This window comes from Pogona vitticeps, chromosome 4 (genome assembly GCF_051106095.1).
Source record: "Pogona vitticeps strain Pit_001003342236 chromosome 4, PviZW2.1, whole genome shotgun sequence".
NCBI classification, from domain to species: domain Eukaryota; kingdom Metazoa; phylum Chordata; class Lepidosauria; order Squamata; family Agamidae; genus Pogona; species Pogona vitticeps.
In genome coordinates this window covers 21,222,875-21,511,232 of record NC_135786.1, presented here as the reverse complement: position 1 = coordinate 21,511,232, position 288,358 = coordinate 21,222,875, and the positions used below count along the sequence as shown (strand labels likewise).

Sequence of the window (288,358 nt, the reverse complement as noted above, 5' to 3'; positions counted from 1 at the left end):
TTGCTGAAGTCTAACCATAGGGCATGAGAAAAGGATTGATGGATTTGTATTCCCGAAGACTTTCACGAGAATTGATTGATGGATTGTTCCTGAGTACTGTTAACCTTCCCTTTGTATGAGGTAAGTTGGTGAGTGGACACTAGCAATTGCACCCTATCTTCTGCACTGTACCTCGTTTTAGCTGTTTAAGCCTATCCCTGTGTTTTCCCATCTTGGACTTCGCTTATTTTTCTTTTTTGTTTGGATATTGTCTGTTTTAATTCTTGTTTTATATTGCTCAGACTGTAAGCCGCCCAGAATAGATTTGTTTGAATCTAGATGGGTGGGGTAAAAGCCAAATAAATAATAAAAAAATAAATCTAGTATGTAGCCCTGAAAGGATTTCCTGGCTTTCAGCTACAGGACCTGCTTCGATTTAAAGAAATAAAATAACTTCCAGAGTGGACCTTAATCCAGGTGTATAGGAACATTAGGCTCACCAGTCCTCTTCTGTAGCAATTGGCTGTTTTGGATTTCATCAGTAGCAGAACTCTAGGTGGCTAGGAGTTCAAAATACTCCAGATGGTGACTCATCAAGCCAGCTGACCAGCATGAAGGAAAGAGGCAAAGTTCAGCCTGGTGGTCAATATTTCTCCTAAAACCATTCCAGATAGCCACATACTTTCCTTTAGACTCCTGCAGGCCTATATTAAGAGCCATGGCATAGTACAGCACATAACCTTGTTCATAAACTGCCAATTTGTGTGGAGGCAAATTTCAAGAGTCAGGTTCCAGCAGACAATAAATAGCCTACGAGAAGTTGTGCTAAATTAATGTAATTTATCTTTAAAACACGGCTCTATTTAAAGTTTTTATTACCCTAAGGCTATCCCTGCCAACCTGCTGAAGTTCAGACTTGTTTGCTTAACAGTCAGAAGTCTGTATAGACATTTCTACTAATAAATAATTTCGCCTGAACTGCCCTCAGGGCACATGGTGCATGAGCCTTTTATGTCACCTCTCTTGAATAGTACATTAAGGCTAATTACAAGATCTTTAATTGTATCTAATGCCTCGGAGGAGCTTGTTTTACCCCCATTCCCTGAAGCTGTTATGTCAGCAAAGACAAGCTTAATCATTTTATCAGAGGCACACATGGTTGAGTTACAGCTTACAGAGATCTCATTCAGACACCCACCCACACAAATGAGCAAGGAAACACTGGGCTGTTCGAAACTGTGCATCGTGCAACGGAGGTGAAATGGCTTGCTTGTGATTGTTTGCCCCTTACTTTCGGGCTGTACAAAGGATTGTAACACAGTACAGTACTGTAACACAGTACACTACAGTATTCACAACACAGTTGTGAAGTCAGCTGAGCTCATCATCTCCAATATTTCAAAGATTTATCTGGCATTGAAGTTAAAAGTATCCAAAGATATGCCTAGAGATGGGAAAAGTTATTCTTCTTGTCTACAAACCTGACTTTTCTTGCCAGTATGTCCAGTCCTATATTGGCTGTAGGATTCTAGAAGTTTTACTCCCCCCCCCCAAAAAAAAGCAAATTTCCCCATCTCTGTGTATACTGCTATAGCTGGAAGGAGGGGAAGGTTTACATGGCCCCTCTTCTGTAGCACAAGAGGATACTGGCATTTGAATAAGAAGAATGATAGCTGACCACTATATATTGTTTGTAGAACAATTTATTCCCATCCCAATCCATTTATTGGGACTGTTACAGCTAAGCTTAGGAATTGGGAAGCCTAAAGATGTGAAAAGTGACAGCAACATCCCTGATAAACAACTGATGTTCCACCCATGCAGTCCTTGGTTCCACTACAACTGAGCATAAGAAGGTAGAGCATATACAACCAACCTAAAAGTAATCCCCTCCATCTCCTAGCAGGGCTGGGATAGACTTGAACCACTGCCTGTCAACATTTAGAAGACTGCCTGTTCTAAATGGACCATTGGCATTTTACTTGTACAAGACAGCACACTACATTCCCAAAAGCCAAGGTAAAAAGTTAAAAGAGCCCTATTTGAGCCAAGAATCTGTGGTTGCTTGCCTTTTTTGTTGCATTGTCTGCAGTAACCAAGAGACCCACTGAACAGTTTTTAGAAAACCATTGGGAAGGGTATGATTCGGCTGTCATCCTTCCTCTTGCAGGCAAATATGATCTCTGAAAATAATAGTGTGTCTTGTGTTGTGAAACTTGAGCTCTCCCAAAGATTATGACTGTTTCAGTTTCTGAGAATTACCTTGCCTGTTACATTTACATTTATAGTCAGCACAGGGTTGGGGTTGGGGTTGGGATATGTGTTAGAAAATCCCAGCCAATGGTGCAGTAATTAGTTGATTGGTTGCAGGTAGTCGGGGCCCATGTAATCAATGGAACTTACATTGGTGCTGACTCACCAAATCCACACCAATTCAATGGGCCTTCTGAAGTGCAACTTAGTACAGTGGTGCCTCGCAGGACAAAAAGCTCACAAGACAAATGGTTTTGGCAATGGGGTTGATGACTCACAAGACAAATGTTCCTATGGCCGTGCTTCACAAGAAGAATGTTTTCCGTTTTTTGTTCCTGCCTCATGTTTGCTGATTTTTAAATGTTTTTCTATGATGTTTAAATGATTAAAGTTTTTTGATTGAAATTTTTAAAATCATCTGCACAATATGTAAGGCTTTAAAGAGCACTTAATAAACCCTTTGTAAACCAAATTTGACTTTGTTCTGACTTTTTTTTGCCCATAGGAATGCATTAATTAAATTTCAATGCATTCCTATGGGAAAACGCATTTCGCAAGACAAATTTTTCGCAAGACAACATTAACCATGGAACGAATTAAATTCGTCTTGCGAGGCACCAATGTACTAGATTTCAGCTACTGTGTGACTCTGGCATGTTTAAAAATATACAGTGGTGCCAGTGAGGATTTCTTTCCAATGCAAATAGAAGAATCAGAGGAGCAATTTTGATCAGCACTACTGCATAGAAGGAAAGGGTCAAAGTCTGTTTTGATCCTACTAATTGGGTCCTACTTTCTAGTTGATCCTTGATCTTTTTTTTAAAGATGTCCGTTATATGCAATGATACATTTAACATATACATTTGGATGGTGCAATACTTTTCTTGAACCCCATAAACATCGTTTTGAAGAAGCTGAGCTGTCATGTCTTCCAGATCTCTTCATCAAGCTAAGCACTACTTTGTAATGCGCATCCTGATCAAGAGTCTCTGAGGACTTGAAAGCTCACTATTTCAGTGGTATTTTTGTAGACCAATGAATGTATCACCAAACTCGTTGTACTTTATTCAAAGACCACAAAATTTGGGCATCCAAAGGGAGGGTATGCCCCAAATGGAGCACTATGGATATGGACATGTTTTTATGGCACTGATTCAGAAGGACATCTAATCTACGCCCACATATATTTCATCAGTCTAGAGAATACTTACATTTCTACCAATTTCAATGACAAAATTAAGCCGATGGAACAGATTAACTTTGCATTGTCATTCATGCACCTCAGGATTTCCAGGTGTATCGAACTGAAACTGCAGGATAAAGAAAATATTTGGCTGACAAGTAGTACAGATTATTTTTCAGTTTCCCAGAGTCATAGGTTAAGGGAATCTTGGAATGGAGGGCAATCAACTTTATTCCCCTGCCTCATTAAAATGTGTACTACATTTCCTCCAGGATTGACAGAATAAGGTTATTATTTGTATATTAAAATCTGTGGGAAATTCAAGTTTGTGTTGATCCCTCTTTCCACTCTCAAGGCAACTAGAATAGTGGATCTGAGCAACAAAACATGCAATGGGACACAATATAAAATGAGAGAAACTTGATTTTGAACATCTATTAAAATGAGTCATTTTATTAAATCTTTAACAGTGCAATCTCATACATGTCTACTTAGGTTTATTACACAAACTTGAAGTGTGTTACTCCCAGGTGTATATAAGACTGCCATCTGGCAATAGGCTATCCATTTATCATTTTCCCCATGTATGTGACATAACATTCCTGTAGGAGCGAATGAAAAGTGTGTCCTTTTTAAATGAAACTTACATAGCAGTCTGAAAAAGCTAAATGTGGAATTATGAAAATATAGACTACTGCTTAATGATAAATGGCAATATCCAACCTATTGGATATTTATCCATAAGCAAGAAGAACTGCAGAAGTTGTCATAGCAGATAGATGAGGTACTATGCACAAATCTGTGCATCCAATTGTACACTTACCACACTTCTGACGTCATGTCAGTTAGCTACAATTAACCATGACAACTTCTACAGTTCCTCGTGTGCATGTATAAATATTATTTATTTAACTTATATGTCGCCCACCCTACCCAAAGGTCTCTGGGCAGCTTATATTCAGTAGGATTTGGGTGTATTAATATTAAAGTCAAAGCAAATCATTACATTAAGCAAAGAGGAAAGACTTCTGGATCTCTGTGGGGAAATGTACTGTACTAGAAATCAACTTTGAAAAGAGAGCTGTTACAGCACTTAGAAAATTAGAGGATTTTATAAACGGTGCACATCTAATCTGCAGTTAAACTGAGTCCTCAAATGGAAACTAGACTGTGTCTATGGGTTTGTCTTTTGTTTGTTCCTTTGGATCTACACAGTGGCTTTCTTTTGTTTTCAGTAGTCCAAAAAAAAAAAAAAATCAGAATCTAGGCTTGTTGTTCTTGAGAAGAATGATTTCACTGGCCTTGCCGACCAGAACATAGTTACTCATTTGAAACATCACTTGCTTCCAGGCATTCATTTTGCCATCCAGGTTCACCCTGTCTGAAAAGGACACCATTGCAGCAGAGCACAGGAACCCTGCTCACCCAGAGGTGGGAGGCACATGGCGTCATCTGGATGACGTTTCCTGTTTATATCCTGTCCTGAGTCTTTGTACCAGTTGGAATTCAGTTCCTGCCAACAGGAAAGCAGAGATAATTCATGCAGGAAGCACTAACGGTGAGGATGAAGCAAGAAGGGCATTGCCTGGGCCTCTTGGTGGGCCAGGATGTGAATAACTTTTCAGTTTCCTTTGTAAAATAAAGTCCAATGTTGATCTAAATGGAGCTACTTTCCTCCTACTCAGCCGCCTTTCCCCTTTGATATGAATGAGTCAAAGAAGACTTTTTAAAAACGGTTGACTTTCATGTCAAAGTCAATCAGGGCAACTCAAACATTATGGATTTTTCAAAAATATGAGCAGACATACATATCCTTTAACTGTTAGTTCACAATAAGTAAAATACAAAGGTGACAAATAAGTGGTTAGTCCCTATGATGGTTGTAGGGAACTTCTACATTCAGAAATGTAAGGTCTTGAATACCACTTACTTCTGAGAGTCCTTTTTTTAAAAGACTCCATCTCCCAGAATCCACTAGTCAGTATGGCTGCTGATCTTGCTGGCTAGTGGATTATAGGGGATATAGTCCAAAAAAGGAACACTTCCACACTCTAAGTTGGTGGCAATTGTGGAGAGAAGGCTGTTGTCTCAAGCCCTGCCCATGCTTGCTGGAGGCCCATGCTTGCTGGCTATTGTGGGAAGCAGAATACAGAACTAGATTGATGTTTGAATGGATTCATCATGATTCTTCTTAAAGTCATCTTGTTCTATCAGGAAGCCAAGATGTGGTCTGCCTTCCTAATGCCTGCCTACAGGATAGCTAACCAGGATAGCTGGAGTAGTGGCCTAGCCAATAGATTGGCAGGATAATTTTTTAAAAAAATAAAATAAATAACCCAGAGCCTGGACAAGGAAAAAAAATTCCTTCCTTCCATTCCAGAATTGCCTTGGGGTTCCTTCCCAATAGCTGAGGAAATGCGATCAAAACGGTAAATTTTTCAAACTCTGAGACCACTCAGATATGTCCTGCACACTGAACAAAACAGCTCTCTAACTTTGATCTTTACTTGGTAGTTCCCAGCTTTACGTTCACAGATGCCAATGAACTAAAACTCCTGCCATCCCAGGGCATACATCATGCTGCTTAGAACAGTGGGAACGACAGTCCAACACAGTGTAAGAACCTGGAAGATGGAATCACTGTAGCCTAACCTGAAATTATTCCCTTTTTCATTCAGTCATTTCTTGCATATCCCACCATTTTCTATATCAGGCTTCCTTAGCCTGGAACAATTTAGATGTTATGGACTAGAAGTCCCATTATTGATTACCATTAATCAAGAAGATTAAGCGCAATAAAGAGTCCTAGTCAAAATGTATGGAAGCCACCAGAATAAGACAGGCTGTCATATACATTGATTCTATCTTAAGCCACAGTCCATGTGATCCCTACAATATTCTATGGGCTGAGAAACTGCGGAAATCAGATGGTGCTGTCAGTCTGCAGTGCTTCCTTCTGACGAAATATACTAGTGGTGTTCAAGAGCAGTAGTTAATTAAGATAAACAGGGAAAGGAGAAAAGAAAAAGTTCCATGATTGTAAGCCTCTAAATTTTCATGGATCTGAAACTTGGCATCCATGATACTTGAGTTAGGTACACAAATGTGCCAAAATTCTAATTGATCCCGTATAGTCAGAGATATAGCAAATTAAGCCGCCTTGAGTGGTCCTGACCCGATCAGACAGGTGGGATATTAAATAGATAGATAGATAGATAGATAGATAGATAGATAGATAGATCGATCGATCGATCGGTCGGTAGGTAGGTGGGTGGGTGGGTGGGTGGGTGGGTAGGTAGGTAGGTAGGTAGGTAGGTAGGTAGGTAGGTAGGTAGGTAGGTAGGTAGGTAGGTAGGTAGGTAGGTAGGTAGGTAGGTAGGTGCTGGGAATAAACGCACCAATATCTGTAGTTTTAGAAGCTGTGTTAGTCTGTGCTAGTATATTGGGGAAAAAACCAAAATAAAAATAAAAAATAAACACAAACATTGTGGCACCTTGAATACTAACTGCAATATTTTAATATGAGATTTCATGGACAAGCCAACTTCCTCAGGCTTAAATATAGCAGTTCACCTTTAAGGTGCCACGGCATTTTTGTTTTCTTTATTCTTCTTTTGGTTTACACTGATACCTGTTTCTCCACTTTCCAGTAAGTTATTGCATAACAAGTATTGGTGAAAGTATCCATTTGATGTAGTGCTGAGCAGCAGTTCAAAAGTTCCTGAAACTTTTATGCTCTCTTAAATTTTATAGGAGTTACTTGGCTCAGCTGCCTTAAAGGACAAGACTGGTCCAGAAGATGTGGTATCTTTACTGGTCCCAGACACTATGCAGCTTGAAGACCAACACAAAGTATGGGTGCAACGAATTTAGGTGCAAACAAGCACAATTTGTGATACTGTACATGGTCCCAAGCCATTTTTTTGTTAATGCTTAGAATCCGGTTTCCTGGCTTTGAGGTATATAAGTCAACAGTGGATAGTCTTACCTTTCATCTTAAACATATATGTATATACATGAATTCCCACTCAGTTGTGAAAACTCGCTAGTCATGTGGAACTGATAAAAACACTCCTTAAATATCTCACTTACCTTGAAAGTCCTGTTAGGGCTGCTATAGAGCAGTTCTGCCTTCATGGCACATGATTAATTAACTATCATTGATGACAATTTCTGGTTTGAAGCTGAAGGAACAGCTACAGCAATAAATTTGGTAGAATGGAGGTTCATGTCTCTGTAAAACTCAATCCTCTGAATCAAAATATTTCTACTCAACTCACAACATTTATGGTTCATGCAGTGCTCCTCATAAAATCCAGTTCTTATTATTTTATAAGGCCCATTATCATGCCCTCAAAAGTTAGAACAGTACAGCCAGGGGCAGGGACTCCATGACACTCTAGAGGTTGATGAACTTCTCCTCCCATTATCCCCCACCATTCATCTTGGCTGGCTGGAACTGATAATAAGCAGACACCAGTGACATCTGGAGGTTCCCCGGTCCGGCTGTAGAGGAAAAAAGTTTCTCTTTGCTGCCGAATGAAACTTCTGGGCGAAAGTGCCTATAAGGACATGTTATGAAGCAGCACATTCCCCCCCCCCCCCCCACACACACACAAAATATGGCTTAGTAGACATAATAACAGACTTCAGGGACAAATAACATCAAGTGGCAATTCACATTCTAGGAAGCTCTGGAAGCAAGTTTTTCCTTCACCATGAGAAGGAGCGCGCCTTCTGAGATACAAGCCGAACTCCTTCAACAGGAAGCCCTGAAAGTCATTAATCTGCAGACGCGGCAGGGATTTGTTTGCTTTAGTGCAGCTGGGGACAGAATGACTCAAATGGAGTCTGAGGTAAGCAGCAGAATTGTGGCTTTTATACAGCGGCCATGCTGGCCGGGGGATACCATGAGTTCTGGTCCAAAGAAGGAATTTTCTAGGCTGTGGCAATCAGTGGCTGGAACATCTCATAAAGTTACAGATATTCTGCCCCAGTCTTAACTCAGAAAATATTCTGCTGGAAGCATGCTTGAGATTTTTCCATTGTGCATGGCAGAAGTACACAGACTTTGAGCTTGTGGGATCTACCTGCCTTTTTCTGGAAGGTCCACCCATGAGACTCAGGTTCAAAGCAGAGCCTGGGGAGGAAAGTCTTGTTGTAGAATGCCAGTGAAGGGAACAGAGTCAGTCATTCCTGAACGGGGATAATCTGGTCACAATAGATCATCAACTGACAACTCTGAATTAGACTATTGAAATACACTGTACCTGGGATTGCCCTTGGAGACAGTGCAGATGCTGCAGCAAGGCAGCCTGCTGGCAGAAACTCTTTACAGAAGCCATATGACACTGTCTATAAAAGACTTGTGCTGCCTGCCTATATATTTCCAGTCTGAGATCAAGGAACTGATAATGACTTTCAAAGCCCTGGATTATTTCAGGTCCAGATATTATAGAAAGCGCTTTTTTCTCATACATTCCGGCCTGCTCATGAAGATCTGCTGAAGGGAGGCTCCTCTGTGTCCCACTACTGAGCACAGTATACTAAGTTGAGTTCCTGGGAAGGTTTTCTTGGCTATAGCATTTTGGTGATGGGATGCTCTCCCTTCAGAGGTTTGTTTATCCTACAGAGCATTTGGCACCTAGGTAAATGGCATAATTTTGCATCCTTCAATATGCTGCGGTTTCACTTCCATGAATGGCTAAACTGCTTGAAAATGTTTATAATGGCCTTAAAGTATTTGAATAGCTTCAGGATTTTTAATGTGATTTATCAATTGTAGCCCTCATTGAGATCAGCTAGCTTGGGGGATACTCTTGGGCCTATGGCTACAGACATGTAGTGTATGACACATTCATTCCAGCTGAGGACTTGACAAACCATGTTCTGGGTTTTCAGCAATGCAACTGAGAGCAGTTTGTGTGGGCTATTTTCTTTAATTTGATCATGCACAAGTACACAAGTTAAGTGATGCATCAAATGTTTTTTTTAAAAAAATACATAGTACAATTTCCATTTCAAAGGATTAGAATTGCTAAAGCAGAATACTGTAAGTTCACTGAGCACATATGATCTCTAGTTAACACAACAGACACTAATGTGGGCCCATATTTCATAGAATACCTTGCTTTTTAAAGAAGTGTGTGATCAAGTAACACTTATACACAGTAGAACTATTTCACTTTTCCCCCGGACTAAGCCTGTATTTCCCTGGAGTGGACCAAATCTGGCAAGAACTTCCAACATTTGAAGTGCAATTTTATAGCCACTTGCTTAGGAGTAAGCCCCACTGAACCCCCAGAGGGCTTAATTCCAAATAGGCCTGCAATAAGGTTATTCCTTGAAGTTCAGCAGAGAAAGGAAGAACGAGAGAAACTGGAAAAGAATAGGCCCTGGAGAGGATGCCACCAACAGCCCTTGTTACTGTGCTTCGGGGATGGAGAAATATAAGTAGCTGAGAAACACATGGGGAAACAAACAGGCTTATTCATGAAATGTTGGGAACCAGAAAGAACAGTATTAAATACACTGAGTCTGATAATCAGTGGTGGTGCCAAGATTATTAATATTTTAAAAACCAGTAGCAACAAACAAACGGATTTCTTGGTGACAGAAATTGGCTAACAACTCTTTTAATGAGACACTTGCAGTCCAACCAAATCATATTTTTCTCTTACCAATCTGATAGCCATGCTGGCTGGAAATGATGGGAGTTGTAGTCTTTCACATGTGGGAGGCACTAAGTTGGGTCAGGTTGCATGGGAGCAGGGGCAAAAGAAAGCTAAAACTTCTTTGCTAAGAAAGGACCTTTTCTTCCTCAGGCTTTAACCTACCTCCACACTCTGCCCATGACACACTGTAGTACTTTGTGTTCTGTGCTTGAGATCCATGTCTAGACACTGCCCAACAATGAACTGAGGTATTTGTTTTAAATATGTGCCTCCTCGTCAGATGGGCTTTTCCTTCTCTGAGTAGACTGTTTATTTTTCTTTCTCCTCTTCTTCCCTCAAACAGGTCACCTCTGCTTGCATATCACTCTTCCCCTGGGTTAAGAAGGGTGGTTTTATTGGCAAGGTATGATCCTTACACTGTCCACATCACATCAGATTAAGCAAACAGCTTGCCTTTGAATACAAATACTTCCTTCAAACGATGTTCCAGCTTTGTAGCCTTTCGGTATGGTTCATCTTGGATGGGTTGCGACAGAGAAGATAAATCTTCAACCCAGTCCACCAACTACTTAAGCCAAAGTGTGTGGATGGTCACATTATTTATGTCAATAAAATGTCCTAATGATTTCTTTGGAATTTGCACACTTTGGTCAAAATTCAATTGCTAGTCTCACCTAGAGTAGACCTACTGAATCAATAGGATTTGCATATACTGTACATTTATTTACCATACCACAGTTGATTTAGTAGGTCTACTCTAGCTGTGACTAGAAAATAGATTACTATGTTGAATGTTAGAATTTTGAAATCATCTGAAATTTAGACTTCCTTGGCTTGAATCCATAGAGGGACTGAAAGCTCACAGCAAAAGCCTACATTATTTTCATTACTAAAATCAAGCATCATAGAAAGTGGAGACTTCCTGGCCTTTTTGAACCCGGGTGGCCAGTCTGAGGTTGTTGCTGGGGCAAAACACACTGGTCACTTTAATTGGCAGCAACATTCAAACATTCCTCTTGCCTTAGATGGAAAAGGACTGTTGCAGTTGGTGCTCTTCCTCTGCCCCATACATTTTGGTAGTGGTGCCACTATAAATAACTATTCCCCCCCCCTCCGCCACCACTACTAGTTTTCTCCAAGAGGAGAATTTACACTCCTCACTTAAAAACAACTGTCCCAAACCTTAAAAGAAATCCAGTTTCCAAAAGCATCAAACAAAAAAAGCTTCTATTAATATCAAAACATCCTAACATCAGAGAATAGGAAGATAAGTCTGAGGTCATCAAGTCCAGCTTTCTCTCACATGTTCTCCAGAAATCTTGGGGTGTAACTCCCAGCCTGCCCAGGTAGCACACAACGAGATCCATTTCTTATTCCAATACATTACATTGGCCAGGACCACAAGGTACTCCAGGAGCAAATAACAATAGATCTCTTCAGATAATTATTCTCTTGTCTGTTTTTCACCATTCTAAGCAACAACAAGGCATGGCCAGCAGCTGAATCTTGAGGGCCGTATTTACAACTCTTAAAGTGAACAAAGTTGTAGATTGCTTGCTTGGTAGGTCCAACTTTGTGCCCTAATCTGAAATCAAAGCTGATTTTGGAGAACTGGAAGTCCTGCCCACAAGGAGGAGGAACAGAATTCCTTCTCATGGCTGTGGCATAGAAGACAGGACTCAAATACTAAATGAGAAGCCATGGTTAGTTGAAACTGCAAGTGAACGCTTCTGTTTTAATTCATCCATGCATGCATCCATGTATTTCTTCTAACCTAGCCTATATCATCCGATCTTAGGACAGGGTAAAAATCAGTGAAACAACTTGAAAACTATTTAAATTAATGCTAAATTATGGTATAGCATTACATGTGAACAAGCCACTGATTATCTCCATATTTAGTCATCTGCACTGGGATAAAATTTCATACATTCCTCAGCACAGTGGATTCACTGGAACATAGAAAGGAGTATTTCCTTTACAGCAGTCAACCACAGCCTGGGATTCCAGATGTTAGGCCATGATCCTATTATCCCTAGCCAACAGGGGCATTGGCTGGGGATGATGGGGACTGAACATTATCTGAAGACCTAAGAGAGCAATTTCATTGACTGAGAGAATGTTCTAGGGAGTGAATTTAAGGCAGCATGAGGCAGTAAACGAAGATAAACAGATTCAAAGCAGGCTGTGCTGCACCGCAAGGCCAGATCTCTTTGTGGGATTAGGCCTGCTCGTGGTCCTTTGAGTCATATGTTTACCTGCTTATCATCACTGTGCTACACAGGATAAACAAATCTAGGCAGGCTTTGTTTACAGGAATAGCCCAGCAAGGCAGGTCATCCTCAGCTGGGCGTGTGGGGTGGGTGAGTTGGATTACTTTGCTGCAGAATGCAGGGTGGGGTTGAAGACACCATGAGGAGGGAACTCTCACATCACACAGAAAGCTGCAATTCAGTCCAACTCACCATGGTGACCAGAACTTTCAAGTTTACACCTTGGGATGCAAACGTGATAAACTACATGCTTCACTGTGGCAACAGGACTGGGCATCTGGTAGATGCGCACCTGCTCAAAACATAGCATAGAACTGTAGCACCACTTTCTGCTCAAAACGTTGAATGTCACACACAAGCCATGTCTGATTGTCTATCAGAGTCTTGATAAACCACTTTTTGTCACCTGCCAAGCTCTGTTGTTTTGTATATTGTTGTTACATACCGTTGAGTTGGAACCGACTTATAGCGACCCTAATAGGGCTTTCAAGGTAAGTGAGATATTTAAGGAGCGGTTTTACCAGTACCACTCCCCCATTCAGTTCCCATGACTGAGTGGGGATTTGAACCCTGTTCTCCAGAATCCTAGTCTATCACTACACTGGTGGTTCCCAACCTCGGGTAACCCAGGTTTCATTGGACTGTAACTCCAAAACCCCTTCATCATTAGTTATGCTGGCCAGGGTTTCTGATAGTTGCAGTCCAAGTACACTTGGGTTACCCAAAGTTGGGAATCACAGCACTACACCACACTGGACATCCTACATGTTACCAGCCTACATTTCTATCCCCCCTTTTTTCCAGCAAGCTCAGGATAATGCACATCTCCTTTGTTTCACTTTATTCCCCCCAACAGCTGTATCAAGGAGGGCATACTGATAAAGAAGAGCTGGCCCAAAGTAACCCAGTGAATCTCATGGCTCAGTGGATGCTGGTTCTTTTCAGGCCAGTACTCTACCCACTACACCAACTGATCGTTTAGTTCTAACTACAGAAAACGCTGCGGGAATCACCTACCAGACACAACTCACCTTGACAAAGGGCTCACTTCTTCTCCAGATGTTCTACACTGGAAGACAAAGTCCCAACAAATGTTTTATGTGCACCAGGCCATGTTACAATGAATGCTTGTCCAAAGACCACTGGTTGCAAAACAAAACCACATTTGACATCATCATGGCTGCAAAGAAGAGTGTGTTTCCCTCTCTTTTAAATGCAGGGGGGAAATGAAACTCTGCTTAGACAGACACAAAGCCTGTAGCTCTTCTCTGGAAATGCAATGTTGAACAGGAACTCTCCCAAATCTCCTATCAGGCCTATGTATGCAATCTTGAAGGGATAGGAGAAGACTCTCATGTTTTGCCTCCTAGAAGGGGGCCCAGTTTCGTGAGTTGCTGAATGGCTTCTGCCAGCTTGTTGCTTTTATGTGAGTCTGTGGCATTGGCACAGAATTGGAGTTAGTGCTTATGAAAGTTACTTTTTTGGACTGAAGCTTCCCATATCCCCAGCCAGCATGGCTTCAGAGTAGTTGGTTCTGGAAGCTACACCCTACGTTTTAAGAGACTAGGTCCACTTTTAAGATATCCAGGATGCTGTAGTACGTGAAGCGTTATCACAGGTGAGCGGGGTTCAAATCTCTGCTTGGTCATGGAAACTCACAGGAAGTGTATGGAAAGGTTAAAACCACTACTTAAATATCTCATCTAAAAAGTCCTATAAAGAATAATTGTGTGGCATCAAGTCAATTCTGACCCAGAACCTTATCAGGTTTTTCTAGGTTGAGAATACTGAGAAAGTAGTTTACCATTCCGTTTTTCTGGAATTGTCCTTTTTCTGTATAGCTTGCCCAAATCCATACAAACTGGCTCTGCTTGCAGGAGGCACAGGGGGAAATTGAACTCCCAGCCTCTAGCTCTGCAGCCAGATATTTTTAAGCACTGAACTATCCAGCTAAGCATTAATTAATTGTATTCACGAAGGTTTTCACGGCCGGGATCTAATGGTTGTTGTGGGTTTTTCGGGCTCTTTGGCCATGTTCTGAAGGTTGTTCTTCCTAATGTTTCACCAGTCTCTGTGGCCGGCATCTTCAGAGGACAGCACATCTCTGAAGATGCCGGCCACAGAGACTGGTGAAACGTTAGGAAGAACAACCTTCAGAACACGGCCAAAGAGCCCGAAAAACCCACAACAACTAAAAACATAGCTGCTATTTACATACTCCAACGGCAGATGTGTTTCATTTCTTTTCCCTTGGCCCCAAAGAGGTCCACAGGTGTCTTCCAACATAGGTGGTAACTGATTTCCTATTTTCTATCAGATACTGTGCTTTTTTTTTTAAAAAAATGGATGCACATTCTCAGCTTTTTTTTTTTTTTACAAGTCCTAGTGTTTCTGTTTTTGGCCTCTAAGTATGTGCATGCCTTTAGCAATGCTTGAGAGCCCATACAGGTGTTTCATCTGTGCAAATGAATCCTTGTTGGGACGTGGAACTCATGTAGCAGATGAACCCAAGCCAAATGCTGTCTGGAAATCACTCATGCCTTCCCCATGAGCCATCATCCTACCTGCCAATTCCTGACCGAAGCGAGGGAGATTTTCCTTTACAGTGGTGAGCAGATGCAGACAAGAGGGGATAACCGTGCAATGAGCAGCTCCAAATGCCTCGATCCTATTCACTGCCAAGTCTTTCTTGGCTCCGGTGGCTACAATCTGTGCTTTGCAAGCAAAGTGCACGGCTTCCCAAATAAGGGCGGATCTAAACATAATGGCAGCAAGAACCTGCTGGTTGTTTGTACCACTGGTGGATGGCACCATTTTCAAAGGCTGTCTGTCCGATGTAAGACATCCCTGGCAAAGAGAACATGTTCCACCAGGGTGAAGGATTCCAGTAATAGTTCCCTCTCTCTCTCTCTCTCTCTCTCTCTCTGCAGCTTGGTAAGTTTTTTATTTTTAATATGGGATCCTTTTCCAAAATGTTATTATTTCCCCACAATCTATAAGTGAGCAATCCTTTCTACCTCCTCAGCAATGGATCATGGCCTCCTGTACATGAGACTTAATATTTATTGGTTTACATCTGCAGTTGCTTCCACAGATGCTAAAACTCTGTATCAGGGAAGGCTAGGTTTGCCCTCTCTATGTTGCCTTTCTATTGTTGCTGTTACTCAGTCATTCTCTATGAGCCTTTCTCTATGAGCCATGATAAAATCATCATCATCGTCGTTGTCATCGTCGTCATCATCATCATCATCATCATCATCATCATTATGATGTGCTGTCAAGTCAGTTCGTCTTGCGATGACCCTTTTTTCAGGGGTTCCAAGGTAGAGAATACTCGACAGTAGTTTACCTCATAGGCATCCTTCAGTCTCAAGAGACTATGGTAACGTGCTCTGTATGGAGGACTTGGAACAGCATCTAGTGTTTTGAGAAATACAGTCAAAGCCATAAACACATGGGTAGTTCCAGTAATTAGATACCCAGCTGGAATAATAGATTGGACTCAAAATGAATTGGAAGAATTAGATAGAAAAACATGGAAACTAATGAACATGCACCACATACTGCATCCAAAAGTGATGTGGACAGATTATATTTACCACAAAAAATCAGAAGCCGTGGATTACTGCAAATGCAGCAGGTACCTCATACCTCATAGGCATCCTTCAGTCTTGAGAGACAATTGTAACATGCTCTGTATCGAGAAGTGTCCTCTCCAGATAATGAAACCTGGGTAAAATAATATGGAGGATAGGCTGTTACCCAAGCAGCAACCCCCCCCTCTCCACGTTGCTGAAATAGTCCAATGGAAAGGCAAGAGCCAATACAACTGGTTTCAGCGACATCGCATGAGTTGACAGAATTACATGAACTGCCTCCGGGACTCCGGATCTGGATTTTGCCTTGAGGGTAACTCCCGAGGCCTTTTCCATTGGTGGATATAGCCACAAGGCAGTGGAGGTTTGAAGGCAGAGTTTTCCTTCTCCTAAATGGGCTGCCTTCCAGGGCTGAATGAGGCCCACCTACCCGGCCTGTTCCCTCATGGCATGGATGGCGGTGGCGGCGCCTCAGTGGGGGTTTGAAGTCGGGGTTTTCCTTTCCTAAGCACAAGCCGCTGACAAAGTGCTGAATGAAGCTGCCTTTCATCTTCCATTTCTGATTATGGTGTCATGCCTCCAATTTCATATCTTCTTCGGAGTCGTAACTTGTGGTCACTGGTGATCCTTCCCCGCCACCTATTTCAGTCTCCAAACTGTTAGAATACTTCACCTGATGTTTTGCTGGAGGAAAGCTCTTTTGCTTTTTGCACTTTTTGGTTTTCAGAAGTTACCACTTCATTGCAAAAGTTTTTGGTACTTCTGCAATGAAATCAGGCTGTTAAAGCAGCCCTTTAGGATCCAAAAAACAAAGGTATATTTTAGGATGCCCAATAGGATGTTTCAGGAAACCTACAAGCAGATTTTTAAAAGGAGTACCTGGAAGAAAACTTTCCTCACCCACCTCTATGTTGGAAACATCCTGCTCAGTCCAGTGAAATAGATTTGACTTCCTCACCCTAGTTGTTTTGTTGGAGGAAAGGTCTTCTGTCTTTTCCACTTTTTGGTTTTCAAGAGTTGTTGCCAAGCTGCTTTTCTCTGTTGAGGACATGATGACTCTACCTAAAGTCTCTGCTGGAGACTTTATAAAGTTGACAAAAAATGACGTCACAAAGTGTGGTCAAGGTATTGTTACCTGGTGTGTGGGGTGCCATTCCCAAGGTTGTTAAGCCACATGGGTGTTGTAGAGTACCTGCGCAAACATCAGTCCCGTTCATGGGAGGCAATAGGGCTGCAGTTTTAATGAGAAACTGGGGAACAAACCTTTTCAAGGGACCCATCGGCATAACTGGGCACCTGATCTTCCATATGTTGCCTAGTGCCGGTAATACTGCATAAGGTTCTATGGCACAGATAAGAAACCTGATGCCTCTTTCATGTTTGAGGCTACAGTTAGAACAGGACTGAGGCAGTTTGGGGGAACTATGGGAGTCTTAATGCAAACCTCTGTAGAGCACTATGTTGGGTTCTAGGCCAGCTGGAATTCTGGAAGCTTTAGTCAAAAAATCTAAACGGAGTTTAGTACCTCTGCTCCTCAATAAGCTGACAAGATCTGCAGCAATAGACATTAATAGTTAGGTAACCCCCACGATTGGAACTTTTTAAGCTCCATCTGAACATGTAAAGCATCATGAGATAGTAGCTTGCCTAAAGCTAAATAGCCTAATTCTTCCACAAAGCATAGTAGGACTCCTGGCTCCTCAGGGAATTGTCACTAATTTCTTTGGTTCACGCTATTAAAGGGCAGTGTTCTCTTTATAGAGAATTTGTAGCTGAATAGAAAAGAGTGATCTATTCTGATACCTTTCCTGTTATCTTACTGGTTGGCAGTTGCCATGTGCTTTTTACCTCCATTTCAAACATGAAACTAGTACTTGTCAGGTTTCAGGGATCTCCTATCTGCCAAGAACAATTCAGAGGGGAATTAAATACCCAACCCCTGGCTACGCAGCCAGAGGTCTAAAGCACTGAGCTATCCAGACAGCTATGAGCTAGGATACTACCTGCCAATTGTTGCTGTAGTCAGGCCAAAAAATCAATTCCAACTTATAGTGGCTCTAATACAGTTTTGTAGATATATGAGATGTTCAAGGAGTGGTTTACCTCTATCATATTCCAGAGAGTTTCCATAGATGCATGGTGATTTGAACCCAGGTCTCCAGAGTCTATAATTCAACACTCCGTCCAATGCACTACACTGGCCAGCATTCTCACAGTCCGGTTAAAGGCAAATACACTTTTATTCAGGCAGGTCTTTGGTACCTAAGGAAACAATTAGACAGCTGGAAAGGTGTGCATCTGATCACACTGGAAAGGGTCACTTTAACAGGAGCAGTCTCCCTTAAAGTGACCTTCTGTCTTCTGGGGAATCACTAGAGCCTGGCCCCAAAAAGTAGAAGCCCAGATCAGGGTCAGGCTGGAGTGCATTTCTCTGCATTGTGTTTAGCAGGGAACAGATTGCCCTGGATTGGTCCACAAGCAATCCAAATTGTGAGCTATATCCCCATGTGACCACACCCTATGCTGGTCTGCAATCTTAGTAGGTACTAGCTATGCATCTTACCACTGTTTTAAGTATGTGCTTAGCAGTTGTTATTATGTAATGTATTCAGTGTATTATGTCATTCAGATTTTGTTTGTCAGTTTCCTGGAGCGACTTTGTTTGGCATAATAGCAGGATAGAAAATCCATCCATCCATCCATCTTGCCCTTCAAACCACCCACAGTTGTTCTCACAATACAATCACAGACAAGTTTAGAGCCAGGAAGAGAATGGCCATGGGATGCATATCACACCTGGGCTATTCTGGGAACATATCTGCGGCTTGTTCTTCAGCTTCTGTGGTGTCACCAATAAAGGCTGTCAGGCTTGCAAAAGTGAATATAGAGATAGATACACATGTGCATGCATAATGCATAATTTTGCAGGCACATTAGGCATACAGAGCGAGAAGCAGGCCTTCATTCTTACATTACTTCTCCCCTATCCCACTCATTCACACCTTTCCCGAATTAGAAATGTGACTGGTTTCCTCTACTGCTCTTTCCTGCTGTGCCTGGTTTTATTCACACCCAGGTGATCAGGCATCCAGACCACCTGATCACAGCCATTTCTGTGTTTCAGAGATGTGATAGTAATGGTCTCTACATTTTCTCTTCTTTCTCTTTCTGCCCCCGGGTAGGTGGGGCTCGTCAGCCATGGAAGGCAGCCCATCTAGGAGAAGGAAAACTCCAATTTCAAACCGCCACTGCCTTGTGGCTATATCCACTCATGGAAAAGGCTTCAGGAGTTAACCTCGAGGCAAAATCCAGAGCTGGAGTCCCGAAGGCAGCATGTGTCGTTCTGCCAACTCCGCGACATTGCTGAAACCAGTTGTATTGGCTCTTGCCTTTCCATTGGACCATTTCAGCAATGTGGAGAGGGGGGAATCTGCTGCTTGGGTAACAGCCTGTCCTCCATATTATCTTACCCGGGCTTCATGCTCTGGAGAGGACACTCCTCGATTCAGAGCATGTTACCATAGTCTCTCGAGACTGAAGGATGCCTATGCTCTGTCTTTCTGCCCCCATCCCAGTTCAGCAGGCGAGGGAACACAGGAGAGTCCTTGAATGTACCAGTTTCTAGTAAGGAGGCAGGGAAGACTGAGTTCATGAGGAGGGGAGCGTGACCCCGAAGAGGGCCAGTGCCCCACTGGCCTAGTGGGCCAGTCTTCACCGACAAGAACCTTGGTTGCAAATCCAGAAGTTAAAAGAGAAGGGCTGTCTCTACGCTGCCCTTAATGTCACCCTAAGTCTACTGTTCTTATTTCTGCCCTGAAAAGAACTCCCTTCAGGACGTCTGAAACTATTCTCTGTGGCTCTTAAAGGGATCTGTTTTCTGGCAGATCTTCAGTCTGACAGCTTGTAAACTCAAAGCAGGTTGATTTCATGTTTTCTTCAGGCAGCTTTGAGTCATGGATAATTCATTAGCTACACATCCTTGATTAAAATGCTGCCCAGCAGGCTCAATAGGCCTGGAAACTGGCCAAATGGCCAAACATTCACCCCTGGCTGGGTGAGGGTCAGGATAAACCAATATGGCTTGCATTTGCCTTTGACTGAGAAGCGTTCTTGTGAGGGGGGGGGATGGAGGTAGGCAGAACTGGGGTCCAGGGAGATCTTACAGGATGTGACAGAATTTTGAATATATATTTTTTATAAAGGAGATGGAAACACTGAAAGATGTGCTGACATATAATAATATAATGCTCAGACTTGAAAAAGGATATCAGGGTCAACTCTTTTTCCAGGCATGAAATTCATTAGGTAGCCTTTTTCCAGTTATGATCTCAAGCTCAGAGTCAGGAAATTTTTTTTGGACTACAACTCCCAGAATCCCCCAGTGTGCATGGCCCCTGAACAGGGGTGACAAAATGGTATCCTCTACTACACATCAGGACAGTAGGGCAAGTTATGGGTGGCGCTTACAGCTCTCTCAGCCAGCCTTAATTGTTCCTTCCCTTGCTGCTTGGGGCTAATGGTACAGCCACCTCTGGCAGCGTAATCTATCACAGAGCTGTGGCAAGAAAGCACACAGTGGAAGAAATGGTGACTTCCTCCCAGAAAAGGCACACACTCATAAAGTGGCCATAAGTCCTGTTTTACAGAGGCCTTGACTCCTAAAGAATGTTAAAAAGGCTAAGCAGGCCCCTTGAAATTGCACATTGGCCTTGGCAAAAGACCATGCTGACACACAGATCACCTGAACACAGTTCCCATTACTGGGAGTGATGACGTCTATATTTTCATCTACACACATAAATTAGCATTTTCAAATGTGATAAAACCCTCCATCTCTCTCCCTCCCCCGCTTCCCCCTTTTCCCTTTCTTGAACCAAAAGGCTCCTTTGAATTCCATTATTCTATGATTCTATAAAAGCTCAGAGAGGACACAGAAGCTGGGAGAGGGTGCGGGGAATGATGCCGTTATCTTTCATCACACTGAAAACACTGGGACTTCAATTTTGCAAGCCCCGTCTCCACTACACTCCTTGTGGCTCCTTTATAGGACTAGCTCACAGGGTTAAAATGGAAGAGAAAGAGTTTCATTTCTAATTAGATCATACTGTCTTATCATTTGAAAAGAAGTTGGATGTTTGGGGGTCCACTTGAAAAAGATGTGGGTTGGATTCCTTCCCCATTCCACCAAACTTTTAATACTTTATTGTCCTGCTTTAGAGATTAACAGGTTTATTGAGCCTCATGGTGCATTGGTTAAGCTGCAGTACTGCAGTGGAGACTCTGCTTATGGCCTGAATCCAGTCCCAGGTTCAGATAGCTGAATTAAGATTGACTCAGTCTTTCATCCTTCCAAAGTGGGTAAATTGAGTACCCAGCTCACTGGGGTGTGCGTGTGTGCAATGCGTAGCCTGCATAATTAAATTGTTTTTTTTTTAAATTTGTTATTTTTATTGCATAATTAAATTGTAAACTGCACAGAGAGACCTTTAAGCACTATGGAGTGGCATATATGCAGTACACTTATTGTTTTTGCTTTCTCTCACAGTTTTCTTAATTCTCTGGTTCTTTTTGTCAGAATTTTTTTTGGGGGGGGGGGTGACTGTCTTTTATTAAGTTCTCAAAATGGACTCAACAAAATGCTCAGTCTGCCATCTCCGCATTTCATAGACACAGGTATTTTCAGTACGGAGAGGAAATGTACCTGTTTGCCAGGGAGCTGGTAAAGCATGGGGGTCTTTCAGGAAAAAAAGATATGGCACCCATGAACATATTTGAATAAAGGGGGATTTAAAGCAATATCTTTCAAAGCTAAGCAGTAAAACCTCTGTCTGCCAGTTCGTCTTGTCCCACACTAGTATTTTATAAAGTGCTTCCCATGAAACATATGAAAAAATGTGAAATTTGGGGGTAAGTCTTGTTAGCCAGTCTGTATGCTTTGGAGCACAAAGTGGGGTGCAAAAATTTCAAAGAGATAAATAACGACAACTTTTCTGACAAATGTCTCTGCTTGCAGCTACTAAATTCCTGTTCAGGCTACACTGTGACTTAGTTAAGTCCGATGTCTCAACTACAGGTTCCATCCATGGGAAAATTCTTTAACATAAGGCACAATGAAGTGCTCAGAATCTCTGTATCAATAGATCCTATTGACTTCAATGAAGCTCATGCAATAGAAAGTCCTGGTAGAACATTTCTGCTTTTGTAATCATTTTGTCCCCACCCCACCCCATCTTGTGATAAAGGGTACCTAATGCCACTTGGGATTCTACCTTGTCCCCATATATATATTTCTGGCACTCCTGTCAATTAAAATTATTATTTAAAATTTTTGAGAGTGCGATATGAAACCATGATGAGTCTCCTTTTTCTCTTTCTCCCCTCCTTTTTTTTGGAAGAATAGTTACCCCTATGGATGATTACATTTCACCTCTTCATTGCCATAATTCTGAATGCTGAGAATTCACACATTAAGACTCCACTAGGAACCTCATGGCGCAGTGGTTAAACTGCAGTACTGAAGTCATGCCTCTGCTCACACCCTGAGTTTGATCCCAATAGGTTCTGATAACTGGCTCAAGCTTGCTCAGCCTTCCATCCTTCTGAGGTTCATCCTTCTTAGTTCCCAGTTTACTGGGGGGGCACGTTGTTTGCAAAATTAGGTTATAAACCACCCAGAGATGTTCCTGCAGTATAGGATGGTATATACCTGTAAGTCAAAGCAACGAAAACATTGCTAAAAAGTGGCATCTTAGAGCTCTCTTAGTCAAAGTACAGAGTACTTTGGAGCTATAGTACTCTTAAATAAGAAGAACCCTTGAATCAAGTAGAAGGATCCTTGCCACAAATTTCAGAGGAGAGCCCCCTTTCTTGAGCCATAGAAGGATTGGAGACTAAAAAGTTATAGAGATTTACCTGAAAATAAGAGTTTGGAAGTGTCAAATAAACAATCTTGTCTCTAATATTAAACTCAGAGGAAAGCAGTTCTGCCAATTTGTAGTGGAAAATGGCAGCACTGGCTGGTCAGTACCTGTGACATCATCAAGAAACCTTGTTTACCTAGTCCAGATCTACAAGATCCACAGGAGTGATAACAAATCCCACCCCCTCTTAAAGCACCAAATGATTTTTTCCCCAGTGCATAAACATTGCAATTTACAAGTTAGGAAACAATACCAAAATTCCAATATCTTTTTCCTGATTAATCCAGGAAAATATAGCAAATAATAATAATAAAAATTCAGAAATGAGATGTAACTGTATTAGAAATCATACCCCACTCATCTGTTACACAAGAGTGAAACTGCCTCTTCTAACACAGCATTTGCTGTGACATCTATGAAAAGAATGAAGTGAATGCTTTGTAATCATCATAACAACTGGGATGTTTTTATATGCAGAGATATGCTGATTAAGCATATTGATTTGTCCAAGGCTGCAACCCTACTTTTGGGTAAGTCCAACGGAAGTTGGAGGAGAAGTGTACATCTGATGATACATCAGTTCAGAAACCTTTATTAGGCATATACAAAATAACAAATTAACAGGTAAATCAAAATTAAGATTAGACAGACTATAAATGGGATCTTTGTTCCATTATATAGTTGTTCCTGAGTACTCCGCTTTTACGTGCATATTCTATTTGGTCGATTAACTCCCTGGTTGGTCAGTCGTGGGTTTAAACCTTGTAGTATGTAGTTTTATCGGATGTTGCTCTTTTCCTCATTAGGACACTGTTTGTACCCAAATATTGGACACAATCTCACATAGTGCCAATCTACAAAAAAGGTGACAAATTGAATCCAAACACCTTTAGACCAATTAGCCTTCTCTCTATCCCGGGGAAACTCTACGCATCACACCTTCTAACTAAGCTGACCTTGTGGATTGACGATAACAATATCCTAGGCCCAGAACAAGCTGGATTTAGAGCTGGGAGATCCACCTTGGAACAATGCCTGATATTATTTCATCTTGCTGAGAAACAGCTGGCCAGCCCCCACTCAAGAGTATTTACTGCATTTCTGGACCTTAGAGCAGCTTTTGATCTCATAAACAGAAACCTTCTTTGGGCAAAACTCATTAAGCCGGGAATCGACAACAAACTTCTTTTCTTGATCCAACATCTATATGCAACCACATCCTGCCAAGTTAGGTATGATGATCTAGGCAATCTTACTGAAAATATTACCACCACGAGGGGAGTAAAACAGGGTTGCATGCTCGCTCCCACCCTGTTTAATCTTTTCTTGAATGACCTATCACCTCATCTAGCTGACATTGAACTCCCATTGCCCTAAACTCAACAACACCCCAGTCTACTTGCTCCTCTACGCAGATGATATGGTCCTGATTTCAAGAACAAAAATCGGATTGAGACGTCTGGTTCTTGCTACCATAGAGTACTTGGAGTCCAATATACTACAATTAAACTACGACAAATCAAAAATCTTAGTCTTCGAGAAAATGTGGACACCTTGATTCTGGTTATTTAATGGCAAGCCTATCCAACAAGTCAAATTCTTTAACTACCTAGGCTTGACCTTCTCCTACAGACTCACCTGGACACAGCAACATTCGAAAGTCATAAAATCAGCCAAACTTCTGGCTCATTCCATTCTTCGCTTTACCTTAATACAAGGCAATTCCTATATACCCGCGGCGATAAAAGTTTTCAACACCAAGGTCACCCCCCATCTTCTTTATGCCATTCAACTTTGGATGCCAGCCTTCAATTATGAGGTGGAACGCATTATATCGGTGTTCCTATACAAACTTTTTGGCGTAGCTCACTGTGTAGCTTGTGCCACTCTGCGGTTAAAGGCAGGTCAGTTGAGCCTAGAGTATGTGGCTTGGGTCAGATTCTGCAAGTTTTGGCTTCTTACTCTTTTCAAGGCTGGTCACTCCCCTTTTATCGAAGCCCTGCTAAGTGATTCGTTCATTTGCTCAGCACTCCGCCTCTTTTACAAAAAAACCCAGTCCATAGGTCTCTCCCCCGAATGCTTGGGCAACGTTAACCTTGATAATGCCTATAAACTATTGGTATTACGGCTGACGGACATTGAAAGACAAAACCATATTGCAGCCGCCACCAGAACACGCTCTCCTCTTTTCTTCGAACTACCGTTTACAATTGGACAGATGCCCAGGTACTTGGCTTTCCTGGAAAATCCCCAGCTGCGACGTGCTTTTACATTAGCAAGATGCAACATCATGCCAACACAAGAGCTGGCTGTCTCATTTTCTCACAATGTAAGCTCAACCTGGTGCCTAGACTGTACCTGGAACACCCCCAAAACCTTGGAGCACCTAATATGCAGCTGCCCTAGTTACAAAGACCTGAGGGCTAATTATATTACTCCATTACTCATGGGGCCCCCAGGAGTTAGCCCGAATAGCATTTTGTTCTATCTGTTGTCGTCAACGGACAAGGAGACTACCACTAGGGTGGCGCTCTTTCTTACCGGTGTCCTGATGATACATCTATAACCTTACACTGTAACTGTATGGCAGTTGAAGACAGAATTTTTATTATTAGTGGTCCAGCACCATAGATACTTAAGGAAACCCCTAAACTGTGCACAGAAAAGAGGTTCAAAAGCCAAATCTGGTGAGTCCTGAGTTAGTTTAAACAATGTAACTTTGATCAACTGAATACTGACAGTGTTATGCAAAGAATGTAAAAATCTGCATTAATTCATAAATCATAATGGATGACCTTGGGCCTGTCACTCTGTCTCAGTCCTTAGGGCTGTTGTGAGGATAAAGCTGGATGGAGCATGGGAATCCTATAGGCCAGAGATGGGGAACAATTTTTGTCCAAATAATTCAGTAACTCACATTGCAGAAAACTACAATAGATGGTGCTTTATGTCACAGGATTTTAAGAATTGGAAGCATTAGATGGGTTGCTCACATCTATTTGATGAATCAGCCAGTCCTGCGCTTTCTGTGTTGTTTGTGGAGATGTTTTCTACAAGTTTCAGAGATGCTGACAGGGAGAAAAGGGATATATACCCGTAATACACACACACAAAGCTTGTAGATTTATAGGCGTTCTGCAAGTGTTTCTCACTCTGCACACAGCCTGACTTCCTAAAACAATAATTTAGCGCCAGCAGCAATTTTATGGGATTTGAAAGCCGCTCCCATGTGCAAGGCAATCCCCCGTGTAGTTTTCATTTATCTCACTTGTTGCTGCCACTATTACTGCTGCTGCTCTCATACCAGTAACTTGCTATGGGAGAAATGCCATATTCAATTTCCAGCAGGGTGGTTTTACGCCGGGATTTGTCCTCTTGTGCAGCACTTTGTTCCAGGGCTTGGCGTGCTGCTCTCTGGGACTCGGGAGAGCAGAGAATGGCAGGCAGGGTGGCGGCGGGGCTGGGAGGGCTGCATTACAAGGGGAACTGGTTACATTTCCAGCTTTTTGCTAATGAGAACTCCAAATGTCCATGGTGGGCTGTTCGCTCAGCATGAAGCTCTCGGCAGTGAAGACAGCCAGGGCCATTTTAATCATTTCCAGATTTGTGTGGGAGGTCAGGGCCCTGGGGTGCCGCTCCATGTCAGTTTTATAAACAGTGCAGTTTTTCCAGATGCTCGCTGGCTCCAGCCTGGCTAGCAGGTTGATTGGGCCAGACCAAAATAACAACAGGTGGAGAACAGACCACGGCAGCCTGACGCTATCTCCTTTTTCCATCCATTTTCCTCCCCCTGCAAGGTTTTTTATTATTATTATTATTATTATTTTAACGAAAAGAAAGCAATTACAGTGGCTGAGGCAAATCCATAAGGAATGTGAAATGCAGACGTGCAAACACCTTTTTATTTTCTTTCTTTTTTTTCTTTTCTTTTTTAAAGCAAGGGCTTTGCTAACACAGTGATGTGGACTATCCCGGGATATTATCCTTTAATGGAAAGTTGGGCTGAAAATTCACCACCCAGGCAGGATCAGAACTTGGAAAGTTACTTTTTGAAAATTATTAGTTACTCTCCTAGCCACAAGACTTGTGAAATCAGTGACTGTTACAGGTGCAATTAAAAAAAATAAATTGCCACTTTAAAAATTCACTAGTCGCTTTCAGTTACTTAAAAAATACATGAGCACTACTGTTTGTAGTACAAAACACCATCTCCCCCCCATCACAAACTGCTTGTATACTGAAGAAGTAGCGCCTTCTTGCAATTTTGTGTGTCCCGCTGATCAGCCAATGAGCCTCCATCACTTCTCATCCACCTCCTTCTTGCCTCAACACTCATGGCAGGCCAGAGGGCAACAGCAAGAAGCCCAGCATAAGCCAACACTTGAAACATGTGCAGAGATGTGAAATGTTTCATTCAGTGACCATGCTGGCTATGGGATTTAGAGATTGGCAGACCAAAAATAAAATGGTTCTTGTGGGTTTTTCGGGCTCTTTGGCCGTGTTCTAAAGGTTGATCTTCCTAATGTTTCGCCAGTCTCTGTGGCCGGCATCTTCAGAGGACAGCACGTCCTCTGAAGATGCCGGCCACAGAGACTGGCAAAATGTTAGGAAGAACAACCTTTAGAACACGGCCAAAGAGCCTGAAAAACCCACAACAAGCATTAGATCCCGGCCGTGAAAGCCTTCGCGAATACAAAAATAAAATGCTTCTCATCTCTGAGCATATGTCCCTCTTCTACCATTCAGTGAGACACACCTGTGTAACTCAAAAAGTAACTTTAAAGCTAGCAGTTAACATGAAAAAGGAGTAACAATATCCTCCAGTGGCCAGAATACTATTGCCCTTCAGATACTATTTGCATAACTCACCACAGTTAATTGCAGCTAATTGACAAGGTGCAGGGCTATGTCTCAGTCATATGCAACCAAGTGCACAAATCAGATGCCCCCCAGCACATAATCAATTAGTTATGGCAAGGTACATAAACCTTACATGAACATCAATACTGTTCTGGCCACTGAGTTACTATTGTAACATGGTGTACCTGTCCGTTGTTGTTGTTCTGTGCCGTCAGGTCACCTCCAGCTTATGGCAACCCTATGAATGAACCATCTGTCTTATTCTCAGCTGTCCTGTTCAACATTTGCAAACCGAAGCCTGTGGTTTCCTTTGGGGAGTCAGTCCGTCTTGTATTTGGTCTTTATCTTTTCCTGCTGCCATCAGCCTTCCAAGCATTATTGTGCTTTCCAGACTTATCCTTTAGTCATGAGGGTTAGGGTCTGTCTACAGAATTGTTTATAGGAAACAGTATTGTTTGCAACAAGTTATCCCGTAGTTCTGATCAGGACTAACTAGTAGATCACAGAGTGATTTGTGTAGATCAGCAGAGGTTTATGGCTCCCAATACCAAGAACAGCCTGTGTGATTTAGTGATTTAGCGTGTTAGACCTGACTCCCAGAGACACGGGGTGGTGGTGGTGGTGGTGGTGGTCTTGATTCTAGGTCCAAGTTCTACTCACTGCATGATCTTGAGACTCTCTGGGTCTGCCCTACCTCCCTGTGTTTTTCAGAGGGTGAAGTATGTGAGAGGACAGCCATGAATTCTGCATTGAGTTAGCTGAAAGAAAGGTAAATTATAATTGAAATAAAAACCTGCTTTCTAGTAGGGGTGGAGATGGAGCGTTTACAGGGGAATTGGCACTGGATTGTCACCTAAAAGGATTTTGGTTCTTCTGCTGATCCCACACGGATAGAGTGAACATGTGTTCAGAGGCATCATCTTCCTTCATTCTTAGCATCTTAGTACACCCCTGCCAACTTGAGCTACTGTTCCTTATGTAGCCCTCTCTAGTGAAATCATAATAAAGACCAAGGAGAGTCCACAAAAAAAATTCTACCTGCCTCCATTTTAATACAGAAAGTCCACTTCCAGCACAAGTATGGGATCACTTATCCTTGCCAAATATCCATGGGCTCAAATGGAAATTACAAATGGTAGCTTAGGGACAGAGGAATTTTCATTGAGACCATGTCAGAGGGAGAAAGGGTCAAACGCTACGGCGCCATGCAGACCCTTCACAGTAATTGCTATTTATTTTTTTCGAAACTAGGCAATCTCATTGCAGTCAAGCTGAGACTATTGTATCCAGTTGGATGATGAGGAAAAAGAAGCATGCTCAAACTCCCATTGGAAACGAGCTGTGAAAACATGCTTAATTAATGACGGACTTCAATAACTATTATTTGCAAAGAAAGCATATGGAGGGGAACAATTGTGTGGGGAAATCTTGTGCAATGGCCTGGCATCATTCACCATCTACGTAGTTGTCACCATTTTGGAGGTATGCACGTATGTTCACAGCAGGGCTGTGATCACTCCATGGTGAGGACTGCTAATCATTACTGCTCCCGAAGAGCCACATCATTACCATGTCTCAGCAAAGTCATTTTCAAATGACTCACTGGCTAAGTGAAGCTAAGGCTTATCTTGGGCAGGAAGCAATATAAGGAAGCTTCCTAGGTCAGTGGAACGTTGGCTGAGCAACAAGTTTTGTTTCTAAGGTTTTCTTTGGGGCCTAATCCTGGCTTCTTCTCTGGCCCTGCCTCCTGGGTTGCCCTCTGGGCCCGATTCCTGTTTGAGCCTATCTAGGGCTGCCAGGTCAGCAGCTGAACCATTTACCTGAGATTTCAGGGCAGAGGTTGGGGCAGAACCAGCAAAGGTGGGGAGAATGACCAGAATGGTTTCTGAGCCATATGGCTGTGGAAAGAGGCATGAGGATAATCTAGGCAAATGAACCTAGCATCTAGGGAAAACCAGGATAACTGGGTAATATATGGCAACTTGAAGTAAGGTTAAAAGCTTTCATTTTAGATGCTCAACAAATGGCAAAACATGCCCCAAAACTTCTACTAGTTCTGTCAATTTAGGGTCCTTCCTGTGAGGATTGATTGATTGATTGACTGACTGACTGACTGACTGACTGACTGACTGATTGATTGATTGATTGATTGATTGATATGCCACCTTTCCCCTGAAAGATCCAAGGCGGCTTGAAGTATTTAAAAGAAACAAAGCTGAATGCCAAACAATACATTGTTACATTATTTTTTAAAAAATTAAACAACTATCATATTAAAGCTCGTAATAAGAACAATATTAAAACCACAAGGAATCTCACTGGGTATGCTTTTTCGGAAGCAAGTCCTACTGTGTTCATTGCTGCTTGCCAGGGGCAACTCATGGGCTGGGTTAGGCTGGATTGTCCACCCACCCCGTTCCACCCAGTAATAAACTGTCCACGAGGCTTACTCTTTAGCAGAGCTTGAAAGTAATGCATTGGAACTAATCCCTTTTTCCAGTGATATAGGTATATGACACTGAAGTTGCAAATTAATGAGGAATATACTCTTTATGGAATATGACTGTAATTTTTTAGTTATTTTCATATGGTCACAGGGTGTGGTTTCAATAAATGGCGGAGGACAAATACCTTATGATTCAAGTCTTGGCATGTGCTGCTGCCTTGCACTCTGTTGTTAGTACCTGCAACCATCATAACACTTTTACAAGTAAGTATTTCAGTTATTTTTCAGAAATAGGAAAAGCAACAATTTGCTTTTTATTTAAAAAGAAGTAGCTATAACAATAATTAATTACACGTTCAAACTGTAATGATTCAGATTTTTAATCTGAATAATCTGATTCAGATTTTTAATCAGAATACTTTTTCCAGGCTCTCCTCTCTATTATGTTTGTTTAGGATTACAGCCTTAGGGTCAAAATATACATTACACCAAAGGGGTAGAAGGTGGCTAGTTAGTTGTTGTCATTTTTGTTTCATTTGAAAGAAGCCCGGGGGCCCCCAATCCAGAACTGAACTGGATGGAGATTTATTTCCTGCCCATCTTGGAAAATTCCAATCCAAACATGAAGAATTAGGTGCTAATGGGGTGGGGGGAGAGAAGGATTCTGTTAGTGTTAATAAATTCTGATTACTGGTATATGTGTGTGTGGGGGGGACATAGCAGGGGAGGATTAAGGAAGAAAACCTGTTGGCAAACAAAGAGGAAGAGGCAGCATAAGAAAAATTCATGGGCCATGGAATGGAGTGAATCAAAAATGGAAATCAGCTTCTGAAGACTATCATGGCAGCACATACACAGCAAATTTAAACTAGTTCCATACCTCTTTTAATTTGCCACAAATTCTTTTAAAAAAAGAAGAAGATGAAGCCCAGGGAACTGCAGTTCTCCCAGTGAATAAGCAAACAATTATCACACAGCAGGAATTGAATTCCCCATTTTTTTTTCTGGTAGGAACCAAGATGGGAAAACCAGAGTCTGCTTCAAATCCTATCATGGAGACCGCCAGGGTAGAAGGAAAGACAGCGAGCTCTTAAAGCATCTCTATACGTTACTAATGGAAAAGATGGACACTATGAATTACACAGAAATATTTACTCGCTAGGGTATAGTAATATAATCACCCCACAACTGTGTCTTAGAAGTCTCTAACAGATGCACTTTAGGGCAAAACAAGGACTGAAAAGTAACCTTGGGGAACAAATTTTGTCTAAACATGCCTTTAGTGGAATGCTGTCTTCTCCCTCCGGCCCTCAAAGCCTTTCTAATTACACAATCTACAGGGAAATGTATCTCTCATTCCTGCATAATTTGTAGAAATTGCTCACAGTGTTGCAATTTAGCCTTTAAATCCCATTTATTTTGCCTTGATGAATGGAAAAGAGGCTTCCTCTTGTGGCCAATAAAAAGCCTTTGCAGGCAATAGAGACCCAAATAAGGAGGGGGCTCTGCTCAAAGTCCAAAGTGCACACAAGACCACAAGCAGAGCTGCCTGGAAGGGCTTGCCAGCTAGTCCCTGGAGGCAAACAATTTAGCCAGTGGTCTGCGTGGAGGAAGCATTTCCTGCCCTGTTATCCCATCAAGAGTTCTACAAGTGCAAGAGCAATAAAATAGGGGAAAAGGCTGTCCACTGGATTTATGTTTCTGTGCATAAACTTTTAGTACAAGTGGCCAGCTAATTGCACATCTAATTGGCTGGCTTGATTATTGTGGTGGTTGCATATGCATATAAACAACATAGCTACAGAGGAAACTGTTAATTCGTTCTGTTTGTTTATGTAACACTCTCAGAGAAGTAATTATGTGTTCTGGTAGACATTTACATTGGTGGCGGAATGAGGGAGAGCCATCTTACAAAACCAGTCAATCAACACTGCCAAGGTCAAATCCCTGCTCAGAGATGTGCCAGCAATATTTTATTAGGAATGGACTGCCAACATTAGGGGAAATCTGCTTTTCTATTTCCTCTGCTGTCTCCCTCATACTGTCTTCCCCCTTCCTTTCTTTCCACAACAAAGGGATTCAAAATGAGGGAGATGTTGTAAGAGCCTGGCATGCTAGATGGGGCCAACAATAAGTATGTTTGTTTGTTTGTCTGTCTGTCTGTCTGTCTGTTTGTTTTAACCCCACCTTTCTCTTTAAAAAGGACCCAAGGTGGTTTACATCACTGAAAGACAATAGAGGCCAAAAAGCAGTAAGTGTACAAATACTAAAAAAGATCAAACAAATACCGCACTAAAAATAGTAAACAAAACCAACAACAAAATGCATTCAAAGCAAAAAAGTACAACCATCCATTTAAAAACTCCACTCAGGCAACCAATCACTCAGGGAAAACTTGCCTGAAGAGGAAGGCCTTTGCCTGCTTTGCTAAAGGTCAGTAAAAATGGAGCCGGTCTAGCCTGCTCTGCGGTGAGGGCGTTTCCTTGGTCTGGGAGCAGTAACAGAGAAGGTCCCCTCCCGTGTACCTACCAAATGCACTTGTTAAGGTGGTGGAACTGAGAGAGGAAGCACCGCCAGGCGCTGAGGCAGCTGCTGGCCGGGCTGCTGCTGGGGGTCCAAGAAAGAAAGAGAGCCAGACAGCCGCTTCCCTGGAAGCGGCAGTGGCAGCGGCAGCTGCTGTTGGAGGCGCTGTTGGAGGTGCTCTTTGAGGACAGGCCGGGAGTGAGCTCTGCTCTCAGGCATCGCTCGGCGGCAGCTCGGGGAAAAGGGGCAGCAGCGCACCTCGCTCACCAGCTTTCCCCCAAGACAGCGCCTCTTGCATCTTCCATCCAGAATTGCAGCCTGCCAGCCTGCAGACAGGCGGACTGGCTGGCAGGTTGCAGTTTCGGACAGAGGTTGCAAGAGGCGCTGTCTTGGGATAGAGCCAGCAAGCAAGGGTAGGCTTTTTTTGACTCTTGGCAGCTGAGAACGTATGGGCGCTTCGGGGGGGCAGGCAAGGCAGGGGCCACAAACTATCATCTGGTGGGCCGCAAATGGTCCCTGGGCCGCATGTTTGAGAGCCCTGATCTACACAGAATGTTTTTTCACCTTCCTGTGCACCACTAACAGCTACTTTGTAACATTCACATGATGCAAGGATAAAACCAGTATCAACAGTGTCAAAATGGGACAAATAGCTTTGCTTTCCCAGGATTTTATACCGCTACCAGGTGGCAATACAATATCATGTAAGTCCAGTTTGTGTCAGTGTGTGATCTGGATTATTTGTACCTTCAGACAAGTACAATAAAATGGGAAAGGTTAGATCCCATCTAATCAGTGAAATCTATGGAACTTAAATTAGAGATGTCTTCAGTCCAGTTTAATTCAGTGGGCTCCCTCTAGTTGTAGCGGTTTAGATCAAACCCTGAACATTCTACAGCCAATCTGATCAGTTTTATTATACAGAAAAGTGTGTGTGTGTGTGTGTGTGTGTCCTTTGTCTCAGTTAACAGACTTGTCATGAAACAACTCTGCAATTACTCATAAATATGTATCTGTCCTAGAAAATCCTGCTGTAATAATCTAATTGTTACTTCTGTCAAATAAAGAAATTTAACATATACGCCACATAAGGGTGGGCAGGGTTTAACACAAAGGCTACCCACTTTTAAATAATTGCATTATTCTGCACTCTTAAGACAATCTTGCTGTTAAAGCAAAGTTCATACATTTCATGTCAATGCAAACTAATAGATACAGCTTTTTAAAAAGAAAAATAGTGGTTTAATTTTTAACATAATTATATTGTGTATTTTAAAAAAAAATATTATTGCAAGTGTTGCCAGAGAAGAACACACAGCAACATGGGTGAGACAAGAACATTATCACAGTTGTAGAAATAATTTGAGCTAACTAATGTTTCTGTGATTTGCAGAAAACATCCTTTAAGCAAAGTTTAGGAAGCTTGTAGCATTCCATGTTGCTGGACTCCAGTTTAGAGGGAAGGTTAGAATTCTCGGTCAGAAATGTAGGTGCCCACTCAGAAGCAGCAGGTACGTCAAATGCCTTACCCCATTTGGAGAGAGGGCAAACCTCTTGGGCCACTTTTGAAAATGATGCCCCGCCCCCACATCACTATTTCTCCTAATATGTATTTATCACATAAGGAGGATGTCTGTGTATGCATAAAGTGCCTGAAATTACCTAACTTCACCACTGTTCCAGATCTGATCAGTCCTAGTCTCCATCACCAGCCCTCTGAGATGAGGCAGTCCAACATCTGGCTTCCTACAAATGGAGAAGGACAACTATCAAAGTTGGGTAGGAATGTTCTCTCTGTGTGGCTTCTCTTGAGGCTGACCTGGAGGTAGAGAGAGACTAGAATGCAGTGGTCAGGCTGATCTCTCCCCAATGTCATCTGCCCAACCCAGCAGATCCTCCCAACCTATAGCCCTCTGAGTAGCCACCCCAAAGGAGACCTGGGGGTCATCCACGAGAGGTCAGGCCTCCTTTGTGATGGCACTGACTTTACGGAATGAGCTTCCAATGGAGCTACGCCTGGCCCCCTTCCCAGTTGATGTTTAGAAGGCAACTTAAAATGCTGCTTTTCAGGGAGGCCTTCCACACTAACTCTACTTGATTCTATGTCACTTGTCTTGCTTTCACACAGAGAATTTGCCTTCAGCCACATTTGTTTTTACCTTGTTAAATGTTTTGATTTGTTATTGCTTATTCATTGTTTATTACTACATGTTTTATTTATTGTTGTGAACCACCCAGAACAGTGCATCACACTAGTGGGATAGATAGATAGATAGATAGATAGATAGATAGATAGATAGATAGATAGATAGATAGATAGATAGATAGATAGATAGATAGATAGATAGATAGATAGATAGATAGATAGATAGATAGATAGATAGATAGATAGATAGATAGATAGATAGAAAGAAAGAAAGAAAGAAAGAAAGAAAGAAAGAAAGAAAGAAAGAAAGAAAGAAAGAAAGAAAAAGCCTGCAGTCTTCTCTGCCTTAGTAATCTAGAATGAATTTTACAACTTTTACAAGTCTGGCAGAGAGACAACCATACTGTATCAGTGGTGCAGTTGAGTTATTGAGTTATTTGCTGATTCAGGGGCAGCCAACGGAGATGTGTTACACAGCCTCAGAGAATTTTTTTTTAACAAGGGGCCAAGTCATGGCCACTTCATGCATTACTTTTTTTAAGGCTCTACACCTTAAATAGATAGCAACATAGTGGCATAATTTGTGTACATGCACACCTCTGGTGCAACAGGCCAGTGCAGTTTTCTTGAACCCGTATGTATGCATTCTTTGATCATTAGTATCACATCATTTGTCATTTAGAAATTGACAGAAAATAGGAAGAAAATCCTCAGCACCTGGATTTTGACAATTACCAAATGGCATTATGAACCCCCACAAATGTTTATGTGGGGTGAGAGATTTTAAAAAAAAAATTATGAAAAAATTTAAAAACAAATTAAGAGGTAAAAAAAAGTATAATAGACTATCACCACTTTGTAAGAAGCGAGCTGTCTGCAGCATCTACAGTAATTCAGTGCAGAAATCATTTCTACCAAGAACCTAGTAAGCAGTTGCTCAGTTTCATGGTGTATTGATATTTGGAGGGAAATGTAGAGGTGGGGCTCTGAAGTATTATTTGTTAACTGGCAGAAATCTATCAGATAGTGCAAAGGGAACCAGGGAATTAATTAAACATGTCAGCTAGAGAGAGAAGGACATATTCCAGAAAAGATGTCTATACATAAGAAACAAGAAGCAGGTAAGCCTAGGGCTCTTCTAGATGGGATCTATCATTCATATCTCTTTAAAAATCCATCAAGCATGTACCTTACGAGAAGTCCTCCTGCTAACCAGGTGATGCTCCACTTACCCCAGTGTATGCAGGTACCAACAAGGATTTTTTAATAAATTCATTTTTGTTCCTACCCAAAACATCCCTCCCTGGGTCAAAGCTTGCTCCACCCACCCCCTTTATTTTTCTTTTTAAAAAATCCCAGGAAGGAAGGAAAAGTAGCACAATATCCTTGTGCCTTGTGCAGCTACGTTGTGGGGAGGGGAATGCCTGTGTTGTTTGGGGGAGATAAGTTTCTTTTTCTTTTTTTCTTTTCTTCTGACTATTTTTTCTCCTTTTAGTGGAGTCCTCTCATTGCTACCTTTCCTTTGATCCATCTCCTTTCTCCATCCACACTTCTGGAAACACTGCCCGGCTCACCAGGTTGAGCCTCCACACATTGTCCAGCCTCATCTACGATCTGTGTGGCGTCTTTTCAAGCTGCTTCGGCCACCTCTCTTTTCTCATGGCTCATTGCTACCAGTACCTGCACAGGAGGAGGAAACAGGAGAGGACTGCCTCGGGAGCTATTTCTTAATTGTTTCAGAAGCTGCACGAGTTCCTATTCCTCCTTATCAGTTTGGATATGAATCCTGATACATCCCGGTAAATCCAGGTAAATTGTGATAAAAAATGGGAGGGGGGGGAGAGAGAGAGCAAAACAGTACATATATCTTATCTGGAAGGTCCCTCAATATAGATCAGAGGCCAGGCCTACTTATCTTAACAGATCTGATCCCAAGCTCCCAGAAATGTTAGATTGACTAACTGAAACCAGCAGGGCCTTTTAAGTACACAAAATGTGCAATTTCAAAACAACACTTGTATAGCTGAAGAATTCTTTTCAGTTGCTTGTGGCGGATCATAATGTGAAAATTAAAAAAAGTAATCTAAAGAATGTCCGCAAATGTTTCAAACAGGGTGGAAATCATTCTAGAATGTGAAAACATCATTGGTGTTAAGAGAAAGACACTGATGACGGAAGTATTCAATATATTCTAAGTGTTTAAGAATATGTTGACATTTTTCTGTCAGTGTTGCCTTTATCATAACTTTCCCCGTTGCCTTCTTCTTAATATGCACTGCATCAGTTAATTTTTTTTAAAAAAATCTTTGCCTTCTCTTAAAGGGACGACACAAAACTTCCCATAATTGAATCCACATCGCTACCATTCGCTACAAACAGTTTCTTGACCTTTAAGAGAAAGCAAAGATAATTTTTAAATAAATTTAATAAATAAATAAAGCAATAGTTCATATAAGATATTTTTTTTAAAAAAAATCACTTCCCTGTACTCTGCCAAGGAGCAGAGGAAGTGATTAATTGCCAATATTGTGAAGTATCTTGCTTATTAAGCTACTTCAATATATTGGTAGGAGAAATTTCTGTGTGAACCATTGGGATTAGAACATTCTAACCAAGCCCAGCCATTCCAAAGCTTGTTCCTTACCATTACTGTGGTAAATCTAGCCCACCAGTGGCTAATCTATTTTCTTTCCAAAGGATCTATAGATCTGTTGATCTACAAAGATGTTGGAATCCAAAAATTTGGCTAAATATTTTAAAACACTTTAAAAATATTTTTACCCCCACCTTTGTGAGCTCAAGGAGGTTTACAACACTGAAAGACAATATTTAAAGTTGAAAACAATAAGTACACAATGGTGGTTAGCATCATTAAAAGACAATACGTATTTAAAGCTAAGAACAATGAGTATAAAGAGGTGGCTTATATAAGAAGTTAAACAACTTAATGATCAAACTGTAATATTGTTATTATGGAATTCAAGAAGGCATCAATGACATTCTAATTGTACATTCAGATATGAATGCTTTTTGCTCTAAACTGACAGAGTTATAACCAACAGCAATCTTAAAAGTAGAAATGTTTTTTAGAGGAAAAAAATTAGAGCTAACAGAAGAAAATTGAAAATTGAAAAACAAAGATGATATCCAATACTGTACAGGGAATTACATGGAAATGTCTGAAACACAATTAAGGAAGCCAGAGAAAAATGGTAGTTCAAATAAAATACTGAAATAGAAAACTCAGAGAGGATCCACAGTTCCTTTTATGAGCAGAAAGAGATCAAGGAAAAGCAGACATATTCAAAATGTAATAATGCCCATTACTGATGGATAGTAATGTCTGATACTTGACACTGGAGGTGAGGCTAGGATATCATCACAGCTATCTTGACTTTGGTTGCTGCAACTCAAAACATTGAACTTCTTTTGCATCCAAATTTGTCTCCAAGTTTCTTCTGCAAAACAGTCCATCTCCTTCCAGTTCATCCTTTCGCTTTATAATTTCTAGTTCTATTCATTTGTTTTACTAATACTTCATTGGCTGCCTCCACAATGCAGGAAATTCTTATCATCCTGTGATAAATCCACATTTCAATCCACATTTCAAACACATCTTATGTTTTAATTGTTTGCCTGTATTACTGTGGGGCTCAGAATACATAATGACTATTTCCAAAAAAAGCATTTAAAATTTTTATTTCATATTACCTTGTCAATCTTAAGGAAGCTGCTGTGAGCCATCTCTGTTCTGATTTTTATTGCATAGCTATAATCCCACTGTTCATTCAGTATGTCTTTTCTGGGTTTTGAAATAATTTATTTAATTTGTGATGAACTACAACAATTAAAAGATTAAGATGTGAATTTACATCAGCTTTGGGATAATTTTCACAAGCTTAGCACCCTTTCAGAACACAGCTGGAAAATTATCATACTAAACAGCAGAACAAGAATATGAGCACAACCTCCCACTCCCCTATAATATTTGACCAAGCTGTGTTCTCAGGCTGCCATGAATAGTTCTGGTGAAGTAGCTTTTATTGGTTGCATCTGGCTGTTATTAACTCTTCAGTCAAAAGGGGAATCGCTAAACCAGATATAACTACTAATTCAGAGGATTTTTTTTTATTATTGGTTGTTGTAGGGTTTTTTTTGGGTTGTTTGGCCGTGTTCTGGAGTTTTTCTTCCTAGCGTTTTCCAGTCTCTGTGGCCGGCATCTTCAGAGGACAAAACTCTCTGTGTGTTCTGACTCATGTCCTCTGAAGATGCTGGCCACAGAGACTGACAAAACATTACGAAGAAAAACCTCCAGAACACGGCCAAATAGCCTGAAAAAAAACTACAACAACCATTGGATCCCAGTCATGAAAGCCTTTAAGAACACTTTATTATTATTATTATTATTATTATTATTATTATTATTATTATTATTATTATTATTATTATTATTATTATTATTATTATTATTATTATTATTATTATTATTATTATTATTATTATTATTATTATTATTATTATTTAAAGGGACACAGTAATTTTTCTCCCACTCATTGAAGCCTACTTTGGTCAACATCAGAATGAGCAGGAATTCTTTCTTTATTCTGATATGGAAAAGAAAGCCAATGAGAGATAGCTAGTAATGTTAGGGATCTCCATCATCATAAATGGCAATGAGAACCAACTGGTGGAATGAAGAAGAAAAAACAAGCAGGAGTTGGTTGATTAGAATGGAGAAGCTACTCTCATCAAACTAGAGGTTTGATCAGAGTAACTGATCAGTAACTGATTTTGGTGTTGTGGTCCAAGAAAGGAGCTTCTCTAATCACTATGGCAGAGCCTGTGTTTTGCACACGGAAGTCCTATGTTCAGTCCCTGGCATCTTTCGGTGGGACTGGAAAAACTCTTGCCTAAAACTCAGGAGAGCTGCTCCCAGTCAGTGTAGACAAAGCTGGGCTACGTGTTCAGCTTGATTCAGCTCGTATAACACGCAGTATTCCATGCTATCCGGGGCCATATTGACTGAAGGGTTTGAGGGAGTTGTAGCCCAAATGGAAGCCTTTCAAAGTTTAACTGTTTGGGTCAGCTGCTAGCTCAGGCGCTTTCTCTGCTCCTACAGCTGATATTTTCAGTTGGGTCAAAATACTGCAGCCATACTCCTGACCAGGGATGGTTACAGGGAGCATATAACTTCTCTGTGACAGCACCATTACTGGTTCCTGATCCAGTTCTGGACAGAAAGCCTTTTTATAGCTTATCTCCATGCTGTCTGAAAGAACGTATTCTCACATATAGAGATGGGCACAAACTACCACTTAACTTTTCAGCTCAGCAGGTGTTCCCCGCTTCCCCGCTTTGCCTCCTTTGGCAGGAACCCTTTCAGAGGCAGAACTGGGAAGCACAGAACACCTCTCAGGCTGATAAACAAACTGACACGAATTGCCAAACTGGCAGTTTGTGCTCCCCTCTCCCAAGTTTTAAGACCTGCATGAGAGGACATTCTCTCAGTCCTGCTACTTTCAGAGGCATGTTTGGTGTGGACAGAAAAGGTGGCTACTCTCAGATTATGGAGTTCCTGGCCAACGGAGACCTGTTTGGACATGTCTCTGATGTCCTTTCGCCAACAAACCAAAAACACTTCCTTTCAGGCAGGTCACCAGGAACTGACTGACCGCTAAGGACACGGCTTTATCTGATGTGTTGCAGGTATAGCAACTTTCTAGTCTTAATTGTAATTATTAACTTAGATATTTTAAAATGTTTTAAACTGGGTGTTGTTTAAATAGGATAACTGCTTTAACTATTCCTAATATTTATAGTTTATTTTTTTAAACTGTACTTAAAAAATTATATTGTAGGATACTTGAGTTCCAGGTTTTTTTGCAAAGTAGGAGAGAGAGAAAAATATCAAATAACTAACTGACCATTCTCCAGAATTTCAAGCTGGGCCCCAATTAACACTCTGCATGTCAGTGAGGGTGATAAGAATTGCTGGTTCTCCCTCATATCTTGATGTTACATTTTCCTTTATTTTGTCACTTGACAATTTAGGTGACTATCCCTTTAAATAACCACAGAAACAGATGTGTTTTGTTTAATAGCCCTAAGTTATTTCTCCTCTTCATCTTTCACTGCCTCCAACTCTATTTGCCCCATTGACATGAGTGTATGTTTGCCCCATTACTTGGGCTTTTATAACTTTCTCCATATACTGTAGACAGTCTTCAGATATTGAGCTCCACATCACTCAGTTTGAATTAATTTTAGAAAACTTTATTAAAGGAACAGTGTCTAAAAGATGCTACTTATTCCTAGGCTTTAAATGCAACCTGCACAATTCTTCATTTTCTCTATCCTCTCTCTTTCTTCCTCAAACCCTCAGGTCTCTTATCAAAAACCACCCTCTCCTCAATCTCTGTACCCCTAGAATTTTTTCTGGGGCAACCAATCATAACTATTCCTACCAACATTCCATCCTCCTCACTCACCCCCTCTCATCACAACCTTACCAAAGGAATGCACTTCAAAATTACAATTACCATTTAAAATAGAGATGGGCAGAGACCGGTTCATCCCAGTTTGTGCCAGTTCATAAAAGCTCTCCTCCACCACCAGCTGTAACCTACTCACCAGGCCCAGCTTGCTTGTTTTTTCCACCTCCTCCACTAATCTCCCAGTCAGGAGCAAGAGCACAGACTTCTCTGCTCCTCCTTTTTGTCTGAGCGGGAGATCAGCCAAGAAGGAGGGGCAGAGGAGCCTGCGCTGTTGCTGGGACTGGGAGATCAGTTGAAGAGGGGCAGGAAGCTAACAAGCTGGGCCTGAGGAGTGGCAGGTTGAGCCAGAGGAGAAGGGTGCTGCCTTTATGAACTGGGATGAACCAGTTCATGCCCATCACTAATTTAAACATAACCAGGCCTCATAATCACATAGCCAGGTAGCTCCCAAGCATTTGGTATCCTTTATGAGCCGATGAACAAGTGAAGAAAAGTTTTCGTGATGAACTGGTAACTTTGCCAGTAAAATTTTATGTCCACAGGAAGACACCTGAAATCAAAAAGCACCTTGAATGTCATGTGTCACAACACCTGATATGTGTTGCAGTGTGCAAAGAATGGGTTAGATTACTTCTCCCCACCCCCTTCAGTACCTTTGATGTAGCATAAACAACCATGGGAAGGATTTGTGGAAAGAACTCATGGGGATAATTTCACAATGTGAGGCAGCAGGAATGAAAAGCAGTGAGGGGGTGTGCATGTGTGTGTGTTTAAGCATTAGCTGCATGCAAAAGCTTTAGGAAGAAAGTAAAACATTTTCAGAGATTAGATTCTTCCCATGCCACTGATCCAGAGGAATTCTTTTAAATGCTCGTTTATAAGGACCATACGCAACCACATTCCTCCATACATACATGCTTGCAGATGCCTGCTGAAGTACATTTGCCTCTAAGAAGGTTCTAAAGGAGTACTGTGGTTAGAAATTTGCAACTCTGGGTATATGAAGCAAAAGTCAAGAGGATAAAATAACATACTAAACTGTAATGGATGCATTTAAAGAATGTACACTTTGCTGTTGGATTTAAGGATTTGTGATCGTTTGCACCAACTCCAAAAGAACACTCAGTGTTGGGAAACTTAACGTTTCTTTCCAAGAAGGGAAACCATACTTTATATCACGGATTCCCTTATTCTTTGTTGTCAGTTCACCATTCTTCAGAACAAGTCAGATAGATCAGCAACAAAATGTTACAGCATGGAGTGGTTTTGTTCAAGGTTTCAGGGCAGTCCGTTTATTCCCCTGAAATATGTTTCAGCTGCTATAAATCTATTAAACATTACCACACACACACATTCAAACATGCAAACCTTCCCCTCTTCCTGACCTTATATCCCAATCAAAATACTTTAAATTCTATTAAACCCCAAATATTGCAATAATAAAAGATGAGCAAATACACTCAGTTTGTACAATTCTGCTTTGTTTGATTGCTTCCTTCTAAATACACAACGCCATGTTAGCACTGAATTTTGTCAGCATTTTGTGCAGATTATAGCAAATTTACATACACAGAAAACTGCAGGGCTACCACAAAAATTTACAATCCACTCTATATGTCCAACTTTGGACGCATACCAGTGTAACTGTGTATTATTTTGATATGAAATATTTATCTGTCAGTATTGAATAAAACAGACACAGAAGTGGAATAACCTTACTAGCCAGTGCATATGTGGCACTTCCTGTCCCTTCTGCATTTAGTAAGATCTCTGAGGACATCTCTGAACACATCTACACCCTCTCTCCATGCCGTGATCACAGTGCCTTTGAATGGTCCCTTGAGTTTTGCAATAAACCAAGTAGGTCAGAAAGATTTCCCATCCAGCAGCTTTAGTCCATGCTAGATAAGATAAAACAGCATAGAAGAAAGGGTTTTGGAGCCCCTGACTCATTGGGAAAACTTTACTGAAGTCTTGGGTATGCAATGACTCTTAAGAACATACTTAACCATTTATTTCAGTGGTTTGTCCACAAAACATAATTTTCCACCTTCTCATCTGGGAGACTTGTTTATCAGGAAAGCAAGGCCACCGTGATGAACCATGAAGGATGGAGATGACTCAAATGCACCCTTCCCAGGTGCAATGTCTATCTTTGGCTACCTAGATTAAATTCAGGGTTGCTGTTTTTTTCTGGAGGTAGTGTTGATATTGATGAAACAGAGGCAAATGCTACAATTTAGGGCCTATATAGGTGGCTTAGTTGTTGCACTGATTATCAGTGATGGCTTACCGGGGGGGGGGGGCAGTATTTTCCCTGCTGTCCAGCCAACCCAAGGTTTTGGTTGGTACCAGCTGGTTCAGCGGTATGTGCCAGTTCATTTCCCAGCCTTGCCTCCTCTGGCAGGCACCCCAGCAACCTTGCCCTGCCCCTTCTGGGTGTCCACTGGTGGAGATGCGTCAGGGAACCACTGAACACTTATTTAGATGGTAAATAAACCAGCACAAACTGCCAGACTGGCAGTTCATGCCCATTTCTAGTACCGACTGTAACAAAGTGCAAACAACAACAACAAACAAACCCACAGGATTTTTGTGGCTGTCCAGGTGGGCTAGTTCGCTCCTTTCACTGGCAATCATGCCATGTAAGTGCCAATGCAAAGCAACCTGTCCACAGCGTGTTCCTACCTGCACTGCCAAGGTTAGAGAATTTTATATGTCTGTTGAAACCCTGAAAATGTACATGGGGCTTTAAAGATGAGGTTTGAACAACTGTACATTAAGAGTAACTGTAAAACCATCAGCCAGCTCTCCAGCTAGTCTGAAAGCAAGGTCAATGTCAAATAACATTGCTTCACCAAAAAATCTTTTTCATAATGACCCAACTCTTGAGTATTGATGTAAATACATGATAAGAAGCACATAACATTGGGAAAGAAAACCTTAACTCCTAGAATCTTTAAATGTGGCTAGAGTAAATTGGTGCCTGGCCAAATTATTTCACCGGCACTTTACACTCGTGGCATTTTTGCTTGCTCAGTAGAACAGTGCCCAAGTAGCACTATTCCTGCAGTCAGAACCGAGGCTATTGTCTGCTGTAGCAGCAATTTGCAAGCCTTGTATTTTAGAAGGCTGGTGCTTTGCCACCCTAGCAAAAGCAATAGAGATTTCTATTTAAAATATTCTGACCATTTACAGAAATCAGTAACTTACTACACTGGCAAAATTCAATTGTTTACATTTGAAGGGAAATGTAAACAAGTGAGAGAAATATAAATATGAGAAGGCAAGAGGTACATATATGCAACACACTACACATGCCACACACACCAGACATCAGGCACAAGACATCAGGATGCCCCAGGGTGCAGCATTTAAACTGCAGTATTGCAGTCAGGCCTTTGCTCATGACCTGAATTTGATCCAGATGGATTCAGGTAGCTGGTGCAAGGTCTACTCATCTTTCTATCCTTCCAAGTGGGTGTCTGGAAATTAGAATCCAGTTTGGGGTGGTGGTGCAAGTTGTTGTTTGCATAATCATGTTGTAAGCCACCCAGAGATGCTCCAGCACTATAGGGTAGTGAATAAATTTTTTAAAAAATGAACATTCCACCATACTGTTGCTATTAAATATGTTTGCCAACATGTTCCTAGGTGGATATCTTTTGACATTGTGTAGTTTTTGAAATCTAGTGGTTCCAATGGTAATCTTACTCAATATGCTTTTTTTTGAATGCCCAGACTGTAAACAAATAACTGTTTTGAAATATCACACATTTCCTTATTCAATAAAATATGCTAAAATGTCACAAGTTTCTTTGTGGATTACACTGTTGTGTAGATTAATATATGTACTATGTCAGAAATTTGAGGTGGGATTAGGGCAAGCTCACTGGACGTTTGGATGTTAACGGCCGTTGCTCTGAATCTTCAGAATCTGATATTTAAATTTCAAGTGCCTTTAGGGCTGCTGTTTCTTACTTTCAAATATTAGCTTTATATCTGATTTCCAAACTTTCAACTTCCAAGATTATTACTATTTTTTACATTGATTCCTTCTTCTTCTGAAATGTGCTTCATTTTATAGTCCTATTTCCAGGCCCATCTTGGCATATACACACAGAGGAAAAATGCTTGTTAGAATAATTTATGTACAGGATTACAAACATTCAGAAATGCATCCAAGGTTCATTTCCACAGTTCATAGGTTTATGGGAAGAGGGAGGAAGATAATAGTAAATGCATGCTGCCAATATGTTTTCTTAGGCACATGAACATGGGGTTTCTCTTATGTGTTCAAAGAGGTCCTAAATTAGTGATTCTGAACCTTTAGTTCTTCATCTATGTTGGCCTTCAATACCCAAAAGCCCCACCCAACCTGGCCAAGGATTCTGGAAGTTGGAAGTCTAAAACATCTGGAGAACCAAACGTTGAAACCCAATGTTCGAAGGGCACATAGTATTGTATTTCAGTCAGGGAGATTTGGTTCATATCTTCTGGGTATGCTTTGAAATAGGACATTGTTCTAAATCCAAGGAAATCTGGACCTGCTCAGTTTAGTCCAGTGTAGATCATGGTCTAGATCAGTGGTGTCCAACCTTGGCCCACCAGATGTTCTTAGACTACAGCTCCCAGAAGCCTTCACCACCACCTCTTCTGGCCAGGATTGCTGGGAGTTGAAGTCCCAGAACATCTGGAGGGCCAAGGTTGGACAGCACTGGTCTAGATTGTGGACCATGTTTCTATGCCACCTTTAGTTCCACGAAAGAATGGCAGGTTGCCAATGTACTTTATGTCATCAAAAAAAGAAGGAAATCCTAAGGCTGACTGATGCAATAATACTTTATGACTATCAGCAAAGATCTAAAGAAGCTAAGCATCTCTCAGCTGATCATTATGTGCATGACTGCTATCTTCTCAATGGACCTGGATGATTTGGTAGTCCTTAGATTGCCAGTGGGCCAGAGCAAATGCCTTAGGCAAATCATATTATCCCAAACTTTGATCCCCTCACCTGTTCACTGGAGATAATACCTTATTTTGCCAAGATTTAGGAGGGTGCCTGAGATACAGATTTTTATGTTCTTTAACTATTAACGGTGTTATAGATTAAAGTTTCTGATTTACAAGCAGTAATGCTGCTAGTGACTTTTTACATGCTTATTCTCAGTACTCATAGCAAAGGACCTTCCATGTGTGCATTTCCTAGGCAATGGAATTCCCTTTGACAGGACATGCCAGAGGGAGTTCTCTCACTACCTGCTGTCATGCCAAGAACCACTTTTATTGAATAGTTTTCGTATGCAATGACTGAAATCCTGTTGTCATGAGTTGCATTGTGTAAGGCTGATGACAGCTGCAGCAATTTTCCAGAAATTAAACCTTTCCAATATCTCCTCCAAAGGTGCCGAAGCTCCCAAGAATTCCCTTTCACCAGCAGGAAACAGTTGGGGGCTGTGGGACAAGAGGAGGAAGTTCAGCAAAGGATGGCTTTGTTAAAAAAATCAGCCGTATGTGGCATAGTTTATGCAGTAGGAGTTCAGCTATGTTTAATTGATTTTTTTAATATTGTAATTTATTGGCCAAAATCCAGTAGTAAGTCACAACTAGAATAGGCCCATAAAATTAAGGGATCTTACATGGGTGTTGACTGAGCAAATCCCCACTGAATCAATGGGACTACTCTAGCTTTGACTTAATTTCAGCTACTGCATTTTTTACTGTCTTAACATTTGTCTTTAAAAATTTTTGTGCACCTTCCTTGGTCTCTTTACTGGGAGAAATGTCACGTATAAACATAATGAATGCATGGATGGATGAAAGGATCAGCCTGACCCAGTGTGTGAACCATATGATATGCTATTGTTGCTATTTACCGAGGCCACACTGTCATCACTATAAAATTACTCAAAAGGCATAGTTAGTTATACCTCAAAATTGTAATATAAAGTGACATTTCCCATTAAATAATGAATGTAAATGAATGTAGTTATGCTTTACTTATGGGGAAAGGAACTAATTACAAGTAGCAGATGGTCCTGTGATATCACAAGGACCTACCATAGAGTGTGGGTAGAGTAAACGACTAGGATCTAGGAAGCCTGAGTTCGAATCCCCACTCAGTCATGGAAACTCATTGCAGAGGTGTAGAACTGGGAAAAAAACACTCCTTAAATGTCTCACTTACCTCAAAAGCCTTGTTAGGGTTGCCATAGGTCCGTTCAAATTTGAAGGCACACAACAAGAACAAGAACAACAACAACAACAACAAAAACAACAACAACAGAAACTGCAGGTAAGTACAGAGGGAACAGGGAAGCCTCCTGGGGGGGGTGGCGGGAATGAACTCATAGTCCCTGCTGTTCCCAGGGGTTCCACTCTATCATCATTGACTGTGCTACACTACTGGATAAGCCCCCATGTGTATTGATAAGGCTCTTCCCCTCCACCTATGCTTTGTGGACCTGTAATGAATCCCTATCTCCCAAGGCCATCATTTCCCTTGTCTCCTGTTGGCCCTCCTTGTCATACAGCACACAAGATTGCAAAGGGGGAGGGTTGCTAGCCAGGCGGGAGGAAACCACAGACTGCCATGAGATTGTAACAGACAGTCATTGGGTTCAGCCAGTCTCTGCACCAACTGAGATGGATACAATCTGGTGCACATCTTTTGCACAATGAAATAGTCGTCTGAAAAGGCCTTCATTCTGCAGCTGGGGAAATATCCGATGTGTTCCAACGATGCAATCAGCAAAGGCTTTTGTTTCATTAATGTGTCATCCCTCCTTCTCACATGTGTTTCCTGTTAAAACCTCTTTCTTCCAGGATCACTCATGTTGGAACATCCTGTTCAACTATGGTTCCGAGTGGGGTGTTAAATACTGCCACATGCAGGTGGCAGTGATTGTAGGACTACGAAGCCCTTCCCTAGTTTCCCAGCTGTTCATGTGTGAGGTGCAGCAAGAATTTTTCCAGGGGTGGCCACAGCTTCAGAGCAGTGTGCTGTGCAAGACAGTGTTTCTATCTCTGTGTATTAAAATAACTTTAAGATTTGTAGTAGGGGCAAGCTCCCCATATATACAGCAGTATCTGCCAAACATGGGGAAGATTTGAACTCAATTCCCAGATGCCCTGTTTCTAAGTGCTGTGTTTTAATGTCCAGAGTAACTCATCCTTGTGCAAGCTATGGCCGGTTCATAGGTCTTTTTAACTCTCTGGTTGCGAACAGCAATCAAAGTCTAAGCAAGGATTGATTCTTTAGAAAACAAAGGGATAGGTCAGCTGATTTACACCAATTCCAGTCCCAACCTTTTTTTGAAATCACTGTAAAGTCACTTGATATATAACTTGGTAGGCACATTCATAATTACTTAAATTGCTTTGATTAATTTCTTTTCTGTTTGCAGAGCATAGTTTTGGTTTACAGTAGTGCCTCGCTTAGCGAGGTTAATCAGTTCCGGATTAACCTTCGCTATGCTGAAGCATCGTTGAACGGGACAGAAAAGCCCATTGGAACGCATTAAACATGGTTTAATGCGTTCCAAATGGGCCAAATACTCACCGTTCAACGAAGCTTCGTAATGGCCGGCAGCCATTTTCGCGCCCTCGCCTCGCTTAACGAGGGCGCGAAAACACTGCGCGTGGCCATTTTGGGCCATTTCCGGGCTTCCGGCGGCCATTTTGGCCGCTGAACAGCTGATTGTTGGGCTTCGTTTTGCGAAGATCGGTAAGCGAAACGCTTACCGGTCTTCGCAAAGCGAATTGAGCCCTATTCAAAAGACGTTAAGCGATCGCATTAGCGATCCGAAAAAACGGATCGCTATGCGATTTCGTCGTTATGCGGTGCGCTCGTTAAGCGAGGCACCACTGTATTGGTTTTTTTAGTAAATGCTACATCACCAAAGTGAGTGTCTCCTAGTGATGCTCCTGGCACACTGATTGTTCGCGAAGGCTTTCACGGCCGGGATCTAATGGTTGTTCTGGGTTTTTTGGGCTCTTTCGCCATGTTCTGAAGGTTGTTCTTCCTGACGTTTCGCCAGTCTCTGTGGCCGGCATCTTCAGAGGACAGCAACCCAGAGCACAAGGTTGCTGCTACAGCCAAAGAGCCTGAAAAACCGAGAACAACACTGATTGTTCTCCATGTCCTGGCACACTGACTCTGTGGGCACAGAACAGCAGCAGAGTATTCTCTGTATCCCGGCAACCTTAATCTGCAGGTACAGAGTGGCTGTGCCCGGACATGGGGGACCATCTAGTAATTCTTGAATGTCAGATCACTTTCTTGCCCCCTCCTCAGTTTACCCTGCCTTGCTTGTCCCCTCAAAACCACATGGGCACAAATAAAAATGACAGCAGTACTCACACCCACAAACCACATTGAATTGAATCAATTTAGAAGCAAGGTATTTTAAAAAAGCCCTTACTGGCCAGCTGGAAAAAAGCAACAACCTCACTTTGCAGCCAACATTAATCGATTTTCCCTTTGTGTCATGTGCCTGGGAGTTTATAAATCAATTTAAATAACATTAAAATTGATATATTTGAATTGTGGTGCTGGAGGAAACTCTTGAGAGTCCCATGGACTGCAAAGACAGCAAACTTATCCATTTTGAAGGAAACCAACCCAGAGTGCTCACTGGAAGGACAGATCCTGAAGCTGAGGCTCCAATACTTTGGCCATCTCATGAGAAGAGAAGACTCCCTGGAAAAGACCCTGATGTTGGGAAAGTGTGAAGGCAAGAGAAGAAGGGGACGAGAGAGGACGAGATGGTTGGAAAGTGTCATCAAAGCTACCAACATGAATTTGACCCAACTCCAGGAGGCTGTAGAAGACAGGAGGGCCTGGCGTGCTCTGGTCCACGGGGTCACAAAGAGTCGGACATGAATTAATGACTAAACAACAGCAACACAAAATTGATATGATGGTGGTTCTTATGGCCAGTCTGACCATGACTTTAGTTGCCTATGTGTCATGGCATGCATGTTGGAGAATAGCAGCCATGGTGTCTGTGGAAAGAAGTCTAAACTGTTGTGGGAAGTTGGCAGGGTCGTTTGGCCAGATAGGCAGGGTATGTATGTATGTATGTATGTATGTATGTATGTATGTATGTATGTATGTACGTACGTACGAACGAACGAACGAACGAACAAACAAACAAACAAACAAACAAACAAACAAACAAACAAACAAACAAAATGTCCTTTGGTTATTTCTCAGCTTTTGAGAAAGTGTTTATGTGTGCTTGGACTTGTGTGTAACTTTTTCACAGACTGTAAACATTTTTTAAAAATAGACCCTAACTCCCAGAATTCCACTGCAGCTGTCTGGAGGGGCGGGATTCTAAGAGATGTACTGCAAAAAAGCAACTTTTCCAATCTCTGTTTAGTGTTTGTGGAGCTATGCAGGGAACTAGAGACCAAGTAGTTAAAGGCCACATTTGACTTCCAGTTGCTTATCTCTACTGAAGCATATTTTCAGTGCTTTTCTGCATTGAAAATTTGTTCTCTGTAATGTACCTAATTTATCACTGATATTATCAGTGTTTTTCCTGCCGTCCATTTGACCTGAGGCTTGTCCCATTACATCCAGGGACAAAATTATGCCTTTTTTTGTCCCCTCCTGAAGCCCTGGTGAATTCATGTTTCCGTTTAGTCTTGGGGGTAAGCAGAATTTAGTAGTGTGGCCGTTCCTGTGAAGTTCATTTCTGTCGTCAGAACTTCCCTGTCAGAAGCTTTCAATCTGCAGTTGATTAGCACAGAAATGCACACACAAGAAGTCTCCAGAAGAGACACACCAGGAGGGAAACACATTTCTCACATATTTATTGCAGGATTTTGAGGATTTTCTACAGAGAACTGGCCTTCTGGGAAGTTGTTCCCATTGATGGTGCAAATCCCTCCTCCTTTATGATGAATGGAGATGAACCTGAAGAAAGGAGTTAGAATTCCCCCTCTTTTTCAAAGAATACTTTGGTGCTTTAAAGTTTCATTTAGTAAATCCCATTGTTGTTGTTTAGTTGTTGTGTACAACTCTTCGTGACCCCATGGACCAGAGCATGCCAGGCCCTCCTGTCTTCCACTGCCTCCCAGAGTTGGGTCAAATTCATGTTGGTAGTTTTGATGACACTGTCCAACTATCTTGTCTTCTGTCATCCCCTTCTCCTCTTGCCTTCACACTTTCCCAACATCAGGGCCTTTTCCAAAGAGTCTTCTCTTCTCATGAGATGGCCAAAGTATTGGAGCCTCAGCTTCAGGATCTGTCACAGGCAAGAATTTAACAAAGCCATCAGGATCGCCTGTCTTTACATAACAGAATTAGATGAGCAACTTTGTTGTGCACAAGTTAGCTATGTTCCTGTTTGCCTTTTTGAAACTAGCCACAAGTGGGGAGATCACGAGTGCGTCGGTGCTATGCTGAAGAGGAGTGGCAGTCTCATTTGCCATTTGGAGACCCACTGAGGCAGTCACACGACGGCTTCTATATCATCTGAGGTCTTCTTGCCACTGTCAGCAACAAACAGAAAATGCCTCGATGAATCATCCCACAAAATCCTCCAGCCTAAGCCTTTTCACCCAGTTTCCTTCTATTTTCCACATGTCAACCTAAAACCAAGCTGTGGTTGCAGTGCCAACCTTCTGAGAACATTTGTGGGAATATCTACACACGCGCAGGCCCTCCTGACCTTTAAGAGATGTCAAAGAAGCCTTGCTCGAAGGCTCATTCTTGTGTTTTGTAAAATCCCAAGCCACTGGCAATGGTGCGGCTGAAAAATATTGTAAATAAATAAATAAATAAATAAATAAATTCCAGGTGGCACTGCAGTTCTGGAACCAGCTGCCCAGTAGCCCATCAAACTATTTTGCTGCTAGAATTTTGGGGCTTACATGAGACAAGAATTCAAGGAACAGAATCCCAGTGTTTGTTTTCTTTTAAAGCAGTTTTAGGAGGATTAAAAAAAAAAGAAGCAAAGAGGGGTGCTCAACCCTTCCTGTAACTACTCCTTCAGCATCCTACAAATGTAGCATTTGTGAGGTAAACATGTTTGGGCTGAATGCAGAAAGCTGAATACTGTAGCTGGAGAGCATGGTTTGGAACGGAGAAGCGGCTGGTAGGGAAAAGATAAATCCTTTGGAGCCTGTAAAATTTATGTTTTGGGCAACAACTTCTACAATGTCCAAAGCAGTATTTTTAAGAAATTCCAGGAGTTTTTGTCCAAAAAGTCACTTCTGCTATTTGATAAGTTATTGTGTACTGCATGTAGTCTCTCAGCCACAGGACAAAGTGTGGTTCCTGATTAAGCCCTTCATTAGAAGTGATTATCTCCTAGTGTTCCAGAGACATGATTCAGGCAGTCCTTTGTGAATGAGCAATCATACTTGCAAATGAAGCCCAAGCTTACCTCCTAATAACCAATCACAACACAAAGAGAGCTGGTTGGCAGATGAAAAGAAATGTGAAAAGCTCCCAGCTATGACAATCTGACATTTTCAACACTCATGGAATTGCCCGTTGTAACAAGAAGCTCTCTGTCAAGGACATTGGCAAGTCTTTGGGTCCGAGTTCCAGGCCTGAGTCCGAGTCTTTGGTACCAAGCCTGGAGTCCCAATAAAAAGAACCCCTTTTCCCCAGAAAAAAGGGAGGGTGGATGGATTCTGAGTTGCGAGTAAAGTTTGAGTTATTAAAAAAAAAAACACCAATCAACTCCGAGTTGGTGAGACTTGACAGCATGTCCCGCAACTCAAGCCCCCATCCCTGCTATCCGTAATGTACGGTTTTCTTCACTGTGAATTCAACCTGTCTTCCACTATACCTACACACATGCATATTGTTTCAAGTCTTCTTGTCTGGTGAGGTTGAGTCTGAAGAAATTAAACGTAACATATTGTTAGGTCCTAAGAGTGCTAAAATAACAAGAGAGAATTGGAGGTCACCACCCGGACACCGTGGCAGTGTTTTGCACAAGGAGATAAAATGCAGTGCCACCATACCTAGGAAGCAGCTTTATACTTTCCAATCATTGGTGTATCTAGGCCAGTACTATCAGCACTGAAAGGTAGCAGCTCTCTAGGGATTCAGGAAGATGTTTTTCCTTATGTACAGGGAGATGCTGGGATTATAATTTGTGGCCATCTGTATACAGAGCAAGTGCTCTGCTTCTGAACCACAATCACTCCTGCAATGCTCGATCTAGGTAGCTTCTGCATACCAATAATTAAACTCTTGTTTTCATCTCCCACTCTGGGGTTACCTATTGGCTGTTTCTTTTCTGAGGACCTCCATGCTGTTGATTAGTTCATCATAACCTTTTTGGAAATTATGGGAAGAGACTGTCATCTCCCCTTGGATTATTTCCTCATCCTTTGATTTTGGCCATGAATGCCTATGGCTCTTAGGCAGGATCCTGGTCTAGCCCCGCCTGGAGATGGCAGGGATTGAACCTGGGACCTTCTGCATGCAAAGCATGTACTCTACCTCTAAGCTATGGCTCTCCCTTGCACTTATTCCAGCTTTGTGCTTGAGTTAGGAGTTGTGGCATGATGGCTGGTGCTCCTGAAGGTTGGTGGCGCAGAAGGTACTGCAGCTGATGCTGGATGGTATGAAAGTGGACAGCGGCTAATACCTGCTGATGTTTCCCTCTTCTCCCTCTCTTGCTCACACTCACACAGGCTGTGAGTTCAGGAGAAAGGGAACACTAGCAGAGTCTGGACCCTCCCCCCAATGCTGCAGCCAGAAGGGGGCTGGCTAGGCAGGGTCTGAGACAGTTGAGGTGGGCAGCATATCAATTACCTTAATCAGCTCTTCTGATTCCGTGTACCGATTTCGAAATAAACCAGTCTGGACAGATTAAATCTGCACAACATGACAGCAACTGAGCAAGAGTCTGCTGGTTCCTTCCTTCCTTCCTTCCTTCCTTCCTTCCTTCCTTCCTTCCTTCCTTCCCCCCCCCCCCGTCTGTCTATCCCACCCCCTTTTCTTTTTCCTCTTTTCCACAAAGGGCACTCTCTCCTAGGCAAGCCAGCTTCCCTTCTCTTGCTTGGGAGGCAAATTCCTCTCAAACAATAATAGTGACATTGTTCCTCACTTTGTGGGCGGTTTTATGGGGCTCGCTTTGGAGAAAGGTGACTGTGGATGCCTCTTGGCCCACATGTGTTTACATAAGGAAATGCATGTGGGTTTTGGGGTGGCGCCTGGTGTCAGCAGCCGCTCTCTGTACTCCTGACCCTGACAGAGCTGCTTTCTTGCTTCTGGGTACATTTACTGCACTCCAGATGTGCGCTGGCTCCAGCGTGGCTGCGGAGCGTCAGGGATCTGGCATCCCCCAGCTCATCGGTCTGTGGGGTAGAATGCCATGGTGGTTGTTTTAAAAGCTGTAATGTTTCTCGGTAACACATCGTGATTTATTCAGCCCTTGTTTGACAGAGCTGCTTTATCAAAAGCTCATGTGAAAGGATTTCAAAAGGGGTGGGGGATGGAGGGATTGGGGGGGTAGGGAAAAGTGGGTGGAGAGAGAGAGAGAGAGAGAGGGCTCAATGCTCCTTATGTGCTAGGGAAAGAAATCCTCTCATCTGTGCACATTTCAGAGGTGTGTGTAGAGGGGAGAAGGAGGTTCGTCCACATGGCAAAGATCTGCACTTTGCTTCTGCCTTTGAAATGTGTTGGTTGTAATTTTTGGATTGATAGCAAACAGCATGGCTGGGGGAAAAATAAACATGGAAGTCAGCAAGTTCAGGGAAAATATGTCCGCCTACAACTCCGAGGCCTTACTATTTTGGATTGCAACATCTTGAATGATGGGGGATTCTGGGAACTGAAGTCCAAACAGGAATGTTTCCAAGCTTTCATGTCTAGCATGGTCTCACTCACCATATGGAAGCCTCCGGGGAGAAGGCTGGGCCATCCCTACTATTTGACAAAGTAAGGCAGTTGCTTAAGGAAGCATATTCAGGATGTTGTGAAATGACAGCAGATTGTTAGTAACAAATTGGCTACCTTTTTCTTTTTTTATTCCAGAGATATGGAGAGAGGTGTTGGCAGGACTGTCTGCTTCTGATGGCAAGCTAATCACCAGTGCTGTTATTGTAGATTTGGCTTGGCAGGATATAGTGCCATCCTTTGTTTAGCCTCAGACAGCAAAATATCTTCGGCTAGCATAGGCCATAATAATATACCACTGGATAAACGAATTTGGGAAAGTTAAAAAACTGCATGTTCATCTATGGCCAATGCCTATAAAAGCTGATGGGATATAACATCTGTTAATGTTTGCAGGATCAATATGCTGTTTAATAGATTCATCTGTTTAACTGACTAAACACTGCAAACTTACTGCAAGAGCCAAAATAAGTACCTGAGAACAAAATCAGATATATTGTAAACGGCTACATCACCACTAAGAAGCCTGTGCTTCTGAAGCCGTAACTGGGTTTTCACACCCAGTGATATGTTTCAGTACAAACAGAAGTTTCATACATGATAAACTCTTTTTTTTTTTTTTTTGTCAAACTGGCTTTCACCTATAAGGAAGAACAGGGATAATTTAGTCCCACATACTTGAAAATTCCCTCCACAGTGTGTAGCTCACGGGTCTGTATGCACCACTTCACAAGGCCAATGGAAAATGTTTGGATTTTACATCCCAAGGTACTTCCAGATGGACAGCTTCTAGTCAAAAAACAATGGCCAGAACGCTTTTGTGAAAAACTATGCATGAAAGGTCAGTCACACAAGTGATTTTTCACCATTTCCCAGCTGGTGGTTGTGTGATTGATTCCACAATCAGGGGATGACCGGGAAAGAGACAGCAAGCTGAGAAAACAGCCCACTCTGCTTCTGCAATCCACACTCTCGTATTCCTGGTCTCCATGTATGGAAAGGTGGACAGTGAAGAAAGGAGACAGGAAGAAAATTGATTCAACTGAAATATGGTGCTGGAGGAGAGCTTTGCGGACCCCTTGGATTGCCAGAAAGAGGAACAAGTGGGTCCTCGAACAAATCAAGCCTGAACTATCTCCGGAGGCAAAAATGTTGAAACTGTGGCTTTCCTACTTTGTCAGGATCCTCTGGAAAAGACAATATTGCTGGGAAAGGTTGAAGGCAGCAGGAAAAGAAGAAGACCAAATATGAGATGGACTGACTCCCTAAAGGAACCCACAGGCTGGCGTTTACAAGAGCTGAGCAGGGCTGTTGAGGACAGGACATTTTGGAGATCTATCATTCGTAGGGTTGCCATGAGTTAAATGCGACTTGATAGCATATAACAGCAACAACAATAACAAGCCTGGCCCTACCATTAGGCAAGTGTTGGGGAATGTGTGGCTCCCCAGATGCTGGGATGAAACTCCCATAGTCCCACAATATTAGCTCATCTGGTTGAAGCTCAAATCCAATAAAACCTGGAGGGCTATATTTCCTTTAGCCCTGTCTTTGAGACAGTTGCTGAACGCTAAAAGATAGCAGAGGGTACAAAGGGAGGCAGTGGCAGCCCCCAACCTGCCCTCCCTGGCCATTCTCCCTTGGAGAACACAGATGTTTATGCCAGGCTGGCGCTGTGGGCTAAACCGCAGAAGCCTCTGTGCTGCAGGGTCAGAAGACCAGCAGCCGTAAGATCAAATCCACACGACGGAGTGAGCTCCTGTTGCTTTGTCCCAGCTCCTCGCCAACCTAGCCGTTCGAAAGCATGCAAATGTGAGTAGATAAATAGGTACCACCTCGGTGGGAAGGAAAAACGGCGTTCCCTAGTCACGCTGACCACATGACAACGGAAACTGTCTTCGGACAAGCGCTGGCTCTACGGCTTGAAAACGGGATGAGCACCGCCTCCTAGAGTTGGACACGACTGGACTGAAAATGTCAAGGGGAACCTTTGCCTTTACCTTTACCTTACTTGTCCTGTGCCCTCTGATCCAGCCTGCAACCTATCAGCAGGAATGGAAGATGCTGTTTCATCTCCAGTGTTGAAGCACAGTTTAATTGCCAGTCACATTAGCTTTTGTAAGTGGAATGGTGAGTGCTCTCTTGAGTCTTCTTGACCTTTGTCCCAGGCAGCAAAATGCCTTACACGGTCCCCATGGGATTATTCTGTTATGCCCCACTTTAACAGATTTTTATGTTAAGGGAATACAGTAGATGGGAGCAGCAGCAAGGAAACACAGGAAGATTCCAATTTAAAGGTGATAGCCCCATGAGTGTAGCCATGCAGTTACCCAATAAAACACAGTATTTGAAGACCTAAACCAGGCTTGTCCAACCTGCAGCCCGAGGGCCGCATGCGGCCCAGGTCAGCTTATAATGTGGCCCAGTGCAATTTTTTATTTTTAAAGAAATTCCAAAGTTTCAAGTTATACTGCCGGTGCTTGCGGCCAGAATATGGCCGGGGCATGTCACAACAGTAGAGGGGGAGAGAGGGAAGGAAGGAAGGAGTGGTGAGGGGAGAAAGGGGGGCTGCGTGACTGCATTGCGCCGTTCCCGTCAATAGGTGGACCCCCTCCTGGCCCCATGAAGCCACCGGAGTCGAAGCTGGCAGCCTCTGCTGTCTGAGATCGCAGCTGCCGGTAAGCGTGCTTGGAGTGGGGCTGCGGAGGACAGCTAGGGCTGCCCCCCCCCATGTGGCCCAAACCAAATTTTCATCTTCTAATGTGGCCCAGGGAAGGTGAAAGGTTGGACACCCCTGAACTATAGACATCGAAATTTCCTGCTGAACCATTAGAATAGTAGTGAGCAACTATGGGCCACTAGATGTTTTTCACCTCTAGCCACTAGAGCAAATAGTGAGATATTGCGGGAGTTGCAGTCCAAAAACAGTTGGAAGACTGTCTTCAGTCTTTCTTCCTGAGGCACTAGCTTTCCATATGCAATGAACTGTTAGCATAGGAGGGCATTCCAACACACCATTCCTGTACCATGTGCTGATGTAGTATGAAACACTCCCTGAGGGGGTCTGCCCCACCTGCTTTGTGCTGGCTTGGAATTAGAATAAGGACAGGGATACTGGGAAAGGGAGTCTGTTAGAGCACAGTTTAATAGTAGAATAGTAGAACTGCAAAGCTATACAGTTCAGTGACTTAGGTATCTTGCTGTGGAGCCAGAGATTGGGAGTTCATTTCACCAAACTACATTTCAGGGTAAGATCCAACTTGTGCAGCCTTGGGGAACTGACACAATCCCAGAGCTCCCTGGGAAGAAGAGAATGGTAAACCACTTCTGAACACTCTGTATCTAAAAAACCCTGGAAAGGGTTTCCATAAATCAGAACTTACCTAACAGCATCATTATCATTAAAAAATACCAGGTACAGACAATCAAAATTATAAATACTTATTATTATTATTATTATTATTATTATTATTATTATTATTATTATTATTATTATTATTATTATTATTATTATTATTATTATTAGTAGTAGTAGTAGTAGTAGTAGTAGTAGTAGTAGTAGTAGTAGTAGTAGCAGTAGCAGTAGCAGTAGCAGTAGCAGTAGTAGTAGTAGTAGTAGTATTTTATACTTTTATCTGTAATTTATTGTGTTGTACTTGTTTTACAGCACTTTATGATATTTGATTTATACTCCAATTGTATTACTATTAATATTTTGTATATGGATTATTTTGTTATTCTGTTGTGAGTGTGTCCCAGGACCCTGGACCCTTTTTCCTAGGAAGCTGGGCTGAGGGTGAAGGTCAGGTATGTTTGCTGAGGTTTTTTTTTCTGGGCTTTCTTTTTGTCTCCTCACCACATGGCCTGGGGGTGGGGCCTAAGGGGTGGGACTTTCTGCTTTAAAAGAGTGTGTCCCAGGACCCTGGACCCTTTTTCCTAGGAAGCTGGGCTGAGGGTGAAGGCCAGGTATGTTTGCTGAGGTTTTTTTTTCTGGGCTTTCTTTTTGTCTCCTGACCACATGGCCTGGGGGTGGGGCCTAGGGGTGGGACTTCCTGCTTTAAAAGAGTGTGTCCCAGGACCCTGGATCCTTTTCCCTAGGAATCTGGGCTGAGGTGAAGGCCAGGTATGTTTGCATGGATGTTTTGCTGAGTTTTTTCTGGGGTTTCTTTTTGTCTCCTCACCACATGGCCTGGGGTGCGCGAAATTCTCAAATTCTATCTCTGGCCTTAATATGGTAAATAGGAAAGCCAATTAGATTTGCCTAAGCCTGGGAAGCGGGAAAGTTTTAAGGGTCAGATGATACTTCCACACTATTAAAGAGTAGGCGGGGTAGGTGGGGCTCGTCAGCCATGGAAGGCAGCCCATCTAGGAGAAGGAAAACTCTGATTTCAAACCTCCACTGCCTTGTGGCTATATCCACTCATGGAAAAAGGAGCTCATTTGAAGATGAGAAATTAACCTAGAGGCAAAATCCAGAGCCGGAGTCCTGGAGGCAGTTCGTGGCGTTCTGGCAACTCCTGCAACGTTGCTGGAACCAGTTGTATTGGCTCTTGCCTTTCCATTGGACCATTTCAGCAATGTGGAGAGGGGGGATCTGCTGCTTGGGTAACAGCTTATCCTCCATATTACTTTACCCGGGCTTCAAGCTCTGGAGAGGACACTCCTCGATTCAGAGCATGTTACCATAGTCTCTTGAGACTGAAGGATGCCTATATATGTTTTATTTGCTGTAAACCACCCAGAGTGGCCCTGGCTGCCAGATGGGCAATATTTATTATTATTATTATTATTATTATTATTATTATTATTATTATTATTATTATTATTATTATTATTATTATTATTATTATTATTATTATTATTATTATTATTATTATTATTATTATTATTATTATTATTATTAAGAAGTATTCAAAAACACCAAAATCATAAACACATTGACTGGTATTATATAACAGATACAAATTTTAATCTAAAACTTAATTATCTGTTAAATATTGATGCAGTATCATGCTGTTCCTAATATTGCTGGGTTTTGTTTGTTTATCATTGTTGTTGATTATGATGGTGGTGGTGGTGGTGGCGACGGAAAGTACCCCTGGGTTCATCTGTGACAGATAGCCATTCAACCTGTTTAGAATCTCCAACAGAGGGGAGCATTTCACTATTCCAGCAGTGAAAAGCTCTTACTGACCCAAAATCTTCCTAATGTTTAATCAGAATTGCCGTTCCCGTCATTTAAAATTTGTTGTCTTGAGTCCTGTCTTTTGGAACCTCAGAAAACAACCCTGCCCCTTTGGATTTCTGAAGATTCCTCTTGTATTGCACCTCAAATTTCTTAAGGCTAAACATACCCAGCTTTCTCAGTTGTTCCCCATAGGGTTTGGTTTCCAGATCCTTGACCATCATTCTCTGCACATCTTCTGGGTTGCAGATATCGTTCTTAAATTGCGGTGTTCAATGCCCTTCCAGGCATGCGAAGGATGTTCCAGGCCTTGAGTGTTCTACTGGTCAAGCAGCTGATGGTAACCATTTTGCATCTTCAAACAGTGGGCTTCCACTGATGAGCACAGGGGTGTCCTGGGGGACGCACTTGCCATGCTCTTTGTTATGCACTCTTCTACTGAGCTGTAAGTCTATGGAGTTGCCATCTGGGCCTGTTCTTGCGGCCTGCTCTAATGAAGGGATGATTTTTTTCCCCTGGACTGATTTTTGTAGCCACATCCACATCAAAAGCATTTGGATGAGTAATTCATCCCCATGACTTGCTCACATGAATGCTGGGACAGTGGCCTCCAGAATTCATCCATAACCCGCATGAAACATCTCTACAGTTACGTGGCTATGGGAATGGTTCCAGCCATCATCCTCCAGCTGCAAAGGCTTGAAAGGAGCTCATTTGAAGATGAGAAATTAAATTATAGCAATAATCTCATAATCCACATGAATTGGTTATAGAGCTGTTGCTGCTAGTGCTGCTTGTTCTTTGTCTTTCTTCTCCTGGGCAGAACTGCCGTGATAGCTATGAAGAAAGTCCAGCAGTTGATAAATGGGGCAGCTTCCAACCCGGAGATCCCCTCTTTTACCTGTGTCTACTGCAGAAACAGGACACCAAGCAGTTGCAGTTACTGTACTTTCCCCCCATATTATCCTCAATCCCATGGTCATTCCTCCTCTCCATGCTGAAAGGGGCACCTGCTTTCTACAGCAGGCAAAGAAGGTAAATGGGCAGCCCAGCAAAAAAACAGATACGAGAAATTATGGTTGTGTTATCTTATTACCTCCATAGTTCAGTAGTGGATGCACAAGATAGTGGTAGAGCACCAACATCCTGCTGATTAATCTAAAGTAATACATGTTTAGCTTTTAGGACGGTAATTCTAGAGCATGGAAAAGATTTTTTTTTAAACTAAAGCTCCCAGAATTATCTTGGCCTGCATGGTCTTACTGGCTTGGGGATTCCAACTGTGTTGTCATTCAAAAATAACATATCCAATTTCTGGTTAATTCGTAGGCTAAGGATGAATAAACATGTCCATAAATCAAAGCTGAAATTGCAAAATCTTTGTGAAAAGGCCAGTTCTTCTTAAGCATGAAATGACTTTTCAAAACATGATACAAGAAAGAAGAGGAAACTGTACCATATTTTTCCGTGTATAAGACTCCCCATGTATAAGACACCGCCCAATTTTCTAACCCCAATCTCACAAATCAATATTTTATACATTAGAAAGGATCATATTTTTATGTAGTAATTAGGCAACATTTACATGCCAGTACAGTACTATGATATTATGCATCACCCTTACCGGTCACATTTGCACTGCCTACACTAGTGATGGCTGAGCCCGAGGGTCCAAACTGCAAACAAACAAACAAACAAACAAAAACCCCAACCTGATAGGCAGCGGTGGCAGAAATGGAAGCAGAAGCGGAGGGGAGAATCCTGGGCATGAAGGTGCCTCCAAACACCACTCTGGATCCACCTCCAATTGAGCCCAACTGTGCCACTTTTTATAGCTTGGCTGTTAGGAACTTGGCCAGCCCACCATAGCCAGCAGTAGCTGCTCCAGGTCCTGGCCTACCACCCGTCGGGGTGCTAGTGCCACAGCTGCAGCCACCTCCTGCCTGGAGTAGCGATTTGGTGACTTATGCCCACAGAGAGGGCTCTGGGTGTCAGCTGTGGCACATGTGCCATAGGTTCACCATTTGCATAAGGCTTGGGATTGGAGGAGGCCTGTTTGCGGAGACAAGCTATTGGCAGTTTCGCTCATGACTGGAGGCAGACAGTTTGCAGAGACATAGGCAGTTTTGCAACTGTGCAGTTTTCTCCTCGGCTTACTTCTGTGTAAAAGATGACCCTCAATTTTTACTCTATTTTAGGAAAAAGTACTGTATAGTCTTTTACACTGAAAAATATGGTAGTTTTTTTGTTTCTTTTTCACCAGAGAAGGAATAGAGAAGACATTGGTGGAAGGTCTCATCTGAAAACTGCTGTTCCTTTCCAATCTGCCCCATTTTGAGAGGTGGGTTTTTTTTTGTTTAGGTTTTAGGGTTTATTTTTCTGGTGCCAAACTCACAGACAGGGGAGCGGGTCAGTAATTTAGTCAGTGGCTGAAACTTGGCTTGATTCATTGCCCTGCTTGATCTAGACCAGGGGTCTCCAAACTATGGCCCATGGGCCACATCCAGCCTGCCTTGCCTTTTTATCCAGCCCAGGCATAGGAAGAGGAGGGAAGGGGGACCCAAGCGATCCCCCACCCCTGCTGTCTTTGCAGAGATAGTGGGGTGGAGGAATCACTTGGGTCCCCCTTCACTCGTTCGGCCCTCGAAAATGTGTATATGATGTGCCCCTCATATGGAAAAGTTTGGAGGCCCCTGATCTAGACCTTACAGCTCGAAAAGAAAGAGATGCAGGTTTCCCAGCTGACTAATGAAAATGCCCTAAGTTGTTTTTGTGCCTTGAACTCAGAAGAGAGATTTTGTTTTTGTTTCTCAGTCATGGAAATAAACTTCATCATCTGCTGATATCTGCAGACCAATGAAGCTATAGCGGTGGTAACCCTATCTATTGGAGTTGTCTAAAGTCAATATATATATTGTATTGTATTGTGTGTGTGTGTGTGTGTGTGTGTGTATGCTGTATTTATACTATCTTGCCCTGTATTGACCTCTCTGTAACTTATCATTATCAGAGGTGCTTATATATACTCCAAAAATAAAATAACAAAAGACAAAAAGACAAAAATATTCTGGTACCTTTCCTGATTGGCAAGAACAGTTCAAGAGAACTTGCTACCTGAGGCAAAGGACACAAAGGAGAGGCCAACTGGAACGTCATCTGGCTAGTTCAGGGAGCACACCACAGGTGAGTGGGCATGCTCGCTGGGGGATTCTGGGAACTGTAATTAAGATAATCAGATCTCAGGACCATGTCTGGGGATTCAGGGGGATAATAGGCTTCATCAGGTCTCCCAGACATGGAGACATATTTAGTATTTATTTATTGAAAATATTTTGACCCCACCTTTCTCCTAAGAAAGCACCCAAGGTGGCTTACATCATTAAAGCAGAAGAGAGTGAATTATTCAAATATTAAACAAACCAATAACGTTATGTTAAGAATGTTAGGTAAAGTATTACTAAAGCAGATTTAGAAGCAGCAAAATGCAAACTATCTTGTTTTAAATCCTTTCTGTTTTAAAATCCCTGAGATTTTAAAAGTTCAGAGTGTGACCGTGGAAGAGGAGGAAAGCTGATTTTTGTGTATTTAGCAGCTTTAAAACCTGAGCACCCATTCCTACCTTTCCCCAGCTAGTGGCCCAGCATGAAGGAGTTAGTATGTGTCTTTGGGTATATGCACCACGTGAATGCTCCAGAAATGCCATGGGGCCATCATGCAGTCTGGAGCAAGGCATGGAGTGGGAAGCCTTGTGCCTAGTTCCACAGATAGTTGGCCCAGAAATATTTGTGGCTACGGCATCCCAATATTAGCTGCCTGAGGGGGTTGCCTCAATCTGCTTAATGGCAGAGTTAATGCTACTTATTCATTCATTCATTCTGATTGATTGATTTTATTCCTTTAATTATTCTCTGCCTTTCTCTCTATAGAGCATCCTATTTGTTGCCATGATTTAGATGGGCAGTAGACACTGGTTTGTTCCTCCAGGCTTTCTGCCTGATATGGCGTCCCCTGCGCCCCCTCCCCAACATTAACATACCCTTTAATACAGCTCTTAGTTCTTATTCATGCATACTTCATTACAATCAGCACTTTATTATGTGAGTTTTTAATGACACGTTTACTGTATATCATCCTAGGTGATAATATATGAACGCAGTAAATAAATTTTAATAAAAACACTACTGGCTTTAGAAAGCACTCTTTGCATTCTCAGAAGTGCTGCAGATGCTACGGTTGTCAGATGCTCCATTGGCCCTTGTTGTTTTACCTTTAAGAAGAGCTTTATTTACAGATGCTAGCAGATGCTGGTAATACTTCCTTCCATGCTACGGAAAGAAAGTCTTCCCTGCTTAAGACCATACCACTGTTGACTTTAAGAGCAGAACAGGCTAGAATTTTCTGGTCAGTTGGCAAACCTATTGAGATCGGAATCTAGCCCAATGCTTCCACAGATCCAGTGAGCTTTCGCTCTGCAGCTGCATTCAGTGCATATATTTATGATGTTATTTCAATTACTGACTACAAGGGTTATTTTCATGAGCAAGGGGAGGTTCAGAAATCTTTAACCCAGGATTTAAAATGAGCTTTCCTTAACTTTTATCACGGTGGGGGGGGGGGTGGAGGATGTTGAAACAGGAGATACAAAGGAAACGGAGGGAGAGAGAATCCTATCTGGGTCAAAATCTCACACTAGCTGCTAGTTCACTTTACAGTTTAAGTAAATAATTCTCATCAAGTCCTCTTTTCGGGTGGGTGGGGGGTCACATCAAATATGCTTTTTTTCCCTGGGATGGAATATTTGGATAATAAGTGGGGTGTCCATGGAATCTGTGACTTTCCCAAACGGTGGGTGTCGAGAACGCTTCCTTTAGTTTTCACAGGAAGATATAAAAGCTGCTCAATTAATCTAACTTTTATTACACCTCTGGGGCATGAAGAAGATGTTGTTTAAACAAATGGTCTCTATTACGTTCAATAATTTTATAAAATGTTTTCGCACTGATTTATAGGCTTCTATTAAATGGACAATATACCTCTGTGCTCCTCAAGGGGATGAGCGGTCATCCAAAATTTCAGTTTCATTTTATATTTTGATTGTTTGTTGGTCACTCATTTCCTTTGGTTCACATGAAGTTATTATTTAATTATAGGGTCCTGTGGTGGGAAGTCAGAAGATGATAGCTGGACGCTTTGGTGAAAATGTTACTCATTTTATCCTGGGGGGCAGTTTGATTAGATTAGGAGAATTCTCCTGCATGCACTTAGAATTGTTCCAATAAGAGATCCAGAATACCGATATGAGCCGTATCAAGTGTGAAGGCCGTAGGGGTACTACAAGTGGGCCTCCATATTTAAAGCAGAATGGACAATGGGCCAGTTGTGTTGACAGTGGAACTCTCGCCTATGTTTGCCTTATGCCAGCTTTAGGTAGCAAGATAATAAAACAGAAGGAAGAGGAAAGGAAGAATAGCAACACTCTGATGGTTGATGACTGGAGGCATGCTGCTTTTTAATTACTGTAGGTTGTTCTCACTCTTTGACATTAAAAACAACCCTGCAACAAACAAAAACTTTGCAGGTTACGGTACATAAGCATTTGTCAAGCAGTAACCTCTCTCTGTGTGTGTCCTGTGCTGTCAAGTCAGACCTAACTTATAACAACCTTTAAAGGGTTTTCAGGGTACGTGAAATATGTAAGGAGTACATTTACTAGTTCCACCCGCTCTCCAGTGAGTTTCTATGTCCTAGTGGGGATTCAAATCCGTATCTCCCGAGTCCTAGTTCATCACACTACCTATTACACTACTACACAATGGGTATCTGAACTTAGCAACAGCAGTAATTCTGTTTTCTGGTCAGATGGAGGGCACATGGGCAAACGGGGGGGGGGGGACAAGAAATAAACACCTGTCCATTTATTTTCATTACATTTCTCAGAATCCAACCAGCATCTCATCTCATCTAACAAATTCTGTATTTAGTCATGACTTTTTCCCCTCCTCACATAAAGTCATGTGTATTTAGAGGCATGTTTTTCCTTATGCAAACATCTTAAAGCTTTTTAAAATGTACACATTAATGTTTCTTTACTGTTGGCTGAAGTGTTTTTGGAGTATTTAAAAAAATATTTGGTCTTTCTCTCCTGTGCATATTTATTGGAGTACACACACACACACACACACACACACACACATACACACACCACCACCACCACCACCACCACCACCACCACCACCAACAACAACAACAACAACAACAACAACAACAACAACAACAACAACAACAGAAGAGCGTTCAAGTGCTATAGTCCAGGGGAGCAACACGGGAAGTTCTGTAGCAGGGAATTCTAAACTACAGAAACTACCCAGAATTCCAGAGGCTACAGCCGTAATAGCAAAAGTGGTATCAACATGTAGTACAAATACACCATAATTCAATGTGGCATGACATAGCTTTTTGTGACTGGAACACAACATTCTCAGTGCTGGCCTGCAACAATTCTGTGTCCTCACTTCTGTTTGGGCACAGCTGATGCGAGACAGGGCAATTTACAGCAAAGGAACAGAAAGGCTTCATCTCCCATCTTCTGACTTGAAGCTGTCTTCAAATTCTTTTGAGGGTTAGACTGACTTCAGAGATCTAGATTGTAGTCTCCACTGCACCAGTAACTCACTGGCCAGCATCCTACTGGTTAATTTTACTAGAATAAACGCAGTGGCATACATTGCAGTAGCAAATTGACACTTGTTTGTGAGTTGTTGCGTCTACCCCTCATCCTGCACCAACTCACGTGACTTGCGTGCAACACGGGATACAAGTAGTCATTTGTTAGCAAGCGGCAATTTGTTACTGAGATCTACATCATTGAATTTCCATGGGTGAAACTAACCTATAGGATCTTTGCACCAGTTATCCTTTCTCAGTCTAATTAAGAATGACTGAGTTGGAAGGAGCCTACAAGACCACTGAGTCAAGTGCAGGAAGTCAAATCAAACAGATCAGATGGCTGGCTTTCCAATTTTCCTTTGGATGCTTCCAGTCTTGGAGCACTCACCACATCCTGAGGTCATTGGTTCCATTGTCGTACAGCTCTGACAGTTAATATGTTTTTTTCCAATATTCAACCTAATTCTGGCTTCCTGTAGGTTGAGCCCATTATTACATGTCCTGCACTCTGAGATGATCAAGAACAGATCCTGCCCCTTCTCTGTATGACCACCTTTTAAGTATTTGAAAAGTGCTATTATACGTATTTCCCCCTCAATCTACTTTTCTCAAGGCTAAACATGTCCAGTTCTTTTAGTCTTTCCTCATAGGGCTTGGTTTCCAGCCCCCTGATCATCCTTGTTGCCCTCCTCTGAACATGCTCCCATTTGTTGGTGTCCTTCTTAAAGTGCAGTGTCCAGAACTGGAAGCGGTACTCTAGATCAGTGGTCCCTAACCTTGGGCCTCCAGATGTTCTTGGACTTCAACTCTCAGAAATCCTGACCAGCAGAAGTGGTGGTGAAGGTTTCTGGGAATTGTAGTCCAAGAACATCTGGAGGCCCAAGGTTGGGGATCACTGCTCTAGATGAGACCTAACAAGTGGTTATCAGGAAGATTAGGCGAGGAGGAGCACCTTGAGACCATGAAGGATAGAAATATAATTCATCAATTAAAATTCCACCACAGTGAAGGCAGTTTGGGGATAGGCAGCAGAAATGGGGCGAGAGAGGCTGTATGATAAGCAGCCTTCCCATGTTCTGCTCCAGCCTGTTCCCTCATGAAGCCACCTGGCCCTGAGCATTTATAATGGGGTGATCCACTGTCAGTGTGCCCAAGTCTGATCACCTCAGTTGAAGTCTGGTAAACCAAAAGCTGTACTTCTTTCCCTGTACATTGATTTGTATTTTTCTATCCTGATTTACTTAAATTAGGAAATTAAATAAAAACCCAATATGTCTAACGTGAAAGCAAGGAGACTCAAGCTTATTTATTATTGTTTTTATAACTTCAGTTTGCCTTCTCTTAAATCTTGATGAATACACTGAGCTGCCCTGAAATGCAGTTTCTCTTTTGTGATATTAATTTGTCTGGGATTCCCTGGGCTTTAAGATAATTTTCATCCCTTATACACAAAGAGAAGAAAGGATATATTATTATTATTATTTTTACTTGAACAGCTTTTTGCATTACCCACAAAGGCAATATAAATATCTTTCTGGGGGACAAGATTTGTTTATTGAATTTGACAAGGGTGATCCATCCAGTGCCTGGAAGGAGGTAGACCTTTTCTATCCAAATATTACATTGTGGGAAAGAGACCTATTGTCTTTTCTCACTTCTCATACCCCAGCAAGCTCCACATGTATCTTAGGGTTGGGCTAGGTGAAACATATGCCCTAGTTAACAGAGGACAGCTCTCAGTTTGAAGGGCTGTCCAGTCCAAAATTGGTTTAAAGATAAAGAATCATGAGGCACAGAACCCAGGAACAGGTTATTGAAGTCGCCCATCAACACTTAACCTCTGGAGAGCACATTGAACAAGTACACAGGAAGCCACCTGCCCAACATCTTCCCACCAATTTCTGTTCAAATTATGGCAATTCTTTCTAAATATAGATCACTACAATTCTTTCTACATGCAGATTTGCATTTATACCTATAGCTTACTTGGTGATCTTGAGCCAGTCCATTTCTCTTAGTCCATCCCACCTGGTGGAGCTGTTGTGAGAATATAGTAGGAAGAAAGCCACATATGCCGTTATGGGTCAAATGTGCAATATGAATGTAGCAAATAAATACATATTTCATATGTCTATACAGTATTATGCAAACCCATTCTTTTTGTAGTCCACATTCTAGGAAAGATGGATGTACAGTACTTCCTGCAAGAGTGGGAAATTTGTTCTCCTGAAGATGTCCAATAGTGAGTTTTTCACCTGTGTGGAAAAAAGAATGGGAGTCTATAAGTATTGTAATCTATTGTCTCCCCAAGGAGGTCTCAGTCTAGCTAATGGTTGGGCCAGTCCTTGTTGGATATTATCCACATCAAGTACATTAATTGCTGCATTGTTTTTCTCCCAGTAGGTTTCAACCTTGGCATTATGTACCCAATTTCAGAATCCTCACTTAGACCCAAAGTTTGCTGGTGTTATCCTTGGTTCAATCAGTACCACTTAGCCAAACTAAGCTTATAGGATTGTTTTCAGGATAAAATGGAGGAAAGGGGCACTATGTAAAGCAGCAAGTAAGCAGCTGGTGCATACAAACAAGTAATGACATAGCACATGTACAGGGTCTTCTGATGTTACCCTCTATGTTGTTGTTGTTGTTAAAACATCAAGCACAGTCAATCAAAATTATAAAAAAACATTGAGTGGTATTATATAACAGAAACAAGTTTAAACTAAAAACATGTATCTTTTAAATATTTGTGCAGTATGTATGCTGTTCCTAATATTGCTGTTTTTTGTAGCTCTGATTGTTAATTCTGAGATTTGCAACTGCTTATAGTACTGTGTGAAATTTCTTGATATTGTTCCCAAAGCTCCAATGACTACGAGGACCACTGAAGTTTTTTTAGGTGGTGGTGGTCCATCCTCTCTTCTCATGCACCAAAGCTAATTCTATTCTGTAATGTCCCCCAACCCTCTATATATTGTTTCCATGGGGCTGGAGATAATGTTACAGGGAGGACAAGGCAAGAGGTCAGCTGCTTTTAGCAGCCTAAACAACCCAGAGCCTAAGAGTGCACCAGTTCTATATGATTGTAGCAGTCTGACATTGCTTTAACTGCTCTAGAATTTTAAGATTTACAATTTGGTGTGATGCTAAGAATTCTATAGTGCTCTTGTGAACTGCAGCAGAAAATTCTAAAGAACTGTCACCAAACTACAGATCCCAAGATTTTATACGATGTGTCACTAATTGGTTGCTAATTGCTACTGTAATATAGAGAGGTCCTACCTGGCTACTCTACTGTGCTGTCTAAGGAAGCGCACAGTCAATGGCTTATTGCTTTGGGAGTATGCAAAGGTTTCTTTTAAGGTCGAGCTTGTCCATGGACCAAGGACTACGCACTTCTGAGGCCTAAAGGACCTGCCTCAGGTAATAAAAGTGGTGGTTTTGTGTCCAAAGTGACTCCTCGCCCAGGATCATTATCTTTTTAGGGAGAAGTGATTCTGACAGGATGATACCACCAGTAGTTGAAGTGGTGTCAGATGGATATAGTAATCTATAACAGAAATACCCTAGCTCTTAATGCAGTATGGTGTGAGACCTATAGCAGTAACAATGGTCAAAACCCTGTTGCTTAGTGTAGTAAATTGTACTAGAGTAACTCCATTGAATCAATGGGGATTTAGTGAGTCAATTCACTATAACTTCCACTGATTCAAATTGGCCTACTCTAATTGCACCATACTATGCTGAAGGAAGCCACACTTAAAGTATGGTAGGCCCATTTGAATCAGTGGAACTAAAGGAGGTGTTGACACACCGAATCCTGATTGACTCAACAGCCCTACTCTACTGTGATTTACTAGGCTAAGCAACAGGATTTGGGCCATTGTGGGCTAAGATTCTAAGCTGTGTCAAACATTCATATTTTTTTAATTTAGAGGCACTTCAGAATCTGAAGGCCTTTGCTACAACTTACTTAGCTTGTGCATAAATCCAGCTATCTGCTTGCCTGCCTCTTTATTTTATTATTTGCAAATGTTAAAAAAAGTATTCTCATGAAGAGCTGAAACGTTTCCATGTTATTTTGGGAGAGGCCAGGCATGTGAGGGTGGAGTGAGACCGTATAAGAGGAAGGAAGGTAATCGCTAGAAAGAGACAGTGAGGAGAACTGACCACAAACACTTATCTCACTAAGGGTCACATAGGGACTCGGCTGCTGGAGCAGTGACCTCAGACTGCTATTCCATTCCAGGGCCTCATTCATCTCCTGTGCTGGCATGTTAGCCTGTTAACCCTCAGTACTAGCCATGCTGACAGACAGAACAGCGATTAAGTGCTTGTTGCTATCGTTCACTTCAGGCTGTCTACATTTCAAATGGCTTTCAAGAGGGGTGCCTGTTCTGTAAGCCTTCTGGCATTTACGCTTTTTGGGGTTTTTTTTTTTTCTGAGAGGGCTTTGCTTTTGTTGCAATAAGTGAAGAGAGCTAAATGTGACTCTCATTTTAGACCCATATTTTTACACCGAGCAGCCAACATTTTGAGAACAACTGTTTGCACTATTAAATGAGTGCAAGTTTCTAGTCTGTATGCTTGCTTGGGGGAGAGAGAAAATCTGGGACAAAACCTGAGTGGCACTTGTTAATTGCCAGAAAAATAAGCACAACATTTAAAACAGGCAATATAAGACGATGTGGATTTTTATATTTCTACATACAGATCCATGTTTAAAAAGAACTTCTAGAATAGAAGTGTAATGCTTTTCACCATACTGGTGAAGCCTAGCATCTTAAAAAGCAGAGACATCACCTTGCCAGCAAAAGTACGCATAGTCAAAGCTATGGCTTTTCCTGTAGTGATATATGGAAGTTAGAGCTGGACCATAAAGAAAGCTGACCGCCGAAGAATTGATGCTTTTGAATTGTGGTGCTGGAGGAGGCTCTTGAGAGTCCCCTGGACTGCAAGGAGAACAAACCTATCCATTTAGAAGGAAATCAACCCTGAGTGCTCACTGAAGGGACAGATCCTGAAGCTAAGGCTCCAATACTTTGGCCATCTCATGAGAAGAGGAGACTCTTTGGAAAAGACCTTGATGTTGGGAAAGTGTGGAGGCAGGAGGAGAAGGGGACGACAGAGGATGAGATGGTTGGACAATGTCATCGAAGCAACCAACATGAATTTGACACAACTCCATGAGGCAGTGGAAGACAGGAGGGCCTGGCATGCTCTGGTCCATGGGGTCACGAAGAGTTGGACCCGACTAAACAACTAAACAACAACAAGGACCAGTTGACCTGTCTATCTGATCAGTCTGCTGTCGAAATAGTATCTGCTGATGGACAACTTCAAGGCCCCTGCTCTTCCTTCTTATTCATCTTCATACTTAACCCAGACTTGTACTGTACTTTAAGCAAAGAGCTGTCCTCTGTAAAATATGATACATGGCCACCTTACAAAACACCAAATACAGTGGACCCTCGACTTACAGATGGCTCAACTTACAGACTTTTCGAGTTACAGACTTCTCTGGCCAAGGTTCGACTTGCAGCCTGAGAATCGACCTACAGACCAGAAAAAAAAATTCAAAATGGAACAAAAATGGAACAAAAATGGCCGTTTATGGGATTAATCGGTTTTCAATGCATTGTAGGTCAATGGAGACTCGACTTACAGACTTTTCGACCTGCAGCCATCATTCCAATATGGATTAATTCCATAAGTAGTGGGTCCACTGTAGTCATCTTATCCCTTCTCTTCCACTATGCTATGCTATAGCACCATCCTGAGAACATATCCTGTGGTTCTTGCCCAGAAAAATACTCTGTATTATCAGGTCTTGTGAGTTCTGGTTTGCAGTCTGGGAAGCTACTGCTCTCAGATTCTGAACAGATAGACAAAGGCCAACATCCTGTTCCTTAGCACAATAAATTGCACTAGAATAGACCCACTAAATCAATGAGGATCTGGTGAGTCAACTCCTCTGTAAGCTCCGTTGATTCAAATGAGCCTATTCTGACTGCAACTTACTATGCTAATTTGCCATTAGAAGAGGCCCATTTGAATCCATGGAACTCACCAGAGGAGTTGATAACTCTGCTGTGATTTACAACAGGATTTTGGCCGTAGAATTTTGTGTGGCTAGTACAAAAATGTTCCAGGTGGTCAGAATCACACCCGCCTCCATCCATTTTTTAAATCTTGGTCCCACCTACTGCTGGTGAGTGGGGACTTTTCCAACTGGTGTTCTGAAAAAACAGTTTCTTCTCCTGTATTAAATAGAAACAGGGCAAAGATGGACATCTGTCTATTTTTAAAGACATGGAGTGCTCATGCCTTGAGATCATGTTAATGTGGCTGTGACATAGCAGGAAGTGGAAAACAGCTCTGGCCCACCTAGTTCTTCAGTTTTCACATGAAAGTAAATTACGGACATATTTATATAAAAGGGTGGCCATGTATCCAACATTTCAGGGGACGGTTCTTTATCTGAAGGCTGGGGAACAGCTGTCCTCATTGATCAGGGGTAGGCAAAGTGTGCCCCGTCCCAGATAACACAACTCTCAGGGTTCCTCGTCATGAGCTAGGCCAGCTCGGGCCAATGGGAGTTGAGGTTGAACAATATCTGGAAAGGGGCTATATTTTGCCTAACCCTGCTCTAGATGTTTTTAGACTACAGCACCCATCAACCCTATCTAACACAGTCAATGGTGAAGAATGGGTGTGTGTGTAATCCAATACCGTCAGAACGGCACACCTCTCATATCCACATTCTGTTTGAAAGGATGTTCTGTTCCTGTCAGGTTTAAGATACAGAACCATGGAAAGTAACAGAAGAGACCCTGAAGTTGCCCATTAACAGTTAGTACTCCCCCTGCAAACAGACAAGACATCTTAGCCAACGGATCACAGTCTTCTCAACTATTATGAATTGCATTGTATTCCTATTTATATTACATAATTCCCCAACACACACCAATTTACCTATATAGCATGTGTGGATTTTATGAAAATCTGTCTCTTTTGTGTGTTTTAGACATTCCTTCTTTTGGGGCGATGCGTATGTGGCCTGCTACATGATAGATAAATGGTTATAGTTCTGATGTTAACACTATGGTGTGTATCACCCTCTCTAATTAAAAAGCGAAAGAAAAGGTATGGGAGGCATGTTAAAAGGAACTCATGCCAACACAAATCCTTGGATATGATGTCTCAACTTCAGACCTCATACCCAACCAAAAGAAAGTATGTAATCACAATTTGCTCACATTTATCCTGGGTTATCCTTATTTCCTTCATTATCCTTCCTGTTATCTATCCTGCTGTTAGGCAGTTAGTTTGTAAGCTCTTTGGGGCAGAGGCTCTTCCTGCTTCCCTTTGCTTGTATGGTAAGAGTCCATGTGTATTGATAGTGCTGTATAGATTAAATGATACTAGTAACATTTGCCCCAAGAGAACCATAAGAGAAAGGGAGGCTGGCTGTCCCAGCACAATTACACTGATATGATCTTTGTCCAGTGATTGAATTGATCTTCATTGCACAGTCCAAGTATGCTTATTCTGTAATATGCTTATTAGTCTAATTTAGGATACTGCAAACAAGATTTTTGTTATTTTGGACTGAAGTAGGCCAGCCAATCACCACCACTACAACCCATGGGAACATCAGGTAGAGAAGGGGTCAGAATATGACAAAGTCAAGATCTTGTGGGATTTCCAGATCCAGAGTGATAGACGCCTTGAACATAACACACCAGATATAGTAGAAATAGAATGAAGAAATGTTTGGATCATTGACATTGCAATTCCAGGGGATGCCAGAGCTGAATTAAAAATTATGGAAAAAATAACAAAATACAGAGATCTGGCAATCGAAACATCTCACTTGGGGATGAAATACACTTCAATGGTCCCCGTCGTCATCGAGGCTGTGGGAACAATATCAAGAAATTTCACACATTATGATTGATGATGATGATGATGATGATGATGATGATGATGATGATGATGATGCAAATCTCAGAAATAACACAATCAGAGCTACAAAAAACAGCAATGTTATGGACAGCCTAATACTGTGATGATATTTAACAAATACTTAGGTTTTTGTTTAAAACTTGTATCTGTTGTAAAATACCAGTCAATGTTTTTATAACTGTGACTGACTGTGTTTGATATCCTTTAACAACAACCACCACCACCACCTTAGAACTGCAGAGCTAGAAGGGACTCTATGGATCATCAAGTCCAACCCCTGTCAAGGAGGCACAGTGGGGAATCGAACTCCCAACCTCTGGTTTTGCAGCCAGAGACCTAAACCACTGACCTATCCAGCAGTTATTTGACTGCACTGCATCTGAGAAGGAAGCCAACTTCTTTTGCTTCAAGACACCAGTGGAATCCCAAAACTAGGACAAAAATACTTTGACATCAGTGTACAAGCTGGTTGGGAGCCATAGGTTGAAACAGAAAATTTTTCTTTGGGGCTCTTTGATTTCCAGACTGGGAAGAAAAAAAAAACCTCACCCCATTTTCTCTCTTTCCTTGTTGCTAACCTTGGAATCTGGATAAAAGACACTATTGTCCTTTAATTTGCTGGAAGGTCTGTGACCCTTACACTGTCCCAGTGTGAAGCCAGGAGTCTGGCTCCTGAAAACCAGACCTTTCAAACCATTTTGCAAAATTGTCACACAGCAAGGAGCTAATTCACTCACTACTCAAAAGGAGGACATCCCAGGCCTTGGGATGCTTCCTGAAGATTCAGTTTTGCTGATGATGGCCCCACCTTTACTAGGCCCATTGCATTAAAAAAAGAAGAAGGGGAAGAAGGTATTAAACCATCTTTCCAGCTGCAATTAATAAGTCAAGGGAAATTTTTAAAATTCTGCATAATGGGTATATAATCATACCCCCCGCAAGTCTATAAAAGATAAGGGGATCAAAGCATCACAGGCTATGAATCAAATAACTCCTAAGCATAGGCATGGATAAATTTCAGAATTGCTGAATTTATTTGTTTTTTTTCACCAAGAGCTCCAGATCCAGCAGCTGGATCCAGGAACAAAATAGTGACACTTGCAGATGACATATGCTAAAAATTCAGGCAGTGGTAGGGGTTGTCTCGGAGCCTGATGTGGGGAAAGTTACTTCCCCAATTTCACTAGCCGTGGTGGGTGGGATAATTGGGGATTTTTTAGTCCAAAAATGCTAATAATAACCTGGATCTCTAAGGTTAAAGTCTAGAGTTCTGTAACTGTCTTTGCAAGTTTCTTGCCCTCAGCTCTGCTTCATATGAAATATTAAGTGATTTTACTTTAGATTTCCCAATGTTAGCTCTCATTCTCCACTCCTGCTGCTCTGATGTTGGAGCACCCAGCTGAGAGTGCGGAAAGCATCCTTGAAAAGATCGATGTTCCTTTCAGGACACCAGCATGCTCAGGAGGAGAACCCAATCATGCATGCGTGAACGTAGGACTCTGGCTTTGGATACAGTGGGGTCTTGACTTACGAACGGCCCGAGTTACGAACATTTTGACTTACGAACCACTCTCATAGGAAAATACTGACTTGACTTACGTACTTAGATTTGAGTTACGAACTGAAAAAAAAACCACGTGGGAGGCAGGGAAAGTGCAAAATTTGAACTTTCAGTTAACGGTTGGCCAGTGAAAAGGGTCTGCTTCCTCACTCCTCCCCGCGTTTAGAGAGTGGATTGGGAGACAGTCTTCAGACTGCCTGGTACTGCCTGGACTGTATTTTCCCTGCCTTCCCTGAACCTTTCTTGACCTAAGAAAAAAAAAGAAACAAAATATCCCCCTCTAGTGGTCAAAGGCAGAATAGCAGCTTCCCATTAGTTTCTATGGACGGAAAAGAGCAGATACGGATCAAGTGGTTTTCAATGCATTCCTATGGGAAATGCAGATCTGACCTGAGAACTTTTTGACTTGAGAACCACCTTCCAATACGGATTAAGTTCTCAAGTCAAGACCCCACTGTATTGTGGCCACTAGGTTGGAATGCTCTCTGATCTCTCACAGTTCTCAGAGATAACGGTGGTAAAGAGAAGCATGTGACTCGAGCAAAAATTAATTAATGGTACATGACAAGCTTTTGCATAATTTACTAAAAATTAAAAGTCACAAGCAATTTTTTAAAAAACAATAAATGCAGAAGCAGGCAATACCCTTATTGGACCATTGAAAAAATTAAGTAGATAACTAGCTTTCAGTGGTGATCCATCTTTCTCAGGCTCTGTTCCAAAGTTTCATGGCATGATTATTGTTAATGCCAGACAAAAATTGTCTTAAGGTGAGTTGAACAGTATGCAAACAGCTGGTGGGGGTGGTTGGGGGATGGGAAGTGGAAACTTCTCCCCAAGCAGCATCTTGGAATGTATCTCGCATCACAGAAGAGATGCCACAAAATGTTGGAACAAAAGCTGACGAAGATGGGTTTTACCATTAAAAGCTACCTAATTTTTTTCAGTGGTCCAATAAAGGTATCACCTGCTTCTGCATTTGTTTTCCCCCATCTTTTAAGGGACAACATGTCCTTTTGCTGATTTTTTTCCTCAACAAAGATTTTAAAAGCCATAGAATCAGAACAAAGTAGACCCCAAAGATCATCTACCTTATCTCCCGACCAAAGCAGGAGATTGAACAAGTAAGCATCCTTGACATGTGGTCATTTAACCTCTGGTCAAAAATCTCCAAAGGAAAGTCCATCATATTTCACAGTAGCACATTCCAGTATCAAAAAGCTTTTACTGACAGGCAGATCTTCTTAAAGTATAGATAATAATCTCCTTTCTTGTAATTTGAATTCATTGACTCAGATCCTACCCTCTGGAACCACAGAAGACATATTCACTTCAGTATCTGTGTAAGAGTTCTTCAAATATTGGAACATGGCTATCATATCACCTTCCAATCTTCCTTTCTCAACTTGAAAAATACCCACTTACTTAAATGTTTCTCCAAGTGGATCAGCAGTAGAATGGATACTCCGCCATTGTAGTCACCCTCCCCCGGGCATGTTCTAATTATTAATATCTTTCTTAAACTGCGCTATCCAGAACTAAGCACAATCATGCCAAAGGAGAATAGAGTGATACTGTTATTTTCCTTGACTCTGACATTGTGCTTCTTTTGATACATTGCCTTTTCTCCTCCCTCCCTCCCTGCCTTTTTGGTGCTGTCTCATCCTTTAGTCATACAAGTCTTATAATTAAGCTAAACTTCCCATTAATAAATATTACCTGGAAAGGAACAACCCACTGTTACTCCATGCTAAGACTGAACAAAGATATTAGGAAAAATATTCTATTTGTATTAAAGTGGGATCAGATGATTTGCAAAGGATCAGTCTATTCATGACTATGACTACAAATCATAATGGTGTTTTGCTAAAATTTTTGGGAAAAGTTGGGTTATTTTGGGAATTTTCTTTCAAAATGTAATTTCCCCCCATTTTCTAAAGCAATATGTGTCTAATTCTGCAGGATGATACCTATTTACCTGGGACTAAGCTCTATGGGACTAACGCTGAATAGACACACATGTCTAGGATTACACTATAAATCACCAGATGCTTGAGAACAAATCTATGAAAAAGGCTACTGCCCTCTGTGGCCTTCCCAGATGCATCTGTTTGGCCACTGTGGGAAACAGGATAGTGGATTAGATGAGACTACGGTCTGACCCAGCAGGGCTCTTCTTATATTCCTAATTTCCACTGGGAATGTGACCTTTGGCTCCTAGTATCCACCACCAGTCTTCCCTACAGTTTTCTTGAACCTACTGGTGTAGGTGCCTGGCAATGGTCCTGCTCAACAGCTTTTTCTACAGTAGCCACTTAGGCATCACCAAGGTAGGAGAACAGAAGATGACACCAGGCTGCATAAATATTTCATACACTAATAGAGATAGATAGATAGATAGATAGATAGATAGATAGATAGATAGATAGATAGATAGATAGATAGATAGATAGATAGATAGATAGATAGATAGATAGATAGATAGATAGCCAGATAGATAGCTAGATAGCCAGATAGATAGATAGATAGATAGATAGATAGATAGATAGATAGATAGATAGATAGATAGATAGATAGCTAGATAGATAGCTAGATAGATAGCTAGATAGATAGCCAGATAGATAGCTAGATAGCTAGATAGCTAGATAGCTAGATAGCTAGATAGATAGCCAGATAGATAGCTAGATAGCTAGATAGCCAGATAGATAGATAGATAGATAGATAGATAGATAGATAGATAGATAGATAGATAGATAGATAGATAGATAGATAGATAGACAGATAGACAGATAGATAGATAGATAGATAGATAGATAGATAGATAGATAGATAGATAGATAGATAGATAGATAGATAGATAGATAGATAGATAGATAGATAGATAGATAGATAGATAGATAGCCAGATAGATAGCTAGATAGCCAGATAGATAGATAGATAGATAGATAGATAGATAGATAGATAGATAGATAGATAGATAGATAGATAGATAGATAGATAGCCAGATAGATAGATAGCCAGATAGATAGCTAGATAGCCAGATAGATAGATAGATAGATAGATAGATAGATAGATAGATAGATAGATAGATAGATAGATAGATAGATAGATAGATAGATAGATAGATAGATAGATAGATAGATAGATAGATAGATAGATAGATAGATAGATAGATAGCCAGCTAGATAGCTAGATAGCTAGATAGCTAGATAGCTAGATAGCTAGCTAGCTAGCTAGCTAGCTAGCTAGATAGATAGATAGATAGATAGATAGCCAGCTAGATAGCTAGATAGCTAGATAGCTAGATAGCTAGATAGCTAGCTAGCTATCTAGCTAGCTAGCTAGCTAGATAGATAGATAGATAGATAGATAGATAGATAGATAGATAGATAGATAGATAGATAGATAGATAGATAGATAGATAGATAGATAGATAGATAGATAGATAGATAGATAGATAGATAGATAGATAGATAGATAGATAGATAGATAGATAGATAGATTACTGTATGAAATATTTCATAGATGCAAATGCAGAATTAAGTATATTTGGTCACTCCAGTGTCCAGGTACAAACTTTGAGTGAGCAGCCTTAAGACCTCCACTTCCCCTCTTCTTCTTCTTCTTCTTCTTCTTCTTCTTCTTCTTCTTCTTCTTCTTCTTCTTCTTCTTCTTCTTCTTCTTCTTCTTCTTCTTCTTCTTCTTCTTCTTCTTCTTCTTCTTCTTCCTCCTCCTCCTCCTCCTCCTTCTCCTCCTCCTCCTCCTCCTCCCAGGTGTGTTCCTCTCCTTTATAGTAGCCATATTTTGCAGCCCATATGAGATTAGTCCTTTAACACTTCCTATTCGTTTCCCCATATAGGCTCTCTCTTAAGTGCTTCACTTAGTTAAACCAATAATATTATGTCTTCAACCTACCACCTTGCTCTCTGTTTGCCTTCCAGTCAGGTTGGGGCTGGGAGACAAAAAGTCCCGCCACATGGAAATCAGAATTGGGCACCATACAAAGGGAAGTCTTGTTCGGAGAAGTTGGCAAAGAGTCAAAGCAATGAAATGCTAACTATCTTGAACCATGTTTTCACAGCAGCAATAGCAAAATCATATTTCTCTGGCGCAGGAGATAGTCTTCATCAAGTTTCGCCAGATTTAGAAGGATTTGTTCTATTTTTTTCTCTCCATGAAGTTATTTTTTTAAAAAAATAAACTTGAAACGGTTTCATTGTGTCCCAGGGCTTGCTATTTATTATTATAAACGAGGGTGTCAGGACCATTAAAATAAATTGGAAAGCAAACAAGGAGGGTACAAGGAGAGGCTGGCTGATTGAAACCATGCAGCCCAGCGTCCGGGGCAGACATCTCTACCTTTGGAATAATGCTTGGTCTGTGGTGAGGTAAAGAAGAAGGATCAGGCCGCTTTGGTGGTGGTGCATATGAAATCATCATGGCTCTGCTGAAGTTGATGACAACCCCCCCCCATTGATTTTGATGGGGTCAGGATGTCACCTGGGATCATTGCCATCCAGAGTAGTCACTTAGATATCAGCGAAAACGAGATCAAAAAAAGGATACGGATGCAACTAAAATTGCCTCTGCCGATTTCTACATACAGATGTACTATTAGAAATTATGTTTATAATTTAAATATAATCACAATGCATCTTACCTGAGTGGAGAAGATGGGGACCAGGTGCACCGGCTGAGTCTGTAGTTCAGAGGCTGTAAAATGCGGATGGACTACCTCAGGGTTTGTGACCTCCTTCCTTTGGTGATTTTTCTTTAAATCGGACATAGACTGGGCAGCCTTCCAGATGCGGGACACCTTCAAAAGGAAGATGGCTGTCTGGCAAGCCTTCAATTGGAGGACTGTCCTCCCCAAAGGAAGATCTCTGGCCACTTTAAGACTTTGCCCGACTCACATTAAACAGCTGCCAAAGATGCATTTTTCAGGAGGAATTCTGGGTGTGGCAGACATAGATACACTGGCAGTTAGTTAACTAGATAACTGAGAGGTCTTCCAGATAGCTCCCTTTTTGTTGTTTATTAATGGAAGATCACAACATTTATTGAGACTTGTCTCGTAACATTAGCTGCGTAGCGCTACACGCCTTCAGTGCTTTCTCTTTAGCCCAGAGATTAAAATCTCCCTGCCACAATTATTCTTTGATTTATCAAGACCCAGGAAGATAAAAATCCAGAGTTTTCGAGAGCAGGGTTATGTGCTGTCTGGTTGCCACTGACGTATGGCGACCCTATGAATGAGCGATATCCAAAATGTCCTCAATAGCCCTGTTCAGCTCTTGAAAACTCAAGCCAGTGGCTTGTGTCAAGGAGTCAATCCATCTTGTATTTGAGAGCAGGGAGGAGGACAAAAATCCTTCAAACTCCTTCAGCCTTTGAGCCATCCCCTCCCCATATGCTGTGCCCTATGGACACTGAGCAGGAAAGAGTGGGGAAGATATTTCCTGTACAGAACCACTTACTCCCCAACCATAACTGGGATGCTAACTACTCTATAGGACTCCATCCTTAGGCTGCCCCCTGTTGGACAATTCACATCCTTTGTTACAAAGACCTGCACAAGACTCTACCCAGATTACTGATTTCTGCCTCCCCGCCTGTTCATGACAGTTTGGAAAAGATCCCCAGCTTTGCCCTGCACCCCTGTTTCCAGCCTGCAGGGCCACTTATTTTTTCCATGCTTGTGCCAGAACGTCCCCATTTGGAAAGCTGACAGATAACACCATGGTGCCTTTGTTTGTATATGCTTCACAGCAGGTGAACTGATACATTGGTTCAAATGCCACAGTGCTCAATTCCTCCATGGCAGGAAAGTGGTGCCATCAATCAATCAATCAACCTATCTTGATTTTGGGAGAGACAAAAAAGGTGAGAGAAGAACTTTTTTAGAAAACAACAACAACACAAGATGAAGCAAGATAACAAGGATGTGGTCTGGGTGACAGGGAAATCTCAGTAAGACCAGTGACAATGCATTCCTTAAGCTGGAACAAATTCTAAATCTGAAAAACATCTAATTTACCAGCCATCTTTGTTCCTCTAAAGGACCCAAGGATGGGGAAAACTTTCCCCCTTTCTTCTGTTGAGGGCCACATTTTTCTGGAGCAGCCCATTACAGAGGAACAGGGCTATGTACAGATGTCTTCATTGACAGTCGTTCCTTTAAAAACCTTTGTCTTGAAAACAGACCAACATCTGACTTTAAAGAGATGTAATATTTAACAGGATTGTTTTAGCCTCTGAGGAGTTGATAGAGGAGACCTCAACAGCACCTACTAGCTTCTTTCTCGAAGTGGGGTGAAGATCTCATTGGCAATACAAACAGATGGCTTTTCGTGGTGGACAAGGCTAGGGTGGTTTGGTTGGAAACCATGTCTTTCCCTGCTGTGGGGGAAGAGAGAGTAAGTTTTCAGTTGGGAAAGGCAGGGGAAAAGTTGGGTGGGTGTTGCTGTGCCAGCATTTAATCCACATCACTATTGGGCAGGGTTGGGGTGGAGAATCTGAGGAACACCAGATCTGTTTAAAAGTTAGAAGTGAGCAGCAGCAATGACATAAAGATTTCTCACCCAACGAGGCAGGAAAAGATGCACAGTCCATGCCTCATTGCAAACAACCTTTCCTACTACCACATAGCAAGACTCATGATGATGAAGGAAGCAGGGAAGGAGGAGAAGAGTGATTCTGGAAGTGACCCTTGTTCCTTTTATGCTTTCATCTGTCTGCTTCCAGGGTGTGGTGAGCTCTCAGCTGGCTATGCGAATAATGCCTGCCTCTGAGGATCCGAAAGGCCAAGGTATCATTTATTTATTTAAAATATTTTTACCCCACCTTTCTCTTTCGAGAGGACTCAAAGTGGCCTTCGCCCTGGGCACTCCACTCAAAACCAGCCATTATTCACATTGATGGCCAAAAAGTGATCACACTATGGAGGTGGGTAGGCAGTTATTAAAAGAAAGAGGGGTTCCACCATCTTAGGCCACCATGTCATGCTGTCTAGTGCCCTTGTTCGCCTTGGGGACCACAGGGGCACCATAATTTATTTAAAGGAAGAGTGAAAGGTGCACTGTGGTGCTCCACAGAATGGCTCAGCAAGCAGTAGGTATGGGTGGTTTCATTTTCTATGTTTTTTTTTTAAAAGCAACGATATTATATAATTTATTATATTCTTAAGGCTATGCATGCCTCTGCCGAATCCTTGTACTGTTGCAGGGTGTACAAGTGGAGAAACACTGAGATAAAGAAGCCCAATGTGTGTGACAGCCTTTGAAAACTCCACAGCAATGCTTTCATTTGTCTCTGGAATGAATTCTGGAGCTGATCCTGTTCCACAGCCAAAGTACATGGATGGTTCAAGATTTGAAGAATGTGAATGGGAAGGTTGCACTTCCATTGTGTTGCAGCATCTTGTGAAGATGCCTGCATTATCATTTCCACTCCACATTAGGCAGAAAACATATGCTGTGCAGGTTTAATTACATCCAGGCATTAGGCGACTGCCACAGCTGCTCTAGGTTTTGACGTCTTTTTATTTCTCTGACATTCAAGAGGATTACAAGGAAGACCAGGAACAACTTCCCAAGGGTTTGGACTTTCTTTCTTTCTTTCTTTCTTTCTTTCTTTCTTTCTTTCTTTCTTTCTTTCTTTCTTTCTTTCTTTCTTTCTTTCTTTCTTAGTTAGTTAGTTAGTTAGTTAGTTAGTTAGTTAGTTAGTTAGTTAGTTAGTTAGTTAGTTTTCCACCCCAAAGGAAGGAAAATCCAAGACAATGCTGAACAAAAAATCAATACAAGACAAGATATGGAGTTAAGATTAAAAAAATGGTTGGGAAACAATGTTAAGTGAATGCAGCTGAAACATTCTCCTATGGGACTGCAGTCAATTAACACAAATATTAACCACAGAAGCTACAGGAACAGAACCTTGGCAAACGCATTGAGCCACATGCTGGTCCTGGCATGAGAAATGGCTAGAAGGCGTTCCATGCAATTAAAAAGAGCTTTCTCTCAGAATAAGAACAGGAAGGGAGAGAAGGATGGGTTGAAATCCTTATCTTTCTATATATCACTGCATCCTGAAATTATTTATTCTAAAGCAGAAACCTTGAATTTTGACAACTTTTGAATGCTACTTTGATATTGTCATTCTCTTAAAAGGGAGAATGTCTTGGGACATTGGCTGGAACCTCAGGAGATTGCTGTGCTTCTATTCTCCAGGCAGGGACATAAGAGAAGAAATTTTAGTTTTGAGGTATGAGGTAACTTACATCTATCTCTAGCCATTCCCACCAGCCCCTGGGCTCAGTTTGTATGTCTGTAGTGCTTGTGCAACACCTACACATTAAAAGGAGAAGAGGAAATTAGGGAGACAACCGCAGTTAATATGAACTTGGTCCTGGGATTGCCAGTCCTGTATTCCTTGCTACAAACTATTGAGTCTATCTTTTAAAAAGTCTTGGTGAAAGCATTGGTGCGCTAGGGAGCGTAGGAGACACACAAAAAATATGGAAATTGGGAGGAAATCAGCATCCCAAGGCCAACTAATGGAAGCCTATTTAGCCAACTAGGCACAATGCAGGCTAGTTAAGATTACACTCTAACACCTCTTCCAGATGGTGAAGATATATATATATATATATATATATATATATATATATATATATATATATATATATATATATATATATATATATATATATATATATATATATATATATATATATATATATATATATATATATATATATATATATATAAAAATTGTGGAACTAACTGAAACCTTCCAGCCAAAGGCTCTGATTATGGAAATAAACATCCATTGGAAAGTGCCAGTGTTAAACTTTGCCCCATGAACAAACTGAGATAAAAATAATAATAAACCACACCTATGGCACCCAATCCCTCAAATGTTATGGATGTTGTCAGTGTTTGAACCAAGACAAATTGGTTCCCATTGTTATATGGACAATAGGAAGAATACCAATAGCATTACCAACAAGCCAGGAATAATATGGAGAACAAATGCCGTGACTGGCAGAACTCTAAGTTGAGAGAATCATCGATAAAATCATAGAATAATGAAGTTGAAAGGGGCCTTTAAAGCTATCGAGTCCAACCCCTGTTCAATGCAGAAGATATAGAGGATTCTTCCTTTATTCTACTCTTAACATACAGTATGTAACAGAATTCATTTCTCATTTTATAGTCTTCCTGGTAAATGTGTGCAAATCGCAAATTCCGTGACCACATTTGCTTTTATTACCACAGTACAAAAAAAAGAACCATAGCATTAAAAAAAAGAAAGAAGGAATATATTAATCAGGGAAAGGATGAACATGACAGAGGGCAAAATGAGCTAATGAAAGCCTAGTGTACAAACACAATCCTTTATATATATACACAAAAGATCTAAGTAAAGCTTTCATTTGCTAGCACTTCAGTTCATAAAGTATGGCTCCATGTTATAATCCCACAACAGACAGGAAGGGATTCTATATTATTTACTTCATTTCAGAAAGATCAGTACAGCCCACATTTTTTGAATAGTGGGGTTTTATTTATGCCTTCATTTTATGTTATTTTTTTTTTGCTGGTAAACAGAGATTGCTGTTTCAGTGTTGGTATTTCAACTGACCAAACTATGAGTCTATTGGAAAATGTGTCTCAAGAATTCTTTTTTTGTCAGACACTCTTGCGTTCCCCTCCCCCATATTTATGATTTAACAGGAAATGTTCACCCATGTAAAAATGTCACAGGGCTATCAAACTGATGGATTCAATCTGCAGATCAAGCACAGACTCTGTAAACAAGGTAGGGGGAAAAATCCCATAGCAACATGCAAAATTATATCCTATCCCCAAGAAGGGAATAATAAAAACGGAGACCACTTAATAGCAAAACTAATTGAAGGGACGCCTACTTGAAGGAAGCAGATTTCATTAATTAAAATCACCTTTCAGCACTCCACACCCCCCCCACACACACACATACACATGGAGTAATAGTAGTAAGGTTCAAATGAAGACTTTACAAGGGAGGAAAAAAATCAAGGGCCCAAACATTTCTCTTTGTAGATCAGTTTACATGGGCCTTAGCATTCAACTGGAGAAGAATGAGTCAGGAGTTCACATATAAGGATAGCATATTCAAATAATTTATCATTCCCAGAATGTATTTTATTAAAAGTGTCAGGTAGTGTCCAGGCTTATTCCACTTAGGTATGCAGCATAGCACAATGGCAATGACCAGATATGCATCAGGATTTAAAATGCAAGTCCAGTTTAGGTGCATATTTACAACAGAGGTAGGGAACGTGTGGGTCTCCAGCTTTCATCAGCTCCGCAAAGCGTGGTCAGTGGTAAAGAGCTGTTGCCCTTACCCTGGTTTCTAAGTGAAAGATTTTGGGCAAGTAGGAGTAGGTGAAACCTCATAGCCACTGTGTAGCATCCCAGATACAGTCCCTGGAAGAGCCTCGTGTTGCATGAAACAAGGAGACACCTACCTGGAGATCTCAGAGGCTGGGAAGACCAGGGTGGGCAATATGTGACACTCCAGATATTATTTGCTACTCACTTTAGGCTAGCCAGCATAGTCAATGGTGAAAAATGCAGGATGTTGTTGTAGTCCAGCAAGGTCTTTACTTATCCCTCATGTGTCCCTGTGGTTTGAAAGAGGGTAAGATGACTTTACATGCCCCTCTTGTCCTAACCCAGCTTAGTCCAGCTGGTCACCTTCTAGCATGACCAATTGTTTGGAATGATGGGCTATGGCAGTCCAGCAAATCTGGAGAGTGAGAGCTGGTACTCTGGGACTGTGTAGCTTGTGCAATAATGCACAGGTAGCAGGACCTGCAACTCCCATCAGCCACATATGCTCTGGGGGGATTTCAGCTGGCCCCTCTACCAAGAGGCATCGTGGGGATTCATACTCCCAGCCCTTTGCTGTGCATCCAGCCACTTTTACCAACTAGACTACACTAGCTCCATGGTAAAATGACCACATATCAAGTAAATTAGCACTACTGAATACAATGTGACTTAATCGTAGCAAAGTGTGTTTAGCAGGGCAGTCTTGGCGTGCAATCCTGACTTGCGAAGATGGCCAGGGGCCAGTTCAGTTGATACTAGGCCAGCTGAAGCTGTGCTGAATTTAAACCCATCCCAACATAGGAATGTTGCTTAGGATTACCCTTGCCTTTGCATGAAGTTGCTGACATCGTAGCTGTGTACCTGGGCTGTAGGAGGTTTGGATCTGGTGGAACTCAGCTTTTCCCTTGCTCTCTCATTCTCCACTGCCTTTTAAAAAGCTCTTCTGCTAGCAAATCTCAGCTAGAACAGCATCTGTGCCAGCAGATCTCCACCTTGGCAGAGGTATGAGATCGGCCAACACAAAATGCTTCTGCCCCTTCCACACTCATTTTAGCCAATGCATCGACTCAGGTTGCCATTCCTATCTGCTGATGTTTTAAAAGAAGCCAAAACTGAGGCCTGTATCTAACTGATACAGAAGTGCATAGAGTGATGAGCTAGGACTCAGGAGGCATAGGTTTGAATCTTTGCTCAACCACGGAAACTCATGAGGGTGTAGAACTGGTAAAGCCATTCTTTAAATATCTCACCTTGAAAGCCCTGTAGGGTTGCTATAAGGTGGTTCTGACTTGATGGCACGGGACAACAACATGTTCAATTGCAAGTCCCTAATGGAGCACATCCATTGAAACTGCTGATGAATGGAGGTGAATCAATACTCAATAAATTCTGTTGAATCAATGGATCTACCCCAGTTTGGACTACCAATTAGATTCAGACCGGAATATTTTAACATTGATGTTGCCAGCTCACCCATTTCTTCTTCTTCTTCTTTTGGTAAAGATGTCAATGCACTGCAGCAACAACGATATACGTGTGCTAATTGTACCTATACAGGATAGCTCAGCAGTTCAGGTCTCTGGCTGCAGAGTCAGAGGTTGGGAGTATAGTTTCCCACTGTGCTTCCTTGACAGGGGCTGGAGTTGATGAGCCATAGGGTCCCTTCCGGTTCTGCAGTTCCAAGATCCTAAGATTGGAATCCTTGGCCAACTTCCACTGAATCTAAATTCCATTCAGCTCAGTGGCCCTGGTGTGAAAGTAAAAACTGCATTCACTTCCTCTGAGGCTGAAGCAGGTTCTTCTTTATGTTGATGTCCCCCATGGTGGAAACAGCAAAGGGGAGGTATGAAGGGAGAAGCTGTAGACCCTTAGGATCCAAAACCCTTCCATTCCCCCACCACATTCTTAGAACAGGGGAGAAACTACATCAGGCATGGTGCAGTTTCATCCTTGCACCGGGACCTAAGGGAAAGACAGTGGCCAAAATCCTGTGGCACAGTAAGTCGCAGTTAGAGTAGGCTTACAGAGTGGATTGACTAAATCCCCAGATTCAATGGGCCTACTCTGGTGTGATTTACTATGCTAAGCATCACAGTTTTGATCACTGCGGTGGGTTTTTTTTCAAAAACAAATCCCCCAAAAGGATGAGTAAAGGAATCCTTCACCAACCGCCCTGCCCTTCTAGTGTGATTCAAGCCAAACACAAGAAAAGGATGTCCGGTAGTCTCAGATTCTTCTTCTTACTTATAGGACTGTCCTGTTAGAAACTCAAAATGCACAGCTATATCCCACGCGTGTCCACTTAGAATTATGTCTCACTGTTAACAATGCCTAGATAAGCGTAGGTAGGAATTGCAGCCTTGGGCTGAAATTAGTAAGCATATTTATTAGGAAGGAAATCCCATGAAACTCAAGATAGGCTTGAGTACACACATTTCAGATTATGTATTTTTAAAAGAACATAGCAAGCTGACTCACACAGACCACTGGTCATCTAAGATTCTTGACACTTGAGGGGTAGCAGCCTTTGTAGATCAGGCAGAATCCTTCATGTCTCCGAGCCCTACATGCAGATGGAAGACACAACGCCTGGGATCTTCTACATACACAGCCCTGAGCTACAGTCCTTCTGGAAGTTGTGCTCCCAAAGCAGAAATCGTGAGTCTATTGACTGGGGAAAACACTGTTGCCCACATGCAGGTATGCACATTCAGAATTGAAAAATGTAGGCTGTTGAATGGAAAATAAGCTACCCCATGTTAAAAGGAGAACCCAAGTCTGCTTAGTGGTGACAGTGACTGCAATGCGTGTATATTCTTTGAATTATGCTTTGATGCAATTGTGTTATCCGGAGGGAGAATATCTTATTATCAGATCAAGAAATGACTGCTATTGCTGCTTTTGCAGAACATGCAGGACCAACCTAGATCTCCTTGATTTAACAACTCAAGAGCACAACATGGTGAAGCCAATGAAATGTTTTAAGCAGGACAAAGATATTGAGAGAGAGACAGGGGAGACAGAGAAAGAGAAGAGAGCAGGAGAAATCACACATTACATGAGCTTGATATCTCTTTTTCAAAAAAGTTTTGTAAAATTGGCTTTGATCATTTTAGACAAGCGCAGCAGTTTCTCTTTTTAAGGCCTTTTCCAGTCTTTTGTGGTGGGTTGTGGGAAAGCAGGAGATGGCCCTAGAACTCTCGTTTGCTGGGAAGCATGACAGCATCTTACCAACCAAGAGAGAACTCTAAGCCTTCTGGCCTAAATTATCTGCTAACACAAATAATCAAATTCCAGGGACCACACGGCTCTGGCGCCACTAAACCAAGGGGGAGGCTTGGCCTCGGCATTGCATTAGCAGGTGGCAGCTCCAGCTTGAACCGCACACGATATTCAAGTGCAGTACATACAATCCTGGTTCAGTCTCTCAGGAAGCCGGCAACCATCGCAGTATCGTGGGAAGTTTTTAATGGCTTGCTTAAGGCTAGGCCTCTACAATGTTTACATTAATACTTGCTTGCTGGATAGCCACTCATTTGGGTCTCAGCTGGAAATCTGTCCAGCAGCTGAGAAACATCTGGTCATTAACCTTAGACAACATCTAATCTGGTAGCCCAGGACTGGAGCTCTCTCCAGAGGGAAATGGCATTTGGCAAGTTTTCCAATGAAGATCTGTAGCCCACCACTGTTGGTTCTAAAGCACAGATTGCCACTGTAAACATTTGTGTTTATTGCTCCGGAGCATGGGTGATTCATCCTGTTTCTGTAAGCAGGAACTAACATTTAAAGCACACACACACAGAAAAGAAGTGAAAGCTCAAAGCAAATGGGAAAAGAGAAGGCAATACAATGTTATGGTGAGATCATGAAGATCGGGGCTCATATTTCTTCTCAGACCTGAAACTTCAAAGGTGACTCAACAGTTGTGAAGATAAAATGGCAGGAGGGAAAGAATCAGGAGCTACCTCGGGGTAGAAATGCATAAATCTGATTGTTGTTTTTTTAAAAGAAGGACATACTTGTACCAAAGGCTACCGACCCTTTTCCCACACCACTCAGTTATATCCAATTAATGGCTCTACTCTCTTTCGTTCTTTGCACCCACTTTGCTATTGCTTGCCCTGCAGCCTTTTAAGCAAATTAGATATTTTATTCTAGTGATGCTTAGAAATGCTATGAGAACATGACAGTACTTCAACTACTCAAAAAGAGCCTTATAACAAGTGGAACAACCTGCTATGCATCAAATGAGAGTGGGTTTCTTATGACTTGAGAACATGAGATTGCATTTAATAAGCATCAATGTGCTTTAAAACCCAAATGCACCAAAATTTAACTTCTGAAGGCCTTGTAGAGGCAATCAACTCAAGAATGGCACTCTGCGGCACATTCTTTTCCAACTCCAGATCCCCAGATGCTGTTGGGCTACAACTCACATCATTGCCACCCAGGCTGTCTGGGGATAATGAGGTATGTAGTTCAACTGCATCTGGAGGGCAAGGCTGAGACAAGGTATGAAGCAACAGGGAAGAGATATCTATGCCTCCCCACTCCCCGCGGATGTTATTCAACTTCATTTACTTTCAGTGGATGATGAAGTTACAAATCCAATAATATTTGGGGGCTGCAAAAAATTATTCATCTTGTGTGAATTCAATTTAATCTTGTGATCTATTAAAAGTTAATAAAAACAATATTAAGAATTCCATTAAAATGACTCAGTAAATGATGAAGCTGTACTGAAACCTCTTCAGACAAGCTCTCTCTATATGCAAGAACTGAATCTTCTGTGGAATATTCCTGACCAGTTCTGGACTTCAATCCCTGCCAAACTTTATATCTTAAACTGTTCTATTTCTGCATAATCCAGCATGTATAGTCCTCAAATGGCTATTCCAATGCATATTCTGATCTTTACAAAAGACAAAGAAGGGTGTTCCTTTTGGAGACATGGAAAAAGTGGGCAGATAACTAAAATTCCCATTAATATATTAGTCTGAGAGGTGTAGATTAGGTCATTGCAGACAGGATTTGTAAAGACTAAATTTCCCAGGCATCCCAAACAAGGCTGTTATGGGCAGACAAAAAGAGAAGTAATGTGTGGGTTTGGCAGCAGCCACGATTCTGGACAATCACTCATTTTGTCTGAACAAAAACTAGACTTTTGGTTTTCAAACAATAAGCTCCCTTTCCTCCCTCTCTGTGCCCCAGTCACCTCTGGAGTTTCAAAAACAAAAATCACTTATGCCATAAGAGGTATAAAAAGGCTAACCCAAAGTGTGCAAACCCTCATGTGGGTGGGAGTTGTTGCAACTCAGAATAGTTTTGAGGCAAGAAGCCTCAAAATCTTTAGCCAGTCCAGCTGCAAGTTATGGGTGGAGGCAACCTCTGCTTACATTTCAAAACCCTGATTTGAGATCAGTTTGGACTTGCATCAGAAACTATGTGCCCATCTCCTAGCAGACAGCTGAAGAAGAAACAGGTGCAAGACAGAGGAAAGAGAGAAGGGCACAGCTTGGTTAACTTATTTTTTTAAGGCAGCAATTTCCAGAATACTCCACAAAAGCACAGTCAGTGGTTTAGGCAATTTCTGTCCTGAATCTGAGAAATTTATTGCAGAGAAACGTATCTCGGGAAGTTGGGATTCTATGACAGTCAATGGCAGCAGTAATTCTACTTTAAGCATTGTTAGGCATAGTGGTAAGTGGCAGAGTGAAGATGGGCCTAGAGATCCCTCTAACTTGGGGACTGGGTTGAAAAAAGGCCCTTATTGTTGTTATGCGCTGTATTACCCAATGGATTTTGTACTGCATTTGGTCAAATTCACCGCAATGATTTTCTTGTCTGCTGCTGCATATTCTATAGCTCTTAAAAATAAGAATAAAAAATTTTAAAACCCTCCATAAAAACACCTACCTTTAGTGTGGTAGAAAAGGTGCACAGAAAACAATGTGTCATTACTCTATCCACATCGTACTGGGTACTTGTACATCTAGGGCAACATCCCCTTCCAGAGATTGACCAGGGCATGGACAGAACAGTTTGTTATAAAAAATAAAGGCTAGCCTAAACTACCTTGTGTATTGAAGAGCCGACAGCTGTAGCTATCTGTTCTCCCCCCCACACACACACACCCTACTATTAGGGAGGTTGAGCTCAATCCAACCAATCTACAGCAGGAAATCCTCTTTCCCTAACAAGGGAAGTATTAATAGGCTCCCCCCCCCTCGACCTCCCACTTACAACACCAAATGCAATGTTTAGCCTAGGATGTGCACCAGTCCAATTGCATACTAAGCCAAGCCAAATAATACCTAAGCTGCATCTGAAAAAGCAGTCTTGGAGTGGAGGTCAAGTTCAGAACAACTCCAATGGCCAAACACATTAGCAGGGAATGAATGCGAAGCCATCAAACTCAACCCAACCCATCCAAGATATGGAGAAAAGCATATCTAAAACTCTTGGTTGATCTTTGAGTGGGCGCAGTAGAACATCATATATTTCTGAATCCCAATTATGCAGGAAAAGCAACAAAATGACCCTCCTACCCTAATTAATATCGACACAAATGAAGATAGCTTTCAATAACCAGGATTATTATGCAGAAACACTGCCATTCAGTACTTGCACTCAAAGAAAATACTCAGGCTCAGAAAATTTAACTTCTAAATTTATGTCCTATGCATCAGATGCCAGTAGGTGGAAGTCAGGATTGGTCTTTAGTTCAAAGGTGGGAGACTGGGTTGAGGAAAGCACACCAACATCATCATTAGCCTCTCAACTTGCAGCTTACACTAGGTACAAAGGGCTTTCCCCAACATCTGGTGAGGATGAGAAACAAAACCAAAGAATACTGAAAGACAAACTCCTCATTTAAAACAATGAGCAGCAACATGTGGGAGTGTTTAATTTGACAAAGTAGTTTTTCCCCCATCGGGAACTACATTGGCATTTATTGTGCAGTTTGCTAGCACCCTCTACTGGTGAATAATATTGCTCCCTGTTTCTTGACACAGGAACTGGTGTAGGTCAGCGGACTGGAATTGTTGACTAGTTTGAATCTCAACTATGGCTCCTGAGATCACCTGGAGTGTGCTGATGGGGTTACATGCCCTGCCTCCTTTGTGACCGTGGACAAGCTGCATGATCCCAGCGCACACCAAGAGACTGGCAAACCAATCCGAGTACATTATACCCAGAAAACCCTAGGTGGGGTGTCACCATAACTCAACATCAATGTCATGGTAGATAACTACTTCTCAATGCAGTTTTTACAGGCCCAACAGGTTTTCACAACTTTGTTGCCTATAGGTAGGGTTCGCTAATGTTTAACTCATGTCAAGAAAGAAACTACCAGTTAACGATTTATAATTGCTGCAGTGCATGGCAAAGACCTGCGGTAACTATACCTGCTCTCATTTCTTTTTATTAGCAAGATAATCAGGCAGCAGCAATTTTCTTTAATGAAAAACTTCCTCCTCCAACAGAACAGCTTCTGTATGATGAAAGAATTATTCACAAGTCTGAAAAGCCACAGGAAAGGAGGAAGTTTTTCAGTAATGAAAAAAATCACTGCCTGTTGGTGATGTCATCACTCTTTTGTCTCGGCATATATTTCTAGAATACAGGCGTACCTTGGTTTACGAATTTAATGCGTTGTCCGGGACGTTACATCATGCAAAAAACTCGTAAACCAAAACGCGGTTCACCATAGGAACGGGGGTGGCATTATAAACCTCCAGGCACAATGCATCCTGGGAAACTTGCTTTATACTGTAAAAAAAAAATCATAAACCGAGGCATTATTTTCAATGGATTTTCCTTTGTAAACAGAAAATTACATTAACTGAGCCATTCGTAAACCGAGGTACGTCTGCAGATAAACAAAGATGGGGGCATCTATCACCTGTAGAGCAGAAAACATACTGGCCTGGAAATTGCTTCATGTGTTGCTCATTCAAGCTTTGACGTATATCTTGAATATCACTGCTTTCATACTTGTGACATTTTGGAATTCTGTCAGAAGGAATTCTCATATGCACAATGGCAACCTTTTAAAAAAATTCTACACGTAAATAACAGATCTTGGTGTTATTTTCAGAAACATACAGTGAGATAAACATTTAACAGCAACTGGCACAAGGCAGGGTGGAAATTCCTTCGTGAAGTTCCAGCTTCACTGAAATCTATGAAAGGTGCCTAAGTACCATTAAGTTCCTCCTCAAGATTCAGTCCTTATGTCAATACAGCCTGTACTGAGCCACACACAAGTACAGATTGTATGTGTCCTCAGTGTGGAAGAGATTGTCACTCTCGCATTGGCTTTCTCAGCCACACTAGACGCTGTTCCAAGTCCTCCATACAGAGCATGTTACCATACTCCCTCAAGACTGAAAGATGCCTACACATGAGCCACATACAGGGGAATGTTTTGTGTACTCATACTTAGCAAGGATTTCCAGTCCAAATATAAATACAATTACAGCACAGTAATATTAATGCACACTTTTTTATTATATTAAAATCAGGCAATGGGTCTGATACAATAAAAAGGCTGTTTATGGAATACTGTTATGTTAAATTTTTAATTACAGAGGATGTTAAATCCTTACAACTATTTTCCTCAAGAGTTAATGGAAACATCAATTATTCATTGACTCAATAGCTTGTTTTTTAAATGTGACTTTAGTATTCTCTTTTTTTTTTTTTTACACAAACACTGAATTTTTAAATTCATGAAACTTAGAAGTGGACACAAGATTGTTTGCATTTAAGCTTGCATCCGCATTTCAGCAGTTCAGTGGTCCAAAACAAGATGTCCGAAAAGGAAGTGATTTGCCAGGAAGCCTTGCCAAACCCAGTCCCTAAGCCAATATTCATGGCACTGCCATCCTATTCTTTAGGGAAGAGTCCTCCTCTCAGCAAAGTGTCAGGAAAAAAACTCCTTCCCACACAGCAGATTCATCTCTACGTTGGCAGGCTGTTAAAGGGCCCAAAGTTACACGCACTGATGAGTACTAACATGGCGCTCAAGCAGAGGTAGTGACCTTCAGCTCAATGAGCTGGAGTGTTGGTTTCCAATGTCTGTGTAAAAATCTCACCACAATATTTGGCCATTTTTAAGAGGGTTCAAGCGATCCTGGTAAATTACTGTTCTTTTCACCACTACAAAAAAGCCTATCTAACAACATCAGCCATGGCCAGCTTGGTGGTATGGAAACTGTGCCACAGGACAGGAAGAGAAGGATCCTTGCAAGCAATGACAGACACTCTTTGTTTTCTGAGCTGGTGAAGACTAAATGCATAGTCCCCCCACTTCCTGTCACCCCTTTTAAAAAAAAAGGTTGTCAAGCATGAAGCAAAATAATAATAGTAACCAATAGCAACAGGCAATTTGCCAGCCACTTACCTCTTTTGGCCAGGTGTCAAGGAAAGGATCATAGATAGGGCAAAAAGAAAGCAGCACCCCACTGTGACAAAAGGGAGAGAGGAAAGACTGAAAGACACCCCTTCCCCATCTATTACCGGGGAATGGTTGGTGCATGGATTCAATCTATGCCTTACCCAAAGGTTACTGGGAGAAAGAAAAGCCTGCCCCAAACAACTATTATGTTCTTTAAAAAAAAAGAGGAAGAAAGGAAAAAACTAAAAACCAACCCTGGACACATTCAGCATTTTACTAGAGTTTCACAAAGGGAGGGATGACTGACGATACCAACATATCCCATTAGTAGTCCGTACAGTCCCAGCATAGGACTGAGAATTGAAGCCTTTGAGCACAATCCTTTTGGGACGTTATCCTGAGCAAGCCCCACTGGAATATATGAGAGCTATGCAAGAGTAGAGTGATGTTCTTGCACAGTCTGTGTCCTTTTCAAGGGGGCTTTGTGCAAGAGAACTCCCCTGTAGATTGTGTCTTCTGTGTCTACTCTAATAAATAGCCCTGAGCGACAACTCTATTGCAAACACAAAGAGAGAAAGAGGAGGAAAAGAAAGATAAACCCAGGCCAAACACACAGCAATGTGATTGTGTGATGTATGCTTTTTATGCATTTTCACAGTCGAGTTCAATGTGCCACACTGGTCTTGACAGTAATAAATTTAAATAGACTTTTCTTGATACCAGAAGTTCAACTATGTGAACAGTGGTTACACATGACAGCATTATTTGTTATAGCACAACTTATCTTCAAATGGAAAAAAATTAGTATCATTTACAGTATCTCAAGGTAGAATTTTCTTTGAATGGGAACTTCCTTTCCAGTATTTGGAGGCCTACAAGATGCATCTAGAAAATTTACTACTGTGGAAAATGAAGAGCTTAAACTGAATGAAACGGGCATTATTTTTCTGTTTGTTTTTCATTAATTGCTGTAACATTGTCCTTCAGGTGGTTGAGGGAGTTTCATATTTTCTTTAGACATCATTAGACGCCGGAGCTCTTGCAGAACAACTTTGATACTATATGAATTCTGCCATTTTGCTAGGACTGATATGGCTCTTGGATCCACCTAAAAACAAATGAAAAACCACAACCATCAGCCTTAAATAGCTTCAAATTTCCCTTCCAAATCCCTTTATAGCAATGAAGACCAGGGTCAACATTTATGAAGAACTATATGATGTACAATAAGGGTTATTCTTTTCACTTGTTAATTCTTGAACAGAAAAATATCCCTCATCCTACATATAGTTGGTGTCCAACCTTGGGCCTCCAGATGTTCTTGGACTACAACTCCCAGAAGCCGTTACCACCACCTCTGCGGGCCAGGATTTCTTGGAGGGGAAATCCAAGAACATCTAGAGGCCCAAGGTTGGGGATCACTGCTGTAGAGCATCACTTCTAGAACTGAGAGCTTTTCAAACCAATTTGGGTGGAGAATTCAAAGCATTAAAGTAAAAGCCATGCCTGAATTAACTCTTTGGATCTTGCCCTGAAGTTGGGTCAGTACACAAAGCAAATAGTTATTTATTTGAAATATTTTTATCTCGCCTTCCTCCTTAAAAAGAACCCGAGGCAGCTTACATCATTAAAAAGACATTATGTAAAAACTAAAACAGTATGTATACACGTTTAAAAAGAATTACACAAGTATTACATTAAAAACAGTAATAAAATCAATACTAAAATACATTTAAAACAATAGAGCACAACAATCCATTTAAAAATATAGGTTTAGTAGGCTTTAGTAGATCAATCAACCAAGGCCATTTCAATTTGTATGGGTTAAAAGTTATAATCATATCTCATTTTCTTAGGATGTTTTGGTCCTAGTGTGTTATTGTCAGAAGGAATCATAAGCAAATATTAAAGATACCCTTTTCTTCCATTAATAGTTTTTTTTAAAAAATGTGACTTTGCTACTTATTTATAAATATTTACAAACCATTCAGAATTTAAGATTTCAGTGTAACATACAACAACAAAATATACAAGAGGCATAATACATAAAATTAAAAGGTAATTATTTACAGTGTTATACGATGATACAGATGATGCGTTAGACCAGTTCCCACATGGTCTATTGGACTGCAACTTCCAGAATCCACAGCACAAGTTTGGGTACCACTCTGTTAATCTACAAAGTGAAGGCTTGCCCCCCCCAAAGAAAAACAAGGCATCTAAAAAATTGCTGAAACATATCACATTCAGATGGAAGAGTTATTCTACATAGACCATGCCACAAAAATAAATGCCCTGCTCTGAATAATTCCACAGTAGACCTCAGCAGGATGTGATACCATTAGGAGGGCTTCTCACATGACCCCAAGGCCAAACATTTTCTACACAAGAAAATGAAGATTCTTCGGCAAACAGATTCCAAGCCAAGTTAAGCTTTATACACTAACAAAACACTAAATCTCATACCATCTAATATATCTTCCTTGTGTGTGTGTTCTCCTCAGTCAAGTCGCAACTAACTTATAGAGATTTTTAAGGTAAGTTAGTGGCTTTATCAGTTTCACTCCACCAGTGAATTTTCATGGTCAAACCCTGTTTTCCAGAGTGCCAATCCGTCACTCTATCCACTACACAACACTGGAAATCTTTAGGTTTTATGAATTAAAAATAAAGAATTTGTGTAAAAGACAAGCAAACAACCAAAACAAAATTCTCATGTGCCCTTCAACATCTCAAGAAGCCAGCTATACTAAAGTCCTAGTATTTTGCAAAGTTACCTGGTGGATGCTAAAAGAAGAATTAAATTTACCAGCAGACAGTTATAAAGTCAAAATTTACTTTTGTGCTTATGTTAACAGAAATGTTGCAAGGGAGAAATAGAAAATAAACAGCTGTGATTAAGTAGATGTGTTAAATCATTCAGTCCTGAAAACTGACAATGAAACACTTTTCATTTAAGTAATGCTGTGATACAAACGGTGAAAAACTTACCACTCCATTAGAACTATTTACTCCATTCATATTAATTTTTGTTACAAATCTTACAAATGGAGGTGCTTCTGGATATTTAGGCCCACATTCTATTTTAAGGCTGTATATTCTGTTTTCATAAATTGTCTGGACAGAATGAAAAAGGAAGAAATATCATTGTTGTGTGTCCCATCAATGAGGGAAGGCAACATTGAGAGAAAAGAGAATTTAATTAGTTTCAGATTACCATTGTCATATTTTGTCTCCTCACCCCTTAAACAAGCTTGTGTCAGCTTGTATTCATTGCATAATACAACAACAAATACTGGAAATGCAGATGGAAATGCATATCTGACTGTCGAATGTGTCTTTTCATCTCTTAAGAACTTGACCACACCCTCTCTTCTTTTTGACTTTTCTTTACATCCAGTACACAAACTCACAGTGACCTCTGAACAAATTAGGTCCATTTTGTGACAACTAAGTACCCAAGCATGAGTTGGAGGCAAAAAGAGTTTGCAGCTGAGTGGGAAGAATAACAAGGTGACACTCTGGTGAATCACTGTTCGAATGCAAATATGCTGCCACTGGAGCTAAATGTACTTTATAGATCACTAGTTTTCTCTCCTTTCATTCTGAACACTCAGTGCTACCATGGACAGTTCTCTCACTATTCAGAACTAGGTTCAGGAAAGAAGATGTTGTGGTGGGGAGAAATCAGGTATTCCTGCTAAGTAAGCAAAAGTGCCACCTGCTTGTTCAATGTGATGCTTGCATTCAATTCCATAATAATAATGATCAATTAGGAGCCACATTCAGGCTGAGCTTCTATAGGAGTGAAAGAAGTCAAGATATGTTCAGAACAGTTTGCATCAGGTGCACTCTGAGAGCTGCAGTAAAAATTACCAACTCACAGATTCTATTACTTATGTCTGCAGTCCTCATCTCCAAAGAACTCAGGTGGATTTTATTATAGTTTGCTTGCAACTATAGCTTGCAATTTGTTTGGTAAATACATCAGGTTTATTTTTATTTTATCAGAACTTCATCTTTGCTTCCATTCTCTCCTCATTACATTTCTCTAATGCAGGGGGTAGCCAACTTCTAAGGGTCTGGGGGAAATTTTTGTGCCCAACCCACCCTGGTAGATTGCAACCCTTTCTGACACCTCTCAAAATTGCAACCAAAACCTGAAAGGTGGTGCCATTTGGAATTTAAGTGTAATTTGACCCCACCCGATTTTAGACCAGAAGGGACTTTTGTAAGAACAGCTAATGACGAGCCAGTCACTTCCACTTCAATTTTTAAAAAGGCCTTTTCATGTCTTACTAGGGAGTTTACATTGCAAATTGCACCCCCACAAAATTTCCAAGGGATGCAGTTTGCCATTTGGGGATGAGTCACTTGTCTCAGGGATTGTGGTGTTGAAGTAGCCCGGTGCTGTACTAGGAGGCTGTATGAAGCCTGCATGTCATCTACCCTTGCTTAATGAATACTTATAGCTTGCTGTTCCTTTGCATACATCTGGCAGTTATAATAACCAGGATTAAGCCACAAATACTTCAAGAGAACCATTCCCAAAGGCCATTAAAATTATGTACTTGATATAGAAACGTGGTAGAATGTATTTGTTAATGTTGCTGTTCACCTGCATCATAGTTTTATATTAAACAGAAATACTTTTGGCATATCAAATTCTAATATCTTAGACGGGGGAAGAATACAAATTATTTAGGAGCACAGAAAATGCCAGCAGTGTCTCACAGGTTTTTCAACTGTCCTGTTTTCTTCGGTTTCGTTAATCATTTACTACTGTAAACTAGAGATGAGGGTATTTGTATACAAATATCCCCGCACAGGTGGAAATAACAACGCGAGCTTGTCGGACCTTCCTATCGTGCCACTGTCTGCAACTAATTACCCAGTTCTGGCAGGAGGTGGGATGACAAGAATCTTTGCTAGGTTGGAGAGTGGCTAATCCATTGCGGAGAACAGTGCAATAGTAAGCCTCCGTGGAGCCAGCAGCAGTGGTGAAATTGTGAATGGACAGTCCAGCCCTCGTTATTTCCACCTGTGCGGGGATATTCGTATACAAATACCCCCATCTCTACTGTAAACACATAAGCTGCTCATACATTGGCTGAAATCCTGCTGCTCAGCATAGTAAGTCACTGCCTTGGGTCCTTTTAAGGAGAAAGAAGGGTAAAAATATTTTAAATAAATAACTAAATAAACAAGAATAGGCTCATTGGATCCATGGGGATTTGGTGAATCAGTTCCTCCATAAGTTCCAATGTTTCAGAGACCGTACTCTTGCAACTTAACTGTGCAGGTAACAGGATTTCAGCCACTGTAGCACTACCTAGCACAGCAGGGTGAAAGAGAAATTAAATCATATATATATAGAACAAAATCACAGGAAGAAAAATAGCAACTCCTACCCCTAACAGACTAACTGACATATGCAAAAAAGAGGCATTTTGCAAATAAAACAGGCTTAAGGGTAGTGGTTTCCATATTTTTAAATGGATGCTTACTCTTGGAGGCCCAATGATCATGCCTGTCCATCTTGTAAGCGTCATATCTTCATCATCTTCAAGACCCCAGCTAACTGTCCCATCTCCTACTCCTTTCTGACCTTCTTCAAGTTCTTCCAGCAGTCGAAAATTGCGAGGAACTTTTACTCCTGAATACAAATCAGAAGACAATATTAAGATTGGATACTTTCAATCAATATGTCAAACATTTCATTAATTAACAGTGCAGTTGTAAGCACAATTACTAGAATAAAGGCCCACTTAATTTAATGATGCTTACTCTCTGTTAATTAAATATAGGCTGCAGGCTAAAAACATAAGACTGATAGGCTATTGCAAATGCCTGAGAATATTGCAAGCATCCATTATCTGTGTCCTCTCCTTATTTCACAGGAAATAAAATGAAGCAAAATAACTCTTTCATTATGACAGATGCTTTCCTCTACCTTTCCCTGGATGCAAAAGCTCACAATCAACCTGCTATCAGCTCCAGTCTGTGGCAACCAGCCAGTTACACTGCATGTCTCCACCTATACACTTACTGCATTAATTACAGTGAAAGTGAAAGCCTAATTGTGCTGCAGCTGTTGGGTGTGGCAATTATGTGGCAAGCTAGAACAAAAATAGATTCCCTTCTCAAAAGAGACAGCAGGAAAAAAGGTGGGGAGAACAATGGGAATAGATGTCTAAAAATGTTTTAAACAAGCAAAATGAAATAAAGAAAAGACTATATTAAGCTATAACCAAGTACTGTATGGCTGTTCTGAAGTTAATGTGGCAGTGCGGCCCTCTTCCATTTACAATTCTAAAGCAGCCCTCCAACTGACCCAGACTGTGTTGCAAAACAACTGTCCTACCGAAACCAAATTCAGAATGCAATAACCTAATGGGTATTATCAGTAGAAACCAAACTGCAGGGGAAAAGAAAGCAAGTCTACTTAATAGTCCTCAGAAAGTGTTTTTATTCATATGGTACATGTACCAAAAGTGGGATTTGGTGGCGCTGTGTGCTAAACCGCAGAAGCCTGTGCTGCAGGGTCAGAAGACCAGCAGTCGTAAGATCGAATCCACGCGACAGAGTGAGCTCCCGTCGCTTTGTCCCACCTCCTCGCCAACCTAGCAGTTCGAAAGCATGCAAATGCAAGTAGATAAATAGGTACCGCCTTGGTGGGAAGGTAAAATGAAGCTCCCTAGTCACACTGGCCACGTGACAACGGAAACTGCCTTCGGACAAGTGCTGGCTCTACGGCTTGAAAAACGGGATGAGCACCGCCCCCTTAAGTCGGACACGACTGGACTAAAAATGTCAAGGGGAACCTTTACCTTTTTTACATGTACCAAATGAACCAATGACGAAGAATCCGCACTCCCTTTTATTCAGTATCTTGCTTCACACAACATGAAGTAACAGATGCTGTACTAACAACTTCATTGCATTAATAAGTATTTAACAGTGTACTACTGAGCACTTTTTAAAAAGCATACCACCACCGACAGATTGCTAACAATTAAATGTATGAGCTACATTTACACTGAATGTGTTCAAATTAAAGTCTAGTAAAATTTCCCAATGACCTACTCCCCAAATTGTAAACACAAAGAAATAAATTACATTAGTTTATTCCAAATTAGCTGGCTCCATAGTCCAGTTAGTTGAGTATCTGGCTTTGAAGCTAGATGCAGTTCCCCACTGTGCTTCCTGTACCAGAGCTAACCTGTGTAGCCATGGCCAAACTGCACCCTCAGAAGAAAGGAAATGGTAAACCATTTCTGAGTACTCTCTACTTATAAAACCATGGAAAGGGTTGCCATTAGTCAGAAATAAAAAAATAGTATTTTTTATTCCAAATTAGTTGCTAAAAATTCTAAGAACAGAATGACAACTATCCAACAACAGCTAAAAGTAGAAATTATGACAACTGAAAAACATTCCAGTTTGGGCTGAAGAGAAATGAGAATTGCAAGAAATAAAAATTTAGCTTATTTTGTTGAGCAAGTCAGTGGACAAAAACAAAGACACTCCCCCAAAAAATAACTTCACAGAATTGTTAATAAGATCAGAACAAAGCATACCAGTATGAATACAATACTCTGGAATCAAGTACCTTGTTATGTCATTGTGCTTGTATCCTGTGGAACAATTGTTGCATGCTCTCACTCCCCATTGAAGGATGGTGTCCTAAACACACTTCCTCAAGCAGTTACTGCACTTGTGGAAGGTTGTGCAAGGGCTGAACCTTCCCTGAGAGTGCGTAGTGCAACCCTAACATTCCACCACAGGGTGGTGCAACAGAGATAATGAGTCTGAAGTGGGATCACTTATACAAGAAAAGTACAATCTAGCACATGTCTGAAAATAGGGAAATGCATACATGATGGTTTAATATTATATTGCCTTAAATCTATTCCTATGCAAATATAAATCTACTCTGATACCTTATGGGTAGGCAACGTGTGGCTCTCCACATGCTGTTGAACTCCACATGCTGTTGACTATGCTGGCTAGGGCTGATGGAAACTGAAGTCCAACTGCACTTTACCCACTCCTGCTGTCTATTCAGGGGTCCCCAACCTTTTTCACCCCGCGGACTGGCTGGGGAAGACGGGGCACACCCTGCGCTCATGCGCATGCAGGAACAAGCGCTCTCTCTCTCGCACATGCGTGAATGGTGGTGCAGTGCTTGTGCGGGGCACATTTGTGCGCATGCACACATTGCGGCGCAGCGCTTACACGGGTGTGCTGGAGCACACACACATGCACAAATCAACTGTGTGTGGGTGAGTGTGTGCAAGAGGGGAGGTCTGTGTCTGCAGCCCAGTCCGGCTCAGGCCATGGACCAGAACCGGGCCATGGACTGGGGGTTGGGGACCTCTGGTCTATGTCATTAGTAACTTCAGTATCAACTACTGTAACTATGATGCTAGCCTTGAAGACTATTTGGAAACAGGAGTTGAGCTCTTGAGCAGGTTTTCTTATCTGAAGTATTAATTTTTGTTTGTTTGAAGGTAATATTTAAGCAATGTATGTCTGCTTTTGTCTCGATAAATATTTTTGTTTCAATATTTACAGGCTGAACAAAAAATTATTTTTCAGAAGACATCAATCAAATTATATGAAATCAGTTCGTCCTCAATTTAGGTTAAAAGCAGGCAATTTTCATGGGTCCAAAGTTGAATTTTGTCCTTCCCTGGACCCTGAAGAACAGCACACCCTCTCCAACTCATCCAAAAGCATCCTGAACACACACACACACAAATCTGTGTCTGTACCACAGCCTCAAGGGTGTGTGACTTGCACAATAGATCCAATCCCCCCCACGCACACATTATAGGGCTGAAAAGGCTATTTTAGAAAGGGAAGTATTTGGCAAATAACTAAGATAAGGAAAAAAACCCTGACTAGACTACTGCCTACAATTACTGGTTTATTGCCAAGCAACAGGACTAGCCATTTATTCAGTCTACATCATAACAGTTACATCTAAAGTATTTTTTAAATGGGGACATTAGTGGTATCTACAAGGTACATTCGCAGATTAAGCAATATTTACTTCTTTGAAATCTGTATGTTAGATTGAATGTTCAAACACCTCCTACTAGTATGACTTAATCTTGGTCCAACTCAGCATCTGCAATATGAACAAACTCAATTATTGACAACTGATTGAAATATACCATTTCAGTAACTATCAGTATGAGTTTACTGCTATACAATATTTCCACAAATAGATGTTTGTTAAGTTCTTAAAGATACCAATGAGAATCTCAGATTTTCCTAATCAGAAGGAAATAAATTATAGTAGTATAGTCTAAATTAAAATTAGACCTCAAAATTAATGCATTATTACTTAAAGCCAAACCAGGATACATTGTTTCAATCTATGACTTCAATTGCCTAAATTTCAGGGCATTTTCTTGCACTTTGAAAATAAGAACATAAATACAGTGGTGCCTCGACTTACGAACTTAATTGGTTCAGGAAGATGGGCATAAGTCGAAATGGTCATAAGTCAAAGCACCATTTCCCATTGGAATGCACTGAAATGCAATTAATCCATTCTGGCCGAAGAAAAAAATCATCCCCCCCCCCCAAATCACTGGAAGACCAGTCGGAAACGCGATTAATCCCTTCCAGCCGAAGGGGGGGGGGAACAATCAACCTTGCAAGACCCATAGCAAATGCAAATAAGAGAAAGCAAAAAGCAATCAAGCAGATCGTGCATGATCAGAAATGGTGGGGGTACTTAAAAGCAAACAACCCCCCCAAACCCATCAGAAATGGGTGGGGGAGTCCAAAAGCAAGGAAACCCCCAAGACCCAACAGAAATGGGAAAAAATCCAAATAGCAACCAAACCCCCCAAGACCAATCAGAAATGGGGGAAAAAACCAAGACCTATCACAGCACAGAAACATAACCCCCCAGCTCAAAAACCATGCTGTAAAAACACCCAGAACAGTTTTTAAAAAGCAGAAAATAGCATCTTACCTTACAAGGCAGCCCGAAGCCTCCCTGCAAACACACACACATGCTCTCAGAAGCAGAAGGAGGCAGTCTCAAGCCTCTGAAGATCTCTAACTGCTGGGGCAAAAGAGCTACAAGGAAGCAGCCTCGTCGCCACCTACAGTTAGCAATTTGAATTTCCCACCTTTTTCCCCTGCCTTTTTCTGTTCATAAGTAGAAGCTCCAGTCACAAGTAGAAACAAAATTTTGCAGCTGGAGCTGGTCGTTAATTCGAAATGGTCATAAGTAGGAGTGTTCGTAAATCAAGGCACCACTGTAATAAGAAGTTTCTTGCTATCACTCTTTTCAGTCTGGGACAGAGCTTGGAGGATCTACAAAAATTTTAAATAAATGTTAATATTAATGTTTGGTATTTATGTTTCATTGTATAGTTAACATTTTATTTTAATGTGAGTTCCTTTGGGACACTTCTAGTTAGCAGCAGTGGTGTATAAATTATTTTAAATATAAAGAAAAAAAAATCCCAATCCCATGTGCTTTCACTTATGTATACAAACAGGTATAGTGGGCCCTCGATTTACGAACTTAATCCGTTCTGGAAGGAGGCTTCTAAATCGAAATGTACATAAACAGAATCCAAATTTTCCATAGGAATGTACTGAAAACCCATTAATCTGTTCCAGCTGAAGAAAACAAATACCCCCCCCAAAAAATTAAAAGAACACAGCATACCAGATTGGAAGGCACTGGGGTTTAAAAAAACAACCAAATACAGTAAACAGAGCAAGACTGGAAGACGCTGGGGTGCAAAACAAAAGAAAACAAAACCCCAAAATAAACATCAGAGCAAGTCCCACGCTGGGACTGCAAAAAAACAAACAAACAAAAAACACCAGAAAAGAAGAGCAGAAACATAACCTCCCACCCCAAAGCTACCTTGTAAAAGCCACCCAGAAGAGTTTTTAAAAAGCAGCGCCCTACCTTGCCAGCCCAAAGCCTCCTCCGATGGCACTCACTTCCCCTGGCTGCAGCCAAGGCGGTGTCAGCGGGGCCGCAGCCATGGCAGAGGGAGAGGCCGGTGAGCGACCAGAGCGCCCTGGCCAGGTTCAGCCTCCCAATGCAGCAGCAACGCCGCAACTCCAGAGGACAAAGGAAGCGTTTTTATTTGAGAGCGAGGGCAAGCCTGCAGAGCCAGCGAGGTGTCCCCTTGGTGCCTTCCTGGGGCCGACCTTCTGCTCGTGCATCTCTGCCGGTGTCATCCCTTCCTTGGAGGCAGAGCGCTTCTCTTTTTGCTCCCCCTCACCGCTTCCACATTTGTAATGGAAGAAGAGCGAGAGTGCCTCAGCAGCCACCACCAAGCAGGCCGGCAGGCAGGCGATGGGTTGCGGGAACTCCACAGCCAGCAATGCCAGCAGCAGAGGTGAGGGAGGGGTGACGCGGGGGGGAATCCCGAGGAAGGAAAGGGCAAGGAGTGGAGTGGAGGCGCCGTGGCAGAGCCGGAGGGAAGAGCTGAGGAAGAGGGGCACCGGAGGTGCGGGCAGCAGATTCCTCCACGCAGGGAGGTGTGGAAGGCGGGCGAAGCTTGGGATGGAGCCATCTGGCAAAGCAGTGAGAGGGAAGCCCACCCGAGCGCTCCCTGGGGTGGCACCAAAGGAAAGCTCTCCTCCATCTCCCCCCCCCATTCTACTGGCTCTGGCCCAGGAAGATGGACTCCGGGGTCGCAACAACACTGTGGGCAGCCCAGTCCGGTCCCATAGGGGAGAGCGGACTCCCAGTCTGAGGCATTCCAAAAGTTGGCCTCTGGTTTGCCCGTGTGCCCTCACTCCCGGCCCCTTAGCTTGAACCCAGCGCAGCAGCACTGGAAGCCCAGGAGGCTGAGCCTCCCTTTTCCAAATCGCTGGGGTGAAAGAGCTACAAAGAAGCAGCCTCTTCGCCACCGGTTTGAATTTCTCGCCCTTTCCCCTGCCATTTTTCCGTTCTTAACTTGAACTCAGTTCGGAAATAGAGGGAAAATTTTTCCATCGGAGCAGTTCGTAAGTAGAAATTTTCATAAATATGGCCATTCATAAGTCGAGGGCCCGCTGTATATAACTAACCTTCAAGGTCCACTAAGAGTGTGCATTTTATACTCTATCTCCCTTCAATAGCCTAGGAATGCTACTAATTTATTAATCTCAAGGAACCAGATTCCATAGTAATAGTAAGAAAGCAGTCAAAAAGGTTTGGATTAGATATACAGATGCAAATGATACTCTCTCTTTTTTGGCCTTATTTAATTTAGAAGAAATGACCTACAGTCTCTGGTCTGATTTCAAAAAGCCCTTACAAACACTATATTTAGACTTTTAGCCAAAATGATTTGCCCTGCTTCCGGCAACCTGGGCATGCAAGAATAGAGAAATGAGAGAATGATGAAAAGGGAAGTCTCCTTTTTTTATTTGTATCAGGGTATTGCACAATTTAACAATACGGAAATATATTTCAATAGAGCTAAAGTTAAAGCAAATTACAGTGGTGCCTCGACTTACGACCATAATCTGCTCCAGAAGATGGTCGTAAATTGAAGCACCATTTCCTATAGGAATGCATGGGAACGTGATTAATCTGTTCCAGACAAAAATAAATAATCACCAAAAAACCCAAAAAAACAAAACAGTGCAAGACCCATCGGAATGTGATGGGGGTGAAAAAAAATAAACCCGCTCCATACACACAGCCAGCCCCATCGGAACGTGATAGGGCTGGGGGGGGAAAACACACACACACCCCACTCACAGCCAGACCCATCAGAACATGATGGAGCTGGGGGGGGGATAAAAAAATACCCCAGACACACAGCCAGCCCCATCAAAACACACACACACACACACACACACACACACACACACACACACACACACACACACACACACACACACACACACAGCCAGCCGCATCGGAATGCGATGGGGCTGAAAAAACACACACACCAAAAAACAAAACAAAAAACTATACAGCACAGAAACATAACCCTCCAACCCCACCCTGCAAAATCCAGAAGCAGAAAGCAGCACCAGGCAGTCCGAAGCCTCTCTGCAAACGTGCGCACATTAACCATTGGGGTGAAACAGCTACAAAGAAGCTCTTCGCCGACCAACAGTTAGTCCTGTAATTTGAATTCCTCGCCTTTTCCCACTGCCTCTTTTGTTTGCAGCTTGAAGCTCCAGCCGCAGGATGAAGCAAAATTCTGCGACCGGAACAGGTTGCAACTCGAAATTGTGGTAAGTCGGGATGTTCATAAGTCAAAGCATCACTGGCTTAATTATTGTAACATTTTTTATGAGAAGTGGGCTGTTTCAGTAGCATCATCTCAGCCATTTGCTAGATATTCTTTTGTAAATGTGATGGGGCATAAATTGCATGCACATAACTGTTGCAGTGACTGAATTTCTTCACAATCACAGAAAATTTGTCTTCTATCCAAGTAGCCCCATTTCACTTGATTATTCTTTGATCATCCTACTTCGTTTGAATTCTATTATCTGGCTTCCAGAGGCTAGTCTTGTCCCAGTGGGAGACGTTTTTCAGCATTCAGCCATTTAGCAGATGTGTGTTGTTTTTGTTCTCTCTATGTTTATCCTAGTATCTTCTGGATTAATATTAAGAGCTTGAGATGTGTGCAGAAAACCTTCCATCAATTTTAGCCATTGTCTAGGGCAGTGGTTCCCTACCTTGGCTTAACTCAGGTGTTCTTGGACTACAAGTCCTAGAAGCTCTAGCTAGCACAGCTAGTAGTGAAGGCTTCTGTGCGTTATAGTTCAAGAACGCCTGTGTTACTCAAGATTGAGAATCACTTATCTAGGGACTGGTGTTCATGAAGTGGATGGGTTTGGTGCCGTATTACCTTATTTTGTTCATTATTTCCTAGCATTTCTCAACATATGTCTGGAGGAGCAATGCCAGACAAGAAATAGACTTGGGGGTAGGTTTCAAGTAGCATGGTTCATTAAGAGCTACATCCATTTGTTTGCCATGTCCAGATTTATATCACATGGTGCTACCATATTCTGCTGTGGAGCAGCAGAAGATGAAACTGTTGTTCTTATTGTTTGTGGGTGTGTACCCCAGTCTGACTCAGCTGGTTTCCTAAGTATGTTGTTTCTGGCAACAACTTTCTGTTGGTTTTTAGACAATGTTTTTAATAGGTCAGAGTTTGATCCCGAGTGACACTCAAATACTTTGGGGCAGGGCAATGTTCCAAAATCTAGTCTTCCCAGCTAAATCAGAGTTTCCTCTCTGTTCTTCAGTTCTTTAATTGGAAGGCAGAGACCTGTGTTTTTAAAAGGTTTGGTTTCAGCTGGTTGTTTTCATAATAAAAGGACATATCTTCTAATGCAGAGGTTAACTGGTGCTCGATGGCCTCAAGGGTTTTCCCTTAACTGTTGAGGCAAGATCATCAGCACAGATGAACCTCCTGAAGTATGGGAATGTTGGCTTATCACTTGTATAAATGTTAAAAAGTAATGGAGCCAAGATGCTACCCTGTGGAGACTGTTCCTTTGGTTTCTCCAAACTGGAAGTGACAGAAAGCAAAGCAAAGCGTTCTGCTTATATACCGCTCCATAGTGCTTGCCTTAAAGCACTCTCTGAGTGGTTTACATCATGGAACAGGTGTGCCCAATTTGGGCTTTAAGCCCACCCACTACTAGTAAACTGCTTCAACAAATGAGTCCTGAGGAAGGATACCATCAATAGGTTGAAGCTTCCACCCACTTCCTCTAAGCCTTGAAAAAGAAACAAAAAATACGTAACTATTCAAGATTTGTTCATACAAGCCACCCACCCATCTCTTGGAAAAAAAGTCTCAACTAACTTTGAAATGACTTGAAGTGGCTTAAATGGTTAGTGAGACAATGGAGACAAGACCCCATATTCTAACAGGTTGCAAGAAACTAGTTATAAGTAATGTAGCTAACTTTAGCTAGCTACTTTTTGGGTAACAATAGTACAACTAAATTAAATTACAAAACAATGGAACAACTTATTGTACATTTTCTTTTCTTGGTTCAATAAGTAATGCTTTGGCATTAGTGTACTTTCAAAAGTTGCTTTTAGAGGATACTTAGATGCATTTTGATTGGAATTTTTCAAGTCATATGCCATTCTCTTCTCAACAAAGTATTGTTTTTTGTTCCTCTATATTTTAAGGTGTCATAAAAGAACTAGATACTGAGGGACCGACCGATGCTTCGCAAGACATTGATCATCTGCCTCGAGCTTTCAGCTGTTTTTGTTCCAAGTCTTGGAAAACAGCAAGCTATCTTGGTGTTTTCAAAAAGTCTCTGGGATTTATGTGATAATCTGGGAGATCCCTCCTAGCCACACCGCCTGACACCTGCCTCCTGAACACAGGCACACTATGTCCTCAAAGAGACCAGCAAGTAACCATATGGTTATGCTTGCCAAAAACACAACCACTCTAGAAAAGGGAACAGCCCAAAATGTACACCACAGTGTCACATTTCTGGAAAAAAACAACAAAGGGAATGATTCGACTTTGTATTACCATTTCCCCGAAAATGAGACCTAATCTGAAAATAAGCCTAGTAAGATTTCAGGATGCTCCTAATATAAGGCTTACCCCCAAAATAAGCCCCAGTTAAGTGAAACCATGTCCTCCACCACTGTGCAGCAACCAGAAGATGACATGACTGTACAGTGGTACCTTGCAAGACGATTACCCCGCAAAATGTTTTTTTTTGCTAGACGTTGACTTTTTGCGATCGCTATAGCGATTCGCAAAATGGTTTTTCCTATGGGGGATTTCGCTGGACAATTACAGTGGTGCCTCGCTTAACGATGTTAATTGGTTCCAAAAAAACATCGCTATGGGAAAACATTGTTAAGCCAAACACCATTTCCCATAGGAATGCATTGAAAACCGGTTAATCCGTTCCAATGGGAACGGATTACTGGCTTCAGTGCTTTTGAATGGCTTTCCGATGTCTGTTTTCGCTCATTTTTAAGTGTCTTAAAATGTTTGAAACCTGTTTTAAATGCTTGGATTCGGTAGTGCACCTTGTAAAACATGTACAAACTTAGTTTGGCTTTGTTCTGAGTCTTCGTTAATTTTTGGTGATTTTTTGTTTTTTCCCTCATTGAAAAGCATTGGAAAAAATCGTTAAGTGAAATCCCCCCATAGAGAACATCGTTAAACGATGCGGAAAATTCCTCAAAGAAACCCATCGCAAAGCGAATACATCGTTAAACGAAGCAATTGCTAAGCGAGGCACCACTGCATTTGGTCCATGCTTTGCAGACCGTTTTTTTCACAAGACGATGATTTTTACAGCTGATCGGCGGCTTTGCAAAAAGGCTTCCCTATGGGTAATCTTCACAAAACACGTGTTTTTGGGACAGATGCTTTGCAAGACAGCAATTTAAACAGCTGATCAGTGCTTCGCAAAATGGCTTCCCTATGCACGATTTTCGCTGGACAACTACTATTTCCCCCCCATTGGAACACATTAAACAGGTTTCAATGCATTCCAATGGTGAAACACTTTTCGCTAGACGATGTTTTCACAAGACAGCGATTTCAATGGAATGGATTAACATCGTCTAGCGAGGCACCACTGTATTTGAATTTATGTAGATTGCTGTACATGAAAAAAATAAAACATTCTCTCAAAATAAGCCCTAATGCATTTTTGGAGCAAAAATTAATATAAGACTCTGATTTATTTTCGGGGGAACACAGTAGAAGGTAGCCACCAACTTGGGATGAGGCTGACAGGCTTATTGATCCAATGCTGATTGATGGCAAATTCGTCTGTCAGACCAGTGTGTAGTTTACCAGGAAAAGAAAACAAATGTTCAAGCTTCCAGTCTTAACAAAAAGAAGAAAACTGCTGCCTACTTTGTGTCTCTGTGGCATCATGCCAGCCTGGCATATAATATTAAAAGCTGCTTCTCTTTTTTAAGTTTTATCACTTATTATATTCGCGAAGGCTTTCACGGCCAGGATCTAATGGTTGTTCTGGGTTTTTCGGGCTCTTAGGCCGTGTTCTGAAGGTTGTTCTGCCGGCCACAGAGACTGGCGAAACGTCAGGAAGAACAACCTTCAGAACATGGCCTAAGAGCCCGAAAAACCAGAACAACCATTTTATCACTTATTGTTTGAAAACTAATCAATACATTATTCTGTCACACTAACCATCATGAATTTGAATGATAGTACCCAAATTGCTCTACCCATTTAGCTACAGTGGGGTCTTGTCTTGTGAACTTAATCCGTATTGGAAGGTGGTTCGCAAGTCAAAAAGTTTGCAGGTCAATTCTGCATTTCCCATAGAAATGCACTGAAAACCATTTGATCCATATCTGCTCTTTTCCGTCCATAGAAACTAATGGGAAGCGGCGCGGGACCCTGAGGAAGGGAAGGGGTGCCGTCAGTCGGGGCATTCATTACATACCTGCGAGCACCTCCGCTCGGCCCAGAATGGGCCCACAGGTCCCGGCGGTGGTGGCGGCCTTGGCGGGAGGAGAAGGGGAGGCACCAGAGAGCAACCTCGCATGGGGAAGCCAAGCCGAGCCGCTCCCGCGGCCCTCAGCAGCCCCGAAGGAAGGCGGTCAGGGGGCGGATTGGTGGGCAGCCCGGACGTTGGCGCTAGAGCTAGGGTAGGCCTCCTGGAGCTGGCTGCGGAGCCTGCTGGTGCTCTCCTGCTCCCGTGGCCCTCGGCAGCCTCGAAGGAAGGCGGGCAGGGGGCGGGTTGGCAGGCAGCCCGGACGCCGGCGCTAGGGCTAGGGTAGGCCTCCTGGAGCTGGCTGCGGAGCCTGCCGGTGCTCTCCCGCGGCCCTCGGCAGCCCCGAAGGAAGGCGGGCAGGGGGCGGGGACGGCGCCCGCGCTGCCTCCTGGCCTTCCCGGAGCCTCTTAGTGTGCCCCGGACACTCCTCGGCAGCCCCAGCCGGGCAGCAGGTTCTCGTCTTCGCTTCCGCCTCCTTGCTCCAGGGCAGCAGATCCCGATCCCGCACCTCTCGGGGAAAAGGAGGAAGAGGAACAGAGCTCGGCCAGCGGAGGCGCCCAAAGCCCCCGGGGGCTGGGTGGATGCTGCGGGGACCCTTCCTCGCCGTTCCTGGGAGGGCAAGGGCCGGCTCCTCCGGGCACCCTTTCGCCAGGCAGGATTGCCGCCCTTCCTTGCGTGGGCCGAGCGGCGACCTCCCGCCTCGCTCCCGGCTCCTCCCCAGCGGCCGTCCAGCAGCGCCCACGGTGCTACCCCCGTAGCCGCCCTGTTGCCTTGGAAGTGGAGGCTCCGCTGGGTTTTTCTTCGAAGGGCGCCTCCCGCTCCGTCTCCGGCTTCCGAGGAGGAGGCGGCCCCGCGCTGCGAGCGCCTGCCCCGCAGCTTGGAGAGAGTCCTCCACAGTGGGTCAGCTATGCCTCATCTCCCAACACGCCTCCTTCCTTCAACGAGTGGCCCGGGACCCCGGCGAGCCCAAGGGTCTGGCAGCAGGGTGGCCCTTGGAAGAAGGCGGGGGGCAGGAGCGGCGGCGGCAAGCGCAGCACCCGGCAGTACTGTAGCCCGCCCAGTAGGAGCACCCCATGGTCTCTCTATAGCCAGCGCTCAGTGCGAGCGCCTGTCTCTCTCGGCTTTCGCTGTCGACGAACAACAGCAGTTTGAATTTCCCGCTTTCCCTGCCTCTCCGGCCCCTTTTCTCCCCCACTTTTTGGTTCGTACGTCAATTCTCTGTTCGCAAGTCAAAATGGATTTTTGCGGACGGAGAAGTACGCAACTCAAAAAGTACGCAACTCAGGCTGTTCGCAAGTCAAGACCCCACTGTACTTGATGTCTGTAACTGTTTACATTTTATATAACAGCATTTAAAATACAACAATTTTTATTTTGACTTTGAACCAAACATGTCTTCTTTTATCCATAGTCCACAACAGCTTTATTCATGTTAATTCATATGGTGGGGGCTTATAGTGTGGGAAGGGGGGCAGCTCTCTTCTCATATTCCACAAAAAAAGATACATATCTGCAAAGAGACTCTTACACATGGTCGTTCATATGTAGAGACTCCATGTGATCAGGGCACCAATACAACTATGTATGAATAGGGTGCAACTAACTCACAGACAAATAAGGAGTGAAAATAGCTCTGCTTCTCCTTCAAACTATGAATGCCTTGAACATATAATATATGAAGTGTAGTAGTATATACAGTATTTGATGATCTACACCAGATTATTCTATTACAACATCCCTATGAATCACCAGCTGATATTGTCAATGAGCAGCAACAGCCGGCATTACAGTATTAACTATCTTACATACTGCGATTCCATTAATCAACTCTGGACAAAACTTGATGAAAAGAGCAGCAAATTTGTCTGAAACTGACATAAGCGGCAACTTGTTATTTGTAATCAAGTCATAGTGACCCTAATAGGGTTTTCAAAGTAAGTGAGGCAGTTAAGGAATATAGAATCATAGAAAAGTGAAGTTGGAATGGGCCTAGAAGGCCATCAAGTCCAAACCCCTGCTCAGTGCAGGAATGCAATCAAAGCATATCTGCCAGGTGATAATCTAAGTTTTTCTTGAATGCCTCCAGTGTTGGAGCACTTACCAACTTCTGAGGTAATTGGTTCCACTGTTGTACTGCTTTAACAGTTAGGAAGTTTTTCCTAATATTCAATTGAAATCTGGGTTCCTTTAACTTGAGCCCACTGTTGTGTGTCCTGCACTCTGGGATGATCAAGAACAGATCTTGCCCCTCCTCTGTATGACAGCCTTTCAGATACAGTGGTGCCTCGCAAGACGAAAACAATTCGTTCCGTGAGACCTGTCATCTTGCGAAATTTTCATCTTGCGAGGCGAGTTTTCCCATAGGAATGCATGGAAATTTAATTAAGGCGTTCCTATGGGCCAAAAAAAAAAAAAAAAACCTCTGAAAAAGTCACTTACCAGGTAGGGAGCTGGGGAAGCACCATCGGAGGACTGGCAGGGGTCCCCTGCAACTGCAATCGCCACTTTCAGAGGTCCCCTGGCACTCCTATGATGGTGCTGGGCAAGCCTTCCCCAGCACCATTTTTAAATTTCCCGCTCTTTTCCCCTCACTTTTTCTGTTCGGAGGTTTGCCGAGCACCATTGGAGGCAAGCCTTCGAATGGAAAAAGGCAGGGAAAAGGGCGGGGAAAGTTAAAAATGCTGATGGAGAAGTCTTCAGAGGCTTGCCCAGCTCCATCGGAGGATTGCCGGGGGACCTCTGAAACTGGCGATCGCCAGTCCTCCGATGGTGCTTCCCCAGCTCCCTACCTAGTAAGTGACTTTGTTTGGCTCATAGGAATGCATTAATTAAAATTCAGTTCATTCCTATGGGAAAACGTACCTCACAAGACAAAAATATCTTCGTCTTGCAGGGCACCAAAAAACTTGCAAGATGCTTTCGTCTTCTGAGTTTTTTTCTTGCCTGAGGCATTTGTCTTGCGAGGTACCTCTGTATTTGAAAAGTGTTATCATATTACCCCTCAGTCTTCTTCTCTCAAGACTAAACATGCCCAATTCTTTCAGCCTCTCCTCATAAGGCTTGGTTTCCAGGTAGTTTTACCAGTTCCACATCCCCCATGAGTTTCCATGGTTGAGTGGGGATTTGAACCCAGCTCTCCTCTATCCACTGCATCACACTGGGTACCTAAGAAGCAACTACACAATAGCCTTCTAGGTCCCTTCCAATTCAATTATTCTATGATTCTACGAAATGTTTACTATGCTGAATTCAGCACGTGGCAACCAGTAATAACATACAGTGGTGCCTTGCTTAACGACGATAATCCGTTCAAGGAAAATCACCATTAAGCGAAAACATCGTAAAGCGAAAATAAAAAGCCCACTGAAACGCACCGAAAACCATTCAATGCATTCCAATGGGCTTAAAACTCACCGTCCAGTGAAGATCCTCCATACGGTGGCCATTTTCGCTGCCTGTATAGCGAGGAATTTGTGCCTAAACACAACGGGGAGCCATTTTATTTAGCCGGTGGCCATTTTGAAACCACCAATCAGCTGTTGAAAAAAATCATTTTGCGAAGAATCAGTTCCCGACGCAGGGACCCAATCATCGCAAAGCGAAATTCCCCCATTTAGACCATCGTTTTGCAATTGCAATTGCGATCGCAAAAAGATTGTCATAAAGCGGATTCGTCGTAATGTGGTGCAATCGTAATGCGAGGCACCACTGTAATAATAATCTATGTCTCATAGTATCCATTTTCCAATGTGTTCTGAATAAAATAAGAATATAATTATATTTGCTAATTTAATCAATTTATTTTAGACTCTTTTTGATCACATTGATTACTTATACATTTGTCTGTAAGCTTTTTAAAAAATGCAGTGAGTGATCATCTGAAACTGTCTGACTTTTCAAAGGAAACAGGCACCTCTAAAGATGCAGTTTTATGTTTTTCCATACAATTCTGGGAATTGTAATCAAAAATATATTTCCAGACTTTTTATCCCATAAGCACAATAAAACTATTTCCAGTGGTTCTTTTTTTCATCTGGTTCATACCAAATCTCTCTGTTTGAAAGGGCATAGAATGACTGGGGGGGGGGGGGAAGGAGAAAGAAAAAGAAAAAGCGAGTGAACTAGTACTTTGGCCTTAATGTTGCCATTACTTTGCATTGCACAAATGGAGCTGAACAACAGGATTTCAGCAACAGATTCCAATCCCAAAGAAATGCCAAAGGCTGCAGCAACTGTCACACACTGCAAATGATGTTCAAGGTTTTATAATAAATATTTTTACGCAGATGGAATGTAAAATGCCAGATATTCAAAGTAGAATCAGAAAAGAGAATGACACTAGGGATTATTGCAAATGTACTAATCAAATGTATTAAAAATTGCAGAAGAAAATGAGTTTTACAGATTATAGTCAAGTGAAACCTTGGATTGTGATTAAAGGAATGGGTGTGTCACAACGTTTGATCATCCTGATGCACAAGTTGTACTGTGGACAAGGATGGGGAGAATTAGAACAGAATAGGAAGAAACAGAATGGTTCCCCAAGGGCAAAAGTGTTAGTCAAGGCTGTATTTTATATCACCATCTGATTAACCCAAAATATTATATGGGAAAGTGGATTAAAATGAAGGAGTAGTGAAAATTGGTGGCACAGACATCAATAATTTATGATATGCAAATGATACAACATCATAGTAATGGTCAGAAAATAGAAAAGATTTAAAATTGCTTCTGAGGAAGGTTAAAAAAGCTAATGTGTAAAGATTACAGCTGAACAATAAGTGGGAGGAAAAGGAGCTCCAGAAAAAAACATCAAATAATTTTATTGTTGACAATGAAAAAAATGAAATTGTTAAAGATTTTCTAAAGTTTCATTCAAATATTAACAGAAGTGAAGATTGCAGCCGAGAAACCAGAAGACTGAGACTTGGAAGGGCAGCTATGAAGAAATTAGAAAAGATCCTAAAGTGCAATGCTGTGCCGCTAAACACCAAGGCCAAGATTATCCACACTATGGTGTTCCTGATTACTGCACACTGACATGAAAACTGAACAATGAATAAAGATGAAGAGGGGGGAATCATTCCATTTGAAATGTGATTTTGGAGGAGAACTGTACAAGTGCCATGGTGACCACAAAGAAATAAACTGGTTCTCAATCAAATTACAGTATGTCTGAACTCCCACTAGAAGCTAAAATGACTAAACTGATGCTATCATACTTTGGACGTATGATCAGAAAGTAAGACTCAATGAAAAAACAGTAATGCAAGGAAAAAGGAGAAGGCAGTGTGAAGTGGAATATCAAACATGAAGTAGGTTGAGCCAATAAAGGAAGTTGCAACCTGCTGTCTGCAAGCCCTGAGTGGGACCATTAATGATAAGAACTTTTGCATGTCATTAATGAATAGTCACCAAGCATCAGAAAAAAACTGATGGCACATAACAATTGATGTTGCCACTGTAAATGACTCATAATCCAGAACATAATACTACTGCTGATTATATCTAAAAGCAGCCTTCCTCAACCTGGTGCTCTCCAGATGTATTAAACAGCAATTCTCATCATAGCTGACAAACGGATGTGCTGTTGAGAATCATGGGTGTTGCAGCACAACACATCTTGGGACATTGCACTGAAGAATCCTTCTCTACCCCATTTCTAAGCCTCCTTCAGTCAATAGATCCGAGGATGAAAACTGCACTCTGAGTTGTTATATTTTAAAGTAAAATCAAATATTTGGTCTATAATTCATCCATGAAAAACCTTATAGTTGGCCAAACAATTAGCAAAACTACTCTACAACCTAAGTTAAAGCCAATATTCTAAAGTTCAACTGTAAGAATGAAATTTTTTTGAATATTAATGGGCAAAGACTGAGAGGTAGGACTTGCGACAATCTCAGGTAAAGATGCTACAGATGGGTACTTGACCACAAATTGGACTAATCAAACTATTTTTGGTCATGACAGTTTTTTCAGTTTTCTTTCCTAAATTGGTTCAATTCTATTCTACTAAAATCTATAGTTAAAACTGCATGGAAATTTGTACATAAATGCTTTGTTGCCAAAGGAAGGCTACACAAACTCACAAAATATCTCTAATGATCTCATCATATGCTTGGATAATTACTTAATGTAGGTCAAGCAATACAGTATGTTATTCTTCCGTACCCCCCAAATTATCATAGGCCAAATTAATGCTCCCCACAGACAGCTAAAATGTGTATATATCTTTGCTGAGGAATATATTTTTGTTAAATGAATGACCAGGGCAGCAAATCTTAGGCACTTTAGATGTTTTGGACTACAACTCTCACATTCCTTCATCATTGGCAATACAGGCTGGGGTTTCTGGGAATTATACTCCAAAACATCTGGAGTGCCAATGGTTCAGCATCCTACTCTAGAGCAAATCTTACTAGGCCCTGACTAAAAATGACTAACACACATACACACGACAAGATGGAAGGCTGCGTAAACCTTGAGTTGGGTACTTGAATCTGTTAGGATCAAACTAAAGTTATGAGCAGAGTTTTGCTGCAGTATTGCAGTTTCATGACTGTGCCAAAAGGCTCTATGGGCTAGGCTTTCACTGAAGTACCCTCCCCATGGTGCACTACCGTGATTCCTAGGCAACAGTGAGACTGAGCGGGCATCCCCTCCTTCTTCCTAACTGATGCACAAAAAAATGAAGCAGACAATGATGGCAGAAAGACATCTCTTTTGCTCTCTAACTTCTCTCAGAGGTCTGTCTATTCTAGGTGACATCTGTGACTACAAGTCCTAGAATTCCAAAAATCCCATCCCTAGAGGAAGGAATTGGGAAATCAGTAGGAAGAAAATCAGCAGTGACACTCCTCAGGTTCCAAATCCATGTGCTGTTTAAGCAGCCATAGCTTTACATGCTGTATGTCAATTCCAACACCTGGCACCTCCAGCTTAAGAGCTCTGAAGAGAGGCCAGGAAAGGCTCCTCTCTGTCTCAAATCCTGGAAAGTTGCAAAGCTAGATCCTGAATACACCAAGAGGTAATTTGGGGGAGGGAGAAAGGCTACTGGGAGTTAATTCTGAAAAAGTAACTTTTCTAGGCTTTGGTTTACTGCTAGTCTACCATCTTCATGTGTTCATATATCATATACTGTTTGCTAGTGCTAGAGAAGCACCTATTTCCATGCCAACAGCAGCAGACAGAAGAAACAAAGGGGAGGTTGCATTTCTTTTCACTTGTTATCCTGATCATTGTGCAACACAGAAAGAGAAAACAAAACAGAAATTTGGTATAGCAAAAAAGCAACCTTCCTCATAACAGCACAGACACACCTTAATCTGAGTCACTGCTGGAAGTCCCCAGTTGTTTGCAACATCATTCCCCCTACCCAAACCTATTAGCCTGATTTATTAGCTAAAGTTACATTCGCAAGCAATACAAGTCACTATCAATGCACATGTCCTATTAACAAACTGGAAAGCATATATTATTACTTTAAACATTGCAAAGTAAATATTGTAGATAGGACATGCAATACAGTACCAGCTATCTAGTTTTAACATTTGAATTTACAGTGACTGATACATTCTAGTTCAACAACTATTTCTGGCTGCCAGATGGTGTGGATATAAATCAAATAAATAAATATTCTGCCACATGGAAGCCACTTACCCAAACAGTAGCTATGATTATCTGAGAAATGGTAGTAAGGTTTCTATATCATCTCTCAGTGAAGACAACCAAAGCTATCCCGGGGTGAGGGGAGAAGTAATTTGCCTTTCCGTTCTTCCAGCCAAGTCTAAACTGCAAAGTCAGCAGCTCCAAAGGATTAAGGGACTGTAGGCCTGATAGGATTAAAGGACATGAGGATCTCATGTCAGCATCACATTTTATACATACAGCCCAATCCTGGAACTTCCTGCAACAGCAGATAAATATTTGAGAGAATATTGTGGCAATCATTATAATGCAATGGCACTGATACTAGAAAGATATGACCCTCAAGAGATATACCACAAATGTTGTGAATGGGGGAGCAGCATTTCAAATTTACAGGAGCAGCAAGAATTACCTCTACAAAATGCAAGCCTCAAGCAGGCCTAAGCAATTCGCTGACAGAATATTGTTAACCATTTCTGCCTTACACGTCTAAAATGAATCCTGACACTACAGACGCTTCTAAGTGAAAGACTGTTTCATTTCCTTTTTAAAAAAACACTTCCTGTGTGGTATATATTTAACTTGGTTTCAAACATACCTCTGTGCTAATGCTTCAGACTTGAAAGTAAAACCTCATATTGTTCTTTTCTGAAGGCTCAATATGCTAGTATTATACTATACATTATATTATACATCCAGGCCTTCCCTCCTGTCAACTACTGATTTCTTTTGCTTTGCAATTTATTATTTATTTATTCCTGCACTATTTGTTGTTGTATGCTAATGTTTTTATTTTTTTTAATTGTTTTGATATTCTGTAAGCCGCCCAGAGTGATAGAATATACCAGATGGGCGGGATATAACTAGAACAAACAAACAAACAAGTAGTACAGCAAAGTGAAGCAAATTTTTTAATTCTTTTATCTTTCATTTCATACATGATCTATTTTATAATGAATGTAATTTTAAAGCTGAGCAGCAATCTGCCCAAGAAATTTAGCAAGTGTATTTTTTTCAACACAATTATTTGTCTAGAAGAGGAAGTGATAAGAAATAGTATGCTGTAGTGCAGGGGTCTCAAACATGTGGCCCGGGGGCCATTTGCACCCCCCCAGATGATAGTTTGTGGCCCTTGCCTTGCCTGCCCCCCCAAAGCGCCCACACATCCTCTGCTGTCAAGAGTAAAAAAAAAAGCCTTGCCTCGCTCACCGGCTCTCTCCCAAGACAGCACCTCTTGCGCCCTCCATCCAGAACTGCAGCCTGCCAGCCAGCCCACCTGTCTGTCAGCTAAGGAAACTCCTGGGCGGCTTCCTCGGGCTCTTGCTCCGCTTGGCGGAAAATCTGATGCGGCCCAGCCTCACCCAGCCTCTGTCTCTAGTGGCCCCCAGATAAATTGAGTTTAAAACCCCTGCTGTAGTGGTTACAGATCACACTAGGCAAATTTGAAGCTTACTAGATAATTTTTGGGCAGTCATATTGGCTCAGCCTAACACACCTCAAAGCTGGCTGGATAGCCCAGTGAGTTAGGTATTAAAGTGGGGATCCAAAGGATGGGAGTTTGATTCTCTGTGATACCTGGGAGAAAAGCCAGCCCGTGTGGCCTTGGGCAAGCTGCATAGTCCAAGGGAATCCCCAGAAGAAGGAAATGGTAAACCTGTGTATTTTCTACCTGGAAAGAGTTGGCATAAGTAGGAATCAACTTGCCAGCATGGATTATTATCATTAACTCATCTCAGTGTTGTTGTGAGGTTCGTATGCACCTGAACCTTAGCTCTCTTCCCAAAAGGTCAGGAAAGAATATGAGAAATAATATAACACCTAATCTTACAAATTATTTCTCTTTTAAAAATGTGTATCAGCTGAAAAGGTCAAAGTAATCTCAAAGCAGTTTTTAAAAAATTGCTACACATACAATACAGTTAACCAAAAAAGTAATGTTGATATAGTATTCAAGTATCAGCAGCAATTAAAACTACAACATAATACTGTACAAATATGAACAAACATCAGTTGGAAGTGGACTAAAGCAGCCATATCTTTAAATGAAATTTAATAATACCTAGGCAGGGAGCCTGGGTTCCTTTTAGTAGAACATAATTCCATAAGACCATCACAGAAAAAGTCCTGTTCTCTTGTGTCCCCCCCCCCCCCCCCCCCGCAACAAGATAGATCTTACAGGCACACAAGCAGAGCCACAACAGCTGCCCCTTCACACAGGCTGAGATTAGCATACAATGATGATGATGATAATGATGTTAGAACTGCAGAGCTGGAAGGGACCCTATGGATCATCAAGTCTAGCTGCTGTCAAGGAGGCACAGCGGGGAATCGAACTCTTCACCTCTGGCTCTGCAGCCAGATGCCTAAACCACTAAACTATCCAGCAGTTTTGCCAAAATGAGTAGATCTAACTGCTTAGAAATAGCTGAAAAAAACCCCAGATATAAACATATTTACCCATAAACTATCAGAAATAGATTAATTCAATATTTAGAAATAGACATCAGTTTATGTCAGAATTTTATCAGATACAATAATAAGCTACTTTTAAAAGCAGTTAAACATTTCCTTGGGTAGTGAAGTACAAAAGTACTATAGAATAAAAAATTAAAGTTACACTAAAATAAATATTTTGCTGTACTGGCATTATCCAGAATTCCAAAAATGCCTCCTTCATTTCGTTCAACAACAAGATACATACTTTCTGACTCAATTCATGTCAGTGAGAAAGATCTAAATTAGCTCATGTCTGCTTTGGCTCCACAGGGATAAAAATTGTTTATACCAGCATTATATGAAATGATATCATCCTTTTATTTCTATTTACAATTCTGCCAAAATATCCCTTGTGTCCCACAGAGCAGTCTATTGACAGCTGTGTCAATAACAAAGTGCAAAACAAAAAAGATTGAACATGAGAATAGAATAATGCCTTTTCTGAGAAGGCTTTTCAAATGTATTGTTGTGCCTTGTTGCTTTAAATGTATTGTAGAATTGATTTTATTTACTGTTTTCAATATAACATTTAATTCTTTTTAAATATTTGTGTACTTACTATTTTTAGCTTTTAAATATTGTGTTTTAATGACGTCAGCTGCCCTGGGTGCTTTTTAAGGAGAAACACAGGGTAAAACTATTTTAAATAGAATAAAATAAATGAAATGGTTGGGTGGGTGAGTGGAACCAGTAAAAAAATCTTTCACTCAGGCAGACAGAAGACATAAGAGGAATCCAGCTATCTCCTTCAGCTGATGGAATTGCATCCTCCAGAAAGTTGACTGTCTCTATATGTCCTCCAATTCTGCTCTATGCCATTGCTGAACCTACTGTTTGCATGATAGATTTACCCATTATACTTAATTTTGCTTTGGAAAGACACCCCATCCCTCTCTATTCTGAGAAACCAGGATCACTTATTTTACCAATGTGCATCCCTGATCCCCAACCTAGGATATACTTTCTCTACACTCAATCCACCATTGCAACCAAGTAATCCAATATTTCAACTTCAGATGGTGGAGCAGATGCTCTGCATTCATAAGGTTCTTGTTTCAACTCCTAGCATCTCTACCTAACAGCATTTTGATTATTTACTTCTTTATTTGACTTTTATCTTGCCTTTATCCTCTAGTGGACACTCAAGGTGGCATACACAGATTTAAAATAAAAAAAATGTAAAGCCAATTAAATGTTAAACCAAAGTATACAAATATCTTTAACATATTTTAAATCTATAAATTGGATTTTAAGATCTCTACATCTCAGTTACCTGTTGACTACCCTGAAGCGTTTTTGAAGATGAAACATTTCAACTGTTTTCAGTTGCTGGCAGAAGGAAAGGAGGGAAGGGGTCAACCACACCTTGCAAGGAAGGGAGTACCATAATCTAATATCTTCCATAGAAATGCTTCCTTCCCTCCTTATGTTCAGGGAATTGTTGAAAACATAACTATTCAAAGTTGCCTTCAACAACTAAGTCTCCCAGATGCTGTTAATATTAATATTTTTCTTATTTTCTGTTTATTGCCATATTGTAAGGAAGAGGAAGAACAAATACAAGATGGATTGACTCCCTAAAGGAAGCCAAGGCTTGAGTTTGCAAGAGCTGAGCAGGGCAGTTGAGGACAGGACATTTTAAAGATCACTCATTCATAGAGTTGCTATAAATCAGAGGTGACTCAAAAGCATATAAAAACAACAACAAATTATTATGTAGAATCTGGAGGATTTTTAAGTTTTAACTTAGAAATGCCCAGTGTGCACTAATGGGGCAATCAAGCAATCAAAACTCTCTCTCAAGTCATCACCAGGCATACTTACAAAAGTGGAGAGACTAAGAGAAGGCTCTCACCTGATGATATTAATACATGTGTGGGCTTATACAGGGAGATACATTCCTTCAGATATCGCTGGGTGGCAGTTAAAAAAGAACTCTGCCTTGTCAGAGTTAATAGTATTTGGCTAAACAGAAAAATAGCTGTCTTAGCTGGAATACTGCAGCTTACTATGTTAACCATGTGGAATAAAGAATGCTACACTATCAATGGCTCCTACTTGTGATTGTAGATCACAGCAATTCTACACACACTCACCTATAAATCACAATGTATCCAGTCATTCATAACCACCTTTTCACCAACAGAGAAAAATAAAAATAAATCCTTGTAATGCCAAGATGAATACTCTTCACCTGCCCCCCCCCCAAAAAAGAAAAGAAAAACAGACCTGGCACATCTCTACCAACTGCTGTTCTGAACAAGCCTTCCAACCTGTCATGTCATCCCTAGTTTCCTTTCTAAAAACACAGTTTACTGATGGAGAAACCAACACAAATAATTCAGCTCCACAATACTTTATGACCCAGAAACACATTTACAGCAGCACCTTCTGTAGAGAAACCACAAGATGCATCTCAAAGTCACAATTTAATATACCTGTTTCTTATACAGCTAAACCCCTCAAACAAACCTATTAAAAATATCTCGACAAATTCTAGAGCTACAAAGCCATTTTCATTTAATAGTTTTTAAATTTATAACTTTACTTCTGTATTTTAAATGCATGTAAAAGCAGTCCTGCTGTATCAGACCAGTGAATTCTAAGAATCCAACAAGTATGCAAATGACCACTATCTATATACTTTCTTTGATACTGGAGAGAAAAATGTATCAATCACTAGTAGGAGCCATTGATAAATAAATCTTCCATCAATCTATCTAGTGTCTCTTCAACCTTTCTAGAGCCAACAACACACTTGGTGAATTGTGCATGTCAACTGAAGTATGGACAAGTGTCAAAGTTCCTCACCCAAGAATTTAAAAAAAACCCAACAATTCATTTTGCTTGCATAAACTTTAACAGCATTATTCCCCCACATTTCAATATCCATGTGATATATACTACTATCAATATCATTTTATAAGATGGAACTGAAAAAGAGGATAGCTTGCTCAAAGTCACACAACTAGTCTGTAGCACAACTCATGTCTTGTAGACCTAACTAGACATATTGGATGACATTTGCTTTATCAGAACATCATCCATCACTTTTTAGGCCAGGACCCCAGAAAATCTACCAAAATACACCAAGAGAAACCAATGGTTATAATTCATAATGTCTTGTCCCATCTACAACCAACAACTCCTCTGCCTTCTGAAAATCAACTTTAAAGAAACCAGTTATATGTTGGGCTTGTAAATAGACAGGCAAATCTCTGATTGCCATGAGAACAGCTGAATCCTATTAAATCCCTGTTCAACTAGGAGTCTTCGCTCAGATCACTGCCTTAAAATACTACCAATAAATACTTACAATTTAAACTATTAAGCATTACCACTGTTAAGCAGCACACTATTATGCACATAATTCTGAGAACAGCAAAGAGAGAACTGGGTGCGGGATGAAAATTAACAGCCTGCCTAATGCTGTTAATGAGTTTGTAACAAAGACATGAGCTGTAGCAGAAAGTACTTGATTCACCACTTAGTCCCTCAGCAGTTATTATGCTCTAGTAGTAACAGCCAATCTCTAGAGGCAACTGTAAGACAAGAGCAGCATTCTGCAAAAAGGATAAAACATAATATTAACTACAGAGGATTTCTCCCAGAAGGCCCACTACCTTCCTCCTATGGGTAGCACCTATTCTAGAAATTGATTTCTTTGTTTTAAAACCACCCTGCCCATGGCTTGCAATAGACAATTCACTTTTGAGAAGGACTCTTGTGTTAATTGTTAGATGACAGTGATGGCTGGAAAACTTACAGTACTACACTCCAAAGTACTGGACACAGGGCCTTGTCGGAGAGCACCTGACACCACAACCTTGCTGAAAATAAACAGGCTTGAGTCCTAGTGCCAGGAAGGAAAGACCACCTAGAACTTCCATAGCTTGAGAACACCAAAATTTTAACAACCACCGAATAGGTACCTCGAAAGATAGAAGCTACTGCCCACCATACTGGTTACAATTCAGCATTTCTCAGTGAAATTTCCTGCGTCCACCCAGTTACAAGAGCAGCCCTTCAGAACCAGGTAAAGGTGGGAGTTCTGCCCCTCCAAATATTTGGTGCTATAATCCCCTTTAAAACTGGCCATGCTGACTGGATCTTCTGGAAAGTGACATCCGAAACAACTGGCAGTCCAATAGTTCTTCTCGCTAGAATCCTGTTTCCAGCAGGGGCCTTCCAGGGTACAGTAATTGAAGGGATCCTGTAAACATCGTAGGAAAGCCCAATTTCCGGCAGCTGTTTAGCCACCGGCTTCTGGTATTATAAAAAGACAGACCGTTGAAACAACTTCCTCCCCAGGCAGGCATGTATCAGCATTATTCTCTTCTTTAACACGCTTCCCGGAGGGGCCTCATGTGGGGCCAGAAGGGCGGCACAAAAACGTGGCAAATTAAGAAATAAACACCACGGGACCTTCTCCCTTATTCTCAGCCTCCCGCCCCAGAGAGAAAGAGGCCGCCCTGGCTCTATCGTGTCACCTTACTGCAGAACCCCCGCTTCTCCCCGTCCCGGCCGTCGACGCATTAGGGGCTCCCGCTGCCTGAGCTGCGTTACTCCTCAGGAAAGACACCCCACAAACCGCCCGAGGCCGCCGCCCCTTGGGCCCCAGACACACCCAACCGGCGAGCCCGGCTTCTAAAGACATCCTCTGGCTTGTCCCCAAGAGAAGCGAGCTCCTCAGGCTTCGCTCTCCTTCCCCTCTCCGTCGGAGGACGGCCCTCCCTGCCACAGGCCGGGGCTCGCCTCGGCTGCCCGGTCCCCAGCTCACCCGATCCCGTGGTGGCCGCCATCTTGCGCCGCTGTCGCTGCGAGCCCGGCCTCCCTGCCGACTACGTCACCTCAACGCGCGAAGTGGTTTGGCGGCGAGTGGCTGGGAGAGGCGGGGCGGGCGGGCGCCGGAAGGCAAAACCTCCGAAGCCATTCTGGGAGACTGGGCTGGCAAGCAGAGCGTCTCCCCGTAGCTAGGGGCAGCGCAGGGTCTTCTTTTAGTTTGTTGGTGCAGTCATTTTACTCTGGAAATACGTACTCTCGGGAGGGCGAAACACAGGCTTGGATTTCTAGCGGTTTTGCTGTACGTTATTTACAGAGGAGACGGAGTCAGAGGACTTAAGCGGAGGCTAGCCGACTTGGGGCACTTCATAAGAAGAGAAAGCTGTTTTAAAAAGGTAACTGTGCAGAGAAAATGTGCATTGGGCACATGAGAACGTACGATTCCCTGGAAACGGTAATAATGAAGGCAACAGAAAAAGAGGAAGACGTAACATGAGATGGATTAACTCATTAAAGGAAACCACGGGCTTCAGTTTTCAAGACCTGAGCAGGGCAGTTGAATATAAAACCTTTTAGAGGTGAACTAACAATTCATAGGATTTGACAGCACTTAACAACAACAAGCAGGCAAAGAAATTTCTTTTCAGTTAGGGTTTCTTTTAGTGACTGGCTGACTAAGGGCATTTCTTAACGGGGCTGTTGAATTTCTGTTTTTGTTGTATTTTTAATACTGCTTTTATCTATGAGATTTAAATTTGGTTGTTTATTTCTTTTTTAAAATATTGTAATAATTTGTTTTTAGCTTTTACATTATTTATTTTTTTTAATTCTGTAAGCAAAGCAATCTTGGATTCCCTCACCTCCGACAAGGCACCTGGGAAGGATAATATCCCTGCTGAAGTGCTGTAAAGAGATCATCACCACTGAGCTAAATCTTTTGTCTTTCCTGGAGTGAAGGTGGAATACCACAGGACATGAAGGATGCAAACATCGTCACATTGTGTAAGAACAAAGGCAACTGCAGTAACTACCAGGGCATCTCTCTTCTCAGGGTTGCAGGGAAGCTGCTTGCCCCTGTTGTGCTGAAGAGAGTCCAGGTCCTTGCAGACAGAGTCTATCCAGACTCACAGTGTGGATTTCGAGCTAATAGACCCACCACTGACATGGTATTTTCCCTTAGTTACAGGAGAAATGTAGGGAACAACAACAGCCGCTCTTTGTGGCCTTCATAGGTCTTACAAAGGCCTTTGATTTGGTTAGCAGGGATGGCCTTTTTAAAATACTTTCTGTAGCGTTCACCCTTATTATGTTAAGTAGTCATGCATATTCATGTTGCAGGCTAAGGTTGCTAAGAGGCGGAGCTGAGAGATATGTAATAAAGAGGCGGAGTCAGAGAGTGAAGAGTCAGTCAGTCAGTCAGTGAGAGGAAGAGTGATCAGAGTGGAGATATAGAGTGTGGTATTTGGGAGAGCTGAGGTGTGATTAGAGTGAAGAGTGAATAAGAACTGTATAACCAATAGAAGGTTGAGATTGATGATCAATAAACCTGTAAAAGTTACCTATGATTAATAATAAAACATCTGTAATCAATAAAAAAAGTTTTATTTAAATGACAGTGATGTTTGGACCTGCATCTTTATCCTTCCATAAGTAATGTTGATTTAGTGGGGACAGCAGGTGAAAAGGAGTATTAGTTTGCCTTTGTGTGCTCTGTGTTTGGACGGTCAGGCAGGGGCCACGAGGGGCAAATGCCACACTTCCCAGGATGGTATGTCCACTTTGACTCCTTAACAACATCAGGTCCTTTCATGAGGAAATGAACGGCACTGTAGTTTTTTATTTATTTATTTATTTATTTATTTATTTATTTATTTATTTATTTATTTATTTATTTATTTATTTATTGTCATGCTGAAGCACACTTTTGGAACTGCAACAGAAGGTGTCTATCTCTGGACTAGATCAGATGGAAAGCTCTTTAATCTCTCTAGATTGAGAGTGAAGACCAAAGTCCAACTGAAATGCATGTGGGACTTCCTCTTCGCCGATGATGCAGCTGTTGTTGTCCCTCCGCTGAAGAGCTCCAACAACTCATGAATCGTTTCAGCAAGGCCTGCCAAGATTTTGGACTAACAATCAGCCCGAAGAAAACAGAAGTCATGGGCCATGGTGTGGACTCACCTCCCTCTATTACCATCTCTACACAAGAATTTGAGGTTGTTCATGATTTCGTGTACCTTGGCTTAACAATCTTGACACCCTCTTTCTAAATGTCGAGCTGGATAAACACATTGGCAAAGCAGCTACCATGTTCTCTAGACTGACAGAGTATGGCTTAATAAGAAACTGATGGCGTATACCAAGATCCAGGTCTATAGAGTCTGTATCCTGAGTACACTCCTGTACTGCAGTGACTCTTGGACCCTTTGTGCACGGCAGGAGAGGAAGTTGAACATTTTCTATATTTATTTATTTATTTATTTATTTATTGGACTTATATACCGCCCCATAGCGCTACAAGCACTCTCTGGGCGGTTTACAATTTTAATTATAAAGGCTACACATATGCATTGTCTCTGACATATTTTTGGTATCACTGGGCAGGACAAAGTTCCAAATACTGTAGAGTAGTCCTAGAATGAGCTAGAATTTTTAGCATGTACAATACATTACTGAAACAGCAATGTCTACATTGGCTTGGGCATTTGGTGAGAACGACTGATGGTCGGATTCCAAAAGATCTCCTGTATGGAGAATTAGTGCAGGGAAATCGCCCCAGAGGGAGACCACAGCTGCGATACAAGGATATCTGCAAGCAGGATCTGAAGGCCTTAGGAATGGACCTCAACAGATGGTAAACATTGACATCTGAGCATTCAGCCTATAACGGCCAGCTCTTCCTAAAGAGAGTATGGGGTTTGGACAGGGAGTCACTTTGGAGACAAACCCACCACCTTTTCCTCTGAGACAAGTCCTTTAATCCTCATAAGTGCATGAGATCTGTTCCATGGACAAGCCTGACCTTAAAATAACACTTTGCTTTATTTTTTAAAGTACTTAAACATAGGCTTCGTGAATCCTCAGAACTCACAACAGCTCAGTAAGGTAGAACTTCTCCATGGTAGCCAGTTGGTGACCTTTTCCAATCCTCTGCATTTAAGTATAACCCTGCTGTTCCAAGAGACTAGTCCTCAGTTCAAATTTTATAATTATTTTTATGAAGAAAATACTGTATAGATTCATAGAAACAGTTCGTTTGCCAAAGCAGTAGCATAAAATATGTCCAAAAATTCCAATAGTTAAATAAAGCTGCTATTTCTTATTAAAATAAGAAATAGCAGCTTTATTTAACTATTGGAATTCTTATTAAAAAAAGAAATACTTTACTAAAATCTAAACTATGATGGGCTATTCCCTCCTCCTCCTCCTCCTCCTTACCATGCTACATTCTGTAAACATTCCTTCACATAGCATAATCCATTTGAAAACTCTCCAAGCTTGAGCAGCTAAGAGAAGCTCTCAAACACATCCTATCATCCATCTTTTCTTACATTCCTAACACCTCCTTCTTCTTCACACTCCATAGCTGTAAACCAGTTAACTTCAAAGAGGCTTAACACAACTCTCCACCCAGAATTCTCATGAAGATCCAGGTGCATTATCTTCTCCCAATTAGTATGGTATGTCTTGAGTCTTCATGCTGGACTGGGCCTCCCTCGTCTTTGTCTTGTTATCACAGTTCTCAGGCAAACTGGAAAACAGTTTCACAGCCTTCGTAACACATTCCAATGCCTTATTATCATTTTACTTTGAACCTAACACTCTCCCATTTCTGACTACAAATCTCACTCTCCTTCAGACAATCACACAGCCTGGAGGCAGGCAATGCAGCACGGCCTCTCCCAATTTAAAGAGACACTTGTTCAGCAGGCCGAGGCAAAGGGGCAGTTTGTTCCCTCTATTCAGAGCACATTACCATAGTCTTTCGAGACTGAAAGATGCCTACAGAAGCCACTTGGGTCCTTTTTAGGAGAAAGGCAGAGAAAAACATTTCAAATAAATACAAATACTTTATTGCTTATAGTCAATCAGGCTGCATGCAAAAACAGAAATTAAACTACAAGAAGACGGTAGAAACCTGGGCAAATTACCAAATTGCGAAGCAAGATGAGGATTGTTTTATGTTATGTTTTGTTTTTTCTTTTCTTAAGGAGAGCTTACAGAACTCAAGAGGGGAGTAGTACTGTCCTGAACATTAGTATACTATATGCAAATATATTTACAGCACAATGCTTTTGATGTCTGCCCTAGTGGGATTAAGTCTTCATTAATGAATGATAAAATCCTATCTATCTACTGGCTGGTCCTAGAGTTTGTATTAGAAATCCTAAATTGGGGTTTTATATGTCAGTTATGGCAGTGTGTATCACAGAAATATAGAAATGCAGAGCTGGAATTTATTTATTTATTCCATTTATACCCCACCTATCTGGTCATTTTGACCACTCTGGAAGAGTCACTGAGTCCAATCCCCTGCCAGGTCAGGAATCCACAGGGACTGCATCCCTGACAGAGTTTGAACATCTCCAGTAAAGGAGCATCCATCACTATGTTTATCTCTAAATGGCCAGAATCCTGTAAGCAAGAAGGGAGAGAACCTTATATATTCAGAGCTGCAGAAAGAGGATTCTATTCTGAGTCTTTATGGCTGGGCTCCAACATTGGCTGGGCCCCAGCCAATGAGATGAATGACAACTGATCCACACAGTAAAGTTGAAAATCCAGCTGGACACTCCAAGTGTGGAGATGGTAGGAAAATCTCAGATTGTGATTGATGAATGGTATATATACACTTGTGGTCATTGTATGCAGGTGTAGATCAAAGTGAAAGATATGTGCCATCATTGTTGGTTAGGAATCACACTCTAGTACTGTATTTTTTTAATCTAGCTTAATGAGTTTACTTCATTCTTTAATTGGCCTTCTCAGCAACACTAGACACTGTTCCAAGACTCTATTCAGAGCACGTTATCACAGTCTCTTGAGACTGAAGGATGCCTATAATATTTTGCACATTACTACGGCAGCAGAGTGGCTATTGTTATTGTCATACAAGGCTTATGTTTCTAAATAAATTAGAAACAGAGAAAATGGAAATAGAAATATATAACTATAAGAGACCTCCAAAGCAGGGATGAGCAATCCCAAAGAACTTGGTGGTCAGAGTTTAGACCCCAGCTCCAGAAATAGCAATTTTCTGCCCCCCCCCCTTTTTTGCTATTGTTCAAAAGTGCAAGCAGGAAGTGCCTAGGTAGGTCCTTCTATTCTTCCACTGACATTTTGGGATGGCGGTGATGGAGTGGCCTAGCATCCAAATAAACTTTTGGAGGAATTGGGACTGGCATCTCTGATTCCTTTTTCTAAACTGCGAGGTAAGAGTAAATACTTTAAGTCAGCCTTACGATAATTTGTGCCTTGCACAAAGACTGCATAGTGTGACGTTAGTGCCCTCCAGCTTCCTCCATCAGCATTTTGTCGTCTTTAGTTTTATTTCATATTTGGCCCCTCAGCCCGTATCATTATTTTGAACAAGTGACCAGCATCCTGTTGCCCACAAACACTTGCATATGAGAAATCATGTTCAGTCTGGCTGGCAAATCCCTGCTCATTAAAGAAGTGCTGGAGCCAAGAAAACGCCACCATTTCTCACCTCTCACCATTGGGCATGCTGGCTAGTCTTTGTGAGAGTGGTAGTCTAGCAATATCTAAAGGGGCACAGTTGTCCATCCTTGTTTTAAAACTAATTGGTGGACATTTTTTTTGTACCTAACAATATGTGAAAGCCAATGTGTTGCGGTGGATGGGCTGGGACTTAGATCTGTGTTTGAATCTCTGTTTGGCCATGGAAACTCAGTGTAAGGTGGCAATGGCAAAGCCATTTTTCATGTATTACACACATACACTTTGGAAACCCTTAGAATCACTATAATTTGGGCGAGACGTGATGGCACATAACACTCACCTATAACAATCTGTAGATTTTTGGTGAGAGGAAAGGTTAAAGACAATTATTGCTTCATCTGATCTGACCTTCTCCAGAGTTACCTTCCTACAGAATGAATGCTCAACAACACTAAGTTACTGAGTTTAGTTTGGTTCCCCATTTCAGCTTGATGCTCAGTTCCCAGACTGATCAGCTTAGTTGCTGATTTCTAAGGCTGGCTCTCCCTTTCTCTCTGGGTGTCATCTCAGTTGCTGAGGTTGGCTACCATCATGACACATCCCCACCTATCTCTTGCTGTGTGGATTAATTTTTCTCTATTAAGTTCCAGTCTTTGATTTTATCCATCCAAGCAATCAATCATCTATGTCTTCCACATCCATCCTCAATCTTCCCTTCAGTGATGTATTGAAGTAGAGTATGAATCATGATGAATTATGTGTCCAAGATATGAAAGTTTGTGTTTAATAATCAACTCCACTTCTTCATGTTCTCCTATCTGATGAAGTGCTTCTTTATTCTTTATTCCATCAATCCATAGGGTGCCCAGGACTTTTCTTATGGCCACATTTCCAAAGCATTTATGTTGAGCATCTTAATAGTCCGAACCTCCCATCTATATAGGAGGGCTGACCATATGTAACATTTTATCATCCTCAATCTCAAAAGATATATTGAACTGTTTATTACACAACTTTTTACATTCAAGACTGACCTGCAGTATAAATACTATGTTCTTATTTACACAGGTTGATAGCCCACCAAATGTACCTTGATATGCATATGACAGAGCCAACCAGGTGCAAACGTGGGGGCTTCCTTTGCAGTTTCAGTCTTGCAAACTCTGACATGGAGAGCCTCAACTGGAAGATGCTTCTCAAATTCTTCATAAACACAATAAATACTGTAAAATCAGAGCTTGCCATATCAAAAAGTGAATAGATGTAGAAATCAAAGTAGCCTGAACATAAAAAAAATGATTCAAAATTATCTGAGAATAAGTGCGGGAGAAAATGCCACACAGTGCTCACCCACACTGGTAAAATTGGAGAGAAATGGTGTGAATCTTCACAAAACCTGCATAATTGCTAGATACAGAAGATGGAGACTTTGGGCCTGGACTTTTCAAAGAACAGCTGTATGACCTTCTGAAATAAGGTAATCTTTCCAAATGAGCTACTGCCTACATTCTCTAGGTTAATGGTTTCCAACCTTGAGTAACCCAGGTGTACTTGGACTGCAATTCCCAGAAGCCTTTACCACCAGCTATGCTGGCTGGGGGTTCTGGGAATTGCAGTCCAAGAACACCTGGACTATTCAGGGTTGGAAACTACTGCTTTAATTCCACCCCCACTGCCACCATTTGGTATATTTGTAGTACCTCCTTGTATATAAGCCTGGTTTTCGTTTTTAGTTGTTCCTGGAATACTCGCATATGTCCAGCAGGAGCCCTCACTCACCTACAAAATTATTGCACACAAGATTGGTCCTCTTTCTGCTTCTCACTCAAGCACTTATGCACACACATATGTACACGCATACTCAAGAAATTGGCTGGAACTAAGGCTACCACAACCAGAGAGACACATACAGAGTTCCAAAAGTTGGTTAGCTACTAGCTAGAATTTGCCTGCAGGCAATACTTGTGCCCCTTCACAGATTGCTGTCTTGTCCTGGCAAGGGGGCTTGAGTAATTCAGAGAAGCTATGGGCTATGCCGTGCAGGGACACCCAAGACAGACAGGTCATAGTGGAGAGTTCGGACTAAACGCGATGCACCTGGAGCAGGAACTGCCAAGCCACTCCAGTATCTTTGTCAAGAAATCTCCATGGACAGAAACAAAAGGCTAAAAGATATGATGCTGGAAGATGAGCCCCTCAGGTTGGAAGGCATCCAACATGCTACTGAGGAAGAGCGGAGGACGAGTTCTTAAAGAAATGGGAGTGCCTGACCACCTTATTTATCTCCTGAGAAATCTATATGTGGGACAGGAAGCAACAGTTAGAACTGGATATGGAACAACTGATTGGTTCAAAATTGGGAAGGGAGTGTCTCCCTGCTTATCTAACGTATGTACAGAATACATCATGCAAAAGGCTGGACTGGAGGAATCCCAAGCTGGAATTAAAATTGCTGGAATATCAACAACCTCAGATATGCAGATGATACCACTCTGATGGCAGAAAGTGAGGAGGAATTAAAGAACCTCGTAATGACGGTGAAAAAGGAGAGTGCAAAAAAATGAACTAAAGCTCAGCATAAAAAAAAAAAAACTAAGATCATGGCCACTGATCCCATCACCTCCTGGAAAACAGAAGGGGAAGATATGGAGGCAGTGACAGATTTTACTTTCTTGGGCTCCATGATCACTGCAGATGGTGACAGCAGCCACGAAATTAAAAGACACCTGCTTCTTGGGAGGAAAGTGATGACAAACCTAGACAACATCTTAAAAAGCAGAGACATCACCTTGCCAACAAAGGTCCGTGTAGTCAAAGCTATGGTTTTTCCTGTCGTGATGTATGGAAGTGAGAGCTGGACCATAAAGAAAGCAGACCGCCGAAGAATTGATGCTTTTGAATTGTGGTGCTGCAGGAGGTTATTGAGAGTCCCCTGGACTGCAAGGAGAACAAACCGATCCATTCTAAAGTAAATCAACCCTGAGTGCTCACTGGAAGGACAGATCCTGAAGCTGAGGCTCCAATACTTTGGCCATCTCATGAGAAGACTCCCTGGAAAAGACCCTGATGTTGGGAAAATGTGAAGCAAGAGGAGAAGGGGATGACAAAAGACGAGATGGTTGGACAGTGTCATCGAAGCTACCAACACGAATTTGACCCAACTCTGGGAGGCAGTGAAAGACAGGAGGGCCTGGTGTGCTCTGGTCCATGGGGTCACGAAGAGTAGGACATGACTAAACAGCAACAAATACTGTACTTGATCACCTATGGCAAATATGGAGTGGCATGAAACTATGGGTTTGGGAGATCTATGCTTTAGTCCCTTGCCACTGAGCCAAGCAACATCCTGACATGTCATGTACTATCTTTGCTTGTATTCATATTCAGTACATCAATAGTGTATGAGAACAAGCTGGCATAAGTGTAATTGTGTATGTTGTAGCAGCATAGTATTACTACTGATTAACAAACTACTGTTCATGTTTCTGGTGCTGTTATCAATCCACTAAATGAAGAATGCGGGACAACTCATCAATTGGCAGCAATTCACTATGATTTATATTACATTTAAGCCAGCATAAATCACCCATTGAATTCTAGCCAGAATGTATTAATATTTGTTTATTTTCAAAACCCACTGTTGCAATGAGCCAAGGTTCATGGAGTCACAGTCTCAGAACTTTTTAATTCACAGAGACCTTTACTCCATAGATCACGTGTGAACTGTCACACCCATAGGGGTTGTTTCCTCTGTACTGACCTGTAATTCTCATTGATACTGCTTTGAATGTGTTTTTAGTATTGCTTTTGTTTACCTTTTCTCCGAGTGGTATTTGTAGCTTTTTCATATTTTGCTTTTGTTTGAAATATTATCTTTGTTTTTAGTTTGAAATATTATATTTTAATGGTGTAACTTTGTGTACTCATTATTTTTAGCTTTAAATATTGTCATTTAATGATATAAGGCACTGCAGGTCCTTTTTAAGGGTTGGATTGAAGTATTTTAAATAATAGTAATAATAATTTTAAAGAAACAAACAAAAAGCCTGTTAAGGTAGAATGGATGTTTCCAATGAGAATATTTTTCTGTACAGTACTATCTTTGTTGCAATCTGAAGTATTTTGGAGTGACTTAGTTTTCAATGGGAAATTGAGACCAATTAGCTATATAACAGATCTGTTCTTGATAGTGAGGACAACTGATAGAATTCCTTGATGGCATGGATCAAACATTGGCTTCTTTTTGGGATTTTCAAAGGGACGTAGCTATGGAAATATGCATTGATTGGAAAATCAGCACATACATAGTTTGCTTAAATATAAGCTAGCTGGATACCCTGAAAGAGTAAGAACTAGTTAATTTTAGTCTACTGTCATGATAGCACTGAATAATGGTATATTATACACATTATGTACATAAAGATGTATTGAGCACATAATGGTGTATTGGGCACATGAAAAGGCAGGATTCCCTGGAAGATTATAATGCTGGGAAAGGTAGCAGGAAAAGAAGACGACCAGATACGAGATGGACCGACTCCCTAAAGGAAGCCACAACAGCAGAGCAGGGCAGTTGAGGACAAGTCATTTTGGAGACTGCTCATTTGTAGGGGCACTGTAAGTCAGAAGTGACTTGACGGCACATAACAAGAAATGCACCATAAAATACAAACAAGATATCATTGGCTGAAATCCTGCTCATAGCATAAGCTAAATTGCAATTTTCCATCCCTCTCTCCCTGGTAAGCAAAGTGCCCCGAATTGCATCCATTCTATCTTTTCAGTGTTTACCCAGAATTCATAAAGGCAGAAGAGAAAGCAGAGTAGAAGGAGAATCTGGCATAGATTTCTAGTATTTTGCTTCCTATAAGCACTCATGCACACTGAGTATGAATAACTAGAAAACTGTAAAAAGGGAAAGCTTGGCCTTCTGCACACTTTATAAATATTTGCACTTTATAAGACACTTTGTAGTTAATGGTGTTCCACCTCAACCATTTTCTTCAATATTTAAAGCTGATGAAAGAAAAACAAATGAGTACAGAACAATTCTATGCGCATGTAATTCAACACCCCCCTTGCCAAAGTAACAGTATTGGCCAATGTTACAAGGCTATTTATGTACAAGGTATGGGCACAAGCCCTGTCTGCCCATGAGAGCCATGATTCCCAGCTTTGGGTAATCCAAATATGACCACAGTTCTTGGACTGCAATTCCCAGAAGCCTTCACCACCAGCTGTGTTGGCTAGTTTCTGGGATTTGCAGTCCAAGAATACCTTGGTTACCCAAGGTTTGGAACCACTGCACTAGAGGATGGCCAAGCATGGCAATTTGTAGCCTGCATAATTAACTTGTAAACTGCCCAGAGAGTGCTTGAAGCACTATGGGGCGGTATATAAGGAGCACGCTTTTTACCTAGTTCCAAAAGCTTCCCTTAATGATCATGGTTTGCTTTGCTCATTGGTTCCCTTACTGCTGTGAATTGCTGCCTGTTGTGCTTCACTAGTACATGTGTTCTGAGAAAGGAGAGGGGATTTCTGCTGGGGGCCTGGAGTCAATGGTGTGTCACTCTTTCAATTTTTCCCCCAAAAGAGAGATAAATTTTAAATTAGAAGAACTAAGTTCTTTGCTTTTGAGTTTCTAAAAAGAACCTGTCACTTAAACTAACAGATTCAAATCTTGCACTTACCGGCCATTCCCTTTTTAAAAGTTATTTTTATTTTTTGATTCATGAATGAATCTGTAGGTAGCTCAAACAAAACAGTATTTTGATTTTTGAATTAATTATGGCAATACTATCAACCAGAAAACCTGCATTTTGAACTTTACCATGTTGTACAGTTGGGAATGTCTCCAGATTTCTTCATATGTGAGCACACTCACCTTTATCAATAAAGGGTTGACCTCTTTCATCACTCAGGACAGTGGTTCCCAACCTTGGGTCCCCAGATGTTCTTTGATTACAACTCCCTGGCCAGCACAGATAGTGGTGAAGGCTTCTAGGAGTTTTAGTCCAAGATCATCTGAAGACCCAAGGTTAGGAACCACTAACTTGGAGATTTAAAGCTATGATTACAATAAATGGCACAGAGGCTGGTGAAAAGTATGTCAGATCCACAGTTAGAAAAGTGTGACAGATTCACTGAAACACATACACATGGAAATGTCAACAAGCCATGGGATGGACTAGGGCAGGTTAAAGGTACAACCTAATAACAGCTATTTCTCAACTGAAGGATCTCCCGAGTCAGCCCTTGTTTTAAGATAAGCATCTCGGGTCCTGCTCACCAGCAAGAATTATGAGACAGGGAAGCAACAGGGAAAAAGTTTTTTTCTTTAATGGTACTTTGGAATGTGTCCCTCACCCATCCCCAGAAAGTGTGTAAAGACTTCCACTGACATTTTGGAAGATTTTAATGACCAATTCATATCCTCCTCAAGTTGGTTTTAATGTTGTAGATTTCCCACTAAAGTTCTATCCTACTGCTACTATCTTATTATTCTAGTACAGCTTCCCTCAACCTGGCACATGCTAAATATTTTGTGCTGCATAGTTCCTGCCCACTAGTTATATAAGCTGAGGATAATATGAGTTGTAGTTAGAAACATCAGGAGGACATCAGATTGGGTCTCATATTGCTCTACCCCAATCTGATGCCCTCTAAGAGACTCTTCTGAATAAATGTATGCAATTATTCACTGAATAATGTTTATATGATTATACTTAAGTTGTAAAGCACCATAAGAGGGTTGGTTTTTTTTTCAACTCTGAAAGGTAGCCTAGAAATCTTACTTTATTATTTTGTTTTTACCATTGGGAACATCCAACCTAATGGCAGCAGTCCTCTTTTTAACTATTCTCAGTTAAAATGACAAAAGCAGTATCATTCATACTAGTTACGGTAGAATCATGGCAAGAAAGCTTGGGATTTCATACTTAAAATAGAGCCAAAAATCTGAACACTGTATTAGTAGAATGGAAGAGAATGAAAGGAGCAGCAAATGTCTGTTTAAAGGAAATACTGGTGCCTCACTTTACGATTGCCCTGCATTATGATAAAACCGCTTAACGATGATCTTGCTGCGATCGCAAAACGATCGTCTGAATGGGGAAATTTTGCTTTGCGATGATCGGTTCCCTGCTTCGGGAATAGATTCTTCGCAAAACGACGTTTTTTGAACAGCTGATCAACGGTTTCAAAATGGCTGCCGGGTGATTAAAATGGCTCCCCGCTGTGTTTAGGGACAGATTCCCAGCTATACAGGCAGCGAAAATGGCCGTCCTATGGAGGATCTTCGCTGGACGGTGAGTTTTTACTCCACTGGAACGCACTGAACAGGTTTCAATTTTTTTTTTTTTTTGCTTTACGATGTTTTTGCTTAACGGCGATTTTCCTGGAATGGATTATCGTCATTAAATGAGGCACCACTGTACTAACACACAAACAGCTAGATTTAAGGCATTACAAAAGGCAATGTATCTAATAGTCTTGCAGATACAACAGAAATCTGACATGAAAAAGGGTTGCTTTGTAGGACACAAAGCATTTCAGCAGTCAGTCCTCTAAACAAATAAATGAATTTGCGGTTGACTTTTTAAGGGATTGCTCAAGATGGACTGAAATTGTTCTACAATTTGTATTCGCCTTTCAACAAAATGCTAGAGCTGCCATTTTACCCATAAGCTACCAAAAACAAAGCAAATTGCAATGAAATTTAACACAATTATTATAATTGGACTGCTTTGTTATAAATTATATACATTCAGACCACATTAAAATATTATTTCATGTTACACCAAAGGGATTAAGGCTTTATGATATTTACATGAATCAGCAAGCACCTTTTAAAATACACCATTGTCCTATTCCTTCTAACATAAATTTAATGATGTGACCAATTTTTCTATGTCCTACTTTAAACAGTGATTATTGGAAGAGAAATTATAACAAAACAAATCCAGTAACTGAAACACTAAACGGCCTAAGGCAAGTGCTTTATATGTCTGACACTTGCGAAAAATACGTTCTTCTTTTCCTCAGACATCTACCAAGTTAGTTACAGGCTTATACAGCAAAAGTCTGCTCAGGTATCAAGGAAACACTTGTTTATTTCAGGAGACAAACAACAGCGAAGATCCTTAATCCACTAGCAGAATGAGACTCTTCAATGTTCTGTTGCACACGCACCACATAGACTAAGACTTGACATGATAGCAAGATGACAGCAAGGTGTACAAAACACTAAACGCACTGAAGTGGTGACAAGTTTCATAAAATCTCCCTTTCCTCTGACTGGTTCTCATGCAGTGAACGTTCAAATCTGTTCCTTAAAAGGTACTGCTTGTTTGCTTTCCTGGTGTCTTACATGAGTTTCAGTGTGGTAAATTCATGTTGATACAACACATTTTACTGTGCCAATGACATACTACTAGAAATGGAACAGTGTCTTCTCTGACTAATGGCTTTTGAGACTCAAGGATGAAAACGTTCAACATCGGCAGATGAGGCTAACAGAAGGTGCTCGGGACAAACGGAACAAGCCGCTTGCATTTTCAAGTATTATTCTGAGGAGTGAGTCCTTTAACTGCAGTCTGTTAGCACTTTTTTTAAAAAAAGCATTGTGCTTTTAGTCCATTATTTGTTTGCAAGTCTTTAATTTGGCTGATGGCTTTTTTCTTTTAAAAATATTGGCAACAAGTATAAGGACAGCAGAAGCTTGGCAAGAGTTATTTTATTTTCTGAGCCCACTTCATGTCGTCTGCTCTAGGTTTTTCTCCCGTCACTCCTTGAATGATATTCTCCAGGAACCTCCAAAACCTAATTTTCTCCAGTGGGTAGTTCAGCCATCCTGGAAGATTAAAGAAAGGAAGATGTGAATTAACAGGTAAGTTGCAGATACTGGAATTATTTTGTTTTAAGATTTTGTTTTAAGATTTTTTTAATACTGTGTCTTCATTTTGTGGATCTTAGTCCCTGTTTATCTACTATGATTTAGAGAAATCTTCAAATTAATTGTATCTGCAGATAGCCTCAGATCATCTTGGGTTACAACCTTCGCCCACTGAAGCAAATAAATTACCTCCTTTTCGGAAGCTACTGAAGTTTCTTAAAGACTGACTTGAGGCAAAGTGTCCACAAACGTGTGTTCTTAAAGAGTTTCATTTCTGAAACTTCACACATGCTACCTCCATGTCCATTAAATCAGATTTGGCTGACAATACATTTAGGGGCTTCTTTTTTTAAAGCACTGTGGACTGTCAGTTCAATTTGAGCTAGCAAATTATTGCTTCACTCCACCAGCTGCTATAACCCTAGCACAAGCATTCCTGAAGGATATATAGCAAACTTGTCAATGGGGTCAGCTGCCACATGCTGATACAAGCTGGAATGAGAAGGGTATCTGTAAAGAAGTTGCACACCCCTCCATGGGCTTTCTTTAGAGTCGGCTGCATCCAGATTTTAAGCACATGCAAGTGGCTGCTAGAAGCAAGCTCCCTCCTTCCCACACCAGCTCTTTCCATCCTCTGAAAATTCCACACAGAGGATTAATGTGGGGAAAAGGGGCGAGCCATCAAATCAGGGAAACAGACCTTCTGCAAGCAAAAGGCTGAATGCAACCCAGATTATACTGTGATAGTTATGCCAGAAAAAATGTTATGTAGATTGTTTTTTAATGTGGGCAAACAGAGACTGGAAAAGTGAATTGCAAATTCCAGAACTTCTCAGCCACAATAACCACGGGAAAGAAGGGGATTTTCTCAACTGTGGGCCAACACAAAGGAAGACTAGTGATTAGACAAATGTGATGTTAACGGGAGTGAAAACACAAATGCTTATTTTTTGCAAAAGTCTCACATTCTAAATTTGGTCAAAACATTTAAAACCCTAGTAATATTTGAGTGCTTTTTACTGGCCAGAAAGATCATCAGCTACCAAATTACAGTGGGGTCTCGACTTATGAACTTAATCCGTATTGGAAGGCAGTTCTCAGATCGAAAAGTTCTTAAGTCGAATCTGCATTTCCTATAGGAATGCATTGAAAACCATTTAATCCGTATCTGCTCTTTTCGTCCATAGAAACTAATGGGAAGCTGCTATTCCGCCTTCTGCCACTAGAGGGGGATATTTTTTCCTTTTAACCTAAGATGACTTAGCTTAAAAAAAGGGAAAAAAGAGTTCGTAACTCGAATCTAAGTTCGTAAGTCGAGTCCATATATTCCTATGAGAGTGGTTCGTAAGTCGAAACGTTCGTATGTCGAGCCGTTCGTAAGTCGAGACCCCGCTGTACTATGTGGCTTTACTATTTATTTATTTTAAATATTTTTATCTTGCCTTTCTTCTTTAAAAGAACCCAAGGCAGCTTTAAAGCTGTCAGTGATCAAATATTCAATTGTATTGCATATCAGCCACTGAATACCATAACTATATTAGCTTTGAAATACTGTCTGTAAACCTTGAAACTGTGTACAGTATTGTTGTTATATACAGTGGTACCTCAGTTTCCAAATGCCTCAGTTAACGTAATTTTCGGTTTACGAATGAAAAAGCTATAGAAAATAATGACTGCCAGAGAGAAAATTTAACTCCTATAGATCTCCCTGCCCAAAAACTGAAAATGCCTCCCTGCCACCAGAATAAAAGATAAACATCAGTATTTAAACAGCCAGAAATTAAGAGTTCCAAAATGAAACAGCTAGAGCAATACAACAATGGAACCAATTACCTCGGGAAGTGGTGAGTGCTCCAGTGCTGGAGGCATTCAAGAGAAAATTGGACAACCATCAGTCAGATCTGCTTTCATTTGGATTTGTGCACTGAGCAGGAGGTTGGACTTGACGGCCTCATAGGCCTGTTCCAATTCTATGATTTTATGAAAGGGCTTTTGACTGGATAGGTACCTAATTTACAACCTTTCAGGACTTCCTGCAAAGTTTTAGTTTTACAGCCTAAATTAGGTACTGGGATGGTGAGAAAGGAGCCATAAAATACCAATACACCCACTTAGTGGCCATTAATGACGATACTGTAAGCTGCCCAGAATAATGGCCTAGCCACTAGATGGGAAGGATAAAAATTTAAATAAATAAAATTTAAAAACCTGATGAGCATCGGAGGGGGCAGAGAGAAGGACTGCAGAGCAGATGTGGCTTCCTGACCTCTGAAATTTGCCATTGCCTGATTTAGACAATCAGACAGTGGCTGGAGTTTTAGGGCAACAGCTTGCTTGAGCACACACAAATCAATATGCAGCCACTGGCCAAAAGCCATTACAATCTTCTAGCTCTACAAAGGATAACTTTATTAGCAATTTCACCCCCCCCCGCCTCCATACTCACATGAATACATGCACATGCGCGCACACAAACATTATTTTCTTGGGACACAATTGGCTGATTTCCCCACTGCTCAATATTATAAGTACAAAGGGGATCAGGCTGAGCACACAGGTGACAGTCAACATTCTTCCAAGTCTCTTGTGCACCTATACGGACATCTCTGCCCCCCTGGCAAGCCGTCTGCCCTAAATGCCAGAACGGCTGATAACATCTACCATGAGAAATACAGCTTCACTATCATTTACCTGTAGTAATACAGAAGTAAGTTTCATGAGGAGACACGTGATGGATCCTGTGGTGTTTCCGTGGCAGGATAATGTGCCAATCCTGCAGGAAGACCACCCATCGAGGAAGACCGAAGTATGTATGGGACCACTTGTGAATCTGGTTTGTCAACGTTGCAAATACAGCCAGGGCAAAGATGTAGCACTCCCAAGGGCACGTTTGGTGTAATGCTTCTGGAAGAAGGAAAAAAATGAACAAAGAGGGACTAAGATTGTCTTTACTCTCACTGATATATGCTTATGAAATCAGTCTTTTGCACAGAGCAGCCCACTATGCCTTTGCTCTCAATACCAGGAGCAGTCTCAAGAGCAGACATTCTCAACTTTTCTTTTCTTTTCTTTCTTTCTTTCTTTCTTTTTTTTTTTTTGGCCCTGGCCATAAACACAATTTAGGCCGAATCAGGATTGTATAAGTCACAGAATGAACCTTATAAGGTAGTGTGAAGATTTATTTCCAGTCTGTGGCCCCTTTCAAATGTGCCAGCCCCCCCCTCGAGAATGGCTGTTCTAGAGGTACCTGAAATTTGAACAGTTTATTTTATGACACTGTAGTCAACATACATGGCTTTGGTAGTTCCCAAGACCTTGTCTGATGTCTGCTACTATGAGTAAGTAATGCCAGGATGCTGAATGGATCTGACTTTCAATTGCCTGTTGTTTCCTGACTTTTAAAAGTACTTCAAGAAACTCCCACTTTTGAGATTTCTCACACCCACCCTAACCTCTCCTGTTGCTACTGGGTCATCCCTTTTACTTCCCTAAGAAAAGGGCTTTAGGGATAAAATAGTAAAGTCCTCTGCTCTCAGTATCATCTGAGAACCACTGATAGAAATAACTGCAGACAAAGAATAATGTGCAAATAGTTTGCAGACTTCTCAGGGGCAGCTGACTGACTAATACTATTGACCGACTGCTGCATGAGACTAAAAATTCAACTATGTTCTGAAAATGCTTTAAGTTGCTTATTTTTCCAGACACTTAAGAATAAATATCAGAGGGTTGAGGGCACTTTAGCATGTACTTCACGGGTGTCTTAATACAGTGGTGCCTCGCATAGCGAACGCTTCGCTATGCGATGAAACCACACAACGATGGGTCCCGGGCCATCGCTGGAGCGTTCGCTCAGCTATGGCCCCTAAGGGCTTTTTTCGCTATGCGATGATCGCGCGGATGCGATCAAAGCATAGCGAACAGCTGATCGGCGGTTCCAAAATGGCCGCCGCTAAAACAAAATGGCGACCGCTGTTTTGCCTTGCTAACGAGGCATCCAAAATGGCTGCCGCAATGGAGAAAACTCGCAGAACAGTGAGTTTTAAGTCCATAGGAACGTATTAAATCAGTTTTAATATGTTCCTATGGGCTTTTTTGTTTCACTTAGCGATGGATTCGCTGAGCGAGGGTTAATCCGGAACGGATTAACCTCGCTAAGCGAGGCACCACTGTATTCTAAGGTGTGCTCCTTCCCTTTGCAATCTACAATAGCTTTCGCAACCTGACAAACTCTACAGACCTCCAGCATGACCAATGAGGAGGTATGGTAGTCCAAAACATCTGGAAAACAACCACCTGGGGACGTTAGCACTGTGCATGTGAGGAAACATGCTAGGCCAAGCGTGCACCGACCTTCACTTTCATTCACGTCAAGAAACGCTTGAGTTCTGCTGACTTCATCAGATAAACTACCTTACTCCTTCTACATCAAGATGATGTTTAAATCAATGAGAAGGGCTGAATATTTCATTACAAATTAAGCCATTGACGCAGCTCTGAATAGGTTTTGCTAAAGACATTCCAATGTTGCAGCTCAGGAATGCATCTTGCCAACATCCTTTCATTAGGGAAAGATTTATCAGTAACCCACAGGAAAGCTTTTAGCCACTATCTTTAGTATGTGGTTTTCCTTACTTGCCTCAGACATCTCAACTGTTTTTCCTAAATTGAAGCTTCAGTCCCAAAAATGCATCTAATATTAGTGCGCCTTATTGAGTTTATTTTTCCCAAGCATGACATGAAACAAGATTTTCAATCTGTTGCATTCTTTGATTTTCTTTATTTGCTTATGAGTATCTATATTTAAGAGTCCTGGAAACTAGATCTGAATGGTCCCTGTAGCCAGGTGCCTCACCTAGCCCATCTTATTTGTTTTTTTTTATTTATTAAGCTTGTATACCACACTGATTAGTCATAAAAACTATTCTGGGCAGTTTACATTCATAATGAAAGAGATACAACATAAAATAAAGTAAATCTGAAATCATATAGCACCACATAAACAAATAATACAACCTACAACTAATAAATCAGAGACCAATCAATGACGAGCAGGCAACATTATGATGCTCAGTCAATGTAACATTAAGAGAGGGTGCTCTCAAAGGCTTCGGTAAACAGCCTTGTTTTGAGCATCCTCTTAAAAACTGGGAGGAAGCCAGGCACAGTTTCACCAGGAGCCCATTTGTTCGCTTTTCTCACAGATGCAGTACAGGTGGCAGAACATCTCTTGTGGCACAAAAAGCATATTCACAACATTCTAGAAGCTGCAAGCATAATGTACCTGGTGGATTTATAGGTCACTCACCTGGTGCTAAAGACACCAATTTGTAGGCCATGTTTGCCAATGGAACGACTGCCAACATGCAGTTATCACCATTGGTCTCTATGAAGTCGTGTCTAGTAATTGCTGTTGGATCAATGTGATGTTCTCTGAAAGGTCTGATAAAAGCCTAGAAGTAATAAAAATGTAGACATGGGATTATGTCAGTGTTAAAAGTCAAGTCCATAGAAGTTCCCAACCCATACAAATCCTATCAGGTTGTCTGCCTGTATGGAACCAATAATTCAGGTGACTAGCTAGTGAAAAACTCTGTCTTATAATGAATGATTATAACCAATGCTTTGAAATAACAAGCTGAAAGTAGCATAGTTATGTGCAGCAAGTTATTTCTGAGAGACAATGAAGGTAAGTATGAAGTTACATTTAAAAACAATGCAGTAAATGGGAATGGTGTCACTTTTTGGAAACGTGTAACAAGGAATGTTTTCTAATTACAGTGCATTTTAGAAGATCTCTCTAGTGGAATTTTCCAAGTATTATGCCTCTCTCCAATCAGCTCTAAGAAATTTTTTTAACAATTTAGAAAAGTAACAAGTTACAAAATCAACAAATTTCCTCAGAGTGGTGGCGGGATTATATTGTAAAGAGTTACAAAATAAAGACTTTTTTAAAAAGGTAACTTTCCAAGCCTTGGTTACTATACCTCCAGGATGGTTAAAATAAACATACAATGGTCTAAAGCTACTGACCGAATTTATGGCAGTGGTGAGATCTGACTGTGAGATCTCAGAGGTTATGGATTAAGCACTCTACTGTTATGAGAATCTATATTTATAGATCCACTGTAATCATTGTGAAGGTAAATAAAGCAGTGTTAAGTTGGCAGTTAATTGGTAGTTAACCTCATACCACAAGACACTGTGATCTGAGGAGTCAGCAACAGGCCATGTCACAAGGAAAAGCTGTTCAGTACTTCTTGGCTTACTCAACCCAGAACAAGCTTAGCTTGGAGCTACATGTCAGTTTTGTGCTAAGTACACCAGGCTTATTATGATGGGATAAAGTGGGGTGGGGTGAGCAGAAAGAATTAAATACAGTCTTTGGCTAGATCAGCAGAGAAAGCACTTGCATGTACCAGCATTAAGAGACTGAATAGTGAGGCGTGGCTAAATTGTTTGGCACAAAATGTCAACCCTGGGGGAACACAGGAGGAAATAAAGGTGTGCATTGTGTATTTCCATTGCAACATTTGCTTTTTATGAATACTGAAAAGGTCCAAAATAGTCATTAGATGGGCTGCTTGTATTCCTATAATTTTATTCTGAAAGAATGCACAAACAAGCAAGTTTAAGTTGACAAAACGTGAGGAACTGCCTCTTTATTGCCTTTGTGCTTAAAACAGCAGGAAGCATAAGGTCAAGTAAAACTGGTAGGGTTTAGCCAGCATAGCCAAAGGCTAGTGAAGTAACAGGAAACTCTTCTGGACTCACATAGTCACTCTTCCCCTTAATGTTTTGATTTGTACTCTCATCTCTGGCCTGCAATAACTAGGATTTGCTGGGACATCCAAATAAGGAGTGGTTATCATAAACCACAGTTTATTTGCAAACTGTGATTACAAGTTATGGTTTAAAGGAGATGGTCAATTTTGGTGGTGGATTATCTGATTTGTGGCAACTTCCCTAAACCCGGCACCCTCCAAATGTGAGCTGGAGCTGAAGGAAGCACCAAATATTTGAAGGGCACCAGGCTGAAGAAGTCTGGTTTAAAATAACCATCATTGTTCAATCTAGACATCAGGGAAAACGGTGGTTACTGCACAAAGAACCAGAAGGAATACATGTGAAAGCTGCAAATATTTCCACCAACTGAACTGTGGTTTGGCCAAATTATCTGAACTGGGTCATTCTGAAGTGAAACTCCAGCTATATAGTCACTCTGCATCCAAATGCTGTCTATTATAGTCCCATTGTTACAGCCAAGTTCCAAACATTTGAGTAAAATTCTAACAGCTCTCCAGTTGAACTTGTACAAACTCCCATTAATTAAAAAAAAGTCAAACCTTTCCAACAATTGGCAGATCTACAGATCCCCAGGTGTCTGCTCCCCAGTGTACCAGACCCGAGACAAAGTCAGCAGTAATAACTCCTGCAACTTTAAGAAACAAAGAGAAAAGACCATTTAAAAAAGCAGAAAGGGCATAAACTATTATTCTGACAGATATATGAAGATTAATAATGGTGATGCTTTTTTCTACACTATTTTTGTGACCAACTCCTTTTTCTTTTTTTGAATACACAACTTGTCTTCTTGGACTGCTGCATAAATTCAGAATCCAATATGCGAAATGCATTATCAAATCCAGTACATGAAATGCTTTTACAGAAGAATCTGCTTTTTCATGGGTATCCTACAAGCTGTATGGTTCTAATCTGCTGCATTATCTATCTTGGTATCCAAAAAGCATTCATTAATAAGTACTCATAATAATGAACACTTTTAGGGTTCAACATGCCTCACACATATGTTTTCTCATCCTTACAGCAGCCTACAACGTACATCGATATTGCTCACACCATACTGTCCAAACAGAGCTAAAGCTGTCCGTGGCATGGCTCGTACTTGATAAAACAGAGACCACATCGAACCGGGAACTCTGAACCACCGACCAAGTCTTACCAATCATATGACACTGGTTTTCACTGTTTTTCAACTCTTGTAGAACACATACTCCTAACTATGTTTGTGAACATTATCTAATAGGGAGGGCAGAGTAGATGAGGAGATCAAAGGGGGGGGAATTAAGTCCAGATGACCTGTTGATCCCAATGGTAGCAATCTGGCATCAAATGCTGTAAATCTGTAGCATTTGTTTTGGTTTAATCAAGCATTATCCTATCGTTGTGAGATAGCATAGTTTTCTTTCACTACTTATGTGTTACTAGTTCGGTCCTTCACAGGAATAAGAGACTGCAACTAAAGGGACACAAGAAAAACAAAAGCTTCATACAATCAGCCGATGAATAAAGAATTTAGATTGACTAAAGAAATGTAGCTTATCATAGAATATTGTGCTATTTTGGAAATAGTAATTCTTAAATACTAGATACTTAAGTGTGTATTTTGCATCCAAGCAAACAACCCCAGCAATTCACGAAGAATAACTTCGGGCACCTGTAATCCTCAACACATACATAGCTGATTACCAGAGTGAATATCTCAGCAGGTTTCTCTAAGACACTGTCCATCTTTTGGATGCCAAAGATAAAATTTACAGAAGATATACACTCAGGATGTGCTTTCTGCACTCCAAAGATTATAAGCTAGAATTCATTAAAAAGCCATTTAAGAAAAACTACATCTCCTTTTTTTCCATATGCAGTGGATGCAGTTCCGTCTCTTGAGCGCTGCCTGGGGATGCAGTTGAATGGACTGAGATTGAACCCGGACAAGATGGAGGTCTTGTGGGTTGGCACCCCTGATGTCAGTGGTTTGGGAAACTCCCTCTCTTTTTTGAGGGAGGGTGACTTTCACTATGGAGAGTGTGGTTCGCAGTCTGGGGGTTCATCTTGACCCAGCGCTTACCATGGAGACCCAGGTAGTATCCGTGGTTCGCTTCACACATTTATATCTTTGGTGGAGCGCCCTATCTAGATGCAGAGGCTCTCACCACACTTGTCCATGCGCTTGTAGTCTCAAGAATAGACTACTCTAATCCTCTTTATGTGGGGCTTCCTTTGAGGTTGATGCGGAAGCTTCAAATGGTCCAGAACACAGCGGCCAGGCTATTAACAGGGGTGAAAAGATTCCATCATATATCTCCATCCTGGTTACCTTACACTGGTTACCTATTCACTTCTGCATCAATTTCAAGGTGCAGACTATTACATACAACGCCCTAAACAGTAGGCCCTCGATACTTGGCAAGAATGCCTTCTTACACCTAGTTCTGCCCGTATCACCTGTTCCAGCCAGGCTGGATGGTTGAAGGGTCTAACTCCAAGAGAGGCCCAAAGGGGGGGAGGGAATAAAAACTAGGCCTTCTTAACAGTGGCCCCTCGTCTCTGGAACAACTTTCCATTAGAAATCCGCCTGGCCCCCTCATTGAGGGCCTTTAAAAGCAAACTAAAGACCTGGCTCTACAGGCAAGCCTTCCCAACAGCCATCTCTTAGTTTTTATTTTTTTTAATTTTGTTCTTGGACTCTTTTAACGTATTTATATTTTCATTTATTATATCTGTTTTTGTGTGTGTGTGTAACCACCCAGAATAGACATATTCTAGATGGGCGGTATAAAAGTCTAATTAATAGTAATAGTAATAGTGATAACAACAACAACATTTATCTCTTCTTCCTTCCCTTTCACTTTGCCTACATGCCATCTGTAAATCTAGTTCTAATCTGCTGCACTATATATGTACAGAGAGAGAACGCTTCTGAGACTGAAAAAAGAAAAGCAGTTTATAAAGTTTTTACTTAGAGAATGATCTGATAACTCAGATAGCAAAGGCATACAATTCATATACAGTATTGTCCTCAGCCATAAGCAAATTCAAGCACATGGCTCACATGGATTATAGCTGGGAAGCCAAATTTCCCCTCCCAATCAGGGCACTTAGATCAGCTCTCTTATCCCGGTTTACAGGATTTTGTCCAGAATTAGCAAGATTGCAGACAGCAGATAAGAGTTAACAATGGAGAAGAGAGTAGGCTACTTTTAATGTTGTTCTATTTGCAGAAAGGAATTATGTCTACTTCCTTCACGATATATAGCCAGGCGAAGACTCATGCTTCTATAATATAACTCATTATTAGCCCCCTATCCCTGATCAAAACATAACCTTGCAAACATGATTTCTACAGAGCAGAAAGGCAGTTCTCATGGAAGCTCTCCCTAGAGCCGCGGTAAACACTATGTGCCTCTAACCTCCATTTCCCATAAGCCTCACACGTTTCTTAAAGCACAGCACAACACCTTAGGTTTAAGTTGGCATAGACAGCTAGCGTGTGAACTGGAATCTAAACAAGCCACTCTAAGTAGAGACTGCTGAAGGACAAATAGAAAACACTTAAGATGGGTCTGACAAACTAAAGAAGATGAGATACAGACAGGGCTGCTAAACACAACCTATCCTTTATATAACTGATGGATAGCTCAGAGGTTTAGGCAATTGGCTGCAGAGCCCGGGGTTAGGGGTTTGATTCTCCACTGTGCTTGACAGGTGGAAAAATACCTATAAAAACTTTTGAGAAGGCATTCACAGTTATTACAGCAGATGAATTTAATGACTGCTTTCACTGCTAGAATGTTATTTATTATTTCTGGGCTATTATTTGCAATTTTGCATTTTATAAGTTAGACTTTGAAGAGTCTTACTTATAAAGTTGGTAGGAGACCCCTGATATATTCTCCACCTTGGTTTCACTTCCCCCTGGTCTGAATAGCTTCCTTAGATGGTCAAAGGACTGGGGGGTGAGGGATAATCCTACTTCTGCAGTCCTTCTCCACCCACTGTCATTGGTTATTAACAGTAGTTAACAGTGGTCTTTCTGGTGAGTGTAGTCCTGCTTCCATGAGTCAGCTTCCAGATACAACCCACAACATTCTCCAGCCAAGATAAACCAATGAAAATGCCGGGTGGGACTCTTTGTTTTTGGACTACAACTCTACTTTTTGGAGTTGTAGTTGAAAAAATTGATAGTCTCCAACCTGCACACAACAACTGTGCCCTGAGATTCCAGAAGGCACTCATGCACAATGTGGGTCAGAACAGACTTGGAAATCCTGGGACATTATCAGTTGCCCCAACTATATGCACTTCCTAGACATGAGACTTTAAAGATTTCATGGACTTCAGCCTCCAGAATTTGTCAGGAATTCCCTGATCAAAATTCCAGGGGCTTGAGGCAAGAAATCAAAATGCTCACACAAGTATTTAATTACACATGGATGAGGAATGAAGGTTCCACCAGCCATTTAGTGGATGGACAGATGGACATGCAGGCACACATTTCTAATCCCTTGTGGTTCCCATACAGGAAATTCCTGATAAATTCCCTTACAGCTCCCACACTGGTGGAGATTCTTGGTGATTTCTGAGGCCTGAAATTCAAGAACTTCAAAGTCCCTTGCCAAGAATGTACATAGACTGTTGGTTCTGGAATACTGGGAGTTATAGTGAACAAAATTAACTTTTCCACATTCTTTTCACATTAAGAGGAAAAGCAGCAGCCATTAAAGCCTGTTTTAACAAACAAGATAAAAAAGCCAATGTTTTCTGAAATAAATTAAGTAATATCCCAGTACCCCTTCACAGATTACTGCCTTGTCATGGTGAAGGGGCTTGTGTAATTCAGAGAAGCTATGGGCTATGCCGTGCAGGGACACCCAAGACGGACAAGTCATAGTGGAGAGTTCTGACTAAACGCAATCCACCTGGAGTAGGAACTGGCAAGCCACTCCAGTATCTTTGCCAAGAAAATTCCATGGACAGAAACAAAAGGCTAAAAGATATGACGCTGGAAGATGAGCCCCTCAGGTCGGAAGGCATCCAACATGCTACTGAGGAAGAGTGGAGGACAAGTACAAGTAGCTCCAGAGCTAATGAAGTGGTTGGGCCAAAGCGGAAAGGGTGCTCAGCTGCGGACCTGCCTGGAAGTGAAAGGAAAGCCTCTCAAATAGCTTGGTCTGAAGCACTGTAGGGCTTTATAGGTCATAAAACAGCATGTACCTCAGTGAATGAGTTTGCAATTCCACCTTCACAATAAACTACAAAATTGCTCAACGAGATACTGAAGACTGCAATCAATCTTTACAGTCAAAGGTAAGTAAATACAGCTGGACAAGCCAGAGAAAGAAACAAAATGCTCTAGGGATATCCTATAATGATGCCTTCTTTGCATGAAGTTACAGAATCATCCCAAGCACTCATTTTAAAGGCGGGTGGACAAAAATCCTTTGAAAAAATCAATTTAAAACATGATTCAAATAAAGTCTATTTTTAATTTAAATAATCAAGAAATTCCAGTTTTTAAAATGTAATTCATGATTTAAATCAAATCAACTCTATTTTAAAGTCTTATGAATTTGTGCCAGGTACAAACGTAACCAGATACCCAAATGCAATATGGCCCTGGAACTACACTGCGAAAACAACGAAACTTTATTTGCTTATCTTTCTTCCAGCAAGAAGAACTACCTAAAAGACTTTTCCATAAAGATTCCAAGCCCTTCAAAGTAGTTTTTTTTGGGTGGGTGGGACATAAGGGGTGGGGGAGTTTAGAGTGGGAAGGTGAGATCATGCCCCTGCCAGTGGCTTCTAGTGTTGGATCTTTCCCACAGTATTTGCCCTACCAAAAATATTTCCAAAGTTTCCATATCCACGCCATGCACTTGAGGCAACAGAGTCATCAACAGGACTCTAACATTTTACTCACACTTGTGCCTGTTTCTTTGCTTGCAGATCAGGCTACCACTATTTCTGAGAGGTCATGTTTCTCTCCGTGCCAAACCAAGAAATACTGAAGATACAATAATAAGCAGGCTCTAGTTTTCTGATAAGTGGTCACGCCTAACCTCCAGAGTTGTAAGAAGGATGAAACAAAAAGTCACCTTCCAGATGTTGCTGGATACCAACTCCCATCAGTCCTAGCCAAAAACGACCAATGGTCAGTGCTGATGGGCATCATGAACATCTGCAGGTTCTCCATCCCACCCTGTAACTGCAGAACTACTGAAAAACAAACACTATGTTACTTGACAAGCACAAGTGGAAACTGATTATAAAAAGATTCCCAGCTACTGCACAGGAGGCAACAAGAGGCACTCTTCTCTGAAGTGAGCACTTATTCTGCACTACAGCTATAAGCATTTTTAAAAATGCCTAATGATTCATGCAGCAAGTTTATGAAAAATGTCTTATGCAATTCAAGCAGCAATTCCTTGTATACGAGGATTGGCTCTTGACAGAATTTGATGTGGCACTCTGGAACAAATGCACCAAAATGATTTGACAGATCTCCTGCTGGTGCTGTTTATTTGAATTCAGGTTGAAAAAAATCTAACAAGGGAAAGATTAAAGAAGTTATTCAACTAAACACAGATCATGTGTAAAGCTTTATTAAGTGTCCTGGTGGAAAATGAAAGGCACACATGGACTAATCTATTATCCATGGTTACGTAGGAGAGTTGAAGTTGGAAACACAGTACAAAGAAAGCTCAAGTGACCCTTTGAAGTAGGAATGAAGCACTGGTCAACTATCCAAGCAAATATTTAATGAATCAACAGTCTCTTTTGTGTTAATTGACTGAATACTTTTTAGTGGAGTGAAAGCACTGAGTTCAGCTGGAGCACCCTATAGCACACCTGCTGGTCCCATCTATCTTCCACTGGTTCGACCAAAGACTTGAGCTCAAGCATCACCTGTATAAATGTATCAGAGCTGGGAATGTGACCCTCCTAGCTGGGGGATTCTGGGAGCTCTTCTCGAGAAGAGTACTTTTTAAAATGTTCTGCGCAATCAGGAACTCTGCAGAAGGCACAGTGCTTCACAAGCCACACAGGTCTCTGTTTAGACATTCCACCAAACACCTAAACAGCCCCCCCCCAATATGCCTCCCAAATGTGCTGCACAACAAGGTCAGTACAATCTCCAGCCAGTATCATGTAGGTTGGGGGGTGACTGACATTGTCATCCAAAATGACTGGAAAACTCCATATTGGGAAGGCTGCTATAGACAATGAACACAAGACTCTGCCTTGTATTAAGCCAGGCCAGTACTGTCAACTCTGACTGACAGCAGCTTTCCAGGGTTTAAGTCAGCATCTTATCCCACACCCACCTAGAAATCCCCGCTCTTACCTGGTAGTCTCTCAGCCAAGTACCCAAGCTTGACTCTACCAACCTCAAAAAATTAGAGAAGACCATGCATGCTCAGGGCAATATGGTGACTGGAGGCAAGAACCACGCAACATGATCTCCCTCCTCCACATGTTCCGTCTTACACAGACCGAAAGGAGTAAGGACTAATGATATCAGCTGATAACTGTCATCAGGAACCAGGCTGTGTTACCGCCCAAATTTGCAAGAAATACAGCTTGCTTTGTAATTGTCCTTTCAGAGTAAGCTCCCTCCCTCTCTTAGCTTCCCCTAGTTGTCATATATTATAACCTCTGAAAAGCATTGAAGTAAAGCCCCACATAAATAATCACCACAGTGGCACATGGGACCATCCATCATCATGTGCATTACATTTTCTGTCAGGAGAAAGAGAAGAGCCATCACAGTATAGATATAGCATAAAACCTCTGGATATGACAAGATTCTGCAGTCTGCTACTGCTCTCAAAAATTTGTGACTCAAATGTTACCAAATGCCTGCCCTATTTTTATGTGCCTTCGTACAACAGCTGGCGGGGATTCTTACCTAGGAAGAGATTATAACTTTTAATACTGCCCAGAATAGGAATTTCTGTTAGGTTTAACTTTCAGTATCCCCTGCACCCTCAAATCTTTTGTTCACTACATGTGCAATCACGTATTCTTGCCAGGGGAAGCTCCCCTTCTCTCTGAAACAAACTCTAGAAAAATGGGTATAAATTCTAATTTATGCTGCAGTTTAGATAAGGAAAGACACATTTTTGCTTTTGATTTCTTCCCCATGCAAACATTGGTGTACATGAGGCAAACCTTTGGCTATATATGGACATCATAAAAAGCCAGAACTCAAGAATTCTAGCTTATTGTCAAGAGACTGGCAAATAAGGGATGATCGTTTCAGTTTCCTTCGAAACTTGGGCCTGTTAGCTTGTGCTGGGTAAACGTAGACCAGAAGAAAGGGGAAGAAATTGCCTATTAATTGGACGTTTTGCCAGCCTCATCTTATTAGTGTGGGAGAATGAATTTCCAAGGTTATAAAACACTTTTTCCTGGAACAAAGCTGATTAGTGAAGAACTGTTTTCATCTGGATACTTTAGCAAAAGTAAAGTTTAGGACGTTTGGGGACAAACTGGGACTTGACTGGTGAAAGGATGGAAAGGTGGATAGATAGGTGGGGGATAAAAATGGTATAGGGAATTTGGCTTAGTCCAGCCTAGATTCCCTGAGGAAAATGGTATACCGTACTTCCTGCTGTCTCACTAATTGATTTATACTCTGCATATGCTTTGGAACTATCCTGAAGTTTCTATGAATTTAGGATCTGTTCCAGAATGGCTCAACCCTTAAATCTTTTGATTGTGTATTTGCTTCACAACCGTTTTGATTACTTCTGAAATATTTGGAATGGATTATTTGAAAGTGCTTGTGACCACTTCTTTTTGAATATCTACGATAAAATAAAATAATAAAAAAACTTTACAGCATGCTTGATTACTCTGAAAGAAGAGGGTTTGATAGTACTATAGAAAAACCTTGCCTCATGCCCCTACTGGATCGTATTACATTTTTTTGAGTATTTTGATATTCCTACCTGGCAGGGTTGATGTACAAGTTAAAGTGTGCAGCCTTATAAAGTTTGGTAACTCCCTGGAGCACTGAGAGACAGGTTGCCTCTGAGTGTTAGGAAAGTGTACTCGATAGGAACATTTCCCCCAGTCATCAGTACATTAACCCCCTAAAACCTAGCCACACCAGGGAAGTCTAGGTAATGGGGTTTGTGAGGACCTCTCTGTCCTGGAATAATCTTGACACTGAGAACCAACCAGCATGCTCTTGTACACTGCCCAATAATTCTCAAATGGAGCAGCACGAGCAGAAAGTTTTCTTTACTGTGAACCCACCATGAACTGACTTTCCCATGACAAATAAGATAAATGGCTCATTTTATGATTAATTCTCCTACTTACAGCAGAAATTCTTCAGCTTGAGAAGCAAATGGGCTTCCTGCCAGGTCCACACTATCATGTACAAACCACTGGTCCTCATCCTGCCCCTCTCGCTGCAAATGGAAGAGCAGTTTTGACAGTATGCACCAACAAGCTACTTCTCGGTAGCAAGCCAGGGTTCAGGAAGATCTCTGTATAACTTTGGCACAAAAATCTTGCTTCTGTTTCCCATCCACTTAACTTGAAGACTTAAGGAACTAATAGCAAGAAGCCATGGAGATCTGACTCCATTTCTGAAGAGTCTAGCATGACATCCAATCAAAACCCACACTTGGAACGGAATGTTTCAACAAAGCTTCCCAGTGCGCTCATGTCATACCCTTTCTGAATGGACAGGCCTTTATAAACAGACAGAGTATTCTTTGTTAGTAGGCCGTGCTTCGCCTTCAAGAATGAAATAGGTTCACTGTTGCCTACAAACAATTGAGTATTCAGTGTTGAACTTCCCAATGTCCTCTGATCAAAAAACTGCAGTCTGACTTCCACAGTCCAAAAGCTCTTCCAAAATCTTAGGATAGTATGCACTTCTAGTGCACCTAATGCTCTCAGTTCCCTATATTGATCACCAACTGTATCATCCTCTGTCTATGCCTTTGCCAGTTTTCATTCAATAGCTTACTTCCAATGGTTAGTGCAAATTTGCAGTTACAGTGGTGCCTCGCTTAACAGGTGCTCCGTTTAGTGACAAAATCGCTTAGCGATGACTTTTTCGGAGCGTTTTTGCGCTTTGTTTAGCAAAGGTCCCTATGGGCGATTTTCGCTTAGCGATGGTTGGGACCATGCTTCACACAGCAATTAAATTTTGGGTCCCCTGTTTCGCTTAACGATGGTTTAAACAGCCTCATGCTTGCTGTTTTTTTTTCTGTTATTTATAAAGTTAAAGTTTACTGTTTAAAATGTTTGAAATCATAAAGTGCACTTAATAAACCCTTTGTTAACCAACTTTGACTTTCTTCTCTTTTTTAAGAGATGCATTGAGATGCATTGAATAGGTTTCAATGCATTTTAATTGGGGAACCGCGTTTCACTTAGCGATGTTTCCTATGGTGATTTTTGCTTAAGGACGGCAATTTGTTCCTATTGGAACGGATTATCCGGTTTTCAATGCATTTCAATGGGAAACCGCGTTTTGCTTAGTGATGAAATCGCTTAGCAGCGATTTTTTTTTGGAACGAATTAACATCACTAAGCGAGGCACCACTGTATAAGTCCTATACAATCTTCTCTGAGTCACCTTCCTTTGTTGTTGTTATGTGGCGTCAAGTCGCTTCTGAGACATGGCAATCCTATGAATGAATGACCTTGATTAACAGCCTTGCCCAGCTCTTGCAAATTCAAGGCTGTGACTCCATCTTCCCTGTGCATGTGTGTTCTGTGGTGTCAAGGTGGAATAGACTTATAATGACCCTGGCAGGGCTTTCAAGGCCACGGACCGGCACCGAGCTGCAGACCAGGGGTTGATGATCTCTGTACTACACCACAACAGGAATCCTCTATCTTCCTTACCCCTCTTTAAATGTCTGCTATCAATTCCTAGATTGTTGTAATAAATTCAACCTAAGACTCAAATAATCCCTGACCACTGAGCACAATACTTGGATGTAGGGAACTAGAGTCTAAAATATATGGAGCACATCACGTAGCCTATACATAAGCTAATTTCTTCTTAATCTCTAATGGTGCCATTGGTTTTAGCCAGACTGGGCAATACAACTGAGACAAACAAGAAGTTGCTTTCAAATCATTCTATGAGAAAGGGAATCTCATAGAATGATATACAGTGGACCCTTGACTTACAGACGGCTTGACTTACAGACTTTTTGAGTTACAGACTTCTCTGGCCGCAAAATTTAGATTTGACTTGCAAACTGAGATTTGACTTACAGACCAGAAACAAACCAAAATGGAACAAAAACGGCCTGTTACGGGATTAATCGGTTTTCAATGCACTGTAGGTCAATGGAGACTTGACTTACAGACTTTTTGACTTGAGAACCGCCTTCCAATACGGATTAAGTTTTCAAGTCAAGACCCCACTGTACATGTAAGTAAACATTTTGAATATAGTGATGTCTGAGCTGGAGCTGCTGATGAAAGGTTTTGTTCTTGAAAACTTCACGACTGCTCAAGCATGTTAAAATTAGGGATAAGTAATAACAGATCCTTTGTTTAAAACAGGTGTAATGACCTAATGCTCCCCTCTTCCCAACAAAAACACCAGTGATGGCACGGTGTTTTAAAGCACCTGGTTCAATAGGTCTGTTTTTAGACCAGGGGTTCCTAGGGGTTGCTGAATTACTACCTTAGCATTGATTATGCTGGCTAGGGCTGCTGGGAATTGAATTCCAACCATTGTGATTCACTACAGCATTGACAGCGAACTTATGGCATACATGCTACAGCTGGCACACAGAGCCATCTCTGTGGACACGCGAGCCATAAGAAATACTTACCCATCCTCCTATCCCAGATTTTGGGAAGAACTCTTGAGAAGGGAAGAAGAGCCAAGATGGCAATGGCTGCTGCTGCAGCACACACACGAATGCCAGGCATGGAAACACCCGGCTCCTGCCACCTGCCCCTTTAAGGATTGCAGCCAGAGGCAGAGCAGGGTGACTCCCGGAAAGGCGCTGGAGGTTGTGCAGCCAGAAGAGTGGGACTCTTCAGGATGGTTGTGGTTGGTTTTGTGTTGCCGTTTGGGCACTCGGGCTCAAGAAGGTTTGCCATCACTGCACTAGGGGATCACTAACATAATGCATCAGTTCAGCCTTCTGTCATAAAGATCCAGTTTTTGGAGTCCATACAATAGTGTACAAGAACACTATAAAGTCAAGATAGGATACGAACAGGCTTCTAAATACTGCTGGAACTTTAACTTCCAACAACCACAGCCAACATGGGCCAAGGCAAGAAATGAGAACAGAGGTAGCCCAACTAGCAAAGATTCCCCACTTGCTAAAGACTAACACATGGACTGCAATGTAAGTATTTGGGAACCATGACCTTTTCACCAAGTGCAAGATGTAGTCACCTGCACAAATAGAAGAGAACAAACCACTCTGTTTTGATCCACAACAGGTTAGGTTAGGTATCTGTCATGTTGCAGACACGTTTAATATTTATTAAAAGATACACAAAAGGAAGCTTTGACTGAAATGAGGTAACATACTTAAGGATCAGATGCTTTAAAGCCGTCAGACTAGAGAACTGATGACATCCATCACTTGGCACTCAAGTTATTAGGTTTCCTAGTAGGCATTTCAATGTTGACAAAATCACTCCCATGTTAATAACACAGACAGCTAGCCTGGGGATATGCTGGGAGCTAGAACAGGCAAGGGCATGGGTTGATCATTACAGGCAGGAATGACCCAGATGTGCCTGTCTTTTTGATGTGTTTATTTCTGCAGACCTCTTTGATATAAACTGCCTCATGCATGAGTAAATAGTATCTGCACCTGCCCGGATTTGGCCCCATTAGTGTTTGTAAAGCACTTCAATTATACTTGTGGATGAATTTGATGTAGGTGAATAAAGTCAATTACAGAAAGTTACAATAAAACAAAAACAAAGGCCAGCAGCATTCTGAAGACTAACAGTGGGTTACAATCTGCTGCCTCAGATACACAGGTGGCATCTACCATGCAATTCTATAGCCCAAATCTTCCATGTCTTGGTGCCCTCTGGATATTTTGGACTACATCTCCAAACAGTCCTGATAAAGGCTCATACAAGCTGGAAGTGACAGACCTTCTCAAAAGCAATTCCCAATTATGCCAATTTATTTATTTATTTGTTTGTTTGTTTGTTTGATTTCTACCCCACCCCACCCCTAGACAGTGTCTACTCGGAGTGGCTTATGAATACCATAAAATATTATAAAAACATCATGAACATTCAACAATTGAATCAATAATATAGTTTATTCAAGATGGGGGAATGAGAGGAAACAAGAAGAATTTGTTCTCCCCCTTAACATGTTTTGATCTACCATCAGGACTTACTGTGCTTTACTATCCCATCAATGTTTTGAAATCAAGAACATCTGGAGGGCAACATGATGGAGAAGATATTAGATGACCTAGATCATGGGCCTCACAGCAGGCACTGAGGGCTACATATGACATGCAAGTTGCATTCAAATATTGGCCACAGAGAGCACCACACAATCTCAGCTAACAATACCAGGTGTTTGGCCACAACAGTGGTTTCCAGACTTGATTTCCCAGATGTTCTTAGACTAGTAGAAATCCTGGTCAGCAGTTAGTGTTGAATGCCTCTGGAGGTTTTAGTCCAAAAACATCTGGGAAATCCTATCTGGGAACCACCAGGTTAGAGGAAAACTCAAGTAAGCATGCTCAGTCACCCAATTCCTGCACCACATGAGCTTTTTGAAACCCCAAAGAGGAATGCCCCTTCACAGCTTTAAGCAGAGATGGGAAACATTTGGGCCTCCAAATGTTCTGGCCTACACTAGGATAGCCAATGATTAAGGAAGTTAATGTCCAAAACCAATTGGAGGGGGCAAAGCTTCCTAGTCCTCATTTAAAACACTTCTACAGGGAAAAGAACTAACTTCAAAGAATAGCTTCTCCAACAGACACCATTATCCATGATATTTTTTTCAAGGGTCCCCAGTAGGATATTGGCAGACATCCAACTTCTTAAAAAGTTGTCTAAGACCATTAGTTATCTTTGACAGTCACTGTTAAAAGTAGACTGAAGTTTCTCCCACCTCATGCAATCACCAGGGCTGACAAATCAGCACCAATCATCTCATTTCGACTGAATCCCACTGCACTATAGGAGAGACCAAAGAAATTTTTTTGCCAGCAATGGAGACAAGGGTGCCAGATGTCAGGGGATGTGGTCAAAGTCTGCTCATATCACACAGGATACAACAGCTTTTTCCTGACCGGAGATGCAGAACAGGGTCCCCTAGTGTTTTTTTAATCATCAAGAAGCAGAAAACAGAAAAGGAATTGCATTTATTTCCTACAGACGGAGCATGTGCACAGTCTGTCAGTACTTACATGCCAAGCAGATGCACTCTGAAATCACTATCTGCCTGTGAGAGTGTCTAGATGAGAAATGATATGAGTTTAATCCTTTTATTTGAGAAGGAAGAGACTTCCATCTCAAGGTGAAATTGTTATGGACCAAGGTCAAGCAATATGTTGAGTACCATGTTTATAAACTGCAACTCCCAGAACTATTCATCATCCAATATGCTGGATAGGAATGGCAGGAGTTGTAGGCAAAGAACATATGGTGGGCTAGAGTTGCTCACTCCTGTTAGCAGAAATAGCAATATATTGAGACCTGCAGCTCCAAAATTAACCTGTAATTAGTGACATGCTACATTTCTGATAATTTTTTTTCAAAAGTTGCTCTTCTGATATTTGCCTTCGTACCTTTTCAGCCTATACGCTTTAAACGCATGGACTTTTATCCCATTTCTTTCAAGCAGTGTTAGAAAACTGCCTAGCAAAGGAACACTTACTGCAAAATAATTTGCAAATCCAGTGCTTGGATCTTGAACTTTGTCAACAAGTGGTGCAACAACTCCCCTGCTGTGGAACCTGTTGTGCCTCCTAGCTGCCGACTGTGTAATTAATGGTTTCAGTGTTCATTTTGACTACACCTCCATCAAAGCCACAACGCTATTTTAAGAGTTTTCAGAACAACCTCCCAACAATCACGAAAAGCCAAGAGATTCACTAGTACAACAGTATACCTCAGTAGCCACATTTGAGGGTTCACAATATGATTGGAGGGGAACTTGACAAAACAGCACAAGGAAATCTGGGGCTTTTAAGAACTTGCTGTTTTTTTTTTTTTTTTTTTTTACCTCAACAGAGCCAGACAGGGCAGTCTTGCAAAAACAGAAGCACCAGCAGTGGTCAGAAACCTTGTTTAAACAGAACCACCTCACCACTCTTATAATGATTTGCTACTAGTCAAATAATATTATCAGTAAGTTGTCAGCCTTATCCAATTGTAGTTGAACTGATAACAAGATAGACCTTTACCGTGGAAGTGAGAAGTACTTGCTATGAATTAATGTGCATAGCTAAATAGAGCTAGTCAATCTTCTATTTATATTGCTAAGATCTAAGACAAAAAAGAAAAAAAGAAAAACAAAGACACACAATCTCGGCTAAGGAAAGTAGTAGCACTAATGTAGCAGCACTCTGCACTCTCTTATGTATATATGACTCGAGTGGATAAAAATCAATGTTTTTTTTAAAAAAAATCTATTTAAATCATGATTCAAATTAAAAATCAATTGTAACTAAACTGTTAAAAAAAATCTCATTTTTCAATTTAAATGAGATACATATGCTACCACCCTGTTAATCAACTTATGTTACAGCTATGACAGAACTCACCTCCACAGCATTTGGAGTTAATGTAATCAGCATCACATGTACATATGCCCTGTAACAATTCAGTTCAGCAGCCACAATAGATGATAATAACTCTGAACGGAAGCCTTCACTATGGAAGCCAAAGAGTAAAACATCAGTCGGTCAATCTACACTAAAATCCAGTCTTGCATTTATTAGTGGAACAGCCTCAACTGGAATCCAAAAGCCAAATACCACAAGCCAACAAATGCTGCTCCCAGGGGGAGGAGAACTGAGATTCATTCATCGTGCAAAGTTGCAGAGAGTTCAAAGCACAGATTTTGAGACATTAATTGCAGTGACATTTCCCTAAAGTTAACTGTTTCATTTGAACTGAAGGGCACCAAAGCAATCATCTCTGATGTATAGAACTAAGAATGTGATCTGCCTGGCCTGCACACTGGGACCACACAGGACTTCCACAGATCACATTTTAATAAGATTCGTCACTGAAGCTACTAAAACTCTCTGTCTCTCCCAACTGAGAATACCAACAATTTACACTTGATCTGTTCAGAAACCAGTCATTTGAAGCTAAAAAAAATGTGTTGTATTTCAGGATGATAACATTTGGAGGGGGGGCACAATTTGCATGACACAGCAAACCAGGGATGAATGGGAACTCTGACTTATCATGAAAAAGCAGGCGTCTCTGGTCAGAATGACCTTTATAGACTTCTAGGAAAAATCAGAAGCCTGTTTTCATCACAACTGCTATTTACCCTGAAAGCCTTAATTCCTGTGTGAACCAAACATTTGTTCCAATCATATCAAAGTTCATCAAAATTATCAACATATAAAAAGTTATTCCATAGCTGGAAAGATTCCTGGCAACTTCAGCTTGCCTAATTCTACTTTGCTTCTGTGTTCCATAAGGATTAAAATAAGCTAAAGTTCTTAAAACCATGTAACATTTCAGCTAGGAGAAGACTACAGACACTATACTTAAAATACCGTATTTTTTGCACCATAAGACGCACTTTTCCTCTCAAAACAAGTGGGGAGAGAAGTGTATGCGTCTTATGGAGCAAATACTGTCCCCTCCACGCCACCATCGCTGGCTTCCGAGGCCTCCGGAGGCCTCAGCAGGCCCCGTGGGGGCCTCCCCCCGGCACCATCGCTGGCTTCCGAGGCCTCCGGAGGCCTCAGCAGGCCCCATCGCTGGCTTCCGAGGCCTCCGGGGGCCTCAGCAGGCCCCGTGGGGGCTTCCCCCCGGCACCATCGCTGGCTTCCGAGGCCTCCGGAGGCCTCAGCAGTCCCCATGGGGGCCTCCCCCAGGCCCCATCGCTGGCTTCCGAGGCCTCCGGAAGCCTCAGCAGGCCCCATCGCTGGCTTCCGAGGCCTCCGGAGGCCTCAGCAGGCCCCGTGGGGGCCTCCCCCCGGCACCATCGCTGGCTTCCGAGGCCTCCGGAGGCCTCAGCAGGCCCCATCGCTGGCTTCCGAGGCCTCCGGGGGCCTCAGCAGGCCCCGTGGGGGCTTCCCCCCGGCACCATCGCTGGCTTCCGAGGCCTCCGGAGGCCTCAGCAGGCCCCATGGGGGCCTCCCCCAGGCACCATCGCTGGCTTCCGAGGCCTCCGGAGGCCTCAGCAGGCCCCATCGCTGGCTTCCGAGGCCTCCGGAGGCCTCAGCAGGCCCCGTGGGGGCCTCCCCCAGGCACCATCGCTGGCTTCCGAGGCCTCCGGAGGCCTCAGCAGGCCCCATCGCTGGCTTCCGAGGCCTCCGGAGGCCTCAGCAGGCCCCATGGGGGCCTCCCCCAGGCACCATCGCTGGCTTCCGAGGCCTCCGGAGGCCTCAGCAGGCCCCATCGCTGGCTTCCGAGGCCTCCGGAGGCCTCAGCAGGCCCCGTGGGGGCCTCGCCCAGGCACAATCGCTGGCTTCCGAGGCCTCCGGAGGGCTCAGCAGGCCCCGTGGGGGCCTCCCCCAGGCACCATCGCTGGCTTCCGTGGCCTCCGGAGGCCTCAGCAGGCCCCGTGGGGGTCCCCCACCACCACCATCGCTGGCTTCTGAGGACCTCCAGGAGGCTTTCCACTGGTAAGGTGCTGCTTTTTACTTTTTTAAAAAATGTTCTGGGTGGGTTTTGTAGGGTAGATTTGGGCTGGGGGTATGTTTCTATGTTGCTTTGTGTTTTGGTAATTTTTTTTGCAGTCTCAGCATGGGACTTGCTCTGTTTATTTATTTTTACTTTATTTTTTGGTATTTAAATATTAGTTGCTGCTTTTTACTTTTTAAAAATGTTCTGGGTGGGTTTTGGAGGGTAGATTTGGGCTGGGGGGTATGTTTCTATGTTGCTTTGTGTTTTGGTACTTTTTTTGCAGTCCCAGCATGGGACTTGCTCTGTTTATTTATTTTTACTTTATTTTTTGGTATTTAAAAATTAGTTGCTGCTTTTAACTTTTTAAAAATGTTCTGGGTGGGTTTTGGAGGGTAGATTTGAGCTGGGGGGTATGTTTCTATGTTGCTTTGTGTTTTGGTACTTTTTTTGCAGTCCCAGCATGGGACTTGCTCTGTTTATTTATTTTTACTTTATTTTTTGGTATTTAAAAATTAGTTGCTGCTTTTAACTTTTTAAAAATGTTCTGGGTGGGTTTTGGAGGGTAGGTTTGGGCTGGGGGGTATGTTTCTATGTTGCTTTGTTTTTTGGTGATTTTTTTTTTGGCAGACCCAGTGTGGGACTTGCTCTGTTTATATATTTTTATTTTATTTTAATTTTCAGTATTTAAAAATTAAGTGCGTCTTAACGTCCGGTGCGTCTTATGGAGCGAAAAATACGGTATATCAAAAACATATGAAGACTGAACTTAAGTTGCAGGCAAATATTAAGTCAGAAAAATATATTTCATTTATAAACTTTCAGCTATAAAACTTAAAGAACTTATTTCAATCCAAAAATACTTATAGCCTAAAAGGCACAATACAAATGCAGAGTACAATATACAGTGGTACCTCACAAGACAAACGCCTCGCACCACGAAAAACTCGCAAGACAAAAGTGTCTTGTGATTTTTCCATGACTTGCAAGACAGCTCTTCCTATGGCTATGCTTCGCAAGAAGATTTTTTTTCCGAGTTGCAGTCATTTTTGCAATACAAAAAATTGCATTTGTCTTGCAAGGCATCTCATAGGAATGCATTGAAGGCAATGTCAATGCATTCCTATGGGAAACCGCACCTCGCAAGATGATCGTTTTCGCAGTACAAAACGACTCACGGAATGAATTGTTTTCATCTTGTGAGGCACCATTGTACAAAGTTCTTAGAAATAAAAATATATGGAAGTTGAAAACATTTAAGCATATTATTGGACACACACATAAAAACTATTCAACAACGTTCTCAGCCAGTCAAGCCAGCCATGTGCGAATTTTGCATCTATAGAGGAAAGTCCTCATTATCTTTGCTGCTGTTCTGCTGCCACTGATACATGCCTTCTGCTCTTGGATGTCCGTTATTTGTCCGGTCTCTGTGTTGTTGGGGTCCCAGCGTATGGCATGTGTGTATGTTGCTGTCTCGGCTCCCTATATACATTTCCCTCCTACTGTCAATACTTTCATTTTGCTAGGGGAGTTAATTACTGTTCATAATGAACCAATTTAGAGTGAAGCTCTGTGATTTGTTTAGCCACTTCTGCCATAAAAGAGGGGACAAGCAGCATTCATCCACAAACTGCTCATTCCCACAGTCACATCCAGTCATGTAGATCAGCGGTCCCAAACTTTTTTGGGACTTCAGACAAGCTGAGCCCCAGAGGAAGGTGGGGCACTCCCCTGCGCATGCATGCACTCTCGGGAAGCAGTGGAGGAGCGCCAACAGTTCCCCACCCCTTTGCGCATGCACAGGAGCACCTGCATGCCCCCGCATGCGTGCAACCACCCCTTCACTTGGGCAAATGTGTGAAGAAGTGGGGGAGCGCTCCCACTGGCGCTGGCACACGTGTGTTAGCAAAGCAGCTGTGGGGAGGGGAGTGCATGTGGGGGGCATGGGAGGTCTGTCTCCATGGCCTGGTCTGGCTCAGGCCACAGACCGGCACTGGGTTGCGGACCGGGGGTTGACGATCTCTGATGTAGATGCACCCCACTAAGTGAGGTCCTGGTGTGGTTGACCATTTCTGGACAGCTCATGGTAGCAGCTCAAATCTTTTCCAGCCAGAACAACACAGCAGACCAAATTGAGTCACTGAGAGGAAATTGTGAATCTTCTCCCTCTAGGACAAATACAGCAATTGCTCTCAAAATAAGATGTCTTCAATAAAATTAATACTGATAGAATTTATTCATCCAGATCAAAATGGGTTCTTACCAAAAAGACAACTAAGACACACTGACCGGTACCTACACAAAAACTCCAACCACCACCCACAGCAAAAAAGAGGCATAATCAAAACACTGGAAGACCGTGCAAATCGGAACTGTGAAGCTCAGTTTCTCAGCACCGAACTCAACCATTTGAATTGGGCCCTACAGACAAATGGCTACTCCAAAAATGAAATCACAAGAGCCATCAAACCAAGAAAACAACACCGAACTAAAGAAGAAAAACAGCCACCCACAAATAAAATATTTCGGCCATACATCAAAGGGGTCATGGACCGCATGGGGAAATTTCTGAAAAAACACAACCTACAAATAGTATTCAAGCCCATCACAAAAATACAACAAATGTTACAGTCAGCAAAGGACAGAAGGGACCCCCTCACCACTGCAGACGTATACTGGATACCTTGCAGTTGTGGCCAGGTATATATTGGAATCACAAAACAAAGCATCCACACCAGAATCAAAGAACATGAGAGACACCGCAGACTAAAACAACCAGAAAAATCTGCAGTAGCTGAACATGCTCTAAAACAACCTGGACATGAAATTCAAAATACTGTAATACTGGACAACACCAGCAATCATTGCGTTAGACTGCACAAGGAAGCCACTGAAATCCACAAGCACCAGCAGAACTTCAACAAAAAAGAGGAAAGTTTGAAACTCAACAAAACTTGGCTCCCAGCACTGAAAAATACAGCGTGAAAAGGTCAATGAACTCTACCCAGCCACAAGGACCAGTGATCACTACACACAAAATACCAGCTAACGACACCCATCAATCACAGTGATGGGTAGTCTCTCCTCCGTATCACAACAGTACACCCACAACAAAAACACACTGATCACCATAATCACCCATCTCCTGAAATGGACAAAAGCTGATCTCATAGTCATAAATACTCAACTCACAAACAAACTGCACCAGAACACAGAGTGCTACTCCTGTCCTCTGAAGATGCTGGCCACAGAGACCAGCGAAACATTAGGAAGAACAACCTTCAGAACATGGCCAAAGAGCCCAAAAACCCACAACAACTAATCTAAGGATAATTTTGGATATACTAGAATACTATGATGCAAAAGCAGGGAAGCAAATGGCACTATTATTCGTAGATGCCCAAAAAGCATTTGACAATGTAAGTTAACAATTCATGATACAACAATTAAGTTCAATGGAGTTTAGAGAGAAATTCATAAATCTAATTAAGACAATTTACAATAAACAGCAAAAATAATTGTAAACGGTGAACAGAACAATGATATCAATATTAAAAAAGGTACAAGACAAGCATGTCCTCTCTCCCCCTTGGTGTTTATATTGACTCTAGAAGTGCTTAACAGAAACGTGAGGCAAGATTCGGAAATTAAAGGAGCATAAATAAAAGTTGAGAACTACAAGCTACAAGCATTCTCAGACAATTTGATATTCATATTAGAAGATCCAGTGGAAACAATGCTGAAAGTATTAGGAAAAACTGAGGAATTTGGGGAAGTAGCAGGATTGAAAAAAAAACAAGAAAAAAAAACAAAAGTTATAGTTAAATATCTAACAGCCAATAAAAAAAGCCAATTATTAGAGATGTCAAACTTACAAAGAGCCAGATCAAATATTTGAGAATATACATAACTGCAAGTTGTACAACTATTAAGGAAGGCATCTACCTAAAACTATTTAAACAAATAAAAGTGGACTTGGAAAAATGGAAAAACCTGCAACTATCAATGCTAGGAAGGGTTGTGACAAATAAAATTCACATTTTACTAAAATTATTCTTTTTGTTTCAAAAGGTACCGATTAAATTAAAATAGAAAAGAAATACTTTGAAGAATTGAATAAGTTGAGTTCAAAGTTCATTTGGCAAGGGAAGAAAGCTAGAATTAAATTGCAAATGCTACAAGAATCTAAAGAAAAAAGAGGCTTTGGATTACCAGCTTGGGAATTATACTATCAAGGATGTTTTTTAATGTGGCTTAAAGAATGGATCACATTGAGGAATAAAAGGCTGCTTCACTTAGAAGGACCTGACCCACAATTGGGCTGGCATGCCTTTCTATTGTATGAGAAAGCAAAAAGCCATAGATATTTTCAAAATCATTATATCAGAAAATCTTGATTGATAACATGGGAAAAGATAAAAATAAAAATGTATACAAAAATACCAAGGTGGCTTTCACCTATGGAAGCATTTATCCACCTGAATCTCTTAAATTTTGAGGAAATCTTATCTAATAAGGATACTTTAGATTCAGAAGGGAAATTAAAACTGAAACAAGATCTTACAGACCAGGGTATAGGCATATCATGGGGGCCCTTAATGCAAATCCAAACTAGGTATGGAAAAGATGTAAAAATGTAAAAAGATCTAGGTATGGAAAAGATGTAAAAAATAAAAAAGATGCTTGACCAAATATATAAACTTCTTCTAAATTAGAAAATGGAAGATGAACAGGTGAAAGAAACAATAGTGCTGTGGGCTAAAAATTTGGGATACAATATTGAACTAGAGAAATGGCAGAAACTGTGTAATAGAAATCATAAAACAACAATGGTGACATATAAAGAGAATCTATATAAAAAGTTCTATAGATGGCATTTACCACCTGCTATATTAGCAAAAATGTTTCCTAATATGTCTAGTAAATGTTGGAAATGTGATCAAAAAGTGGGTACCTATTATCATGTATGGTGGACTTGTGAAAAAGCTAAAATATTTTGGACCAAATCACACATATGGTTGGTTAAAATGCTTTAAAAACATAAAGACTTTAAACCAGAATTGTTCTTATTAGGTTTCTTAGCAGAGGACATTGATAGACAAAATGTATATCTAACACTGCATGTTTTGACAGCACTAGGATTATATTTGCACAATACTGGAAAAATGAAGTAGTACCAACAGAAGAAAAGATAACCAAGAAGATTTTAGAGTGCGCAGAAATGGACAGACTTACACTGAGGATGAAGGAGAAAGAACATTCAGAATACTTTAAAACGTGGAATTTGTTCTATAAATGGCTAGAAGAACGGAGAAGGGATTAAGGCACCAGGACGGAATAACAGATAATTATAAGCAAAACCCATGTAACACGATGTTTATTAAGTGAACTAAACATCTGCCTCTGCAGATTTCTCAGTTATGCCCAAAGGCTACATTTTGTACAGCCCTCTGTTCACCACTCCGTATCTCACAACAACAATATTCCACTAGGTTAATCTGCAAGTAATCACAATCTAAGAAGCACAAAACACTCTGGGAACACAGTGAAATCACATGCTTTTGTGGAGTGCCACATCCAGTACCGCACTATAGTGTTTCTATCAGATAGTTCCAAGCATCTGAGCACCGGACATTGAATGCAACATACCGTATTTTTCGCACCATAAGACGCACTTTTTCACCACAAAACAGGGGGGTGGAAAGTCTATGCGTCTTATCGAGCGAAGAAAACAAATTATATTTTCCTGTTTTCTTCTCCTAAAAAATTGGTGCGTCTTATGGAAAGCTGCGTCTTATGGAGCGAAAAATACGGTATTTCATACAAACAATATTTCCAAAATATTAAGTTAATCAAATCACGTTTCTACATACGAAGCATTTGTAACTTGAGAAACAAGTCAGAGCTTTGAGAACCACATCAAATAAAGTGCTAAAAATCACAGGTGGTAGCATATGTGTCACAGCACAAGTACACAAAAATGAACTGGCAAGACAGTACTGGAAAAATGAAGGAACACCTACAGATCAAGAAATAATTAAAAAGATATTGGATTGCGCCGAAATGGACAGACTAACACTGAAAATCAAAGGAAAAGAAGATACAAAATATTATCAAACATGGGACTTATTCTATCAATGGTTAGAAGGATGTTGTATAGATTAGGAGGGTAATGTGTGTAGCAGTTGTTTTACAAATGGTCATAAGATGTACCCTGGTGACACGATGTTAAATCAATATGGTTGGATTTATATAATTAAAAAAAATTTAAAAAAATGAACTGGCAAGAAACATCATGAGTTAGGTTAAATGTAATTTTCTGCAAGCTCTATACCTCAATACTTAAAAAACAGGTGGTGGTCCTGCAACAATATATTTTTAACCACACACCCCATACATATTCATTTGGCTCATTAATCAAGGAAGTAAAGAACTAAATGTCATAACACCACACAATGCAATGTTAAGAAAAGAATTTCATGAGAAGCTGACACATTCAGTTAAATGATTCTATATGCTGGGTCAGTTCTTGCAATATCTCAAATTTCCAGTTTCTTTAGAATGATACCTATAGAAACTAGCAGACTTACATTTGAAATTATTCTTCAAACATATAAGTAACAGCAATGTCCTGTTTACTGGGCAAACAAACCCTTTTGCTCCAAATAGCATTTCTCAGAATTAAGACCGTGGTTTACTCCATGCCACCTTAATTATCACAGCAATGATATTTCCACATAAAAGAAATTCTACCTTCTTAAATGGCAATGTAAACAAGTAGCATGGTGAGATACACAGAATGAACCAGCAGACTGATCAGGCACAGAGTTAATATGACACCAAAAAACCCTAAGATTATGGTTTACTGTGTCCAAGCAAGCTGAGATTTTAAACCCAATAATAGAATCCTGGTTTGGGGATCTTGGCTTGTTTGGGACAATGAGCCATCATTCCTGGTATGGCCATCACACTAAACTATCACTGTCTAGTTTGCATGGAAAAGAAAGAAAAGCAGAAACAAATATGTCATGTCTCACCAATCACTTTTTCTTAAAATCTCATGTAACAAAAACAAAAAGCCCATTTTCTTCTGGAAAGGCTATGTATATGCTTACATGGATTCTGTTAATCTGTTTATCATTTACACAAAGAAAAACGTCTTTGATGGCACTTACTGGTGGTAAAAAAAATTCTTATAGAAACTCTGCATCTAACCTAGACTACTGCCGTGTCCCACAGAAGATACCTACTATTATGTGAGAACCACAGGTTTAAAATATCAGGGTCCAAATCCCATTGATAGAACTAAACCACACAGAACCACTGAACTAATGGAGCCTTCAATCTCAACTTTCCAACCAACAGACGAGTCAATAGTCCACTTATTTGGAATTAGTTGCAATCAGGATTTAAGCTCAGAGTTTATGGTTTATTCTCCCAGGTCAACATGAGCACTATATGAGCATTTCCCCATTTATGTTACAGAACAGTATCTACACAGGGCACTTGGTGACACACCTCCAAAATGGCCAGCACTAGTCCTCTTAAAACAGCAGGGGTGTGGAACCTTTCCCATCCAGGTGTCAGGCCTTCTCAAACTCAAGCACCTTGAAGGCCAGCACAGGCCCATGCCACTATTTGCTCCCATCATCATCCAATAAAATACATGCTGTAAAATGTCGAAACACATCAGTCTACATGCAAGTATTGATTTGTTATGATGGCTAGATTTATGTGCTGCTGTTATGGCAGAAGCAGCCCTGTTTATTGTAGAAGCAGCAGTCAAAAATGACTAATAAATCCATCAGATAAACAAATATGACTCAGTTTAATTCTTCAACTCAACCTTTCAACTTCTGAGTATATTTAACTTTAATTATAGTATCAACAAGTAATGTGTTATTAGTCGACATCTAGAGAGCTTCCTACATTTAATCTCTCATTACATTAACACACAGTTTCACCTAGATGTCACAGCTAATTTTATGAAAAACTAGGAAATTTATGTGAGGATGTAATCAAAGTTTAAGGATGTTGCCTCCAAATTCCACAACAGACATCTTTCTTCTAATCCTAATGCAAACGATTCTGTGTGGGGTTAACAGTGTCGTTTTGTTTCCTACTCACAACTTAGTACTTACAGAAAGTACGGCTTACTGTATTATAGCTAGCTCATACTTACATATCCCAATAATAATTGAGAAGGCATGTTCCAGTTTCAAGCAGAAGAGGAGCTTGTAGAAGTTGAAAGACATCAGAGAAAAACACAAGATGACACTAATCCATTCTTGCAGACGTTTTCCTGTTTAACAGAAAGGACAATTTTTATTTATACGCATTTGAACTGTCACAGCACTGAACTTCTTTCCCAGCAGAAACCTCTGGGAAGCCTACAAGCAATAAGTTGGATAGATGAGTCAATCCATTTATCCTATCAGTACACCTTGATTATTTCAACCAAGAGTCCTGCTTCTCAAATTTCAACATGAACAGCAATACTGTATCCAGAACTGGTACTATATCCAGAACTGGTCAGTATTTACAATTTAGGTATAAGAAATTATACCTTGTTTTCCCCAAAATAAGACCTAACCTGAAAATAAACCCTAGTTCTGTATGTTTTTCAGGATGCTCATAATAGAAGTCCTACTTTTTTAAAAAAGCCCCACTTAAGTGAAACCCCGGCCTCCACCATTGTGCAGCAAATGGAAGATGACACAACTGTACTGATTTGAATAAATGTAGATGACAAAAATAAAACATCCCCTGAAAATAAGCTCTAATGCATTTTCGAGCAAAAATTAATATAAGACCCTGTCTTATTTTTGGGAAAACAGGGCAGTACCACTGATAGGCAAGACTGCACTCATTTGCATGAGCTCTCCACTTCAGATAAAGTTCTGTATGCATAGTGATGGAGATTCACTCCTCTACTACACAAAGATAATTGCAGCCCCAGCAACTGAAGCAACAAAGGAAGTATTCTGTTTACTCATGGGCAAAGTATGCATAGGTTGTTATACCTAGGCAACAGATTGTCCTACTGTTGCTCTCCCCCCACCCCCCGGTCCAGAAAAGCAGCTCAAACTAAAGTGAACAGACTTTTATTAAAGCCAGTGTTCCCTGTACAAATACTGAAGTGTTAGCGGTACAACAGGGCTGATTACAAAACTGATAACAGGTGACTGGTAAAACAGAAAAGCGTATGATCACAATATAGTTATTATTCCAGGTCAGTTGTGGCAACCAAGCCAGTTGACACCCACATTCTGCACTGGAGCAACTGCACTCTGAGTGGCAAAATCCACAAGGAACAATTAAGATATAGGAGACATGGCACTTGTCACGTCCCACAGGAAACTATGCTCAACCTGTTTCTTAACATAACTTTGTCATTTCAGGTCGAAGGTCAAGATTTTCCAAACTTAGTCACCTAAGAACTCATCCCTTATACATACGTATGTCCAAGTGAAATTCCTAATAATGTCCAAAGGACGAGACTGAATTTAAAGTATAAAGTGTCTAGATTAGGAGAGACAGCATATACTTATAGTGCTATTGAACCTTCATTGATAACTATTAGTACTCTATAAAGACTGTGTTCTGGCAAAAACACATTTTAAACATACATATTGCCTATTTAATTTGCATTTAGGATGATGTCAACCTCAGCTTTTTTTACACTGTGCACAAATGTTATCAATTTATTGCATTCATGATTCATGCTGAGCCTTTTTATTCAGAAAACTGAACACAGCCAACTTGCTCAATTTCTTAGCTTGTCTCCCTTTTGCAAGTAGTCAGCCTTTCTAACTTTGCTCAAGGAAGTGTCTATCAGCTCCTTGTAGAAGTATAAATCCTTCTGCTGGCCCAGAATCACATTGTCAAATATTCAGGAGGAAACTGGCCCCTGTTCCTGAATGTAAGAAGCTATTTGGTGAATCAGAGCTCATGGTTGCCATCTTTACTGATCCTTCTTGTCCCTGCTGTTGTCTAGAGACTCACTTCTGATTATGCTATACCCTCGTGATCTGTTCCACAGATATTCAGAGCAGGGCATTTGCATGCCACCCACAATGTGGAACACCTTGCCTCCTGATATCAGACTTAAAATGGCAGTTCTTATATGTCTCCTGTTTTTACAAGCCTTCTTGGTGTAGCTCAACCAACAACATATTTTACTTTTTTTGGCTCATATAATTATACATCGTATGTTTCATGTTTGTTGCACACCACTGTGAATCCTTTACTTGTAAGCATTCTACAAAAATATTAGCCAACAAGACAGAATACAGAACTATCTGGTTATGTTTTGCTTGGCCAGTCATGTGCATATATTCATTTCCCTTCCAGCAGCACTCAAAGATTCTACACTAAAATCTAGGGTAAAGCTACAAATTGACTAATGGCCATGTAGGAAAACAGCTGCAGAGCCAGAGACTGGGAGTTCAATTCCCCATTGTGCCTCTTTAAGTGTAAAGCTACCCTGTGTAGCCTTGGGCAAGCTCCACAGTCCCAGGGTACCCCCAGAAGATGGGAATGATAAGCCACTTCTGAGTACTGTATACTCTACCTGGAAAACCCTCAAAAGAGTTGCCATAAGTCAGAACTGACTTGACAACATATGGTTATTAGTGTTATTACATGCGAAAACAATACAGTTGCTAGTTTAGGAACTAGAGTTTCCCACACATTGCTATTTTCTTTTCACAAAGAACAAGTTTTCTACCAAGAGTTCAACATTTTTGTAATATTCACACCTATGACACCAGACTTGGTAAGTGGTCACCAGTTGAGCCTCAAGGACATGTCTATCCAGCTAGGCTGGAATGAGCCACTTAGCAAGTGCTAAACAGCACAAGAAACTTGAGAACCAAAGAGCATTAATGCACTGTGCTACCATGTTTCCCCAAAAATAAGACAGGGTCTTATATTAATTTTTGCTCCAAAAATGCATTAGGGCTTATTTTCAGGGAATTTTTTTTTCATGTACAACAATCTACATTTATTCAAATACAGTACAGTCGTGTCATCTTCTGGTTGCTGCACAATGGTGGGCAGGGTTTCACCTAACTGTGACTTATTTTGGGGGTAGGACTTATATTAGGAGAATCTTGAAAAATCATACTACGGCTTATTTTCAGGTTAGGTCTTATTTTCGCGAAAACAGGGTATCTCAACCTTCCAGATATGACATTTCAGCCCACAAGCCATTTAAGGCTTTTAAATATGTTTTTTTAGCTGATAGCAGCTGTTACAGTCGCAATCACTAAATGCTGCAATTCATTTTCATTTTCCTGAAAAAGTAATCATCATCTTAGAACTGCAGAGCAGGAAAGGACCCTCTCAAGGAGGCATAATATGGAAGTGAATTCCCAAACTCTGGCTCCACAGCCAGATAGCTAAAACACTGAGCTACTTAGCTACTTAATAACAATTACCCTGGGATGAAAGGTAGAAAAAGTTCCCTTTCAATAATATTAAGATATTGAAACTGCTGTTGCCAAGGATAATACCATCAAATGAATTGTAAAACACGTATACAGCAGCTCAGAACACATTCTTGGAGAATTTTTAACATTCTAAATCCTAACAAAAAACAGAGATATTCCTAAGAAGTATGGAAACAAGGTTCTTTCAAGAGAAAATCATACTTTGTGTTGTCCCACTGAAATCAATTGGACTCATATCAACCACAATTAATTCCTAATGGTTTTAAGGTATATGCAAAGTTTGACTGACCTGGGAAGAGATGCATAATAACTGAAAAGTTAAAATGTCCATTAAATACAAAATAGCCGGTTTCAAGTACCTACATCAGTGGTCCCCAACCTTTTTAATGCCAGGGACCGGTATTGTTAAAGACCATTCTTCCAAGGACCGGGGGGGGGGGGGGGCTTGCCGCCACCAGTGTCCATGAATGGGGGTGGTGTGGGGGGCGTCCATGCATGGGGGTACTTGTTATGCAGTAGTATGTTATGCCATCATTTAAAGTGCCTCTGAGGAATCCCAAATAAAGATCAGCTATGCTAGTAGGTCCATTCTGACATATTCTTAGTCACATCCTACAGCAGAAGCCATGGTCCACAGAGAGCTTTCAAAGCATCAGAGGGATCTCATTGTTAAAAATGGTACCAGTCAGAAGAAGGATATAAAAGAATTTCCAAGGCATTAGATATGCCATGGAACACAGTGAAGACAGTCATCATCAAGTGGAGAAAATATTGCACAACAGTGACATTACCAAGAACTGGATGTCCCTGCAAAATTAATGAAAAGACTAGAAGAAAATTGGTCAAGTCAGGGAGGCTGCCAAGAGGCCTATAGCAACATTAAAGGAGCTGCAGGAATATCTGGCAAGTACTGGCTGTGTGGTACATGTGACAACCATCTCCCGTGTTCTTCATATGTTCGGGCTATGGGGTAAAGTTGCAAGATGGAAGCCTTTTCTTACGAAGAAAAACATCCAAGCCTGACTAAATTTTTCAAAAACACATCTGAAGTCTTCCAAAAGCATGTGGGAAAAAGTGTTATGGTCTGATGAAACCAAGGTTGAACTTTTCAACCATAATTCCAAAAGATCTGTTTGGTGCAAAAACAACACTGTGCATTACCAAAAGAACACCATACCCACAGTGAAGCATGGTGGTGGCACCATTATGCTTTGGGGCTTTTTTTCTTCAGCTGGGACAGGGACCTTAGTCAAGCTAGAAGGAATTATGAACAGTTCCAAATACCAGTCAATATTGGCACAAAACCTTCAGGCTTCTGCTAGAAGCTGAACATGAGGAGGAACTTTATCTTTCAGCATGACAACCACCCAAAGCAAGCATCCAAATCAACAAAGGAACAGCTTCACCAAAAGAATATTAACCTTTTGGAATGGCCCAGCCAGAGCCCACACCTGAATCTGACTTAATATCTGTGGAGTAATCTGAAAAAGGCTGTGCACAGGAGATGCCCTTGCAATCTGAGATTTGGAGTATTTTGGCAAAGAAGAGTGGGCAAATATTGCCAAATCAAGATGTGCCATACTGATAGAATCATACCCAAAAAGGCTGAGTGCTGTAATAAAATCAAAAGGTGCTTCGACAAAGTATTATTTAAGGGTGTGCACACATATGCAACCATATTATTTCAGTTTTTTATTTTTACTTCCCTCCACCTAAAAGATTTCAGTTTGTTGTTCAACTGAGTTGTACAGTTCATAGGTCTCATTAAAGGTGGAAAAAGTTCTGAAATGGTTTATCTTTGTCTCAATTTTTTACATCAGACAATTGACATTTTAACAGGGGTGTGTAAACTTTTTATATCCACTCTATTTGTTTGACCTTTTTTAGTATTTATATGCTCACTTGGGTTAGCCTTAATCACTTGGGTTAGCCTTAATTTTGTCTTTTAATGTTGTAAGCTGCCTTAGTTCCTTTCAAGGAGAAAGATGTGGTAAAGACATTTCAGACTACAATCTCCATCATTCCCAAATATTAGCCATCCTGTCTGGGGTACAATCTGGACCAATTAGTTTTACAAAAGACTTGCCTTCGCAGGAGAATCATCAAAGTTACATTAAAAAAAACCAACACCTCCACATGTTTTCAGAATGTGCACACCCAACTGCACCAGTGCCAAGTTCTACATGAATGGAAGAATGCTTCCAGATTAGTTTTTTTTATTGTGAATTCATTCTGCCTCAAACATTCAGTTTTACTAGGGAGAGGCCAGTGTTGAGGTCTCTCATTTGTAACCCTACCCTATTTTCTCAGTTTCTTCTGTCTCATAGCCTAGAAACACTATATTTAAGAGAGAAAAAAATTAATACCTTGTCTTGTTGCAGGCAATCTGGAAGGCAGGGGAAGGCAGGCAACTGGGGCATGGGGGGGTTGCACGCATGTGTGCGTGTTTTGGAAGGGGAGAAGGCTGCAATGGGGTCCCTGCTTCCAGGCAAGCAACCTGGAAGGCAGGGAAAGGCAGGCAACTGGGGCGGGGGGGGGGTTGCGCGCGCGCGCGCGCATTTTGGAAGGGGAGGAGGAGGCAATGGGGTCCCTGCTTCCAGGCAAGCAACCTGGAAGGCAGGGAAAGGCAGGCAACTGGGGCGGGGGGGAGGGGTTGCGCGCGCGCATTTTGGAAGGGAAGGAGGAGGCAATGGAGGTCTGTGCTTCCAAGCAGGCAAGAAGGCAGGGGAAGACAGGCGATTGGGGCGGGGGAGGGGGTGCGTGTGCGCACGTTTTGTAAGGCGAGAAGGAGGCAATGGGGTCCATGCCAGGGAATGGAAAGTCAGGCGATCCGGCAGGCAGGTGTGTGTGTCTGTTTGTTTTGGAAGGGGAGCAGGCGGGCGGGCGGGGGGGCAGAGAGCCATGTCCACGGCCCAGTTACAGGAAGCTCAGGGACCAGCACCGGGCCGCGGACCGGGGGTTGGGGACCCCTGACCTACATGTTTCTCAGTTCAAACTGGTACATAGTCACTGTCACTTAAACTGATACACAGTTCCAAAGCAAACTAAGCAATACACTTGGAACAGAACTACATATTACACAGCAGAAACATGGAACCATGCCTGCTGTCAGTTTGTATATCCCCCTCTGACATTTAGTTATGTACATGCAGTGCAATATTGGTGCACCCAGTATTTTTCCACTCAAACAGCAGCTTATAAATTGAGCAGAAAGGTAAATCAGAAAACTACTGAGTGTATTTATTTATTTGATTTATATCCTGCCCATCTGGTCTGGTTGACAACTCTGTGTATCAGTTTAAGTAACAACACCACTGTATATTCCTTAACTGGCATGGGAAGACAGTAGCCATACAAACCCCTTAACATGCTTGGAAGTCACAGAAGAACTCAGTAAGAAAGATAACCCAGTGAGCTACCACTGTGAGAAGGCAAAACCCAGTGGTGAGCATTCATCACCGCTGCCTAAAGATGATGGGAGTTGCAAGTCAACAAGATCTGAAGGGGCTGCCTTTGCCCACCCCTGGTCTTGCTTAATGTTTCTCAAATAGTCTAAACTCACACTTCCTTCTCCTACCCTGGCTAGCACAGACTATGAGCTTCAGCACCATTTGTACAACTTTGGACACCGAGAGGAGAAACATAGGCTACAAGACCGACCAACCAACTTACTTATTTGTTTGTTTATTGGGCTTATAACCTATGTTTCTCCTCCCGAAAGTGGGACTCACAACAATATATACAAAAAATTAAACAGAAGAATACAACTGAAACGCAAGATAAAAAGAGCAGGGCCTGCCTGGCCTATGTGGGCAGGGAGTTCTTGATTCTGGGAAAGGCCCTTGCAACAGCGATCTCTCTCATGTCCCCGCCATGTCTCTAAGAATAATGGGACTGAGAGAATGCCCTTTCCTGGAGACTTCGAAGCCCAGTCTCCTTTGGGAAAATAGGATCCTTCAGAAAACTGAACTGCACACAATGATCCACCACTGGAAGGAAATATGGATAGGGCAAAAGTAACGCATTAGTAGGAGAAGAACAAAACATGATTGTATTGCTTCCCCTCTAAACACGTAACAAAAATAAAACAAACTATTAGCTCTGTTTGAAGCATGTGATTATTTTAGAAAGCTACAAGTCTTCACAAACTTTATGTGGCAGAGCATGAAGGTCCATTACAAAAGCAAACTGAATTTATCCTCATCTTGTTAACCAGATGCACTATCCAAAAATCACTACTTTTAATTTACACACCATGAGTAATGGGGTATTTCACATGGAAATCTATTTCTTTTCTTTTTTTAAAAATCACATCTGTAGTGATGTTGGTATATTACTGCAATTCCAATTTTGCAAATGCAGCTGCTGAACTTCTAAGATAATTTGGGGTCATCCTGGCTAGGCAGGGATTTTGAGTAAGAATCCAGAGAATCAAGACTAAGCCTTTATTCACCAAGGACCTGACAGCTATCTGTGGTCAACAGCTAAACTTTATTAAGAGCAAATAAAGAATGGAAGGCAAAACCCCTTACATTTTACCTCCACCTAGCAAATCCTGCTATAACATTCACATCTATTTCTTGTGTCTGGGTCTAAAAGAAGGGAACCAGGCATCACCTTCTCAAAATACTTGATCTGATCTGGGAACCAAGTGTTCATCCCTAGTTTAAGCCTCTTTGATGACTTATAAGATTGGACATTAAATTCCTTAATTAAAGGAAGCAAAAAGGTTCCAAATTATGCTCTGACCTTGAACAAGGCATCTTGCTGCACTTTTAAATCAACTTAGCATTTGGGGAAACGCCAGCTCTTTTATGTGTGTTCATTTTCTGGAAGAGAACCAAAGCAGCCACAAACTTGCTTTCACAACAGTGGTTGTCAACTACTGGCCCTCCCATTGTTCTGAGTTTCAGCTTCCAGAAGCCCTAGGGCAGCATGGGCAAATGGTCAGGAATCCCGAAAGCTTTAAGCTTCAAGCATTACAATAAGGAGAGAACTACCACTTTATCCTACTAGATTTCATACTCCTTGCAAAATCCTCCAAAAACTGCAATTGTGCATGAAAACTAATGCTCTAAGGTAAAGGTTCCCCTTGACATTTAGTCCAGTCGTGTCTGACTCTAGGGGGCGGTGCTCATCCCTGTCTCCAAGCAGTAGAGCCAACATTTGTCCGTAAACAGTTTCTGTAGTCACGTGGCCAGTGTGACTAGACACTGAATGCCATTGCCTTCCCACCGTGGTGGTACCTATTTATCTACTCTCATTTACATGCTTTCGAACTGCTAGGCTGGCAGGAGCTGGGACAAGCGACAGGAGCTCACTCCATCGTGTGGATTCGATCTTACGACTGCTGGTCTGCTGACCTTGCAGCACAGAGGCTTCTGCGGTTTAGCCCGCAGCGCCACCACATGCCACTTAATGTTCTAAAAACAACTTGCAAATATATTAAAATGTGGAATATGTAGAACTGACTTTTGTACAAATAAGGGTTTGTTCCAAAGTAAATATGTAAACAGTTAATTACCTATGTTGAGAACAAGTCATCTCCTGCTGATCAAGTAAACTTCAGGAAATGACTCTTGACTACGTTGATCTCACATGTGAGTATCTGTTATGCAATGACTGTACTTGCATATTAGTCTCAAAAAGCTTAAAACAGGATACCTAAGTTTTTCAAACTGCAGTCAAGACTCTAAACAGATTAAAAGTGTCTAAGACACTGAAACAGAAGTCCTGATTTAAGTCTTGTTTTCTGTACACCAATTCAACAATGGCAAGATGAGAGTCTGAAAAAGAGTTAAACCAGACTGCACTTACAACTGCATCCACTGACGTTTGGTATTCAGTGAGGCCAGGGATGGGTGTGACTGGCTTTAAGTGCAGCAGCAATCTGACCTAAAAAGCACATTTACTGGCCTTAGCCATATGAGACAGGAAAAGGAAGTATATGACACTTTCTGAACAAAAGAAGGATTCAGATTCACATGTTAGAGGCTGGTCAAGGCAGAACAACTACATGCAGCCTGAGGAAAAATGCAGCCTACATTTCTGAACACCAGAAATTTAAAAAATGTTCTCAAACTACTAGTGCAACAGCTATCTGTTAAAACAAATACTTGCAATGGGCAGCTATGTCTGTTCCAGTAAAACATCAAACACCTGTGTGGCATCTTTAAAGCCAACATATTTACTACGGCACAAACTTTAATGGAACTTCCTCAGCAGCATGAAGAAGTCCAATTTCTACAGAGCAGCTATGTTAGTCAGTTACTGCAAACTATCAAAGAATCATTTGGTCTTTTTACAGCACAGCAGTTCCTATCTTTGGGCCCCAAGATGTTCTTGGACTAAAACTCCTAGAAGCCTTCACCACTAGTTGTACTGGACAGGATTTCTGGGAGCTGTAGTCCAATAACAACTGGACATTCAAGGCTGGGAATTACTGAACCAACGGATGTATTATGGCATGGGCATTTTGTGGCACACAGCCCAGTTCCTCAGATCCATAACTCTTTGAGGCTATACTGTTCCTACGATTAGGGGATGGGGTGTTTATGACAAGGCTAGAATAAATTGACCTATACAAAGTACTCACACAGGCAAATGTATGAAGGAAAAAAAAAACAGAAACCCCAGTCCTCAAAAAGGAAGCTGTCAACTTTTGGAAGAGACTACACTTCTAACATGACCGGCCATTCTGACAACATTTTGTGCAGCTAGCTACCTAGGAGACTGAAAGCACATTTATCTGATAGTCATATGGTTTGGGACAAGGAAATGGGCCTTCCAATCAAATCAGCATCTGGTTTCATAGGAAAGCTGAAATATCTGTCTCAGCCCTCCAGGTCAGGTTGTTCAAGCTGTTTCACAGCCTTCTGGGAAGCTGCTCTGGGATACAAATAACAAAGGGCAGGTCTGTTCTTGAAGCAATAATGAGTTCTCAACGGTTCAGATTTCCTGTCAGAAACACTGACAGGATTTGTTTTGCCCATCACCAATACTCTGCCCTTTAAAAAACAAAACAAAAAAACCTTATCACACCCCAAACTAGAACTGCAACACTAAAGCTATAAGACCTCCTCCTCAACAATCCTGGACACCTGAAACATAGCAAAGGAGAAGTTTAAATAATGTACTACCCTCAATTTTTAAAGTATTATACACACTGATGTGCTACAAAAAATCAAAACAAAGGTATTCAAGAAATAGCAGGTGTATTTTAGTCTGAGCTTTTATGAATGCTACAAACATATGGTTTAAATAACTCTGACATACTATATAAAAATAACTGCTATGGAAAGTTCTTTTGTGTCTGGCAAAGATTACTCGTACTCCTTGCCATAACTAGAAGTGAAACTGCTGGCAGGGTGAAGTCCTCTTTTATTGCACCCTCTTAATAAGAACATTAACATTCAATTGCCATAGTCTTGCAAAACATTCGACCTTAAAGCTTTGGGATGGGTTAATTTTCTTAATGTTCGTAACATTTTACTGGAGGCATCAAAATCCAGTAATAACAAATCCAACGTTTCCGCAAGACACAGGCTATAATTTTTTGGCAAATCTCCAGGGAAAGAGCTGCCAAGCTGAGCCAGAGGGTGTCAGAAGATAAACAATTTGCATCATTAATTCAGACTAGTTATCAGAAAGTTAAATAAAGTAGCATTCATCAGTGTGAGAGTTCACAATGATACTTGTCATTCAGGCTTCAGAGAAGCACTTCACCTGTCACAGAGCAAACCCAAATCCAAGTTGCTACCAGGTATATACCCCATAGAAAACCCAATTTCTTATTAAAAAACAACAAACGGCATCATGCCAAGTACTTGCTGCATTTTCAAGACTAGTTCACACGTTCACAGATTTAATGTTAACTGCAAAATTATAATTAGAGTCATCATACCATTCTTATTTACTTATGTAAAATATTTGTAGCCTGCTTTTCTTCTTAAAAGGACCCAAGGTGGCTTACATTATTAAAAGACAATATTAAAGCTAACAACAGTGAGTATACACATTTTTAAAAGGGTCAAAGAGATACAATGCAAAAATCATAAGCAATGCCAAAAGACATTCAAAGGAGTAAGGTACAACAATCCATTTAAAACCCCCACTCAGGCAGCCAGTCACTCCAGGAAAACATGCTTGAAAAGAAATGTCTTCTCCTGCTTGCAGAAGGACAGCAAAGATAGACTATCACTATTATTATGTGCTGTCAATTCTGCCTTATACAGACCTTATACAGATCTATACACATTCCCTTCTCCTGGGGGTGCTCTGGAATTGTGTAGCTTGCCCAAGGCTGGCTCTTTGCCAGATACCCAATGCCATCATACAATTAGGGATATCCTGGTCAGCTAACCAAACCTGCTTGCCAGCCAAACGAAAGAAGTGAGCATTAAGAAGTCACCTTTTCTATCATGTCACAGACCCATCAACAAGGGAAGGCAGGTATCAAAAAAACGCAGTGTGGTTGTAGCGGCTACATCTGAACTGCAATATAGAAAAATGTAGATTTAAGGCCCCCATTCAACCATGAAGCTCACCTTGGTTTAGCAAGTTACCCTTCCTATAACCTCCATCTTCAAATCTACTGACACTGGGATTATTCCCATGACAAGATTTACTTATTTATTAGAGCTTTGGGGGGCTGACAATGGTGGCCTCCAAAACTTTTAGTGCAATGTTTTATTGTTTTTAATGTTGAATTAAAATATCTTATATTTTAAATTTATTTTATACATCCTTGTAATCCACCCTGATATAGGTTGGTTGATCTCTCTCTCTCTCTCTCTCTCTCTCTCTACACACACACACACACACACACACACACACACACACACGTTTAAGCAAAATAAATTAATAAATAAAGCAGAAAGTGAGCCAGGTGAGGCATCGTAATCTCAGGACAGACAACATAGAATTAAAGTACAAAAATACTACTTTGCAGTTAAAACTTTACAGAAAGTGTATGTGCATGTACAAGTTGCAGTTTACATGAAATTAACGAATCCACTGGTTTAAGACATTCAAAATGAAACCCGGACTGTGAAACTTGTTTCTGGTATTCCTGGAGGCAAACTACACTGTACATTTTTACTAACCTTTAAAAACAATGAAACATTAGTTTCTCTTAAATTTCAAACAGCTTACTAAACTTCCATTTTAAATATTTTTTTTAAAAAAAGAGGGTTGAATTATACCTAAACGGAAACACAGGTAAGTGTGATGATTTCCCAAAAATCAGACGAAGGATGAGCCCAAAAAGTTTGGGAACCACTGAATCAGACTAATTTTTAATTAACTAAAAAAATCAAAATCAAAGACCAGCATTTCCTTCTCTAAAATTTATCGTTACTTAAAGGTCGGTAAACCTCCACCTTCCTATCTACAACCCAAGTTTAAAACGCCACCTTGTCAAATCAACTACCAAGATTAAAAAGAGGATAAATAAAAACTCCACTGACAGGAAGCCTCCGTGCAGGGCAGATCGCATGATGTCGGGGGAAACCTTCCCCTGCCCTCACGGCCCCTGCCTTGCCCGTTCACACGTTCGTCCGACACCGCTCGTGAAATGCGCAACAATGCAAGGTGGCGCGAGTAAAAAAAAAGGACGTGGGAACCAGGCCCTTCTTCACTTCTCGGGCTGGGCGAAGAAACTCCCCCCCATTTCGTGAGGCAGAAAGAAGCCAATCCGAGCCAGCCGTGCGCGAAGCGGCCCGTTAACTCGCCCAGAAAAGCTGGAGCCCCACCCAAGCCGAGCACGCTTCGCCCGGAGGCGGATACCGGCCGGCCAGCCCCGCCGCCCCCTTCCCTCCCGGGTCTCCCTCTTTCTCACCGGGCGAGTAAAGCTCCGCAAGCTCGCGGGCTCCAGCGTGCTGAGCGCCCCAGCGGGGACAAGCCGCCGCCGCCGCCTCCGCTTCTTCCCGGGCAGCTGACGCAGCGGCGGCCTCGGCTTCGGACGCCGACGAGGAGGACGACGACGCCGGCCCGCCCGGCTTGCTGCTGCCTTCAGCCGCCCGGGGTTGACCGCGCTGGGCCATGGCCCTGACGCGGCCTCGCTCCTCCTCTTCTTCGTCCTGCGGCTCTCGCAAGCCGGCCTCGTCCTCGAGCTCCGGCCCGGCGGCTCGCCCTCCAGGGCCGACGGACCCGGCCGGCGCCAGCAACAACGACGAAGGCGGTGGCGGCGGCGGGAGCAGCATCTCAAGGCGACCCGCCTCAGGGCCAGCGCGGGCTACTCGCGGACCCCCAGACGGTCCCCAGCCGAAAGAGGCGTCAGGCCGGGGCCACGCCCCTCCTGGGGGAGGAGCCGCCCAATAGGAGGACGCGGCTCCTCGGCCAATGGCGTCAAAGGCATGGGGGCGAACGTCTGCCCGGCCGCTTCAGGCTCCGCCCACTCTCTTTTGGGAGGCGTGTATGGGGGGGAAGGACACGCCTTCTCTTGCCCCTCCCGCGGCTAGGAGCAGGTTGGCCGGGAGCAGACCACGTGGAGCCGCCCCTAGTGCTGCTGGCTGGGGGTGGGTGGGTATCGGTTACACGTGTAACTGCAGAAGCGTGTCGCCGGCTTCAAAGGGAGGGAATTGTACAGTCGTAGCCCATTTAGGCAACAACAAAGCGGCAGCCGTGTAGGTGCATTGTTGTGTCAAGGTTCTCCTAATTGTGCTCCCATTTGATACTGAAGTTTGATATTCTGGCCGGGAGCCCAAACTCTCTTTTTAAGTCGTTCCCAAAACAAGGACAGAACCATGAGGCATGAAGACATAAATCGTGGCATAAAAATAGGCGATGATCGCAGCTACAAAAATAAAGCAGAAAGGAAAGCCGTCAGCAGAGGAAGGTTTGGAAAAATAGAAACATTTTAGGTTCTGCGTTTATTTTTAAACTGAGGAACAAAATACAATTGTATGACCTTGGACCCACCTGATCTCATCAGCTTTCTGAAGCCAAATATGAGGAGGCCTGCTTTGTACGTGCAAACCGAGAAGGACCAGACAGCTCCACCTTGGAGTAGGAAAGAATCAGGGCGGATTTCTGGGGCAGTTCTTATCATTCAGAGCTGACATTACAAGGTTAAGAGGGATCAGTGATCCAAGTTCATGTAAAGTATCTTCTGCTGCTCCTAAAAACAGCATTTAAAGGAAGTCTGCTATGCCAATTTAAAAGCTTATACAGTACAGTACGATGCCTTAACAGTTACTAATTGTTTTGGTGGCCAATAAATATTCTTGTACTAGAGCCCAGTCACAGATTGTTCGTAGTCTTCAGACAGTCATTCAGATGTGAGATCTTGATTTCGTGTCTTCATTTTCCAACATTAACCAGACTTTCCAGTTTTGAAGAATTCTGATGTAATACAAGCCCTTTTTGTGTATGAAAACTGGTAAGGGAAGAATACATGACTTCAGTTCTTGATCCTAACCTCATAAGCTACAAATCATGAATACCGGATAAATAAAACTGGGTTGTTGCAGCTTTCAGCATTTCAGAGGCCCTTCACCTGCTTTTAAAAACATTCCTCTCTCTGTGTTCGCAAAATATATTTGTTATTCTTGCTGTAACAAAGCAAAATAACAATGTAGGCCTGGAAATCCTGCATTTTCTTAAATCAACAACTTTTATGATTGGGTGTAAAAGTTTGAGGAGAGCTCTGCCATTAACCGTCGCTGAACATTCTTGCAGAGTTCTGACAGTTGGAGATCATTAGAGACTTGACCTGATGAAGATTCCTGATTATGGGACCATTGAAGTACATTCAGCCACATTATTGCAAAACCTTCTGCAGACCTTTGGGGTCAACATGCAAAGATCATGATGCTGCCAAGTGTGTAGAGAGGTTCTGAGAGGAGGGATTATGTGGGTGCCCATGTTGTTACCATCTGTTTAACCCTCCACAGGTTCAGGAAAACACCTAAGTAGCACTATTATCTTTAAATCAACAGAGAGTATACTGTATTAGTCTGCCCCCATCTTATTCAGAGCTTTAAGAAGTTCCTTTTTATATTGAAGCTTTCAGAGTCACCAGACATCTGTCCAGGAAGGAGGTTGTTCTGAGTTATGTTAGATTTAAGTCCATATAAGTACACTGTGGATTACAGTAGAACTAAGTAGTTAGCGAGAGTTAAGGGTCATGATGCCTAATCATTATGGACCATTTATGTTTAGAGACAATATACTTCTCAATACCAGATATCAGGGACCAAAAGAAGAAGAAAAAACCACCTTCCGGGGGAGGATCATAGCCACAAGTCCCTAAATGTGGGTATTTCTGGGGGAATCTGATTTGCCAATGTAAGTACAAAATCTAGGACTGCTTTCACTCAAATTGGATTGTACTGCCTATCCATTCTTTCCCACGCTTTTAGTATCCTGGTTGTGTGCTTAAAAAGACTGGGCAGGATCAAGCTTATTCTCAACTGGATATGCATAGAAACCAGAATTTAATGTCTTTTAAGTCCATTATGCCACACATAATGATGCAAACAATGTGGCATAGTAGCATCAGCTCATAATCTTGTGTCAGTGCCATGTCATGGACTGGCCAGTTTAGCAACACTAACCCAGTGTTATAAGAGTGCCTTTGCACTGTGTCATCACCCTGTAGTCTAGTTTTGTGACTGTCTTTATCAATCTAACAGAATTCAGCCAAAACAATATTCACTGCTTTTGTTACTTTTGAGTTTTCACTGCTTGACCTTTCACAGAAAACTTTGGAGGGAAAACCATGAAACACAATTACAGTATATCTAGTGAAAGATTCTGGAAGTTACCATTTTCTTCCAAAAGGAACTCTTTCCAGGCTCTGGATGAGTTGGATATGCAGTGGACACTGGGAAAAGGTTGCTTATTATTTTGTGAGATTATGGTTATGCCCAATTTATTGCTTCACTGTAGATTTTGGACTTTCCAGTAATCGAAGTAATCTTTAGGAAGGGATAGCAGAAAAATTGTCAGCTGACTTTCAGTTTGTGCTCAAAATATGGGATAGATAGTACTTGAGATAGAGCTGAAGAGAGCATTGTGGGATGATTTTCTTGGGGGGGGGGGATCCTGTTTTATTCCCACAACTTCTTGGCTGTCCTTCAAGCTGACTTCAGGAGAGGATTTTGCAGAGAGCAGCAAGGGAAGGAAGGGAGGGCACTGTTATGCCAGCAGTTTGGCATTTAATGCAACATGGCGTTAGGTCTTAGATTGGGATGGAGTGGGGTATGTGTTTTATGTGGCATGGAGATGGAACTGAGTGATAGTGACCTTAATGGGATTTTCAAGGTGAACTAATTAGGGAGTGGTTTTATCAGTTCCCCTGGCATGTTCTGTGGCCAAGCAAGGATTTCAATCCAAGTCTCCCAAACCCTAATCCTTTTCTCTGACCTCTGCACAACAAAAAGGCATGGAAATGATAAACCCTATTAAAAGGTGGCTGAAAAGAACAGCAGATCCCAAGCTATTTCTTTGACTAGCCATTGCATGGTGAGCCATATTGCTCTGTTTTGTTCAGGGTGCAGAGGAGCACGCCTGAAGCAGCTGCTCAGGCTGGATGCATTATTAAAGAGGATAAGAGCAAGGACACTGAGCGTAATTTCTGTGCTTTTTAAATGTTAAGTAAATACGGGATGGCGTTTCTCAACGAATGCTTCAGTGCAATATTAGCTCTTAGCAGGAGGAAAGCTGTGGGAAGGTGCTAGCTTTTTCCAGAGTGGAATGATTGGGGGCCCAGCTCTACAGTTAGGCAGAATGAGGCAACCACTTCAGGGGGCAGGAACTTTGAAGCAGCAGAGCTATTCCCCCTCCACTTATTTCACAGGAGCTCCCAAACTTTTCCTCTATCATGAAGGGGCAGAACTCTCTCTGTCCCTGCTCGTGGCGCAGATGTTAAACTGCAGTACTGCAGTCAAAAAATCTGCTCATAACCCAAATTCAATCCCAGATAGCCAGCTCAAGATTCAGTCAGCCTTCCATACTTCCAAGGTCAGAAAAATTGAGTACCCAGTTTGCTGGCTGGGGGGCAACGTGTAGCCTACAGAATTAAATTGTAAACTGCCCAGAGAGTGCTTTACTACTTTGCTTTGCTGCACATGTATCCCCTTTTACCTCCTAAAAGTGCTCCTGCTGCTTACTGGCTTGTCTCATTATCACTGTTCAAGTAAGCTTCATCTGCCTTTCCATACAGTGTCTGTGCGTGTAATTGAAACACCATCTTTTTCTTGGCCTTAGGCAGCAAAATGTCTTGGGTTGCCTCTAGACTTTGGACTTCTGCTGTGTTTTGCTTCAGGGAACAGGCTGCAGAACACACACAACTCTTATGAGATTTAAACAAGATAGCAGCTGAAACCACTTGTTTTTCTTTGTTCTTTTATCTCAAAACAACTTTCCATAGCTGTTCTGCCTTTGAGACCCAAAATAAATAAACTTTGCTGGGAGCAAGAAAGCTTTGACTTTACTTGTTTATTACTGATTTCACCATACAACTTAAATTGTATTCTCTCTCTCTCTCTCTCTCTCTCTCTCTCTCTCTCTCTGTGTGTGTGTGTGTGTGTGTGTGTGTGTGTTCTGTGCCATCACGTCAGAACCAACTTATAGTGACCTGAACAGGGCTTTAAAGGTGAGCAACATATTTAGGGTTTACCAATTCCACCCCCACCAGTGAATCTCCATGACCAAGTAGGGATTCAAACCCAGGCTTCCTAAGCCCTAGTCTGTCACTCTGTCCACTACAGTACAGTGGGAATCTTTTGCCATAGACCATCACAATGGGACATGGTGAAATACCGGCAGAATAAAACTACAAAGGTGAAAGCAGCATTGAGAAATACAATTTAAGCCAAGTCCTAAACTCAGTCTGCTAAGTATATGCAGTACAAGTTGAAATAAAGGCTTAAAGAAAGATGAGAAGACTCTGAATTATGCTGAACTTTTCACAAAGAAGTGGCATAATTTCTTGGCCATCGTGGTGAACAAAGCAACCACATTGGTGACAAAAGGCTGGTGATCATGCAGGAGTTCTACTATTATACCTTAGGGTGATTTGTTAACATATTGGGCCATAATACAAGAGAAAAGTTTTGCCCTTGGTTCTATTTATAAGGACCAATGCAGTGTGTACTGTTCAACATCCTTAAGCTGTCCACAATCAAAAGCACAAATTCAAAATTCATTGTGATAACAGAATACAGGAATGTCTCCCTTCTAGATAGGCGGATGGCATAACCTGGAATCTCAGGTAATTTTTTTTATTTATTTAAACAATTTTTACCCTCCCTTTCTCCTTAAAAAAAGGACCCAAGGTTGCTTACATCACTGAAAGACAAGATGTAAAAGCTAAAAACAATAAGAATGCAAACATTAAAAACAATCAAACAAATGCTACACTAAAAATTGTAAAAAAAAATCAACACCAAAAACAGATTCAAAAAACAAGGCACAACACTACATTTTAAACCCATCTCAGAGAGCCAATCACTAAGGGAAAGCCTGCCTGAAGACCTTTGTCTGCTTGCAGAAGGACAGCAAAGATGGGGCAACCTAGCCTCCTAGAGGTTCATACAGTCCAGGTCAGGGAGTAGGTCAGTGTTTGGAGGTCATTCACCCTATTGTGGTTTCTTTTGATCCTTGCAAACCAAGGTGAAAATGAGAGTTGTGAATAACACCTCCATCTTGACCTGCACCCTGATTGAAAACCCAGTTTCCCCCCCAATATGCTATCAAATTCTTCATCAAGAAACTGTAATTCCTTGCCCAGTTTTGGCAAAACTGCACCCAACCTCCTGATAGTTGCTCAAGCCAGCATTGCTGGTCAATTCATTCATCCTCTGTCTAATTTGTTACAATTCCGCCTGCCTTTCTTCCAAGAAGCTCTTGAGTGGAATATGTAGCTCTCTTCCCCATTCAAGCCTCACAGCAACCCTGTGGGCTAACGTAGGCAGAGAATAAGTGGACTGCATTATGGTAAAGTGGGGATTCAAACCTGATTCTCCTGAGTCCTAGTTCAACTGAAAGGTCTGGGAGTCTGGTACCTGAACATCTTCCTAAGAGTCCTATAGAACTTCCTAGACCTCGGGGGGGGGGGGGAATCAGAAGCCTGTATTTGTCACAGATGGCATTTATTAATAAAAGAATTAATTCCAGAATGAAATCAGGCAATCATTTCCAATCACATTAAAATTCATTTGGGTATCAAGGCGTACACCTTTTCATTGTTGCAGTGATTCCAGTCAACATCCGCTTTGTTTATCTACCTTGCTTCTATGTTCCATATGCACAATTCAGACCTGGCGAAGCGAAACCAACATGGAGGATATATCAGGGGTCTCCTACCAACTCTCCTCAGACTGAAGAAGTTACTTGGATGAGTAGCGAAATGTTTCAACCTAATAAGTAACAAGTCCAGCTGCCATGACTCAATTTCCATATATTATAAATAATGCAAAGAAAATTCTTCTAAGTGCTCACTTAGCTAAGACAGTTTGAATCTATGGAGGAAAGTACGTGTTGTCCTTGTCTGCTGCCATTGTTGTTGCTACTACAACATGATCCCTGATGTTCCCAGGTAGGAGTCTTGTTGGTGTCAGGTGTGTGTGGCATGTTGTGTTGTATTGTGTATCTCCTACTATCTATTTAGATTGTCTCCAGTGGAAACAACTGACTTTTGCCTCTGATCAGTGAGTTACAGAGGCTTGATCCACAATCAAAAAATTTATAATGGAAATTCTTATTGCTTTTACAACTCCTCTAAATACATTTATTGTAAACCAGAATCTAGCAAGCTGCCTTCATGACTAACAGTCTTATTAATGTGACCAACATTAACTCAACCTGTGGGTCACACTGAGTGTAAATTATAGAATTTGTAAAATCAAGGTAGAGCAAGTTATATGATCTACAAATGCCACCCACTGGTTAACACTTTACATAATGCACTTATGTATTATGAATACACTTTCAATTAGGCCCTTTGATTACTTCCATACTGGACTGACAGGCCAAAAAGAGATTCCTTTGCAAGGCAATGTTATTTTCCATATATCTTGCTTCCAGATTTGGCTGAATCTGGCTGATTGTTTTGCAGTGACTTTTAGTAAACTGCTGTTCAAACCTCATTTTTAAAGCACAATGAAGATTTTCAGGACTCTTTTTTCTACACCCCTCTTAGTGATTTTAGCACTCTATATGTTTAAAAATTTACATCTTGATACAACAACACTGTTATCATGCTTGCTCTTGAGAAACATGGAATTAAAATATTGGGGATGATGCCTAGATCTTCCTTTGATTTACATTAAACTTGCAGGAGAAAAGTGGGTCCTGTCATACTTCTTTATAGATGGTCCCTGATGCTGGGCTATCTTCCAGTAGAAAGTTTATTAAATACCCAAGAAATCTGTCAAGTGACAGATCTACATCTTTAAACAGGGTCTTTGTAAATTGGGTATACAACAAGGTGATGAAGTAAATCTTCAGACATGTGTAAGGAGAACCCAGTGATGGGAGCAGGATACAGGAATGAGCCATCCCCTCCATCATCTAAATCTGAAGAGTTCGACATGGTCTACATCCTATTACCCACAATGGCCCAGATGAAGATGCAAGAGAGTAAAGGTCGAAAAATCGAAGAAGGGCAGAGTGTTCAACCAATTACGGAAGATTTTCTGCTGATAAGAGATGAAGGAAGGGTAGAATAGGAAGAGGATATAGAAAAAGAGAAGGAAGAGAAAAGAGGGGCCAGCAGAAAGACAAGAGAGGAGGAGAAGGAGGAAGCTATCCCTATCAGGCAGGGATGGCTGGAACTGGAAGATCCCAGATCCCATGAGAAAGTCCAAATGACGCTCCCGCTAGAGGAGATTGAGAGGTGAGAAAATTATAAAGCACTTTCAAAGGTTTTTACTGAGGGATTATGTGAGAAAAGAGAGACTAGGGGAGAGGAGAGGGAAGGTTTAGAGGTCTAGTTAGGGGAATTGGAACTGTTAGAATGGACCGTATGTTTACCCAAGAGAGAAAACTCCTTGGAAGAAGGTAGTGTCTGGAGTTGATCCCTCCTGGATTGACACCTCTAGAGGGTGAATCGGCTCAGCACCCATGCTGTGGAACAATCTGTGTGGCCTGGAGCAAACCATTTTGGAAACCTATGGATTGAGAGAGATTTTGACTGCACCCCTGTTGAAGACATCTTTCCATGTACCTGAGTAGAAGGACTTTTGTACTGAAACTCCCTGAGTTGACAGTCCTGTTGCACCCACAGAAGTTACTGTTTATGCACCCCCATGAAAGTTGATTAAACCGTTATTGAGGCACACCTTGTCTCCTGTTGTATGTGAGCCATTATGACAGGAACCGCTTAAGGTAAAGCAAGAACCCAATCACAGTGTATTGGTCCCGTATGGGAAAATATTCTCTTGGAGAGGGATTCAAGGTGTTGTGTACGTTTGCAAGATTAAGTGCAGTTTTAGAAGGGGAGTGGGGCTAAACGAACAGATGTTACAATATGTCTCCAGTGGTCCTGATGGAGGAGTACTTATGTATACTTTTATATAATTTATGCATTGTAGAGTACTTTTTGGTATGTGTGTGTGTGTTTTTAAAAATTGATTTAAATAAACATTATATTAAAAAGGGAGAGGGATTCAGTGATAACATCCTTCCACAACAGCAGAGTTCACAAATAGAGAGTTTGTAGGCTGATGTCAAAAATCTCCAAAGGCATTTTTCTATTTCTCAAAATTTATATTTTTAAATATGACATTTGATATAACTTGCTGCCATCTCAAATTTCAGAGAGCTCAAGTAATCAAAAAAGAGTCCTGTGTCTCAGCAAGATGTGAAATTTTGTAAGATTTCCTGATTCCAAGGTACAGTAATGCCACTTTATTGACAGAAATATTGACAGACCTTAACAGAAGTATAATCTCCAAATCTCATGAGGTACTAGTTCCCCTCTATTCAGCACTGGTTAGATCTCATCTAGAGTATTGTGTATCCAGTTTTGGGCACCACACTTTAAGAAGGATGCCAACAAGAAGGGTGATAGGGATGATCAGGGGATTGGAAACCAAGCCCTATGAAAAAAAGACTGAAAGAACTGGGTATGTTTAGCCTTGACAAAATAAGACAGAGGGGTGAAATGATAGCACTTTTCAAATATTTGAAAGGCTATCATACAAAGGACGGGCAAGATCTGTTCTCAGTCATCCCAGAGTGCAGGACGCACAACAATGGGCTCAAGTTAAAGGAAACCAGATTTTGGTTGTAAGGAAAAAACATCCTAACTGTTAGATCAGTAATACAATGGAACCAATTATCTCAAGAGGTGGTGAGTGCTCCAGTACTGGAGGCATTCAAGAGAATTGTGGACAGCCATCTGTCAGATCTGCTTTCATTAGAATTCTGCACTGAGGAGGGGATTGGAGTAGATAGCCTTAAAGGCTCCTTCCAACTCAGTTATTCTGTGATTCTATGGTGGCTAAAAATTCAGCATCTCCCTGAAAGCAGATAAGATCAGAATGGATCCTGTTCTACATCCCCTGATAGGGCGAACCCTTAGGTTCCTGCTCGGGTGTAGAGCTTACATGTAAGCAGGATCATCTTCCCAGCAGACTTTTGGCTTGCCACATGTAGGAAGGAACAGTGGGGGTGGGATGGGGGTTGGCTGCTTCCCTCTAAATAGGATGAACTTATCTTGTATGGAATGATTGGATATGGCTAATGGAATGTTCTATATTTTGAATAGCAGACAGATCTTTTGCATATTCCTTTCTGTGGCTCTCACCTCACCAGAGCAAGTGCTCTGTTTAACTTGCTCTCATTAAACTCTGCTATTCTGATGATTAGAAAAGAGAATTCCGTAAGTGCTGGGAAGAGCTGATTGTCATAACAGAAGCTCTATGTGCTTCCCATAATTTGCAAATGAGCTTGCTTTGTTTTGCGAATGAGCACTGGGAGGTACAACCGGCTTTGCTTGTGAAGCTGATTGCTCAGAAAAAAAGTGTCTACTGGAGTCATGTCTCTGAAGAGCATGGATAGATTTCAATTTCTAAAGACAGGCTACAAGTGGTGCCTCGCTAGACAGTCACCCCACATGGCAGTTTTTTCACTGGACATTGACTTTTTGCGATTGCTATAGCGATTTGCAAAACAGTGATTCCTATGGGGGAATTTTGCTGGACAATGTTTGGTCCCTGCTTTGCAAACCAATTTTTGCTAGACAACGATTTTGACAGCTCCCTCTGCGCTCGTAAAATGGGTGTTTTCGGGACCTAAGCTTCGCAAGACAACTATTTAAACAGCTGATTGGCGGTTCGCAAAGTGGCTTTCCTATGGCTGATCTTCGCTAGACAACGGCGATTCTTCCCCATTGGAACGCATTAAACAGGTTTCAGTGCATTCCAATGGGGAAATGCTTTTCGCTAGACAATGATATCGCTAAACAGTGATTTCAGTGGAATAGATTATCATCGTCTAGCGAGGCACCACTGTATCTGTGAACAGAGGAAATACATGGTTAGTCTTTAACTCACACTACCTCACAATATGAAACTGGATGGAGTGGGCACAAGCTCCCGGATCTACAGCAAAAGTGCATAGAAATCAGCTGACAAAAAGCTTCTAGGGCATCTCCAGATGCTTACACAGAACATTGGAGGGCCAGCCCCACAACCTGACATATTTTTAAGCAGAAATGTAAGAAACATAGACAACATTGGACAAAATAGGCCAAGAGTCTAATTCATTGTCCTTGAGACAGATTCCGAGAAGGCAGAAGAGGCATTTGGCATCTGTAGCTGCCTAGAAGATAAACTGAAGCATGGAGGAGTGTGAGTCACCACCATCCCTCCCCTCCAAGATGAAAGGAATAGGTGGGATCAAAGGAATTTTTTTTGACCTGATTTTAATTCTGCCCCCAAGAGGTGAAATATCACAATGTTGTCCAACAGCTCCACCTTGTGGCCAACCTCATTCTGCAGGCATCCTTCAATCTTCAGAGACTATGGTAACATCCTTTGAATAGAGGTCTTAGAACTGCATCTAGTGTGGCTGAGAAGGCCAATTCGAGGGTGACAATACCTTCCACACTGAAGACAAAATGCATCTGTCCCCTGTCAAATATAAATACAACCTCCCTGACTTTGCTGGTTTCGGGACTGCCTCTTTGCCTCGGCCTGCTGGGCAAGTGTCTCTTCAAATTGGGAGAGGCCGTGATGCAACGCCTGCCTCCAGGCTGAACGCTCAGATGTCAAAGTTTCCCTTCTGTTGAGGTCCATTCCTAAGGCCTTCAGATCCCGCTTGCAGATACCCTTGTATCACAGCTGTGGTCTCCCTCTGGGGCGATTTCCCTGCACTAATTCTCCATATAGGAGATCCTTTGGAATCCGACCATCAGCCATTCTCACAACATGCCCAAGCCAATGTAGGCGTTGCTGTTTCAGTAATGCCAACCTCATTTGCTTTGTAAAAACTGCATGCTTGTTGCAAAGAGGGCAATAGTGATGGAACATCTGGCATTGCCCGTGTTGCCTTGGCTCTGCCCACTCTGTCCATGGCTATGGAACAAGATTAGCTCTCCAGGACAGAGCTTGAAAAATAGAAATAAATGAATAAACAGAAATGACAAAATAGAATGAACTGCCAGATTAATCAATAGCTAAGCTGTGGTAGGGTGAATGGCTTTGGCATGTTGTTCTATACATTCATCTTAAAAGCAACTTTCCATACTCCTCTCTGGGCTGAAAAAAATGCTCCCTGCCACTCTTCTAAAGGTTCTTGAGGGGGGATGTCAGATCATTGCCTCATCCTTTTCTTTTCTTTCCCTGCACTCCCCTTTCTTTCCCTTTGTTTTTTTAAACAAAACAACAACAACATACATATTATTATCATATTAAACCATGAAAGGTAAGAAAAAGCAAAATATATAAATTCGTTTTAAACTGGAAAATGGAGGACAAACAGGTCAAAGAAACGATGGTTCAATAGGCACAAAATTTTAGATACAATATTGACTTTGAAAAATGGCAAGAGCTGTAGTCTAGAAACTATAAGATGACAATGGCAACATCTTATAAAGAGAATTTATATAAAATGTTTTATAGATGGCATTTATCTTCTGACAGATTGTCTAAGATGTATTCTAATAGGTCAAGTAAATGTTGGAAATGTCATTAAAAAACTGGAACCTATTATCACCTCTGGTGGACTTGTGATAAAGCAAAAAATTTTTGGAACAAAATACATACATGGCTTGTTAAAATAATCAAAAAAGCATGTAGATTTTAGGCCAGAGCTCTTTCTGCTAGGTATAATACCAGAAAATGTTGATAAACAAAATGTATATTTAATACTGCATATTTTAACAGCCGCGAGGATTATATATGCACAGTACTGGAAAAATGAAGGAACACCTACAGCTAAAGAAATAACTGAAAAGATATTGGACTGTACCGAAATGGATAGACTAACACTGAAAATCAAAGGAAAAGAAGATACAAAATATTATCAAACATGGGACTTGTTCTATCAATGGTTAGAAGGATGTTGTATAGATTAGGAGCGTAATGTGTATGGTAGTTGTTTTAACAAATGATTATAAGCTGTACCCAGGTGGCACGATGTTAAATCAACATGGATGGATTTTATATAATAAAAAGAAAATTTTAAAAAAAGCAAAAGCAAAAAGAGATTACACTGAATCAATTTTTATCAAAAGAGAGTCACAATGTCTGATAGATAAAAAAATAATGAAACCACCATGGGAACAAAGCATAACAAAGAAAGGTCAACAGCAGTAAAGGTTCTTTCACACCATAAGCACATGCATCATCATCCTTAGGTGTCATCAAGTCAATTCTGATGGAAGGGGACTGTTTTCAGGGTTGTCCAGGGTAGACTATTCAGAAGTGCTTTACCACTGCCTTCCTCTAGGGAGCGCCCTGGGAATTAGCAGCCTGCCCAAGACCAAAGCAAAGCATGCTGCTTATATGCTGCCCCATAGCACTTAAAGCACTCTCTAGTAAATTATGCAGGCTGCACATCCCCCCCTGCCCCCCAGTGAGCTGGTTACTCATTTTACTGACCTCAGAAGGATAGAAGGCTGAGTCAACCTGGAGGCGGCTATCTGGGACTGAACCCCAGGTTGTGAGCACAGTTTTAGCTGTAGTACAGCAGTTTAACCAACTGTACCAAGAGGCTTCTTAGCCACCCAGTCTGGTTCTTCTCTCATGATGTACATTACTTGTCCCAACTTCAATGGCTTAAAACATATTTGTCCGATAATTTTATATCATTTTCTCCTGCCACAGCTTGTCCACAAAATGTCCAGAGGACATACAGCTATGTCCGGCATTCAAAATGGGAACAACATGGACGTGGGGAAGGTGGCAGGTTTTGCTCCCCACCCCACATCTATACACCTGGGTTGAGGACTGTGTCATTGAACTGCCATTCTTGTGTCCTTCAACCTTGAATCTGCTGGTTAGCTCTGATGGGAGTTTCAGTCCAAGAACGTCTTGGGAGGCTTCAAATACCCTACCCTGCTCCATACGGTTTGCTGAAGGATCTGAGGTAGATGTGTTTGTTGCCTGAAGGGTCTTACTACAGACATTCTGACAAAAAGGCATAGATGGAGCATTTCACAATGTTCTGATCATGTGGGAAAAGCGGCGGGTTTTTTTTTTAAAATCCCCTGCCCTCTTCCCCCAGTGTTTGGTGGCCTGGGATGAACACAATTATGACAGACAGAGCAGCAAATGTACCAAATATAAATCACATTCTTAGGACCACAGCTTTGGTCTACAAGTCCCAGAATCCTCTAGCCAGCATGCCCGGTGGCTTTGTCCCAAAATGGAAGTTTACTATGTTCTCCCCTGAAGCCAAAAACTGGCAAGTAACCAACTCAATAAACAATGCCAAGCAGCAGGCTTGCTGTGGCACAACTGACCAAATTTCTCTTCAGGAGAGACGTGAGTCGTAGGTTGTCAGCACACACTGTGCAATATGGGCTGTCAAGTCACCTTTGAGGCTGTCCTGAGCTCTAGTCTCTATAAATAGCCCCTTTCTCCTAAAAGTCCATCCATTGTTCCATGAACAATCAATGACATAACTGATTACATTGCTGATTTGCCCTGAAGCAATCAGCTTCAGTTATATATACACCTTTCTTTCTTTCTTTCTTTCTTTCTTTCTTTCTTTCTTTCTTTCTTTCTTTCTTTCTTTCTTTCTTTCTTTCTTTCTTTCTTTCTTTCTTTCTTTCTTTCTTTCTTTCTTTCTCTCTCACTCTCTCCCTTCCTTCCTTCTTTCTTTCTTTCTTTCTTTCTTTCTTTCTTTCTTTCTTTCTTTCTTTCTTTCTTTCTTTCATTCATTTTCTTTCTTTCTCTCTCTCTCCCTCTCTCTCTCCCTCTCTCTCTCCCTTCCTTCCTTCCTTCCTTCCTTCCTTCCTTCCTTCCTTCCTTCCTTCCTTCCTTCCTTCCTTCCTTCCTTCCTTCCTTCCTTCCTTCCTTCCTTCCTTCTTTCTTTCTTTCTTTCTTTCTTTTTCTTTCTTTCTTTCTTTCTTTCTTTCTTTCTTTCTTTCTTTCTTTCTTTCTTTCTTTCTAACTAACTAACTAACTAACTAACTAACTAACTAACTAACTAACTAACTAACTAACTAACTAACTAACTAACTAACTACACTGCCCCATTAGTGTGAGGCACTGTTCTGGGCAGTTTACAACAAGCTAAAACATATAATAACAAACACAGGTAAATAATAAAATTAAAACAACTAACACAAATGGCACTGGGAACAATTTTCCCTATATAGTAGCAGGACAGGAAGGTACAGTCAACCAGAGTCAGTGTGAAAGACCTCCCTGAAGAGCAGTGTTTTATGTTGCCACCTAAACAATGGCAGGGAGGGAGCCAAGCATAGCTGGGACCTGGTTCCATAAGGTCGGTGCCACCACATAGAAGGCCCTGTCTCTTGTGTATGATTTTTGGGCCTCCCTTGGGGTGGCTACATAGAGGAGTCTAGCCCAGGAAGATCTGGTGGGTTGGCCATATGACATTGGGGAGAGGCATTCCAATAAGTAGGGATTTCCTCTTTTCAGTTACAGCAACCACAGATCACTATTGCCAGTACAAAAGACAGCACACAGCCTGACGGTAGGCATCCGTCCTGGTCACAAGCTTGATTCCAACAGTAGTGACTACTACTGCTACTGATAGTACTCTTGATACTGTGAGCACTTAGAAAAATGATGAGAGATAATAAACCATGGGAGTGTTTTTGTGTCTCTCGGAGACCTACCACAAGATCAGCCTTCAGCTGTGTATTTGGCTAATGGTACATTCACTGTATTTCTCCACCTACTGTGTATGTGCTACGCCAAATCTAGTGCCCTATCTGTTTGGGAGAGTTAGTTTTATCTGTAACTTCTCTGTGGGTGGAGAACCAGTTCTCAGGAAAGTTGCACAATGTTGTGTTGATCCCACATCTGTACATCTGATGGACAAGTGCCAACAATAGCTATTCACCTCTATCTTTTAGCTCAGCAGTTGCCCTGTGTAGTAATACATTTAGATTGTAGTGGGTCAAGTTGGTATTTTTGTCACCCATTTTAGTAATACTTCCCCTAACTTTCGCAATATAATGTTATTAATTCATTTATCATTTGAATAATTAACTGCTTTTAGCTTTAATATTGTGTTTCGATTGTGTAAGCTGCATCGGGTCCTTTCTTAGGACAAAGGTGGGGTAAAAATATTTTAAACAAAACAAAATAAAATAATGAGTGAAATGTCCTCTGCAGTTTCCACTGGTGTAGCCATATTGATTTGCTGCAATGGAAGCAAGAAGTCTTGCACAATTGAAAAGCTAGTAAAAGTTGGGGAGATTCCTTTTAATAAAACAAAACAAGAACAAGAACAACAATAATGGGACTACAGCTCCAAGACTCCCTTAGCTTGCATGGCCAGAGTAGCATCCTGGGACTTGTAGTCCAAAAAGGAGCTTTTTCATATCTGAAAATAAATGTTATTCGTCATAGCAAGGTTTCACAGATTACAGTTCAGTTCCTCAGATGTAGGGAATGCTCCCCGAGAAGATAAATATTTATTATAAGGGTAGGAAGTTGCAAGTCACAAGAACAGGGAAGGGTAACAGAAAAAGGATGAATGGTGAGCAATCATTATCTTAGTGAGTAGATTGTCCGAAATGTGTGTTGGCCACTTGATGGCAGCATAAGCACACTTTTTAACTTTAAAGTGCAAATTAATTCTCTGAGGCTCTCAGTTAGAGGTGGTGGAGTTAAGACACTTCCAGACATGGGAGGGGATAACTACATTGGCCATTTACCCTGCAGTTTGCATCAGATTTGGCATAGACAAAATCAGTGTTAAAAACAGCCTTGACGTGACATAAATCTAAGTCTGAGGAAACCCGGTGTTTTCACTGAAGAAATCACCTTTCTGTTCTGCTGACAGGGGATGAGTTATTTTGCTCCAATTCAGGTGACATCACTTTTCTTTACTTTATAGCATGTCTGATCACCCGATCTAATGCATGGGACAGCTATTACACTAGTTCCTATTTTTTCCATTATTGCTATGCTTTCCAAAGTTAGCACTATACCAAATAAGCGCTATGTCACCTAGCGGGAAAAAAGGACAAAGAGAAAAGGTGGTCCTAGTGGCTCTTCTCACACCTTTTTGCCTCTGTCTCTGTGGATTCCTGTAGCATGTGAACTTGTACAGCAATTTCTCCTGCAGAAATCAGCACAGACCAATTTTGAAAACCCTTGAAGTGAACCAGGTTTTCCCTCTGCATTTATTGAAACATGTAGAATCAGCAGTGTACGTGACACCCAAAAGCCACATGTGGATTATGCCAAAAGCCTGTAGATCATCTACAGTGGCAGGCTGAAGGGGGGGGAGAGAAAACAGTGCTAATCAGCATGAACCATCTAGTCAAACCCAGTTGATTGTAGTGCAGAAGTAGATTTTGAATCCTTGTTGTTTTCCCCTATTACCTTAGTGCAGCAGTCACTAGAAAGCGGACCTGTCAGTGTCTGGGTGATTTCCAGCAGATCATGAAAGATTTCTGATCCCCCATAACAGCAGCATCAGAACGGTCTTTTCCACTCCATGCAGACTGATTAAATAAAGAAAGCTTTGTGTGGTCACGTAAGCGCGGAGTTTTGTGAGAAAGAATGGTACACTCAGATCATTTCTGGACTTAAAAATAAATTCCTAGCTTCAGAATATGTGCAGGGCTCTAAGTCAGGGGCTCTTGAGGTTTAAATAAAAATATGAAGTAGACGCCAAAAGAATACAGCCTGCCCACCCTGTTCTAAGTGATACACTTGCTGGAGGCCTCAAAAATTGCATTCAACTTAGTTGCTTCTCACTTGATAGTGACAGCAATTCTCCTTACTTGTATCTCAGTATTCTAGTAAACTGTGCGCTCAAATGAACAAAACTGGAGACAAGAGAATCCCACTAAAGATGACAGAAAAAAGAGAGTGATGCATCCCTAAGAATGAATTTCTGTCCAATGACATACAATGGAATTTACTGTCACAAGTGCACATAGGCTGGTATCCATGTACCAAATCCTACGCATATAGGATTTGATGGGACCAAGTTTGCAATCTGCTGCAAAGCAGTCTGGGACTAAGGCCCAGTGTACAGCATTAATATACAGTAATCAAACCACACTGAACTAGAAGTGAGTGTTCACTTCTAGTTTAGTGTAATTTGATACTGTATACAGTGGTGCCCCGCTTGATGACAACAATCCGTTCCAGCAAAATCGCTGTAGAATGAAATATCGTCAAGCGAAAGTAAAAAGCCTATTGAAATGCATTAAAAACTAGTTAATGCTTTCCAATGGGCGAAATACCTCACCATCCAGCAAAGATCCTCCATAGGGCAGCCATTTTCCGGTGCCTGTAATGTGAGCAATCTGTCCTGAACAAAGTGGGAAGCCATTTTGCACAGCGGGCAGCCATTTTGAAAACCCGACGATCACCTGTTTTTGATCGTTGTAAAGCGAAAAATCGGTTCCCGAAGCAGAGACCCGATCGTTGTCAAACGAAAAAAACCCATTGAGACATCATACTAATCGTACAGCGGATTCATCGTACAATGAGGTAATTGTCAAGCAGGGCACCACTGTATTCATTTTTCTCCATCAAAGACTGATCCTGAACAGTACCTAGAGAAATATTTCTGTGGTTTCTCATTCATTTGGTAATCCTCTCCCTCAGGGAGGGAAAAAACAGCAATAATCTTAGAACTGCAGAGCTGGAAGGGACTCTATGGATCATCAGGTCTAGCCCCTTGTCAGGGAAGCATATTTGGGAATCAAACTCCCAACCTCTGGCTTCGCAGCCAGATACCTAAACCACTGAAGTATCCAGCAGTTCATGAGTTAAGATTTTCCCATGAAACCATTCTCACAACCTTCCAGTTCCCATATTCTGCAGAAAATAAGGCTTTGTAAAAGTCACAAAGCCTAAAGGAAGCCACCGGCTTGAGTCTACGAGAACTGAGCAGGGCTGTTGAGGACATGCCATTTTGGAGATGGCTCATAGAATTGCGATGAGTCAAGAGCAACTTGACAGCACACAACCAACACAAGAACAACAAGTCACTGCAATGATCACATTTCACCTTCCTGTTCATCCCTCCCTCAATTTTTATTTCCTTCCTCTCTTATCTTTATTTTGATGGTTCCCCCCCCCCCGCTGTGTACCCCCTTGGTGCAGAAGAATACTACTGTAACGACAGGACACAGATGTACACAGATGTAACAATTGCAAACTATTCATGCTGGTGGGCTAATACTCCTCTACTACTGATACATGCTGAAATGGTTACTGAGCTGCTGGTGATTTAAATTGGTTTGCATGCAGAATGTGGTACATTCGAATGCCAATAGTTTACAGAGGTATGGTGTTGTACAGTATAATACTAAAGACTGGAAGCTGCAAAATTCCAACATAAGCTTGTCAGATTCTCTTACACAAGACTTTGCCAAGTTTGGTCCCTTGGATATTTCAGGTTCACAAATCTCATTATTCTCTTCCATCAATGGGACCATTTTTGAGGTGATGGGATTTGTCATTCAGAAATATACATAATTCCTTATTTAAAACCACATATTTCGCCTATTACTGTATATATACACACATCACAACGTATTTTGTGATAACAGTAGTATTTTATTTCTTCTAACGCAGGCACTCATATGCTGCATTTTAATCATTACAGTAACTCTGTAAACAAATCTAGTGTTAGCACTACCCTAAGGACAGTGACACTGATTTAAGGTAGCTGTATTCCACTACAGTATGTCTACATGGAAAATAGCTGGCTAGCCCTTCCAACAGCTTGTCCCTTAGAAATGCTGACATGCAGCTGTTCCTCTGATGTTTCTGACGCACTGCAATTCCCCACCCCCCCACCCCCAGCCCCAAAGGTACAGGGAAGCAATTTGGTCATGTTGTCCTGCAGGCAACAGACAGGAGCTGCCTATCACCAGAGGTGACGTCTCTCCTGCACCCAGCAGGGCAAAGAGCATCCTTTGGCTAGATAAGGCAGGGATTGTGCAAGCTCACGTGGGGCAAAGGTAGGGAACGATAAGTCAAAGGTGAACATTCAATGGGATTTGTTTAAAGGACAGCATAGCATCATCCTGGCTGGTGGAAGTAATGGAGTCGGCAGAGAGAGAGGTGCTTTCAGAAGAACCACTGGAAATCCACTATTCCATTTTATTAAGTCAAGTTCTAAATACTAGATATCGAGACCGTTTTTCTTCACTTTGGTGTATATGGAATGAAAGCTTGCTAAGATTCCTTTTTCAGACTACAGCTCCCAGCATACCCCAGTTCTTCCTGCACAGCTACTCCAGTCATGTATGACTATTGGACAGGGTAGCTAAGACTCTCAAGAGTCGTCCAGTAACATTTAGAGGACTAGAGCTGCCCATGTTTTATTTTACATAGATCGAATTGTTGTATCAGCATGCAAGCTTTTAGATTTCAAAGAGCTCTTCCATCAGACAGAATGGTATCGAAATTAATCTGATACTTATGACACTTTAAAAAGACTAACTTGATGGCAAAGAAGCTAATGAAGCTTATATCAAAGTAAGTTGGTCCATTTCTGAGACACGTTTTGACCCACTTTGGGAGTCCTGCTTGGGCAGAGAGGTGATACACAAAACGCTTTAAAATGAGCAATCATATATATTTGTTGATGATGTTTTTCTTCCTTCTGTAGCATACTTTCCCCTCTGGAACTTGCATTCCAGCTTGAAAACATCTGGGCAGCTGACCATAGGCTATTTGTAAAGCCAGGTTCTGAGTGAGTGAAAATATTTGCATTCTACAGAAGGCTTGTCTATTGCAAGCAAGGTATTAGAGACAGTTGTACAGTAATGACTCAGGCATTCCCAATGTTCATTTTTAAATAAACCATTGGATGTTCTGTAACATGAGAGGGGAAAACAGACATTGACATTTTATCTGGAATCTGGTGCATTTTACAGAAGAAGAAGAAAGTGTAAGGGTCCTTTCGAGGAGAAAGGCAGGGTAGAAGTATTTTAAATAAATAAACAAAATATATTAAATATCTGTCAGAGGGGCGTGGCACATGGCTAATATATATGAAGAAGTACCATTCAACACTAAATAGAAAACGAGGGTACTAACGTAGCATCATACCTGCATGTACAGTATGGGCCACCTGACACCAAGACCAACCTAGGCAGAATGAGGTAGGTGCTTCAGATAGCAGATGCTGGAGTTTACAGAGAAATGGACTTAGGTGGCTTCTCTAAGGTACAGCTGCAGAAACTGTCCCAGCCAGAGTGTTGAAATAAGATTGTCATCAGCCCACTTGCCTTCTGCAAGCGGACATGGGACAGAGCACCCTCCTATTCTTTGCCTCGGGGAGAAAAAAAAATTCCTAACCAGTATCAATTAGTGCCACCAGCAGTGAGTACGGTGATAGCATGAGGTAAACTCATCAAGCAATGAAAACCATGGGGCAATTCTAATTGTCTTTCATAAAATCTGGAAGTCATTGTATCACTCTCGTACTGTAAGGCAAGTCTCAGGCAGAGGAAGTGCATAGGTCTGTCAAGCATGTTCTTCCTAAATTAACCTCTTCCCCACCCCACTAGCATTCTCATTCCATCTTTGTCTTCCATAGAATGTTTATTTTCCTTTTGCATGGAAATGTGTGTGTATTTTGGTCTAGATGGGCAGGATAAAAATCTAATTAATTAAATAATTAAATAATTAAATAATTAAATAAATAAATAAATAAATAAATAAATAAATAAATAAATAAATATTTTTGTGTGCATTTAATGCATGTATTAATTTTCCATTATACACATTTTCCCTATTAACAAAAGAATGTTTAAATGCAGTTTTGAACTATTTTAGTTATGTGGATTTGTGCATGGCTTCATGCATAGCTATTTCCCTCCAAAGTATGCCACAAAGCTCAAACATACACAGACGTCTCAGGCAAGGTACATTCCATCTGATCACCAATGCTGGAAAAATGCAAACTGCAAAATAAGCAATTACCCATCAAAATAGGAATCTGGTGAATTTTCATTTCTGTTCTACAGCCGCCCAGAGTGGTAGAAAATACCAGATCGGCGGGATATAAATCAAATAAATCAAATAAATCAAATAAATAAAGAAATAAATAAAGAAATAAATAAATAAAGAAAGAAAGAAAGAAAGAAAGAAAGAAAGAAAGAAAGAAAGAAAGAAAGAAAGAAAGAAAGAAAGAAAGAAAGAAAGAAATACATGAGAACAGAGACTGGAGAATAAAATCCATTTCTACTACATCACAGAGTGCCAAGAAATTTCACTGAAATCAGTAAGAATCAGACAACAATATTTAAAATCAAGACAACAATATTTAAAATCACCCTTCTGCCACCTTTGTCTATGACGAAAATAATCTTACTGCAGTGGAAGCACCTCTTCTCTGTAAAACAGAAATAAAAGATGTTCAAACCATTAGGGGGGGGAACTCAACAAAAATGCTGCTGCTATTCTTAGATATTTGGGAGAGGTTTCTTAGTCCTTTGATGACAGGAGTGTCAGGTAGAACAACTGTGCAGCACAAACACACTCCAAGACGATAAAGGCTGGGAACAGGACAAGGACAGTATCCAGAGGTAGCTATGACTGAATCAAAGCAGCTTCACAAGGATCAGCAGCATGTGAAAGATTGTGCTGGCCACAGAGATCTGGAAACCTGCATTTGTTTGTTTAATCAGTTGATACTCCAGTTGGCATCTTGGAAACAATGTTCTGAAGCCATATAAAAGAAACAATTTAAAAAAACAACATGATTGTTAGAATATAAAACAGAGGCCAAATTCCTGTTGCTTACAAGGACTCAGAATATAAATATCAGACTGGATGGCACTGGGAAAGGGAGGGACAAAGTTGCCCAGAATAAAAAAAACAACAACAACCCAACACCACACACTTGGAAGGGCCACTGAATCCACCCCAGTGAAGCAGGAAACCCACAGCTAAAGCATCTCTGATATGTGGCCATTCAAGCCATGTTTAAAAACCTCCAGTGAAGCCAATCCAAGGCAGTCCATTTCACCATTGAATGGTTTTTACTGTCAGGAACTTCACCTACCTTTGCAGTCAGGTTTTAATCCAGAAGGCGTTCATTGAGAACTCTGTATATCTTAAACTGAAGTGTAGCTACTGGTGAAACATAATTTTAAATTTAAATCAGAAACATAACTTTAGATCTAAAATTTATTTAAGTGCAATTCTAGACTACTGGGTTACAACCTTAGTGTGTAATGGTGGATCCCTGTGGCTGTCAGCACTGGCCTCAGCAGCTTGGGAACATTTGTGTCCCATGACAAAGAGGTCCACAACTTCCCCAAAACCCAGAAGAAAAACAAAACAAAACTGCAAGCATTTTTTTTAGAATCATCTCCCCACTATGTGATATCTTACTGGTGAAAGTGGAGAACTCCCTTGTTGACTTGGACAGTTGGCTAGAAAATGGGTCCAGAGGCTCTTTCTGGATTTCCTCAAGGCTGGGTCATTGGTGTGGATACTGTGAAAGACCAGCTGCTTTGTATTATGTTGGAGCAGAACAACAGAGGCCACCCATGCTAGGTCCTGGCCAGCTATTATTTCTTTCTTTCACAGTGGACCCTCTACTTATGGAATTAATCCGTATTGGAACGGTGGCTGCAGGTCGAAAAGCCTGTAGGTTGAGTCTCCATTGACCTACAATGCATTGAAAAATGATTGATGCCATAACTGGCCATTTTTGTTCCATTCTGGTTTTTTCCTGGTCTGTAGGTCGATTCTCTGGCTGCAAGTCGAACCTAAATTTTGCGGCCAGAGAAGTCTGTAACTCGAAAAGTCTGTAAGTCGAGCCGTCTGTAAGTCGAGGGTTGACTGTACTTCCCAGTGCCTCGTGGCTAAGCTTCCAGGCTGAGAAGCTGGTGACAAATAACATGGGAGCAGAAAGTCCAGCTCTGGGTGATGGTGGATGTTGTCCTAACGGAGTGAAGGTCTTCACCCTCCTAGTGTCCTCTTGAACCCCAATTCCCTGATCCAAGATGGGGGAGGGATATGCGCTGCGGAAGGAAAGGAATGGAAAAAATAAGATGCTGAACTGCTGCTTCTATCAGCCCAGGAGATCACTGCCAATGGTGGGGAATCATGGGCAACAGAAGAATGAGTTGCATCTATTCTGCTGCTCATCTGCTGAAAAGCCAAGACATTTCTATTGCACACTGGATAAACTGCAATACTGCAGCCAAAACTCTGCCCAGGTTCAACCCCAGGCAGTCAGTTCAAGGTCTGCACAGCCTTCCATCCTTCCAAAGTCAGTAAACTGAGTATCCAGCTTGCAGGGGAGGGGCATGTGTAATTAAACTGTAAACTGCTTTAAGCACTGTTGGGTGGCATATAAGCAGCACATTATGCTTTACTTTTTACTAAACATAGGCACAAACTATGGGTTCAGTAGTTCGGTGTGGTTCATTTATTGGCTGAACAGCTGATCCGTGGTTCGGTGCTCTGCAGGGACTCACTCAGAGGCAGCATCCAGAGGTGGCAGGACAGGATGCTGCTAGTGGGTGGGGGACCCACTGGAGAGGGCAGGGGAACCGAACAACAGATCAGCTGTTAGGCCAGTAAATGAACTGCGCTAAAGCACCAAAGCAGGCGGTTCAGGCTCATCTCTAGTGACTACCAACGAAAGTACTTTTAATCAAGGATGCTGTACTTTTACTTATTTCTGTCTTGCTTTTAAATACTTTTTATTCAGTGATACATTTAACTGTGTTTTAACAGTATAATTTACTGCCTTTTCAGCTGTATCTGATTTTATTCTTTTGGTTAGCCAATTTGAGACTTTCTATCTTGTACTGATAGAAAGGCAGAAAAATGAATAAGTATATATTTATTTATTTAACTTATGCGCCATCCACACCACCCAAAGGTCTTATAAATAAATACGAGAAAGAATCTGATTTTGGGGAACAGTGTTAGGGCATTTCCTGTTGAATTGCAGTAGATGGCCCAGGTATCACAACGCTGCTTCCCCCAACACACATACCCCTCCTCCTGGCCAGAACAATTATGAGTGTCAGTGCCTCCTGCTGAGATCTCCTGCTGAGATCATCAAGGGTGTCAGGATCTTGCTGGCTGATATCATGATCTGCAAATAGCTTGGAGGAGGGGACCTGCAGCCCATTAATCCAGGAGCATTCAAAGTCCGGAGCCAGAAAGAATGGAAAGAACAAGCAGCAGAGAGACAGAAGGAAAGAAATGAAGATGGAAGAAGAAGGAACCCAGGAAAGAACAAGAAAAGAGGAAGGCAAAACTCTAGCCACCCACTTAGGGCAAAGTAGCCATTTGATACTTTGGAGTTCCCATGGTTAAGTAGGGCTTTGAAACCAAGTCTACTGAGTCCTAGCACAACACATTGTCTGCTGCGACACTGCACAGGCTTTCTACTGGGTATGGACTCTCCTAATTTACCAGAAAAACATGACCCCAAACCAACAGGAAAAGAGCTTTGCCTGACTCCCAAGGCATGAGGGGCGGACACTCAATAACCCCTGATAAGGCTGACTAGAACACAAGGAGACTTTTTGCTGCGAAGCTGAGGAATGAGTTAAGTGGAGAGGGCTTTGCACTACCCAGCAACTTGCCTGTGGATTGAATAAAAACAAAACAGACTGTTGTCAATCTATTTAGTCAAAACTCTTCTTTGGCTTTAACAACAACAACAACAAAGGATCTTGAGCACACACCACAAAGAGGATGATAAAGCCTTGCTCTTTAGCCCAAATTCAACTTCATGTTCCGTTTAAAATACCTCCAAGCCCTCTCTCCTCCAGTTGTACACCTAAGAAGAAAGTTTACTTTCAATTACATTTCGTTCTCCGATCACTGGGCTCCACCGACACAGACGTGACGGACAGATTAGAGCACTGTTAATTTACCATGATTTCTGGAACTCTGGTGTTTCTTCCCCAGCACCCGCAACTCTCTGGTGCCCAACCTGATAAAAGACCCACGTGTGTTCAAAAGCTAACTTACTCATGTGATCTTTTCAGTGGTCTAATAAAAGTATCATCCACCCTCGCCTTCAAATTCTGCCTTCAGAATCACTTTTAAAAATAGAACCAAAAGCTTCATACATGTACTAGCAATGCTACATAATGGGGTGGCCCTATAAAAACAGCTAATAGAGACAATTTTGTAACAATGATGCAACTTTGAAGGGGAGAAAAATGGATGGGATTGTCAAGCTTCTTGAATGATCATGTCAAGGCATTCTTGAAAAATAATGCCAGAGATGGATTCCAGTGGCAAGCCAGCCGCACCCAGTTTTTCTCCATGGTTTAAACACTCAACAGGCAGTGCTTCTAAGCTTTTGCACTGTTTTGCTCTCTCCCACTCTCTTCTTCCTTGTAATCTTGAGGACTGGAACCTTGCTTTCAGAATCACTTTTTTTAGAAAACATCCATCTATGATTTCATGCAACAAAACCAAAAGCATGCAAGTTTAATAAGTCAGACCAATGGCTAAGTATCTGGTGACTATTGTCTGTCAATGAAGAAAATCAGCATGAGAAGAGAAGGGAATAACATTGCTGCTAAGCCCAATTTTTGAATTCTTCCTCTTTTTAAAAGCTCTGAGGTTTGTGCTTTCATGAACAGTTGACTGTTTGAATCGTATAATGCAATACCTGTTCCTCTGGCTTAACGTTAGTGTTTCTCACACCGCAGGATTGCTTCACAACATTCTGAGATGCACTGCCATTTGCTCCCAAGTGTTGGGTTGTCTTTGCTAAGGCATAGGACACTCCTACTTCCTTTAATTATATGTTTTGTTTCAAATTGGTGTCCTTTCATCTGAGACTAAGTCACCACTTTGGAAACAGGTAAATGCGGGAGTGAAAAAGGGGGAAAATATGTCTGACTTCCCAAGGTGGGTGTCTTTAATTAAATAGGGTACCAGGGTTCATTTCACAGCACCCTGTGGCCTTCCCATATCAGTCACCAATCCTGGTGATGACCAAGGTTTCAGAAGTTCATCAGAACTGAACCACACCATTGGATGTTACTGCCTTTTCTAGAGAAAACACACTCTCTTCTTTAATGCCAAGATGAATGGAGATCCTCACAACTGCAAAATAAACATTAAAACAACAACAACCACACACACACACACACACACACACACACACACACACACACAACCTTGTGATGGACGATGGAAAGGTGTCTGTCCAGGCATGCCTAATGTCTCTAGCCCCAGCTGCTTATCATTTACAATCTGACCTTTCCAGGAAGAAGAGAACATACTAAACTGCCTAGCCCATTGAAACCGTGACATCTGATACAACTTTTCTGGACAACACAGAACCTCTCAGGGCTCTGCGACAGGAGTAGGACCAGAGCTGGTTCTCAGAGAAAACAGCCTAGAAATGTGGGAAGCAATCCTCCTTTGAATAGGTACTGATTGCCCCTTCCATCTCTGCAACATCTGCCATCCAATACTGGGATAAGGAGACCTTCCCAACTAGAGGTGGTTGGGCATATCCTCTCTTTAATGCTTCTCATAAAAAAACCCAACAACCTACAAACAACTTCCCCGGATCCCCTAAACACTGATAATTTCCAATCATGTCTGGAGGCTGATACTTTAATCCCCAATGTACTCTGTTTTGAGTCTAGTTCTTGGTGCGATCCTTTACCCAAATCCTCCTCTTTTGTAATGTCAAATATCTCTAAGAAAGTAAAAATACGTTTGGAAGTGAAAGGGAAAACCAGCAATTTAAGCAGTCAGTTTCAGATTTAAGCAAGACCACAGCTTTGTTTTCCTGACCATGTGTTTGCATTGTGAAATGGTGGTGGTGTGGGGCGTTTATGGTAGCCGCTCCTTGTCAGGCCCACTTGTAGAATCGGTTCCGTTGCTGCACTTGTGATCATTTGGACACCTTTAACCCCCCCTCCCCCCCAAAATCAGGCCCACTGACTGCATTTGGTGGATCTTCTTTCATTACCCCGCAGGGCAACCTCCAGCTATGTCGTACAACAATCATCAGTCCCAGCGACCATGGGTGTGGGCAGTGGTCAGGCAAGGATTCAGGGAGGATTGCCAGGTTAGGGAAGGCTGAGATTAAATATGTTTTGGACTGCAAACAGATCGGAGTACCGGCTCTTCTGAGAAGCGGATCAACCATTTGCTCTTGCAGTCTTGATTCCCAGGACATGTCCTCAGCCCAGGGCAGGCCCTCTGGTGGAACATGCTGGGGGGGGGGGCGGCCAGGAGCGGCAGCCCTCCCCTCCACCTCCTCAGGAAAGAGTTGTGCATTTCGTCCTACAGGACTTCCACCTCAATGAGCTGAAGATCGCGGGCGTGCAAGCGCGATATTCCGCACATTTTTACTCCGAAGTAAGCAAGCCTCACGGAGTTGAGCCTGTGGGGAGGAGGGGCATTAAAACCTCATTCCGCATTGAACAATACTCAACAAACATTGTTTCCCTTCCCGTTTTTGAAATACGATCTCTCACTGCAAAGGCGCAAAAAAAAAATTGCTAGCAAACTGTGATGGGCCAAGGCATCCTGTCCGGAGGAATTCTTTCCTCGTGTTCTTGGCCGGAGAAGATCCGTGTCTGGATAGGAAGGTCGATGCCCGCCTCTCCTCCCCGTCCACACGCAACAACTTTGCCCCGGCTGGAAACGAAGCCTTTCCGCCGGTCCGTCCCTCTCTCTCACAGACACACACACACTTCGTCAGCCCTCGGATCGCGCCTCCTTTCTGTCATGAAGGGTCCGGGGCAGGTGGGCGCAGCGACGGCCCCTCGCCCTCCACGCGCGCCCGCGCCCGCGGCTCCCACCCAGCCCACGCACCCCGGGAGGCGGCGGGAGCGCCCTCCGAGTCCCGCGGGCCGGGCCGGGCCGCCTGGCGAGAGCGCTCCCGGGCCTCGGGCGCGTGGTGGCCAGCCGCCAGCGAGGCCGTGACGTGTCTGTTGCCATGGGACGCACCGCCCCTATAAAAGGAGCCCGCGCGAAGGAACTTGCCCAAGTCCGGGAGACTTGGAGGTGAGAGCGGACGGACGGACGGACGCGCGCGCGCGGGAGGGGGGGCGGCCTCGCAGCCAGATGGTCTCGAGCAAGCGGCGCCCCGCAACACCACCAGCGCGCTCGACCCGCCGCGGCAGTCCGGCCCGGTCCCCGCCGGGATCGCTCGACTAGAGAGGGGAGCGAGGCGAAGGAGGGAGCCGTCGCCCGGCTGGAGTGGGGAGAGGAAAAGGCGCGCCTTCGGTCCGGAGGGAGCGAGGAGAGGACCCGGCGGGACGATTGCCACCTTCCCCCTTCCCGCTCCGCAGCCTTTTTGGGGGGGATCACGGCCCCGGGACCCCCTCTCCCCCCTCCCGTTCGCGTTCATGCAACGCCTGGTGGCCTGGGACCAGGCATGCCTTCCTCTCCAGCCCCCGGCCTTTAAATCCATGGAAGTGGCGAACTTCTATTACGAGGCGGACTGTCTGACGGCGCTCAGCAAGCTGAACCCCCGCGGGGCGGCGGCGGCGGCGGCAGGGCCCCGCTCCATGACCGAGCTGACGGTGGGGGATCACGAGAGAGCCATCGACTTCAGCCCTTACCTGGATCCCGTAGCATCGCAGCCCCACCAGCAGCAGCAGCAGCAGCCGGCGGCGGCGGCAGGGGGCAACTTTGAGTCGGTTTGCAACAGCGGCGGCGGCGGCGGCGGCAGCGGCGGTGGGAACGGCGGCGGCCAAGATTTCCTCTCCGATCTCCTTTCCGAGCAGGACTATAAAGGCGGCGGCGGGGAGAAGAAGCACCCCGATTATCCCTACATCAGCCTGGCCAGGCATAACCATCACCACCCCCATTCCCATCACCCCCACCACCACCCGGGCATCGTGCCAAGCCAAAAGGCCGGGCCGCTGCTGGGTTGCTTCCCGCCCCAGATGGTGGAGACCAAAGTGGAGCCGGTCTTCGAGCACTTGGACTCCTGCAAAGGGCCGCACAAGGAAGGCGGCGGCGGCGGTGGCGGCCGGCCGGGCCTGGGGGGCATGTCCTCGCCTTACGGCAGCACCGCCCGCTCTTATCTGGGCTACCAGTCGGTGCCCAGCGGGAGCAGCGGGAACCTCTCCACCTCCTCCTCTTCCAGCCCTCCCGGCACCCCGAACCCCTCCGATTCCTCGAAGTCCGCCTCGGCGGGAGGAGGAAGCGGCGGCGGCGGCGGCGGCGGCATGGTTTACGCGGCGGGCCCCGGCGGCGGCGGCGGGAGCGGCGGCGGCAGCAAGAGCAAGAGCAAGAAGTGCGTGGACAAGCACAGCGAGGAGTATAAGATCCGCCGCGAGCGGAACAACATCGCCGTGCGCAAGAGCCGCGACAAAGCCAAAATGCGCAACCTCGAGACGCAGCACAAAGTCCTCGAGCTGACGGCCGAGAACGAGAGACTCCAAAAGAAAGTCGACCAGCTCTCCCGGGAGCTCAGCACCCTGCGGAACTTATTCAAACAGCTGCCCGAGCCGCTCTTGGCCTCCTCGGGCCACTGCTAGCGCGCCCCCCCCCCCACTTCGGCCGCCGGCACTCGGACGACGCGGGTCTCCCGGCGCCTGTGCGGTTTGGCTTTGGGCGAAGGCCGGCGCGGGAGGGTCGAGGAGGGAGCGGGGAGGGAAGAGAAGGAGGGGTGCGCGACTGCCCCCCCTTCCCCCCTTAAAATAAGGGGTGGGGGAAAGAGAGATCCCAGAGGGCATGCCCATATATTTTTATTATATACACTTTTGGCCTTTTGATTCGCCCTCTGAGAGAGAGATCACTTAACCCTTCCGCCGCGTAAACTACGCGCTTTACACAACTCCTTCGGCTGGCGGGGGGAGTCTCCGGGCGGTGTCCGTTTACTTATCTCTGCAAAACTTCACAGAGGAATCTTTTGTTTTTCCTCTCGGTTTTCTTAATTCTGTTTTTTTTTTCTAAGAAAAAAAATATTACCAAATGGAACACATGCCACCTCATCTATCCGGCCTGGTGTCTTTCGTCAGGGTTGTTGTTGTTATTATTATTGTTATTATTATTTCTTTCCCTTTTTGGTGGGCGGAGGCTAAATGCTAGTGCTATTTAAGAAGGGGGGGGAACGAGGGAGAAAGGTATCATAACACAAAAGTAGAGAGAAAGGGAGAGAAAGAAAGTCCAGAGTGATGCAATCTTTTTAAACCATGGCTGGGAAGCTGGATACACATGATGCAACTTCGTGTAACTGTCAGTCATGGATTGAGTAATCTGTTAAAGATGTTCCTACAGTTTTTTTTTTAAATGATAAAGAATGATCTATTTCTATAAGGAAAAAAAAGATATGTATATTTTGGGATCTATGCATTCTTGCTACATATGAAGCATTAATGAACAATTTTAATAAAACTTTATTGCTAGGATGGAAAATGAGAGCCTGTTTCTTTAAGGTACTAAGGACAACAAAAATACAGTACTGTAGCAGTGTTTTGTCAGAAGAATGGGGTTTGTGAAAGCATTGATCAAGACCCATAAAAACCAATGGGAGTTGTGTGATAAGTTTACATTGTAGATTTTCTCCACTATCAGGCTGAAACAGACAGCTTATTCCTTTGATTTTCTTGAGTTTGTTAACAACAGAATCCTTGAGGTTTAAGAGATAGCTGGTGCCATAATTCCGCTTGACATCCCTGTTTTTTTTCTCCCTGGTTACTGAAACGATTTGTTATAGATGGAGGTCAGCATTAAAAATTGACACTTTTTTAAGCAGGTGGAAAACTTAACCAGACTGTCTGATATCAGTGATTTGCCGAAGTTTATGATGATCCAGGAGTTCTGTTTAGCTCACAACACAGAAGGGAGAAAAGAAATTGAAATACAATATAGGATTTTGCACCCATAAAATGAGATTGCCCTCACAAACCTACGTAAGGAAACCTGGGGGGGGGAACCATTCTGAATAGCTGATAAACATTCAGGAACACCAACAAAGCAGGGCCCCCATCAACTTCTTCACAATAACTTTTATTTGGGTCAAGGTCAGGTTGGATCTGAGAATCCCAAGGTATATATTTTGGAGGTGGGGGGAAATTACATACCCATGTTTCTTAGTCTCATTGGCTTGAGATAAGACAGAAAATGTGATTGCAAGGAACAAATCCAGATTTGATTTTTGTTTCTCACAGATTGTTTGGAATGGATAGAGTGCTTTCATGGGTAAAATTAGCTGGCTTTTGTTGGTCAGAAAAGTCTTTGGCAGAGCAGTCTTAAGTATCAGTGTCACAGGATTATCAGCAGCAGAAGGATGATATTGCAGAATAAGTATGATCTATGTCTCCCCATTTAGCATCTGCTGTATTAAAATAAACTAGATGCATGTTGTGTTAATTGCCGCTAACAAAATGCAGCAGTTAGGCTCCTTATACAGTGTTGCTTTCATCCTACAGCAGTGGTTCTCGACTTTAGGTCCCCGGGTGATTTGGGACAAAAAGTCCCAGAAACTTTCCGCCACTAGCTGAGTTGCCCAGGATTTCTGGGAGTTGTAGTCAACTCCCTGGGGACCTAAGGTTGGGAACCACTGCCTAAGAGCATGTCTTCCTTACTCCTAGCAGCTTTTAAATCTCCCTCCCCCCATTTATTTCTCCTAATGCTGTTATTGTGTTAAACGTCTTCAAGGTACGGTATAGTCAAGCGGACTGCAGGTAGACTAGAAGGAATTGCTTGTATGAAAAAAAATACACCACAGACGCCTATGGCAAAAAGGGCACGAGTACGAAAAGTTTTGGGGGCTTCCCGTAGACTCCTAGTTGGACCTTTCTGGAATAGAATTCTGGATCTAATTACTAACTAGCCTTTGGACAGACCTTGTGAGGCTCTTCTTTAAGACGGGCGCTGAGTGTGGAAATGGCGGCATTGAGGAGGATTTCTCAAGGCCTGGAAGCTGAACATTCCTGGCCTTCCATAGTTCGCTTTTTTTGCCTCTGTGCTGCTTGTTAACATGTTTGCAGTGCTTGGAGTTCACTGTGCGGGTGTTTATGTGCTGGGACAGAGGGTGCTGGGTAAAGGATCTGGTCTTACTCAGCATTTTCCTACATAGTACATTCTTTTTAGGCACTTCTCATGTCTAAACTCTGTTGTCCAAAGCCACTGGGCAAAGAATTTCTTGTACCTTTCTTGGCCACAGATTCGAAAAGTTCCTTTTTCCTTTTCATTTTAAAGACTAAAATGCCAAGGATCCCCCAGGGCCGTGCTAGCTGGGGATTGTAGATGTCGTAGTCTGAAGCAATAAGATCTGTGTCCTGTTTTTGGCTGCCCTTTTGCAGCAGAAAAACTCAGAAGCTGTTCTGATTGAAAGCTGTTGATCTAAACATTCTGTAAGAAAACGTCTGCAAGGAAAATGAGAAGTGCTTCTTTTTCTTCTATTGCCCATAGAACTGTATTTTTGACAACAAAAGATACAGCCTTTTGGAAGAGCTGAGTTGAGTTTTTACTCAGAGGGATCCAGATACGAATATGCTATCAGCATCCCCATAGCCTCCAAGTGCAACCTCCAGAGTAATCTGTTGCAAAGAAGTTTGCAAGGATGTAACATAGAGGATGAAGGAAGGGGGAGGGGTTACCCAGTGTGGTATTGGATAGAGAGATGGGCTAGAATTCAGGAGATCTGGATTCAAATCCCTGCTTGACTGTGGAAATTTACAGGGCTGGGTGTGACTGGTAAAACCACACCTTAAATATTTTTAGTTTGAAAGCCCTGCTGGGGTTGTAGTAAGCTGGCTGTGATTTGATGGCACATAACATAATAAAGTGTCTTCTATGTTGCTTTGTGGATTTTGCATAGGGTACACTGACCTTTACTAAGGACTATATGCAAAATTCAGTAGGAATCTTCCCGCAGTGTGTCTTGGGTGAGAAGCAAGATCTGTGCAAAACCACTCAGTGAAGAGAGACTTAAAAATAATAAATTAGACTTCCTACAAGGCACAATGAGGTCTTTCATATTTGATCTGCTGATATAAACTACCCAGAACACAAAGGTAGTTCAAGTTTTTGTCAGCTATGGCAACCCACTGTTGATCTTAGCTTGCATGTGCTTACTTAGGAGTGTACAGTATCCTGTTGATCTCACTGCAAACCCAAGTACGTACCTACTGGTTCATTCTTTTTGAATTGTAACTGTTTCCTCAAAAGTAAGTTCCACTGAGTTCAAGGACATAATGTCCAAGTAAATGGCACCGAAACCTGGGGAGCAACAAAAGGAAAGATAGGCTGGCTATGTGCAGTGCGCTACAGAAAGGTAGACTCCTCCAGCACAATGTGGCATCATAGCTTACCTTGATTCCTCCCCACTCCACCCCCATTTATGTTGTTTTCACCTTCTGCTTCCAATGTTTCCCCAAATACTAATCTCTTGGAGATCAAAACGCAGGTCACAATCCTGAGAATGGTATGACTAGTTCGGTCTGTCCAGCAGGGTTTTAAGACCTGTATTTCTTGAACGGCAGCCCCCCCCCCCCCGTGTTGCATAGCAAAAACAGTTTATAGTGATATATGGAGAATCTTGAGTAGTTGCCTTGGGTATAGTCCCATGATGGTGACTTTGTGCATACCCGGAGTAGTTTTTTTAAAAATTATTATTATTATTTTTGCATTGTGGTCTTAAATTGCTATCATCAGTGGCTCATGGTTGAGGGCAGCCCCTGCCTCCCAGCTGAGTTTGTGGGCTGTCCCTTGTTGTAATCCAGTTTTATTATTTATTTTTATTTTATTTATTCATTTTATTTCTATCCCGCCTATCTGGACTTTTTAGACCACTCTAGTTTTGTTAAAATTAATAGGTCCAGGATCAAAGATAGCTACTTTGGGAGATTTAAAGCATTTCTATGTAGCCCTATGCAACTTTTATTTTCTTTTTTCTTTTATTTGAGAAGTTGGCCATGCTGTATTAACAAACTTTAGAAACATCGCACTAGTTTCTCATGCAGTCTGTGAGGTGCTGTACGGTACTTTTCAGAGACTTGTGCTTGGTCTTTTGCATTCTTTTCTCTTTTTTAAAATTTCAAATACACAAACATGTGAAGGCGATAATTCTTAATTCCAGATACACAAAAATAATTTTTGATTCTAAACACATAAAATAACAATTTCTTTCTTTTGTAATCTCCTAGTTACCTTATTACCACTGACATGATCAGATATTTCTAAACACTAATTGTCTACAATTATTGTGTGTTTTGTTTTGTTTTTTTAAATGTCACCATATGAGCATCTCTCTCTCTCTCTCTCTCAATTTTCAGGACTTCACAGTGCCTAACTTCAGGTATACTATATCTCAAATGCCTTAACACAATGGTCCCCAACCTTGGGCCTCCAGATGTTCTTTGACTACAACTCCCAGAAGTCTTTACCACCACCTCTGCTGGCCAGGATTTCTGGGAGTTGAAGTCCAATAACATCTGGAGGCCCAAGGTTGGGGACCACAGCCTTAACAGGAGCCTTGTAGTGCATTGGTTAAAACTGCAGTAAATATCTGCTCACAATCTGAGTTCGATCCCAGACTCATGTAGCTATCTTGAGGTTGACTCAGCCTTGCCAGGTTGGTAAACTGAATATCCAGCTAGCTGGGGGAGGGGAGGGGGCAATGTGTAGCCTGCATAATTAAATTGTAAATGCCCAGAGAGAGCTTTAAGCATATGGAGTGGTATAAAAGCAGCATATTTTGTTTTTTTGCTTTGCTTTACACTTTACTGAACCACTTTTGGTTGGTTTCAATTTTTTTGTGAAAAATTAAACCTACAAGTGAATCTCATCAAGGATTCAGGTAATCAGATTGCCAAATTCCATATTTCTAAAGGATGTATTTTAAATATAATTCACCACTTTTTACTTATTTATGCCTGAATTAGTTCCACAACCTTAAATCTTTTCCTTGCAGAACATTGGCTGAAATCCAGTTGGTGTAACCTTACACTGAGCAACCAGGATGATGTCATTGCCTAGTGTTTATTTATTTATTTATTTATTTATTTTATTTATATCCCGCCTATCTAGTCAATAGACCACTCTAGTATTGGTACGCTTTATTTTAATTTAATTTAAAGCATCCTATTCCATTCTCCCTTCAGGTTCCAAGACTCCCTAAGGATCCCCTTTGCCCTGGGGAAGCATTTGGGAGCCTTGAGCCAAGGAGGGAGCCTTTCATATCACACTCCATTACTGACAGTGGTCCTGATCCAGTGGTGAGATCACCAGTGGTTGGGTTTTTTTTTTATATGAAAAGATCCCAGTCATCCCCACGCTTCCCCAGAGCAAAAAAGGATCCCCAGGGCACATTGAAACCTGAAGGGGGAGGGGGAGAGATGATGTTGTTATGTGCTGTCAAGTCACCTCTGACTCAAGGAGACCCTATGAATGAGCTATCTTCAACCACCCTCCTTACCTCTTGTAAACTGAAGCCAGTGGGTGCCTTTAGGGAATCAGGCTATCTGGTATTTCGACTTCCTCTTTTCCTTTTGCCTCCAGCTTTTTGTAGCATTATTGTCTTTTCCAGCAAATCTTACCTTCTCATCATGGGCCCAAAATATGACAGCCTCGGTTGCATCATTTTTGCCTCCAGAGATCCAGTTCAGGCTTGATTTGATCTAGGACCCGCTTGTTTCAGGGAATCCACAAAGCTTCCCTCTAGCACCACATTTCAAAGTTTAAATTAAATTAAAGAGTAGCGTTCCCAGGTGGCAACTCCTCATTTCACGGTGTAAAGTTGTAGAACAGGATTTCCGCCATTGATTTGGGGAATCTCAGATTTTTCTAATCCCCGCTGAGCCTTGATACTCAGTGGATGACCTTGGACCAGAGTAGCTCTCAGCTTGACCTTCCCCAAAGGGTTTTCCTGAGGATAAAGTGAGGAGTAACGTATGTCACCTTGACATCACTGGAGGGAAGGGTTGGAAAGGAATGAAAGTACTACTTAATGGGCCCAATCCCCTTGTGCTGCTATGCAAGTAGCATAGCTTTGTGAAGCCATTTCCCCCCAGTTAAGAAATCACTGTAGATCTTATCAGTTGCAAACTGAGTCACACAACCTAGTATAGAGCTGTACTTTCAAGAAGGTATTCCTTCCAGCAGTGCTGGGTAACTAGCTCTCCAGGCTTTAGAATTATTATTTTTTTAATTTCTAACTCCCACCAGCCTTTTCCAGGCTTCCCAGTGGTGAGGGATTCTGGGACTGAGGGTAGAACTACCTCTGGACAATGCTGTATTCCCAGCTCTGTCCTTTGGTGAACTGAAGGAGACTGATCCAGACTCCTGGATAACGAGATTTAGGGGGACTCTGTGAAAAAAATCCCCAAGCTGATAACTTCCTTCCTTCTAATAGAAACTACCATGGGCCACAACCTGTATTTCTGTCTGATTTATAAAGTGGATTGTCTGCTTGCTGGGACCTAACCCTTTTCCCACCCACACAAACTTGATATTCCTGTACAATAATGATAACTATGGAGAGAGAGAAAAAAAGAAAATCCATGCACTGGGTGAGACTCTGGGGTTGATCTGCCAGCTATCAGGATGCAGATTCTCTCATAGGGACCTCACGCAAATATTGACAAGTGGGCAGCCTAATTACTTTCAGGTTCACAATAGAGAAGGGGGGAAATGGAATGTTTCCATTGGACCCTTAAAAATGCAGAAATATGCTCAGACACTAGTTTAATACCTGTGTGGCCAGACTTTCAGCCTTTATGTCTAAATACCAAAGTTACTCTTTGGGATTAAAAAAACAAAAATGTTGTGGCACCACAATCCACTTCCTCAGACAAAATGCTCAACGTTCCTGAGTCAGCAGGGTCTGTGGCTTTTCCCATCTTTGGTATTAATACATATATTCATGCTGGGCAGCATACAAGGAAGCCGCTCTCCCTAAGAGTTTTACAATGTAGATATAACACTTTTAAAATCAGTGAGAGGAAGATAAAGTGTATAGAATGATAAAGCATTTTCTCTGAAGCTTGATTAAATCTCTGCCTTGATTAGTTTGGATCAGTGGAATCTTCATGGAGGATGGGGATGTAGCTTAGCTCAGGTCCTGGGTTACAACTTTTTTTTTTGATTTGCTGATGACTCATTGGTGGCCTGGGGTCTAGAAAATGTTAGATGCCAAAACACAGAAGAGCAGGAGTCGGCTGGGAAATGCTGACTTTATTGGCAGGAGATAATGAGATCCATGGAAGCGATAGGAGATAGTGATGTGGTTGGGGTCAAAGTATGGTGGGCTTGTGTTTTCCTTTTAGTAAGAGCTGGCCTGGCAAGGAATAGTTTGAAAGCAACTTCTCTTTGAAGGGAGGAGAAATAGGTCCATTCCATGTTTGGTTTAAAAAGAACCTTGATGTTGCCCATCCAGCAGGAGTTCCTCGATAGCAGATGGAGCCAACACAGACTATTCATCATCATCATCATCTTAGAAATGTAGAGCTGGAAAGGACCCTATGGATCAAGTCCAGAGGAGGTTCGGTCGGGAATCGAAATCCCAACCAATCCACTGAGCTATTCAGCAATTTTTTTTCCCATTCATGTGAAATGCATTAATGATGTTAAAATTTTTTTTGAAATAGTTTCTAACTTTTCACCTGTATGTACAGATTTTATGTACATTAAGATGATCATTTCCAAATATTATGCAGATATTGGTTCTGTCATGCCCCATTTCTGGTGTTATAGAAGTGAGCATATTCGACATGGGAACAACCAGGCACATGAGAACAATGGCCATCATTCAAGCTACTGGGCAATGCTGCAAATGTCAGTTGCAGCTATGTCCACTTGTTGCTATGGCAAATACGTTATTAAAAAGGCAAAACAGGTAGGTCAGATGCCCTCTTGGCCCAGCAGAATAAGAAGCACAAAGCAAATAAAATATTGTTTCTCACTGGACCAACATCTTTGCATGAAAACACAAATATGCAAGCGTTCAAACTATACACAGCACCAACTCATGAGTTCTGGAGAACTTGAAAGCTTGTGTGCACTCATATAGAAATACCTTATTCCAGTTGTAAAAAGACAACCTCCTTTCCAGCTTTTCTCTCTCCACTACTTGGAATACTGTACTGGAAATTTTCTTTGAAGATCCAGTAGGTCTCCTAATCTAATTCATTATTGTACACACAAAAAAGAAAAAAAACCCCACCATAAATTGTTTTATGATTGTCTCCCTCATGGTGAACGGTGTCTTCTGAACCAGTCAGAACCAACTTTCAAAGGAGGGGCAAGACAAAGCCAAACTGTCTTCAGGCCATTGCAGAAGGAGTTGGTTTCTGGCCTCCTGCAACCCCTTCAAAATGAGCAAAAGGTGAGGAGACCCCTGTTTTCTATAAATACTTTGGCTTTACTATCAAATTACAAGGACGGTTCATTAGCAGCAAGGGCCGAGGCCTCCGAAGGACATGACCTGTCATGGGAACAGCCTTGCAAAATACTGTTTCATTCCCTGCGAATTATAACCTTTATTCCTTGCACTGTTCTCACTCTTACCCTGGTTCCCCGTGCATCCTGCACAGAGCTGTCAGCAATCTGGATCTGCAGGAGTTTATGAGTCAGATTTATGCCCGTGTCAGTAATCTGAAATTAATGTTGCAGTGCTACACTGGGGAAAAGAAGTGTTCTTTTGCAACAGGGTGAAACAATCACGTGGACGTGAAATAAGCCAGTAGGCGAAGGAAAGAAGCAAAAGGAAAGTGCCCCAGCTTGCGCGGGTGACAGAAAGGACACGGAGCTGCTGTTAGTTGGTTGTGATGTTTCGATGAAAGGTGTGCCAATTTGAGTTTTTCGGTTGCAGCTCCTAGAATTTCCCTGGATTATAGGATGAGAATCTTGATTTTCAAATGATCACCTTTCCATTGGAGCATTTCAGCAACATGGAGAGGGGGGATCTGGTGCTTGGGTAACAGCCTATCCTCCATACTACTTTACCCAGGCTTCATGCTCTGGAGAGGACACTCCTCGATTCAGAGCATGTTACCATAGTCTCTCGAGACTGAAGGATGCCTATGCAAAATTGGCAAGAGCAAATCGCCACACCTGTGGAACTACTGAGTTTGCAACCTAAGTCTGAATTCACCTCACACAAACAGACTTGGTACAGACATCTGCCCTGAATTTTTGGGATTCTTACCTACAGTTTTTCTGCACTACCCATGATTTAGGTAGTGCAGAAAAACTGCAGATTTGTTCTGCAAAGAAACAAATCTAAAAGGGCTTCAACTGCCACTGTGCTTCTTTAAGCTTCTCTACTCCACTCCACTTTCTGTCATACCACTGGTTTTCCAATGGAAGGATCTAATGCATTGGTTCTGTCATAAAGCAAGAGTTCCTTATGTTATAGCAGGTGGGATGAAGAAATGGTCATGGAAACATGCCCTTAAGAGGCAGGAACACTTGCCTATTATCTGGCGATCTTGGCTGTACTCCCTAGAACAGTGCTTCCCAATCTTGGATAACCCAGGTGTTCTTGGACTGCAGCTCATAGAAACCCTGGCCAGCACAGTTAGTGGCTTCTGGGAATTACAGTCCAAGAACATCTGAATTACTCAAGGTTGGGAACCCCAGCTCTAGAAGAACTAGGTTGATCAGCTGGCATCTCTGATTTCAATAGTTACGACTCCTCATCTGATAGCACTGATATATAAAACAATAGCAATAGTCATCATTTATATTGTTATTTTCCCACTGCTCTCTTTATAATTCTTTTTTCAGAGTTTACCAGTCAGATATCAGTATCAAAGGAGGACAAAACAAACTGATGACCATAAATGGGGAAAGATTGCCCAGTATATATTAAGACAGGTGTGAACAAAGGAAACAAAAATTGAATGTGCAGTCTCCATCTTGCCTAATGTGGTCCACCGTTGAGGGGAGAGGAATATTTTCCATAGATGTTTCGCTCCTTCCTTCCTTCCTTCCTTCCTTCCTTCCTTCCTTCCTTCCTTCCTTCCTTCCTTCCTTCCTTTATTTATTTATTTATTTATTTATTTATTTATTTATTTATTTATTTATTTATTTATTTATTTATTTAAACTACAACATAAACATAAAATACATAAACCAAAATACTGTGTTCCTCACCACCATAGTCGGGACCTCTTGCAGCAATCCTCTTCTTCCTCTATCTTTATTCTTCGTCCTTTATTGTCCTCCAGAACTGCATTGATTTTTGATTTGGAGCTTTCCCTTTTCCTCTTGTTAGCACATATGCAAGAAATGTGCCCCATATATCATAGAAATTTTTCTTTTTCATCTCTCCTTTCTTAACCTTTAAGTTACAAGTTAACTTATCATTTATAGCAATGCTCCATATCTCATTATGCCATTCTTCCATTCGAAATTCAGACGTTGATTTTCAATTCCTAGCTATTATTAATCTGGCTGCTGTTAATAAATTGGTAATCAACTCTCTAGTCATCTTATCATATTCCACATTCTCAAATACTGATAACAGAGCTATCTCAGGATTAAATTCTATATATTTTTAACATATGTCATTTAGTTCTTTAAAGATTAGTTTACAAAATCTTTGTACTTTTTTTGCATTCCCACCACATATGAAAGTATGCACCAATTTTGAACATTCAGATAACTATATTAATTTTATTAAATTTTGTCGGTGTCAAATACCGTCTTAAACCCAATTTGACATTTTTTTCTTTTATTCTCACCGACATAAATCATAAAACCCTCACTTCCCACATCTTCCTCCATTCTTCATCATTTATTCTTTTTCCTAAGTCTTGTTCCCACACTAACTTCAATCCTTTCTCAGTCTCTTATTCTTCTAGATCTAGCAGGAGTCTCTTCCTTTATTCCCACATATTTTAAACACCTAAGCCTGCAGAAGAGCAGAGGGCAACTCAGAGGTTTACCTTGTTTGTAAGTATTTAGTGATTCAATTCAGGTACTGTATTAGAAGTTTGTAAGCTATGATGTAAAAATATATTTCACCAAATATGTCTTTCCACAAGGATCAGTTAATGAGGGCTTAGGAAGGTACAGGCCGTAATTAATGTATGATAACGTAATAATGGCCTCTTCCACAAAGTCAAACATTTCATGGCATGAAGATTACCCTTAGTTCTGAAAAATTTTGCAACTGGAGCATAGTTTCTCAAGGTATGGGATTGTGGCTGCAAGGGACCACAAAGACCATCTCAGCCAGTTCTCTATCAAAGGGTGATCAGATAGGATTCACGTGCCTACACAAGAGACAGTGCCCAGACCCCTGGAAGGGAAACGAGTCTCTGCTTCTGCACATGTGCCTGTCTCCCAGCTGATCAGAAGTATGGGCAGTGGCAGTGGCATGACAGTGGTAGCGCAAGATGAGCATTTAGCCCCCCCCTCACTGGGCATTAACCAAAAAACGTAAACCACGAACCATTATGAACCACAATTTTTCAGGTTGATGCCCATCTCATCTCAACTCACAACATTTGTGCTTTATTAGAAATTCAAGCAAACTAGAGTCAAGTGTGTGTGTGTGTGTGTATTACATTTCTATCTCACTGTTCTTCCAGAATGAGCTCAAGACAACAGCTAACAGCTTTCACCCTTTGTACTTTATTCTCACAGCAACCCTGTGAGGTAGGATACTCTGACACAGACTGAGTAGACCAAGGTAATCCAGTGAGTCCTTGGATCAATGAGAAATATCACCTGGATCTCCTAAAAGCCAATACAGTGCTCTAACTAAGAGTACACTGTCTCCTGTCTGCTTTACTACATCAAGCTTGCTGAGGGTAACTTGGATATAGGCCAGGCCATTCTAGATTGGGCCATGCTAACTTGGGAATTTTGGAAGTTGTAGTCAAAAAGAGCAGATTTCTAAAGCTTTTGGGCAGCAACACAACACATAAGAGATAAAAGTGGAGGCCTGAAGAGCAAAAGAACATTGTCTAGGTCAACTCTTGCTCAAAACGTCCACTGGGAGTGTCCCTATTTTGTATATACCTGGCCTACCTGACAGGGTGTTAGCAATTGGCTGATGATCAGAGACTTGTGAAGCAATAATTCATTAAGTGAGCAAGCTGGGTGCCAAGATCCATAGGCTCCAGCCATTTGAAAGACAATAGGCATGGCTGGTAGAGAGCGTCAGGAGGGCCGGTGCAGCTACAGTAGACTGTCGGCTGTCAGACCTATTCAACCGTCTGCATGGATTATTCTTCTCCATGTCCCTGCCAGGATCTCAACAATGAAGCAAGTCACCACTGCCTTTACACAAAGCAGCCTGAAGGAAAAGCTCTTCAGATAAACGAGGAGCTAGGTGTTTGAAAGGCCAGCCTAGCCAATTTTAAAATGAATTGCTTTGGTGTGTGTGTGTTTAGTCGTTTAGTCGTGTCCGACTCTTCGTGACCCCATGGACCAGAACACGCCAGGCCCTCCTATCTTCCACTGCCTCCCGGAGTTGTGTCAAATTCATGTTGGTTGCTTCACAGACATTGTCCAGCCATCTCATCCTCGGTCGTCCCCTTCTCCTGCTTTGGTAATGGCCCATTATACCTTTGGTTCCTATGTAAGAAGAGCACTTCTGGGTCAGACCCAAGTCTTAACTAGTTCAGCCTTTTGTTCCCACTGTGGTCAACTAGGAGAATGTAAGTACAAAGTAAAGTCCTTCTTCTCCAGGATAGATAGATAGAGAGATAGGTAGATAGTTCAGACAAACAGATTTTTCTTCCATGAATTTAAGGTGGAATACATGGCTCCCCCTCTCATTATTTTGTCCTCATAACAACTCTGTTAGGTAGGTCTGGATGAGAGAGAATGATGGGCCCACGGCCATTCTATGGCTTAAAGTCTCAGTAACTTACTCTATGACATTTGTAAGAAGAAATAATTTTTCTTATAGTTTTGAACAGATCAACAGCAAACTAACAATGCCCTGACCTTTTCAACAGACTAAAAAGAGAGGAATACGAACTCAGAGCAGGAAGGTGGAGCTCTCCTTGAATTCAGAGCCAGGTATGGAATGATTGGTTAGTGTTGCATAGATTGACAGTGAACCCAGCCTAAAAAGGTCTCTCCCACCCACACTTACTAAAGGCAGCATCTGAGGTTAGAAAACCTCCAACACAAAATTGCTTAGAGTAGTAAGTAAATCACGCTAGAGTAGGCCTGTTGACTGAATGGGAACTCCTCTGCAAGTTCCATCAATTCAAACAGGCCTGCTCTGACTTATACTAAGGTAAGTCACAATTAGAGTAGATCTATTCAAATAAATGGAATTTACAGAGGAGTTAATGCATTAGCTCCCCAATGATTCAATGGGTCTGCTCTAGAGAGATTCACCATGTTAAGCAACAGGATTTTGGTCAACGAGTGTCACAGCTTGGGAGGACTAGAAGCTGGATTTTCTAGCTCTCCTTCTAACAACTGCACCACAATGGAAACAATCATAGGGTGTTTACGTGGGATCACAAATGGACTTCCAAAATGGTGATAAGTCCTACATTGTAGAGGACAGCCTGGTTTAAGGCTAAAACCTCACCAGCAGGAACAGCACCATTTTGAAACTGCTCATACATAGAGAGTACCTGGGCTGCAGATTGAGGAGGCAATAATCTTGGTGACAATCATTGCACAATGGTATAATATACTCTATTTCTATTTAAATTTAATTTTTTGCAATTCCACATTTATGAATATAGATTAGATCATGCAAATTGTTGTTCTCTGGTGTCCTCGTGTTTTGGGGATATAGTTACTTTGAAATGGAAACCTTCCAGTCACACTAGGGTTATCAACAATGCAGTTCTTGCGCAGAGCAGCTGCCACATGGAAGTATTCTTGTGGGCAGTCTTTGTGGGACTGTGGGCTTTGAATCAGCCTTTAGGTGAGTTGAAATATATCAGAAGTAGACAGAGGTGTGTGTGTGTGTGTGTGTGTGTGTGTGTGTGTGTGTGTGTGTGTGTGTGTGTGTGTGTGTGTGTGTGTGTACTTGTGTGAGTGAGTGAGAGCGCACTGAAATCGGTGGAGGGGATCCTTTGTGTTGTAGTATTGAAGGCAACACACCATGTGAATTCCTAGAAGTCAATTATCCGAGCTGTAACCATTTTGTCCTCAAATGCTTTCTTCCTGGACGTTCAGCTGGCATGGACATTGCTCTTATTTCAGTGCCAATTTAAAGCTCGCTGTTCACCAATTCATTTGGGGCCTAGTGAAGTGGTGCCCTTTTCAGTCTAACCCTCTGCTGATTTGGTTTTGTTTGAGGTGTTCAGTTGTTTTAAAATGCTTCTTTAAACATCTTTCTAAAATGCTCAAAAATTTAGACTGTTTTGAGGTGGTTTCATTGATTGCACTCCGCATTGATAGGTTCTGATACAGATTTAACCCTCCTCCAGAGTATCGGGCAACAAATTCACATTGATAAACTTCTGAGATATTTCCTGACCCCATGGGAATGCTAATATATTGACGATTAACATAGGGAAAGGATTGAAGTCGCAGTTAAGGGTGGGGTTAGGATTAGACCTTCTAATAGCAGCAGCCCATTGCCTGAAATGTCAGCGTTCAAACCCGACAGCAGGGAATGGATCCCTGTGAAGATGAAGAGTTGGTGTTAGCGATGTCACAGAGACAGGCAGGCAAGAGTTGTACAGAACTGTTCCTGGACCAGTTGATTATGAAATGGGCACAGAAATCATGCAGGCAAAATGGATTTGGAATCCCAGATAAAACCCAGGTAACCGAGGATTTTTTTCAATTTTCAACTCAGAGCCAGCATGAGGGACGCATTCTTTATCTCCTCTGCCTCATTCCTTGTCCCTCACTTTCCATGTGCTATCACAGCAGAGGTGCAATGCACACCCACACAGTTATATGCTGGACCAGAGAAAGCTGGCACCAAGTGGGAATGGGTGGAGAAAAGTGCTCAGGTTTTAAGCCACTTCATGAGGAAAAACAAATCTTTCTCCTCCGGGGTTGCTTGATCAGAGGTTGGAGACAAAGCAGCCCCTTGTCAAGTCAACAAATCACCCATAAACAGCATTTCACAGAAATGAAAAGGGAAGGGAAGCAACACAGGGCATCTAAATAAGGAGAAAACACCCAAGCTCCTTTTCCATAACAATGTTTAGAAAGAGATATTTGTTTATTTATTCAACTGATATTCCACCTTTTTGCCAGAATTGGTGCTGAAGGAGGCAGCTGACGATTACAAAATACAGATCACAACCAAAATAGAACAAATCAATGAAATCTCAATAAAAGGACAAGAAAGACACAGAGAACTTTCTTCCCTAAAGCTCCCTCACCTTTCAATGGTGGACAAGCTTGCATGCGGGCCTTTTCCTGCCAGCAGAAAGGCAAAAGATATCAGCCCTTTCCTTCCATAGCTTTGTTGGCTCCATAGTTCGGAGGCTTGGAGCAGCTGCTGAGAAGGCCCTGCGTTGGTTCTGCACAAAACAATAATGGTGGGACCAAGATGGTAAATGGATAAAGCAACTATTTCAATAATCCTAGCCATCTTGCATTTTGAAATTAACCTACACCAAAACATGAGATACCCATCCATATCCTGCAGAGAAAAAAGCTTTGTTCTGTAAAGCAATGAGCACAGTTTGTGGTGCCCACATCTCATCTATTAGGAATTTCCCTGGCAAAATCCAAATTGCCATGAGCTTTTAGAATTTAAGTTCTTCACACTGGTACATGCCTTATGAAGTGGTACTTATCCACAACACCAGCAGATGATATGATGGTTTTTTAAAAGTTGTCTATAACAGTATGGTTTTTTAAACGTTGTCTATAACAGTATTGCCTACTCTTGTATTTGTATTTTGTAATGACCACACTTTTCCCTTTTATCTCTATTAGAAAAGACAGTATTCCATTGGGTTCTCAGGCGATAATCCTCCTTTTGAAGTTCTCCTCCACTTGAAAGACCGTCTAATTTAAAAAAAGGCAGGGCCAGAAGAAAGGAGATCATGGACCTTGAAGATGCCCATCCAATATGAGCACCTGAGGAGCAGAATCAGTAGCCTTGTGAGTTGCTTAGTAATATTTTTCCCAAATTGAGTAAGATGCATTGTAACTCTGATTAAATTATAAAATGCATTTCTAAATTTGCATATGTATTTATAATTGGGATATTAAATTTATGCAGAACAGGGTCCTCTGTTGTCCCCTTCCTGGTGGTGCAGGTCTTCATTTTTGGTGATGTGTACATAGCCCTAGCAGAGTCCTGCTCATGGTCAATCATGCCAATTCCAATCTAAGAGCTACACCTGGCACTGCTAAATGTGATCAATAAGCAGTCAGTGCTACATTTAATGGCAGCCTGGTTCTCCACCTCTACAAGGCTTAGGAGAAACTTTCCCCTGACACCGTTTTTATGTATATTTCCCTGCCTGACTCCACTTTGCCTACTACAGATATTCATGAGATCTGATCCTCGAGAGACAGGAAATGTTGGGGGGGGGACCCATACAAGGTACTTGCAGCAGTGACAGTGACACCCTGGATCCCAGGATTCAGAACAAATTTTCTGTGACCGTGGAGAAATTTGATCAATGTAGTACTTATGTGCATGCAATTTATGCCTCATAAAAATAGGTCTAGCAAATGAGTGACATAAAGCTATTGAAGTAGCCTGCTTCTGGTCAAAACATTTTCATTTGTTTGAATTTTACATGTATTTCACATATGTCCATAATTGTAAGTTATGCCATGCTCTGATGAGAATAAGTAAAGAAAGACCCTGGATTACATGCTCAAATCTTTTCCACTGACACCAACAGTATCCCTTCTAATACCCCTTCCAGTCACACACAAAATATAGCTGCTCCTTTACACTGCTGCCATACTATGTACAGTATGCATAATATTGTTCATGCAGGCTCAGTGGAGCCGATCTGTCTTGTTAGGATTGCTTGGTGTTTACTGGCAGAGTCCAGCTGCCTAGTGTTAAACTCTGCCAGTAGTTTAGCACTAGGCAGTGCTAAACAGAGTGATTCCTCTGGAGACTGGGAATGGGCCTATTGATCCCACAACTCGCTCCCCCAAAACCCAAAGGCAAAAACAAAAACAAAACTTGCTTCTCCCCCTCTTCTCTCCACAAAACTGGCAACAACAATGTAATGTTCATGAACAAAGAAATCCGTTTCAAGATCACATAGGAGGAAAAAGAAGCCTACATTGAGATAAAGAGGCCCTAATGCTGGCTGCTATGTGTTTAGAATTGCTTTTACTAGCAACCATTTTCTAATTAAGGAGGTGAGCAGGATGTGACCTCAGATGAGAAGGAGGATTTTAGAATTATAGCTGAAAGGGACTCCAACAACCACTGAGCAACCAACCACCAAAGCAGGAGATCTAAACCTGAAGCAACCCTCATAGATGAAGCAGAGTCCAGCTTCCTCCAAAGCATCCTATTCCACTATCAAACAGCTCTTATGGGCAATAACCTTTTCCTAATGCTTAGGTGAAATATGGTTTCCCATCATTTGAGCCTATTAGTTTAGACCCTACACTCTGGAGCTGCAGAAAACAAGCTTGCTTCATCTTCCATGTGACAGGCATTCAAATACTTGATGATGGCTATCATATTGCCTCCCAGTCATCTCTTCTCCAGACCAAAAATACCCAGTTCACTCCGTTTTCCCCTATAATGCTTGGTTTCCATGTGTTTTTTTTTCATCCTGAGTACTGTCTTCTGAAAATTTTCATTTGTTAATACTTTTCTCAAATTGTGATGTCAAAAACTGGCACAGTGTTCCATACGAGTTCTGACCGAAGCAGAAAAGAGTGGTACTATTACTTCTTTTAATTGTGACATCATAATTCTACTGATGCTGCTACCTCACCCTACTGACTGTGTTTAGCTTATGGTCTACTTAGACCCCTAAATCTTTTTCACATATGCTATTGTCAAGCCTGCTATCACCCATCATATATTGGTACTTCTGTTCCCCCTCCCCCGTCTGATTGTAAAATGCTATATTTTCCCTTTTAAAACTCATTCTGTTTGTTTTGGCCAAGCTCTTCAATCTGTTTACATCATCTTGACTCTATCTTCTGAAGTATTAGACACCCTTCTCAGTTTGCTGTCATTTGAAAAATTGATGAGTATTCCCACATCTAAGTCATTTTTGCAGAGAGAATGAATATTACTTTGGCATTATTTGTTTCTGACAAACTCATTCTAGGTATTAGAAATTTTTTATTGTTCATTGTCTGACTGCTTAGCCACCAGTTCTAGAATCTTCCCTGCTATTGCTCTCAAGCTGACTGCTTAGTAACAGCCTCAAAAAGATTCAAGAGTAGGACTGAATCTATGCTAAACAGTTACTGCAGTTTGACACCATTATGACTGGCATGCATCTTTTGTACAGAATTCTAGAATTCGTAGTTAGAATTTTCTGCAAGAGCAGTGGTTCCCAATCTTGGATAACGAAGATTGGTTCTTGGACTTGGGATTCTTGGACTTCATCTACCAGAAGCCTTCAGGACCTCACCAGGCTACCAATTCCAGGATTCTGTCGGAAGGAGCAATGGCATTTACAGTAAAGCACTGTCAAATAGCTAGAACGAAGCAGTGCATTCTAGGAATCTAAAAGCAGAACAAGACAAAAGGGGAAAAACAAATCCAGGCTATCTGCCTCCCTTCTCTCTCCCCCCCCCCCCCCCCCCGGGTTCAGATAAGTTATTAGAAATGTTGGTATTGTATTCCAGCAATTCCCACAAAACTAGTGTGTGTTTCGTGCCACTTGCTCCAAAAGAGGGAGGGAGGAGTCGCAACCTCATTGAGTTCAGTGGATCTCCGTCTCGTGTGTGCTAGACAAGTGCTGACCACGAGCAGAGGTGGCTTAGATAGGCTCCTTCTCATGTGATGACAGAACATCATTTTTAAAAGAAAGTAGGAGAAAGGGGTGAAATGTACAGGCAAAGTTCTGTGCTGTGCAGCCAAGGTGACAACTTTATCACTCACAATGTCGTGTGGCTCTCGCTCCACTTTCTCATATCTAGTCCCTAAATGCAAGATGTTAATAACAGCAAACATTTGCTCTTGAACTCTCCCTCAACAGTATTTCCGGTTACTTTTTATCTACAGCAACAAGCATTTTTCTTTTCCACCAACCTCATTACCATGCATTCAGCCTGACTGGTGCAAGCCGTGATATATTATGATCTGTGCACTCCATGTGGATAAAGAAGAAGCTATTTCCCAGCCCACTAGGTGGTCCCTCCAGGGCATAAATGATGATGATGTGCAGCAGTGGGTTAATGTGGGTGGGTAAAGCCTTCATTGCTGTCTGCTCAAGGCATAGATCAAGATAATCATATGCTTTCCCAGGGAATAGACAGAATGAACAACCTGATTGCAAATGTGGCTTTTATACTTCTTTCTATAATGTGATGGTTGGAAGAGCCTGTACAACATTGAGGTACTTTAGCAGAGAAGCAGAGAAGGTGATTGTCTCTTACTTTACACAATGATTGTCTTTACTCATCTATTCAGTTGCAGACACTGATGTCCATAGGGAGGCAAGGGGAAGAGCAACCCCCCTCCAAATCCTAAAATTGCTGTTCTTTTAATGTATACAGATATATGCACTGCAATGTGGTAAGAATCATGCTAATACACAACATAATGAATTACGGTGAAGAATGCTAAAAGGCCACTATATTGCTTTGTCTCTCTTCCAATATATATATATATATATATATATATTGCAAGGGATATATATACTCTCTCTGTACACACACACACACACACACACACACACACACACACACACACACACACACACACACACAGATGTTCTTACTACTGTCTTTGGTTACAGATGCTCATTCAAGATGGTATGGTGTGATAGGGATGCATCAACAAACACAGAGACAGTACCAATTCCACAACTAAACACCCATGTATTTCTGTCCCCTTTAAATCCAAATATATATATACAGTAGAAACAACACATTCCAGTTTTCTTCATGCATATACTCAAGCAAAACTGGGTGGAGCCCTTCTGTGTCAACAGTCCAATGCAATGGGCATCCCAGTAGTTTTGAACAGCCAGGCGTTCAATATGAGAAGCTGTGGATTTTCTAGCATGGGTGCTTAGTTAATAACTTATGGTGGCTCTGACCAGATCATGCCAAAGCTCTCTTTAGCCCAGTATCTTGCTCCTGCTGTGGCCAACTAGATGTATCAACCAGAAGCCTATGAGCATGGCATTAGTACCCATCTGAGCAAACAATTTTGCAACAATTGATATTCAGAGGTCTCTTGCATCTGATACTGGAGGCACTCTATTATCATCACAATTCGTTACCACTAATATGTTCTTAATTAGTCTAATCCCCTTTCAATAATATCCAGTACATCATTACAGCTTTTGATAGTGAATCTCTTAACTTGTCTATGCCTAGTATAAAAAGGTAGGGTTTTTCCCCCTGTGAATCTCCTACATTCAGTTTCAGTGGAAAACCCAGATTTCCAGTATTATAAGAAAGAGATTTCCCCCCCCCTTATTCCTTTTATTGCACCATACATAATTATATCTTTTTAATATTTCAAACTAAGCCTCAAGCAGCATAACTTTTTCTTAAAGGGCAGTTTCTCCAGTTCCTGGATTATTTATGCTGCCCTCCTATACTCTAAACAAAAATAAATTACGCTGAATGGAAGAGAACTGTAGAAAATAGGGTGGCTTCAAATCTTGAATTATGATTGGTTTTTATGTGGTTTCACATCCACACTTTTAACCTGATTGGTTCCTTTGGCAAAGAAGAACTATTCAGTTCAAAAAGTTCATGCTGAACAGTTACATTTGATGTAAGCTTCCAACAGAATTTTAGCCCCATTTCTTCAGATGCAGTGGGCTACATCCAGTGAGAGCTTATGCTGAAGATGAATTATTAGTCTATAAACTTTAATGGCAATGGCTTAATTGGCGGCTCTGCTAGAAATTTCTGCATAAGGAAAACAAGTAGATCAAGGTAGTCCAAACTTTGGTATCATTGCATAATGCAGTGATATTGCAAATGATGATGGTAGGAGACAGTTGGGAGAAGGGAGGAACCAAAAGGTGGTTCATGCTAGTCAAGCCAATGGAGGGGGACTTGTTATCCCATCACTCCCTCAGATGCAATGACTGGAATGCCAGCTCATGGAGACAGTTCAAGGAAGGAACAGGTATATATTCCTTCCTTGAACAGGTATATGTTCCTTCCTTGAACAGGTATATGTTCCTTCCTTCTAAGCTGCAAGGAGGAGATCTGTGCCATCTCCTTTCTCCCACTGGGGCAATTATTATTAAGCACTAAACATTTAATAGAACTATGGCAAGCTCACAAACACATTCTACTTCAGAAGTCAACATGAGACATTTATATTATTTTCAAAAAAACCCCACACATGGCTCTGTTCATCATCATCCTAATCACCGCCAGCACTATCATCATCATCATGTTTTGCAAAGTCTTTTCTGATTCATGGCAATTCCTTTTTCAGGGTTTTCCAGGTGGAGGATACACAGAAGTGGTTTCCCAATCTCTTCTTCTGGGGGTGCCCTGGTACTGTGCAGTTTGTCCAAAGCCACATAGGCTGGCTCTTCTCCTAGGATGTAAAGTGGGGAATTGAACTCCCAACTTCTGTCTCCACAGCCACATACCTAAACCATGGAGCTATCCAGTCACTGAGCAATTCTGTCCCATTACTGCAAAACAAAAATGTGCTACTAGGAGCACCATGACTTGTGATGTTTTGCTTCCAATTTCCATCCCATAAATTCCTTCTCTTATCTTCATTCCACATTAAAGGATCCAGAAGTTTGTGCCTCATTTTTAGATTATCTTATTGCTCATGCTCTCACAACTTCAGACTGTTGCAATCTTGTTTGCCTCAAAGTCGGAATTACCCTGTGAAGAACTTGTCATTCATTCTTGAGGCTCCATGGCATCTTCTTTGAGGAAGTGGGGACAAGCTGGGACAGATGGGAATAGGGCTGATTCATCTTTAACAAAGATTTCATAATGGGCAAAACCCAATCAGCTGAGAGATGAGCTGCCCTTTCAGCCTGACTGAGAGATAATTTCCATCAACTGGAAATCATGATGGCTCAGTTTCCTTGACCCAGACGTGGGTTGAGTTCTAGGGCCACTCCTTGTCTTGAGACCCCTCTGAAGGGTGAGTTCATTGGCTGGACAAGTGTGACTTGGAGTAGAATGATGATGTAAAACAAAACACAGAAAATGTACTTTGTTAAGACTGCTCTCCCCAGGATTCCCTGTTTCAGGCGAGCAGTCCCAGGGGACATGTTAGCTGGGGGATGCTGGGAACTGAAGTCTAAAACCAGAAATATTTCCATGCTCTGACTAGGAGCAGTGCTGCTTCTAGCCACCGATGGTGAGCTTTTAATTGTGGGATGCTGCAGGTGGATTTTACACCTGATTCCAGTTTTCAAATCTGGACTCTGAAAGAGCGTGAGCGTGACACTGGCTTAGTCAGTCACTTTCTTTCAGCCTGATCTACCTCTTAGTGTTGTTCTGGAGATGAATGAAGTGTGGAAGAGAGAGACATGTAAGCCACCTTAAGCTCATGGGGGAAAGCTGGAATATAAATATAAGAAACAAACAAACAAGCATATGAATGCATGAAATTTCCTTATAATGAATCCAGCCATCAAGCGTAGCAGAGATTGTTTTGGCCAGTGGTGACTCTCCACTGTTGATCCTCCTCTGCTGAGTGAAGGGAACGAATAAGGGCTCTGACAGACAGATTTATTGCCCTGGCATGTGAACCATTATATCCTCAGCCAAGAATGATCCAGGTCAATGAACCTTGCAGTTTTGCAATCTGTGATGAGAGCCTGGAAGACTTTACTTTTTTGGATGACAGCTCTCACAATTCTCCAGATAGCATGCGGGAAGTTGCAGACCAAACAGTAATTTCCTCAGTGATATAATAATGCTGATTTCTTCTGCAGGGCTACTATAAGACTCCCTTACATGTTAAGGTTTTTTTTTGCATGTACACTGATAAATGAACCTTAATGACCATGGACATGAATTAATTTTAATTACATTTTAATTGCTTTATCTTTTGTATTTTAATTGTTGTAAGCCACCCAGAGACCTTTGGGTAGAGTGGGCGGCATATAAGTTAAATAAATAAATAAATAAATAAATAAATAAATAAATAAATAAATAAATAAGTAAGTAAGTAAGTAAGTAAGTAAGTAAGTAAGTAAGTAAGTAAGTAAGTCAATGGACTGTTAGACCATCTGGTCCAATATTGTCAATTCTGAGTGGCAGTAGCAGTCTTAGATTTTAGATAGGATTTATTTCCTTATCCTCCCTGGAGAGTTGTGGTATTTCTTGAGGGCTCCCATAGAAAGACTAGCCAAGCTGGATTCTACTTAGCTTCTGAAACCAGACAACATCAGGTGTGTTCATGATAGTATGGTCATGGCCCGGCCCTACCATGAAGTTCAGTGAGACGATTGTATTAGGCAGCTGAGTGTTGGGGGTGGAAATATCCCCATTTCTTCCCACTGCTGCTCAAGAAAGACCCTTGCTTTTGGAGGGCAGCCACTAGAAGTTAGAAGTTCTAGCCCTGTGAGAAAGGGCTTCCCACCCCTCTTGCCTGAGGAGACGGATCTGAAACTGAAAGCAACAAAAGCAGGAAAGGATAAGGAGAAAGCAGTGTCTCCCCGAGCCCTAAGGCGAAGACAGAGAAGGAGAGACGAAGGTTAATGATGACTAGTGGCAGCAATTGCAGAAGTGACGGGAAGCGACATCTGCCACCTCTGCATGCAGACACATTGCCTGCCACCAGAGGAGAAGGTGAAGCTGAACAGCTCCCCACTAAAAGCTTCAGAGCCAGGTATTTCTTCAAGCTCTAAGCTCCGTGGAGTCCTCAGAGCCATTAAACTATGGGTAGGGTGGTGAGGAAAATTACATGTACTTTCTTATTACCCCCTTCTTTGCCAAAAAGTAACTTTTCTAAGCTCTAGTAAAAGGTCAGAAAGTTCATAGAGCAGTACCTTTATTAGGGTGTGTGGGAGCCTTCCCATTAAGTAGAAGCAGAGTTTGCAGAGAGATCTTTTTCTTCTTCCGTAGAACAGTGACATGGTGTTGACTCTGCCAATAGAGACTGCCATGCAGAACTGGCCTTCTCGTTAAGCAGAGTGAGGTAGACTTCTCAGGCAGCAGATACAAGGGACAGAAATAACCATGGTTATTTCTCTTAAGCTTTCTAGGCATTTCACCTCCCTGTGAGTTGTGTGTGCCATGCAACATACACTACACCTTTTGAAGTATTCCACTTCCACCAGTAGGCGGACAGATAGAGATCAACTATCTGAGTGACAGTGTTGACCTAAGACTGAGCGGACAGTCCATCTGGTCTCTGTCTGTGGAAGGGAGAGGAAGGGAACCATTTTGCCCTTTTCCTCAGGTAGCAAAATGTCTTGGGCTACTTACTTACTTATTTGCTTACTTACTTACTGACTGACTTACTTACTTACTTAAATTTATATACTGCTCCAGGAGTGCCAAAGCAATATTCTGGAATGTTTACAAAGGATTACAAAACTTCACAACATTATGACATAACGCAAAAAAGCAATAATGAGGCAAGAGCATTAAAAAAAAAGAATCCGTAGCACATCAAATTATTACAGAAAAGTGGAGCTAGAGGTGAACCATTCAAATGTGGTCAGATTGGAAAGCCTCCCTATGAAGAAGTGCTTTGAACTGTCTCCTAAAAGAATACAATCCAGGCGTATTGGACTGATGTCAGGTGCTTTTGTTCATGTGAGACATGCACTACAGAGCCGTCTTAATTTTCCCATAATTCTATGCAGTCACTTTGCTCCAGTCAAAGCCTACTCCATCCACCTTATTGTTATTTTTTTTTACTTATATGCAGTGACAATGCATTCGTATCACCCTACATATACATGTCGCCATCAATCAGTATCTACCCAAGATAAGAGTTTTACAAGATGCAATTCTACTGAACCCATCCCAACGTATATCATTCCGTACCGCCAGAACTCTTTGATGGCATTTAGACTCACAAGCTGAAACAACTGTAGTTTGCAAAATGTAAGCCAACTAAGCAGAATGTTGCTGGTATTTGTGCATATGTGAGTGTGTGTGGCATGGATATGTGTTCTCTCTCTGTGTGTGTGTGTATATACATATTCACTCAAACATAATTCTAGTTTCACTGACTCCTTCCAGCATGCTGTTTTCCCCTTAGGCAGCATGGCATTCCTTATGTTGGTGGGAATAGTCAAAGTTTTATTAAGTATCTAATAACACACTGCACAGTGACAGCATGTAACAGCAATAAACTTGCCGCATAATTCTGCCTGACTCATCACACAAAGTGGGGCAACAATGGCTGATTGCATTTCAGTCAGCACAGTTTGCAAGAAGGCCCTTGGCAAAGGCTCCTGGCAAAGGAGAGACAGTTTAACGCTTAGGAGAAATTAGCAAGGCAGCCGCAGACACTTGCACTGTTAAAAAGCAATAATTGGAGGGCAGGAAAAGAAACAGGGCTAACTTCCAAGAGATGCAGCCTGCTGGTGCTGCAGGTAAGGGGTTTAAAAAAAAGTATACCCGGTCTTGCTACGTACAGCTTGATTCAGTTATTTGAGATCCCTATACCTGTGTACAGGTATCAGGACTTGCAGAGTCAAAGCATTAGGATGTTTTGATTAGTCAGAATGATGATACCATCTGCAGTTCCCCAATTCCTTCACGTTATGCACTGTTCTTACAGCAGCTAAATGGAAAATAGATTTTCTAAGAACCACTATATTTTTGTGAGTTGTTCGGTTGTGAGTTGTTCGGTTGTAATGCACAGGATTTTGTAATAGTTTGAATTTTTGGCAAAGAGGACCCCTTAATGTTACAAAAGTCCTGTTTCTGGTGGAGATGGGAATTGCTAGAAGTGGTTTGCCGATATAGATCTTCACAACTGCCTGCAGTTTTGAACTGGCTGGATAGCTAATTGGTTTAGATATCTGCCTGTGGAGCCAGATGTTGAGAGCTGTATCTCAAAAGAGCCAGCCTATGAGGCCTTGGGCAAGCTGCACAGTCCAATGCTGCCACCAGGAGAAGGGGATGGTAAACCACTTCTGAGTACCCTTTACCTAGAAAAACCTGAAAAGGGTCATCATAATTCAACTGACTTGACAGCACACAATTAAATTGGGCCACAGCTATGGCAAATAAGGTTATGGCCCAAATCCTGTTGCTTAGCACAGTAAATTGCACTAGAATAGACCCATTGAAGCAAAGGTGATTTGGTGAGTCAACTCATCTATAAGTTCCATTGATTCAAATGAGCCTACTCTTACCACAACACACTTTAGCATAGTAAGTCAGAATTAGATTAAGCCCATTTGAATCAATGGAACTTATGGTGGAGTTGGTTCATCAAATTCCCATGAATGGGCCTACTCTAGTGCAATTCACAATGCTAAGCAATAGGATCTTGGTCCTTGAGTGCTTGCATTGGAGGATTTACAACTACACCATAGGTGCTGGGTATTTTTTTGTTAGAACAAAGCCTTTCCCAATAAAAAGGGGTTTTCCTTCAGTGCTTCAATAAGTTATTTCTCCAGCAGCTGTAGGAAGGGTGTGGCTTCTGCCTTGACACTTCTTGTCCAAGTGTTCTTGATCAATTCCCTCAACCTCCATCTTTGCAACCAGCTGCTTTCCCTTCTGAAGGTTCTGGTGTGTCTTCTACTGAATCCCTGCTCAGCCATGGAAATTCACTGAGGGAGTGGAACTGGTAAAGCCACTCCTTTAATACCTCACTTACCTTGAAAGTCCTATTAGGGTTCCTACAAATTGGTTCCAACTTGACAGTACAGAACAACAACAGTAAATGACAGTATTGATTATTATGGCGCACAACTTTGCAAATCCTTTCTTTCTTTCTTTCTTTCTTTCTTTCTTTCTTTCTTTCTTTCTTTCTTTCTTTCTTTCTTTCTTTCTTTCTTTCTTTCTTTCTTTCTTTCTTTCTTTCTTTCTTTCTTTCTTTCTTTCTTTCCTTCCTCCCTCCCACCCTCCCACAATTACAGGAAACAAGGTGGCTCACACATTAAAAGACAAATGACTTAAAAAGACAATCCAGCAGTAAGTCACATCTAGAGTAGGCCCATTGAATTGATTAAACTTATGGAAGTGTTGACTAACCAAATGCCCAAATGCCAATGGGTCTACTCTGCTTGTGACTATTACTAGATTTTAGCTACTTAACAATTTCTTCTTATTTACACAAAATAGGAATACATTTAAGATAATGAACAGTAGAATTGTTTGTTAAGACTGACTCTGTCTAAACACTACTGAATAAGTGCCAGAATACCTTTGGGCCAGGCCTCTTAAATATGTAGCTGTAAACAGATAGTAATGTATGGACTTATTTTCATGCTGGCAAAAAGTTACACCATCCAATGTGTCACATGATCCAGGTACAGACAGCATGTAATTAGAATGACACAGAGAGCACACCATTAGCAGAGGGGATTTCTTGGATACTGAAAGTGTCTGATTGTCATAGAAGGAAATTTTTATACCTACTACAGCTTCCAAATTAGCATGCTTTTATTTGTGATTGGCCTTCAGGATTCGAACATGGGCTTTATTTACAGACATGAAAGTCTGCAGGAATTTGTGGAATAAAAATGTGTTTTCAACTTGTAATGATATATTTTCAGTAACATATTTGCCTCAGAGACAGGGTTCAGGTTAGAGTTAAAACAGTTACTTTATTGTTAAACAGGAAGGCAAGCAAATTGATGCTTCTAATCTAAAAATTACATCTTAAAACTAACATTAATACCCTACTTTAAAACACTATTTTTAGATGACACAAAAGCAGCCATTTAAATACTATGGTTTTCCTGGACTCTGCCTGCAGATGCATAATCAAATGACAAGTGCTTGCAAGTGACCAGTATTAAGTGTGGTTATTTGGATCTGGCGGATGTCCAGTGCTGTTCCTGTGTCCAGCTGTGTTGCCACCTGCTTCTGTTACTGTAAAAAGATGCTTGCATTTCATCTTGTAAATCCTGCCCTCAACACCTGTTTGATCAACAAGTTTTTTTTCTCAGACCTACTGTCCGCATCTATGCAGTACTGACCTTGGGCTTCCATGCCTACAGTCTATCCATGTTCTAGTTCCATTCAGTTTTCCAATCCCTCATCCACCTGGAGGGTGGGCGGAGCTCTCCTGGTGACCTGAACTTATCCAGGATATGCACAAACAAATCTATTTCAAAACACCTATAAAGGAACATTTAGTCATGGGACTTTATGGGCGGGTGGGTGGGGGGGGGACTACAGATATCCACATGGATTCCCTCAGCTGGAATGCTGGGCCTTAAACCAAAGAAGTCAAAGTCCTCTGTTAGAAAGGAGGAGAGGGGACAATGCCCTCTGCGGGAGGGCCCTTCCCGTTGACCCTGGAAAATGAATGGGGTACATGAAAGACAGGAGGAAAGTCCAAAGATGTCTGAAAAGGAGAAACCCTTTATAGAAGTTACAGAAAGGGTGAAAGAGGAAAAGGCAGAAAAAGGGAAGGGAGAGAGCGGAAGGGTATTAGAGAGGAGAGCAGGGTGCCTGGGGCCTGTAGAAAGGAGGGGCGAGAGGAAGTGGTTTCATCAACCAAGTGGAGGGAATGGGGAAGGTGGTTCTGATATCAAATGCACTGATGAAGCGATACAGTGATAAACCCTTGACAACAACAACAAAAACAAAAATGGTACATGGTCACACTGCACTAAGAGATGCATCACTAAACTTTTTTTTTTTTTTTTGGCAGAGTTGTAGTCAAAATATAACTTTTTCCAAGCCCTGATCTGATGTATGGGCATTCAGAGGTCTCCTTGCAAGCATATTTACACTTGCCTGCAGATTAAATTTGATGTGTGTTTGTGAGAGAGAGTCAATTAAGATATCACTGTGCTGACAGATACATCGTTGTTGTTACCAACAGGAAAATGTTCTGCCAATGTGCTTTGATATTTACAGCAAAAAGGTCTGAATAACCAGGAAGCCAGCTTTCTCTCTCTCTTTTCTTCCTTTGTTTACAATGATTTTATGCTTCCAAATTTCTCCTATGTGCTTATCTGATAAGCTTTGTAATGGGAAATTATCGGGTTGTACTTGATTTTGTTTCCTTTTTTTTTCATCCATCTAAGCACACAAAACCTGTTGCTCTACCACGTGCACTGAAAGATAGGAACATAATTTTCTTTTAAAAAAACACAAAACCCTCAGCAATCTCCCTGCCCAAGCTGAGAAAGGGTTAAAAAAATGAAAGAGAAGGAAGCCTAACTAACCATGAAAGCATTTAAGGCGACACATCCCATGTCAAATAGTTTTGTTTCGAGCACCAGCATTAATTATAAGATGTCATGTAAAATAACACAGTGTAATAATAGGCACATATAATGAACTAATCTGATATTATATCTTGGCGTTCAACAATAGGTGCAGCAAAACAGCCTAAGCTGCTAGCTCATTTTGGACATATCTGCGCACTCCACCTAGATACTTATCAGTCTCTTTAATTAAGTGGAGGGAAACATCTACAGGCCATGCCCATAAAGCCAGACCTGGTGAGAGTGGAGCTGCTGGAAGCCGCCAACAATTTCTTACTCCCACAGACTGGGGTCATCATCCAAGCACTACCCCCACAATCATCTCAAGTGCTACTGTGAGGATTCGAAATGAAAGCAAAGCAATCGAGAGCAAAGGGAAAGGCATCGCTTGCAATAAAATGTTGCAGCGTAGGGAAAACTCCACAGAAAGAGTACAGGGGTGAAAAGATTTTAAAAAGACCAGCGTGGAAAAATGTGAATCAGCAGAAGAAGAGGGGTGGGCCTGGAAACAGTGGTTTGTTTGTTTAACCTGGTAATGTTGCGTACCATTGCTATGAAATATATTAATGGTGTGCAGAATTGTGTATAAATGTGTTTGTGGGGTTGATGCTGATGCTGCTGTTTTTTTGGACTACAGAACTGTGTTCCTCCAGCACTGTTCATCTTGAGAGTCAGAGATATACTGTATATCAATTCTCCGAGACTTCAGCCGCTGTTCTGAGATCTAGCCTTGTCTTTTCTCTTCCTTGGCACCCTCTTTCCTCTTAAATTGCCACCGCAACCTTGTCTACACCTTCAAGAGCTTTAACGGGCCATCATTGTGTAAAGGTAGCAAAGACATCAGTAAAATCCTTTGAAATCATGGAATAAGTTTGTTACTCACTTGTCCCACTGCTCTCAATGAGATAAACAACCAAATCAACTACCAGTTCTCAGGGATATTAAAGTTTATTTCCCTTTTGTTCACATATTCTTAGATAAACCTCATAGTGACACAGGCTTGCATCCAACTGTTAATCTCAACAGAAAGTAGATTAATTCCAAATGGCTACACATACAGTAGATAAATCCACTGAGTCAATGGGTCTGCTCTAGCCGGGGCTGGCAACAGAATACTGTGCAGAGCTTCTCTGTAGGTTTTCACTCTCCCTTAAATAAATTTATTTACAAGGATAAAGTAGCCAATTGAACAAATCCCAATAGGCAATATGAAATATAAATTAAGGAGAGAAGGGGATGTTCTTTTGAAGATACAGATCAGCAGTTTAAAAAGGAACCAAGTTGTATGGGAGAGGCAGATCACAGGACTGCCAACTCACAAGTTTATCACTAGCCTCATGATATAGGTGGGTGTTTTATTTTGAGAAGCTCATGTTTATTATTAAATAGAGGGCAAAAGTCTATAACAATCAGGAAAGCTGTGGCATTGCTTCAAAAATTCTTCACTTAGCAATTCATAAAGAATATAGTAAGGCAAGATACAATATCGATATCTTAGATGGCCAGAATGATGAAAATGGGGGTCCCAGAGCAAATTAAGCCAGAACTATCTCTAGAGGCAAAAATGACAAAACTGAGCTTGTTCTACTTTGGGCACATCATGAGAAGGCAAGAATCTCTGGAAAAGACAAAAATGCTGAGAAAAGTGAAAGGCAGCAGGAAATATGAAATGGATTGATTCCCTAAAGCAGTGGTTCTTAACTTTTTTGAAAGAAACGCCCCCTTGAGCCATTGAGGAAGTTATCATCGCCCCCTCCCTGCGGTGATGATATCTTATTTATTTATTTATTTATTTATTTATTTATTTATTTATTTATTTATTTATTTATTTATTTATTTATTTATTAAGACACTTAAATCCAATGACCCCTGAAAACAAAATTAAATTCCAAGGAAATGAAATGCCCCCCAAAAAGTAACATTTAATGATTTAGTTGCAAGCGAATTTTAAGACACAAAAAGAAATATAAAAGGGGCATAAAAACAAATGCAGGAACTAAAAAATTCAAGACAAAAAGTCTGAAACTAAATTAAAATTGGAGGAAAATATATATTCATGCACACTGTAAAAAGGCTGCAGTCATCTTCACAGGTTTGGCTTGCTCCAGCGCCCCCCTACCGCCCCCCTTCTGCTCCAGCGCCCCCACGCCATCCCTTTTCATTCTACTGCCCCCCTGAAAAATGAAATCGCCCCCGGGGGGCATTATCGCCCACGTTAAGAACCACTGCCCTAAAGGAAGCCACAGGCTTGAGTTTGCAAGAGGTTGGCCGAGCCGTTGAGGACAGGACACTTTGGAGATCACTCATTCATAGGGTTGCCATACGTCAGAGGCAACTTAACGGCACGTGGCAACAGCAGGGGGAGAAAATGGCACACAATAACAGAAGCAGCAGCCATTCTAAATTAAAAATATAGGCAGCTGTTGTATACTGAGAGTGCAGCAAGACTGGAAAATAGGTCCATTTGGGACTGCTTGTGGCACAAGCCAGTGCAAGCTATTTCCCTGTGATCACAAGAAATCCTGCACCAGTCTGGTCCTGTCCATGCCCCATCTGGATATTTTTGGTCCAGCGGCATCACTCCTTTTTGGGGGGGGCAATTCCTACACAGGCAGAAGGGTCACTTCAAGGGACTTTGCTCCCAGCAAAGTGACCCTTTCTAGCACAATTAGATCTGATCCTTCCTCATTGTCTGATTAGACCAGGGGTGGGCAATTAATTTCTATGGGGGGGGCACATGAAAAATCTGAACTATGTTTGGGGGCCAAACCAACTTTACTAGAAAATAAAATGAAACAGTGATGTTATGATTGTTTTTATTTTAAACTTGTTAATCTTCACAAATACAAAGTTTTTTGTGGTATGTTAAAGATAAGCAACTGATCAACTTTAGGCAAAAAGTTATAAATGGTTTTGATGTTCCAAACTGTCTGTGGTCCTTGGGCCGCACTTTGCCTAGGTCTGGATTAGACATTTAGTCCACTTAGTAAAAGGTAAAGGTTCCCCGTGACATTTAATCCAATCGTGTCCGACTCTAGGGAGTGATGCTCATCCCTGTTTCCAAGCCGTAGAGCCAGCGTTTGTCCATAGACAGTTTCCGTGGTCACATGGCCAGCGTGACTAGAAACAGAACACCGTAACCTTCCCACCATGGTGGTATCTATTTATCTACTTGTATTTGCATGCTTTCAAACTGCTAGGTTGGCAGGAGCTGGGACAAGCAACAGGAATTCCCTCCGTCGTGTGGATTCAATCTTACGATGGCTGGTCTTCTGACCTTGCAGCACAGAGGCTTCTGCGGTTTAACCCGCAGCACCACCACGTCCCATTTTAGTCCACCTAGTCTAATATTATTCCATCTGACTGGCAGCAGCTGTGGTAGGTTTCAGCAGAATTCTCTCCTTGCCCTGTCTGGAGATCTCTGGGTATCCCCTGATGGTCATCTAGACAAGTGACACTGATCCCTGACTCTGATTAGTTTTGAAAACTAGACAAAATGTCAGGATCTAGGGCAGTAGAGCTGTTTTGGGTAACTTCTCATAACAAGAGTTCCAGTTGGTTCTTACAATCTCTAAGCCATAGAGCTCAATAGGGCATACTCACTAGAAAGCACGCATAAAATTGCAGCTATTAAGTCAATCTGTTATTCAGATCACTCTCAGTGGCTTAGGCATCTGGTTGTGGAACCAGAAGTTGGGGTAGTTTGATTCTCCAGTCTGCCTCCTTGACAGAGACTGGACTCGTGATCCATAGAATCCCTTCCAGAACTCTGCAGTTCTGAGATTATAAGATTATTAATAAAGAGAGTCACTTGCATTTTTGACATCTTCCATCCTTAGAATGTCTCAGCTGCCTTCCTTGAGGAGTTGTCCTCACATAAAGTGGCTATGGACCCTTCCTTATAGAGGTCAGTTCTCTGCTTGGAAAATGCCCAGTGTTTGATAGACTGCCATGCTGCGTTTGTGAACTGCACCTCCCAGAATTTAACAACCAGTATGACAATAACTAGGCTAGGTTTAGAAGAGGTAGCCTGTGCCTTAGTCTGTGCTAGTATGTATATAGGCAAAAACAAAAGAAAAATAAAGGAGACAAAAACATTGTCTAAGACTAAGTGCTATATTTTAATGTGAACAGTTGTGGATACATTCACTTCCTCAGACAGGATGTGGAATCTGAGGAAGTGGATTTGTCTACGAAAGTTCACATTAAAATACAGCAGTTAGCCTTTAAGATGCCACAACATTTTGGTTTTCTTTATTTTTCTTTAGTCTTTTGTTTTTGCCTGAATAATTAGGCTGACTATAAGGATGTCTCCATGGGCATTTAGGTCACTCTTTGGTCTACTGTGCGGATGGACTGGTTCACTCCTAAAGCTGGTGATCAGAAGTTGTCTTTGCTAGAAAGAACCAGCCATCTTGAGAGTGTTCTTACCTGCTCCTTTTGGAGTCCCTTTCAGGGGCTTCTGCTTTTTTCGGTATAGAAAGGTTCATTTCCAACATGTGCAATCACTGGAAAGGAACCAAATCATGCCTTCCACTGTCAATTTGTGTTTCTATTTGAATTTTTCATATCATGACATGGATTAAGAAGGCAGCTAAGAGATTGGGAAGTTAAACACTTACTCTGCTCATTCATGGAGGGGCAGAGGAAGTAAAAAATGTGCTCTGTATTAGAGCATTGATGATATGCTGCATGACTTATTAAAAAACTGAAAACTGAAAACGACCTCCTGAAATGTGCCCAAAGCTGAATCCACCACTAAGTGCTGTTGGCCATTCCACTCAGGCTTCTGGGTTTCTTCTGAATTTAGTTTCAGTCCTCACAATATCTGGGAGAGAAATTGATTTTCCCTCCCTTGAAGGAGATTTGGTCTTGAATGGGCAATTAAGAGCCATTTGTTTGACAACAGACCTCATTCTCATTTGTTGATATGGACAGATCCAGTGGATTGCACTTTTGGTCTGTACTCCTCTCTCTCTCTCTCTCTCTCTCTCTCTCTCTCTCTCTCTCTCCCCCCCCCCTCTCTCTCTCTCTGTGTGTGTGTGTTTGTGCATGGATATGTTTCTTCTTTTGCCAAGTTCTACAAAACAAATGGCTAGCCTGGCAAGTCACACATTTCACAGACCTGCATCTATCTCCGTGGGACAGGGACAGCTAACCCCAGTATGATTATGAGCTGTTCAGCTGGTAATAAAACACAAGGCTGTATCTCTCACTTTTTAAAAAACAGATCTCAAAATGTCCTTTTCTTTTTGTTTTCAAAAACCAGAATCACATTGAAATGCAAGATTTATAGATCTTTAAACAACTGAACTGACAGGGTGGAAATAAACTGATGTAAGGAATTTTCATCTGACAGTGGCTAAATTATGTAAAAAAGCTTATCAAGGTGTTATCTATCCCTCTATCATCAACCAGCATTTAGCTCCCTCTTTGTAATAAGGAGGTGTTACTGAATGATTGGAAATGTCTTGCTTCACAGACCTAGTTGTCTAAGGGCAATGATGGAGCATTTGGAGATAATCTGGTAGGCAGAGGGGATAATGGCACTGGCGATTAATTAGGAAGGAGTGGGGAACCCTCCAGAAGTTGGATGCATCTTCCACCTCACCATTGGCTATGCTGGCCAAGGATGATGGGAGTTGTTTTCTAACACTTGGAGAGCCATGTTTTCCTATCTCTTAATTCATCTGAAATCACTTCTGAAACTGTTTATATATATAAGCATCTGGGCACTAAAAACAAATTCAACCTTAGAAGGTGGAGGAGCATCAAGAGCTTGCTGATCATTGCCCTGCAGGTTGTGTCAAGGGACTGCAACTGATAAAGACTCTTCTAGACTTCCAGAAAGAGACAGATTATTGACTCATTCTGGGCAGGATGGGTTGTTTGTCTCATCTGGAATAAAAAGGTCTACCTGAACATATATTGTATGCAGAGGATGGGAGGCGGGGGAATCTTGCTTTAAACAACAACTCCTAGAATTACCCTATGAGCACAGCCAGGATTTAAGTCTACAAAATCTAACTTCTCTAAAAAGATTCCTGGCCTGGAAGCCATGTTTATATGTAATCTCAACTAAAGGATAGAAAATCAAGAATTTGAATTGAAACTTTGGCCAGGAACCCACCATGCTTCTATGCTAATTTATGGAATTAACAGCAGATTGTATCATTCATTCTACTAAATATAATCAATCTCTTCATAGCTCTAAATATAAACTTGGCACAAAACTTGACATTAGATACGTCTGGCATGAAAAGTGTTTCACAAAGAAGGCAGAGAAGCAACAAACAAACAAATAACATAAAACATGTTTTTTAGATGCTTTGAACTGCAAAACAAATGCATCAAATCAAGCTCTTTCCAAATCTCGTCATTTCCTATTTGGTTTTCTAATGAAAAGCAAAGCTACAAATGAAGAACAACATGCTAGTTACTCCACCAGGATGTCCAGTTTAACCCATTGCAACATAAATCTGTCTCCAAGTTAGTTTTGTGAAGAAATTCAGTGTAGCTTAAGGAAATAAACTTTCTCTAATTACGCAGTGGATAAAATGCTTCAGTCAGGAATCCGCAGAACAGATTAGCCGCAAGTCTCCCTGAGCATTCTTCATTAGCTACTTAATTAATTGATATTCAACCCTAGTTCAGAAAAGTCCCTCCAGCCAAAACCTCTCAAAGGCATCATATCTAGGTTCCAATATATTAAATGGTTAGTACTTTCTAGCAAAAAGTAGAAGCAGCTCCAACTAATTATGGGATATTTCAAAATATTTGTCTCTTGGTGAACATGAAATCCTTATTTGAAATGCCCTGTGCAGTTACTTGGGGTTAGGTTTGACAACAATGAGGAGACAGTTCAAAATGGAACAAGAGACAGTGCTGGAAGAGGAGACCCACAGATCTGAAATAACTCAGTCAGCTGTTGGGGAAATGTAAAGGATAAATACAAATAGCTCTGTTGCTGATGATGCAACAAGACTAAAGCTAGAATGATGTCTACTGGCTGACAGGCACAGAGGTGAAAGGCAAGTCCAATGCTCCACATAACATATAAGTGGAACATGGAACACGAAAAGTTTGGATCAAGGTAAACAGGGAACCACAAGGAAAGAAATGGAGTGCATAAATATTAGAGTACAGTACTTGGTGCAGGTGAACCAAAGTGGACTGGAATAGGTGATTTCAGTCAGACAACTACAAATTGTTCTACTCTGAAAATCATATTTATCATCATCATCACCACCATCATTGTCTTAGAACTGCAGAGACCATAAGAAATTGAGTAGCTCTAATACTGAGGCAAGATGTAGCACTGGAAGTTAAGGACTACAGTGCAAGGTCTGACCAAATAATATCAATCAGACTCAAGGAAAACCTATCAACATAACCATTATTTCTGTGCTCAAACTACCAATAATTAAAAAGATTAAACTGAAAGCTTTTGAAATTGATCACACACCAAAACATGACATGCTTATAATCATGTGTCACTGGAATGCAAAAAGTTGGGAACAAAGCAGAAAAAAATGTTGTTGGAAAGTTAGAGTAAAGCTATGTGCATTAGAATAAAGCTGAAAAAGAACACTAAAAGAATTGTAGTGCCAAGATATAAATTAAACAATATTCCAGATTAAAGTCCACATAAGGGACTGATTTGCATTATTGAACTCAATTGACTATGAACCAGAAGAACTATGTATTCAAACCAGATATTTTACTAAAGAAGAAAACATTAAGGCAATTCTTGTAATAAATAAAAAAGAAAAACCTAGATGAATGACAGAGGAAACACTTATAATTGTAAAGGACAGGCTAGAAGCAAAAGTGGAAATAGCGTCAGAACCTCAAATGCAGTTTTTGAATGACTAACATGAAAAGACAGAGAGAACTATTATAATAATCACTGTAAAGCAATAGAGAACAACAAAAGGGGAAAAACAAGAGATCTCTTTCCAAAGATCCAGAAAATCAAAGGGGAAATTAAACCTAGACTAGTAATGCTGAATGACCAACACAGAAGCACTTTATCTGACCAGGAAAAATAATAATAATAATAAGGAAAAAGTATAGTGAAGACCTTTACAGAGGAGAAAAAAGAATGACAGATTCCTTTGAAGAGGAATTTTATTGCAAAGAACCTGCAGTTCTAGAAAATGATGTGAAAGCTGCTCTAAAAGCACCAGGAAGAAATAAATCACCAGGGATAAATGGAATACTGATAGGACTATTTCAAGCTGTCTGTTGACATATTCTCATCAGGACTTTAGAAAACAAAACAATGGCCCACAGACTGGAAATGTTCAATAACAATCTCAGGGAATGCCAAGGTTGGGAGGGAAGCAAGCATTAGACGTGTGTGGGCACCTTTGCCCTGAGCTAGTAAGCTCTGGTGTCAGTTAAGGACAGCTGGAAATGGGCTGAGGCTTTAAAGTCATTTCACTCATCAAAATTATCTTTCTGTATCTCCTTCAGTCATGCTTGTCTTGATACTTATCTCCCCATCTGGAGGTTTGGAGAAGCGTAGCAATTTTCTGAGATTTCAGTTGGCATTGTAACATCAGACAATCCTTCTTGAGTGTATTTTAACCTCAATTAAGTTTCAATCATTGTACTATAGGTGGCTTCCTGATCAGGCTACTCTCCTCATAAAATTTAACTAGGTGGCCACTTAGCTGTTTCCAAAGAGGAGGAAATATATTGCCAGAAAAAAAGAACCAAAAGGGCATATGCATACAATTTGCATATGCTAGTTTCTCTGAGTGCTCACTGGAAGGACAGATCCTGAAGCTGAGGCTTCAATACTTTGGCCGTCTCATGAGAAGAGAAGACTCCCTGGAAAAGACCCTGATGTTGGGAAAGTGTGAAGGCAAGAGGAGAAAGGGACTCATTTAAGTTGTACTCATTTAAGGTGCCATTGCTAACATTATGTTAACTGTTTCAGAAGTCCAATAAATTTTTTCCATCAACATAAGAAGTCAGTAGATCAGTCTGCCCACTCTTGTTAGCAGGCCTTTCTTTCTTTCTTTCTTTCTTTCTTTCTTTCTTTCTTTCTTTCTTTCTTTCTTTCTTTCTTTCTTTCTTTCTTTCTTTCTTTCTTTCTTTCTTTCTTTCTTTCTTTCTTTCTTTCTTTCTTTCTTTCTAATAACCCTGAAGCACTTTTGCTGCTACAATGGTTACAACCCTGAAAGCATGGTGAATATTATTATAAAAAATATTTTAAACTCACCTTTCTCCTTGAAAAGGACCCAAGGTAGCTTACAACATTTAAAATACAGTATTTAACTTAGCAACAATGGGTATGCAATATTAAAAGGATCATTATGAATTAAATACCAATCCACATAAGCAACACCACAACACATTCAATGCAATAAGGTACAACAATCCAGTTTTTTTAAACCCCACTTGGCAGCCATTCACTCAGGAAGAGCTTGCTTGGGGGGGGGGAGGTTATGGAAAGACAGTAAAGATGGGGCCAGCCTCCTGTGGGAGGAGGTTCCACAGTTTGGGAGCAGCAACAAAGAAGGCCCTCTTCCCTGTTCCCACCAAATGCACCTGTGAAGGTGGCGTGACTGAGAAGAAGGCTTCTCCTGAGGATCTTACTCAAGCAGGCTCATAAAAGCAGCCCCATGTAGAGTGTGTTACAGTAATCCAGCCTGGATGTAACTAAGGCATGTGTCACAGTGAACAAACCCGACCTTTCCAGGAACAGGCACACAGCTGTGATTCCTCTGACTGAACACACACACGCCTGTTATAGAAGCACTTCACAAGCAGGAATGCATGAAAGACATGTAGATCGCTGAGTGAAATCTTAATTATGGAACAAATCAGCCATAAGGAAAAGTGAAGGCAATTCTGTTCAAAGGAGAGGAAGTTTGGGTGAAGTTTTTGGAGGAAGATTTGCCTGTGTCATTGTCACCTTTTATCTAAGATGCCTCATTCTGCCCTAATCTTCAGCATCTAAACCGCATTATTAATTTTTGAAGAAGGTCTGGTTCTGACAGGAAATGGCGTGTCCTATCTTGTCCTGACAATACTAACTAGCACAATAATTGTGGTTGATTCAGTTAAAAAGATGGGTTGGGAAGCCAAAAACAGGTTTTTGTAGAAAAAACTCTTGTTGACTTTCTGCCAATATGATAAATCTAACTGTAATAAAGATCTGTCTGATTGTAGAGGTGTTTATATACATATTGAGGCCTATCTTACACTATAAACTTATTAGAAGCCTGCAGCCAACGTTTTGGTTTGCATATTCTGACACATTCAATCTCTGCCAAAAGTTGGTGACTTGGTGAATGTCCTCCCCATATCAAAATCTCCCTGCAAGTTTTGGCGAGAAAGAGAGAGAGAGAGAGAAAGACAGTATGGATAATGGATTTATTCCAGTGAAGCAGTTTGTCCATTTTCCTCTTGGGCTAGATTTTTTACTTGCTGCCTGGGATACAGATAAAAGTGCAATAAATAATTTATAATCATGAAGCTCATGAATAATTATTTCTATATTTATTTATAATTAAAACAAACAATGAAACTCATGAAATTATTTAGATTTTTCTTTAAACAGGCTACAGGGTTACAATACAATATGCATGGAAGCAAAAAGAAAACAAGAAACTTTAGATTCCAAGTTCTTCATAAAGTTGCAAGGTCTGTACGAAAATGGTGAATACATTCTGCAAATGCTTATGATATTTAGACAGAGCTAAGAGCAGGGCAAGCAGAGTCTTGACCCAGGGGGCCAAAATTTAGAAGACACAAACATGTGCTGCTGGAAAGTATAAAACCACCAGTTGGTATTGCTGCTGGACAGGTCTGAGCTCACCTGGCCCAGGTATATGTACCACCTCCAGCTGCTCTTTCTTAGGCAGCTAGAAACACAAAACAGAGAGGCTCATCATGTAACTTTTATGGCTGTTGTATGGCGTTCTTCCCTATACCTTGGTCCTGTCTCCATATTTGTCCTATTCTGGCTGCATTGCATTGGCTGCCCATTCGGTTCCACATTGACTTTAAAGTCTTAATGCTTACCTATAAAGCCCTAATTGGTTTAGGACCTCAATATTTGGCAGAACGCCTACTCCCACCAAGGTCCTACCTGTATCACCCAAGCAAGTCAGGAGCTGAGGCTGAGGAGCTTGACGACGAGGGAGGCCCAGAAGGAAAAAAAACAAGAAACCAGGCCTTCTCGGCGGTAGCTCCTCACTTCTGGAACAATCTTCCTCCGGAGGTTCGTGCAGCCCCTTCGCTGGGTATCTTTAAAAACCAATTTAAAACATGGATGTTTATGCAGGTCTTCCCTCCAGTTAATATTGGATTTTCTCTTATTTATTTATTTTTTAATTTTTTCCACCTTGAAGAATTTATTTGATGTAATACATTTTTGTGCTATAATTACATGTCGTTTTATGTATGTATTTGGAAGCCACCTAGAGTGGTCGTAAGACCAGATAGGTGGGGTATAAATAAATAAATAAATAAATAAATAAATAAATAAATAAATAAATAAATAAATAAATAAATAAATAAATAAATAAATAAATAAATAAATAAATAAATAAATAAATAAATAAAATATATGCCAGTTTCATGTGAACTAAATTTAACCAATAAGGCAACAAAGCCCTGGGCATCAGGGCTTTAGATGCATCTCTGGCTATGTGCCCTATTTTACCACAAGGGGAGGAGCAGAATCAAGGAAGACAGAACATGTTCAAAGGGCACAGAGCGCTTACTGGCAGAGTGGTACACAATGAAAAAAAATGGGGAATGGATTAGAAAATCAAAGGAGAGGATGTGGTTGGTTTACTCAAACCCAGAATGGGAGCATTCCATGCTGCAGCATTTGATTACAGGTACCATTTGTAAATGGAAGTAATGTCCTTTAAGAAAGACACTTCTGAGGGAGTGAAATATAGGTTGTTAAGGTGTCTCACTTGCCCATCAGACTCAGGACAGCTAGAATTTGATTCCCCAACTACAGTCCAGATAGGTACATTTCATTTCACCCCGCTGCCTATGTGAAGCAGGGTGAAATGAGCTGCCTAACATGAATTTTGGAAAGAAAGAAAAAAGGACATAGAAAACATCACTTATCCCCAGACACTCCTGTTTAAAAAAGAATGCAAGTCAAACTGACCTAATATGTAATGTTTAACTATTTCTGTCAACAGAGGAGAAGTTGAATACTCAGAAAAGGACCTGCATATTGGGAAAACAGTGGCTTATTTACCCTGCATCTGTACTGTAGCATGCACAATGGGGTTTGATGAACTGGGTACAGTCTCTTTAATGAAAGTTTGCTGTGACTTTGTTGTGAGACGATATATAATATAATAATCACAGAAACATGACCGCATTATGCCTTCTTAGCAAAATATCCATTTTACATGCTGCCATGATCCAGCAACCTACTTGCCCCAAAGTGAATGTTACTCAAATAGAGTGATTAGCTAACTTGACAATTAAGGTATCTCTCAACCTAGGCCCGTAATTTTTTTTTTTTTACCAGCCAAGAATAGAACTCTAGGGTCTTTCACATCATGCATTATTCCAACCTCTTCCTATTACAAGGACTGAATCTTAGTTAAGAGCAAGCATACCCTCCAGGAATGTACGCAGTTCAGAAATGTTTCCTTTTTGTCTAGCTCTCCCAGAATCCTCCAGCCAGTAGGGTCACTGACGTTCCTAGGTAGGGGATTCTGGGACTTGTAGTAAAAAAAGAGTAAAATTTCCAAGTTCTGAGAAGACCGTTTTAAAGAGACATGGAAGTGATATAGTAGAGCCATCATTCCCAGAATATATAAACTCATTTCTTTTGTCCCACTATCAGACTGTTGTTTTTTTTAAATACTGCAATAGAACCTGCAAAATCTGTTTATCCAGAGATGAAAGCAGGACAACAGAAATGTGTGCACCGTTGATAATCACACTGTTATCATTGCTTTCAACTCTCCGCAAATAATGTAATAATAATCTTATCTCCAATCTCAGTTAATTCCAGAATAACAGTAGCCATTTGTGCAAGTGTGGCCTTTAAGGACATTGACCCGGATCACATGCTCAGTGGCAAAATGAGGGAGAACTGAGGCTGCCGGGGAGGAGCCCCTTGCTTAGTGGGTTAAACGGGCCTCCTTCTTCCTCTTTCACATGGAGATGGTGGGGTGGGGTGGGGTGGGGTGGAGGAACCGTTTTCAAGCAATGCTGTGTTTTTGCTGATAATGGGATGGTTAGAACACACCACAGAAGCTGCATGGTGGCCACTATGCAAAACTGAAATGCTGCAGCATTGAAGTTATGCAATATGGTCTCAGAAGAAGGGGGCACAGATTTTTAATGCTGGGGGCAAGACTAAGGAGAGACATTTCCTAGCTTTTATAAAATGTGAGGTGGCCTTCCTGTGGGAGAACAAAAAAGAGAGGTGCAAGGAAATGAGTCAGCCCTGCCATAATCTTTTCCTAAGATTATGATCGTGATTGATGATAATGATGGTATTCTTGCTCAGTACCTTACTTTTGTAACCTTACTGCAGCAATCAGTAAAGCCATGGTTGGCCCATTAATAATATAAACTTTCAGAAGAGCAATGCTAAAGCAGACAGAAGGTCCATCTAAACCTAACATCCTGCTTCCAGTGTTGCCACCAGTTAGGTAATGTTTTATATTGAAGTGGGCAACAGGAGGTATAAAGAAAGCCTTCAACTGCTACTCCCACCTTTCCTCACCGTTGGCTATGCCATGTGGGCTGATCAGAGGACCCTGCTTTGCCCATCTCAATTTTAGATCCTAAGCATAGTGTTAAGAGAGACCCATTTATAAGGGCATAATAAATAACTGTGTGCCTTCAAGTCAATTCTGATGAATTATGACTCTTTCCAGGGTTTGCTAGGTAAAGGATACACAGAAGTGGTTTACCATTTTCTCGTTCTGGGTGTGTGTGTGCCCTTGGACTGTGCAGCTTGCCCATGGCTACGTAAGCTGGCTGTTCTGGGAGGCACAGAGGGAACTGAACTCCCAGCCACTGGCTCACCAAACAGATGCCTAAACCACTAAGCGATCCAGCCAGCTATGGAATCATAGAACAATGGAGTTGGAAGGGGCCTATAAGTCCATTGAGTCCAAGCCCCTGCTCAATGCAGCAATCCAAATTCCAGAGCATGGAAAAATTACTTTCATGAATCACAACTCCCAGAATCTGCCAGATAGCCATCTTAGAAATACGGGGACTTGTGGTTGAGAAGAATAACTTTTCCCGACGTTTTTCTTTGGCTTTTCAGATCCGTTGAATACAATCGTACAACCACCAGACATGGGAAAATGTTTGATTTTTTAATCTCTCATGCAAAAAGAAAAGAAAAGAAAGCATGGCCACTGAATCTGGTGAGTTGTAGTCTAAATAAGTAACTTTTCCCACCTCTGCAGTTCCCACAACTTCTCAACTTTTGGCTATGCTAGATGAGGCTAATAAAAGTTGTTGGCCCAAACATCTGGAAGGGCAAAGTATTCCCATTTCTGCTGTACAGACCTGGCCAAAACAAGCACAGAAAGCTGCAGAGCCTCTGCTGTGTCGTGATTCTTTCCCTGTCCTTATCTGTTCTCCTTTTTTCGAGAAGATAACTCCCCCCCCCCAACTTGGTTCTCGGCCGCAAGATAGCTGGCACACCAGAATTCATGTGCAGCCGAACAAAGCATCTATGATCAGCTATAATCACCCTCTGAAGGATTGTTGTCATGCATCTTTGCCCAGCTTTCTCAGCGAGCTTCCAGTGAAATCTGTGTTAAAGGCCTAACCTCCCGAGCCAACTGGTTTTTCAAGTTTGGCTGCAAAATTAATACATGCTAATGTTCACTGTTTGAAATTCAAGTCATAAACAGCCCACCTGCAAATTGTTTGTTCTTTATTTTGTCATGTTAAGAGAGTGAAACTTGGAAAGTTGACTTAATGCTTCACTATCTGCTGATTCCAAAATAAGAATTGGTGTTCATTTAGAGGCAAACAGTTGGAGTGTGTGTGTGTTCCAAACAGTCATCAGATTGATGCAACTATTGAAAAAGCTGGTTTTCTGCATCGCAGTTCCCAGAATCTCTCAGCCAACTTGTCCACTGTGTCTCTGGGCTGTAATTCTCTTCTTCGAAGGTAATCTATGGACCATTAAGTCCAGCACTTATCAAGGAGGCACAGTGGGGAATCAAACTCCGAACCCCTGGCTCTGCAGTCAAATACATCTGTGAGCTATCCAGCAGTTGAAATTCATTCAGTCTCGTCTTAGTTGGCAGATGTTTATACATATTATGCTGGTTTTTTGTTTTTTGTTTTTTTGGTAGAGGAATCGGAAAGAATTAAGAGAATAGATATTCAAAAAGTACTAGCACATTAATGCTGGGTAGTGGCTTGACCATTGTTGAGTGATAATTTTATTTTATTTATTTTATTTATACCCCGCCCATTTGGTCTTATGACCTCTCTAGGTGGCTGTCCTTATACAACAGTATGATATACTGTTGTAAACAGATTAAAGCAAATAATATTTTGTTACATCTTTGTCAATTCCAAGTGCGAAAGATAGGTGACTTCTAGATGAAATGAAATAATTGGGGAACTGTATTGTTTTGTTCTATGCTGTGTTGTGTTGTGCTGTTCCGTTCTATTTATATGCCATCTTTCTCTCAAAACTGAGACCCAAGGGAGTTTACAGTACCATTAAAAGAGACAGAGTGAAGAGTTCAAGTACATTAAGTTACAAAAAATAATACGATATCAAAGTTATTCTGTTATTCATAAAATTGAAATTAAAAGACTTTAAAATCAGTAAAAATGCTGGTCTCAGTTTACCTAAAATAAAGAGAGAGAAAGCTAGCACACCATTTGAAATCCAGTGATTTGAGGCTATGGATTGCTGAAGGCCTGCCTAAATGAAAAGGTGTTTACCTGTTGAAGAAAGGACTGGTGTCCGGAGGACGCAAGCCTAACTTGTCTTAGAGAAACAGTTCCAGTGCAACCACAGGGAAGGCCTTCTCTTGAGTCCCCACCAAATGAGCCTCTGAAGGTGGAGGGATCATGAGAATGGCCTCTTCAGCAGATCTCAAAGTCTGGGCATGCATGTATGGGAAAATATGGGAATGAAAACAGGACAGCTAAAGGTAACGGAAATGCCAAACATACAGGCAGGCAAAATGGCTGAACGGTGGTCACAAAACAAACAAAAGCTGGCCAGTAGAACAGATAAACCTGCATAGAAAAGCTGATTAAAGCACACAGTGAGATAAAAAGCTTTTGTTCCCATTCAGAACCCAGAAGATAGTGTAGAATCCCTCAGTGTTTGAAGAGCTGAATGGATTTCATGAATGCAGTGATGTCACATTATTTCAGTTCTCCAGTTAAGTGTTTTATGGCCTTAACTGTGAACAAAGGAGCCCTTGGAAAACCCATTTGCCTCTGGTCTCAAGGCACTTTAAAGACATTGCTGTTGAATGATAAGGGCTAGAGCCACAGTCCTTCCCATTGCCACAGTCGTGGCCAGGTATGACTCAGTAGTACTGCTGGATATCTCTGTGGCTTAAGAAGTTGGGAGTTTGATTCCCCACTGTGCCTCCTTGACTGGGACTGAATTCAGTGATTCTTAGGGTCCTTTCAGCTCTGCAGTTGTAGGATGATTGTGGTGGTGGAAGGGCACGAGCAATTGCAGTACTGAGGAAAGCGGCTGGTGGGGGTGCCAAGCTAATTAAGAGTGAATCCAGGCTTTGTAAAAGGACAAGCTCAGCTTGTCATTAGCGCAGATGTTCAGAGCAGAAAACATTGCGCTGAAAATTCCCTAACAAAGAATTTGGGCAAAAACAAAATAAAAATAAAGAAGACAAAAATGTTATGGCACCTTAAAAATTAACCGCTATATTTTAATGTGACTTTCATGGACACGTCCACTTTCTCAGTCTAGAATTTGGGTCGCAACATTTAATTGATTTGTTTCTCTGACTTGTTAAAAAAAGGAAAGAAGGCTTAGTCTATACTCTTCATATTTACAGTTCTGAAGAAGTAGCCAGTCATCAGTCTGACTGCTACATTTCCAGTCAGTGGAAGTTTCGGAACTGTCTTCTGGGTACAATAGTTTATGAGAAATATCAAGAAGCTGCATCCAGAGGAGGTCAACCAGAATAGTAAGAGTTTTGGAGATGAAGCCCTGGCAGGAAAGGCTGAGGGAACTTGGAATGTTTGGCCTGGAGAAGAAAAGGCTGAAAGGCCATTTGATATCTGTCTTCTATTATTTGAAGGGCTGTCATATGGGACGTGGTGGCGCTGCGGGCTAAACCGCAGAAGCCTCTGTGTGCTGCAGGGTCAGAAGACCAGCAGTTGTAAGATCGAATCCATGCGACGGAGTGAGCTCCCATCGCTTTGTCCCAGCTCCTCGCCAACCTAGCAGTTCGAAAGCATGTAAATACGAGTAGATAAATAGGTACCATCTTGGTGGGAAGGTAAACAGTGTTCCGAATCTAAGTCGCGCTGGCCACGGGACAACGGAAACTGTCTTCGGACAAACGCTGGCTCTACGGCTTGGAAATGGGGATGAGCACCGCTCCCTAGAGTCGAACACGACTGACTAAAATGTCAAGGGGAACCTTTACCTTTACCATATGGAAAATGGAGAGGGCTTGTTTTTTCAGCTCAAGAGAATAGGACTAAAAGTAATAGATTCGAGTTTACAAGAAAGGAGATGGCAACTAAACATTATGAAGAGATTCCTAACTGTGAGAGTCATCCAGCAATTGAATCAACTGCTTTGGAGGGTGGAGGACTCTCTTTTACTTACATTTTTAAGCAGAGGTTGGATGGCCACCATGCTTTAAAATATAGATTTCCTGCTCTTTCTTTCTTTCTTTCTTTCTTTCTTTCTTTCTTTCTTTCTTTCTTTCTTTCTTTCTTTCTTTCTTTCTTTCTTTCTTTCTTTCTTTCTTTCTTTCTTTCTTTCTTTCTTTCTTATTTGATTTGATTTGATTTGATTTGATTTGATTTGATTTGATTTGATTTGATTTGATTTTTATACCACCCATCTGACCAGTGGTCGCTTGATGACCCTTGTGGTCACTTCCAGCTCTACAATTCTATGGTTCTGCGGAAAGAGCAGCTGGAAATTCTTACTGTAGTTTTTTTCCCAGGAAACATCCAATAAAAGATAACCTGGTGTCAACAACACTTCCAATGTCATACAGTTTCTAACACGATGCCAAAGTTAGTTTATCAGTGTGTTGAGCCAGGGTAAGTCAATGTGGTACAATGATTATTTGGACAAGATTTGGGAGATCTGGATTCAATACTTCACTGTCCAATGGAACTGGGTAACCTGGGCCAGTCATTCTTTCTCAGCCTAGCCTACCTTGTAGGGTTGTTATGAAGGTAATCTGGGGCGGAGAGACATATGCACACCTTGAATGCACTGGAAGAAATATAGTCATGGGTCAGAATCCTGTTGGCACAGATCCATATACACGAGACTAACAATGTAATAATCTGCAGACTTTTATCTTCAGTTAAAAGTTTCCTATTCCCTCCACCATCAGCTGGCAGTACCACAATTTTTGGACATTAAAGGCTCACTTTCATCCCAAACCCATTCCAGGTTGAATGGGAGCCCTACATAGCCTTGGAACTAGATGGGAAAGGATGACAGGACACATGTACACCCAGTCTAGAACAAATGTTGATGGTTTTAACAGTGTCCAAACTGTTCCAAGAATGACTAGTGACTTCTTTAACCACCAAGTAGATGGTCAAGAAATGCACAAATATTTATGCTGTGGTTTGTTTGGGAACTTTTCTCCATGGTCAGTGCACATCTTGAATTATAATTAGTGCAAATTGCATCTCTCTATATAAATTTATATATGTAAATGTTATTGACACCTGTGCTTTCATTTTGATTTTCTCTCTTTTGGCAAGATGTAGGTAGCCACCCTCTGTGGTCACATCTGAACAACGCTCCTATGGCTGCTTGGAAGCCCAGTGGGTAAGGTTAGAAAAAGAATCGTCTGACTGCAAGTGAACAGCGAAAATGTACTTTTCTGTCTCTATTTCCATACAAAGAAAGACAGCCTGCAGATGACACAATATACTACCCATGAAAGCTCTCCTTACAACTGGGAATAATTTTTCCAGGGTATCTGCTTGTTGGAAGGGGGCACCATCTATAGCAGAAACTTTGCTTTTCAGACAGTTTTTCTCCCGGGGGAACCTGTCATAGGAAAGAGGTGGGCTAGAACCTTCTTCATATATTCAGATTAACTCTTCTCTGAAGACCTGAATTGAGCTAAAATGTCCAGCTTTTGTCCATTTGTTCTTGTCATGGGTGAGCCTAATTTTTACAGAACCGCCACAAACAGCAGAGCCTGGAAGGTTGTTTTAAAAAAGGAACACATTAAGTTAGTCATTACTATGGGGTGGCTGGATGGTTATTATCATAATCATTGTTATATTTGTGAAAGTAATTGTTGTATTGCATGTTATTATATTAACGTGTGCCATCATTACTGGTAATGGAAAGAGTGAGACATTCATCTCTGGTTCCCTTTAACAGCCATATAGCCATGAGGATATTTTACCTTCAAAATACAAATATAAATATAAAAGATGCAACAAAGCAATACTTGTCAAGTGACTCAGGACTGATAAGAGAAAGACAGAAAACTTTTAAAATTCCAGTAAAAAAGGCCTCTTAAAATACCCTTTAAATTTAAAAGATACTAGGAAGCATTTATTTTTACACCAAAAAAATAACTCCGTCAAAATGCATTGTATTTTTAAAATGTAGCTCAATAACATCCTCATTGGTCCAAAGTAACTAAATACAGGTGACTACATTATGTGCAACTAGTTACTTCTAGATTAATAAAATAGCAGAACAAAGAAATGGAGGTGGGAGGGACTCAGCACTGAATTGGATTTAGGTTACAGTTCATATTGCAGTTTTAATTCAAACCTTCCATTAGCACATAGCATTTCCTGAATGCTGAGCATCCTAGGGAATCCAAAGAATTGATGCCTGCCTTTGTCAGCAGGCAGCTTTAGAGCCAACAACCAGAAGTAGAAGTGAAGGAAGCAAGAGGGGTACATATAGGAAGCTGCAGTTCTTCAAGTATTACAGGAGTACTAATCTTGTCCATTTCTATAAAGGGCCTGACTCTGAAGGAATAGCACATCTGATCTCTCAACAGGAATAAATAATATAATATACACGTGTATAAAATCTCTGAAGCAAAACAATCCTTCTCTGCTTCCATATGCTTGTGCCCTTGGGAGTGTTGATTTACACAAAAATGAGTGGAGCTGACCCTGAAAAATTCAGCTTCCCTGCCCTTGAACAGCCAGCCTCATCAAAAACAAATGGAAGAGAGGGCAAACTAGGGAAGGTCACGGGCAGAAGCAATGAAGGCGTAGGTTTTATTTTGGATGTAAAACCCCATTACACCAAGCTTAATGAGAACTGTGCTTTTTTAGCTGACATGGCTTCATGGGGCCACATGCCATTCAAAGCAGGCATCCAAAATTTTCTAGTAGGCTCTCGTTATGTCATCATCATATCTCAAGATCCCTTGACAATTCTGCCATCCCCGAACTGGAAGAAATTACAGGCTGGTGGTACAGGGACAGAGCAGAGGAATTCCAGTCTTTATAATGCGGAAACACATGACAAGAAGCAGAGCCACCAATGTCGGCATGGGGAGTCATGGACAAAGGAAAAAAAAAACACAATAGTGCTTGATCATACGAATGTGCTCCGTTGCAAAATGGACCAGATCAGTGGCATTTATAATTTTATTTTATTTTATTTTATTTTGCCGATGACAGAGAGAGCAAGGCCCTTGAGTAGGCTGGCCAACTAAATTGATCACACAAGTTTGCTCCAGCAGGATTGGGGTTAAAGCAGTAGCACAGGAAGTACTCTAGGAGTACTAACAGCTCAACCACCAATGCTCTCCTGGGTAGTCTTGAGCAGGGCTCCAAGTGAAATAATTGGGCTACAGATATTTCCTTGCAGCAGCTCAGGCAGCCCTTTATCATTAAGGAGGACTCTACATTTAATTTTGGCTAGCCATTACATTCTGGAACTTTCCTCTTTAAAAAAAAACCACACACACAAAAAAGGGACGTGGTGGCGCTGCGGGCTAAACCGCAAAAGCCTGTGCTGCAGGGTCAATAGACCAGCAGTCGTAAGATCGAATCCACGGGACGGAGTGAGCTCCAGTCGCTTTGTCCCAGCTCCTCGCCAACTTAGCAGTTTGAAAGCATGCAAATGCGAGTAGATAAATAGGTACCACCTCGGTGGGAAGGTAAAACAGTGTTCCCTAGTTACGCTGGCCACGTGACAACGGAAAACTGTCTTCGGACAGGCGCTGGCTCTATGGCTTGAAAAGCGGGATGAGCGCCGCCCCCTAAAGTCGGACATGACTGGACTGAAAATGTCAAGGGGAACCTTTACCTTTACCTTTACCTTTTAGCCATTACATTCTGGAACTTTCCTCTTTAAAAAAAACACAATTAATTCACATTTTTATATTACACCATCAGGATTGCGTGTGAATAAAGATAGATGGATGAATGTGTTTTTTCATGTTGGGTTTTTGATAGGATAGGTCACAACAGCATTGGAGAATATCTTTCTTCCCACCCTTTTTCCTTCCTTGTTGTTGTTGTTGGTGCACCACAGAGAAATTCTAGGAACTGCTTGTATTGTAGCTTGTTGGCAGTAGAAAGAAGAACCAAGTGTTTCCCAATTAAAACCAGTCTTTCTGTTTATATTAGGCATTTGGTGCATTTTGTCATTATTGCGAACAAAGTCCTTCAAGTATCTTTCTGGATGTTAGGAACTGGGACAGCCTGTCCATCTCTGAATTCTTTGCCAAGCATTGCTGCCACTTCAACGTTTAGAGTGATCTGGCACACGATTCCTTTCCTGGCACAAAACTCTACTCTTGGAACAAGGCTCCCAAGGCATACCCAAAGAAGTCCGTGACTGTCTGAAATGCAGGCACATTGAACTTTCTATTTAAGATCCACCACATTCCCAAAATTAATGGCATTGTGTGACATCACCCCCACCCCCAGTCATAGTCCCATTTTCCATATTCATTTTGGGTTTTTGTGATGCTGATCTGGAAACATAGAAATGAGCAAGATTAAGTTGGTGAAAGCCACCCCTAAAACAGTTCAGGTTGGTCGCAATCTGTATGGCAAATAATTTGAATCCACATTGGGTCCGGAGGCACTTGTACACCACTAATTAGTCGCAATGAACATGACTAGGAGAGTCAAAAGTGTGTTTTAATTTGAATTAACTTTAGGAGTGTGAAAAGGTGCCATGCCTGCATGTTGTAAAGCAAACTCACAACATTCCTTATCTGAATGCCCGAATAGGGCTTCTGAATTTGGAGCAGCAAAGGTTGTTAGCTAGACAACAAGTGGCTCTCTCAGTCAAACTTATGATAAACCAGCATTGCATTTAGAACCTGATACAGTAGTTGGTTCTTCCCAATGACGTAGAAACCTGCTGACTTTCAAGCCGGATCAGTCAGACTTAGAAATATAGCATGTGTTTTTCTCCCAATAACCAATCACAAAATAGTGGTGAAATCCTGTTGTACAGTTACATAAATGGTATAAATTTTGGAAGTGAATTGCCATAAATTAAGAAATCTTTGTAGGCATTGTCTGTTGCATGCTGAGTCCGGTGACTCAGTGTGCAACAGATAACGCCTACACAGATACCCTAATTGCAGTAATTGGCACCTAAAATTTGTGCCATTTGCCAAATGGCTCCACAGGATTTTGGCCTATGTATTCTAATTCACAAGTTACAGAGGTGAGAAAGGCTTCTGCTAGAATAGACTGCATTTTTAGCTCTCATGAAGATTCTGCTTACAGTCTTGGCCTTCTATGCCTTTAAATGTCCCATAATACCGAGGTAAAAGAGGAGTAGTACTCAGTAATCGCTTCCTGAAGGATACCCGAGGTGAGGCAGAGAATGGCGCTGTGAACACCATGGCAGAGTTGCCAACTGACCAGAAAAATGAAAAACCTGCTAAGCTTGCTCTAATGCATATCATGCTGATGTTAAAAGCACACCTGCATCTCAACCTTGTTTTTTTTTTAAATGTCATTAAGATAAGCATTATTATCTCTTCTTTAAATATTCCCAGATCATATATGTTGTTGGATTAAAGTTTTCTGATGAAGAGTAGTTGGGCGGGAAACTCCATCTATAAATATCACTATGACGTCTGACTGCCGTAATTGTTTCTTAATATGATTGCCTTAAGAATATGCAACACAACTTCACCTCTTGGTAAACAAACTTCAGTAATGCCAACAAGGTTCTTCAACGTTATCTTGTCAAAGTCAAATATAAAAGTCAGGCATTTGCAAGTGTTCAAAATTCAATTATTTGAATTCTTTTAAAAATGGTAATGCATTGTAATATTTTGAGATATTAGTGTATGCACATTTTTTCTTATAGTGTAGAAATTAATAACAGGTCAATTTGTTTTTGGCAGAAAATGGATTATAATAATAGAGTGGTGCCTTGCTAGACGATAATCCGTTCCACTGAAATCACTGTTTAGCGAAATCATCGTCTAGCAAAAAGCATTTCCCTATTGGAATGCATTGAAACCTGTTTAATGCGTTCCAATGGGGAAGAATCGTCGTTGTCTAGCGAAGATCGACCATAGGAAAGCTGCTTTGCGAACCGCCAATCAGCTGTTTAAATAGCTGTCTTGCGAAGCTTAGGTCCTGAAAACACCCGTTTTGCGAGCACGGAGGCAGCTGTCAAAATCGTTGTCTAGCAAAAATTGGTTTGCGAAACAGGGACCAAACATTGTCCAGCGAAATTCCCCCAGAGGAATCACTGTTTTGCAAATCGCTATAGCGATCGCAAAAAGTCAATGTCTAGTGAAAAAACTGCCATGCGGGGTAACTGTCTAGCGAGGCACCACTGTATTATAAAATCTTAATTTTACCTAATGAAATACTATTCAAAATATTTGTCGATACAATGATATTTTTTTTTCAGACAAAGAATGAAAGAACACTACATTATCATTCTATGAAAACCCAAGTGCTGGTGCAATGCATAAGCATTGTTCTTTCACATCAGTGCAATTGATCACTTTAACGTAACAGGCATCAACTGCATTATTGCTTGCTTGCTCAGTTTTATGCTTTTGCACTTATTTTTCAGCTCTCTGATGCAGAAAACCTTTAAAGACTAGATTCCTGTGTTTTCATTTCAGGACATGATTGATGCGCAAGCAGGACCCAAGAAAAAGTAAATGTCCTCTCCTTGCCTCTTCTCCAGGGACACAATACCAAAGCCTTGCAGACTATATATCCTGTGCTACCCATTGTTTTCACCTGGGCTAACCTTAGGCCACCTTCTCAAGCTTCTTTCCAAGACACTCAGGTTTCGAAAGCATGTCTTTGATGTTCTCGATTAAAACTGAATGAACATATCCATACTAAGCAAGGTACTCATTAAATTAGCAATCTGCCTGTGAATTTAGTAGATTTGGAGGACATGACACCTGAAGATTAATGTTGCTTTATCATTTGGGGCAAGATTTTGATGCCTATTACATCAAAGTGATGCCTTGCAAATGTCATCATGGGTAAAGCAATCAGATATAACTTTTTGTATCATTTTGCATCTTCTAAAAACACTATGCTCTCCAATAGAAGCAGTGTGTACAGCACTTGGTGAATAAATAATTTTCAGGTCCTTAGTCAGATGTTCTCACGCTTGACGTTTTCAGTGCTCCAGGGCACAAGATAGCCACCTTTGTTCATTTAACAGGGAGCCGTTCTCTATTTGGAGAGCCGTCAGAGGACTGCCTTCTTTTGGAAATTGATATCTATTCAGATAACTATTCAGTCCAAGTGTGTTTTAAAGATACAGAGGTATCAATGACACATGATTTATTTTTTGCTGAAAAAGGTGGAAGAAACTTTCCAGTGCTGCTTCTACACTTTCTGTCCTTTCTCTGTGCCCTCCTTCCCTCCTGGCTCTTCTCCCCTGGATCTGATATTAGTGGTGCTGTGATCTCTTCTGTTGCAGCTGTGGCTGTAATGGCACACACACGACATTGGATTGAACAATGAAATCCCTAAACAATAAACTTTGTGTATTCAATCAATAACTTTGCAGTAGGAAAGGAAAAGAAATTTCATTTCTAAGGCAAAAAGCTTCAACTCTGTTTACGCAAACTCAGTGTCTTCTCTAGTTTTCCTTCCTTTTTCTTCACTTGTATTCTTGTCATGTATTTTTTTTAACAATTTAAACCCCACAAATGCTGGATTTAATACTGGGGGTCCTGGGGGTGGGCAGGATGCTGCTCCACCCTGTGAATACCTTTGGGTTCTTTGCTCCACCCGGTGATCACCCTGGAAATGCAGAAGCACTCTAGAACAGGCCATTGAGGTTTATGAACACTTTGGAAAAAAACATACAAAAAATGTGACAGATGAGTTGCCGCAAGGTTTTCTCCTGATTCATTATTTTCAACATATTTATAAATGACTTTGATACAGAAATAGGAGTGTTTATCAAATTTAAAGATGGCACCAAACAGGGAAGCGGAGCTTATACGTTAGAAGACATAATTAGAATTCATGATGACCTTGTTTCTACTGAGTTTGCTGCCCAGATGCTCATTGTAGTTGGGGGAAACTCAACATCCTGTATCTCTTTCACCATAGTTCTTCTTTTTTAATTTTTTATTAACAATTTTCATAAGGACAACATTAACAATATTATCAACATATGCATATATTCTGTACACTTTCTCCCTCCCACCCCACACCCCCTGCAACAGAATCATATTCAAAATCTTATGAAGAAGCTTTCTTAGGAAAATTATATTCTAAGTATATTATAAAGACCAATACATCCTGTATTCTTCAGGAAGTCTCTTATTCTCTCTACTATTCACATCTCTCTCTCTCTCTCGCATTTATATTCCACCTTTCTCCAGTTAGAAGACCCAAGGCAGTCTTTTAACCTTGTTTTAAAAGCCCACACTATTAAAACAAGTAATAATAAATTCAAAGTGACAGACTTAAAAGCAATTAAAATAGTAATAATTAAAAATCATTAAGTATATAAAAATATGTATAACTTTAAAAAAAACAACTTTAAAAAGGAAAGACCAACATCCAGGGATTCAGTTATAATTATTAAAAAATAAACAATAAGAGGGTGCCAGTCTGCTAGAAAAGAATGCAAGTGCTTTATACCTTTAGCTATAGACAGTTTGATGGTTAATTTTCCCTGCAGTGCCATCTGCCATACTCCAGAACACTGGTTCTTAACCTTGGGTTACTCAGGAGTTTTGGACTGCAACTCCCAGAAGCCTTCACCACCAACTGTGCTGGCTGGGGTTTCTGGGAGTTGCAGTTCAAAAACATCCGAGTAACAAAGGTTAAGAACCACTGCTCCAGAACACCATGGTACTTTTTCTTAAAATCAGACTTGGGATGGCTAGCCCTTTATATAGAAAGCCATCTTCAAGAGGATTATTGTCCTCGGGCAGGTCTTCAAATGGAGGAACATCTTCCATAAAAAATATCCATCTTCTCTCTAGGTGTTGCAGTGATTGGTGTTTCTTTCAGATGCATAGTTTTTAGTCTAGCCATATGCACTCTCAGCTGACATAATGATCTGTGAATCCAGCTGCCTGGTCACTGGCACCAGCTAGAGTCTTAAGGAATAGATTTCCTTTTCCAGCTCTCTAGGAGAAGAGACAAACTTTTGGATGAACAGTGCTAGAGGAGTGATTTATTGTGTGATTCCACTTTCAAGGCTAGATACTTATCTCCACCCATTTCCAGCTGATGTTGGGAATCATTGGCTCAGCATTAAGATGTATCTGACTGTATTGCTCCAAATGGTATGTTGGACCCAGGTGCACTCACCCTCATACTGTCTGCCCAATGCCTTTCCCTTGCTCTTGGCTTTTTGGATGCTGATGTTGAATCCATCACACCAATTGGAGCAAGGCAGAGAAACAGAGAACCAGCATCACCTCTCATAAGCCTTCTTATTGCACAAGCTGTGACAGTAGTGCTATAATGCCTGGAGAAGAATCCCCTCCTCACTACCATTTCTCAGCCTAACCCCTGGATCACTGCAAAGATCCACCCCACGGTGTCACAAGACCCCCATCCCACCCTGCTCTCAGGTTTGTCTCTGAAAACTCAGAGGATCGGCTGCTGCTGATCTAGCAATCATAACTCATCTTAAGGGTTTAAATAAGTCAAATTTAGCAAAAGTAATTTTTAAAGTGAGAATTAAAAAGGCTAAGTTCTTTTACTTGGACTTCTTAAAAAAAGTACTCTCCTCCAGCAGCCTCTGTGAAGCTGCTGGCTATTATTTAGGCAGCTGATTTAAACCAGTAAATTGTTAGTGATTTAATTACTGCATTTTTACTCCCACAGGGAGACACGTGCAGGTTTTCTGTCTCAGATGCTTGAATAATTTGGCAAGCCTTGGATATTATGCACTTTGACTTGAAAAGGAGGACATGGTTTATTTTTTCTACCTCGGGGAGAACAAATGCTTGGGCCAGTCTTGGTGCAGCTTTAAGGAGAAGAAGCATATGTTTATTTCTGTGCAAACCACACAAATATTAGGAGCTCAACTCTTTTTAAAAAAAACCCAACATAACTCCAACCTGTAGATGTGCAACAAAACTGAGACAATAGTAGAGCAATCTAGGTAGGCCTAGGTCTCCAGGACAAGTGAATCATGCCAGTTCCTCTAAAGCTGAAGTGGGCAAATGTGGCTCTTGAGATGTTGCTGAGCTGCAGCCCCCAGCATCCCTTACCATTTGATTGTGCTGGCTAGGGCTGATGGGAGTTGTAGTCTACTTTGCCAATCCTTGTTCTAAGGGTTCCCATATATCCTTGGACTAAAATTCCCAGAAGCCTTCACCACTAGCTGTGCTGGCCAGGATTTCTGGGAGTTGTAGTCCAAAGATATCTGGGGACCCAAGGTTTGGAACCACTTTTCTATAGTGAAAAAATATATTTGAATCATCCACGTAGGAGGGGGCTGTTGTTTGTAGTATGACTTTGATTTAAGCAATTAACAGATGTTACGAGGCGTGAAGAGGGGGGTCATACCTTTGTGGCTTTCATTGTGTACACACACACACACACACACACACACACACACACACACACAGAGAGAGAGAGAGAGAGAGAGAGAGAGAGAGAGAGAGAGAGAGTCTTCTTGGCACAAATAAAGGCCTGTGTCCCTGCTCTCTCTCTCTCTCTCTCTCTCTCTCTCTCTCTCTCTCACTGTGTGTGGGAGTTGATGGCATCAGCTTTGTGAAATCCTAGCACATGTCAGAAACAGCTGGAGAAGTTTAAACAAGTCCTGGGTGAGGTGAGTTTCATGGGCTGGGCAGGAACTAAAAGGTGCAAAGCTACTGTGGCTAGTTGCCATCCCAAATGTATCAAACACGGCGTGTTCAGCCTCTCTGTGGCTCAGGTAGCCGGTTCTTCGTGTAGACATGAAAAGAGAAAAACAGTTGAATTTTTTACCTCTTGCCAAATGCATACCCCCTAATATTTTGCTGCTGAAACAAGGAGCAGGTATCGCCTGGGTCTCATATCTTTAGTGATAGGCCACTTGTTATTTGTTAAAGAAGTGCTAAAAATCAGAGATGGGAAAAGTTAGCTTTTTGAATTATCACTCCCAGAATACATCTCAGGGAGCATGACCTTTGAAACATAACAAATCCTGCCCCCATCCTTCCTGGAGTGCAGGAGGGTACTTTTTGAACATGTTTTAAAATTTAGGAGTGGGGGTTGGGGCTTTGTGACACAAAAACAACTGTGAACCACATGTTGCCTACCCTTGCACTATGTTACACTGGTACCCATTGATGCCTCTCACCTTGACCAATGAATTTTTCCCCTCTCCAGTGCAAGATAAGTTACAGAGATGCTATGTTCTGTCAGAGGCATTACGGCAACTTAAAACAGTAGCTTTTAGGATTAGATCTGGTCAGCATAAGATCAGATTAAAAGCAGAAAGCAGACTTATATCGTGTCTGCACAATCTGAATGCCAGATGAAGCCAGTGCTTATAACTTCTGATGACCAATCACAGAATAAGCCAAGCTAATTTGAAAGCTACATCAGATCAGAAAAGCTTGTGGGATTAAAGTGTGCTGCTTATATACCACCACATCGGGCTTAAAGAACTTTTTAGGCGGTTTACAATTTAATTTTGTGTGCTATACGTTGACATACCCCACCAGCAAACCGGATATTCAGTTTACTGACCTTGGAAGGAGGGAAGGCTAAGTCAGCCACAAAATGGCTACCTGAACCCAGGATTGAACTCAGGTTGTGAGTCTTCACTGCAGTACTGCAGTTTAATCCCTGCACCATAAGGATGATCAGAGAGCTTTTAACAGTTAAGGAATAGACTGTACAGTATAGTTTGGTCCCAAACCCTTACTGCAGGCTGCACAGTACTGTTTGGCAACTCACTGCTGCTTCCAGGAGCTCCTGTTGCTACGATCAGTGCCACAAAGGAAATCCAGCAGAGGAGGACATGAATTGAGAAGATGGAATCATAGCAGACATTTTGCCAATGGACCTTGAAAGTTTGGTTCCGCTACATAGACTTTAAAACCAAAGGTTCTTTGTGCAGCAGGCAAGAACATACTTGGGTGCAAGAAAAACCACAAAGTTGTCGTGTGTTTCTTCACCTGGATATGTTTACAGATTATGCAGAAAGATATTCAGTCTGAAACAGATGAGCATTTTGAAGTATAAATAATAGAAACTTTAATCTGTCCATACCTGGACATTTCCTACTTCTCTGACTCTGAAGAATAAAGGATGTCACTGATAACATCCCTATCAATTAATACCAACAAAATCAATATTGGTGGTGGTCATGGTAGAACAAAGTATTCCGGAAACGAGCATAGGTGACTGATTGGCTGGCTGGAATCCTGAACAAGAGTGCTTCTGTTGGGAACTAAGGATATACTGCAAAATTTTGATGTACTGTAGTTCCACTTATTCCTTCAAACAGAAGACTCAGATGGTTGAGAGGCTGAATCTGTCACTGAAACAGCGCCATGGAGAACCAAAAAGGAGGTGTTTGCAAATTGAGGTGAATTCTGAGGTATGCAGAAGTTCTAAATACTTTGAAAATAGGGGAATTGCCTCCTGAAAAGCACTTTGAACAGGATCAAGCATGTTCAGGGGCTGGAAGCCACGGAAAGTTGTTATCTGGGAGAGGCACAAGGAAAACCAGGTAAAGGAGAAGTGGGGCGAAATGACTCTATTTTCAAATGCCATTTATATTATCCCAGGAAAAGACATGGTTGACTAAGGCTGTAGATGGGTGAAAGTACTGTACCTTCCAACAGTTGTAGAATATCATTTGGCCCAATTCTGTACACAAGGTTAATTTGCTTATTTATTAATCAAATACAGTATACTTAAATTGATCAAAAACCAAAGGTCTCTGGGAGATAACAGGAAGACATAAAAAAAAAAGAAGGGCGGAAAAAGCGCAAGGATATTGAAAGAAACCTGATAAAAACAAGCTAAAATCACCAGCAGCACAGCATAAAACTGAGGGTAAAACCACCAAATTTATTACATGAGATTTAATCAAATATCAGTGAAAATGCCAAGCTGCAAATAAAGTTTCCTAGACAAGTAAAGAGGTCGTCAGTAAGTTGACTTCTGGAGCTCAGAAGAAAGAAACAGAATAAGAAGGGAAAGGAATCTGATCCATAAGGAACATATTTGGGTCTGGAGGAGAAAGAGTAGGAAGAGCTACTGACAGTTGCTTTCATGAAGCCAACATAGCCAAGGTGGGCATTTTCCAGATTGATGGGCTCCATCATCTGGTGTACTCCTTGAAGCAACAAGCAGCTGTTTTTCTTTTGGGGACACCAAGTACCTTGACTGTGTTATTACAGTAATGACGATGGTGAAATGACAATTAATAATTCACTGGAGAACACAACACCAGTAATCTCGGTTCATCTCTAAAGGTGCCAGGAAGGCTGAGGAGCTTCAGAAGGAGAGACAAGAGTGTTGACTAATTAAGTGTAAGTTCACATTTGCTATATTTTCTGTTGTTCTGTATGACAGGAAGTATGGGCAGAACATGGGAACTTCAAGCAAGATGGCTGTGGTCCTGCTTAACAGGGGACAGTCCTCTGTCTGCAGGGTGACCAGAGGGCAGTTGCCTCTTTGAAGGAGAGTTCTGCTTTAGGGGTTCTCCAGTCCAATTCTGCTTGAAGCATAAAGGCCAGAATCCTATAGGTCTTTATTATGAATGGGAAGGAAATAATAGAAGCCAATTCAGATAATTATTGTGGAACCAGGAATGTACTGAGTGCAAGGCAGGTGCACAAACAGGTGTGTGCTGGGTGCTTGGCCAGGCATGCAACTGCACCTTATGCATTAGCTACAGCAGTTTTCTGAGTTTTCCCATGTGTGTGTGATATAAAACAATGAACTTCAGGCAAGACAGAAAAGGAGACTTGATAATCTCTATCCTGTAGGCAAACCAAGCAGGCACATAAGTCATAGACTCCCCACTATGATAAGCAGTTTATTTCAAAACATGCTGGATAGCTCAGGTGTTTATATATCTCGCTACAGAGCCAGAGGTTGGGAATTCAATTCTCCACTGTGCCTCCTAGGAGAAGAGATAACATGTGTAAGTCTTGGGCAAGTTGCACAGTTCCAGGGAGCCCCCAGAAGAAGGGAATGGTAAACTACTTCTACCTGGAAAACCCTGAAAAAGGGTGACCATAAGTCAGAATTGACTTGATGGCATATGATCATTATTTAATTATTTCTAAATTTGCATTTGTACCAGAGATGGTGTTATTTGTATTCATAAGCAAATACCAATATCTCCATCCCAGGTGCACCTAATGCGGGTCTGGCCCTTGGAACTGGCCCGTCCACTCACGCGCTGCCAACCTCGCGCTCTTCTCGCCAGTTGCGGAAGTAACTCCGCCATCGTCCTGCTCTTCTGGACACTCAGCAGGCATGTGGGGAGACCTGTCCTCCCGTCCCCTGCCTGGAGTGGCCAGCTGAGCCAGGAGACGGTAGAGCTACTTCCGGGATTGGCAGGAAGAGCGGGAGGCTGGCGGCAGGGCATCATGTGAGTGGACGGGTTGGTTCTGTAGGGCGGGCCCACATTAGGTGCACCTGGGATAGGGATATTTGTATTCCTTTATGAATACAAATATCACCATCTCAAATTTGTACATATAAATTTGCAATTGTGTATGTTATCCACGTGGTCTCTCTTTTTCTTCTTTTTTTTCTTTCAGGTGAGAATGTCTCCATTTTCAGTGATATGTGGTTACACTGGTGCTAAGGGTCAGACAGGGCCTGACATGGGAGATCTTTAATCAGCATGACTGCTAATGAAGCTCAAAGAACTGAAAGAAAGGGTGTTTAAAATGTTCCTTTTCACCCCACCATCTCCTGAGTGAAATTACTCTTCCAGATACAGCTATGTCTTCTACTGTAGAATGAATGGTAGCTGATTGCGAAGATGGTGTCTTTTCCTCCTGTCCGATACTACTTACCCCAGGCCAGAAATAAACAGAAATGTGTTGCAGAGAGGTGACTAAAAGCACTCTTTTTAGCAGCTGAAATCCTGTTGCTTAGCCCAGTAATGCATAAATAGGTTGGTCCATTTCAATCAACGCAATTTACAGAGGAGTTGACTCACGAAATCCCCACTGATTCAATGGGCCTCTTCTAGCTTGTTACATTAAGCAATAAGATTTCACCCAGTTGTGAAATGACACTTGGAACAAATCCCATAACTTCTGAAAACCAATCACAAATCACAAAAAAGCAAGCTAATTTGCACACTCTTGGGGGTGAGAGAAGCTCAGGCTGTGACACTCAGATGCTCACAAATACTTTTCCAATCCTGGGTTATCTCTAATATACTAACCCTAGTTTCAAGACAACCAAAGGGAACAGCTAAATAGTTATTGATTTTCAAACAGATTATGTTAATTTAATCATTTGATTTATATCCCTTATTATTCCTGAAACTAAGATTCAGGCCAGTTTACCACGAGATTATCACTGCACAAGAGTGATGTTATTTTGCAGTAAAGGAAACCAATTTGTAAAGCAATTCTAAAAATGAGGTCAGCCCAAACAAAAAAAACTATAACTTTGAAGCTGGACTCCATCAGATCTGGTATAGATGTAACATATGGCTCTTGCTCTGTGTCAAATTTGGGGCAGGTTGTCAAGTTATTAAAAAAAAAAAGTAAAACAGGTTTTATTTCCCCCCCCCCATGCAGAAACAAGCAACCTTAAATATCCTTAGATTTAAAGCAGATCAAGTAAAACTTGCTTACCTTGAAAGAGAACGGTTGGCCCTACCCACATTTTTATCTGGAAGGAATCCAGGCTGCAGGAGCTAAAATATTGGTCCACAAAAAGGCCTTTCAAAAGGGCAAAATGGTGACGATAAACTGAGTATTCATGGAAAATGCTTAAGAACAAGAACATTCCAAGGTAGACACATTGCTTCAGGTTTGTGGATGAGAAGGGGACATGTTTAGAGGAGAATGAAAATTCCTCAAAATGTAAACAACATTTTTGAAGAGTTAAAAAAAAGGCTTGCTTTCAAGATAGCAATGCAGTGACACTCCTCCAGAAAGGGACATTCTGCCATGTACCTCCAGGAATTAGCATACAATTCTTTAAGGTATATTCATAATATTTTTGCATTACAAAAGTGCAGACCAATTGTGGTGCTGCCTTGAGTACTTTCAGTAAATATTCTCTCAGGATTTCTAAGACTAGGCTCTTGATAGAAGTCTTCAAAAGGGAATTCAGCTCCTGATGTGGGTCAGACATGACCATGTCAGTAAGATCCAATTAGCTGACTCTCAGGAAGGGAACTTTTTAACTCCTTCTTGGTCAAACAGGCATTTGTGCTATATAGGGATTCTGTGTCTGGTTTTAAAAAGATGTTGCAAACGATGTTTAGAAGAATGGAGAACAAACATTTAGAAGCACACTCACTTAAGCTGTGAAATTATTGTGTTTTGATTTGTGGCTGATCTTACTTGCTGTTCACAGAGCTTTAGTGGTTATATCTGGTCATAGTTTCAACAATTCCACCTGTCCTCTTTGTCTGGTAATTTTTTTTAAAAAAAAAGCTCCTAAGATACTGTATATCTATATTTAAACTTCCATTTTAAAAAGCCAGGAAGTCCAAATCTTTAAAAAAAAACCTCCAGTTTATGAATGTGGGATATTGTAGTTCTGTGTCCTCAACTCAAAATGCCAGGAAATGGCACAATATTGTGCTCACATTGCTTGAAGGAAAAAGGATACTAAGGTTGACATAGCAAATGGCAGCCTGAAACATGTCAACACCAATGACCACAGTCAAGATCGTCTGTAGGATACCCTCTTTTGCTCACTACCATTCACACTTGTTGAAAAACAGCCCTGACATTTGCTTTGTGTTTGGGTAAGAAGTCGTTAACTAATGAAAAATAAAGTCAGCTCATTATCTATCTATCTATCTATCTATCTATCTATCTATCTATCTATCTATCTATCTATCTATCTATCTATCTATCTATCTATCTATCTATCTATCTATCTATCTATCTATCTATCTATCTATCTATCTATCTATCTGACTTCTACCCCACCCATCTAGACCAAAGGTCTACTCTGGGCGACATTACAAATTTTTAAAAACAGTGAAACCAATGAACATATACTATGAATGAATCCAAGATGGCAAAAATGTCAAAATTTAAGATACGGCAGGAGGGAAAGCCTGCCCATATAGCCAGGTCTTACCTTTAGTCCTGAAAACACCCAGAGAGGGAGCCAGGCAGATCTGCATGGGCAAGTTGCTCCAGAGGCAAAGGGCCACTGCCCAAAAAGCCCGGTTCCTCGTTCTTTCCTTCCAGACCTCCCTCGGCATTACAAAGGGACACCTTGCTTGGTGTCTCTCTGTAAATGGTAATATCAGGTCATTTCCTGATATTTTGAATTGTGGATATAGAAGCACAATATCTCACTTTCATAAAACAGAGTTTTTAAAGAATCAAAATATTATACATTATCAGAATATGTTGTAAATATCAATAACTAAACATTTTAACATTTGAAAAAAGATAGTTGTATCTGTACTGTTAGCACAAGACAGCTACAAATCGTAAACTTACTCTGCTTCACAGACCACTGGGCTTCTGTGGTGTAGTCCATGCACCTGGGTTCAAACCCCATAAAGCCCAATGAGGTGAGCATGGACAAGATACACTATCTTTGCCTGACCAACCTCACAGGTTGGCTGTGATGCCAAAGGAAGAGAAGGCAGGGTGTAGGTCAGTGGTCAGGGAACAGGGGTAAATTATCCCAAATGGGGTAAAAGTGTAAATCCTGGGGGTAATGAGCAGTGTTGTACCCCTCCCTCCCATCCCCACGCTCTGCAGCCAAACCTCAAATTGTAAGCCACCTCTCCCTGTTACTTCCTTGGTTGCAGCAGGGCACTTGTAAGTCCTCCGTTCTTTCAGAGATCGGAGATAAACCTGCTTGATTGGTTACAGCTGTGGATTAGCACCGGGCAATCAATCAATCCGGGGCTTCTGAATGACTGCTTCCTCCGGAGATGACTGCAAGCAAGCAGGAGGAGGGAAAGGATCAAGTTAACAAGGGAACGAGGGAAGAAAGGTGTGAGAGACCGAGGCTTCATCAACCTTATTTAAATGTATGGAGAAAATGGAGGGAGAAAATGGAGGGAGGGTGAATGGATGTGTGTGTGTGTGTGTGTGTGTGTGTGTGTGTGTGTGTGTGTGTGTGTGTGTGTGTGTGTGTGTGTGTGTGTGTGTGTGTGTGTGTGTGTGTGTGTGTGTGTGTGTGTGTGTGTGTGTGTGTGAGAGAGAGAGAGAGAGAGAGAGAGAGAGAGAGTGACTCAAAACTATGAAAAAGAATCAGATAATCAGGGATGTTGGCAAGTCTTCGGCTCTAAATACTGAGTCCAAGTCTTTGAGTCTGAGTCCTGAGTCCCAAGCCTTGAGTCCCAAATTATTTGGCCTGGGGATGGGGGTTGGGCAAATGACCTGAGACTTTTAGGACTCAGATACAAAAACTCAGACTGTGCATGTGCCACCCAGCTAATAGGCCAGTGCTTCCACAGAGACAGTGGGCCTGGAGGGGAAATTGGGTGGGCAAATGCACGAAGACAGTGGGCCAGCTTCCCTTCCTGGAGCCGGCCCCTGCCTCTGCGCACGTGCCAGTGTGTTAGCTGGGCACCGTGTTTGTATGTGTGTGAGCAGAAACAACAGCTGGCTCCTGGAAGGGAAGCTGAGGTTCTACCTCTGAGGATGGCAGCTCAGGGGTGGCAGGAGCAGGTAGGGAGACCCATCCCTAACAGGGACTCAAAATGTGACTTGGAAAAATGAATTGCAAGATGAGTTTGAATCTTAAAAAAAGAAGAAGAAGACGTGAGTTGAGTCCGAGTCAAGTTGCTGGGGCAATTTAAATCAGACTTAACAGTGAGTTGCGACTTGCGAGTTTCCCCTCCCCCCCATCCTATTACAGCAGCTCCACTGGTTGCCAGTACATTTCCAGGCACAATTCAATGTGCTGGTTCTAACTTGTATAGCCGTAAACCAATGGTTCCCAACCTTGGTTAACCCAGGTGTTCTTGGATTGCAACTCTCAGAAACTTCACTCACCACAGCTGGTGGTGAGGGTTTCTGGGAATCACAGTCTAAGTACACCTGGGTTACCCAAGGTTGGGAACCACTGCCCTAAATGGCTTGTTGTTGTTTAGTCATTAAGTCATGTCTGACTCTTCGTGACCCCATGGACCAGAGCACGCCAGGCCCTCCTGTCTTCCACTGCCTCCCGGAGCTGCGTCAAATTCATTCTGGTAGCTTCAATGACACTGTCCAAGTATCTCGTCCTCTGTCATCCCCTTCTTTTCCTGCCTTCACACTTTCCCAACATCAGGGTCTTTTCCAGCGAGCCTTCTCTTCTCATGAGATGGCCAAAGTATTGGAGCCTCAGCTTCAGGATCTGTCCTTCCAGTGAGCTTGGGGCCAAGCTATCTCAAAGATGAGCCTGCTTGGGTGCTAAGATCATTAGGAGAGACCTTTTTCAGCTCCACTACCTTCACAGTTGTATTTGGTAGGGACACAGGAGAGGGCCTTCTCTGTCACTGCTCTCAAACTTCAAAACTCCCTCCCAAGCCGTCCAGGCTGGCCCCATCTTTGCTGTCCTTCTGCAAGCAGGCAAAGACCTTTCTCTTCAGGGATCCTTACCCTGTGTTATTTTGTTACCTTTGTAGGATTTTTAAACGGATTGTTGTGCCTTACTGCTCTGAATGTGTATTTGGTATCGCTTATGTTTACTATTTCTTAGAGTCATATTTGTTTGATGTTTGCTTTTAGGTTTTAATATTGTCTTTTAATGATGTAAGCCACCTTTAGGTAAAGGTAAAGGTAAAGGTTCCCCTTGACAATTTTTGTCCAGTCGTGTTCGACTCTAGGGGGTGGTGCTCATCACCGTTTCCAAGCCATAGAGCCAGCGTTTGTCCGAAGACAATCTTCCGTAGTCACATGGCCAGTGCGACTTAGACACGGAACGCTGTTACCTTCCCACCCAAGAGGTCCCTATTTATCTACTTGCATTTGCATGCTTTCGAACTGCTAGGTTGGCAGGAGCTGGGACAAGCAACGGGCGCTCACTCCATCGCATGGATTCTATCTTATGACTGCTTGGTCTTCTGACCCTGCAGCACAAAGGCTTCTGCAGTTTAGCCCTCAGTGCCACCACGTCCCTTTACAAGCCACCTTTACATACTCGTTATTTTAAACTTTCAATATTGTCTTTTAATGAAGTAAGCTGCCATGGGTCCTTTTTAAGGAGAAAGTTGGGGTGAAATATTTTAAATAGATAAAGCATCTTTGAAATATCACTCTCTTGGTTCCAGTTTGTCAGCAGTGGCATTTAACACCCAGACAAAGCTTCAGGGTTTGGTTGGTGTCCAAACAGCTTGATCCCAATGGCATAGAGCTTAGTTCAGGAACTAAACCCTAAAGGACTCTCACAAACCGAATTGTTGTTATTATAATTAAAAACAAAGCACTCATAAAACATCATAAAGCAGAGGTGCTTTGAAAACTTGACAAGACACGTTCCCTGCCCCGAAGAACATAGCAGGTGAATAACCTCAACAATGAAATGCAAGATGAGATAGCAGGCTACAAACGGAAGTTTAAAAAAACACCATGGCACTCCTATAGAGCTATTTCCTCTGGGTTTAGCATCCTTAGCTGCTATTCACAAAGCAGGTGTAATGAGATTCTGGTCACTGTGTGCGTTGGAACACAAACACAGTTTGACAGAGAAGGTGTAGATTGAAAGTTTAGGATGTTCCAGACTTTTGCACTGGGCTTTATTGATTTAGGGCTCAGAAGAACATAGCACCTGAATATGTAAATGACAATTTAGAAGGAACATCTATAATACGAATAAAAAAGCAAGCTCTCTCCTCATATTGAAGAAAATGGTTCCCAGGTACCCTTTCTTCCTGTTCAATCTGCTGTACCTCTCTACCGCATGGTGCTCTCCAAGTGATGGAAGGCAATGAAATGCAATGAGTGTCCGTGCAGGCTCTCTGCAAATTTCTAGATTCTGCAATTTTCTAAATTGGAAGGGATTGGGTTTACACCGATTCCAGTTCTGACTTTTTTTTTTTACATCAGTGTAAAGTCATGTGGTATATAAATCAGTAGGCATGTTCATTTGACTAAAATTACTTCAATGTCATTGTAGAAAGGGCTTTGATACATAGCAGAAAACTTTACATGAGAAGGTACAGCTAAGTGTCTCATCAAGGGGAATAAACAAGCAGCTCAGATACAACTCTTGGTGATTTCATTTCCCAAACATAGGCT

At 41.6% G+C, this 288,358-nt stretch overlaps 3 protein-coding genes and 6 long non-coding RNA genes across 15 annotated transcripts in view; 6 read left to right on the top strand and 3 right to left on the bottom strand.

Annotated features, from left to right (window-relative positions):
• LOC144588785 (uncharacterized) overlaps positions 1 to 6,637 on the top strand; it is a 10,726-nt gene extending 4,089 nt beyond the window's left edge. Inside the window, exons 2-3 of the long non-coding RNA XR_013544489.1 lie at positions 1 to 1,998; positions 4,766 to 6,637. The exon at positions 1 to 1,998 is cut by the window's left edge and continues 3,170 nt beyond it. This is a non-coding gene — a long non-coding RNA (uncharacterized LOC144588785). The remainder of the gene's footprint in view (positions 1,999 to 4,765) is intronic.
• Positions 6,638 to 68,376: 61,739 nt separating this feature from the next.
• Positions 68,377 to 82,458, bottom strand: LOC144588784 (uncharacterized). The gene is made up of 2 exons (XR_013544488.1): positions 81,261 to 82,458; positions 68,377 to 69,326 (listed from the first exon to the last, which is right to left on the bottom strand). It is a non-coding gene; the product is annotated as an uncharacterized LOC144588784 (long non-coding RNA).
• Positions 82,459 to 95,469: 13,011 nt separating this feature from the next.
• UBE2V1 (ubiquitin conjugating enzyme E2 V1) lies at positions 95,470 to 128,918 on the bottom strand. Of its 4 annotated transcripts, none has more exons than XR_013544483.1 (4): positions 128,781 to 128,918; positions 101,887 to 102,035; positions 98,450 to 99,496; positions 95,470 to 97,487 (listed from the first exon to the last, which is right to left on the bottom strand). XR_013544483.1 is itself a non-coding variant. In XM_020779496.3 (4 exons), the coding sequence occupies exons 1-4, from the start codon at positions 128,800 to 128,802 to the stop codon at positions 97,341 to 97,343; spliced, it is 444 nt and encodes a 147-aa protein (XP_020635155.1). In that variant the 5' UTR covers positions 128,803 to 128,918; the 3' UTR covers positions 95,470 to 97,340. The 4 variants fall into 4 exon arrangements, 3 of the variants coding, with proteins under 3 accessions (XP_020635155.1, XP_078248312.1, XP_020635156.1); XM_020779496.3 differs by having other exon boundaries at positions 99,371 to 99,496; XM_078392186.1 differs by lacking the exon at positions 128,781 to 128,918 and adding an exon at positions 121,517 to 122,477 and having other exon boundaries at positions 99,371 to 99,496.
• LOC144588783 (uncharacterized) lies at positions 128,823 to 130,397 on the top strand. Its single transcript, XR_013544487.1, has 2 exons — positions 128,823 to 129,177; positions 129,619 to 130,397. It is a non-coding gene; the product is annotated as an uncharacterized LOC144588783 (long non-coding RNA).
• Positions 130,398 to 142,175: 11,778 nt separating this feature from the next.
• Positions 142,176 to 189,804, bottom strand: PEDS1 (plasmanylethanolamine desaturase 1). Of its 2 annotated transcripts, none has more exons than XM_020779495.3 (6): positions 189,261 to 189,804; positions 176,152 to 176,271; positions 150,704 to 150,795; positions 148,666 to 148,810; positions 146,049 to 146,261; positions 142,176 to 143,315 (listed from the first exon to the last, which is right to left on the bottom strand). In XM_020779495.3, exons 1-6 carry the CDS (start codon positions 189,622 to 189,624, stop codon positions 143,194 to 143,196), a joined length of 1,056 nt encoding a protein of 351 aa, XP_020635154.3. In that variant the 5' UTR covers positions 189,625 to 189,804; the 3' UTR covers positions 142,176 to 143,193. The 2 variants fall into 2 exon arrangements, with proteins under 2 accessions (XP_020635154.3, XP_072852961.2); XM_072996860.2 differs by having other exon boundaries at positions 146,049 to 146,258.
• On the top strand, positions 143,263 to 152,662 carry LOC140706502 (uncharacterized). The gene is made up of 2 exons (XR_013544486.1): positions 143,263 to 143,351; positions 149,139 to 152,662. It is a non-coding gene; the product is annotated as an uncharacterized LOC140706502 (long non-coding RNA).
• Positions 189,805 to 217,990: 28,186 nt separating the features above from the next.
• Positions 217,991 to 220,386, top strand: CEBPB (CCAAT enhancer binding protein beta). Of its 2 annotated transcripts, XM_072996857.2 has the most exons (2): positions 217,991 to 218,685; positions 218,758 to 220,386. In XM_072996857.2, exons 1-2 carry the CDS (start codon positions 218,367 to 218,369, stop codon positions 219,504 to 219,506), a joined length of 1,068 nt encoding a protein of 355 aa, XP_072852958.2. In that variant the 5' UTR covers positions 217,991 to 218,366; the 3' UTR covers positions 219,507 to 220,386. The 2 variants fall into 2 exon arrangements, with proteins under 2 accessions (XP_072852958.2, XP_020635158.3); XM_020779499.3 differs by having other exon boundaries at positions 217,991 to 220,386.
• Positions 220,387 to 224,401: 4,015 nt separating this feature from the next.
• Positions 224,402 to 257,385, top strand: LOC110071832 (uncharacterized). 2 transcript variants are annotated; one of them, XR_013544485.1, is made up of 4 exons: positions 224,402 to 230,874; positions 232,893 to 232,956; positions 235,810 to 235,977; positions 247,883 to 257,385. It is a non-coding gene; the product is annotated as an uncharacterized LOC110071832 (long non-coding RNA). The 2 variants fall into 2 exon arrangements; XR_013544484.1 differs by lacking the exon at positions 224,402 to 230,874 and having other exon boundaries at positions 230,885 to 232,956.
• An 18,460-nt stretch (positions 257,386 to 275,845) lies between these two features.
• Positions 275,846 to 283,017, top strand: LOC110071829 (uncharacterized). Its single transcript, XR_002299282.3, has 3 exons — positions 275,846 to 279,543; positions 280,427 to 280,483; positions 281,726 to 283,017. It is a non-coding gene; the product is annotated as an uncharacterized LOC110071829 (long non-coding RNA).
• The last annotated feature ends 5,341 nt before the right edge of the window (positions 283,018 to 288,358 follow it).

Coding starts and splice junctions, on each gene's coding strand:
- PEDS1 (XM_020779495.3), bottom strand. CDS start 189,624: ATGCTGCTCCCGCCGCCGCCACCGCCTTCGTCGTTGTTGCTGGCGCCG. Junction 150,796..176,151: donor CTCAATTATTATTGGGATAT/GTAAGTATGAGC, acceptor TGTTTCTTAAAG/TTGCAGGAGTTATTACTGCT. Junction 148,811..150,703: donor ATCTGCCAATTGTTGGAAAG/GTTTGACTTTTT, acceptor TATTACTTCTAG/GCTTTTATCAGACCTTTCAG.
- UBE2V1 (XM_020779496.3), bottom strand. CDS start 128,802: ATGGCGGCCACCACGGGATCGG. Junction 102,036..128,780: donor GGCGGCCACCACGGGATCGG/GTGAGCTGGGGA, acceptor ATTTGTATTCAG/GAGTAAAAGTTCCTCGCAAT. Junction 97,488..99,370: donor TAAATAGTTCTAATGGAGTG/GTAAGTTTTTCA, acceptor ATTTGTTTTTAG/GTGGATCCAAGAGCCATATC.
- CEBPB (XM_020779499.3), top strand. CDS start 218,367: ATGCAACGCCTGGTGGCCTGGGACCAGGCATGCCTTCCTCTCCAGCCC.